The 288,358-nt window shown below is 26.0% G+C and overlaps 19 protein-coding genes across 34 annotated transcripts in view; 13 read left to right on the top strand and 6 right to left on the bottom strand.

Moving 5' to 3' along the window:
• The window catches only part of LOC112683104 (trehalase-like), an 18,090-nt gene extending 9,805 nt beyond the window's left edge, over positions 1-8,285 (top strand). The window contains exons 3-11 of the mRNA XM_025553973.1: positions 4,365-4,646; positions 4,753-4,925; positions 4,997-5,196; positions 5,896-6,020; positions 6,093-6,226; positions 6,310-6,476; positions 6,564-6,768; positions 7,733-7,929; positions 8,084-8,285. Of these exons, the coding sequence (XP_025409758.1) occupies positions 4,365-4,646; positions 4,753-4,925; positions 4,997-5,196; positions 5,896-6,020; positions 6,093-6,226; positions 6,310-6,476; positions 6,564-6,768; positions 7,733-7,929; positions 8,084-8,212 (1,612 nt within the window). The 3' untranslated portion in view covers positions 8,213-8,285. The remainder of the gene's footprint in view (positions 1-4,364; positions 4,647-4,752; positions 4,926-4,996; positions 5,197-5,895; positions 6,021-6,092; positions 6,227-6,309; positions 6,477-6,563; positions 6,769-7,732; positions 7,930-8,083) is intronic.
• Positions 8,286-13,940: 5,655 nt separating this feature from the next.
• Positions 13,941-21,487, top strand: LOC112683093 (trehalase-like). The gene is made up of 10 exons (XM_025553955.1): positions 13,941-14,091; positions 16,537-16,815; positions 17,050-17,222; positions 17,296-17,495; positions 18,266-18,390; positions 18,459-18,592; positions 19,181-19,347; positions 19,449-19,653; positions 20,845-21,041; positions 21,246-21,487. The coding sequence occupies exons 1-10, from the start codon at positions 14,006-14,008 to the stop codon at positions 21,375-21,377; spliced, it is 1,698 nt and encodes a 565-aa protein (XP_025409740.1). The 5' UTR covers positions 13,941-14,005; the 3' UTR covers positions 21,378-21,487.
• A 6,276-nt stretch (positions 21,488-27,763) lies between these two features.
• Positions 27,764-39,041, top strand: LOC112683094 (trehalase-like). 2 transcript variants are annotated; one of them, XM_025553956.1, is made up of 10 exons: positions 27,764-28,053; positions 30,337-30,621; positions 30,890-31,062; positions 35,786-35,985; positions 37,000-37,124; positions 37,199-37,341; positions 37,866-38,032; positions 38,113-38,317; positions 38,530-38,726; positions 38,806-39,041. In XM_025553956.1, the coding sequence occupies exons 1-10, from the start codon at positions 27,875-27,877 to the stop codon at positions 38,959-38,961; spliced, it is 1,830 nt and encodes a 609-aa protein (XP_025409741.1). In that variant the 5' UTR covers positions 27,764-27,874; the 3' UTR covers positions 38,962-39,041. The 2 variants fall into 2 exon arrangements, with proteins under 2 accessions (XP_025409741.1, XP_025409742.1); XM_025553957.1 differs by lacking the exon at positions 30,337-30,621.
• Positions 39,042-42,592: 3,551 nt separating this feature from the next.
• On the top strand, positions 42,593-45,583 carry LOC112683096 (protein eiger). Its single transcript, XM_025553958.1, has 4 exons — positions 42,593-43,181; positions 43,952-44,190; positions 44,359-44,507; positions 45,251-45,583. Exons 1-4 carry the CDS (start codon positions 42,643-42,645, stop codon positions 45,500-45,502), a joined length of 1,179 nt encoding a protein of 392 aa, XP_025409743.1. The 5' UTR covers positions 42,593-42,642; the 3' UTR covers positions 45,503-45,583.
• Positions 45,584-46,209: 626 nt separating this feature from the next.
• LOC112683103 lies at positions 46,210-47,017 on the bottom strand. Its single transcript, XM_025553972.1, has 3 exons — positions 46,784-47,017; positions 46,542-46,694; positions 46,210-46,471 (listed from the first exon to the last, which is right to left on the bottom strand). The coding sequence occupies exons 1-3, from the start codon at positions 46,845-46,847 to the stop codon at positions 46,266-46,268; spliced, it is 423 nt and encodes a 140-aa protein (XP_025409757.1). The 5' UTR covers positions 46,848-47,017; the 3' UTR covers positions 46,210-46,265.
• Positions 47,018-47,151: 134 nt separating this feature from the next.
• Positions 47,152-52,044, top strand: LOC112683101 (cytosolic carboxypeptidase-like protein 5). Of its 6 annotated transcripts, none has more exons than XR_003148573.1 (12): positions 47,152-47,615; positions 47,677-47,772; positions 47,837-48,012; positions 48,107-48,269; positions 48,345-48,526; positions 49,142-49,398; positions 49,473-49,813; positions 49,894-50,032; positions 50,597-50,801; positions 50,862-51,065; positions 51,149-51,250; positions 51,555-51,579. XR_003148573.1 is itself a non-coding variant. In XM_025553968.1 (12 exons), the coding sequence occupies exons 2-12, from the start codon at positions 47,480-47,482 to the stop codon at positions 51,855-51,857; spliced, it is 2,202 nt and encodes a 733-aa protein (XP_025409753.1). In that variant the 5' UTR covers positions 47,152-47,400; positions 47,469-47,479; the 3' UTR covers positions 51,858-52,044. The 6 variants fall into 6 exon arrangements, 5 of the variants coding, with proteins under 5 accessions (XP_025409753.1, XP_025409752.1, XP_025409755.1 ...); XM_025553968.1 differs by lacking the exon at positions 51,149-51,250 and having other exon boundaries at positions 47,152-47,400; positions 47,469-47,615; positions 51,555-52,044; XM_025553967.1 differs by lacking the exon at positions 51,149-51,250 and having other exon boundaries at positions 47,152-47,400; positions 47,458-47,615; positions 51,555-52,044.
• A 3,240-nt stretch (positions 52,045-55,284) lies between these two features.
• LOC112683097 (interference hedgehog-like) lies at positions 55,285-71,963 on the top strand. The gene is made up of 13 exons (XM_025553959.1): positions 55,285-55,322; positions 66,821-66,945; positions 67,112-67,747; positions 67,910-68,131; positions 68,200-68,355; positions 68,426-68,581; positions 69,026-69,118; positions 69,196-69,412; positions 69,786-69,945; positions 70,020-70,239; positions 70,345-70,557; positions 71,208-71,407; positions 71,471-71,963. The coding sequence occupies exons 2-13, from the start codon at positions 66,882-66,884 to the stop codon at positions 71,618-71,620; spliced, it is 2,487 nt and encodes an 828-aa protein (XP_025409744.1). The 5' UTR covers positions 55,285-55,322; positions 66,821-66,881; the 3' UTR covers positions 71,621-71,963.
• Positions 71,964-72,631: 668 nt separating this feature from the next.
• Positions 72,632-74,376, bottom strand: LOC112683098 (probable 39S ribosomal protein L49, mitochondrial). Its single transcript, XM_025553962.1, has 3 exons — positions 74,230-74,376; positions 73,573-73,762; positions 72,632-72,963 (listed from the first exon to the last, which is right to left on the bottom strand). The coding sequence occupies exons 1-3, from the start codon at positions 74,290-74,292 to the stop codon at positions 72,683-72,685; spliced, it is 534 nt and encodes a 177-aa protein (XP_025409747.1). The 5' UTR covers positions 74,293-74,376; the 3' UTR covers positions 72,632-72,682.
• Positions 74,377-74,629: 253 nt separating this feature from the next.
• On the top strand, positions 74,630-78,754 carry LOC112683100 (ubiquinone biosynthesis O-methyltransferase, mitochondrial). Its single transcript, XM_025553966.1, has 7 exons — positions 74,630-74,854; positions 76,316-76,444; positions 77,253-77,379; positions 77,441-77,544; positions 77,611-77,743; positions 78,286-78,445; positions 78,615-78,754. The coding sequence occupies exons 1-7, from the start codon at positions 74,802-74,804 to the stop codon at positions 78,728-78,730; spliced, it is 822 nt and encodes a 273-aa protein (XP_025409751.1). The 5' UTR covers positions 74,630-74,801; the 3' UTR covers positions 78,731-78,754.
• A 630-nt stretch (positions 78,755-79,384) lies between these two features.
• On the bottom strand, positions 79,385-81,481 carry LOC112683099 (methyltransferase-like protein 5). 3 transcript variants are annotated; one of them, XM_025553964.1, is made up of 4 exons: positions 81,304-81,481; positions 81,123-81,248; positions 80,050-80,413; positions 79,385-79,976 (listed from the first exon to the last, which is right to left on the bottom strand). In XM_025553964.1, exons 3-4 carry the CDS (start codon positions 80,282-80,284, stop codon positions 79,564-79,566), a joined length of 648 nt encoding a protein of 215 aa, XP_025409749.1. In that variant the 5' UTR covers positions 80,285-80,413; positions 81,123-81,248; positions 81,304-81,481; the 3' UTR covers positions 79,385-79,563. The 3 variants fall into 3 exon arrangements, with proteins under 3 accessions (XP_025409749.1, XP_025409750.1, XP_025409748.1); XM_025553965.1 differs by having other exon boundaries at positions 80,050-80,428; positions 81,123-81,229; XM_025553963.1 differs by having other exon boundaries at positions 81,123-81,229.
• Positions 81,482-92,341: 10,860 nt separating this feature from the next.
• LOC112683106 (sodium channel protein 60E-like) lies at positions 92,342-208,979 on the top strand. Of its 5 annotated transcripts, XM_025553979.1 has the most exons (36): positions 92,342-92,500; positions 92,752-92,909; positions 99,531-99,853; positions 124,943-125,151; positions 137,654-137,874; positions 156,906-157,077; positions 160,414-160,491; positions 161,551-161,692; positions 164,049-164,183; positions 166,386-167,016; positions 172,118-172,305; positions 173,402-173,528; positions 174,351-174,565; positions 175,512-175,682; positions 177,365-177,558; positions 178,364-178,469; positions 178,713-178,838; positions 178,910-179,086; positions 183,304-183,536; positions 183,868-184,016; positions 196,206-196,454; positions 198,933-199,179; positions 200,341-200,656; positions 200,731-200,847; positions 200,932-201,090; positions 201,152-201,256; positions 201,354-201,545; positions 201,617-201,771; positions 201,858-201,991; positions 202,101-202,294; positions 202,407-202,609; positions 202,680-202,952; positions 203,013-203,232; positions 203,350-203,489; positions 204,005-204,301; positions 208,512-208,979. In XM_025553979.1, exons 3-36 carry the CDS (start codon positions 99,578-99,580, stop codon positions 208,888-208,890), a joined length of 6,930 nt encoding a protein of 2,309 aa, XP_025409764.1. In that variant the 5' UTR covers positions 92,342-92,500; positions 92,752-92,909; positions 99,531-99,577; the 3' UTR covers positions 208,891-208,979. The 5 variants fall into 5 exon arrangements, with proteins under 5 accessions (XP_025409764.1, XP_025409765.1, XP_025409763.1 ...); XM_025553980.1 differs by lacking the exon at positions 92,752-92,909; XM_025553978.1 differs by having other exon boundaries at positions 92,342-92,909.
• An 8,469-nt stretch (positions 208,980-217,448) lies between these two features.
• Positions 217,449-219,588, bottom strand: LOC112683113 (NADH dehydrogenase [ubiquinone] iron-sulfur protein 4, mitochondrial). The gene is made up of 4 exons (XM_025553998.1): positions 219,433-219,588; positions 219,189-219,348; positions 217,776-217,951; positions 217,449-217,708 (listed from the first exon to the last, which is right to left on the bottom strand). The coding sequence occupies exons 1-4, from the start codon at positions 219,492-219,494 to the stop codon at positions 217,531-217,533; spliced, it is 576 nt and encodes a 191-aa protein (XP_025409783.1). The 5' UTR covers positions 219,495-219,588; the 3' UTR covers positions 217,449-217,530.
• A 112-nt stretch (positions 219,589-219,700) lies between these two features.
• LOC112683112 (probable protein arginine N-methyltransferase 6) lies at positions 219,701-221,021 on the top strand. The gene is made up of 3 exons (XM_025553997.1): positions 219,701-219,790; positions 219,861-220,097; positions 220,163-221,021. The coding sequence occupies exons 1-3, from the start codon at positions 219,746-219,748 to the stop codon at positions 220,955-220,957; spliced, it is 1,077 nt and encodes a 358-aa protein (XP_025409782.1). The 5' UTR covers positions 219,701-219,745; the 3' UTR covers positions 220,958-221,021.
• Positions 221,022-226,021: 5,000 nt separating this feature from the next.
• On the top strand, positions 226,022-228,639 carry LOC112683111 (armadillo repeat-containing protein 8-like). Its single transcript, XM_025553995.1, has 3 exons — positions 226,022-226,483; positions 226,630-227,508; positions 227,573-228,639. The coding sequence occupies exons 1-3, from the start codon at positions 226,301-226,303 to the stop codon at positions 228,506-228,508; spliced, it is 1,998 nt and encodes a 665-aa protein (XP_025409780.1). The 5' UTR covers positions 226,022-226,300; the 3' UTR covers positions 228,509-228,639.
• Positions 228,640-230,484: 1,845 nt separating this feature from the next.
• LOC112683110 (actin-related protein 3) lies at positions 230,485-234,326 on the bottom strand. Its single transcript, XM_025553994.1, has 8 exons — positions 234,139-234,326; positions 233,867-234,047; positions 233,646-233,802; positions 232,736-232,893; positions 231,157-231,474; positions 230,876-231,094; positions 230,728-230,811; positions 230,485-230,660 (listed from the first exon to the last, which is right to left on the bottom strand). The coding sequence occupies exons 1-8, from the start codon at positions 234,180-234,182 to the stop codon at positions 230,565-230,567; spliced, it is 1,257 nt and encodes a 418-aa protein (XP_025409779.1). The 5' UTR covers positions 234,183-234,326; the 3' UTR covers positions 230,485-230,564.
• Positions 234,327-234,459: 133 nt separating this feature from the next.
• LOC112683092 (muskelin) lies at positions 234,460-239,368 on the top strand. The gene is made up of 15 exons (XM_025553954.1): positions 234,460-234,756; positions 235,542-235,611; positions 235,686-235,828; positions 235,894-236,095; positions 236,164-236,356; positions 236,426-236,673; positions 236,750-236,863; positions 237,089-237,255; positions 237,332-237,521; positions 237,591-237,785; positions 237,864-237,943; positions 238,057-238,168; positions 238,250-238,389; positions 238,463-238,565; positions 239,134-239,368. The coding sequence occupies exons 1-15, from the start codon at positions 234,632-234,634 to the stop codon at positions 239,296-239,298; spliced, it is 2,247 nt and encodes a 748-aa protein (XP_025409739.1). The 5' UTR covers positions 234,460-234,631; the 3' UTR covers positions 239,299-239,368.
• An 18,216-nt stretch (positions 239,369-257,584) lies between these two features.
• Positions 257,585-268,237, top strand: LOC112683090 (proton-coupled amino acid transporter-like protein CG1139). The gene is made up of 9 exons (XM_025553952.1): positions 257,585-258,179; positions 264,117-264,258; positions 264,391-264,541; positions 266,183-266,307; positions 266,365-266,449; positions 267,033-267,305; positions 267,380-267,558; positions 267,627-267,799; positions 267,877-268,237. Exons 2-9 carry the CDS (start codon positions 264,128-264,130, stop codon positions 268,134-268,136), a joined length of 1,377 nt encoding a protein of 458 aa, XP_025409737.1. The 5' UTR covers positions 257,585-258,179; positions 264,117-264,127; the 3' UTR covers positions 268,137-268,237.
• Positions 268,238-268,361: 124 nt separating this feature from the next.
• Positions 268,362-274,098, bottom strand: LOC112683091 (UDP-xylose and UDP-N-acetylglucosamine transporter). Its single transcript, XM_025553953.1, has 8 exons — positions 273,619-274,098; positions 273,427-273,540; positions 272,493-272,595; positions 271,895-272,026; positions 271,754-271,823; positions 271,082-271,191; positions 269,297-269,442; positions 268,362-268,736 (listed from the first exon to the last, which is right to left on the bottom strand). The coding sequence occupies exons 1-8, from the start codon at positions 273,693-273,695 to the stop codon at positions 268,481-268,483; spliced, it is 1,008 nt and encodes a 335-aa protein (XP_025409738.1). The 5' UTR covers positions 273,696-274,098; the 3' UTR covers positions 268,362-268,480.
• Positions 274,099-285,429: 11,331 nt separating this feature from the next.
• Positions 285,430-287,757, top strand: LOC112683105 (zinc finger MYM-type protein 1-like). Of its 4 annotated transcripts, none has more exons than XM_025553977.1 (3): positions 286,506-287,135; positions 287,302-287,489; positions 287,567-287,757. In XM_025553977.1, the coding sequence occupies exons 1-3, from the start codon at positions 287,099-287,101 to the stop codon at positions 287,576-287,578; spliced, it is 237 nt and encodes a 78-aa protein (XP_025409762.1). In that variant the 5' UTR covers positions 286,506-287,098; the 3' UTR covers positions 287,579-287,757. The 4 variants fall into 4 exon arrangements, 3 of the variants coding, with proteins under 3 accessions (XP_025409761.1, XP_025409762.1, XP_025409760.1); XM_025553975.1 differs by having other exon boundaries at positions 286,523-287,135; positions 287,302-287,493; XR_003148574.1 differs by lacking the exons at positions 286,506-287,135; positions 287,302-287,489 and adding an exon at positions 285,430-285,693.
• The last annotated feature ends 601 nt before the right edge of the window (positions 287,758-288,358 follow it).

The raw sequence follows: 288,358 nt of genomic DNA, 5'->3' as shown, positions 1-288,358 counted from the left end.
TAAATCTATTAGAATCTAGAGAAATATAACAATTAATTAGTTTTCCTTCATTTATTACTAATGGTATTAAATTACAGTCTAATATTAAAATTAACTTTCTGTATCGTACAAGTATTATAATTCGATAGTTAAATGTTAATGCGTGTACATTAAATAATACATATAATAAGTATAAATGTTTATAATTTATTATCTTCAAATTAATCATATACGAGTACTACATACTACTATTATTTTATTACTTTCAATTTGTTTATCCTAAGTAATAACAAATAATATTTTACTAAAGTATAGATTTTTCAATTTTACGAAATAACTGTGTTATATGCAAGATCAAATATTACGATTTACTTATTATCGTTAATAATAAAATAAATGATACGTAATTTCTTTTAAAATAAATTTATTTCTTTATTTTTAATATATTATTATATATTCAATCATTTTGACAAATTCTTTTTTTTGTTAGTTTTGTTTGTTAATATTTTGTAATTCTTGGTTAAAATTGAATAAGCAATTGCTTTAACATAGTAATTATTAACTGATCACTATCATAAAGATTATATATTTTTACTTATATAAAATAATTATTATTAATAAATTTAATTATATAAATAATTTATAATTAAGGAAAAAAATAAAATATTTAGTAAGTAGTAAATTTTGTTTTAAACTTAAGGTATAGAATTATTTTTTGATTAATCTAATCCTCGACAAATTTCAATATAACAGTATAGCTAATTTATACCGAATCATTCGATAATATACTAAAACTCTATATTTTAATTTAATATACAATAATAATATTCAATCATTTATTAACTAATTTATAATTATTAATTATTAATTAAAATATTAATTGTTCTAAATAAATTTTGTATTTGAATTGGGCTAATTCCGTATTAAAATAAATAAAAAAAATAATTTTTTTATTTTAATTTTTAATTAAGAGGTGTGTCTATCTTATCTATACATTTTTAAATATTAATAAATTATATTAACTTATAAAATAGATAAATCTAACACTTATTATCATCTTAGTTGTTATTTGACTATAAACAGGCTGGATTTCAAAATTAGAAATATAATGATATAATAATATATCTTTATTTTATAAACTACAATATTTTCATATTTTTTCTATATTTTTTATCTACACGGGAAAAAATTTTAATTTAGAAATTCCAACCAATTTATTCTTATTTTAAATATTATATTTATTTATAAAAACGTTAAAGTACAAATTAAAATAATAAATTATACTAATATTATTATGCTATGTAAATATATATGTATAATATTTTTAAGAATTCATAAAATTGCCGATTTTATGAAATTAACATTATTGTATTTAATTTTATTCATATACATTTAAAACACATAAATTAAGTTTTCGCAAAAGATAATTAATCAAAATATTACTTCAATTAATAGGTTTCTTAAAATTAAATACATTAAATAACTGAGGCCTTGAGATTAATTAATTAAATTTAATTTATGATTGTCTAAAAAATGGAAATGATTGCGAGAATATTGATAAATTATAATTTTGTAACTTATAAGATCATATTTATTCTAATAGATTGAAAATTTTAATTATTATGAAGTTAATATAAATAAAAGAAATAATATGCTTAACGAAATAAGGCTCACCCTCGTTTCAGCAAATAGAGCAGCGATTCTCAAATTTATTCAGTCACAGAGCCTCTTTTTAAGCAGTATTTTATCGTGGACCCCAAAGAAATATTTAATATTAAGTTTTATTTGTCTGTTTTCTATGAAGCATAATACACATGTTATGTAAATAGGTAGGCTCGGATTATCACTATCCTAGGCCCAAGTCCCAAGGCACAGTGATTTTAATGCTAAAACGACCATGCAATCACCAGTATTTAAATGGTGAAAAACTTCTCTGGGAGAGTAAATGTTGAATTTCAATTTTACGCTACCTATTAAAAACAAAAATATTTATAATATAAGGATCAAAACTTTTTCAAATACCATAAAAAAAACATTAATTTCACCATTTTGCATATTTCTGTAATCCTCGTAATAAAGTATAAAATAAAAAAAAAACTGTAACCAACAAAAATAAATAAATAATAATCGTGTAGTATATTATGTAAATATAACTTCGTATTTATAAAACTCTTTTTATTTGCAAAAAATTCAATTACTTTTTCAATATCAATTTCTTGGATCAATTCATGTTCAATTGCAACTACCGGTAATGAAAATAAATAATGATAATAAAATAATAATTTATTTTGTCCAATAGTGATATATGAATCACGATAACGAAAACATTGAGAAAACAGTATACGGGTAATATAATTATTTCTGGCTGTAAATTATTATACATAATATTTTACTTGATTAAACGTGTACAGTAGTGCCGGTTGTATATATAAAATTATAATAATAATAAAAAAATAAATAAAAAATATTATAAAAAAAACCATAGCTACATATTTTCATAATCCCAAAATATTCATAGGCCCTAAGTGCCTATAGTGGCTATGCGCTAATATGGCCATGTGTATATGAGGAAACTCAAAATGATATAATGCATATTTAATATTACATTTAAATAAAATATACCTGGCTGAATAATACCAGGAATGGGAATGTGTATTATCTAAAATTAAACAACTATATTTTTTTTATCGGGATTTTAATATTGTATGTACACTTCCATAGGTAAATTATATATGCTTTGACAGAGTCATCTTAAAATATATATATTTGTCGTTGTAAATAACGATTAATAATTGTTATATTTTTTAATTTTTTTATTATAAAACGAACGGAGCCCTTGAGAAAAAATTGTGGAGCACAGTTTGAGAGACGCTAAAATAGAGGATATACATCAATACATATATCATACAATAAAAAATATACTTTCATCGAAGCTACTTTCAAAAGAAACCAGACCGAAGCTGTGTATAGCCTATCTACACTCTATTTTTATGTATACATGCGATACCTGAACAATAACGAAAGACAATGACAACAATTTTTAATATTCGAAAGAAAAATCTTAAAGAAAATATACCTATGGTCCTACAATAAACTAGGAATCAGTAAATTACGAAAAGAGAAAAAATAAGAGATCGAAAAAATTTTCAATTTACCACATATAAAATAATATCTGGAAGCTAAAAGGCTAGGTTCGGCAGGCTCTGCATGATGGATAAAGAAAAAACTAATGTAATGTAATAATATAATTAAAATATAATAACATAATTTTTAATGGTTCTAAATGGAAAGAGACAGACTCTATCAACGTTGGTTTAATAGAGAATTTAGAAAAACCTAAGAACTACAAGAATTAACAAGAAAGATGCCGATGACCAAGGAGGTTGTAAAAAACTTGTGGAAGTGGCAAAAAGTCTTAAAAAGTCTTAATGGCTTGTAAGCGTAAAAAAATAAAAACCGTAAAAATAAATAATTTGATTGAACATTTTTTATTTTTCTAAATTGAAGACCAGATATGTTACGTATAAAATAATATTGATGTCATAAAAAAATTTGGAAATTCTCGATCAATCTTGATTGTTTATTTTGTTGTGTAAGCCATAGATATTTTAACAGACTTGGGTAGTATTCCGAATACAATATTCGGATTACTGTATTCAGAATACTTTTTTAATACATTTTTTGAAAATATTCAATTAAATATTTTGAATAATTATAACGAGTATTCTGAATATTGTATTTCGAATACCGTCAAATCATCTCTTTTTAAATAATTTTATTAATTCTCCATCGTATCTTGTATAAGCTAATATCAGGTATTTATTATTGTTGTAAATCATAAACTATAACAGTTATGTAACATAAAAATACAATAAAATAACATATATTTAGTCTACAATGTCAAATATTTCTGTTGAGCGGACATCTATTATTTTTATAGTATGAAAAATAGAAGTATTTTAAAAGTATTCGGAATACTATTTTTTGGAAGTATTCGAGTATTTACCCTAAATACTTTTAAAAAGTATTTTACCCAAGTCTGTATTTGAATAATTTGATACATCTACATAATACCTAAATAAAATATATTAATAAATTATGTTAACTTGATACCGAATTTCACAATTAATATATTTATAATTTACTTTATGAAATTTAACACACCATAATTATTTTAGTTGTTCACATACTAAAAAATATATTTTGTATAGACAGATTTAAATTAAGAAATTATGGAAAATTAATATTAATTATTAATTATTTTATAGACTATGTAAAATTCAATTTTATTAGAAAGCTTTAAATATGGTTGATTATATGTATAAATTATAAAATATTTAAATTTATTTAATAAATTATAATTACAATAATAGTATGTTTTACAGTGATATTTATTGTCATGGTGAACTTTTGGACGATGTACAAATGCAACAATTGTATCCAGATTCAAAAACATTCGTGGATAAAAAATTACGCCGAAGCGAAGCAGAAATTGTAAAAGCGTACAGGGAATTAAAACTCCGAAATAACGGTCGTGTCCCAACACGAGCTGTACTTTCCAAGTTTGTTAATGACAATTTTAATGACGACCCATTGGTCGAGTGGGTACCACCAGATTTTGTTAATAATCCCTCGATTGCTTCTTTTGTCCAGGATCAAAATTATAAGTAATGCTAAGTCATACTTCTTTTATTTATAATTACATATTATTTTTAATTTACAATCATTGTGTAGAAAATTACATATTTTTATTTGTATAATGTGATTTTAAAGGAATTGGATTTTACAATTAAATCAAATTTGGAAAAAATTGTCCCGAAAGGTGGACGAAGATGTCAAAATAAACCCCGATCGGCATTCATCCATTTACTTACCGAACGGATTTTTCATAGCTGGTGGAAGGTTTACCGAACTTTATTATTGGGATTCGTATTGGATCATAAGAGGTGAAAAATTCAACCAAACAAAAGACATCATAATGAATCAGCAATGAATCATTTAAAATATTTGTTCGTAGGAGCAATACTGTGTGACATGAAAGATTCTGCCAGAGGAATCATTCAAAATTTCCTGTATTTAGTGCACCGTTTTGGATATGTACCAAACGGAAGTAGAATTTACTATTTAATGAGATCTCAGCCTCCACTTCTAATCCAAATGGCCGCATCTTATTATACATATACAGATGATTTGGATTTTATTAAAAAAAATATTCAAGTAAATAACGTTTCAGTTTACATTTTTGTTTCGTATGATTTATATTTTATAATATGAATCCAATCCTAATTAAATTGAACTCAATCATCATTTCACTTGATTCACTAACTGATAAATGATAATGATATTTAATTTTACTCAATTGCAATTCAATAAATATGCATTAAAGGAAATTGACGTTGACACTAATCCGTACATTAAAATGATTTTTTGGTAATACTTTAATATACTTCTATAAAACATAATTTTTTTATTTATTTGTATGAAAAATTATATTTTATTGTATTCAAAATAGTATTTTAATTATCAACGAATAATTAACTCTTACCGTCATTTTTTTTAAAATTAATTTATTTTTAAATTTTTAAAACTTCTTATTAATTTATTTTGTAAAGTCTTATTTGGCTGTGACCTAATAAAATTTAAAAAATTTAGTAATTTAAAATGTAAATGTGTTTTTTTTAACCAGTAAATTATACTTAATAATTCTTACTAAATTTTTTCATGGTTTCAAAATTAAAATTATCATAATCAATGCAATTAATACAAATCTAAACATACTCTCATATGATACCTATCAATTATTTTAAATAAAATTCCTATTTTTTATTACTATCCTGTAACTTAAAGAATAGTTGTGTTTGAATTTTACAATAATTAAGAAATATTAACTTAAAAGTTAATTTTATAACTTATTAGTATTTGGAAGCGGAATTCAATTTTTGGATGACAAACCGAACAATAAAGGTTGAAAAAGCAGGTAATACTTATGTAATGGGGCAGTATAATACGCATACCAGAGAACCACGCCCTGAATCGTATTAGTGAGTTTATACGTTTTTTTTTTGACTGAATTATTTTTTATTTTCACTATATTTTATGAATGTTTTTTGTAGCCAAGATAAGACATTGGCAATGCCTTTTCCAAGTGAAGATGATAAAAATGAATTGTATTCCAGATTAAAAGCTGCTGCAGAAACTGGTTGGGATTTTTCTACCAAACATTATAACAATTTTGGAAAAAATACTGGTAATATTTGTATTTATTATAATAAGTACCTAATTATTATTTGATTCTAAAGATTTTTAACTATTTAACATTTATTTTTACAGGTGATTTGTCTAATACTGATCCTCAGAATTTTATTTACGTAGAATTAAATGCTATATTACAGGCCAATGCAGTAGTTCTTGCTCAAATGTTTAAACTGTTGGGTAACCCAGATAAATTCAAACACTACAATGACATTGGTCACCGTTTCCAAGTAGGAATAAATGCTGTGAGTGAAATATTTAATAATAAATGAGATATATAAGATACTTCAATACTATATTTAAGTAAATTTTTATTTTATGTGTTCATTTAGCTGTTGTGGAACGAAGAAGAAGGGATTTGGTTAGATTATGATCTAACTACTAAATCAAGTCGTAAATATTTCTATACATCTAATTTTGCACCATTGTGGACAGGTAGTTACGAGAGAAAACTTAGAACATATTACGGTAAACGAGCATTGGATTACTTGATTGTTAATGGTGTTATCAATCAAGATGGAACACCGAAACTAATTTGTAAGTCTAACATTCGTATATGTTTTCTTCAAAATTATATTGTTGTATAGAAATTTTAAAATTTGTTTAAAAAAGTAGGTATATTAAATAATATTTAAAAAATATGATCTATACAATGTTTAATCATGTACATTTAATGAGATAAATTGATAGTCCCGACGTACACATAAATTACTATTTTTTTCATAACCGTTAATAAAAATAATATAATAGCTTTATCAGTAGTTTGTATAATATCAATATCGACTGCCGTTACAAATAATTTGGGATACATGAATGTACCAATTTTGCCAGTACAATACGCCTCACCAAAAGTATCATGATATTGTTATTATAAGGGTTAGGATTTGTATGCAATACCATGTTTTTTTTGCGACTTATAATTATTGATTTTGTCAGTAATGTCCACTAATCATCTCATGATGATATAAATAGTGGTGTTTTCATTATGCATGTTTTTGCATATTTTTGATAAAATGTATATTACCTATTGCATATATTGAATAAAATTAATATTATTGCATATTTCGATTATAAAAATGCGAAAAATTAATGTTTTATAGTATATTTCGTAATTAATATTTATAATTTAATATTAATATTTCGTATTTAATTCTATCCTTGCTGATTAAAGTACAAAACTTAGTTTTTTGTAAAACATACATTTTATTTTAGTTTTTAATTATATTAAGACAAACAGCTAACTACTGATGTATTTCAATAAATAAATATTTTTTTAATAACTTATTATTATCATAATTATTTTAAATGAACATGAACTCATTTGTATGTATATAATATTATATATTATATATATTATATTTTACATTATTATTGTTATTATTATTATATTTAGTTGATAATTTATTAAGTATGATTTCATATACATCCTTTTTTTATATTAGATTTAATTAATATAAATCCAATATAATTCCTTATGTTTCAACTGTCAATTTACTCATAGGTGTACCTACATCGAATGTTAATTCTTCTCAACAATGGGACTATCCGAATTGTTGGCCTCCGCTTCAAGCCATGGTCATACAAGGATTAGATCGTACGAATTACAAACCTGCCCAAACCGTAGCTATAAATTTAGCCAAATCATGGATTAATACTAATTACGTTGGATTCATTACCAGTGGTACAATGTTTGAAAAGGTAATTTTTAATGAATTAATTTTATTCTATCAATACCAATAATATACAATCATAATTAAAAATTTGAAACATTATGTATATCTAATATATCTATAAAAAATCGACGATTATTTTATTAATTTTATAAAATTTTAACTTTTGTCTAAACTTACAGTATAGTGCTCTTGAAGTTGGTACAACAGGAGGAGGTGGTGAATACACACCACAAACTGGATTCGGGTGGACAAACGGAATTGTATTCGAACTATTCCGAAGATGGGGACACATATTTCGATCAACATGAATATAATGAAAACCTATTGATTTTGTAAACAAAATTTGTTTACATAAACTTACTATTTTTGTATTTTTTTCTTTTTAATATTCTAACGTTTACAAAAAAAAAACGACACATTATGTGAGCATGTATTTAATATTTAAATGCTCATTTATAATAATGTAAAAAGTTTCTTAAGTGTATGTATATACTTATTAATACTTATATGATTGTTAAATATACATAGAAGTTTTTTTTCATAAAATCTTAACTAATTGATACTTAAACTAAAGTTTTTTTTAAGAATATCTAATCCATCAACAATAAGGTATAATAATATATATTTTTATTATTACATTACATCATAATTAGCCAGGCAATATTTTATGATCTTCTTTGTAACTTTTTTTTACAAATATAAATATTCGTATGTATGTGTTATTAAATAATATATTATTTGTTTTTCCTATAGTTTTTCGTGGAAAATCATAAATCTATAGTATGACTATTTATATAATTATATGACTGAATTTTCATTTAAATATTAAAAAAAAGTTATACATTTTTTAATAGCATATTAATTTTAGATGGTTAAAATTTATAACCTAGTAAATCATTATTTATTATAGCCGGAATTTAAGAAAAATTAATTAGATTTTATAATTAATTAATGATATTTGAATACATTGTAAATACTATAAGTTTATCAAGATAAATTTAAATTAAATAATATTTTGTATATTTATATTTTACACATAATCTGTATTCTGCACATTTTACATTTACAAAAAGCAATGATGGCGAACTAAAATTTAATTGGGGAGAAGGGGCAAAAATTATTTCTTCCTACCCCCACCTAACACCATAGAATATATATAGTAGTTAATATATAAATAGTTTTTTTGGGTAACCTCCAAAAAAAGGAGAGGGTGGTTACCCCTTATGGGTTATAAGTTCGGCGCCACTGACAATAAGTCTATATGATAATTTGTGTATATAATTTATAAAAAATATACTTATTGAAATATTGAATATATTTAGAATCAATTTTTCCAAAAATGTTTGTATTTCCTTCAGACTTAAAAATATTTATAGTATGGTTATATCAGTTGTTTTATTTTATACTTATCTAAGGTATTAATAAAATTGAAGTACCTTTATATTATTTAAAAACTTCTTAAAAAAAAAAAAATATATTTTAATTTATAGTTTCAATTTTTTGTTATATATAAAATTTAAAAAATGTATCTAATTTTTATCTAGATATAAATTATTTTTATTTATCTATATCCATATAGATTAAATTTTTGCCCAATCTGTCATTATCAAGATAATTTAAATTCCATTTATCTTATTGTATATATTCTTTTTTTTATCTGAGTACAACATTGGTAAGGAACATTTTTAACTATTTTAAGTATCATATTTTTATTACTAATTTAATACAATAATAAGTTTTGTATAATATAATATAACTAGTCCCCATTTGGCATTTGTGACATTATCTGGTTCGCTTACTCCGTTTTGAAATATTCGCCAATCGTGAACTATAGTGTATTGTACACACTCAAATTATTTGTGTTTCTAAGGTTCACTTGTGTAAGGCATAATAAATATTACACTTGTTTAATGATAATAATTAATTATTCTTAACCTAACCTTTTGCATACGATTGCGGGAAACAATTTATAGGTAATCTGCGCGTGTTAACTACAGTTTTCAGTCGCGGCTTGTTTGTGATTGGTTTATAATCGTCCGGGTATACCAATCATTTTTAATTTCCGTAAATTTTTGAAGTATTATTCTATAGGTATGAGTTTACGTTACATTGAAACTACAAGCACGTATTTTAGAGCATAAATCATAAATTAATCCTAGTAAGTATAGGGTATCTGTTTACTAGAGACTAGTTCCATAATATATGTACGAGTACGCACAATTTCAGTTGCAATTAAACCCTGTTAATTTTTATTATTATTTATTCTTAACAAAGTTGAGTCGACAACCTTTGTGCACATATTAACTCGGTGCTCACGAATGGCGTTCCAAAATTCCTTTTCCACATGAAATGCGGGGAGTTTGTCATTTGCATCACTGCTGGTAGTAAAAATTATTGTTTGTGATTTGCACCATAATAACAGTATGTAATTCGCATCATAATGAGTATCTTTTTGTTCGATTATTGAATATTTGATATTATAATACTCGATTATTCCTCGGTATCCTCGTCGACGTCAAGACCTAGATATACTCGAATGACAATAATAATTTTTCGGGATCTTTCGCCTTATCTGGTAATATTTTAATAATATTAGGACATTTGACGTCTAATTATCGGTCGTATTCACGTCATATGTATATATATTTATATAATGTATATCAGTTAATTATTTCGATCGAACACTAAGCTAACCGTTTAGCCTTTCCTTTCATGGTAATATGTACCTAAGTTTACTTTATTTCAATTAAAAATTATTATTTCCAGATTATTCAATTCTGTTTTATCCACTTTTTATATCTCAATATATAGAAACTTGTACGTTGGTACTATCGAGAAACTATCGAAAAAATAATAGATTTTACATTTGGTGCAAATTACAATTCCTATTTCTTACTACCTGAGGGTGGTGCGAATTACATATCCTTATTTTGGAGCAAATTACAATCGCATTTCAAAGCATTTCAAACATTTTGTTGCAAATTGACTAATGCCTATTGCGTCCCGGGGTTTCTAAATGACTACATAAATCGCGCTCCAGCGATATTTAACGACTTCACGAATTGTGTTATAACGATATTTAACCACAACACGAATTGCATCCTAAATCATTTAATGGTATATATATATATTGTAATAACATAGTGTAGTAACAATAGTAACATAATTATAAATATATTTCAGTACTGTAAAAATTATGATTATGTGGCCATCAATATATAGAGTTATACGTTAAGTCACATTTTTAATTGTTTTCAATCGCAGTAAACCAAAACTTCATTGCTTGGAAAAAGTGATTTTTTTTTTTAATCTGTTATTTGCTTGTTTTAAATGTTTAAAGAAGAATCCGTTTTTCTGAACTAACATGAAATTTATCAGTGAATTAACGCTCTTAAAATAGAACTTTTGTGCCATGACTGCCGACCAGAAACAATATTCATAATATACAACCAATTAAATTATTCTATTAATAGTGAAATAAATGTAATATTGTATTAAATGTTCATAAGATTCCTCATAAGTCAGATTTCAACGTAAAAATATCGAAAATGCACAGGCTCGACTTTTGTTTTAGAAGCATTTCAATATTCACACGTGAACCAAACTCAATCGGAATCACGAAAATCTGAATTTTTTTTTGCAATTCCGTGTTCGATTTAGGTATGAAAAATGAGCACAATATTCGTTTTTATTCAGTGCTCGACTTGACAAAATTAAAGAAGGGAGACTCTGTTTACTTCAAAAAAAGCATCCCCTAAACTTGTTAAGCATTATAATTATAACGTAATAATAGTAGGGGGACGTTAACATTTTTGAAAATTAGTTGGGGTAATCCGTCCCTCTGCTTCCCCCTTCAAGTTGAGCACTGCTTTTATATAAAAGAGGCTGGTTTTATTATTTTGATAATATGCTGTTCATTTATCATACTTTTTACTTAATTATTTTGTCATTATTGAGTTATCAAAATTATATTCTAGTGGTTTCTATAATATAAATAAAAATATATCAGCTTTATTAGTCATCCTACATCCGTTCTTATATCTCACCCGACCTTTAAATCTCTATCCTTTTTGTTATTTTGCTTCGTGAAATAAATCTGATAATTACTTACGGCTTATGGCTATTGTAAATATAATAGTTTTGGTCAGTATGATTCGATTATTGTAATTAGAATTTCCAGGATCCTTAATAACATGCGAGATAAAAACGATTATCGATATAGCCATCCAATTGAAACATAATTTATTTCTGCGTATACATTATAATGATGGTTATAATATACATTGCTATCTTCATTTACAAGAACTACATGTTTAATGATGACGCACGCCCATAATTATTAAATATCATTAAGGTACACAAAGAGAATTTTGATAATAAATGGTTATATACTTAAAAAGCGAATCTTTAAACAATTTTAATATAAATATAATATGCGCCTGGTTATTAATTCAAATACAAAAGTACTGATTTCTAATCATAAATAATTTAGCACGATGTGAGTATTATATCTACTCGAAGACATTGAATAAGCTCATTAATATAGAAATTATGAAATAATTAGTTTTAAGAAATAAAAATTAAATATTGATCGTTTTTAAAATCATATTTACTTATTAAACGCTTGGAAACGTCGATTACTCGACGAAATAAATATCTTCTATCACGTGTTCGTGTTAAGACCACCAATCTATGGATCATTTAAGGAAACGTGTTTATTACTCATTTCTATATTATAATTTGATATTAAATACTTCCTTAACGAAGTCGTTTGGTAAAATTGTATATATTAATATCGGTAGTGTTATAAAAAAAAAAGCATGAGTCACAGAGGATCGGGTGACTAATATAAGCGAATTGTATTACAGTTGTCAATCAACGGGGCTTTCGATTATACACGCTATATGATTGCATAATTTATAGATTTTTCGCATTTAATTTTATTGAACTTTAAATTTTTTGTACATGCTAATAAAATTTTGACAGACGCGTTTATCCCGAGATAATATATATAAGTATGGTGTGTGTAGATTTTTATTATAAATAATATATTTAAACTAATATTTTTTTTTTCGTTTTAATAGGGTAAAATATTCAAAATGTTCACATCTAGTGACAATTCTGTGAACAATTATCTAAAATGTTAAAGACTTGTACAAATATTTGTCAGTCCGAAACCAATATAAAAATTGTTTGTATATTATTCCACGGAACACTCGAACAAGTTATAATGGCTTGAAATAGTTAGTACATACAATTATAATATTTTCCGGTTTTCGTTCCTAATCATTGTCATTTTCAAACGTTTACAAATAACATGACTAATATATTCGTTCCGCTGTGACATACGCAGGGTTCAAAGTATATTCTACCATGAATGTATGAATTCCCAAGAACACTATAGGTACTGGCCCAGCAGCGAATCAACGAAAGACCACATTAGAATTGAGTTTTTTTTTCCGTTCATGCTTTATATAATATAATATTGTTATACGATTGCTAGAAACATACTTTTATTTTATTCCTAAACATATATGTAAATACTTACCGATTTACTAATATAATATATATATAATAGTTAATACTTTTATTTAGAATGATTCATTTTTAGTTTGAACTTTGAACATAAAAATTAATTCTTTTGAACGATTTTCTCTATTATTTTGTGTTTTTGTATATTTAAGTGTATTAATTATTTAAATTTCAGATAAAAAGATTAAATTTATCAAAATATAAATATATTCGACATTTCAATCATTCCATAACACCTTCTAATTATAATTTAGAATGTTTACACTAAATAAACCAGACGTTCTGTATTTGGTTTATGTTTGTACTACCTATTTAGTATAGTTAATAACAAATATCGATTTTATTTAAAGACAACTGAGTAAATATATGATATGTCAATATGAATTCAATAAATGTATATAAGGTTCAAAATTGTATTTAAATAATTTACATTCATAATTAATAATAAATAAACTATTTTAAATATACATGGTTTATATAAGTAACATTCACAGCAATTTACTTTAATATTGTTACTGATACAAAGTTTTTATTCAAATCGTATACTTAGCGCCAATTAAAAATTAAAAATGTACTGTATAATAACCAGTCTGTTTTTAAGCACTCAGCTTTTACGAAGCTCTTCTCAAACTTCTAATAGTGAAATTTGTTCAAGGTATGAAAATGTGCTAAATTTTAATTTAAACTTGTATATCTTTTTACTATTAAATAATATTAATTTAAATGACATTGTAGCTTGAAAATTGTTATACTGTAGCTAAATACTAATTTAAAATGTTCATGAATATATACAATTTCTAAAAATAATACATCTACCTTTATCGTGTAGCTATTTGCTATTTAGCTATATTCATATTTGTAGGAGTAGATTAAACATTATAAAACAATCCAAAATTCGACAAATATATAATGTAGTGTTACTATCTATTTAACCTCGTATGAGATTATAGTTATACATGGAGTTTTTAAATCGATGCTAAAAATATTAATATACTGTTAGCAAAATTGAAGATTCTTATTTATTACGGGAAAATATGTTAGTAGAGAATATAATTATTATTTTCTTATAATAATCACTTTAAGTAATTAAGTAATTATCAATAGTTATTATCAATATTTATTTAAATTACTTAGATATCGTGATTTGGTGATTTACCATATAATTTTGATAATTAACTCAAATATTCTTACGATATCGTACATTTTGGAACAGTATATATGTTTATTTTAAATTTAAATTTATTAGGTATTCTTTGAAGTATATTGTAAAATTGATAGGTAAAATAAATTAAACAATAAAACGAACAATTTAGTAACCGAAAAACCTTGCGAATAAATGCTACTTAAATAATTATCTTCATTCGTAATACATTCAGTGCTATATTCCTTAAGAACGCTGGAATTTTTTTTAACGTATATCTAGAGTAAGATTTAAAGAAATTAAATTTTTAAAAAAAATTATCCTTCTTTTTTTTTCTTGAAACTTGTTCTGGTAAGATAACATCTAACAGATTTTTTAAACCTTAAATGTATTTCTTATTTTTTGCAACAGTATTAGTAAAAAATAATGAGGGTCAAGTTCATATCGAAATGTTTACTTAGTCTTAAAATAATTGATGGCAGTGGCGTGTCGAACTCAAAAAATTTTAGAGGCAAGTATATTTTGTTGACACCCACCCACTCCTCAAAAAATTGTGAGGCGGCCGTCTCTCGATTACCTACATCGTCACGCCACTGATTGATGGCATATTAACATCAAGTTGCATACAGTTCTTAGAGCATTCTCGTTTTCATCTATAAAATATATAAAATAATTTAACAAATATTATTATCATTGATTAATGATAACACTTTTTAGGCTTTTTGGTAAAAAAAAGACGATGAAAGCCGTGTTTTTTTACAGTGAATGCTTCCTCTAAAATATTTAATCGAAAAACTCAATCCATAAAAGGTAATACGATCATCGTAAAACTTTCTTTCCTCTCTGAAATGGTAAGATCTCTAATGGCGAACTCACGCCTTAAATGACAAAATACGATAGCGGCATTCTGATACGTGTGGTGCTAATTTAGTGTAACGAACAATGTCGGATCTAAATCTAAGAAAGCCACCCCGGCAAATATTAATTGGAGGCTTCTTAAAAAAAAATTTACTCAATATGTATATATATATGCTTATAATTAATTTGATTTAAAAGCAACAGAATAAAATAAAAAAATATTCGAAGCCCGAAAAGGCAAAAAAAATAACAAAACATACGGTTTTAAATTTTAAATTTTGGTTTTAGAGACCCCTTAAAACTTGAGGCTTTGCATCCCCTGAACCCCCGCTAAATTTGATACTGGTAGCCAACTTTAATAATCAATCAGTCCACCCGCATCGGAAGCCATAGTGAGAGTAAACAACCGTATTGTTATTAAAATTGTCCTGTTCATTTCCGAAAATAAGTATCACACATTTCTTTTTTATTTTATTTACTATATTTTTTGAATTTCGATTAATTATTCTAGAACTAAATCAGAACCAATTAAGTGTACCGTGGAAACATATATACTCAGTGCTCGACTTGAAAGGAGACGCAGGGGGACGGAGTATCACCAGAAATTTTAGCATCCCCTACTATTATTACGTTATAATTATAACGTTTAACAAGTTTTAGGAACACTTTTTTTAAAGTATACGGAGTCCCCCTTCTTTAATTTTACCATGTTGAGCACTTACTTATTATACATGTTCAGTATAGATAGATATGATACATTTTTTTCTAATCTCATAAAAATAAAATAACGATGTGTAAACATGAAATTTTAGATTTGAAATTAATATGAAACATTATATAACACGTATAGTAGACTTAAACTGATACTAAAGTGTACACTAAACTTTTAGGTATACAATTTGTATTCTATTTTTAAATTGAATGAATCCCTATTCAATTTCATAAAATTGTTCATAATTAACAAAAATACAATTAGGTAATAGTATGTATATTTCAAAAAAAAATTACATTAATTATCAGTTATAGTTTGAAATATAAATAACACGAATCAGTATAATAAATATATAACATATGTAAGAATTGTTTTGTTTATATTAATAGTAATATATATTGTCGAGGGGAACTTCTGAATGATGTGCAAATGCAAAAAATCTATCCAGATTCTAAGACGTTCGTCGACAAAAAGTTACTTCGTAGCGAGGAAGAAATCCTGGAAGCATATAGAAAGTTGAAAATTCAAAATAACGAAACTCTGAATAATGATGTACTTGCCCAGTTTATCGAAGAGAACTTTGTCGACGATCCTTTGGCCGAATGGTTACCACCAGACTTTGTCGATAAACCTTCGATCGTCAATTTTGTACACGACAATAAATATAGGTATTGATGATTAACCTACCATCACTATATTAAATATACGTTAAACCGTATTAACTAACTAAACTAAATACGGTATGTATATAAGTAATACATGTATGTGCGTAGTAAATATAATACGAGATTCAGTAGGCAATATTAATATTATTATACTTGTAGAAAATTTTAACCTAGCCTAGAAACGTATATTTTTATACATATGTGTGTGAATGTAATGTGTTTGCTTTCGTTTTGAAGACAGTGGATCTTGGAACTCAATAAAATTTGGAAAGTTTTGGCCCGGAGAATGGACGAAGACGTCAAAACAAACCCCGATCGACATTCGTCCATTTACTTGCCCAACGGATTCTTCATAGCCGGTGGAAGATTTGCCGAACTTTATTATTGGGATACATATTGGATCATAAAAGGTGATCAATTTTATGGCTCCAAAAAAATTACCGTACTAACATATGATACTTAAATATAATCTTATAATGATAGGGGCATTACTGTGTGACATGGTAGATACTGCAAAAGGTATCATAGAAAATTTCATCTGTTTAGTATGCCGTTATGGTTATGTACCTAATGGTAACAGAATTTACTATTTGTTGAGATCTCAGCCCCCGCTCCTGAGCTTTATGGCAAAGACGTATTATACGTACACGGACGATTTCGATTTTATTAAAGAAAATATTAAGGTAAATTGCATTTATAATTGCACGTACTCGTATTATGTGAACTAAATTCTGTGATTTTAGTTTTTATTTAGTATAGTTTATGGTTTAGTATGGTTTATTACACGATTTACTCGTAAATTAATGCTACTGATTTTTAGTTTTATTTAATTAATTGTAATTTTAAGACAATTACCTACGTCCAAAAAAATACTTTTGTAGTTTCGTCAATACCTATACAATTAATTTTTAAAGATCTGTTTTCATTATATCATAGTCAATGAATAATATTATTGTAAATAAAAATTGTTTGGCATTTTTAAATATTAAATAAGCGAATATTTTACTACATGTCAATAAAAAAAACTATAGATACATTGAATATGATTCTAAATATTATTTTCCAATAATTAATCATTAATATACAAATATTTCAATATGATTTAATAGAAACATTTTTATTTTCTTATATCTGACTTAAATTATAATTTTATACAAAATTATGTAATTTAAATGTATACAAATAAGTGATTTCTTTTCATTCATTTTTAAATTTCATGTTACCTCTATTTCATTTAAATTAGTTATTTAATAATACTTGTATATATAGGATTCACCTTTTATAATTCAAATAAAAGAAAAGATTATTAGTAATGTTTTAATGTAACTATGTCACAATGCAACATAATAAAATTATTTCATATAAGTACTATATTTAGTTTAATAATACATTTTACAAATAATTACATTTTTGAAAAATATACATCAGAGATTATATATTTACAAATTATTAGCATCTAGAAACAGAATTAAATTTCTGGTTGACAAACCGAACAATAAATGTAAAAAAACACGGTAATGTCTATACTATGGCACAATATAATCCACGTACAGAAGAACCACGTCCTGAATCGTACTAGTGAGTGCATTATTTCTTAAATTATATAATTGATATTGAATATGACACATAAGATGATTATTTTACAGCGAAGATAAGATCTTAGCTATGACCCTTCCTAATGAAGACGATAAAAATAAATTATATAGACACCTAAGAGGAGCTGCTGAATCTGGTTGGGATTTTTCTTCTAAACATTTTGATAATGGCGGCAAAAACACAGGTACATTTATTTTAAGTAAACGCAATACATACAAATAATACATAATTATATTCATGTCAAAATTAAATAAAGTGGCTAAATAATTTTTGTCAATAGATTTCTACAGCAAATTTTACAGTTTTTGAGTAGAGTTTATTTTAAATAATTGGGAGATTTATAAAATTACAAGCTTAAGTTAACCAAGTACAATTTTTTGTATCAATATCAAAATATGATGCACATATAGTATTTTTTTTATTGCAATCGCTATTAATAAGAATAAAAAAATGCCTTTAAATACATTACAAGTATACATTTAGACATATTCAAGTCGAAATATTATAAGCTAAAAATAAAATTCAAAATGAGATCCATAAATCGGATACCTATGTAAAAAAAGTTTGGACTACGTATGCCTACGTTCTTTTAAAATAAGAAATTGCTCTGTTTATTTTTTTATTGTTTATTTGTTTAAATATATCAAGTATGATTAATTATACTCATATACATTAGACTAAATTATTTTATTAAATACAATTACTTTATTTTACATAACTATTTACATATCTTTTGTACAAACTGATAGTCTTTAAAAATCGCTTTGTACAGGTGGCTTGATAAAAACAAATCCTGAAAATTTTATCTACGTGGAACTAAATTCCATTATACAAGCAACCGCTGATTTTATCGGAGAAATGTATGAGCGACTGGGCGACGGGGTTAAATCCAAATACTACTACGACATCGGTAAACGTTTCCTGGTCGGAATAAACGCTGTCAGTGATATATTTTACGAAACATCTATCAAGTGTACATAGAGTGTATACTATATAAATAAATATATTTACGTGTAATTATATTTTATGTGGACATTTAGCTGTTGTGGAACCCAGAAGAAAAAATTTGGTTAGACTATGACCTGACCACTGAATCGAGTCGTAATTACTTCTATCCATCTAATCTCGCACCACTGTGGACCGGTAGTTACGACAGAAGGTTTAAAAAGTACTACGGTAGAATGGCGTTCAAATATTTGGTCAAACACGATATTTTCAACTCGGACGGAACTACAAAACTGATTTGTATGTACTTATTCAATTTTATATTGATACAACGTATTGTCATTTTGAAGTATTTTTTACGTAAACATATTTTCACCAATCAAGCCGGTTACATACTTATTATTGTTTATTTTTTAAGTCACATCTTCTCAGTTAAATTAATTTTTAGTATATTAATGATTTATAATAATAGTATGATAGCTTTTATTTCTTTACAGTCGTTAAAATCGTTCTAAGCTATAATATTACACTTTATTTTGAAGAATATACCGTTCATGTTCCTATACAATGCACCCAAATAAGAATTTAATGAAGTTACTATATTTATCACAGTTTTTTTTTTTATTATTATTATTAATTTATTAATACAATCGGTAATAATATATTTTTACACTGAGCATATTTGAGGTGAAAATTGTGATCGGAATGTAGTCTTGATTGAAGAATCCATCCAGCAATATAACTTCATGACGGAGGACAATTATTAATCGTTTAAAAGGTCGCAGCACCATTTACGTTTATAATGTTTGATATCACCTGCGATGTTGAGAACATGTATAAGTTATAATCATTAAGATTGTGGTGTTTGGATATATTTGAGTGGAAGAGTTTATAGAGAATTTTAACTACTTTTTTTACTGTTGGAATGGATACGTCAATATGGAGTATATTATTTGAGACAAAGAATAGAACTTTTGTAATTTAATGAAGGCATTTAGATTATTACGTTTGAATTGTATTAATATTCGGAGTCTTGGCTAAGCCTCCGAGCTCTATACCATATCATTATATTTGTTTCAAGACGAGTTTATAAATGAAAATTGTATTGTCTACTCTGATGTGTTTGGAATTTAAGAGGAGTCGCTGTCGACATCCCGATCAGGATCGGTTGCTGAGAGTGATTCACTTGACATGGACATGGTGAGCACATTTCAGTCGTCGGTCCAAATGGAAACCTAGATAGCAATTTATTGTTTGACTAGGGTGGATAAATTGAGAATGGTTTGAATGGTTGAGGAGATTTTTTGTCATAGTGTCAAAATACAATAAATTGATTTTGATTTGTCTATTTCCCCATTCCTTGTACCAGGTTTATAATATGTTTATGTGTGATTAAATAAAATTGGTTACTGTTTCGGGTTTTGAACGAAGGGCCAAGACAACTGATATGTTATATCGTTCGTATATTAACGCTCATAATTTTTATTGCAGGTATACCAACATCGACAGTTAACACTACCCAACAGTGGGATTACCCTAATTGTTGGCCTCCACTTCAAGCCATGGTAATTCATGGTTTAGGATCCTCTAACTATGTACTTGCCCAGAAAGGAGCCATAAACTTGGCCAGGTCGTGGATTAATACCAATTACAAAGGATTCGTGGAAAGTGGTACAATGTTTGAAAAAGTAAAGTATTTATTGCAATAATTATACTGTATTTTATTCCATTGAGTTGATATGTTCTTATAAAAAAAATTAACAGCGGTGGTGTGAAACCAACTTCAATTTTAAATATTTCACATTTCACAGATAAATTCATCGCTGTTAGCGATCAAAATTTAATACTTAAATCAACCGTCTGATATACTACTGTTTGACTTATATTTACAGTATAGTGCTCTTGACGTAGGAACGACAGGCAATGGTGGTGAATACGAACCACAAACCGGATTCGGATGGACAAACGGATTTGTGTTCGAATTATTCTGGAAGTGGGGAAGCATATTTAAATCTGAAGATTGAATTCAGTACTTATACCAATTTCAGTGTTCATATTATATGAGCATATACTTAACTACTTTTTTTTTTCATTTTAACATTTAAAAATAAAATTGCACGCCATAAGATGATAATTTTAGTAAATATTTTACAAAATCTTCTAATTTTTGGTAAATAATATTGCATTTTATAATTCTACGATTATTACTTTTAAAAACATTTACTGTACAAGAGAAATACTAGATTCAATATTAAAAAATTAATAATATTGATTAACTATGGGTTTATCATTGTTTTAAACTTTTTTCGATAAAAAATGTACGTTATTTTTATAATTTCAAATTAATTGCAAGTTAATCAATTTAAAATTTAAAATTTAACTAAATGCACTAAATTAACGTTTCTCAACCTTTTTAATGTCATGACCCTCAAAATAAAAAAAAAAATAAATTCAGTCATTTCATGAGCTCCTCTCCCATTAATAATAATAACTAATTTAAACTATTTTTTTCTTTTACCAGATACAAAATATATTATGCCATTTATCATAATCTAAACAATAACACGAGTTTTTTAATTACAATTTTTTTAAAGATCAAAACACCTCATTTTTTTCATGTTTTTTTCAAGAAACGATTAAAAACATTGAAAATTTGGTACCATTCGTTGCTTTTTATCCATGTGAAAAATATGCTTTTTATTAAAAACATTAAAAACTATACAGAAATAATTTGTTACCATTAGAAAATAATTTACTAATATGTATTTCCAATGTCAATTCACGATTAAAAAAACTTATGAGTATAAAAAAAAACAAATATTACATTTATTTATACTTTTTACTTCATTATTCGTAGTTCATAGTGTATTTATAAATACTATAAACTAACTTTTTAATTTTTACCATTACGATTATGTATTAATTTTTTATTTTTAATGTAAATTAAAGGTTGTTTTTATACATCAGTGATCAATTATTTTTGACCAAAGTGACCTCCAGGTTGAGAAACGCAACTTTAAATTATCAACAAAATCGTTTAGACCCATAACACAAAATTCTACTCTGAATTAGCTAATTACACTCCAACCCACTGATTGCTATTCAAGGCAGTGTAAACATACCAGATAATTCTCTCGTTGGTTAAAAAGACACTGGTACAAGGACCAACTAAATTTTTAAGAAAAACACTAAACAACCATAAGGGTTCAGTCACTGTATAGACTCTCTCATCATATGTATTCCAGTTATGTAAGAAAAAAAATACTCTTACAAGTGTGGTGTTCAAATGTTGACTTATTATAATTTAAGTAGGTACAAAGTATACAGTTTTTTTTTTAATAAAAAAAACGAAATAAAATTGGATCACATTTGGTGCGAATGTTTATTTTTAATTTTAATAAAAATTTTCAATAAAACCTATTAAACAATTATTTGTGTACAGATTTAAAAAAATAGATTCCATGTGTATTAACTGTTAATTTTTCGTTAATTGTTATCAACATCGTTTTACTTATGAATCATATTAATTAGTCGTCTAAATAGTACCTGAAAACTGAATTACTGAATACTGTATTTTTGAACTATTTTTTTTTCTTTAACAGTTTCATGCAGTATTAACGAATTAGAGAGATGTAATATATTATTTGATTCAATATGCATTTTGTTATTTGTTCTTTTCTTCAAGAGAAAATGTATTCTGCATATAAAAATTAAATGATCTTATGATTCAGTATTGATTTTTACAATTTGATAATCAAAACAATTATTTCCAGGATCTTTAACAGGTGAGATAAAAAACAAATGATTTATGCTCGTTTATGTATACTGCTAAAACTCTCTGGAAGTGTTAACAAATACATCCGCAACCTTCACATTTTATAAAAACAGTTTCCACTTACAAAATAATAATAAACATCTTTACTTACGACGCATACTCATCTAATAATTGATATCAGTAAGGTAGATTCTGAGAATTTTAAATATTGATTTATATTAAATTGTTCTTGATATAATAATTATAGTAGATACCTCTGTAATTATATTCAATATAAAACGCTTATTATTATTATTAATTTAGAACAGAAATGTTTTTAATCAAAATAATTAAATTTATTTGAATAATATTCCAAGCCGTTCATTAATTAACTTGACAGTAATGATTATAAAATAATCGATTTTGAGAAACAAAACATAAATATTGAACGTTTTCTTACATTTTTTATATGTATATACATATGTCAATCGATAAAAATATGAGATATTAATCATTCATTTATTAATGTCCTTTATCAAGTGTTCCACAATGATTCGAGGAAATGAATGATTAGTATATTACAGAAAGCATTTAGTTTAATTTTTAAATAGTAAACAATCATATATTATGCATATCGGATGTGACAAAGTACATGTTCCGAACGAGTTCAATAACAAAATAATTAAACGGCTTAAGAAATCTTAATTTTAAAGAAAATTCAATGATTAAAAATACATTTACAGTGATTTATTGAATCATAAAAATAAAATTCAACAAATTTTACGTTTTCAAACATAGAATATTATATGGGACCAAGTACCGACATGGTGCTTTTTCAGAAAAAAATATTTTACGATTTATTTATACATTTACACGTTTACACAACAAAAGAGAACCGAATATCGAAATGGCATTCACTACTAAAACAAGATTGTACTTTTCGTTGAACATAACGGAAGTGAAGCCAATATAAATAATGGTTTATCGTTTATGACGCATAAAGAAATACCGATTCGTGTGTTTAATTATAATCGATAACCGGGTACTCGTAAAATATCACAATTATATAAATTAACACACAAGAACAAAAATATAAATACATTGGTTGTTTCGATCAAGTTATTAGAACGAGTCGATTAGATGTTCAATGATACAAAATCGTTTTAATAACTTAACTTTGCTGAAAATCAAAAATCATTAGTACGTTAATGCTGGTTATGAATGTGATGTATTGATAGTGTTTGAGGGCAGCTAAATGTTCCGGAGTGAAACTTTTTTTTTATTTTTTATTTTACATTTGGAAATACATAATCTGTACAAGTATCACATTTAGAATATATAATAAATTAATTATTAACATGACATTTTTGAATAAGAAATCACCCATCAATAACAATTAACTGGGAATTTAATAATGTTATCTAAATAATTTTTTTTTTTAGTTTTGTAACAAATCATGGCATCAAAACTTTTTTAGACAAAGCCCACCCTGGGTTAGGTTAGGTTAATCTAACCCACCCTGGCCTAGTATGATAAATCTGAAATGAAACTTGAATAATTTTGCATAAGTTAGCATTTTGTCTTTTATGTACAAATAATTGATCGAATAGTTGAGGCTTCATTAATAATTTTATTATTATTAATATATAGACTTTAACAATCTGTAAGTATCATGTACAATAAGTATAAGTGATTATGATATATAAGCGAACAAAAGTATTAGTAATAAATTAAAAAAATCGATAGTTAAAACAAGTTTTGACAACATGACTTCTAGTAACCAATATTAGACAATATTTGCCAATAAAACATTACTCAGACTTTTCGGCTGGGAGAGAACCATATTTTTGTATTTTATGATAATTATACTTTAATATATTATAATAAATGTATTAAAAATAATTGTAATTTTATAATCTTACACTATGTGACTAAGGGTGTACTCGTAAGTCATATTAAAAATATAAGGGGAGAAGTGGTACAATTATTTTCCATAAATATAAATAAATAATTAAAATAAACGCTGCAATTGTTTTATATCTAATCAAATTGATAAAGTCACCACTTTTATTATAAATTAATTATCTTGCATTTTTATAGTTTGTTCACTATATATTTTTTTTCAATTCGGCCCTAGAATAATACCTTAAAAGTGTACGCAATTTAGAAATTTAGTTAGTTACAAACGCTTAACTAAAACTAAAAATATAGGTCTATTATTATTTTTAATTACTTATAAAAATATGGTTTTCAAATAATATTATATAGTTACTTAAACTATGCGAAGAATAAATTTAACACTTTTCATGTGATCTTTAGATTATGATTTATGTATATAATATGGTAAATTTGTTATTTGTTTACATTATTTTAGTTGTATGTGCACTTAAAATAAATATAATAACAGTTAAACGACCACCATTGTAGACTATTTCAATGTATTAATGAGGGTGATAAAATATTATAATCTATTAAATTATAAATTCTTAATAAAGTCAGTATAAAAAATTAATAATCAAAACTAAAAAACAAAACCTGAATACTGATGTGTTATTTAATAATGTAACTATTGATTATAATGATTATAATTGATAAATAATGAATAATGTTCATATTTAATTATCATCAATGAGTGTTTTACGCAATAAAAATGACAAAATATACCAATTGCGATTAGTCAGTTATCGCGAAACAGTTTTTTTTTTTTTGGCACACAAAAATGAATGTAATAATATAGATTTAACCAGGCGGCTAAGTAAAATAATCGTTAAATACTATAAGTATATGTCGATAAAAATCGTCGATTAAAATTATAACAATACATGCGTATTTATATTGAATATTTAAATTAACAACTTTGAAGAGTAAAATTATTAAAATCATGCAATCATGTATAGTGTAGATTGTAAACAGGAAAACGTGATCACATCCAAAACACACACACACACACACTACATACATTATAACAATGATTGTTAAAACAGTTGTTCAAAAGTGATTTGACTAATTAATATTTAAAAATCCTTCTCAATCCGAACCGTGATAACTTCATAAACTATATTCATTATTCATTATTGAAATCCCATTTAAAAAAGCTAATGCGCATGTGTTTATTTACAAACATTATTTACTGTGTATTTGTCTGCCTAATCCTTAGAACCATTATACTATTTCTGTAATAATTCCAGTCAAATTCATAATAATTGTAAAGGCTTTAATATTAATTAATAATAACTATGTTAACCATTCTTGCAGTCAGGTTTGCCAATTGGTCGACTCTACATACACTCTACATATGGCAACCGTCTCTGCTCTGGTATTACATAGTATACGACTACGTAGATAAATACTGTCATAATATCATAAAACGGTTTTTACGCGTAACATGATTGTTAATTCTCAAACTAATGTTATTGTATGGTACTTTAATTAACAACGAATAGACATTTATAAAATGTACAAAAAATTACTTGAAAGTCGCAAAAATCTTTAATAAATGTTACAAAATTAAATTTTGACGAAAACGTATCTTTAAACGAATTTCTATTTAACGATATTAGTTAATATCTTATAAATATTAATCATATAGATTCGAAACATTTACTGAATACTTATATTTAAAATATTTTTATGGCATTTTTGGTTTCCATGGGAATTTGAAATTTTCGATTTTATCTTATTTTAGATGCCTTTTTTTTTACGGAAATTAGAATACTGAAAAATCAGCCCAATTTATTAAAACAATTTGATTCTACTACAATATCAATGATCGTTAAAAATATAAAATCATCAACTAAACCTTTTTCACTCATAATAGTTTTTTTGAGAGCAGTAGTTCATTGATTTTAAGTTGAAATGACCACTACAATAATATCATTCACCCATTTCTGTACTCACCTGACCTTGGAGTCTCACCTATTTTTGTTTTACAAATGTTTTAAAGATAATGCTTTATAATTTCATTGAAACAAATTCCATTTGACAATTGCTCATAGTTTCCATAAAATGTACTATATAGTACTTCGTATAAGTATAAGTTTATTTCAAATTTAATTACACCTATTTAGGGACTTAACATAAAAATATATTTAAAAAAGAAAAAAGGTATAACATAATATATTGTTTGTATTATGAGTACGTAATTCTGTATGTCATAAACGAGTTACAATTGTTTTAAAATTAAATATTCAGTGTAGGATGTATATTATAATCCGGCCTTTACAAATAGAATCATTAAAATATAATAAAATAATAATTTAAAAAATTATAACTATATTATCAACAATTTTGAATCCAATTAAATAATGTTACTAATGTTTGACCATTATCGTCACCAACACAAGGTGCAATGTAATACACAATCATCACTATTTTATAGTAGGAGCGTAGAACAAACATTCGGTCTAAGCTAATAATGAATTTGTAATTATAATATATATTAATTATATTTTAAATATATTACTGGCTTCACTAATTTATATTATTCATCCCAAAACATTTGTGTAAATATTTAAATAACTGTTTAATATATGTATATAATATTTTTATACAGAGTTATCGTGACTGTTTTCTATTGGCAAGGTCGCACATAGTTATATGATGAATTTATACTCAAATTTATATATAAAAAAAAAAAAAGGTCGATGGTTTTTAAATTTATAAATTACTCTGTAGAACATCATGGTTTATCAATTTTTTACCAATGGTAATTAATTTCACTGACGGCAGAATTACTGCTGCGGTACTTTTGTAAAGAATGTATACTACATGAAAAACTCGAAAATGTATCGATATCTAAAGTGCGTAATTACTTATATGTTTTTAAATATTCAGCTATCTTTGGTTCAAACGCTTTCACGAATACCTTATCAAACGCTTTCAAAAATACCTTATCAAACGCTTTCAAAAATACCTAATCAAACGCCCGTTTACGAAATATGTGAAAGGTAATATTTTAATCACACATATATTTACACATTATATACTCTTGTAAAAAAGCAATGCTAGTTGATTTCATAAAAACAAGATTTAAATCTAAAAATAATGAAATGCACAATAATGATTGTTAAAAGTAGTTATTTCAGTTTTTGTAAGGTTATTTATTTTTGAAATGAAATAGGGTTAATTTTATAAAAATATTTATCTTAGAATACCTCTAGTACAATCAATTAGTTGAATAAGTTCGATATTGTTTGTTAGTAATAATGTTTTTTGTTTTGCTATTGATATAGTACAAATTTGACAGCATTGGTCATTAGTTTTTTTTTTTATATTATATTCACATAAATAATACTTAGAGAAATACGTATTTTACAATATATTTTTAATTATAGTTATTAATTAATATTTTATTCATTATATCATTTTAAATTTGGTTGTATATATATTGATTTTTTTGAGGAACTTATTTAAATCTATATTTTGCTGATACTTGGATCCGAGAGTAGCATCAAGGTTATGTGTTATCTTGTGTTCGATCCTATCTTGATTATATTTTAAATGGTCTGTGATGATGTGTACTCCTATGACAGAGTTTGATTTCGCACGTTGAGCATATTTATGAGTAATCTTTAACCATAAGACAACCATACGTGATTCTAGTGTGTCCATAGGCGGACCCAGAGTTTTACATTTGAGTGTGCCCTGTCATTTTTTGGTTATTTTTTCAAAATATAAAGGGGAGATTATAAAAACGTATGTGTAGACAATCTTATGATTTAAATTCTAAAAATAAAGGATTCGTTAATGATGTAAAATAACGATTGGTAAAAAATTCACGTAATTATTATTTCAGACTTATTCTGAACATTTGCAGTTTACTTACAAAAAAACTAAAATTTAATTAATTTGTATGCACATATATTCTCAATTGTAATTATTCAATTTTTTTATTCACATTAGGGTGTGCCAAGGCACATCCCGTAGAACCACCTATGAGTGTGTTCTATCCATTACTTGTTTATTAAGTCTTCTTTCTGTTTGCGGTTAGGGTTTAGCCATCTGATTGTTTCTCTTTTGATTTGACTGAGTTTAGTAGATACTTTATTTATACATTAAGACTTGTGTTTATTAATATTTTTGATGTATAATTCTTTGGTAGATTTTTTTTTTTGAGTTATCATAGGATATTTGTTCGATTAAAGAAGTATTAAGAATATTTATGATGAATGAAGCTTTTTCGTCAGATATCTATTTATATTTTATTTACGTATGGCCTGGAATCCACATGATACTTATTTGTTTTTGAAAATTTCATTGGATTTGTTTAATGCATTCTGAATTTTTGAATTATTTGTTTTGAACCATTTTTGTAGCGCTAAGCGAACAGCTAAAAATGATGAACCTTAAGCAGTGGCATATATAGGTTTTCATTTAGGAAGGGGCCAATTATGTATTTGATTTTTTGGGGAAAGGAAGGAAAAAGACACTATTATAACAAAAATTACTTAAACACTATAAGACTTCTCGACTGTCTTTACACAATCTGAGAAATAAGAAAATCTATTTTTTTGATGATTAATAATTTTTTTAAAGTATAAAACCTATATTGTAATAAACAATTTTTTTATTAGAATCACTCAAAATTCACTACGTATTTTCTTAAAAGAATAAAAAAATATTATAAAATATTTTATAAGTTTAAAATTTTGAATTATCACATTAGCAACATTCTCGGTGTCGCGACAAATTTTCGGAAACCCCCAACATAAAAAAATATCCATGTTAAAAATAACAATCTTTAATAATGGTGTTTTTCATTTCTGAGGGGGGCCGCCTCCCCCCGCCCCCCATTAATACGCCTTGCCCTTAAGTGTTCTTGACTAATGAGCTAGGTAGCAACAATATTGTTTTCCTCTTTATTATTATTTTTGATGTACACTACATAGGGCTGGATTAAGCGAGAGATGATAAAGGAGCTCAACCCTGAGCCACAAATTGAAAGAGGCCACAATATGTTTTATAACTGTAACAAATAAATAATACTATTTTATTAATTAATTTTTACTATACTACAAATTACAATTATACTATATTTATTATAAATTACTAAATCTAAATAAAAAAATGAAATTTTTTTGGATGAAAAGGTCTCACCAGAAGTAATAACCCCCTTTTATTAAGACCATAATCTAGCCCTGATACTACAGTACTTTTATCTGTTAGAACGATTATGCTTACTAAATTAACTTTTATACTTGAATCATTAAATTTATGGATGTATTGTTTAGTTCTGTATACTGTCAAGGTGAACTATTAGATTCGGTCCTGTTGTCAAACATCTATTCAAAATCTACAGAATTTGTGGATATGCAAATGAAACGAAACGATTCGTTTCTACTTAGTGATTTTTATAGACTAAAAACAATGTACGAATTTGAAAATTCCATTCCACTATTTTTACTACAGAAGTTTCTTAGAACAAATTTTAAACACGTACAACTTGAAAATTGGGAACCACCTGATTTCAAGTACTACCAGCCTATTTTCGAATATTTGAAAGATAATTCATACAAGTTAGTATTTAATTTTAATAAAATTAATTTTAAATACTATGTATAATTGATACTATATCAAAGTAAAATGTTATTTTTGTAGGCAATATTACGAGTATAAAATTTAAAATATTAATTTAATGCACATGGTGCAAAATTATTTTAAATACGAAGTAGTAATAAATATATAAATTGTATTTTAAAACACTTTAATAGTGTTTCCTAGTATTTTAAGATGAATTTGACTAATATATAGTTTACAATAATGTAACTTTTACTTTATAAAAAGGGAATTCTTGTCGGGAGTAAACCTGATATGGAAAAATTTGGCGAAAAAAGTATCAAGAGACGTTCTAGATTCTCCACATCATCACTCTTTGATGTATGTGCCGAACGGATTTTTTGTAAACATGGAAACCCAAAACGACTTCGGTTATTGGGATACATATTGGATGATAAAAGGTTTTTTTTTTTTTTTAATTTTTATTAGAAATAAACAATCTATACAAGTAATGCATAATAAGCTTATGTGCTAAGAGAAGACATGACATGAAAAATTGAGTAAGAAGCCACCCACTGGCAACACTTAGCATGAATTATTTATATATGTTTTTTTTTTTATTTATTTTTTTTTTTTTCCCCATATGTTGAGATTAAATGAATATATACATGTAACGAGCATAGTATATTTTAAATTTATAATTGTAGTAGGTCACGACACCATTTCCTTTTTAGCCTGCGCCTTGGATTCCCCGGGAGAGTTTGAGAGGAGAGGGTTTTAATAAGAGGATTTTGGTGGGATAGAAGTCGTGTGCGGTACCGCAAGTAAAATGATTGAGCTTCTTCATTGATGGTTTTTATGTGAAAGTCATTATGTAATGTTAGGTTAGAAACGTATGGTGGTGCATTGGACAGACGACGGAGAGCTAGGTTTTGGAATACTTGGATTTTATTGGTATTGGATTTTTTGCTGAGCCCCAGAGCTGTATGCCATAAGTCCAAATAGGTTTTAAGAGGGTTTTGTAAATTAGAAGTTTGACTTTCAGACTTGTTTTATTATTTCTCGATATTAGAGGATTGAGGATGCGCATACGGGCGTTGAGAGTCAGTCTTTTGGTTCGAATATGATTTTTCCATGTTAGTCGTTTATCAAGATTGAGTCCCAGGTATTTTATTGTGTCAGATGTGGGAATTGGGATGTTATTTAATGTAACAGTTGGACAAATTCCCTTCTTGAGAGTAAATGTAGTGTGACTTGATTTGTTTTGGTTTATTTTGATACGCCATTTGTCGTACCAGTTAGACATTAGGCAGAGATGGAGTTGCAGGTTTGATGAGGCGGCTACCGGATTTTCACTAATTGACAAAATTACTTTATCGTCAGCATAATCAGCCACCATGGTTTGAGGCGTGGTGGGTTGATCAGCGACATATATGTTGAATAGAGTTAGAGATAGGATGCCCCCTTGTGGGACGCCAGCATTGATTTTAGTTATTTCTGAGTATGCAGAGCGATAATGTACTTGAAAGTGGCGATCGGTTAAGTAAGATTTGATAAGAAGAAAGAGCGGGTGGGGAAGAAAACTTTTGAGTTTGTAAAGTAATCCGTCATGCCAAACCCTGTCAAACGCTTGGGATACATCAAGAAAGACACAGGTACAGTAAAGTTTTTTTTCCAACGAGAAAGATATTGCATCGACAATCCTATGAGCTTGATGAATGGTACTATGTGAGGGTCTGAATCCAAACTGGGTGTTCGGAAGAATATTGTTCCTGACAATATATGGAGTCATTCGTTTGAGGATAAGCCTTTCAAAAATTTTCGATAAGAAGGGCAAGAGACTTATCGGCCTGTATGAGGATGGGTCGTCTAAGGGTTTATCAGGTTTAGGAAATAATATAATTTTTGAGAATTTCCAAAGGATCGGAAAGTAGGAGAGTCTTAGGCATGCATTAAATATATATGTTACCAGTACTATTGCTTTTTTGGGGAGGCATCTAGCTACTTCTGCCGTTAATAGGTCGTAACCTGGCGATTTTTTTAAGGAGTATTTTTGGATAGCTTGTTTGATTTCATTGGGCGTGAAATATTTTTCAAGATGATTGGAGGTTGAGGGAAGGTCTAAACCAGCCTTTACCTCATCAACAAATTGAGGTATGAGTATGTTATGATGTGGTTGGAAGGTTTCATGTAGGTGTGCTTTAAGAACTTCGGCTTTATCGGTATCAGAAGAAGCAAGTGTATGGTCAGGTTTCTTTAGAGGGGTAGAAGGAGTTTTAATACTAAGTAATTTCTTGGTTTCTTTCCATAAGCTACCGTCGGAAAATGAAAGATTGGTTAGTTTTTGTTCTAGTGTATCCGCTTTGTTTTTAGCTAGGGTTTTTTTTAGGGAGTTGGCTAACTTATTATAAGCGTTTTTGTGTGACGGTAGACGCGTGCGTTGATAAACTGCTCTGGCTCTACGTTTTTCCACAATTAGTGAGCGTATCTGTTCAGGAAGGGGAGTCTGCTTCTGGACTGAGTGCTTAGAGGTGGTTAAAGTATTGGATAATGAGGTTGCTGAGTGGATAAGTTCGGATAAGTTATTGATTGCTTCGTCAATATCGTGCTCGGTCTTTAACTTTATTGAAAGATCAACTTTTTGGGCAATTATGTTATGAAATGTATAACGATTGGTTGATGGTGAGAAAAGAGAGTGGCTAACTGAATTTATTTGAGGAGTCGCATCAACATTTAGTATTACAGACGAGTGATCCGAGTTTAAGTCTAAGATGTTGTTTACAGCACAGTATAAATTACTCGGAGTTTTTGAGATAAATATGTCCAGAATATCAGGTTTTTTCCTGCGCGATGTTGGCCAGTATGTTGGATCAGGTGGTGCAAGTATTTTAAATTTTTTAACATTGGTAAAATTGTGAAATAGGTTGCCGCGTGGGTTAGTAACTCGGCATCCCCAGCTTTGGTGCTTAGCATTAAAGTCACCACCCGCAATAAAGTTGTTAGGAAATGTGTCAAAATATTCGGTGAGATTAGTGTCTGTTATAAGGTGCTTGGGAGGGCTGTAAACTGCTGCAATACAAATAGGAATATTATTAAGTGTGATTGAGATGGCGCAAGATTGGATATGATTTTGAGAGAAGTTGGAAAGAGGATAGAATTTTAAGTTAGTTTTAATAAGTATAGCTGCCCCACCATGTGCTGTACCATCAGGGTGGTTAGATTTTAGTAGGTAATAACCTGGAATGGAAATGTGAGAATATTTGGTAAAATGAGTTTCTGATATTAAGGCGATATCTATGCGCTTGTCAAAGAGTACTGTCTGGAGCTCATTAACATGATTTCTTAGGCCGTTAGCATTAAACAGTAAAATAGATAATGAGTTATTAGTGTAGGAATTAGTCATTGTTTTTGTTTAGAAGTGAAGTGATGACTTGTGTCAGGAGAGCAATTAAAGGGTTAATAAGAGATTTTAGTTCACCTACAAAGGAGGACATGAGTTGAGTTAGGTCGGAGGGTGGAGAAGGTTGAGGTGGTTGACTAGCTGTGGCCTGTGCATAAGTTTTTGTGGGATTAGATTCATTCTTATCCGAAAGGGTAGCGAGTGGGTGGCTTTCTTTTACATTATAAGGTTTAACATTTGGTTTGATAGTATCATGTAAGAAATTACTTTTATTGGTCGGCGTTTTTCGGCGTTGAAGTTCCTTGTAGACGATGCAACCACGGTAGTTGGCTGGATGATCTCCAGAGCATAGTACACATTTGGCAGGGGAGTCGGGCGACTTAGTGCATTCGGAAGATGGATGATGCGCGCTGCATCTAACGCAGCGTGCTGAATAACCACAATACGCCCGGGTATGGCCGTAGTCTTGGCAATTTTGGCATAAAAGGTTTTGATAAAAGGTTAACTTCATTTTTATAATTTAATCTATCGCTATGTTTAAAACTATTAAAATTTAAGTATACAATTTATCAGATATTTCTGGGTATCATTATAATGAATCGATTGCTCACTCTAGTTTTTTAGAAAAGTAGATACTCTTTTGTTCATTGAATTAATTATTGAACTCTCTTAATTTTAATGTTTAGTGTTTTGTGGTATTCATTATGTGGTCATGTCCTTTTATTTATGTACTATTTACTGTTATACTATATCATAAAATATGCCGATTAATGACTTAAATTTTTTTAAACTTATATGGGTGTATGGCTTAGTTCATAATTTAAATTTATTTTTATAAATTTGGCCTTATAATAAATGGAAATCACTTCATGTTTAATTTCTAACTATTCGAGTACAATAAATTACCAGAGAAATTATAATATTGATATATAAATAATTTATGTTAGTACTGTAATATGACTATTCGGTTTCAGTAGCCGTAACCATACAAAATACTTATTATTTTTATTTAATATTATCAAACTAGTTCTTTCTAAATTGCTTATCTATCTAGGACTATGACTAAGAAATGATTGATATGTAGTGTTATACATTATCTAGATAATTTTATCTATATAATTCATCTAGATACAAACATTAATTGTTTTATCCTATTTAAATAAAAATAACTGTAAGTATCCTTTTATCTATATTTTTAAATAAATTGGTTGTTTAAGATAAATTACCTAGATAATTTTGAATAAGATAAAATTTTTTTGTAGCCAGTAAAACGAGGAATAAAAATTACTTTATAGTACATTTTTAAGTTTTAGATATATTTTATAGACGAAGTAAAAGGTATTGTATAATCATTTATAAAAAAAACATATTATCAAAATCAGAGTTTAAAGTGGTGAAAAATAAAAATGCATATGAAATATAAATGGTTTGATAGTAGTTATTATTAATTATAAATATTGTCATTGATTTGATACAATTGACATATTTGTAAATTAAATTTAGTGAAAAATAAAAATGCAACTAAAATATGCAATAAAAAAAAAAAAAAAAAAAAAAACATCACTTACAATATTTTAATAACGCTCAACATTTTATCGTTACATATTATAATATGTAATGAAATTATATCTAATTGATTTTCCTTCGACTGCACATAATAATATGCTAATACTAATATAATATAATATTATTATTTCCATAATAAAAACTAAATGTACAATAATATTTTAAGTTCATAATATTTAAAATGCCTTATTATTTAAACATTCTAAAATTATATGTAGGAGCGTTAATTTGTGGAATGGAACAAACCGTTAAAGGAATTTTAGAAAACTTATTATTTATGGTAAAGGAACACGGATATGTATTATCCAGAAACAGAGTATATTATAAAAGAAGATCAGAACCTCCACTTCTTATTCAAATGATGGCCATTTATCAAACGTACACCAATGACACACAGTTTTTAATTGATAACGTCCAGGTAAAATTTCAATAATTTATAATTTTATTTTTAACCCAATAGCCGTATTAAGAGCACTGAATTTTTTTGAGTGAAATCATATTTGAAATGTTAAATTAATTTTACTCGCGCAATAAAAAACTGTATCTACAACTCATTTAATTTTTATACACCTAAAAAACTACTGAAAAAATTCCATTTTAAATGCACTAGGTACCCGGATACAATTTTCAATCTAAAAAATCGTTGCATGAAACTTTTGACGAGCATATTCATATACAGTAGAACTCCGATTATACGGACTAATTAATATCAAGGGTGGTCCGGATAAGCAAATATCCGGATGATTGATATACGACATATCAAAAGTTATATAATTTAAGTTATATTATTTAACTGAAAAAAATAAGCTTTAATTATAATATGTAACATATTTTAAAATTAAAATAAAAGCCGACATGGCACATTATTTATTTTATTTTAAAAAAATTATTATATTTTAGTTTGCTTCAGAGTTGCCTTTTTCATTAGAGCAGCTATGTCTCTCAATTTTCTTAATTGTAACAATTAAGTGGTGTTTGATTCTTCTTGCCTCGCAGACTATTTAAACGCCAAATCCAATGCATCAAAAGCTTCAGAATGAGACGGCCTATTTTCACCTTCAGTCAAATCATCAATTTCATATTCCTCTCCTTCAGTACCATCTTCTTTAAATAAGCTACGAACTATTTCATCATCTGAAAGTATTTGATATCCAGGATTATTTGTATCCTAAAGCAACCACTCATTTATATTCTCTTCATCACAATTCTCAAATACGTGAACTCGGAGTGTGGCGTTATCTTTTTTTTTCTCGTCCGGTTAATTGGACGTTCGGTTGATTGGCGTTCAGATAATCGGAGTTCTACTGTAATTTTAGATACTAACTCCTAGATCCTTTTCGTAAATTATGTATTTAAAGATCAAAATCAAAAATAACAAAAATCATTGATTTCATAATATAATTATCATTAGATACGGTATTATCTTTGTTAGGTATTGGACCAAGAAATGACGTTCTGGTTAACGCAAAGATCAATTAATGTGACAAGTATTGGTAATATGTATTCCATGACACATTATTCATACGATACTTTTAATCCTCGACCTGAATCTTATGCGTATGAATTAAATATGAAATTAATTTATAAGGATTTACTTAATTATGTTCATAACATGTATTATTCATTTTAAGTGATGATGTAAACATATCAAAACAGCTGAAAAAAAAAGAAGATCAAGATAAATATATTTCTAGAGTAAAAGCGGCTTTCGAATCCGGCTGGGGGTTTTCGAGCAAGCATTTCCACGATCGCACTCCTTATGATGATTTAAATAGTAAAATATAATATTCTAATTTATTGACAGTAATTTAATTTTATGATCAAGCAATTTAATCAAACTTTGTTAAGAATATTATTATAAATACAATATATTATACTTAGTGTTTATTTCAGACCTTCTATCACGGGGTGTATCTTTAATTTTCAAGGGGAGGGAGTAATATCCCCCGGGAACCCCTCTTTAATAAACACTAATTATACTACCTAATACGATGATAAATGAAATTTCAGTAAATAGCGAAAATATTAAATCATACAATTATTTTCAATTTATGAAAAATTTGAGTAACTTAAAACCCAAATGTTTAAAATTTTGGAATGTTTTAATTAAATTATGATTTTCTAATGAATTTCCAATTCTGAGACATACAATTTCAGTATAGAATAAAATCATGTTAATAAATATAATATATATGAATACCTAATATATATGAATACCTAATGTAATGAAAAATACATTTATTTAATATACAAAAATTACATTCATACGTTCGTATGTTACAATTTCCACGTATATAGAGACAATGCTGAAAACAAATCCTTTGGATTTTACATACGTTGAATTGAATTCTATAATGCAATCAAATGCAAATGTGCTCTCAAAAATGTATCTCTTTATCAATGATACTATAAAATCGGAATTTTATAAACAGATTGCACATCGGTTTCAAATTGGGATAAATGCAGTAAGTATTTTAGAATAATTATTTATTACAATATACTCATGAACATTACCTACACAACATGGCTTTTTATGTGTAAACAGTTGTTATGGAATGAAGAAGAAAAAATGTGGTTGGATTTCGATAATTTGTCAGGAAAAAGTCGAAACTATTTTTATGCGTCTAATTTAGCACCTTTGTGGACAGGAAGTTACGACGAAAAATTAAGTAAATTCTACGGTGATGCTGCCGTGGACTATTTAATAAGAAATCAAATTATAAACGACGACTTGGTACCACGTTATATATGTGAGTTCAACTTTAATGTCTTATGTTTTTCATGATTTAAATATTTTACAAAATGCCCATAACAATAATATTTACACCAATAATAATAATAAAATGTAATTATTTTAATAAATATAAGACGTATACATTTTTTTACATTAAACGTATATATTATATATTAATTTTAGACTTTTTCAAATTGGAAATATTATGTGTATTATGAACTGTAATAGGCATACCGACATCTTTGTATGACTCAAATTTAGAATGGGACTATTACAATTGTTGGCCACAATTACAATCGATGGTAATTTTCGGTCTACAATCAACGAAAAGTGAAAGAGCTAAAAAAGTAGCATTTAATTTTGCTAATATGTGGGTGTATACAAACTACGTTGGATATATGCAGACCAGAACTCTGTTCCAAAAGGTCAACCAAGTATTAATTGATATAAATAAAAGTATAAAAATATTTTAGTTCAATTATTTATTTCATTTTAAACGAACAGTACAGTGCGATTAAATTGGGCGATGATGGCAATACAACATCGTCTGAAAATCGTCCTAAAGGATATGGAGTGACAGTTGGATTATTATTCGAAATATTTCACAAATGGGGCCATTTACTGATGACTAAAAATGATGAAAAAAAATCGAAATTGTGAAAAACCTATTAATTCGTTTACATATTATTTGTACTTATTATGTATACACTTCAATAAATCAAAAATTTATAGGATCCTAATAATTTTTCATGCTATATGATACATATATACATATACATGTATTTATATCCTATACATTAATATGTATTAATTATAAAATACATAATATGTAAAACAGAGAGGTGCTCGGGAATTTTGAATGTAGGGGAGTATCGACATATTTTTTACTATTTCTGTAGGAATCAATATAAAAATAAGTTATATTTTACAAAATATAAATAAATAATGTACAATTTTTGTATTATAAAATATTTATTAAATTTACCTAATAAATTATAATACTATAAATACTATATAATCAGAGAATAAAATCAAGTTTACGAGACTTTTTCTAAGCAATTTTTTAAAGTAAAATTATTTTATAAATACAATTATAAGGACTCCTAGCTAATCAGGATAAATTCGTTATCTTTAGCTCAGATTCTTTAAACGATTTTTGAATCTAATTTGTTGTGTTTTCTTGTAATTTTTAAAAAATAGAAATAGTAAACAATATGAAAATAATAACTTAAGAAAAAGAAATAATTATAATTGTAATAGTTGAAAGTAATAACTAAATTGTAATAAAAATTTATGGCAATCATTTTTAATATTTACAGAAACTGATTTAATTATTTCAAAATATTATATTTACTAATTTGTAACTGTAGAATTTTAAATTTAAAGCACTTATCACTTCATATGAGATCAGAGATATTTCTTATAAACTATATTGCGATGACCAAAGTCAGTACCGGACTTGGAAATGGTGCAGGGAGTGCAATTCACCGGGACCTTACGTTCTAAGAGGCTTCTAAGATCAAAATTGAAAATTTAAATTTATCTGTTTCATTTTTTTCCCTTTTTCTAATTTTACCTATTAGTTAAGGCAATTTTATTTTTTGAATTATTTAATACATCAATGTGTATTAAATTAATATATAAGCGCAATGTGGAACAACATTTTTTTTAAGGGGTCTCCAACTGGTTCAGTCTTCTGAGACTTAGATTCGACACTGGACGCGTTAACCAGTGTATGATCTGCGCGCATTGCAACGCGATGGCGGTTGCGATAAAAAATATCACAGCACAGTTAACACAAATATTACGCTAGATCTATTTGTACCGCCACCGCGATGCGGTATTTTCTTTAAAAATCTAAGAATCAATACTGTATATAGTAATATATTGTATCTTGTATGTAGTTGTCTATGAATATAGTCTTAAGTACATAAATATATATAATGTATTGTAGCTGTATTACTAGTACTACTACTAATACTGTGCTAAGATATCAAATATTACTCGTTGTAATTACAGGTATACGCAATTCGTGTTTTATTTTATTGCATAACATATTACAATGTAATACGAACCTACATAAAAAAATTCTATAGTAAAACCATTTATTAATTTTATTGTAAATGATATAATACTGAAAAATCGTTACCGCCACAAAGTGAACGAGTGGGGGTATCGCTGGTGAAGTCGTTACCGCTATCGTCGCAGTGTACGCAGACCTCAAAGTAGTAGGTAGGCATGTTTGTACAATTAAAATCAAATAATACCATTCTACATACCTGAATATATTTTTAACCTCGATAGTAATATAATTAACAAATAAAAGTGTTTAGAAAACTATTTGATACCTGTAATATCGTAATTTGAAATAAAAATTATTCAAAAATATAAAATCAATAATCACTTATAATAGTCAATGGAAGGAGATGAACTTCCTAAACCATCTACCCCCTTGAGCATGCCTATAGTTAAGTATATAATATACTTATAATATCCATGATGTAACTAATTGATTATGTATCAAATAATGTAGCCTAACCTTAAGTTAAAACGTCTAATATTTAATGACTGGAGAAATATATTTTTGACCATTTTAATAAAAAAATTTATACTTTGTTGCTGCATAAATTAAAACGTTTTAACGTTCTTCGGTATAAGTTCATAATAATTAATATGCAAACGTGTTATTTGCAAGGCAAATTACGATCAACGAAAAAATTGAAATAATTTTTTATTTTTATAAAATACTTAACGCAAATTGAATGATACATATATGTTACAATCAAAAATCAAGCCAAACGCAGAATCAGTTAGTATAATCAAATTGATAAAAATTATTTTGCGAAATATTCCAATTAAAATTGTATGTGTACAAGAAAACATAAAAACGAATATAAGGAATTAGTGCCGGTGTGCATGATTCGAGTAGAGGACCACGAGCGACTGTGCAAAAAGAAAAGCGAAATCACTGCATAGTTACATTTTTCTTCCTTAGTACACTAAAGTCCGATAAAAATAAAAGCTGTTGTAAGCGAACCTATGGTTGTAAAAAAAGAGTATTTAGGTGTTTTTACAATATAATGAGTCATACAGCAAGTGTAGTATTCCATATTTATTAAATTAAAAGTCATATTGACAGTAACGTGCTACAGATAATTGTTTTTTAGTGCATACTAAAATTACTTTTAAATAAAAAAAGAAACTGGTTGTACATTTTAATAGTTTATATATAAAAATGCGGATTAACTGTCAATATTTGTCATTTAATCAATTAAATAACATAAATGTTTTGAAAAAACTATTATGATTACATTTTTTAATCAAAAATAGATAATATTTAAATTTTTATTAAATAGAAAATAATTAAAAGATAATTATATTTTATATTTTTTCATCTCATTGTGGGATTGACTTCGAGTAGAATTTATGTAAACAAATTAATGCTGATTACTATAAACATTTGAACAAATTAATCATTACAAAATTTTAATTTATAGTTTTATAGTTGTACTTAATATTATACTTACGAGAATTTTCAAAATCTTGCCTTTAAGGTGTGTAATATATATTTTTTCTCTCTTAAAAATTGTAATTGGAGGATTAGTATTTATTAGACATTGTTATATTAGGAACATCTTATAGGTTGATTTTATTTATTGGTAGCTATATATTTACATAACTGACAGAAAAGTTTATAATTTTTATGTTGTGTATTATTTTTATCACCACAATATTTATTGTTCATAAATATGTTTTATAGTAACAACTTATTTGCATAAATGTATCAATGTATCAATATACCATAAAAGTAAAAATATTTTTATTGTAATTATTTATATTTGTGTACTGGCCTAATCAATAATTATTAAAATAATAATCATAAAAATGTCTCATAAAAGCTAAATATTTATTTGAGTTATATAAAAAGAATTAATATGCCATTTGAATTCCATATATATATAGTGATGTATAAATTTCAATAATTATGTATTTGTAAAAAAAAAAAATGGTAGTAATTAGTGTACATCATTGAAAATTGAATGTGTTACTTTTTAGTCTACTTATATTAAATTGACCAACACTATTGGCTATTTGTATCTCTTTTTACTATTTAATTTGATAATGATTGTAATTTATGAATAATACAACCTAAATCAATTATAGGTTACTGTGGGAGAGAAGTAGTATATACACAAAGGAAGCTATTCACATTTTCTGGTGATAAAAGATCAGAGTTCATTAAAAGATTAGATAAAAAATTTAATTTACATTATATTATCCAGGTTTAAAAGACATTTAATGTTATTAAAGAAATAGTAATACAACACACCACAGCGAAAGATGTGCTCTGAAGCGTCCCAGAAATATATTCAGCAAGTACCACAAAACATGTATGTTGGAAGTAATGGATTAAAATACAACTACATTACATCATCACAGTCAACCAAACAATCTTTTACATCAATTCAGGGGATTGTATTAACATTTTCTGTTCTGCTATGCATATTCAGTTGTCTGTTAACCGTTTCACTATCTTACAAATGGCACATGGATACTAATAATCAAATTGATCAACTTGTAGGAACAGTTAAAGAGGTATTGCGAGATTTAAATACATTTGCTGATATAGTAAGAAATGAACTAGTGGCCAAACATGTAAACAACAATATTAATAAAGAACACAAAAATAAAAATGTCCTAATCGATTATGATGATATTGATGAAGATTATGAACCAGATCGATTTATGGGCAAGGAATTATTGGATAATAATTGGCCAGTAAAAAATCACCAAGCTAACGGATCACATAAATCCAAAAACCGTCAACAACGTAGTGCTGAGATTGATGCAACAAATATTGTTAAGAACCAATTAAATAGGTAATTTTTTGGTTTATATTAAAATTATTTTATTTATTATATATATTTTTTATACATAATTGCTTTTAAGTTATAAAATAAATAACATTTTTTTTTTTAATACATGTGTGACAGAGCATAAACAATAGCCTATTAAACTATCTTCTGTAAAAATATTTTAAATAATTACCTAACCAGTGACCAGTAACACGTTAAATGATACATTTTTTAGCTATTCTGAGTATTTTCAGGATTCTTATTAAAAAAATAATACTTATACATTTTAAAATATTATATTTAATAACAAATATATTTTATTATTAATTTATATACTTAATGAAAAAAATGATAAATAACTTTATAAATTCACAGTCTAGTAACAAATTATATTAGTTATAAATATGTTTATAAACAATGAATTTAATATTGAATTTTAAATAGTATGTAAAAAGAACCATACGTAATACCTACAATAATGTATAATTGTAAAATAAAATAACTGGTAACTGAATAAATTTAAATAATTGTAAATTTATTATGACAATTTTTAAATACAAGACTATTACAACTTTTACTTCATAAATATTTAATAAAAATAATTTAAAATGTATGAATTAGGTTAATGAATATAAAATATATATATATATTGTATAATGGTATAGTATACTATAGGGTCCAAAATGTCTTTAGAATTAAAAATGATTATCTCATGTTGTACTGGTTATTAAAAATTTTTAAGGAAAGTTAAAGTAATAAATTTTACTTATTTATATAGAATTGTTTTGTTTTAGTTCTAACAATGCAAAGACAAATATTGAGTTAATTCAAGAAGGAAATCAAGATGAAAATACTTTAAAACCATATAATCAACGGAAAGCTAAAAAATTAGGATCATTGAGAAAAAAAACTACAATAGAACCAGAAAATGAAGAATCAATAGAAGACTTCATAGAATCATCAGAGATAGCAGCAGCTCATTTTACAAGTGATTCATCAAATTATACTACAAGAACACATGCACATTACCATGGTAATAATAACTATAAATATACTTAAATATTTTAAAATACATGGGAATTCTGAATTAAGTAATTATGATTAGAATAATTTTAATATGAGTAATAAATTTATGCTATCCAAAAAGAATTCATAAAAATGTTAAATAATTAAAACAAGCTATTTAATTGAAATTTTATAGGAAATGGACGATTAAAACACCCAGATGGTGATTACAAAGATTGGACTCAATATATTTGGGACACAAATTTCAACAATCAAAAATCTTTAATATTAAAAAACGGCAAAGTTGAAGTATTAAAACCCGGTCTTTATTTTGTTTATGCACAAGTAAGATATTATATATTGTTAAATTATTTAATATTTGCAGTTTGTCATACAATTTGAACTGTAGTTATATGTAATATTATGAACAGTTTAATAAAAATCTATTTAATCACATATATGGAGCTAAATTATACCAAAAAAAGTATTTTTAATCTACTAAATTTAAATATCAATATTAAACTCCTTTTTAAGTTTAACTGTTTTTTATGATAGCTTGGTGAAGATAAAAATGTTTTTTATTTTTTATAATTAATTATTCATTAAGTTTATAATAATCAGAATTATAACTGAATTCTATGAAGTAAAAATGCATTATATTATGGAGAAGAAAACCAAGGTAAATTAAAAAACAATAATTTCTAATTTATAGATATTTTAATTTTTCACACTTTTTTAAGAATATTAAAATAATAATTTACATTTTTTAAAAAGCAAAATCTAGAATTATTAATTATAAATTATTCTTTGGATTATCAATCTTAAATTTATTGAAATTATTTTAGTGTAATTTTTTGAGATACTACAGAATGTTATTTTAATTTTATGATATTAGTCTATATGTATAGACTAAAGAAAAATATATATGTATAATGAAAAATACTACAAATAAAAATATCTTTTAAATTTTAAAAATAATATTTTGAACGAAATTCTGCAAAATGAATTACAACTATTTATGTTGTTCAATTAATTATATTTATACATAATAATTAAATAAAATTAATTTTTATTTTTTATTCTAACAGATATATTATTCTGATCAACATGACATCAATGGTTACTATATTATGAAAAATGATGAAAAGGTACTTGGTTGTACTACGACACGACATCGTGACACTCAATCAGATTCATGTTACACAGGAGGTTTAATATATTTAGCTTCTAAAGATTATTTATCTATAAAAGGTTTGGATAGTGAAAGATTTATAATTTTAAATTCTACCAAGACTTTTTTTGGTCTTTTTAAAGTATCATCAAGAGACAATAAGAAATAATTCAAGCTTGTTTTGATAATCAAAAAATAATATAATTTAATTTAATTAACACATACATAAAAAAAAATTATATATATAAATATATTGTATATTAAATATGTAATATAAACATGATTTAGTTCAGTCATACAATTGGACGGATTTAATGTATTACAATAATCACAATTATTATTACTTCTAATTAACTGATATACAATTTAATATATTTATATTCCTAGACTTATGTTAATTTGAACACATTTAATAAAATAAATGAACAATAAAATGTTTCATTCTTATATATTGTACATTATTATACCAAAATATGTTTTATAAATAATAAAATATTTTATTAATATTTTTAAACAATTATGATTTTTAGAAAGAATAAACAACTTTTAAATATATTTGTGTATTTATGACTAACTACTAACTATAATTTAACTTATGAAAAAAAGAATTAAACTTCATAAGATCAATATGAGATTCAAGTAAACATCACATTCAATAATGTGTAAATGGAAATATGAAACAATTTTAAGTATCAAATATAAAAATATAATACTGAAAAGTTATTTGAATTATAAATTATATATATCAAATTTTATAATTGCATGCTTACTTTTACAATGACCTAATACAAGAATTTAATACTTAAAATTTTTGATTATTGTATGTTTAATTTATAAAATTGAAATATTAAATTAATGATATCAAAGTACTGTATAAAATACCTACAAATAATTATTATCTATAAAATGTTGACAGTTGATAATGTCAGTATTTAAATTAAAATCAATTTCAACATTGGGAATAAAGATATCACTATTAGATATCCATATAACTTTACTTGACTTGAACCATTACAACCATCAGAATCACATGTATAAACACAAGTCCTATATTCTAACTTATCACCTGGTTGACGAACATAGTTGCAATAATTTCCCAGATCATGAGAAGAACAATAACGCTTTACCCCAAGTCCACCTAAGAACAAAAAGAAAAATATGCTATTAAAATAATAAAACTATGATTGTTTCTAAATACAATGACATACGTTCAAAGCGGCCAATCAGTTTAACACAAAAGGCTGCATTGTAAACATTTGTACAAGGTTGCGGCTCTAGACCATAAGTATCCATAGTTTCTGTACATTGAAATTGGTTGTGGATGTCAGTACTGTTGCATTGGTAACAAGATAAACTAGTGGCTGAAACGAAATAAATAGAAAACTGACAGTTACTTCTATAACCACACCTTAAATTAATCATGCATTAAGTTCACTAATATAGCACAAACCAGACTTTAATGTTGAAATAATAACAATAAGTACTGTAAAACCAAATACGTTGCTATAAATCATTGTTGGAAAAAAAATCAGAAGAAAATGTTATATAAAATTGTAAGTTTAGTCAAGAGCGTTCGTTATAGTATATTATATTATACAACTGCACAACGGATTATTTTCTGTGTATAGGCGAAAAATATGTTTTTGTTTTTGTCTATTACAAAATACACCTACCTACAATCATATAAGAGAAATGAATGATAAGATCATGGAAAGAACGATAAAATGTTTAAGCTTTCTACAAACTGATACAGGACATAAAATTATGCGATAAAACTCATTAGAGAAATCAGCTGTTTAAATAAACAATTTAATATATTTATTTTTCCTCGTATAGTAACACAGTGTTAATTTTATATATGCAATGTTATTGTTACATGATATCAAATTTCGCGAAGAAGAATTTTTCAATTTCTTATGATTCGGCTATAACATGAATTACACCGAAAAAGGATTCTAATCATTATTGTACTCAATATTACGCGAAAAAGCGTTTGGAATCGTTGCTCTTTTTAGGACTACATTGTCAGGTCCATTTTATATTTCACAATTTTCAGTCGTAGCTGTTGTAAGTTTTACAAAATAGGTCGATTTCAGTGTTTTAACCTTTTTCAACTTATGTAAGATAATTAACAGAAGAAACTATAATGAATATTACCTCTGATATTGTACCCGAAGTACAACCTGGTGTGTTCACCTATGAGTTATATACAATATTGAGCAATTTCGAATCTGCCAATCTTGCTCAAGTGAAGTATGTGCGAAAACAGACTCCTGGTATTGGTGCGATATTTCTAAATATTTCTGTTGTAAGTGTATGCTAAGACTATGTATAATATTATAGATGAAGACTTGGAATTTAATTTATGGACAAAGCCAGATTGTGGTGGCACAGAGTTTGAATGCAATTACAAATCATGGTTCTATTTTGCCATAAAAGGTAAAAGTACATTAAAATTAATTAATATGAGTTCATAATTTTTAATTGAACCATTATGTTAAAGGAGGTATTCCGGGTACCGCTGTAAGGCTAAATTTAGTGAATTTAAATAAACAAAGTAAAATGTACAGTCAAGGCATGACTCCTGTTTTTAAAGTTGATTTAGGAAAATCTGAAAAACCAAATGCAAAATTTAGTAAAGCATCCTGGTTCAGAATAAAAGAAATACCCACATATCAGGTATAAATAAATCATGCGTACATAATACATATAACTACAGCTATTGAGTTAATTGACTTTAATAAAAAAATTAGCTAATACATTTTTTTTAAAGGTAAATGAAAACCAAGAATTTGTATTGAGTTTTAGTCATCGTTCTTTGGAAAACATTGAAGCCACAACATATTACGCTTTTACTTATCCTTACACTTATACTGATTTATGTAATAGTTTAAGTTTTTATGAAAAACAATTTCCATTACCATCAGATTTAAAAGGTATATTAATTCTTATTAAAAATTCTAATTATTTTATTTTGATATTAATACTGTTTTATATCACATATAATTTAGAGAAAAATGAAAAGGATATATATTTTCATCGGGAAACAATAGTCAAATCTTTAGACAATCGCTCTGTTGATTTGTTAACTATAAGTTCATTTAAAGATATTTCAGAAGAAAGAGAATGTCGTTTGTTTGGATTATTTCCTGATGAAAATAAACCTAGACCATATGCATTTAAAAAAAAAAAGGTATACAAATAATATTTTAATACATTATTTGAACAGTATTATAAGTAAAGGCTCTTAATTTGTTTGTTGACCTATACCTATAGAGAAAGACTTTTTTTACAGGCATTAAGTCCTTGGTAGAACTAAAAAGTACAAATGTTCAATTACTATTACTAATATTGCTACAGCTTGGGTATGGATTTAAAAGAAATCAAAATTTTTCTCAAAGAATTTATTTTTGTTCTATAAAATACAAAACATTTTTCTAAATTATCTTACACATTTTACTCCAAACCAAACTATTATCTTTGTGTATTGAATTTATTATTTCGGTGGGTATAAATACTAATTAAAATTCATATTTTGAATGACCTTTTTTCCTATACTCTGGCCTGCTGGATTTTAATTTTCTAATAATTGGCCCTCTAGTAATTTGGAGTTGCCCATCCCTGCTATAGAAGAAAAAAATCATAATGCATTTTCTATTCAAATTCATGCTCTAAAAATTAATAGATCATTTAGAATAAAGTAGCTAATAATAGATTTCCCTAAGATAATTATAATAAAATCATGATTATTATACTTTTTAAAGTTAAGTTGATATAGATATGTTATGTTTTTATTTTGCATTTACAGGTTGTAGTTATGAGTGCTAGAGTACATCCAGGTGAAACTCCTTCTAGTTTTGTTATGAATGGTTTGATAAAATACTTGCTTAGTAAAGATGAACAAGCTAATATTCTCCGACAGAATTACGTTTTTAAACTAATTCCTATGTTGAATCCAGATGGAGTAGCTAGAGGATTTTATAGAACCGATACTAGAGGTACTAATCTTAATAGATTTTATCTTAAGCCATCTTTAAAATTTCATCCAACCATTTATGCTGCCAGGTACCTTTATTTGTATTTATTTTTATTATAAAATTAGCATTTATAAATTAAATTTTTTTTAAATTATTTTATAGATCATTAATTTTGTATCATCATCTGGGGTATGAATTACGAGACGAATTAATTAAAGAACATTCAAATATATTGGATTTAACTACTTCTTCATCAACTTTTTGTAGATCATCTGATAATGATGATGATTTAAATATTAGAATAAAAGATATGCTTGCAACAGATTGTATTGTATATGATGGACAAAATAAAATAAAACCAAAAATTATAAATAATGATCCAGATTCATTGAATATTTTATTAAAGAAAAGTCAATCATGTACAGCTGATTTTTTTACCAACAAAGGTCTTGATTCAGGATTATATTTGTATGTTGATTTCCATGGTCACGCATCCAAAAAAGGTAAGATACTATAAAGCTGTTAGTATAAATTAAAAATTATACTTTTCGTTTGTATATTTATACATTGTGTTTTACACTAGGAATATTTATGTATGGAAATCATTTTGACAACATTGTTGATAATATTGAATGTATGGTTTACCCCAAGCTTATGTCTATAAACAATCAAAATTTTCATTACACTTCTTGTAATTTCAGCGAACATAATATGTATTCTAAGTAAGATATTTAGTAAATATACCCGAGTTTTTATTTTAAAGAAAATGGATATATCTGTATAAGTATAAATTATAAATATTTAGTTGTGTATGTTTAAGTAAATAATTCCTGAAATTTATGTACGACTATAGTTTTGATTATAAAAATGGAATATTTTGTTTTTACCTAGTTTATTCAAACAGTTAAACTTGACATAAATCTGCCTTAAATATTATTTTTTTATTTCAATTATCACTATTGAGTTTTAAATAATACAGTAGAAGTAGACTTAGTCAACTGATAAATTATTTATAATATTAACAATACCTTTTAATAGTGAGTAATAGATATTATATGGTTATAGATTGTATATTACATTATTTTTATTATTATTTAATTATTTATTTATTTATTTATTTTGAATTTCAAAAAAATGTAGTAATTATAAATTTAGAAGTCTTCAGATTAATTTTTAATTGAATACAAAAGGGTACAAAAAAAATGTATGCATTTAAAATAACATTAACTATCAAATTTAAAATTAAGATTAATTTGTGGATTTAATGTTTTTTTTTAAATTTTCAGAGACAAAAAGTTTGGTCTCAGCAAAGAAGGAAGTGGAAGAGTAGCTGTCCTTAAATATACTGGTCTTATACGTAGTTACACATTAGAATGTAACTACAATACTGGCAGATTTGTCAATTTTATTCCACCTACAGTACATTTTGTTGCAGAAAGAAGAACTCAAAGTCTGGTCCCTCCAAAATTTACACCAACCATATTTGAACAGGTAAAAATGTTCGTATAAAAATCATAAGCTAAAATATTTATTTAAGCTTTATTTGTTAAGGTTGGAAAGTCATTGGCAATTTCTATTTTGGATCTGTCAAATTTAAATCCAAATAGTCGGTTGGAGAATAGTGATTTTAAATCATTGACAGGATTAAGAGAAATGTTACGTTCAAATATTATTTCTGATTGTAACCGTAATCGGCGTTTAGGATCAAAATCAACTAGTAACATTAATGTTGATATACCAATCACATCAAAACAAGTAAAGACTTTTATTATTTTATGTGAAAAATTATTTTTTATATGCTCTTAGAAAAGCATCCATTCCAAGCTTTTTTTTTTTAGTTTTTAAACTTGAAAAAGAGAATTTAATGACTCCTTTAGGTTGAAAAGATGTTCTCAGCTATTTCAAACATTTGTGTATAAGTAATGGCAATTATCCTCTAAGTAAGAATCTACAATTCTATTTTTTTCATTGTGGCTCTTTTTGGTAATTTAATTAATTTAAGAATTAAACTTGCTTTTGATTATATATCTTTGCTTTAAAGTAGTGTTATGTTTTTACATTCAAAATGTCATTATGTATTAAAAAAAAAAATCAAATAATTAAATCAAAAGATTTCATTTTATTAGTTTATAATAATGCTTTTGATGATGAGTAGACTAATTTTAACTTTGAATTAAATTATAGATAGTGAATGTTTATTTATTTATTTACATTTAACTGTAAAATTCTTAATTTTTTTTCCAGGTAAAAAAATCTTCAATTTCGTATGATTTGATGAAACCTACCACATCAAAATTATTACAACCAATTATGGCTATTTCAGTAACACCTAAAACCAAACCAACTCCACTTCATAAAACTATTAAAAAACCAACAAGTGGTGGAATAATAAAAAAAAATTTAAAAAAACGAAAAATGACTGCAAGCAAACAAAAAGCAGTTGTAAATACTGCAGATAACAGCTTAAAACTATGGTGTTTGGAAAAAAAAACTGATTTGAAACCATTATGTGTATTAGGTGCTGAACAATGGAAAAAGAAAAAATAATAGTTCATCAATTTTCTAAGACATAAATATTTGAATAAACTACTAACATTTTAGTACATAGAATTTCTATATTATAAATATTTTGTGTTCGTATAAGACATAATTATCAAAGTTTCATTTTTATTAAGGTGCTATTATGATCAATATTTATATTTACTGATATATATTTTTTAATACTTTTCCTATAAATCCCATTTTTGTTTAATTTTTTTAAATTTTTTTAAAGACTGTTTATTATTTAACCTTGTTATTTTATTTATAGTTTTATTTAATTTAAAATGAATTAAGTTATGTGGTATAAATTACTGTACATTATTGTTTATATTTATCATATAGATTTTTTTTAATAAATTTAAAGAATAATATACTGGCCAATCAAGTTTTGCGTGTTTCCTTTTTTATTTAAATAAGTAATGAAAATTTAATATTCATTTTCATCTTAACAGTGTTATCAATTCATTTTTAAACATTTTAAAACATGTTTTCCCATTGGGGGGAATGTATTGGGACAACCCATTCACTCATTGGTGTTGGTTCAAACAGAAATATTTTATTTTTATTTTTACATCATGATATAATTTAATTGATAAAAATAATGTATGTTTTATATTTCACTTCAAACAAATATCACTATAATACCTATATAACTATACAAGACAAATACAATCATTAATATCCAATCAGTTCATACTTTTGGATTTTTAGGTTAGTTATAAGTACATAATTTTGAATAACTAATTAACAATTTTAAACTGTTGTTGTTTATTAGAAATAAGTGTAATGAAATTATCTTAATTATACATATTGAATGAAAAATTTCTTGATAGATTTTAAACGTGCATAGACACCAGCAAGCAGTCCATATATGCATAAGTAACTAATAAAAGGGTTAAAATATATAACAATTAAGTTTTGTAAGAACCTTTATAAGAAAGATTGAAATATTTTTTGTAATTATGAGTACAACCATACTATAAACAAATAATGTCTATAAAATGCCTAAATTTGCTACAGTACTATGTATGGTAGTAATTTTTTATAACACCAGTTCACTTAAGTGTTAATCTTATAATTGTGTTACATATATTAGCTGATAATGTGAAAAGTGAACAGTGAGCTTAATTGCTCCTCGAGTACATATAATTGTTCATTGTTTATTATTGGTCATATTGATACTTTAGTTTAATTTAATAAATATTGAATCTATTCTATGACTATGGCGGTAAAACATTAAATTACACATAGACAAATCATTACAATCGAGATCATAAATATTTTAGAAAATAATTTACTTAAAAAATAGAATTATGAGAAGAGAACTGTTTATGAGTTACCTTACTGTTCTGTAATAACTATTACACCCACTACTTTCACCATATCATACTGTTAATAATAGCGTTGAGACCGTTGACATTGATTAATCTTTGTATGTCTACAAATGAGATTATTTACTGACAATTGTTGCTATTTTGCCTTTATCAACAGGATAGTGATGGGCGATTTAAATCGATTGTTTGGTTGATTTATCGATTTTAAAATCGATTCTGCCTGAGCGATTTTATTATTGAATATATTTTTTTCTTTCGTCGATTCGTCCGATTTAAAATTTATTTTACTTGGAATATATAATGATAATTTTATTAAATAGGTAGCAAAATAATTAATTAAATAAAGAATATAAAGAGTAATTTAAAAAAAAAAGAAGTATGCATATTATGGAACTTTACTTAGGGTTGCCATACGTCCCGATAAACCAGAATTGTCTCCGGTTTTGGACTTCGTGTCCCGATGTCCCGAAAAACGTTTTCGGGATGTCTATATGCCCTGACTTAGACAACTAGAGCAAAATGTAGGATTGTTTAATTTTTAATTTCGACGATTTTATCTCATAGTACATTTTTAATGGTAATCAATTAACAATGTATAATAAAAGCATAATTTTGTAATTTACACATATAAATATATAATATATTTTATTTTACATAAATATTTTTAAATATTATATTGCCAGCCATTAATGGTACTCTCAATATATTAAAAGTTATATAAAAAATATGTTATTAAATAATGTGTTTGTTTTGTCGTTGTTTCGCTTTATAAATGTATTGTAATCCTAACTATACTACGCATAGGATTTGATTAAAACTTAAGTAGAAATATTTAATGAAAAAAGATATTCAATTAAGACATTGAAAATATGTTGATGAAAAATGTATGTATATTAATTTATATATATATATATATATATATTGGTGCAATTTTTACAGTAAAAGTTGTACTACAAAATATTTAATTAAATTAATTTTGTTCGATAATTATATACTGCACAAAAAAAGACTTGTTATGATCCACTTAACTATTTTTTTACGATTTGGCGCTTATCCTATTTAATATACAATATTTTTTTTTAAGTGAGTATTATTCATTTTCAAATGATTAAACCAAATCTTGCCTATCGAACCAAGACAAACTTTTTATAATTTATAAAGAATTAGAGATGAAATTTATATTCAATTTTATCGAAAAATAACTTGTGATGAATTTAAAAATATGGTTCTGTGTAGACTAAATAAATTAAATAAATTAATGGTTTTATAATATTTTCTCTATTTAAAAATATATATTGAGTGACCGAAACTCCGAACCAAACCCAACTAACACAAAACTAGGTAAACTGCAATATATATATAAGTACCTACTAAATATACCTATATTAAAAATAAAACCAAAAGACCAACCACTATGGCGAACTCACAGCACTTCAGCAAATGTTTAAATTGTATTAAGAAGTGGAACATTTAATTACCACAATAACTTTCAATTACACAAATGCATCAATTGAGTGATTTACGTGAGTTCGCACTTACATTTCTATGTACCCTATGCTAAACATTTGTAAAAAATGTTCACTCACTAGAGATATTAATTTATTGTTCTAAAACGATATCTAGTTGATTATGCCATTTAATATCGGCGTAACTGGATTATTATAATATGTATATATGCAATTATAAAATAATTGATTTTTCAATAAATTCACTTATTGTATTCGATTTTTGAATCAATTCACTTTTGAGAATCCTCCATCTGCAGATCGGAATACACCGCGCGTACAATATTTACGTGTACAACGAATGACGGCACTGCGGTCAGTTGATGTTTTTAACCTTAATGCGCATGCGTCAGATACGTGAACCTGTTTTGTTTGTCGGCATTTCAATTTTAAGCAGGTGAGTCAGTTCACTTGCTTTCGTTCGTTGTGTGGTTAGTGGAGTGCGCTGGGGTTCGCGACGTTATCCGGAAAGAATTTAACATTGTTTATGTCGAAATTAAATACGAATGGTCTTTTCAGTACACAATTGAATGTTTTAAATTAGATTTTTTCGTTATTATGTTACAAGTATAATCATTAAATTAATTAAATCACTGAATATTATCAGCATGTCAGAATTTTTTTTTATTTATGTGAGTAGATACTTTGAGTTATTATTTTTTTTCCTGAGACACCGCAGTGTATTGTAATTAAAATACAGTTATTATAATAATATAATATTAGCTATTTTAGTACTAAAATTATGATTTTTACGGCGTATATGAAAATTATGTATTTTTAGTGATATGTGTATAAATATATTTACACTAAATAGTTCATAGATTATTTTACACTAAAGTTGCAGGTATTTTTAGTAAATCATTGTCTGTGTTTTTGTTGAAATTGATTTTCATAATTTTTATCTCCATTCTATAAGTGTGTACTGCCTATAGATAGATCCTAGGTAATAAAATATATAGTTATTTTTAGGCTATTTGAAGTAGAAACATTTAAGTTATTCATATTCATTTAACAGAGGTAGGTACATCAAAAGTTTATGAAATCAAAATATTTTTAATAGGTATTATATAACTTCATATAAATATATATATATAATTATGATCGAAAATGTTAAAATTGATCCTTGGGTAAATGATATGAAAAGTTACAAAATGTTATACTTTTTAGTTTCAGTTTCAATATTTTTCCACCAAAATAAACTTACAAATATATGTCTATTTATACATCACACAGAGTTTAAAGTTTCATTTCAAGTTAATTTTAGGAGTTTTGATTTATTTTATTTTTTTTGTCAATTTCATAATTTATTCTTTCAATATTGTAAATTAAAACTAAATAACTGATTTATTTAAAATACTGATAAATTAATTGTAACTTAGCAGATATTACACAATTATGTATAAAGATTTGAACTACTGAAATGTATATTTTAATTTTATTTTATTATATTATAATAATTATTATATTAGCTTAAAATTTAGAATTAATCTGGTTTAATGTAATATATTAATTGTTATAGTTCTATAACTATATAGATCTAGAACTAGAACGGATCTAGAACTAAAACTTGGGGAGGGGTCATTTTTTCAAAAGGACAAAAAGATAATATGCAATTAAAAAATAAATAAAGTAAATTTTTAAGTAAAATTGCATCTTTATTATTTATGGTAAATTTTTAAAATTAAATGACAAAGTTTAACTTTCTTTATTTTGTTTTTCCAAATTTTGATATAATTTCATCAACATTTATTGATATATTTTTGAGAATATTGAGCAAAGCAAGACCGGTGAGGCATTTTTTTCCAATGTTTGAATAAAGCCATGTCTTAAAGCGCCTGAGAGTAGAGAAAGATCGCTCTGCTGTAGCTGCACTTACAGGAAGTGTAGTATTTGCAATAGAACATGAATATTTGGGTATAAATCTGTGTCACATTGTTCTATTACCTGAGGTAGGGACTCAGGTAATTTATTACCATTTTCTACTTCACGTTTCCATTTTGTAACACAAAGCTGAAATTCCGACAATACCATGGATATATGAGGACCATGTATAAGTTCATTGTATATTTTAACTGCTTCCCATATGGCTACCAAATCAACTTCTAAGTACTCAGTTTTTGGTAAAAACACACTCAATTGAAATAATGACGCAGTACCTCTGGAGAAAGTCTTTCTTTTAAATCTGTTATTATTGAATTTATGAGAGGAATATACATAGTTTTGCGGAAATGTGCTTTTGTCTAGGAACAATTCTTGGTACTCTTATCTCCACGTCTAACAGCTCGAAAATCTCTTTTGATTCCAAAAATAATTGCTGGAAAACAGAATCACTCTCTGTTCTCTTTTGCTTCAGAACAAAAATAGTGTCTTTCATTTCATCGGTTGCCCTTTTTAAATCAATAAACGAAGTCTAAAGAAAACGACTAAGTGATACAGTTGTACCTAAAATGTAAAATATTTAAATATTTGTAAATTTAATAAAAAAGTCATCACATTATTTATATAAATCTATAAATCATCACTTACCTAAAACATCATTCAAGCATACAGAAGAAATAATGGATTTAGAACTACACAGATCATGTAAGTAACATTGAGCATCACTCGCGGTTTTGTTATCCTCCCAAGTTGTAATTCTGTGTAGGGCATCACACATTTTGACCTAGTTATTGCCCTGAAATTGTAAGTGTCCATCGTGCCTTTCGACCTAACAAGTTTCGCATATTCTTAATACATTTATTCCTTGAAGCTCCTCTTCAAAGACTTTGTGTCGTTTTGCTGAAGCATTAGCAAAAGCTACTACTGTGGTGTAGTTGATGTAGTTATAATGGATATACATAATATTATATAATACCACATTTTTAGTGTGAAATAAATCAAAAAGGCAATTTATGCATATTAATTTTTCAATAAACACAAAATTACGTAGTTTTGATGTTTTGGGGGGTCATGAACCCCATGATTCCCCCCTTGGATCCACGCCTGGTTATAGTACAAAATGTCTAGTCATCAATAAATTACAGTATAAACTATTTATGATATTCCCTTGAAACATGCAGCAAGTGTGTTTTGTTTCAATAATAAAATATCAGATCATAGGCTTATAAATAATTACTGTTTATATTGAAAATGTGTATAGTAATATATAAATTAAATAAATTATAATTCATATATTGAAAATAGTTCAATCTTCTCTAGATTTGATAACTTATTCAGTATAATTAGTATTAATATAAGTAGATTGAATGTTTTTGTTTTAAGTCTCAGTGTTTATTTATTTTTAACATTTGTTGTAAAAAGTTAGTAAATATAATTTAAACAAATATATATATATATCTAATAAACATATAGGTACAAGTTTAATTTCTTAATTTCAACCATATTTCAAACTATTTTCATCTAGACTGAGATCTGCTCCAAATATTTTTTTCTAGAATAATTTTTGTGCTTCTATTTAAAAAACAATTATTTTTTAAATGTTTAATACATTTTAAATTTGAAATATGCTAATAAAAATATTTGAGATTAAGCGTTAAATAATAAGTATCAATAAGTTCTTATTATATATATATCTTCTACTTTTTATTATTATTAACCTTTTTTTAGTAAAATGTATATTTCAAAATTGAAAGTAACACTAATTGAGATATAATTTTTTATTTTATTTATTTCATACTTTTATAGATTGAATAATTCCACTTAATCATATTTTTTAAATATCAAATTAGTTTAATTTTTACAGAAAAATGTAATGCTTTTTAAAATGTTTTTTTGATTTTTGTGGTATATGATTTTATTTTACATGTTAAAAATTATTTAAATGTAGTTTATGGCAATTTTATGAACAAGTTGTTATAACAGGTATGTCTTTTGTAAAAAAAAAATTACAGACGAGCTGACATCGTCAGTATTTTTACATGCCATATTAGAGTAATATGTGGTTAACCTATAATATTTAACTGACAAATCTTAAAAATTATCTGAAACTGCAAACAATGCTATATTGTGTGCATTTTTCTAAAATAAGCTGATTATTATTTTTAAATTAAGATTAAATTATTGCATACATTTGATTTCATCAATTATACATAGATCCGTTATTATGAAATGGGATAACATTGTTTAATTTAAATGTATTTTTCCCAAAATTTTACAATGGATTTTCCTTATTACCATTCCGTTAGACAATAAATAAAACATGAATATCATTATTATCTCTATTGCTATATAAAATTGTAAGGGATTTTCCACAACATCGCTAACCAAGAAAAATACTGAACCAATTTGACTGAAATTTTTACTGTTATACCTGACAGTCTGCTGAAGGTTTTAGTACCACTTTTGTTAATAAAATTATTAAATTTATTTGAAAAATTCAAGAACAGACCTTTTTTATGTTCCCATTTAGTGACAATACTATTTATATTTTTCACATTTTTTTTCACATAGTTGTACCAAATACTTTTTTGTATGTCACCACACCACCCGATTTTTAATATTTTTGTCGGATGGGTTGGAGAGTGGAGATTGTATTTTTATGTTCCCATTTTGTGATACTTACAACTATTGACTGTTGATTTTACCGTCGTCAAGGTTGCTAAGTTTGATAAAAGATACTACTTCTGAAGGTTTATTGGGCATACTAACGGAGTTAAATTTGGGGAAGTTGCCAATTCATCATCATGCCGAGAGCGCCAAGAGCTACTTGAATATATAACAGAAGGCAGCAAGAGAACACACCTAAACATTCTCAAAGACTTGCACAGCAGGAACGTAACGCTTTGAGTCTGAAATCAGCGTTTAATTACCGATCAAAGATTGATTCTTCAAATATTCCAACGATTCAAATAGGACCAATGACTACAATACCTATGCCTAAAGTGTTGTGCAAAAAAATGGAAAGATGAAATCTATGAACTTTGATGCGCTGACGGTAGAGTTTTTTTTACACCGATTTGATGATCCTCCAGACCAAATTAAAAGTTTAGTTGATAATTTTCACCCTCTATCAAAACATTTTTTTGATAATTCTAGGCTATATAATACTCAGTTTCAAACGAAATCGTTTGGAACAAACGAAATAGCTTAAGGAAACTTCATGTTCACTTTTAAAATTCAGGGTAAAGTACATCATTTGATAGGTAGTTAATTACCCGAAATTGGAAATAATGCTACATTTTTACAAATATGTTTTATGCCAGAGTCGGATCAAATATCTACTCGAACAAGTATAATTCTAAATTAAAAAAGAGGTCCCATTGAATCTTTGAATGAAATGCCGCTAGAAATATTTCAATACGTTTTCATTATCCGTTTTTTATATTTACTTGCCGATCACATTAAACGATAAAATTTGAATAAAAATTCTACATCTAAATACATATTAACTTATAGTGAACAAACTGAATTATTTTTTATTTGTACTGTTAATGGTTATTATTTTGACATGTTATTATTTGTATATTATAGAGAATTTTTTAACATACACGTTTAATAGTGTTGTTATAGTTACACAACTGATTTTATGACTATGTTAATGATGTGCCTAAAGGTATTAAGTATTTCTATGCTATATAATCAGTGATTTTTTTTTAATTACAAAGTGATTCATACTATCAAAAAATGTTTTTCCATCCTTATATGTTGTGTGGGAACGGCTATTGTGTTATATTATTAAAATATTGGGTCCATTGTTGTGTGCCTAGCAGCCACAATAAGCATTAAAACATCAGACAGCTGTGGTTAATCATGATTCACAGGCCTGTCTCGTATATCTCCCATCATATCTTTGCTTGTTCATCCTGTGTACGTGTATGTATGTATAAAATGTGAAAAGAAAAAAAAATTGACACTTTTCACAGTACTTATTTGATAATTTCTACATTATTAGTGTTAGACGAAGTTAATTTATTTGATAGATTTATAGATATTTACCTATATGCTTTTTAATTTAATTTGACATAAATGTGGTTTACAATATCGATAATACGTAATTATTGTCTGTAATTACTACATATTAACATTAAATTATCAGATGAGATACTAGTAGCGATATTACACGGTATTTAATATACTATTTTTGTTTAATTTATCTAATATAAAATAAAAATTAATATGTATTTTCTAAATTTCGTATTATGTATAACGTATAGTTAAAACTGAGCTATATGAACGATATTGTAAGTAACACCAAAATATTGAATGTTTTATGTGGGCGAACACATGTATATGTATACAGTTCCTCAGATATAATGCATAGTGAACCCATTTATTTATTGTTCTTTGTATAATCATGCATTTTTGGTATTAAACGTAAAGAGTATAATACGAAAATAAATCTTTATTGAAATAATATTTGTGTAGTTAAAAAGAACATGTTGGATGACAGGTAAGCGGCACAAAAGGCCTAAACATTCCAGTAGCGTTCATTGTTGATCCAAAATTATTTACACGACACAAAGAATGAAGTGAAGGAAGTAAAGAAGACGAAATGTATCTAAACTTCGACATTGTGTCCTTACGCGTTTTAAGCTACATAAATACCGACGTTTCTAGAATATTTTTCTTTTGACCCACAAAAATGTAATAATGCTTTTGAAAAATAAAAATAAAAATGGCGTATAATAATGTTATACTCAATGAACCAGCTGTGTTGTACCCTTATGTGTGTAAATTACATGATGATTGTGTCTGGTTTGTCAGTTATTATACTTGTTTCTCACAACCCACTAGCCCAGAACCCTTGGGTAATACGCCCACTACCTTTAATAACACCGTATAATCTGCTTTCGGTGCAAAATGTTACACTTGTTTTATCAGCTAATCATTTTTTTCTCCCTTGTTCGTACAACGATGAAACGCAACCGAATTTTCTTCGTAAGGACACAATTCTTTGTTTGAGGTTCAAAGAAACCAAATCTATTCAATTCGAGATTATCAAACGGTTTGTTAGAAGATAAATAAACCAACCTAAACGATAAGTTATTATTTTTTTTTTAAATATCACTACTCTGTGTGTTAGATTCATCCTATTAAACGACTGTCTTGTTCAAGTCCATACAATTGTTGTTTATAAAATTATTACTATATGTACACATAGAAGCATTCAGTCTTTGTTAAAAAGTGCTGGTCATTTATTTTGGAATCCCATTTAAGATATTGTGGATAAATAAAAACTCAACATAGTTAAAAATATTCTTGGGTCTGACCTGTTCTCATTCCGATTAAATATTTACTAACCAAAAACTCGTTTTAAGTTCCATCAATGAACGGCAAAAAAAAACATTCTCATGCCAAGAAAAATTAAACGGAGAAATAGTGATGGGTGATATCAATCGTAGCGAGTTGGATATCTAGAACGAGATGTACAAAATATATCCTAGTCAGTAGGTACTTAGTAATTTAACCGAAACATTAAGAAACACCTTAACGCGTGTAATAATCTATAAAACATCTAAAATAAATCACCTTCCACCTGTAATTGTAACCCTTCAGACTTGATTGATCGTTGTTTTTTACTTTAGGATTTGATTTCCATTGCTCCTCTTCACTGCATTTAAAGTGTATGAATTACTGGTTGGACCTAAGTATAAAAAAAAAAAAAAAAAACTAGGCATACTCTACGATTATATAACCGGTTCAAAAAAATTTTACACAAGTTTTGAATTTGTACAACAAATGACAGATAATTCCCATTGACATCATACGAAGAAAGTAGTAAAACATTTTTCGTAAACTGTTGTAAGAAGGACTGATTTTCTGTAATATACCAATTGGGGATTTTTTTTTTTTAATAATTGAATTGGAATCCTTTTTTGCTTTACTCATTATTATTTCTTCATTGCAAGTTGTAACTGAAATATTATTACCTTGTGACTAAAATTATGTAATATTAGTAATTATGATCGGCTTGATTTATCAATGGCTACCAATTACTTAGTGTTGTATGGTTGTATTTTTTGTGCTTTATGTATATTATAAAAAAAATGGTTTTAAATTATTAAATTTTGCTGTAATGTGCGAACAAAGGCAAATTAAAAAAAAAATGTATTAAATCTTTTGTATTTTTTTTTCACATAAATCGTGTTATATAAAACTTTAATGTAACTTAATGATAAAAATAAAAAATATAATTTTCAATTAATTTAAAAATAAAATACTAGTTATTTTTATATAGTATTACCCATTAATAATTTCAAAGGTTTCTATTTATATTATTAATTTATTTTAGGATTATTGTATTTTATTTTTTTATTTATTTTGTGTTGCACTCTAAAAGAATTTATATTTGCATTTATTTATTTTTATTATTATATCGTATTGCTATTTTTGTTCTGACTATGAAAAATACTTCTTTAAACAATGCAGGCTTTAAAGAAATAATAAATATAATAAACAAACCTACTAGCAGTATCTACAACAGTAGTAGTAGCAGCAGGTCCGGGTTGGGGAAGATTCAGCATTCCAGGTCGGTTGTTGTATCTTGTGGATGGTTTTGTTACACACCAGTTCAGGTGCGTTCATCCAAAGACAAAAAATACACGCTGCATTCTCTTATTGGATCTTTAGAACTAATATATTAATCTTGTATAGGTTTTATTTTTATTTTATTCGTTTGGTCGGATATTTAAAATATAAAAAATGGTTTTAGAATTATATTTTAGCTATTATAACCTGATGTCTTATCGTTTTGTATAACATTAAGAATTGACTATATTATTGATGTTTGCGGTATTGTTTCCTAGTAGTAACGCACCTTAAAACTGCATTGAATTGTATATTGTGAGTGTGTCAGTCTTTAGTGTATTAAGTGTGCATATATCTATCTTCTTATGTGTTCAACATACACAATCATAAAATTATTTTCTATTAATATGTTAAAAATATGCATTACTATTATTTATGATTAGATAGTACCTATATATAGTATAGTTTGATTAAAAACAGACGTAGGTGAAATAAAGAATTTGTTATCCAAAATGCAATTTATTTTTTAATGATTTTCTTATATATATAAGTATAATCATATCATACAGACACTATAATATACAAACCAACACGTCATTTTACCTCCGCTTCATCTCGTATGTCCTTGTTGCCACTCTGTGTACATTTTACTTACCAGACACATAAATTTCGCCTTAGAATATTATTTCGACTTAACTTATTTATTTACATGTTTTTATCAGTTACATAAACTGTGTTTATACTAAATGTACACAAAGTTTTGGATATTTTTATATTGAAATATTTTGTGTATACAGATTGGAAGATGTTGATATTGCATTAAATTATTGTTCGTGGATTCAGTTAATAATCACAAAAAAACAAAATCCTTACGTTGTCATTTTTATAAAGTGCCGATATTAAATTTTATAAGATGCATATAGCTGTTAATTATTGAAAATTTCAACTCCGCTTTGGTTTATTATTATGAGTAATTACCATAGTAAATTCACAATTTATAAAATATGCATTTGCTATATATTTTAAAACAAAAATAGCATAATATATATATATTAATAACTAACAATAAACTATTTATATTTTGAGGTTACAAATTATTTTTAAAAATTATTAAAATATGAAAATATTATTATATTTTTTAGTTTTTATTATAATTATTTAAGTTTATAATAGCGGTTCTCAAACTATGCTAGGGCTCCGCGAGAGAAATTTAGGGACTCCTAAATAATCTGGGCACATTTAAATTAATTCAATTTAAATATTATATTTCTTAAGTATCGAGAAAAAATACAGGTATAATTACTTGAAATGCACAATGAATTGTACGTTTTAGTAACTTAAGTTACAACTCAGACTTCTGATAAAATTTGGTTATTTTGACGTTATTACTTGGCTGGTATTTTCACGAAATTTAATTAAGTAAATTTATCAATACAACATAAAATGATAACAGTTTTCACATCAAATGACAAAATCCGAGCTTCTAAAAAAAAAAAAAAAAAAAATTGGAATGTACGTTTTTCTCAATATGAAATGTTGATAATAATTTTTTTTTTAAATATAAATAATTAATTTTCGGGGCTCTTTAACTTTTTTTAGGAACATAAAGGCTCCGCGAACAAAAAAGTTTGAAAACCACTGGTTTATAGTACATTTTTTTACGGTATGTAAATTGGTGAAATTGGCGTAATTTATTAAATATATGGCTATATATATATATATATAAATAATCATGGGCCAATCTGAATGTTTATTGTAAAAAAACTAATTTTTCAACTTGAACATTGGTATAATATAAAAGTATAATTTTTTATAAACATTAAAATATTTGAATATATTTCACTTCCACAATTCATTATTTTCTAACTTTGTACAATATAATAATGTCACACCCTATTCGCTTATCTTGTTATCTAAATGTTTTTTTTCAAATTAATAAAATAATTAAAATATTTTTAGATAATTTTTATTTTCTATAATACCACTGTTTGAATTGGCCACGGCATCATAATGTTTATCGTGTTCGGAAATAATATTCAATTGCCTTATAGTTTTAAATCTATTGAAAAAATTATTATTTATCTACTTTATTATTGCAGAAAAAATGTCATTAGAATCGAAACAAAATCTGAACATTATTTTACTGTTTCCATATGACTACAAGCTATTATAGTTCCTTCAAATATATTTCTATTTCACTAAACCTTACCTTTTACTTTTCTCATTAGTTAACTTAATTTTTGCAATTTTTATTTTATTCATCATTGATATAGGTATTAATATTTGTTTAGTGTACGTTTTTAAAAATACGATTTAATAATTATTAAATGTATGTTACGTTATCTTGTTACGTAAAAAATAATATTTATATTTAAGTATATATTACATTTATTAAATATATAGCTAAACGTTTAAAATTACTGATATAGGCAAGCCAATATACTATATTTGTTTTGGTGTATTTAAAACGATGCATCCCTAGATTTATTCATATCAAATTGAAAATAAAGGATACGTATAATCTTGATTGTATATTATATATGCATACACCACCCCTACATAAAACCCCTACTTCTTTTATGTTGCCGTGATAAAAATCCATTGTTAGAATTGTTAGAAATCTGACACCTATTGAAGCCCTTATTTCCCTCAGGTTTCAATAACAAGAGCATATAGGGGCCTATTTTACACACTTGGTCAAAATAATAATAATATATTCTATTGACAAATGTTGGTAGTTGTTACTGAAAAATATATTTTATTTTAATTTAAGCGTTTTATACAAAATAATAGTTTCTTTTTTGTAATGACATTAAGATCCAATTAATTACATATAACGTATATTGAGTTTTAATATTATCTAATTGATCTAATTAATATGCTACTATAAGAAATCTTTTCATAACTAAAAATTATTTATGTTTCGTGATGTACACTTTTAATACACATATTCCCTATCGTAAAAAATGGAGTTTTGTCTCATTAGTCGTATGCAGTGGTATGCAAAACACGTTTTGGTATACTAGACATAATAAATTGCTGCTTAATGTGATTTAAATAAACCGCCAAATAAAACCACCAAAATGAAGAACGCGACATTCCTATTTCTGACCTTGATAAATGCAGGTGCTTGTTATAATAATAAATATATGATCAAATATTAATATACTGAATTTGATACGAAAATATACACATTAATTTAGCACTGCTGTAATTCATTTAAAAAATTACTAATTCTTGAGTATTTATGTTAATGTCTAAATTAATAACACACATTATGTGTTAAACGAATTAACATGAAAATGCAATTATCAACTATTACAAAAATGAAATTATCTACTATTACAATATACATGTACAAAATTTACTATTTTACCGTTTATATCTTCTTCACCTTCCCCGGATAAATAAAAGTGTAATAAAACTGGTTTTAATGTTATTCAAGAAACCTTTATATTTTTGGACACTAAAAACCTGAAATTTATTACCTGAAATATTTAGATTTTTTTTACTTGTGTTATTATTTAAAAAAATGTAGTTTTTAATGATGAGTTAATTTAAGAAGTAGCTGTTTTATGAATAACTTACTGTTGATACAATAATAATAAAACGTTTATAAAAAATCAAACCCATCTCCATCAATGGTTATTTTATTTTGTTTCAGGAACAACAATGAAGTAGAATAAGTCTACCTAATCAATTAAATCGATCAATACCTAATCAAAATGAACTATCAACATATTTTAATCCCAATTTTAATGATTTTAGTATTTTTAAGAAATACATCAGGTAAGATTTTGATCTAATTCTAATTTTAGTATTTTTAGAAAATATTTATTTTTGCTTATTAAATGTATTTGTTATAACTTATATTATAATTACGATTTACGTATTGAAAATATAAAACTAATAAATAATTAACATAGTATTACTATATAAATTATTATTGTTCTAGCAATTGGAATATTTTTTACTCGATCACCTGAATCATTGGTCGCACCACTTCATGACGAAGTTGTGTTTGATTGTACTCTTAATATTGACGTAGACTACATCAAATGGCGTCATAATTCTTCGGATTTTTCATATCCTGCTCAATCTCATACTAATACTAATAGTAGATTGGTTGTTAAAGTGGAGAGTATTGCAGAAACTGGTGATTATCAATGTGTGGCTATTATTGGAGCTTCTTCCTTAGCGTCAACTGCGGCAACACTGAGTTTGGCTACATTAAAAGAATTTGATAATCGTTCATTATCGTCTAATGAAAATACGTTTCAAATAACTACTGGGAATACAGTTACTTTGAACTGTGGAAAGCCCATACAGAGTGATCCACCTGCATTAATTCAGTATTATAAAAATGGTCAACCATTACCCAGGACTACTCCAGTATCTTCAGCTGGATCAGTATTATTGAAAAATATCCAACCTGAACATAGTGGCCATTATACTTGTTCAGCGACCAATAATATTGTATCTCGAGTAGTAGATTCGCCCATGTCCATAAATTTAAATGTGCATTCAAATCACGTTGCATTATCACCAAGGTTTTTAAACAAACCTCAAACATTATACATTGCTCAAAAAAGTAAATATATATACATATATTTATATTATGTTTAAATTTCGTTTTCAATAATTGTTCAATTATTTAAAAATATTAGCTATTTGTCTTCATTGTCATAAGTAATTTATATTAATATACTATGATCTACTTCATGTAATGATCCTAACATTATATGTACTTTAGATTCAAATGTAAGCATCGAATGTGCACCATATGGTGAACCGGTGCCTACTGTTCAGTGGTTTGGAATTCACAAAAATAAACTTATGAATAGTAACAAAACTAACATAGAACCGGGGTTATTAACTATTCGTAATTTAAGTATTGAAGATTCTGGTGTATACGAGTGTAACATTGAAAACATTTATGGAAAAATAAATTATCTTATTACTCTCCAAGTTCAAGGTAGATATTATTTAATAACGACATTCATTGATATTTTAATGTGAATATAAACTTATTTCTATTTAAAGAATTACCTTATGTGAAAAATGGTCCTAGTGAATTTGTAATCATAAATGAAGGGAGTTCAGAAACATTAAAATGTGAAGCTATGGGAACACCAAATCCAAAAATTATCTGGTATCTTAATGGTAAACCAGTTAATGATTCAAATATATTTGTTAAAGGTTAGTCAAAAATATAAAAATATATTATTATATTTTAGAAATGTAAACTTATTTTATTTTATTTTTTTAGGAGGTATTTTGACTTTAAATAATACTCAAAAATATCATGCTGGATTTATTCAATGTTTTGCGTGTAATGTTTTGGGATGCTCATATTGGGCTGCTATGATTCAAGTCAATCCAAAACAAATAACACAACTGTCTTCTCAACAATACAATTACGAAGGTGTGTGTTCGATACTATGATAGTTTTATTTTTAAATATAACTATTGCATTTTGTTAATTTTTTTTTTATCAATACACTAGACATGTAATTAAAAGAAAAGCTTGCTTTATAATACATTAATATTAATATAAATAAGTAGTAAAATACTTATAGTTCTATAAAATTGTTTATTGAGCATTTTCAATTCCATAAATATGTTCTTAAGTTTTAAACTAATATTATTATTATTATTATTTTTTACTATATATATGAAATCAAATTTTTTGTAATATTAATAAATTATTTTGTTTTCTATACAAAATCAACACTTTGATGTTAGTTATGATAGAAATAAAAAATATTTTTGTATTCAAGTAAATATCATTGCTAAAAGAATTAAACTAAAAATGGGATGTGGGTGTATTGTTCTAATGAATGCAGAAACTAATACCACATTTTTTCAGATTCTACAACAAGATCATCTCCTCAGCGAGAGAGAAAAGATAGAAATCATAAAGGAAAAGGTCATAAGAAAGACAAAAAAAAGAAAGGAAATGGTTAGTAAATTAAAAAAAAATAGTATTATAAATAAGATTTGTAAAGTGGTATATTGTAAATTAAAAATTTCTTATAGAGATGATTCCACCTTCGCAACCAAATGTTACTCGTTTAACAGAAAACTCAGTAATGGTAGTATGGAGTGTTCCACCAAATGATGGACTGCAAATTCGATTTTTTAAATTGCAATACAAAGAAGTTAAAGATAATTGGTGGAATACAAGTAGTGATGATATACAAATGCATATTCGATGTTATCAAGTGGATAAGTTATTGCCTGATCGTGAATATGTGTAAGTGTTTAAAATGTTATAGTTTTATTAGTTAAGTATTTAGAAATATAAATAAATAGCTATTAAATTATATGGATGCGACTTCAACACGTTTTATCTTTATTTTCTTGGTAATAATCGTCACCAGATGTACGTATCATTTTTTATCCTTTCGCGAAAAATCAAGTTTTAGTTTGTTCTATGTTACTGGTTTTTTTTTTTTTTTTTAATATTTTGAAATATATAAATATTCATACACTTGTAAAGTATCATAATCTAAATCCAAAAGATAGGTTTTACATTTGTTACAATATAGATTAGATATTCAGAACTGGTAAACATTATCTTTCTTGACACTGCCCCTGGTTTTAGTAATTAGTCATATTTTATTTAGATTTAAAGTAGCAGCAGTGTATTCAAATAATGATAATAAATCTGGTCCAACTTCAAAACACTTCTTTTTGAACAAGGGACCACCCAATAGAACTTTAATTCCTCCAACATTAATGTCAGCCAAAGCCGTCAATTCTACTTCTATATTATTAGAATGGGAAGTATGTACTATAATTTTAATATAGTATAAATATCAGTTTAAAAATGTTTACTTATTATATGGTGTATTTTTTAGTACTTGAATTCTGTACTAGCACCAGTTCATGGATTTTATGTCTATTATCGGGCTACTAGTACTGCTGGTGATTACACCAAAGCAATAGTTGAAGGTCAAAATGCTCGTACATTTGTTGTTACACATTTACTTCCAGATACTTCTTATGATTTAAAACTTCAAAGCTTCACCATCAATGAAGCTTCTAATTTTAGCGCCATACTTATACATAAGACCTTTGGTATGTATCTTAATTACTTGTATGTAGAGAATTTAAATACAAGAAACTAATTTAGTAGATTATTTTTTATCAATTTAATGTTTATTGTTTAAATCACATTTTCAGGAGAACCTAAAACTAGCACAGACACTCCAAAATGGACGGATAATTCAGTAGATAGTACAAGTAATAACAATGCATATTCAACTATTGGTGGTGTAAGATCACTTTATGTTTTGCTTGGCGCAATTGTTGCTATAATAGGAGCTATTATTTTACTTATATTTGTAACAGTTTGTATGTACAGTAAACGATCATCAGCACACTCAAATTCTGCTGGTAATTATTGTTGTTTTTTTATGTTACTTCTTAGTAAGAGTTAAAGCAGGGCTTAAAACAATTAAAAACCATACATTTTAAGAACCCTAAACCAGTTTTCTTTATTATCCGAAGTTTGAAAAGTGGGTATCAGTAACCGATTAACAAAAGTTTATAAAGATGTATACTAAAACCCAATTATCAAAATTTTTTAAAAACATTAATTTAGCGATACCCAGTAACCATAATAATCCGGAAAAAGTTTTTTTTGTTCCAATTACCAATAATTTATTTTTATTTTAATTTATACTTAATTAGAAAAATATTCATTGGTAATATTGAAGTTATGAATTTATGGTATAATTATATATATATAAACAGTATTAAGTACGTATACGCCGTAAGGTATATACAGTGGTCGCCGCTTATTGAACTTGCTTTGGGACCTGACCATTTGAGTCCATTAACTGAATAAGTGAATAAGACGAATTACCTATATTATTCTAGTATAAGGTAATCAGTAATTAGTAAATGACACTTCTTGGAACAAGAAAACTGGTAACCGGTTTTTAATAAAATGTCGGCTACTACTGGAGCTAATTACTTTTTATTTTAAAAACGGTTTTAAGCCCTGAGTTAAAGGTTATAATTAAATTATGTTGAATTAATAGAGCTCAATAAGAATTCTGAAGCTGTATCAGGACTAGAACCATTGTCAATGAATGGGTTTGCTCTAAAAAATGGTAAAATGGTAAATGGATGCACATTGCCAATAGGTTCTGATAGTACGCATGGACATACTCATGCACCAAACGGTTATGTAATACATCCAATTAATATTACTAATAATCCACTTGCTCCTGATGCCAAAGTAAGTTTTCAATTATAAGTTGATATAACTGATTAAAAATTATTAAATATGTATATTTTATAGAATACTATTGAGATATCTTACTTAACCAATCATAATAACAATTGTTCAGAAAATGAAATGAATTCATTACCTAGACGAACTCTGCCAATACCCACTGATACTCCAAGGACATGGCATTCAAAAGATGCTAAAGATGAAAACTATGTGTGACGTAAATTGATGAAAACAATTTGGAATTTATTGATATTTAATGTACCACAGATTTGATCTGTCAGACTGAAGGCACTAATTTTATAAACAATTATTAATTTGTTTTATAAATTATTTTGGCTTAAAGAAAAAAATGGAATTATACAAGACTGAACTCAAAGTCCTGCCAATAAATTGCTCACCATTAAGATATTTTTCTAATTTTAACAACTCGATATTATTTATGAATCAAATTATTTAATGTATACTTTCATGTATAGACAACCCATTAATTTTTTTATGTTATACTTGTGTACTATTATCAGTATTTTTTGTCTATTGCTCTAATTTGTTTGTTAACTATTTTATTTTTATAGTTGGTTTTTAATATTCAGGGTGCTAATGTGATTTAGTGTAAGAGTTTGTGTTTAAATTATTCAAAGTTTAAGTTTAAGTACTCTCTATCAATGTTTGTGTGTTTAACTGATTATAAATTTATTTTTCATTTACATTAACAGTATTAAAAAAAAACATAAAATTGTAAATTTTTCTTTGAAGATCAGCAAACGTGTTGAACATGCATCATGCATTGTTAAATTTATTATAAGACTTATTGAACTAATTATTTTGTGTCATCTAGTCTAGATCATTACCACTTCTAATTATTTGATTGTATTATTAAATAATTTATCATTTTAATTTTAATTTATTATTTAAACATTCAATGATTATTTGACTCGGCACAAAATATATAATATCTTAATCAATTACACCATACAAGACACTAAATCCCTTAATTGCTCCTTAGAAATGTTCTAAATATGTCACTGTTCTATGTTATACTATTTATTTAGTTCATATGTATATATGTTGTATTGTAATATTAACAGTAACTACTATTTTCTACTTTTTTATATTTTTATTTCTTGTATGTTAACTGCATTATAAATGTATAAATAATGTATAGATAATTTAACAATAGTGTTAAAGTCAAAGTGCAATACTTTATTTTTACATAGATTTTATTGTATATTAATTTTTATATTACATTTTTTTTTTTTTTTTTTACTAGATGTGTATTCTTTACAATCCTTTCTTAAGTAACCATTCATTAACTCTTGAAACATGATCACCATGTATACAAAGATGACCACATACTTCATGCACCTTAGTAGCAATTATTCTTTTATCACCATATACTTTTTGCAAATATTTCTTTAAAGCTTCTTCTAATTTCCAAATATCACCATCTACGTTGTTTATTTGGGTGATGCGTCTTGTTCCTCTCATAGACACTTTGAGGTATACAGGTAACATATGATTGCGCGTACGGTGAACAAAGTATGGATATTGCCCAAACTTGGCTAAAAAAAAAAAAATAATAACATAAATAACTAAAATGTATACTGTGAAATATAGTTAATTATATAAAATTTAATTTTATTCAATCAAAATAATATTTAAATATATTGATTACTATAGTATTCTTTTAGAGGAAGTAAAGCGAAACACTAATAGAATTTGTTTTCCTATTGATTCCTAATTAAAAATATTTAAGAAATTAAAGACAATAATATATTCACTTATCCTTAAACTTTTCATCCCCACAATACATTTTATGCCAACTTCCAAGGTTACACTTTCTCTAATGTCATTCTACATTATCTTTCTCTGCTAACTCGCTAATTAAATTCTTTTCACTGTTTTCTACATTTCATTAATAGTCCATTATTTTGTTTTTTTATAAATTAATCTGCTGTAATATATATTATGTAAAGATAAATAATAAAAATAAACAGGAAGAAAAACAATTTTAATAATGATCGATCAAGATATTGACAAAAAATATACAATAATATGGGAATCATTGAAAACTTAGTTAACTTATTGAATTCAAGAATAGGTTAACATAAAATTGATAAATAAATAGTAATTGTAGTAAGTATACTATACATTTTTTCTATTTTATTTACCTGTTTGAGGTTGCCAACCAGATGGAAAATTTTTACCATCAGGTGGAGGTGGTATAATTGTCAACGGTAATAGTCTTTCTACAAATTTCCATTCTTCTGGTGAAGATGACACTTCATATTTGGTATAATGAGATGGATCTTGAGCGATTGGACTTGATCGATATGATGAATCACGTTTGCATATTGAATTCTGTACAAAATAACGTGAAATATTAATGATGTCTGAATTTTTATCACCAACAGTTATAATAACAAAAAATTGATTGACGGGCCAAAATTTTAAATTTAGATAAATTACTATTTATACAAATTAATTAAGATAATTAAGATTCTAATATTTTATACTTCAGTGAACCAAGGTTAATGATAACAAGCCATAATTAGTTACCATTGTGGCACATAATCTTGAATTTAGTAAAATATATTTTATAATTAAGTGAAGCACTGAAGAATAAATTTATAAAATTAACATCAATTGTTTAAATTAGGATAAAAAAGTATAGATAATATGTATAATCAACATATTAATTGATATTAATATGTATACGTATTAATAAAAACCCTGATAAAAAGTATTAGTATTAAATTAAAACTAGAGTCTAATAAATTGCATACGAAGTTTGAAGACAATTATTTGGTTTTAAATAATATACTTACATTAATTCGTAATGAAACTCCACTAGTAATTATGGCGTTTTTAATAAGTAATCTTAGAGCCATTGCATCTAATTTTACCAATAAATAGGTATTACAACAATTCTTATTTTATGATATTTATAAAATAATAGCTATTTGAATTAAAGATAAAGTAAAAATACAATTTAAGATACTTCCGTTTTATTCAATTAATTGATGGTAATTTAATTGAAAATAGTATTCCCTTCTACACATTGCATGATGATATAACATTATGGTTTCCTTAGAACATTATCTATTCTGTGATAAAACTAATCTATTCTATAGAACCACTACCATAGTAGTGTGAACTTGGTATAAGATTTATGATTACAATTGCAGGTTATCTTAATTCATGATTATAATAATATTGTTGTGATATAATAATATGATTTCATCATGAACTACAATTGTAGTAGTGATTTCTACAGTCCATGATTGAAGATATATCTTTAATCGTGCTACAGCCCAACCCCTATTTCGTTAATAGTTTTTTCAATGTTTAATTTGTGTATTGAATTATTTATTTGAATCTGTTTATTATTAATTCTATTATGAATTTTATCACCAAGAAAAGGAACATTTCAAATTCTATCAACGTTTTTAGGTAAGACATCGTAAGAGCGCAATTTTGACAAAGTAACTACAAAAAACTGTAATGTTTTATGGCTATTTAGTAAAAAAATTCAATTTATATATTAGAGTGTAGTGTGGAGTTGAATACAAACCAAGCAACAGAGGTAATTATAAGGAGAGTAATTGACTGGAATGCTTGTTTGGGTTGCAAGTTTGGGAAAACTTAGCACAGTCCAAATTTGGAATTGTTTATGTCCATATTGGTTTCAAAAAAGATTAATACATTGGTGTGGATTGGAAGTTTTGATTTTAAAACTGGACGAGTAAATGTAGTCAGCTGTAGAGGGTGTTTTTTTTTAGTTCAAGGTGGAGGCCCCATGTTAATCTTTTATCAAATGTAATGCTGAGATATTTGACATCAGATGATGGATTTTGAGTACCCTGGAAGTAAATAGTTGAAAGGTCTGTTATTTTTAAAGTAAATGGTACATAAATAGATTTGTTGGATTTATTTTTATTTGCCATTCAGTTGTGCAGTTGTTGATGGAATCTAAATGGATTTGTAGAAAGTTGGATGTTTTATCAGGATTATTACTAGTTTAAAGTATTGTGCTGTCATCTGTGTAAGTGGCCACGATGGTGTTTTTATAACAGGTATGTCAGCCATATAAATATTAAATAGATCAAGGGAAAGGTCGCTACCTTGGGGTGCACCAGCTTTAATGCAAAAGTATGATGAATATGAGCATCCATGTCGGAGTATATAGAAGTGATTTTTGAGATATGAGTGAATTATTAAATAATATTGTGTAGGTAAAAAACCATAAGTAGGCTTCCTTACTACGCTCGGTCTAAGGTTTGTGTTACGTCCAAAAAAATATCTGAAAAAATTGCATAATTTCGATAAAAGATGATATTTTGTCTGTCAATCAATGAATTTGGTGGACTGTGAAATATTTTGCATTAAAACTAAATTGATGAATTTGTGAATTTGCATTATAGATTTTATTAGTCTGTAGAAGGTAGCTAGGGTTTGCGGTTCATTTGGTTTTGGTATAAGTATTACAGTTAGAAAATTTGGAAGATGAAAGTAATCAGAAGATTAGGTTAGTGAGGAAGATTATTGAGGACTTTATTATTAATTAAGTCATAACCTAGAGATTTCCCATCCTTTAGTTTTTTATTAAAAATTTTATTTCAAGGTTTAGTTTGATTATAACATATTTGAATTGTTAATACAATTTAGCTTATTATATAAGTACTAGGTAATGAAATGCATATTGTTAAGTAAATATATTAAATTAAGTAAAAAAATTTTCTTTTATATTTTTCAAATACCAATGTGTATTCTGACTATTAAACTGACTAATTTTTAATGATTTGATTGATTTGTTTGACATTTATTGTATTAATGTTCTTATGGTATTTAAGATGAAATAAATAAATATTTATTATACCTATATATTAATAAAGAACTTATATTTATTTTCAGATTTATAACACAAGACTTTGCTAAAGACACAATAAATCCTAATGAAGTTGAACATCATTCTAATTTAAAAGATATTTGGTGGAAGAGTAATGGACCATTAAATGCATTACATTCTTTTAATCCATTGAGGTAATTTACAAAATATTTTTATACAACGATTACCATATTTTATTTGGCAAAAACTGGAAACATTTTTTTTTTCATTCTTTCTTATTTTTAATTACACAGATACATTTATTACAAAAACGTATTTCTTTATTAATTATTTACTACTATGGCATACCATATTTCTTCCTTGAAAATGTACAATACCCCTTTCTGGGATAAAAGGTCTGAAATAAATGCTGACTACATTATAATTATTCTATGCTACAATGATTAGTTTACTATAACTAACAAAATATTAAATAATGGTTGATTCGTTAAACGATAACTGCAACTGTTGTAAGGGAATGGAAATACAAAAAAAGTATTTAACAAAAATATTCGTCAAAATCAGAAAAATAGTTGAAAATAGATTTTGACAGTAAATTATTCAATTTTTTTATTTTATTATGACAATAATATTATGGTTTTTCAACCTAAAGTTTAATAAAATATAAACATACAATATTGAAGTCTTATTCCGGGTTAATTGGCTATTCTGAAACGTATCATAGGGGCACCATACTAAAAATTGATACTATCTTGGCCAAATGGGACATATAGCAACTTAAGTTGATATTATATATTCATAAATTCTTCTAAAATCATAATAAAAATAGAATTTTTTGGTTATTTATCAGTAAAATGTCAATTATCTTTGTAATTTCACATCTACCACACTATTATGTTTATTGATTATTCATCATAAACTTTATTTGGTTAATACTAATTCTGTATTTTGATTATATAAATTATTATTGCTATTAATGTTTTTTGTTTTATTTAAAATTAGAATTTCATTTATAATAAATGGATTACTGAACATGAAAAAGATAGAAACCAAAAACATTGGTACACGTCAAAGTTTAAAAAATATAAAAATACTGGACGTTGGTTGTGGTGGTGGTGTTCTAACTGAAGTACAGTGAAAATATAATTATTTGTTAGATTGAAGTTTATTCAGTATATTTTAATTTTTAGGCTCTGTCACGTCTGGATAGTAATGTCACTGGAATAGATCCCAGCAAAGAACTTATATCGATCGCCATTGATCATTCTGTAATACTTAGAAATAAAAATATCAAGTAATTATATGTTTAAAATCATTAAAGAATTTAATTTTTATATTTTTTTCAATTATTTATTTTCAGATATCTTAATGAGTCTATTGAAGAACATATGAAATTGAATGTAGAGGCATATGATGCCATTGTAACTTCTGAAGTTTTGGAGCATATTTCCAACAAATATAGTTTTTTAACGAGTTGTGTTGAATGTTTAAAGGTAATTATATTATTTTCATTAAAATAAAACAGTATATTAGATTTTCAACTTGTTAAGTTACAATTTCATGTTCAATATAGTTCTTTAGTAAGTGTATACCAAGTGCCCAGATAATTATTTTTTTATAGCAAGACATATTTAAGAACATAAGGGAAGATTACATTTTTATTTATTCATCAAATTTCTGTTATGCCATGTAAACTATTTTGGGATTGTGATACAATACTGTAGTTTAACTATAAACAATTAAAAAGGTTTAATTAAATTTTTTTACATAAAATTTGTTAAAATTATGAAGTTTGTATTAAAAGTTAAATTATAAAAAAACTGGGTAAATAAGTTTAATGAAATTAAATATATAATAATTTATAAATATAAGTATATATAATTATTAATTTTTTTAGTATATTCATCAATTTTTTTTTAAGAATATTTTAAAATGAATTCACTTATATATTTTTGCATTTATATTTCCATAAATCATTGTTCTAGAAATTAAGAAATGAAAAAATGTACAAAAATGTTTTTTCTGTTTCATACAGCCTGGCGGATCTTTGTTTATTACAACACCAAATAGAACATTTTGTTCTTGGTTAAGTGTAGTAAAAATAGGTGAACAATTAAATTTTATACCTAAAGGCACTCATCAATGGGAAAAGTTTATATGTCCACATGAACTACAGTCAATTTTGGAAATGAATTGTAAGTGTAAAATTATTAATTTGTTAATCTAATAACTTCACTCCATACAAAACTTAAATTTAATTCAGCAAATAATAATGTATTCATTGATAAAACATATAAATCTAATTAATATATGACTAATATATGAAAAATAAAATTTCCTTTTTATGTATTTTTGTTTTTCTAGGCCAGTGTGATACAATTGCAATTAATGGATTGACATATAATCCTTTTACAAACCGTTGGTGTTGGACTGATTCGACTGATATTTCTTATGCGTTACATGCAGTTAAAGGAAAATAAATTTTATTATTTCTATGTATATTATGTTATTGTATATTATTTATTTTCTAAACAAATACTTCTAAAGTATAAAAAATAATAATTATTTAGTTAATGAATTGAATAATTTAGTTGTAGTTTAGTTCTAAGAAAAAAAAAAATGAATCTAATGTAACACAACTAAATTTTAAAAATAATTGTATTTGTAAAAAAATTTAAGTATAGCATTTTTTGAGAGATACAATAATCAAACAAAAATGGATAAAATTGACTTATTTGTTGTGTCTGTGCACTACTTTTATACTTTTAATTAAAATGTAAATATTTATTTATTGATGCTTGATTAATATAAATGCATAAAGTATGTACATAAATGGACAGTATATGAACTAGTTATTGAAATATATAGATGCACAGAATGAAGTATTAGTACCATTAAAGTACAATCTAGAAGACTCCCACAAAATAAAACAAAAGTTAAACTATCATTTTTCCTATTAAAAAAAAAAAAAACAAATATACAAAAAAGGTTATAAAATGCAATGCGTTATTGATAATTTAAAATGAAAATAAAATATTACTTGATTAAAAGTAGATAGACATTCAATTGGTGAAAATTCACAGTTTAACAGAGTTCTAGGAAAACTAACTTCTAGGAAAATTCAACCACATCAATTTAAGGCAAAAAAACTTCAATTTATTACACCAGAAATTTTTTCCACAATGTTCAATGTTAAATTTAAATCTTTAAGTTAATATTATTTAAAAAATAAAATAAATTTTCTCGATACAATTAATTTTATAATAATTAATATAATTTAAATTATATCATATTTAATTGGAACAGAATCAATTTACTGTTCCTCACCTGGCAATACAAATCGTATTAAATCAACTTGTACATCAAGAGAATCTTTTTTATGAAATTTATAAGATGCAGGCAAATCAAATCTTAACTCAGCGATAACCTTAGAATATACACCCATTCTTTTTGCAGTATCCATCACATATTTTCTTGTGCTTGTTTTATGGAGCGAATATACAGCCTTAGTAGCCAAGTTTAAAGCCATTTTTAAAAATATTAAATCGGCTCCTTTAAGTCTTGTTCCAAATGGTGGGTTCATTATTACAGTATCAAATGATTTAGATTTTATGCTTGTATAAATGGTTTTTACGTCACATAAAACAAATTCACAACGCTCTGATACATTTCGGTCAGCAGCATTTTCTACACTCAGTTTAATAGCAGACGGGTCAATATCAAAACCTATAAAACAAATAAAGCAAAAGCTTGTAATTTTAAATGTTGAAACCTATTATTATAGATAATACTGCATAACCTGTACATAATTTAGCATTTAATAGAGCAGCACCAATACATAACACTCCTGAACCACATCCTAAATCAGCCACCATCTTATCCTTTATATCGTCATAAACAAATTGCGCTGTATGAAGAATACACGCAGCAATATGTGATGATGTAGTATATTGTTCTAGTTCGATCTTTGGATTTTCAAATGTCTCAATATCTTCAAGCTCATATTGTAACTTTTTTAACTTCATTGTTGCCATAATTGAATTTTATTTCTCAAGTCGTGGTAATACAGGTAGTATAGAGTTTCCAAAAGCGGAATCTGTAGTAATAAAAAATCCAGCAGATTGCAACGCTTGAGCACGTTGAAAATGACTATCGGATGTTCCCTATAAACAATAAAACTGCATAAATTATTATTAGTCTTACAAAGAATTCTCCAATGTATAATCCTATATTAATTCACTATTACAAATAATTATGAAAGTTAAAATATATAAGACACGCTTAAAATTTATGATTATATACAATCATTTGTTTTTTATTCTTCCACTAATCACACGTACATATGAATTACCACATAACAGTTCTACATCAATTAAATGTTATAACAATTGTATTTTGAGTAGACTAAAATTAAGTAAACAGGAAGGAACGTAAGAAATTAATATAGAATTTTTTTTAATATAAAATCATATAACAAACATTTATAAAACTAAATATAAGTTGACAAAAACTATTTATGGTAATTGAAAATATTATGTTTGTCTGTTTAATACATTAAAACTACATTATTTTTATTAAATATTTAAAATGTAATGTTTTGAATATATCCACATATACCATAGTATGCTCAAATTTTAAATATACTGTAGTTTATGAGCGATGGATACATCCAAACTAGGAATATATTTTAATCAAATTATGGTGGAAGATTTAAACAATTCACATTTAAATGAGTTTTAAATTAAACTATTACTATAAAATAATATATCATGACTCTGAATAAAATTATGTAAACTTTTATAATAATATTAATAGACAATAACAGTTAATAATAATATAAATTTGGTTATTAAAACTGATTTTGATCCTTACCGGAGTAATAGGATGAGAAATTGTTGGAGGAGTTGGAACAGCTCCCGTTTTTAATAATAACTGTTTTTTTAACTCTAAGTCTTCGAGTATCTTTCGATTTTGAATACCTAATAGAAAATTTAAGAACTATTCAAATGAATGTTAATCAAGTTTAATATATATACAACAGTAACGAAAATACCTCTAGCGTTTTGTGGTGGAAAAGACATAACCATTAAATTAATAGGTAATTTAATTAATTAAATTGAAACCATTAAAACCATAATATAACAAAAAAAAAGCCAACGAAAATATCAGGGACAACTGGTTTCTATGGATCTGCAAAACGCTACAAACATTTTTATTTTGATAAAACATGAAGTGAACGCTCAAAGTAAAATGGCCGAACCTTATAGATAACACGTAGATAACAAATACCTTGTTAGAATTCGTTACGCGCCAAGATTTTTTGAACGCGAATTAATTTCTTACGCAAGTTCATTATTATTGTCTTTTAATGTTGCTCAACTTATACAAACTGCAGTAGATCTACAAAAATGTGTTGATCTATACCAGGGACGAGAAACTAAGTCTTACTAGAGGGCCATTATTCAGAGCTTAAAAAATTAAGAAGTTCAGAAAATTAAATCCAAAACCGAACAACACAACGCGTGTAAAACATAATGTATGCAATGATTTATATTCGATAGTGTTGGGTACTTATGTTTAAAATGAATTTTTTCCATTTTTTTTTTTTTTTATCAAAAATAAATCCTAATATCTTCATAATTCCAATGTTATTGATCTCCTTGCTATACTTAATGTGATATTTGCTTTTGTTATGGTTTTACCGACTGAAAATTTTATACGTATTTTGATTTTTTATTTAAAAATCTAAAACCTGTTTTATTATTATGCTTTTTCTTATTCTATTAACTTCAAGATTTTAAAGAAAGTTTCATAGGTTTTAGCGTTCATTGTTAAACTTACTTTTTGTGTGTATCTTTTTTGCGATTTCCTGTAAACGCTATTATTTAATGTTCTTTTCTTTAATTATGAATAGTAAAACCTAAATTTATATTCATTGATTTTGTTACAATTCTTTTCCGAAAATATTAAACTTCTTTTAAAACTATTGATAATTATTATTCATAATTTTAAAAGTATAATATTTCGAATCAGGCATTTAGCTGTATACTACCTGCTATATCTATACAGATCGATAGCATTCATTCGTGTTTATTTAACTCTCTTGAATAAATTGGCCACAGTTTTTGATGTTTTCTATAACTATAACGACGCCAACAATATTTTTAATTTTGTATCCCAATTAAAAGAGGTAAACCATAAATCAACTAGGGATACAGCCGTTATTGTTTAATTACAACAATATTGGTAACATTCGATTTAAAAATATATATATAAAACAATAAACTTCACAATAATTTAATGAATAATGTAGGGCACATTTACTTTATTTCTCTGTGGCCATCGGCCACTTATTTATAAATGAACACAATAACTAATAATAAATTAGTATTCATATTTAATTATTTTCTCGATAGTCATTATTGTGTAATATTTTAGACGAATAAAATATATTTGTACATTATTGCTTATCATCGATGTTTCTGAATGAAAACATATAGGGGATATGTTTGTGTTAGTAACATCGCATAGCACAAATATTGGTATAAATCAACACAAAAATACAAATTATATATAAGCCTAAGAGTTAAGCATATAAAACTATAAAATATTTTATTTCTTTTAGTTTGTGGCTTATATTTATTTAACACGAATTGACGAACAACTTTTGAGTTAAAAACCACACCGTATATTTTTATTGGTAGACATTATTATGTATATATGAGTTCTTGAGTATTATAATACTTTTATATATAAACCGATTTTTATACACAATTTTTTTATTTATGTTTAATTTATATATTTATATATTATTTTGTTTATTAATAATAATATTATTTTAAATTTATTAAGGGTCTTTGAAAATGATTACTAGTATGTATCTATACTTTAATTATACATAACAAATGCATATAAATTATTAAGTTATTACCTGTTATAATGATATTCAATATTTCCCAATACATAACTAAATTCATTTTATTATTTTTCATAATAGTTTTTTTGTTTTTATCATAAATTGTAATTGCAACTTAAGGAGTATTAACTTTTGAAATTTTCGCTTACACATTATCAGTACATGCTACTTAAAAACTATATAATGTCCGAAGTAATAAGACTTCAATATATTTAAAACTATAAAATAGTATAAATCTCTCATTTTTCGAATAACTTAAAACATTATGTTATAATGCTTCTAAAAAACTCACAGTTGTTGCCAAAATCAATAACCATTTATAAGATAGAGAAATAATTTTGTATATTTATAAGTTATAGCTCATCAAATATAAATGGCACTTGGCAGTGATCATTTTATGCATTCTGTTTTAAAATAACATGAAATAGATACCAGAAAAAAATAAGAGAACAAACAATTGTATAAAATAATATTTATTACAATTTTTGCAGTAAATAAAGCTTAATCTTTTTTTATACTAAGTCTGGAATATTTCAAATTATTTAACCGATATTAATGTGAAATATAAATCGTTGATAATCTTATAAAGAATTATAAATGTATAAAATATTATTACAAGTACAGTAAATAATTATTTATGTTATTTTTAAATTATATTCATATATTTTAGATTCTGACTGAAACGAGGAATGCGTAGGTTTTACTGTGGTTTATGTTTTTTGTTTTTGATCTGTATACATTATTTCGATCTGAATGAGTGCTTCATTCATCACCAAATAAAAATTAATAGATAGAAAATAAGTTTTAGTTGGTACTTTGGGGGAGGGGAGAAATACATTTTTGAATTTATTAACAAATTTTCAAATAATGAAGAAAAACATAGAAATAATTATAAAAAACTTAAAATAATATCTGAGATTTGAAATCTTTACCACTCGAAATCGCATAATATTTTGTCAAGTATCATTTTGTTTTTTTTTTATCTTTAGTCTGTGTTGTTTGATATTGACCAGAAGAATTTTTATGATAATCAAGCTCCATCACAACAGATTCTCGTAAGAAATATTGTCTAGTTAGTGCTTTGAAAGGGTGTCATTTTAAGTATTTCCCAACAATTTTCTTCTTAATAGTTGCGAAAAGATGTCAAAAAGTTATACAAATATATGGAAATTCACGGCATATCAGTTTTCGATAAAATTGAATTTTTTTTTCATTGTAACTCAAAAATAATAATCGTTGATACACATAGACGTGCGCAGGAATTTTTTATGGGGTGCGTCATATGCCACATGAAGAACATTTTACCGCTTTTCTTTATATGAGCCTTACTGAATCTCATCTTACCCTCCCTCCTAAAAAAAAGATAAATTTGGATTAAACCATAAGTTAGAATTTTTCCATTTTTAATGGAGGTCCTAATTTATTTTATCTAATTTTTACTATTTGTAACTTAAAATTTAAACAAAGTCCCCAAATTAATAAAAGTTGTAATAAAACCACGGGCTACAGGGTATACCACAGCACACCGTCTTTGCACGCCTATATTGATACATGTCATTTTCACTTAATGGTATATCCCATTTCGCTATAGATGGTAGAATTTTTAGATTTTTTTTAATTTTTGAACTATTTATAGAAAATAGAAATTTTCATGTTCTCTTAGTTTTTTCGAAATATTATTATTAAAATAATTATGTTTTTAAAGATTAATTTAATTTCTAAGTTAATCGTGTAATGGGGAATTAAATTATACGCCCAAAAAATAATTTCAAGAAATTATTTATACCACAAAAATACCTTACTTCACCCTAGAATAATACTATTTATCCATCCTTGTATTTCATCCAACCTAGGAGACTCATAGTTTTTTTACTTTTATTCTTATTCTTAATATATTTTGTTTTAATTAAAAGTGGTTCTTTTAAAATCATCAAGAAAATATATAGATTTTATAATATAAACATAATACTTATTATATTAGTTTAATTTTAAATTAATAACTTTCAATGAATATATTATTTGAGAGTAACATGTGGTATGAAGTTGAATGAAAAATGTATAATAATATAAGTAGTCTACTTTCCTAGATATTGTCATACTTCTAATTGGAAATCACTATGTTCGTATTATGATTTGATATTGAAAAAAGTTGAAGACAACTCTAATTTCGAATGTTGATGATCGAATATTTTAGGTTATTGTATTAACATTGTAACGTTTTTAATTGAAATAAATATCAGTATTACTTAATAAATATTAGTAAATAAATTAGAAAATAAAGACTTTTAGTCAATTAATTAAAAATTTCCCAATTTCAAGTTTTATAAATATTTTTGAATTGCATATTTTTATGAAAACTGAATGACTTTTTTTAAACTAATAGATGGAGTAACATTTTTATTTTGAAATATTATATATTATTCTTAAAAATACTAAATAATTATAATATTTGGCAAATTATATAGTTTATCTAAACTTTTAATTACTCTGAAATAAATATTATTTTATTTGAAAATATTGTAAGTTATATTGCTCTTTAATACTATAGAACTCTATAAAATAGGTATATTTATAAAATATTGACGTTGTATTCGTATAATATTATTTATATTATTATATAATTTTTCGAGTAAAATGTGTATCCATAGTTTTTTTTATGAAATTAATACTATTTTAAAAAGTGAATACTTTTTCAACCTTACTATTCTAAAATATCTTGAGATTACAAATCATAATTTTTTTCTTATGATATTATATAGATATTTATATAAATAATATATTATATCTCATATATTTACTTACTCACATGTGTTAAATAAACCGATCTATGCTTTTCAGCTTGGAATCAACTTTTGATTTTATAATACTCACATTTTATCGAATAAATAATATTTTAAATTGCTAATATTAAACATCAGTCCTCATAAATTCTGTATCTTTGGACGTTTATCAGACGTACTTTTTTTTGTAGAAATAATACGTGATGCTGTGATACACTATGATACATTTTTAATTTAATCAGTACGTGATAATTTACCATTATCATTTTTTGCCTTAAAATATCTTCTTTTCACATATACTCTGTCTATTTTTAATTACATATATAAATACTACGTTGTTAAATTTATCATATTTTTGTACAATTTTTAATACATTGATGAACTGGAAGATACTTGGGCGTTCTGAGAATACTACTCAATTGAAGCAAAATTATATTTGATTACGAACTATCCAATATATACTCTTATAACTTCAAGATTGTTACAGTCTTCTACTTGTATTAGTACTTGATAACTTTGTACGTGTCAGGCGCGGATCCAGCCTACCTTAATGGGGGGGGGGAGACGGATTATAAATTAGTATACATATTTAGATACCTACTGCTAAATACGAGTATATTATATTATATTATTATTATATATACATCTATAAATATTTATAAATGTAATAGTACATAATGCAATTCCTGATTATTTATAAATTTATAATGAATACTTTTTTTTGGATGGTAAAGGCGACTCACTTGAATCCACTGCAATTCGATTTTTATTTTCCTCAGTTGTTCGATCATCATTTTCCACAGTACTTGCACTAGTTGCACTTTTCTTTTTAAAAAAATGTGTAATATCGACATTTTTCCTCTTAGACATTATGTTTTTGTTCAATAAACGAATAAAATGAAATAATTACAGTATAACAACTTACAACTTTAATACAAACGTCACCAATTAAATTAAAAGAATAAATCGCGGTCACTTTTAACGGCGTATTACGAGAAATATAATTTCGATTACTAAGGAAATTATACGTAATACAAGTACGGGTGTATATCTACAGTTGTCAAACTAAAGACTAAAGAGTGTCTAATCTAATATCAACAGTCAACACAACAATTATTACAATTATAGGTACTGCTAGAAATAAACTGATATCTGTATTATAAATATGTATATTTCAGGTAGTCAGGAATAAGGAAGATTTTAATATCTGTAAACAAAATAAACATGGAATCTCATACTATTTTTAGAACAAAACTCTATGAGTCGGTTGGGCTGGTCGGCTGGTGGTTGTCGTCGCTCATACGGTCGCAATAATATTGATGTTATCGACACTTCATATATTTATGTTATAAAAATAAAAGACGAAAATTTGTGACAATAACAATTAATAATACATTAGAATGGTATAACACAAAATAATGTAATTTAATAGTACAACAAATTAGATACAACATATTTTGATATGGCTGACGGGGGGGGGGGGCGCCCCTACTGCCCCCTGGACCCGCGCCTGGTACGTGTTGCATAAATAATATATTTTAGATAGTAGGTACGGACGCAAATCGTGTAGGTACATGTTATTAGGGTTTTTTATTTCGAGACGTAATTCGTCCGTAACGATTAATGTACTGACAATTATACTGAGTATTTTATTGTATTTTTTAAGTTATATTATATCTCAAATACTAAAAAAATAATTTATTACAAATTGTGATTCAGTAAATGTAATTAACAATTTTATGGTTATTTTATATTTCAAAATATTTTTCCATATTTATTTTCCATGCAACCTTTAGTTAGTTCTTTAAATATTTACAAGTTTATCAGTTGAAGGACAAATAATTCAAGTTGCGTGTTTGGATAGCATGATTGCAGCCTGTTAGAATATAATTTAACACGCATGTGTTCAGAAAAAAATATAATAACAATACCACCAAAATAAATGTTGATACACCATCATCAAAGTACCTTGTCTCACCTATTTAACTATACCTAACTAAATGGGAATATTTTATTACTTGTATTAGTTTAGATATCTTACTATTTAAATCAAGATACATTATAAGTTATGTTTATTGGCATATTTTAAGTTTAAACATTTAAAATAAATATTATATAAAACAGATTTTAGTAAATTATTTTCAGTATTAAATATGGACAGTTTTGATCATTAAGAATTGTTAGTGTTTTGTTAAATTTTTAAATTTTTTATCAATTGTCCCAATAATCTTTATGTCTCAATCTCCAATTATAATAATGTCCATAAATTAACAGATAGAAAAAATATAATTTATTTATATTATTCTTTTACATTGTTTTTTGAACTTTTTAGTTATTTCTGGAAAAATGGTAAAGATTGTAACACATAACTATTATTAGTCAAATCATATGATTTATTTTTTTCAATGAAAATAATGTAATTGATTATGTAACATGTTGAAAATTGAAAGTCAAGCAAAAACTTTATTTTAGTAAATATTATCTGCTATTTTATACTCATTCCAATAAACAATTATTTAATCCATCTGCATATTGTATATTTACACTCGTATAACAAATTGAAAACAAAATAAATTACACGTGGCATTAAAAACTAAAGCTTGCATTTAGAATTTTAAAATTTTAGAGTTTTTTCAAAAACTCTTATTAAATTTAGAGTTGGCTAAACTTCAATAATTAAACACTCTATTAAAAAACTTATACCATATGGTAAAAATCGAAAAATATTCTGACAATTTATTTTCATATAATTCAGATATTCAGTGTTATTTTATTGGAATTGTTTCAATTTTCATTATATTACTTGTACATCAAGACACATATATACTTTTTAATTGATTAGATAATAGTAATATATATAGTAATATAAATCATGTGTTACTCATGTGTAATGTGTACAGTGTTTATATTTAAACTACACTATTATGTTTTTTAACTCTACATAATACATACATTATATAATCTGAAATTATTAACATACATTTATTTATGTGCATGTTAACAAATTTTGTATTATTTTTAATCTGATTTTTTTTATGATTTATTTATCGTAATATTTTGACTTCTTATGCTTAGGATATAATCTTAAATTCTGAGCAATTCTTGCAATTGTATTTTAATTTATATTGGTATACAATATATAATATACTGCACATATAATTATTTTTTAAATAAAATATAGAATAATATTTATATTTTTGTCATGGGGTAAATTATAGGCAACTGATATGTATATCTTTAAGAATACAAGATTATACTTAACAAATTATCATGCTTATTTAATTCATAGTCAAGGCCAGATTATGATCATTAGATTGTGACGTGGTCGGGGGAGACCAGTTAAATATAGGATATTCAGGGAAGGTTTTCTAGTTCTTTTGAATATATTCTACCATAGCTTGGTAGCACAAAAAGAACGAATCTTAATATTACAAATATAGATTTATTCAGATAATTATTAAGGTTTAATAAAGGGGTCGGCAATCCGCGGCCCGCGGGCCGTATGTGACCCGCCAAGCAATTTTTTATGGCCCGCACAAAGGTGTTTAATTTTTGTGTTTTATTTTTGTTCAATAAATTTTTCATACAATTTTCAATACTGTTCAATTCTTTTTTCTTTATAAATAAAATTGTTATTATTATCTAATCGGAGTCGAAGATAATGATGGCTGCACTACTCAGTCATAGGATACATTAAATATACTTTTATATATATATATTTAAAAATTAAAATTTTAAATATATTTAATCTATGTATTTAATACATATGTATCTAATATATTTAACCTATGGTCATAGTTACGTTTGTAGCAATTAGTATTACACCGTGATTACGCCCGTACGTGTGACTGCGTTTGTAATAGTTTCATTTTACAAGTAAATCCAAACATTATGGTGACTAAAAAAAGAAAAATTTGTGATAAACATCGTTTTTTTAATAATTCTTGGGTTGATTTATAATTTTTCGTTGAAAACAAAGGTAAGCCATTATGTTTAACTTGTCGAAAAATTAAATTTTTTCCAGTAACATTCGTATTTTTACACTCATATTTCTATGTAAAATAATCAAATATAATAGCAATACAATTATTAGTATATATCATATGTAAAATTATTAGTATATATCATATGTAAAAAATTTCTTTTAATGTGACCCTTGGTAAACATTTGGAAAAAAAATATGGCCCGCGTGGTTCAAAAGGTTACCGACCCCTGGTTTAATACATAAAATAACTTATGAGTATAGATCTCAACATCAAAACAATACGGAGTTCAGCTTCACCAGATGGACGTCATGGCCGAACTACCGCCTCTACATATTTGGCATTAACCGTGGGATTTACAATATTGATATATGATATATGCCCAAATTGAAGCATAGTGTCTACTCAGTAATATACATATTATATGTACATACTAATGGCCAAGTAACTGTTGTTACAATATAAGAAGGCCTATTATTTTTATGAGGCCTTTTCGTCCAACAAAATTTAATTTTTTTGTTAAGATTTAGTAATTTGTAATAAATATTAATTAAATTAAATTTAGTATAGTTGTATTTATATATTGTATAGTCACAATGAATTGATAAAATAGTATTTTATATTTGTTAGCCAGCGGTTATAAAACACATTGTGGCTTCTTTAAACTTGCGGCCAGGGGCTTTAGCCACTCTTAGCCTCCTCTTGATCAAGTTCTGTTCATAATTTATATAATATAACCACATACTCGTAATAATACTGACTCCTAGTATTTTTAATAATATTAAACGTGTCAGTGATGCTTATTCCCTTCACAAAACGCGAAATTAGTTTTAGTTTTACATATTTTAGTATATTTAAATCACATTCAAACACGTCACGTCTTTGATTCAATTCGTAAACATTACAACTTTAATAAACTGTAATTTTATTTCGTACAAGTATAAATATATACTTCCAAAGGTTTCTATTATAGTATATATAATAATTTATGTCTTATCCGATATTTACGTAACTGTTACCTATTCAAAATCAGAACTTACAAGTAAAGTGATCTATTATTATATTCTAATAAACTCATAATAACTTTAATTGGATGAAAAATAAATAATTGTATAAGCTCATCGTTACAGGCGAACTAATTTTTTGCAAATACTATCAAGAAAACTTAACTATTAGATAATATTATTTGTCATGATTTGTGACGTTGGCGAATGAAATTAAAATGAGTTCAGATACTAAGCCATAGCGGTGTACTAAGGATGGTTTTAAGTGTAAATGATAAACACCAAGGTGGCGGTAGTGGTAGTAGTGGGGTATTCAAGAGGAAAAAACAACCACTGCTACGATTTAGACGTTGTGTATCCTAAGTACGATGCGCGAGTCCCATGCAATATTCATGTAGGTACCTTCCAATGTAAACTATACAGTATGTTCATCATATAATTTACAAAGCTAAGACAATCATTTTATCTGTCTAAAATTTTTATGTAGACCTTTTTTAAACCACGATCCACTTATTTTTGCACAATATTGTTTTCATTAAAATTTAAAGCATTATTATTAACCTATCAACTTTTAAACAGACATTTATAATTTTGACTTAACATTTTTTTTTAAATATATATCAAAAAACGTTGATGTACAAATTTCAAACTAATAATCTATACTTATAATATTATCATTATTTGGAATTCAGACAAAATAAGTAAAGAGAGAAGAGGGACATTTAAAATTAAACGCTTCCCTATTCTTTTTACGTTTACTTAAAACGTATTTATGTGACGCGTGATTAATATACCTACCATTATCAGTTGGATCTTCAATACCGATAAATACAATTGAACGAAAGAATGTTAGAATACCTACAAATAAAAAAATAAAATAAAAGAAAAGACACAATTTGATAGCTGAAAGCCATTGCTTATGTTAAGGGCATATAAGTGCTCGGGGGTAGAGTTTGAAATCATATCGATTTCATTGCAATAAATAGAGTCTGTTGTAAATGTTTACCGGAAATCGCACGAAAACGCGATGGAATTCGATCCGATCATTTGCGCAGGCCAATTCCACGAAGGGCTATAGTAAAACGATCACTCTGTATATGTTATTATGTGCGTGCGTGTGTACGCGCTGGAGGACTCCAGCGCGCAGTCTGGTGGCGCTAAAAGTTTTCTTTTTACCCTCAACCAACCCTTCCCTGACCGTTCCTTCCGGGATACATAGGCCATGGGGGTGCAGTGGTGGCGATCCGGTCAAATAAAACACTATACACATATTATGTCGTCGTCGTTGTAGTAGTAGCAGCAGCGCAGTAGTAGTATTTGTAGTATTAGTAGTAGTAGTAGTAGTAGTATCTAGTAGTAGTAGTAGTAGTAGCAATAGTAGTTGTAGTGGTAGTAGGCAGTAGTCGTCATGGTGCGGTGGTCGTGCGCGTACCCTTGACGCTCGTCGACTTTCGTTCGCCCCGTCGTCGCCCACGGTCGGTTCCTCCACCCCCTTCGCCCACTCGCCGTTCATCGGTCGCAGTAACTTGTTGATGACCGCGGTATAAGCAGTGGTCCCGTCACCGTCGTAAGTCAACGTCGACGCGGTAACCGCGGGTTTTCGTCCGTTTTTTCCACCCCGTCACCGTCGCCGCCATTGAAAATAATATTATTTATATTTTACTATTTTATAATTATTGCAATACAAATATTATTTAGTATCGTTTTTAGTGAAATAAAATAATAATAATAATAATAATAATAGAGAAAATTGTAATATGTTAATCCTTGTGCGTTTCGTTTCTTTTCATTGCGCTGTGCAACCACTATTACTACTAGTGCAGTCTCTCGTATCACGCCGTCCTTTGACTAACGGTTATTGTTCACCGACAATGATTACGGGATGCGGAATAATATGTCATTGGTCATCGTTGATGATGATGACGACGACGGCGACGACGGCGACGGGAGAATAACGTTCGCCAGAGGGATAAAAGGTTTTAGATTTTTTTTTCATACGATATTATAGTTTTCCTTTTTTTTTTCATTATAAATATTATATCTAGGATTCAAATATGATTCAGTTTTTTAAGACCCTTTCTGCGGTAAATTTAAGTATGGGATATAATATTGATACAGATACTTGTGTATTTGTTTGTAAACTTGTTCAATACGCACCTATATTACCTCCAATATGCATAAAAAATTTACGACATAAGACTTTATAAACAAATTGTTCATTTTAAAAGAAATAATATTGCGTTCATGATGTGTCATTTTCAAAATTTTTAAATTAAGTAAAATTCTTCCAATCGTGCAGTATAGCTTAAATTTCTGGGTTTACTTTTTTGATAATCTTGCGCTATGGGTCCTACATGAATTGCAGAAATTATCATCTTGATTGATTTGTTTAAATAAAAAAAGATCTTCAAACTTTTAAAATAATTACATGTATGAATAAATAATATGCCATATTAAATTTATCGAAACTGTTATTAATTGTAATTGTTATAGTATACATAACATTCAATAATCGTTAATATTATTTTAATTTTTAAAATGTCATTTGTGAACATATAAATTACACTTTGTCCCACTACACTCAATTAATATTGGACTTAAAAAATTCATATTATGTGATTTTGCACTTTATACCAATAATCGAATAAGAAAATAAACGGAATAACTAGATTCAATAACAATAAATTTTAGTTAATTTTAGATGTTGCGCTCCTTCAGCACAATATTGTGTCGTAAAACACAGTTTATATTTTGTTTGGCATATAACTGGCTAAGAAAAAAATATTAGTTTGTTTTTATAAAAAAGTAATTATTAATTAGGTATTAACTATCTTAACGCAGACATATAACTATAGATATTTTAAATTATTATGTTTAGTTAGATTTAAAGATATATTTACATGTTTATTTGTTTTTAGATTTGTTCATGCTTATATTGTATGTTACAGTACAAAATAGTTGAAAGTATTTTGATTATACAATAAAAATAACTGTTAATAAATAATTTTTTTAAAGGTATATTTATAATACCTTTTTTTATTTTATTCATTTAATTTTTCTAACATAACTAAATGTTATATTTATACGATAAAAATTAATAGCTAAGTATGTTGATGTATTAGACAAAAAGCGGTTCTTCGATTGTAAATAAGTTTAAATATATTTTTGATCCTCCTCTTTCACATTAAACATATCCTGGTTACGTAAATAGTACTACGAAAACCACGAATTTTAAAATCGATAAGAATTTTTTGCAGATGTTGAATAATTTTCAAGATAATAATTATATTGACCAATTTTAGGTTCTATTAAATAATGAAAAATTTCGATATTTTGTATTCTTAGTTTACATTTAACTAGTCACCGCCGCCACGTAAAATTATTAGTTCAGAGATCAAAACTTCATATGTTTAAAATCGATAAAATGTGTGTGTACATATGCATTACTTAAACATACATAAATTTATGTGCGTGCATAATAAAACTTGTTTTTATTAAAGTTCAGTTAAACATTTTAAATTAAATTTATTATATACGAGTATAATGTTTAGATGAATTATTACAAAACTACAAAAAATTATGACATTTGTGACTGTATGTAAATTTGATTAGTATTTTAAATAAGTAAATTTAATTTTATTATTTTAATAAAAAATATGTATTTTAAAGGACTTTAAATATTTACTCATTATTAAAAAACTGTGATTAAGTTGATTAAAAGATAAACTTAGATATATTAGGTATTTTTAATCGGAATATCAACAATTATATCGAATTTATTATTATAAAAATATTCAATAACGGTAAATTTTACAACCCAATTATTCAAAACTACGAGTATATTAGGAAGAAAGTACCTAGGTATTTATTGAGTTAATTATGTGTAATCATACTTATCTAAATATTAAATTATACTATAAAATATGCACAGTTGAATATACGTAATTTAGAACATATTAATTGATACATAACTATTTTGTTAACCAGTTTAAATAAACCAACCTTTATAGAGAATTTTTTTTTATACTTTATTACTCATTTGAATTGTTTATTAATAATGTATAATAATCAAGCCTGGGTATTAATGAGTTAATAAGTTAAAAGTTAAGTTCATTTAACTTATTAACTTAACTTATTTTATTACTCATAAATTAACTTAACTCATTTCCATACAAATTAATTTGAAAGTAACGTATTAATTCTTCATTTATCCCAATTAAGTTAATTTTGATTTTCAAGACCAGAAAAATATTTTTTTTTTTAATACCGCATTCGATATCAAGTTTATGGAATTTAGAAAAATATTAAAATAAAAAATTCAAAGAATTTTTAGTTGAGACCACAATATTTATCCTGGTATTGACTATTAATTGGGGTCTTACTGATCTTGGGAAAATTACTCAACCGTCTTTAGAGAAAAATTAGAGTAAAATTAGACATGCTATCCATGAATTAAATTATCATTGTCATGGACAGTGACCGTAAATCTATATTACAAAAATAGGTATATATTATCATTGACTAAATAATTCTTAATAATAATTGCACTATATTATTATTAGAATTATTCTATAATCTTTGATATTATTAAATATTATTGAATAAGAGAAGAAATTTAATAGCTGATCAACATTTTGAGATAATTATTTTATTAAGATTCAATAGATATTTTGATTAATTGTCCATTATATTGTTTTCTTTATTTATATTTTAATAAAATTAAATAATCTTATATATTTATTTTAATGTTTTGTATCAACTGTATACATTGATTGTCTGTATAACTTTATAGTTATACTTTCAGCTGCAGTAATTATTTTTAGTTTTCATACTGTTATTGAACATTAAAAAGAATACTTTTTTTGAAATTATATTTATCAAATGTGATTTGTATGAAAAATGAAATAAAACAAATGATACTTAAAATACCATAAATTTGAAAAGTCCCTAAAATCAATCTCAATAAAGAAATGTATATTTGTCTACTCTAATTCGAGTCTAATAAGATTTTTCTGCGTTTTCATTATCGTTAATGTTAAATAAGATCTGTTGTAAATTATATATATATATCACTTATATCAGCCCTTAATTTAAATATTTACTTATTAATTGAAGTTAAGTTGAGTTAATGATATTTTTAACTTATTTGATGTAATTCTCATGTGTATTAACTTAATTGTTAACTTAATTAAATATGAACTCAAATAACTTAACTTAACTGAATTGAAAAATATCATTAACTTGCCCAGTCTTGAAAATAATAAATAAAAAAAATTTAACGAGATAAAAGAAGGTATAATGATTAAATTTGATGAAAATTAATTGATAAAATTTTATTACATCAATGGATGAATCTAAATCTCAATAGAAAAGAAGAATTATTAATGAACTGGTTACGTATAAGACACGGAATTACCACACTTCTTGGGGTCCCTATTTATCAAACTTGTGGAATCGTCCTCTCTACCAAGCACATTATTTCAGACCGTTTAGCTTATGCTCAAGATCATAATTTATACAAGATTCATCATAACTTGACGCTGGTCTTGGACCCGATCATCAAAAAAGTCAACACCTAATATTAATTCTTAAAATAATTATTAACCACATTCTACCGGATGATGAATTTTTAATTCGAAACCGATCGAACTTCGCAAATATAGTAATGATCCAGCCTAAGCTTTTATTAATTTTTTTATGTCTATATATATATATATATATATAGTATTTATTTTAATTTTTTATACATTAATTTACCATTTAATATAACTATTTAATAATTTTTAATTTTAATTGTATTTTATATCTTATATATAAAATTCTCCGGTCACAGTATTTGTTATTGAACTCCAACCAAATGGCTTGACTTTAGGGATATGATCGAGAGAATTCCATGGCTAGTTACGATTTATGTAACAAGGAAAGCTATAATATGGTACTTTTTGTACTTGTTAAATTTTAGTTCTTTGTCACTAGAAAGCGTTTTATTTTAGGTCATAAAAGTTTGCTGGTTATGTAAGTTCTGATGTAGTAATTATTGTTATAATAATTTATTGTATTATTTTATAATACGGTTTTAAAATGCTCGAAGGCTTAACTAAAAACACACTATTAAAAAAAAAACTATTATTGAGATATAATCTAAATACTTTACAGCAAAAATATTATATGTAAAACTATTTCATCCTTATGTATTTAAAACTGTAAATTATAAAAAAATAAAAATAGCCTAAGTCAAATTTTTAAGTACAAAAATAAATATAAACAAATTTAAAAATTTGTTTTCAATTTCCCTATGAGCTAAAATAAAAACTCAGAAAATTAGATAATCACTATATTAAACTATTATGTACTTCTAAATACAATTCGAATCTAGAAAATCGTTTTTGGTACTAACTATTCAAAAAATCGAAACATAAATAAAAATATTGTTAAATCAATAAATTCTTAGCTTTTGTTTTGAAATTAAACTAAAATTTATATGTATACACGTCTTCCTGATAATATTTTAATCGAGTAATTTATTAATTTAATATTATGATTTATGAAATTATGACCTCAATAATAGATTAAAATTATAAAAACTTATTAACTATTCATATTTATGTTATTAAATTTGAAATCGATAAAGCAAAACGTACATTTGACTTAAAATATTATATTTAAATGGTTAAAACATAGATTTTATAACCTTGAATAGAAAGTAGCATAACAAAAACACTATGTTAAGTTGTAGAAAAAATTAAACTGGATAAGTATAACGAACAGAAGTGCGTGTTGTTAATGGGCAAGCTTTTAAATTATGTGGTATGAAATGTAATCAACTAAGAAATATATAATGTTTAGCTTACTAAAAATGACTTATATTATAATCAAAAAAAAAAAATTATTCGAGCATACACTTAAAAAAAAAAAAAAAACTTTGGCCAGATACAGAGAATATTAATTTTTTTATTTTTGTTAAATTTTATGATTACATAAGCATCTATGTTACAACTATACTGGTCTAAAAAACTACTATTTATCTACTAATCTTTAATTAAATTTTCAGAATTTTTTTTTTAATTCATCCTAAACATGCATTATATATAAGCTTCCGAACAAAGTTTATCAAAAAACTTGAAAATTATTCATGCATTCTATGAAGAATTAACTACAAAATTAAATAATATAACCAGTCTTAAACTTTTACTTCTTACTTCTTATTGAGCTATGAGGCTCAGAAAATCCTGCTTTTATCTATATGTTGTTCCACTTCTGACGCCGGTTATTTGATCAGTTATTGACTTAGAATACTCGAAAATAAATTTCGAATGTTATTATCAAATAGTGAAAATAAATCTAATGCTATAATCTTCTAGTAAGTTATATATAACAAAAATGTTTGAATGGGGTAATTTATCATTTATGGTAACGTAATGATATATATTTCCTTAAGGGAAAAATAAAGTTTAAATATTTAAGTGAAGTAGCAAAGTATCAAAAAATGTATTATTATTAGGTAGTTTCTAATCTACATTTGTAAAATTTTTTGAAAAAATTAGTTATTTCTCTTTTTTTTTTTTTAATGACTTTGTTGTAGTATTTTGGTTGAATTTAAAGCACATTCCTCCTCTGAAGTCTCATTATTTTGATTGATAGATATAAATACTTCAAATAGATATGTTACGTAGCCACTTTGTTTAACTACTCTAAGTTTTGAATATTATTATAAATTTTATTGGTAAAAATATTACTAAAAACTTTGTCTTATGTATTGATTATCACAAAATTACGAATAGTTCACTGAATTAAATACTTTAATGTCATGATTATGTGTACAACAAGTAAAATGTATCAACAAGTTGATTTGATGGCTTATAGCCAACGGAGTCAGTGAACTATATAAAATGAAAGCAACATAAATTGCCAGCTGATAATTATTTCTACACCTTTGAATGTCATATGCACTAACGTAAATATAGGTTAAAAAATTATTTTACCTTATAAAATATTAAACCTAAAATATTATGACATAAAATATACATTATTTTGAATTTTTGAATGATATAATTAAATTTGACTATATATTATTATATAAAATAGTAAATATTTCTAAAATAAATTACTTAGATTAACTAAATTTAAGTGTATTATTAAAAATCATAAAACTTGGAATAGAATTATAATAATATTGTTTTATGCATAGAATAACCAAAATAATAAAATTATGACAATAAACGATTGAATAATTAATTGCCCTTCATGTGTATAAATATCTCTAAACATTTAACTTAGATAAAGTATATAAAATGCAATATAACCAAAAAATAAAAGCAAAAGTTCCATTAAAATGGTCAAAATTACTTAAATTATTTATTTGTTTTTATATTAATCAATTATATAATTAATTAAGATATATATAAAAAGTGAAATAAGAATTTTAAATAATTAGATTAATGTTTGAATTTATAAACGATTAGAATTGTATGTAACAAATTTATTTTAATAATGTTTGTAGAATGTTAGAAAGTATGTTGTAAGGTAGTAAATGTTATTTTAATTAAATTTAAAATGATAATATTGTGTACATTTTAAAATAATGTTTTCGTTTATAGGAAATTAATTGTAAGCACGTGAGTCCGTGAAATATAATCTTCCGAACATGTTGCCGATCCGTTTACCAAATACGATATTGGCAAGCCGTCGCCAGCAACCACCTACACCTAGTCCAACAGAACCGAAAGTACAAGTACGGCCATTAACCAAAGATTCGCTAGAGACTCGACAACACGTATCAACATCTGTTGGATACGGATACCAAACTCGAAATAAAGTGTGCGTGCTCGATGGGTCTGTGTTGCCTAGCAAATTCGAACCGTTTCCTAATGAATTATATGGTATGCCACTTGAAGAAATTGATAATTTTATATTCGATGAGGTATGTATAATTCATTTTGTTTTATAATTTTTAGTTAGTAAATTTGAATAATGAATGAAGCAAGAGAATATTTTGGTTATTTATATTTATGTTAATTATGAAATTAGAGTTTTAAAAGTACTAAATTTACCGACCAAAAATAAATTCTGATTACGTATTCAGGTAATTTAATTTGAAAATATATTTAGAGATAGAGATTTAAATATATATTCTTATTCATTGAAGCAAAAATTATTAATTTCATTCATTTTCTCAAATCGTATAATATTTAAAAGATATAGATATCTTGTGTTGATTGTTGATCATAAGTGAAAAATATACATTTATATTTGAAATTATTAAAATTCTTTATGCTTTATAGAATATTAATAACTCAATTATAATTTTATTATATTTTTATATTAAAATAATAAATCAATTGTTTGGTTGAATAATTATTACAACAAAACCATATTTTATTACTAATATATTATAGCAATTTTTGTACTTTTGGTTACTCACATAAGTGAATTTCCTCCATTAGTGCTATTACTCGAGCAAGAAAAATGCTATTCGATTACTGTGAAATTAAATTATAGAAAATTCAGTCTTACCGTAAAATAACTATTTTCAAAGAAAAAAAATTCCAAAAAAATAAAACACAAGTTATAAAATAAGTTACATGTTTTGTGTTGTATTTGGTAAATAATACATAATTTGTAGCTTAATTTTATATACATTAAACAGAAAATAAAAAAATATAAATTAAAAATACAAAATAATCTAAGCCAATAGCTTTAAAATTAATTAAATCTGTATGTTATATAAGTAAATACTTATATGTATAAATATTAAATTTAAAATAATTAAAATTTTTAAAAGCTAAATAATTTTTGGTAAATTAATAATATTATAATATAAGAATATATTAATTACCATGTTCTTAATTTTAAAGCTGTTAGAAGATGTAAGCAACTTAGTAAAATCAGTTCTAATTTTTGAACTTTTATAAAAATAATTATTATACACATCTAATTGTAATAGTCTAAAAACATTTTTAATCCGTACAGCTTGATAATTGTGATTAATTACCAACCAAAAATCGTTACTATTAAAACTAAAATAATTTTAAAATTATCATAATTTTATTTGATAATCACATGCGGAACTTAATAATATTGCTAATTAGTATGATTTCTACTCCAGTATTTTAAGTAGTTATAACAATAAGATATTTTAAAAATGTATAATATACATTATTGTATATTATTATTACATTATATTATAATTATTATTATTGTATATTATAATAATGACTGTGATTACTAAATAAATATATAGTTTCAAATTTTTAAAAAATAATAGAAAGTATAGAAATTTTATATTTATTATATTGTACATAGTTTTCAATATTTTTTAAGTTATCTAAATATATAAAAATAATTTAAATAAATTATTAGATTACATATTTAATTACTAAGGAACGGATTTATATGTGATAAAAATACAGATATATGTACAAATATATATATATATATATAAATATAATTTATAAAATATGTGATAAAAACATCCAAATATGTGGGAAAAATAATTTAAAAAAAAAGTTATTATTATTATTATTAAATTATCAAAATGATTTGTTGCATTGAATTATTAAAATATCTTTTAAATTATCAAATGTTAAATGTCGCCTATTAGGTATCAAAATATTTTTAAAACAGCTAAATTATTGTTTCACATCAACCGATATATTAAAAGCATATTTCAAGCGCATACTATCAGAAAGCGATAATTCCAAATTTTTAGAAGAGCGTCTGCCACTCATTATGTCATTGATTATTTTAAAATCAATATAGCCTGAAATTTTTTCTGCAACAGCATGAATTTTCATTTTTACAACATCTATTGGTCCGCTTACGAATTTTAATCGCTGATTCAACAATTTCCATACTATCATTTGGGCACATATTTTTTATTAGTAATTTTTTTAAATTATTTTTAATTAAAACTAAACTATTTTCAATGTTTCATTTTGCATAATATTTTGAGCTTTTCCAATAATGATAGAAGTTTCTGGATCTAATTTTGAAATAATTTCTTGTATTTTCGTACGAAGAAGACGTATGAATGATGAAATAATAAAAATATGTTTAAAAATATTTACAAATTAGTGAAATATGTAAAAAATATGTAAAATAAAAGTATCATCATTTTAATAGAAATGATTTAAATTATAAACATTTCTTATCGAATCTTAAATATCTCGTTTTAATATAAATATGTATTTACATATAAATCCGTTCCCTATTAATTACTATTATGAGTTGGTTATATTAATTGTAAAATTAATAATTATGAATTGGGTATTCAGAGTTGGGTAAAACCCTTGGGTCCCCTTGAAAAACCGTTAATTAATATCTACACGGATATTGATAAAATCAATCATGTCAGTTTTTTCTTCTTTAATTTTTTGTAAGTTTTTATTATAACGTATTATTTTATGCAAGCCTATGCATTTATTTAATTAATTTTTAAATGAGGCTCCAACAATGTTGTTAAAAATTGAACAAAATTGTGTATTGAAAAATTAAAAATTGTTATCTTATATAAATATATTATCTGTTAATTTATACATAAAAAATGTCGATTGCAAATTAAATCGTAAGATTTTTTTATTTACAACATTTTAATTCATTGAAAATAATGAAATAAAACTTTAATTCCATAAACTCAAAATTAGAGTTTAATATTGGTTATATAGTTATATAGTAACATATATTTTCTAAGATCATTTATTAAATCTATTATATACAAGATCTTCTTTTTCATGGCCTCTAAGACCATGCTGATTAAAACTGTTAAATATATTATTAATTTAGAATGCAATACTGATCGATATTTTTTTTATATCAAACAAAGTAATGAGTTATTACAATACTCTTTCAATTTAACTTTCAAATAGTAAATTTTCATTTGAAGTTTCATGTAGCATGTGTTTTTGGATAAGAAATTGAACCCAAATAGTTATTTCACATAGGATAGGAGGATTATTTTTCGATTTTTACAAAAGTTTTTCTAAGTGTTATTATTATACTGATAACTTGAAAATATTATTTAATATCACCTCTTGACGATTTGTCTAATAAATAGGTGTTTATATTTCTTTTAGTAAAATTGTTTTTATTTAAAAAAAAAAATTTTAATTTTAATTTTTAAATCATTTTTGATATCTAATTTTAAACCATTTTACATGTAGTGTAATTTTTACGTTCAAGGTATGGGAATACTGATTTTTTCATGAATATTGAAAATTACTTTTTTGAAGTTTTTAAATACATACATTATGTATTATTAATAATTGGGTATCTAATAGCTATTATTTACTGCACCTATTTTAATTTGGAATTGTTTTTATAATGATTTATCATATATTTCAAATTACGATGATTACTTTTGTCAAAGATAAAATATCTAATACACTTGGGACCTCTATCTTTCCAGTTTTTATTATTTTAATTTAATGTATATATCTCACTTATATTAAAACTTAAGATTTTCTACCATTACCCAATTCTTGAATATTTTTAACAATTATTTTATACATCATTGTATATTATTATTACATAACAAATAATAGTGTATACGTTATATCTTATATTTTCCTTCTTAATTAAAATGTATTCGTGAAGTTACAATAAATATCTAGGCTAAATTTAGATCTAATTGGTTAAGTGTATTTTATCAACAATATTTTTAAAAGTAATAATTATCTTGTATTCAAGTTTATTGTTAAATTTAAATAATTTATAATTATACAAACTTTTCTGAAGTATTTTGCATGTTTCCTTATGGGATTAAATATAAGGAATTTATTTTTAGATTTTTAATCGTATTATTCATTTCTATTATATGTATAGTGTACATTGTCATCATTTTAAAATTAAACAATTCTGTATTATTTAATTACATATTATTTTTGTCAAAATATTATAGATAATAGATAGATATTCAACCCTCCATTTAGAAAAAATGTTACAAAAATATGACCTGACCTGCAAATATAATAGTTATATCAATGTTTCTCATGTGATTCACTAGTAAAATATATAAATATTATATAATGAATATTATGAATATTAAAATCTTTCTATTTATAAACATTTTACATTTTTCTAATCCACCCTTCCCTAAAAACTTGTTTCTGTATTTGCCACTGTATATAAGTATCAATTCGTACTCTAAATTACTTGACAGATGGTATGAAATATAATATTTATATTTTATATGTTTAATATTGTTTTTTATTTACCACTAAAGTAAAAGTAAAATTGAAAATGTATTGGTTTTCGTTATGCTATAAACACTAGTACGATATATTCATTAAATTTTTTTGAAAAATGTAAGTTCATTCGCATAGATATTATAGATTTGGATTCTTCCCATTTGTAATTAGTTATTTAAAGTAGCATAGTATTAAAATATCAATAATAGAAAATTAGCCGCAAGTCAAGTAAAATTTTTAGGTGAGCATAGAATACGTGAATAATTTCATGAATTGTCATGAATTGGGTCACAGCATTTTTTATATATTATAAATATTTAGAATATAATATTTAATCTAAAATGTTGAGAGTTAAACTATGATAATTATCATTACAATTTGAATAAATACATTGTGATTTTAGATTCTCGAAATATTTTTTAGTATGAATTTTTATTATAATACAATATTATTAATTAGAAAAAATATAAATAAAATTATTTTTATTATGAGTAAACAAACTTTGATTGTTTATCAAATAAAAATTAATATTGAAATGCTTTTAAAATATTTATAATATTTATTGTTTAATAAGTGTGGTAAATGCTATAATAAAATTTTAAATTTAAATTGCTGAATTTTGATTTCACTTTTAATCGTTTTTAAAGTTTTTGAATATAAAACAGATATCTTGTTAATATAAACATATAGGTGATTAATGGTTAGTTCTACGTGAATATTTTTGTGTATCATTTTAGTCCAATATTTTTTATTTTGTATTACTTAAAAGAACATTTCTTATAATTTTTTAATAGAGGTATAAATAATTTATTCTATACTTAACAATGTAGTGATATTTTTTTTATTTTTTTTTTTTAATATTAGTTTTTTATATTTATCCTTTATTGACATAAATGTTTTGATATGTTATGTACATTTATTCTTAAAATTAATGAAATAGAAAATTACATTTTATATTTATTTATATATAATTAAAAGTTAAATTTTGAAGGAGGTATGGAGATCAAGAACTTTTCAGTACGAATTTCTTTGAAAATGATATATTGTCTATGATAAATTGTAATCACTATTTATCCATGACTACTTAAAATAGAATAATTATATTTCCGATTAAGAACTAAAAATATATATTTGATATTATTTTTAAGATAAAATGAAACAATTCATTCTAAAAATCTTTTGTATTTTTCATTAAAAAATATAAATAAATAATAAGTAACCATATAAATATATACTTTTGGGCACCTGACGCGTACTAACAATATCAACCGACCGGCGCCCGTAAAGAGCTCAGCAGGCGAATGTTCATAATGCTATATTTTCATGAATATTTAATAATGTACAAGGGGCTCAACCTCCTCAGTCAGAATTTCGTTTATTTAACGACGAGAATGGCAGTGGTAAAATAAAAATAATAAAATACCGCCTGTCGTCATTTATACTATTAGTTTATTTTAAAATAATAATATTTTTGTCATTTCGTAATAATAGAAGTAATTTATATATATATATATAATTCTAAGTAAAAATAAAATAACTTACAATTTCAATTACTGATAAAAATGTATAGATATATTTATAAAATAATAGAATATTTATGTTTTTTCTTAAGTATTATTATTGATTATAAGACGTGATAAATCAATATAGTTTTAAGAATGTAAAATATATTTACCATGTTTGAACAAATATTGTACTAGTATTTTCTTATTGTCATAATATTCTGTAGCAAAAGTAATTTATCATCAAACGGATCATTTCGTCTAGACAGATTCTTGTCTTGTTTAGTTATTTATCACGTGTAAAAAGAACCGTTTGTAAACTAGTCACGTATAGATAATTGGTGGTGGCAGTTAATAATTACACAGTACAATTTCATGTTTCCATATATCTGGATAACTGTATTCTCTCATGATATATGAGTTATTTAATTTGACTGTATATAATTCGATTATAAATAAAATGAAATAAAAATAAAAATTAATATATATATAGCAAAAAAAAAATGTATTTATTATTTAAAAAAAAAAATAATTTTAAAAATCAAACTCTTTTTTTCATGTTTATACCACGTAAAGATATTTTTTGAATGGACCTAGTGGTTATGATATTTACCAACTTTAATTATATCTATATTTCGTAATTTTATATGTTCAATTCACAATGAGTCAAGGGCGTAGCTAGAAATTTCATCAGTGGGGAGCATCCAATTATCAAAATATATTCATTGTTATTTACAAGCGTACCTATTTTTCAATTTTTACACTTGTCAAATTTTTAATTTATGAACTTTAATTATAACTAACGAGGTAAATACAAAAAAAAAAAAACAATCATAATTTATTTAAATTATTAATGTAAAATATAACTGTTAAAAAAAAATTAAAAATCTGAGTAATTAGATAGGAAATGATAATTTGAATTCTTAGAAAATAATTAAAAAAAAAAATATTATAAAAAAAAATTTGAAAAGTTATAAGCACCTTAAATATTGGTTCATATATGGGTCAATTAAAAATTTTGTTAAAATTAATATATTTGATATCTATGGTCAAGAGAAGTTCAATCCCCTCGCCTCCTTTGGGTATACCCTTGCAATGAGTTGTGTCTTTTATATTATTATCATATAATTAATAAGTAATTTTAAATTATGAATACTTTTTACGTGACAAAATAGTTAATTATAGTTTAATTCTGAAATAAAAAGGTTAATTTTTAAATTTAAATGTGAGAGATGGGTAGATATGTTTTTAGTTGTTTAACATTACTTTTAATTTGCAACTGTTAAGACTTATAGATCTATGTGCCCATATTTGTTTTAATATTTTTATAAATTTAAAATTGTAAAAATTATATTTTATATCTGTGTTCATGTTTTAACTAAAATCAATGGTAAAAATTAGAAATCCATAACATAGGAATTAAATCTAAAAATATTAGAAAAAATGTATTACAAAATATAATTAATGATTATTATTAAACAATGATGATTTGCCTTTCTATTTTTGTATGTATATTTTATTATTATAAATAATAAAAATCAATGAATACCAATAAAGTATTTATAATGTGGTTGGTTATAATAAATATTACGTCCATGAATTTTTAATAATTAACAATATAATGACTAATGATGTCAGGAGACATAATGTAGTGGAGTAGTAATCAATTATTAGTCAACCGTTTCATGTTAAAGCATTTCTCTGATCACTAGTTCTTGGATGGGTAACCAATCGCTAATTTAGCTATAAAACACGACGATTTATGCTCCTATTAGAAATATAACTGTCCCTTCTTAAAATAAGCCTTAAAGTGTTACACTAATGAACTGAAATCTCTTAATAGCAAAAAATTTGGTGACATAATTAATGATGTAAACATTTTTCAAAGAAATAAATATAAATTAGGATTAATGGTTATTAAAAGATTTAAATAAAATCTGTGAATGCTTTTTTTTTTCAGTTAATATATTAGTATTATGTTTTTGTAATTAATGTGATAATTTTATTTCTTATCTGTAATTGGAGGGAAATTATTGGCTAGGTATAGAACAGGGATGGCAAACCTTTTGAATACTGTGTATCCAAAATTACCTTTTTTTTTTTTTTTTTTATAGAGCGTGCCATAAAATAAATATTAAAAATATTATATTTTGTTATATTATAATTTGATTATATAATTAATATACATATTAGTATAAAAAGGTTAGTTTAGGTACATAATAATAATAATAATATATAATAAATTATAATTATAATTATAATAATATTGTTTTGTTAATTATTTATATTATATTATAGGCCCTATAATATTATATATTATATAAAATTTAATAGTAAAAATTTTCACGGGCCATCTCGGGCACGCGTGCCATGGATTTGCCATCCTTGGTATAGAACATAATTTTAATAGTGTATTTATATATTTGTTTTGATAACACTTACTTTTTAGGATTTTATATTAATCTAAATAATGTAATAATCAAAGGTTTATATATATATATATAATTTTGTGTGTGTACGCGTGTTTTTTTTTTTTTTTTTTTTTTGTATAATGTTAGATATTTAAAAAAAAAAAATTTAATTTTAATTATTGATTATTTACCTTATTTTTTAATGGTTCTTAAATTTAATTTCTTAATTTTAAAATTAAAATATGACTACTTGTTTGGTCTATGTAAATATTAAATTTCGAAATCTTACGGCCATATCATATCGTATCATGTGGACGAGAAGCAATGTATTTGGCATCAAAAGTGCATTGAAGTACGAAGGGGTCATGGCGTATTGACAAAATCAATATCCCCCTTCTCTTTGAGACTATGTGCCTACTTGTTGAAGGGTGCACGTGGTAACCATATATACCTCCCCAGACCCGTTTTATACTTTGTGAACTCTATACAAGCGACACGGTATACATAGCATACATACATTAAGTTATTTCAATACACGCCTCTCGTTCGATATGTAGGTCACTTTGCGTGTGATATATGTGCTATATATAATTCTTGTGATTTCTGTAAAAAATGTTTATTATGGATAGTGATATTATTATTTATTATTACATACAACAGATTCGAATTTTTAATGTAGAATTACTGTATAATACCCCTGTAAACAGCGTCTGCTCAAACAAATTGTGATTATTGAAACTTTTTCAATTTCTAAAAAGTGAGCATGCTAAATATTATAATAAATGTTGTTATTGTTCACAAGTGGAAGTTTTTATGTATGAAAAAAAGTAATAAAAAAAAAACATTGGAGGTGGTTCCTAAAAGGTCAGTTTTGTTTTATAGGGGAACCCATTTTATACAAGAGGGGGAAGAGTATCATTTAAACAATTTATGGTCATGAATTGACCACGCAGAAGGTTTTCTCTGAAAAAGAATGGGATATGCATACATAAATATCACAAACACGTACGTATGTCTATTTGTCAATTTGTATAGTAGAGGGGAAATGAAACGATGAAAATTGTCAATTATAATGTACTATTACATTTATAGTCAGAGGATTATTTTTTTGTCTTATTTTTATAACAAAAATAATCATTACAATATTCAGTACTAAATATAAATATACTATAGTTATTATTTATTGCTATGTTACTAATAAAGTAATGGAATAGTTTATTATTAACATAGTAATAGTAAGTAATGGAATAGTGAGTGTAATACAATAATATTTGATAAATTATTTAACTTAAAAAAAAATAGATATAGAAATATTAAATTTTGGATATTTAGAATACATATATTAAGGTAACTCTTAATAGATGAAAAAAAATTTATTTTTATTTTTTTTGATTTTTCACTTTCTCGTTTTGTTTATAATTATAAGAATAATTATAAGAAAGTAATTTGAGTGAAATTTGATCACGATTACTAACCCTCTTCACGTGTCCCTAGATGGTTGAACCATTGTAAATAGAGTTGGTATATCGTTTTTTAATCATAATCAATAAGATATTAAACTTATCGTAAAAACGTAATTAGTTTAAATTATAGAAGTTTATATTTAAAAAAAAAAAAATTTTTTCATATCACTTTTACTTTCTAAGAAAAATTATAAAATATTGAATACTTAATTTATTTTAAAAAACTGATTATTTTACGATTTTTAAGTATGTTAGAATAACGATGATACGTTAATTATACGATAAAATATCTTATATACGAATGATAAGAAATTACATTTTTAAATAAAGTTTAAAGGTATAAATTGCATAGGATTGATTATTTTATTGCAAAAGTCGGGTAAACATTGTAAAATTAAAAATATTTATACAATAATAACTCAACAGTTTTAATAATAACACACGTTTTTCAAATAATAATACAGTTTATATAATAAAAGATAATTTAATTTAGTATCTTTGATAATTATTGGTGTATAAAAATTAGTAAATATTTTTTTATAGTTAAGATTAGATAATACCATAATTTATCGATAGTGATAGACATGTACATGTGACACAACACTTAATTTGATACAAGCCATTGCTATTTATTATTTTTATTATTTAACTTTTTATGTGTATTTAATTTGCATTTTTTCCGATTGAAATAATTATTTAAAGTTTCTAAATAAAGTTTTTGGTTTTCACATTATTATTTTAATTTAATATTATGGTGTTATCATAAAAAATCAATCTTTGTGACTCTAATCAAATATATTTAATTGGAAGTGTTTCAAAACAAATTATAGATAACAAGTTAACTTCAATAAAACAAGTATTAAGTGTACTTTTTTTACATGCATAATGTAAAAATAAATTTACATGAAAGTGTAAAATTAGTGATATATAAAGTTATTATATTTTGAGATAAATCACGTACTCTCGTTAGAGAAGAATGTTGAATGTATTGAGGAATATTTTTGAAATAAATATTGATATTTCATCCTTTCTAGATGTACTTATTTTTAAAAAATTTAAAAAATCTTGGCTTAATTTTAATATTAAAAATGTTCATGTTTCATTTGAAGATACTTTTAATTCAAACCACGTTAATTTAAGCCAATATTTCCCAAGAAAATATCTTCTGAATATAATAATCATCTGGTGAAAAACGATATCATTGTTTTAATTTGGACAAAAAGTGTAAGGAAATATAATACGAAAGTGACAAGAAATTATACTTTCTAATTAGTTTAATAAGTTTAACTTATTAGTTTTAATAATTCTAAATACAGATAGATATTAGTTATTAGATCAAGTTTGGTCTTTACCTGGTGTTTTGTTATTTTAAAAAACCGAAACTAAAATCACATTCTATTTTTAGTTAATGTTTTTTGTTAACTTTAAATATATTATTTTGATTTTTAATTAAATTAGTAATTGGTTATCATTTATATTCGATTGTTGTGTGGTCGATATTAATCGAACTTGTAAAAACAGTAATAGCAAATCCTGACATGCGTAATTGTCAGGGGATTTGAAATATTACCAAACAAATATATACAAGTGGAATAGAAAGTGTAGAGGTTATGGGGGACTGTTGCGATTTATCGCATGGCCCTCGGTGTTATTACACCTGGCTCCATCCTGACCCAGCTCTATTTTAATTAGACCGGGATATTATAATAAAATGGTTACTATATACAAATAATCCGTAATAAATTCATGAAAATGAATTAATATATTTTTGCTTTTAAACAACAATGAGTTATTGTATAAGTTTATATTATTTTATAAGTAGGTATAAGTGTTTTTGATAATTTTTAATTGCATTCTTTTTTAATATTTAATACTTGGGATTCCATATAGTATATAGTAATAATATAATAATAATACTCAGTATTAATAATATTTGTTTTAAGTTCAGAAATTTTAAAATAATTTAGATGTTGTTCAAGTTTAAATAACCCCAAGGTGAAAAATTCAAACTTTGTTATGTCATTTACTTGAGTATCAGTGACAAAACTTCCTTATAAAATTATTGTTTATTTCTATACTCAGTTATTCACTTAAGTTTTTGAAAGTATTGATTGAGTTAGTTTTAAATTTTCTGAATTCTTATACATTTTTGAATATAATAAACTATACATTTTGTAATGTTAATTTATTTTTTTCACAAAAATGTATAGTATTCTTACATAATTTTAAGCATTAATATATTTATTATACATATATAATAAATAAAAAATAAATATTTGGGTCAGTTATCGTGTATGGGTTTGAGGCTATTTCTATAGAATAGTTCATTAAATCTTAAAGTTTTAATTATGGTTATTTTGCTTTTTTTTTCTTCCTATGTTAATAATCAAAATAATACAATTTTAACTAAAATAATCGTTTATAACCGTTTTTATTTTTTGTATTTGTAAATGTTGTTATTTACATTATAATAATTAACTGTTTATCCATGCCCAATAAGTAAACTTTAGTAACTATATAGGTCATTGGAGTTTTAAATGAATAAGAAATATGATTAGTAAGGTACATACTATATTGTATGATTTAAATTAAAGTAGATTAGCAATCGTATTCAATTTGCTGTGTAGGTATGTTATGTAAATTTTTCCACTTGTTCATAATAAGAATAAAATTATATAATATTCAATTGTTTAAAATGGAAATAATGCATTGACATTTCGGATATCCCAGTACTTATTTAAGACTTTCCAAACAGTCTATGGTTAGTACAAGAATTGTTACTATATAATGTTTGGGTTGGGGGTGAGCTGTTATTAACGTATTCACGGGAAAACCGCCATAAAGCTGATGATAGATCATTGCCCGTGTTGCGTGTGAATACAGTGCTTTTGGCAAAAGGTTTTTTGGTGATTGATGTCTCTCTGATGACGTCGCGTACAAGTTTTGTTCAGGCGGCACGGCTTGCCTAGGCCCGCCGGGTTTTATGATGAATTATCCTCCGGGTTGCTGCCGTGAATTACCCGGGCACCCGACTTCCTGCCTTTTGCTTTTCAATTCTATCTGCTAAATACAACCGTTTTACCCGTATTATTATTTCTTTTTTTTTCATTTGCGTTTTTTTATTTATTTCAGTGTATTTCCTTGATATTTCATAAACAACAGTGTTGATTTAATTAAAAAATGACAAATAATTGATAACATATTTACATATAAGCATATATAATATATTATTTAACAATTTTACTGAGTGTTAAAAGTATTTCTAAATTAAATAATATTTATAAGTTATAATATTTTTCGCTCTATACTATTTAAAATTAAAATTAAAGTTGAAATATTGATGATGAAAATATTTAATTATTTAAATATGTAAAACTGAATAACAATTTTACTATAAATATTTAATTTTTAAGTTATTAAATGTTATCATCGAAATTGACTTATTATAGTTATTTTAATATAGTTAACTATGTATAATTTTATCCTATCAGAAAAATGTATTATTTGATTGTTTTTACATTATATAAAGTATATTACTATTTTTATTCGAGGATTCAGAATAATAATAATAATAAATGATCAGTGTATTTATACATTTAACAACATACAAATATATATTTATGATATTATGTTGCATGCAAATAACTTGTTTTAGTTGGATGTATTTATATAATTGGAATTCATTGTAAATATTAAATTCTTTGAATGTTCCGTTCTTTTTAAAATACATCTGGTTCTTGATGTTTGGTTATGGTGCAATTATTTTACAGATATTTTTAGTTATCTAATATGAATGTGTGACTGTGGGTGTATTACATTTGGATTTTATTGTATGATACATATTTTAAGTTTTTGTGGTTTAAGTTTATTAAATGTGTAAGTTTTTATTAGTGAGATTATATTGAAAAATGTCCCATTAATTGTATTTAATAGTTATTATACAAAAAAGTTTTGGTAATTTAAATAATATATTATCAGGTTTCTTTTAATATTATAATATTATTTAATATGTAAATACCATTAAACTGCCCATTGTTATTTATTGCTAAGAGTACACAAATAATTAAATAAAATATGATTGGAGTATAATATTGACTGGTTATACATATTTTATGTTCATTATAAAAATATGAAGATATCAATAATGAATTCATATATTTACAAGTTGATTATTAATTAATTTTTATCAATATGTATGTGTATTTCAATATATATTACAAATATAAAACCTTTATTCAATGACTTTCATATATATCAGATTAACATTTTTTAAATTTTTGAATTTATACATGATAAAGACATGAAATTATTTTACTGTTTATTATACATTTAGAATGTTTATATAATCTATGTTGGATTACTCTTTAACTTTTTATCTGTTATGAATTTTACCATTTAAAAATCGCTTTTATTCATAAACAAATATATCTAATATTAATTGATTGATTACACTCAGTATGTTGTAACTAAGCAACTATTTACTATACTTTGTTCGCTGAGAGAATGCGACTGAACAATGACCAAAAGCCCTCGTCCATTCTTGCGCATTCCCACCACTTATCAGCGCGATCGCTTATGCGCGTTCATATAACGGTTGCCGCGTGGTTTGGGAAATTAGAGTTCGAGACGGCAGAGCGAAAGGATTGAAAAGTGCTGGGAATTCGCGAACGAGTTGCGTTCTCTCGACAGAGTACTTTAGTACTTTCAATGTTCATAGCAAAATAAGCCGATAATCGTAATATAGACTAAACAATCTAGCCGATGCAAAATATTTCAAATTTATTCAACTATTAATAATCATAACCTTAAGAAAAACCAACATTTTTCTGTAAATTATGTTTACTTTTTTAATGTGTTTAATAATTGTACTAAATATTGAATATAAAATATTATTATATTTATACTAAAATAAAATAAAACTGATGTATTGCATTTAATTACCATCGTATGTACTTAAAGTTATTATAATACAATTTATATTAAATCTGTTAAGGTGAAGTAAAATGATTTTGTATCACATGACTTTAGTTGTATTCTAAGGATGTCAATGAATATATATTAAAATATTCATTCATATAATAATTTATTGCCCAGAATAAATTAATGTAAGCACTTATAATTTTTGTATTTCCATTTATATCACTATATTTGAAAATATTTGTTATCATTTGTCGAAGTACTGGCCCACGAGAATATTATAAATTACTATAAAAACTATGTACGTTTAAAATAATTTATATAACAAATTGTAGTGCAATTATACTATCAAAGTATCAGTTGGGAGTTCTTTGAGTAAATCCCTCAACTACTATTACAGTTTCTAAACGACCTATAGTTACACTTCCTTTCATTGTACTGAAAAGTAGTCCACTAACTAAATATTAATGTGACAATTAAAGTATGATCATTCATTTTCAGCAGAAACCGAGGATGATCAGTAAAACTACCTTTTATCCATCAAAAAAAAATGTATAGACATTAAAAAAGTCAACCTATATGATGTAAATTGATAATATTATATTACATTTTTTTTTTTTATTGATGAATGGCAATAAATATAATATAAATGTAATTTATTACAAAATGAGTTACATGAAACATTTATTCTTATATTACTACAGTCATTATTGTACCAAATTATAAAATACAAAGAATAGTAAAATTACTTATTAGTCTATTTTATTTTGATTAAATTAATTGATCTTCAATTAAATGAAATGGAACGTTGTATTTATGAAAAAATCTTTGTTTTATCGTAATTCTATGGTTTATTTATTAAAAGTAATTTTATAATACTTTATTAACAACAGTTAAAGCTATACTTAAATTTAAGACTGATATGCACGACCAGGAACCGTGTCGATATGGGATGTTTGATATTATGACGATACGATAAACTAATAATTATGCAACAACAAAAATAATAATGCTCAATGTTGGTCAAATATACAAATTTACGTTTCAATATACACAATATAATAATACAATAATACGTTCATCCCTCGCACTTGAAAGTTATTACCTATTACAACACTGCCTCGTCAAGATTGAGACTTATGGGCCGTTGTCTCGACATTTACTTTTAGAATAATCGTAAACAATTTATGCTGCAAGTATAGTTGAATATATAAAAAATATTTAAAATAAAATTAGGATTTTTCTTTAACTTCTCACAAAAACACATAGGTTTTAAATTAAAATGTTCAACTTACAATTTTTTTCATTTCACTATTTTAGCATATTTTTTTTTCATGTCAAAAAGTATTTATCGTGAATTGATTAAGGTTAAAAATTATAAATATTTCCAATCACTCTGTAATCTAAAGGAACTCCATTTATATATCAAAAAATATATTTTATGATAAATAAGTTTTTATTTAAATTTAATTTACGAAATGCATACATTGTTATTTTTGTTTTTAATCAATTCCAACATTAAAAACTAATATTTTAATATAATCCAATGTGTTTTGGATTCTATTAATTTTCGCATTTTATTTTAATTTCGTATACATTTTTATGTGAGGGTAAAAATTCAACCCTGATATCCTTCGTGATAACTGAACACAAAAATGTTTTGGTACCACCATTAAGGGTATGAAGGAAAACTTTTTTTTTTGTGTAGGTCAATTATTATATGCAATATTCTCCCACCTTCGTTTATTAACATAATGAATAGCAGTTCGCATGTTAATGTTTTAAGGGTTATTCAAGTTACGTATGTTGTCAAATTTGGATGGTTGTTACTTCTGATTAAGATGGATCGTATATAGTGTATGAAGTTTTAAATATAATATCTTATACTCGTTATCTATTTATTTTCTAAATTTTTGCTTATAATATTTATTTAATGCATTTCCATTAAAGTTACGTTAAAATATCAGCTAAATGAATTTCTTGTTTCGTAGTTTATTCTACGTATAACATCTTGTGAGCATATTTGCAGAAATTTATATGCAGTTAAAAAGAGAATTTGACTACTTATACTATTTATCTTTTAATAGTAAACATTTTATTAAAACGTTTTAAAGTACCTAATATAGTAAGGATTTTTAGATTAGATATGATTATTATTTATAAGGATAAGAATAATAAATTAATATTTTCATTGTTTTTCATTATAAATGCAGGATTATTTAATGCATTTATACGTAATTATATTAAGTGAAATTATATTACATAACGCTGATAGTTCTTTAGTACATGATATATAATTAAATTTGTACAAGCGAAAATATTAAAATGATTTTAAAGTTATAAAGCAAGATTAAATATATCAAGTGAGGAAATATCAACAAATACTTTTTTAAATAAAATAAGAAATAAAAACGACATGCATTTAAATCAGTACCAGTAAGCTTATATAATGCATATTTTTTCTTAAGCTTTATAACTTTTATCGGTGATTTTATTTATTTTTAAATATATCAGTCATTTTAATATCTGAAGTAAAAAATTATATATATATATATATACACGAATAAAATAAAAATAGAACACTGGTATCACAGCATTGGTATTTTAGAAAATCAAATTAAAAAAAAGGAAGTCTTAATTGACAAAAGTCATATTAAATAGATAAAAAGTGAATTGTTAGAAAAGTAATTAGACAAGGTAAATTTGGAAATCCTCGAAATTATAACACGTCAGTATAAAGAAAACCAGTTAACTGAGTTTGAAATTATCTTAAAGAGGAATATAGAATTAGCATGACGATATACCGACAGCTAAGATTAAAAAAAAAAAAAAAAAACAATAATATTGGTTTAAATATTGACTATCATGATTAGAATATTACGGGTAAAACTTTGTGTTCAGCTTTTAGATAGAAAAGTATAAATTTTGTTGACACATTTGATAGAATATGAGGCTATCGATCGATGTATAGAACTTTTTTTAAACACTGTTCCGTATTCAAGAATTGGCAAAACTAAAATAAAGTGCTTTCAAAGAATCATATAAAGTTGCTATTCTAAAAACCTAAACAAATGTATACAGAATTAATCAAGTGATTTGAATTCAATGCAAATTTACTTTAAAAATATTTTTTTTACCTATTCAGTTTATTAATTTAATCAATAGGATATAGATTCCATAAAATAAATTAATATTTTATTATACAGTATTTAGCGAAATAGAATAAATTAATTTTAAAAAACAAAATATTTTTGTAAAATCTTTAGTGCCAGAATAAATCAAGAATATGCAAAAACATTAAAAAAAAAAAATCCCCAATATTCTTTATACAGAGGACATAAGATAAAAGCTTATCGTTGAAGTATATATTACAAAGATATATATAAGAAGTAGTATTAAACATTTTGATTAAAAATCATATTATATTTTTAATTTTTTTTTTAAGCTATTAAATTGTACTACTTAGTATATACTTAATTAAAAAAAAAAATATAACAAAATTATTTTAATTTATTGTATTCGTAACTTGTAAAAATATATGTTTATATTTTGATTCAACAGTAATCCATTAATAAACACGTTCAAATTTATACAGATTTTAAAATCTCACTTTCTTTAACGTCCTTGTCACCGGCCCCCCCACAAAAAATTTAAAAAAATTTTATTCAAATATTTTGTATGCAATTTGTATGCATTTATATGACAGTTTTCAGAATTTGTACGACGTTATTATTTGACTTATATCAAAAATACTGAAGAGGGGCCAGAGACATATGTCTCCGGCCCCCCCAAACATAAATAAATTAGTACTCTTTTTTTGAATTTAGTAAAACTCAAGAACCCAATTTGTATGAATTTGTACAACCATTTCCATCTCCTCTCCTGTAATATGTGAAAAACTCATTTTTTCGTGTCCCCCGCCCCCCCAAATTTGAAATCTAAACTTTTTCTTCCACAAACATTTACACATAATTTGTACGAATTTGTAAAATTCTTTTAAATTAATGATAACAACAGTAATGAAACCGATAACGAAAAAATATTTGAAATTAATTTTATTTAAGTTCCCTCTATTATGAAATTCAACAAATTATGTGTAAAAGGTTTGTGGAAGAAAAAGTTTAGATTTCAAATTTGGGGGGCGGGGGACATGGGAAAAAGGGTTTTTCGCATATTACAGAAGAGGGGGTGGCGTAAAAATTCCGGAAATGGTCGTACAAATTCATACAAATTAGGTTCTTGAGTTTTACTAAATTCAAAAAAAGAATACTAATTTATTTATGTTAGGGGGGCCGGAGACATATGTCTCTGGCCCCTCTTCAGTATTTTTGATATAAGTCAAATAATAACGTCGTACAAATTCTGAAAACTGTCGTATAAATGCATACAAAATATTTGAATAAAATTTTTTTAAATTTTTCGTGGGGGGGGCCGGTGACACGGACATCTTTCTTTGATAATATTTAAACAAATAATAGAAATTGTTCGAGTATCTTAAAGTACAGTGAAGTATATTAAAGATATTTAATTAGAATATTAACAACTATGTTCATTTTTCTTATTCGTTTCTGATTAGAAAATATATAAACAAGATTCTCAACATCCATTAAGTACAATTTATGAATCAAAACATAATTTTCTTATATGAAATGCATGACCGATACCAAAATATATCGATATCATTAATTATTCTTTAGTATTGATTAAATAATAAAAATTAAAATAAAAAGAAATTGAAAAATTTTAAAGGATATATATGTTGTTCATGAAACATGAAAATAGCATGATAATAATTTTGGATTAACTGAAAGTGTTATGTAATTATTATAATATTAATTAATACTAATTGCTAATATGATAATATCTGGATAATATCTTAGAAATTGAATAAAGGAAGATTCCTCAAAAACTAAACTCTGAAAGATAAAAATAAAAATTCTGAGGTAATGTTATATATAGAGCGCGGATTTGTATGCACTTAAAAGTATCGAAATATGCCATATAATATGCAGTAAAAATCATGAAAATATGCAAAACTATGCAGTCAAAATTATGAAAATATGCAAAAAATATGCAAGAATTTTTTATTTATTTAAAATTTATAATTCAACTTATAAAAATGAATTACTTAAATACTTAATATAAAAAAATTTAGGGAATTTTCTGAACTTAATTTATTTTTAAAATTTTATTTATTTTTAAAATAAATAATCATATGCATTTCAAGCTTATCTTCTGTGAAGCTGTGTCGTTTATCGGTTAACATATTTTTAAAGACTGAAAACGAATCCTCGATGTCAACCGAAGTTATTGGGGCATATTTGAAGTAAGTAGTATGTCGATAATCGACTGACACAGCAAGAGCGATTAAGTTTACGTTGTAATCGATTATTTATTTTATAACTAAAAATATATATAAATTATTATTTAGTGACTATGAAATTTATTTTTAATTTTTCTATTAGACAAAATATTATTTTATACATTTTTTTTTAAATTTTCACTCCAATGTGCAATAAATTTTGAATTTTGCCAAAATATGCAATAACCTCTAAATATGCAGAAATATGCAAAAAAAATTTCACCATTAGCTTCAAATTATGATGATTCGTGGAGATAACTGACAAAAATCCAAAAGGAAAAAAATATGCGATTGCATAGAAATCCGCGCTCTAGTTATATAGTACAACGATATTGATTTAAAAGTTTTCCTGGTAAACTGTATAGTTCTAATAAAGAATAAAATAATCTTCAGTCGTACAAGTAACGTGGAAGCAATGACTTCTAGAACATTCATCAACACATCAAAAATCTTGACACAGTCTGAGGTCAATATTTAAAAATTCTTAGAAGAAATAATAGAAGAAAATATAATATAAATATAAGTATGTGTAAGGAGATATAGAAGAAATAATAATTGGAATATAAAATTAAAAGATATGACAAGTATATAGTAAAAATATTTAATGTATAATTTCATTACAATTTTGGGAAATGTTTCAATGCTTTATATAATTATCTATTCATTTGCGATTGTTAGTTGTTGATAATTAATATAATGATATTAAAATTTAAAGGTATGAGTGAGAAAGTTATTGTTACGGAAAGCTCTGTTTTCAATAAAATAAAAAAATACCAAAGTCTAAATTTGACATAAGAACATTTTATCTTTAATTTCTTAGGAAGTCAATTAATAAACACAAAAAAATCTGTTATTAAAAAAAAGTTTTAAGATCATGTTTTACAAAATAATTTTGAAAAATAACTTTTAAATTATTAAAGCTGAATAAATATATATTTTAAAAGGGTTTAGTCTAAATAATGTAATTTAAATCAAAAGTGTTTTCCAAAAGAAAATTTTTCTTAAAACCCAAAAGTTATAATTATACTTTTTTTCAATAATATCAGTTTATTTTCCTCTTAATTAAATATTTTAATAGTACAATTGTTATTATGTTTATGTTTTTTTCTAAAAAAATAAATACGTAATAGTAGCAAAACTAGTAAACATATTTTAAGTTTTAAACTATGAGATATTTATTTATTCATTCATAATTTTGGCATTATATCATAAAAATTCAAAATAAAATTTCTTATATTCTTTAAAATTAATGTGCTCGTGTTCATTTTTTATAAAATTAAACATGTTGTAGAAATTTATATTTAATTTTTTTTTTTTTTAGAAAATATATCCAAAATAATTTTATATTTAATTTAAATAATTAAATTAAATTAATTAGATAAGTAATAAAAATGTATGTTCTATAATTAATATTTAATTTGCTATATTAATCTTTATCTATGAACTTAAATATTCTGATGATGCAATTAAATATTTTTATTAATTTAATATACCCTTTGGGATGTTTTGAAAATTAATGCTTCGTAGAACTAAACCATGAATAATCATTTTATCACTCTTATAAACCGATGAAACTATTCAACAAACTTATTTTCTCATTGAGTACAATATACTTGAAATTGACTAATTTTATAATAATTTTACATTTTAAATTAAATAACTACTTTTTTGTAGATAGTAAGTAATTACACCCACACTAGTGTATAGCCTATACAGTAGAAACCATAATCAAGATAAATATTTTTATAATTTCATCAATATATAGGCATAAATTTAACAATAATAACTGTTGTTTTTTATTAATATTATTAAATATACCTATGTATCATATATCAATATTTTAATTATAACTATGTATAGTTATAACCTTACATATTTACATCAATGATGGAATTCTAAATATCTATATATTCAATTGAGAACATCATGTAGTATATGATTTGTGGAAGTTCACAAGTCGTTAACTCAAAAGGTGCAGAATATTATTCAGCTATTGTATTTGTGCACTGCACGGCCGTCTAGAGTCCAGTAACTGCACAATAGAACGGTATACCGTTAAAGTTGTTTACGTGAATTTACGATTCGAGGGGGCAAGTCAAAAGTTTTGGCAATTAACATTCAAAACCTTCCTTTGAAACGATTTCAATGAAATATTAATAACAATACTCACTAGACTTATAAGGGCCATCTTCGTCCATGGATCATTAGGAAATTATTAAATTAACCCATGTTTAGATTATGAAATAATTAAAATAAAAATTATAATTGTAGACTCTTTGCATTTAGTTCGCTATTAAGACTCTATAAAAGAGTAAAGAAGTTATAATATAACTATTGTCACTATTGTAAAGTTATCTTGTAGCCTTTATGAATTATTATCTAAGAATTCAAGATTAAAAATTTGTATTTTAATTCATGAGTTTTTTCCTAATTGTTAAAAGAACTAGCAGATGTTTTACCTCATTTATTAATCTATAATAATGTATTAGTTAAACATAAGTGTACGTGTAAGTTAAACAAAAAAATTACAGGGTTGAACAATTTGTTTGAACAAATATTTGTATTGAAAATAAATCGACTTAATTTAATACCTTTTTATGAACGAATCTGTAAAATAAATTATCAAGTACCTACAAAATAGGTTAGATTAACAGGCTAAATTTTATTAAATTTGCCATATCGATGACTAAAATTCTTATATTTGGATAGTTTACTGAGATCTAGCTATTATAGTTCGCGGTCAAATTTCCATATCTGAGTGCCAGTGAATCAACACATACATTTAAATTATTAATAAATATTATAAAACGTCTATAAGTGATTTTAAGAGTATAATATTATATTTATATTTCAAATATCCAGAAAGTTTTTATTTTAATTTCAATTATATTGAGACATCAATAATAATATGTACCTGATTTAATAATCAGAATTTATATATTACAGAATAATTTTTAAATTTCAATGTTTTATGAATTTAAAATATAAAATAAATACAAATCTCTAAATTGTCATTCAGCCGATACTAAGTAAATATACTTTTCGTTTAATGTGTTTTAGTAATTATTTTTAAAACATTATATTTTTGCAAAATGATTAAATAATTAAAAATTATAATTTTTACTTATAAACATCATGTCCAGAATCTATAATTTAATTATTATAATTGTATCCATAATTTGTACTTAATTAGTCCTTTGTATTGTATCAAAAACACGAACACTTGTTATTAAATATTTGATTAATCACATTCCAAATGAGTTTTCATTAATACTGTTTAGACGAGACAGTAAAATTATTTTACTTAATTAGGTAGGAACTCATTAATACATTAGTACCTTTTTTAATAATTAAAGTTTAACCACCTTAAATCTAAAAGATAGTTTTAAGTTAGATCTATAAACAATAACAATAATAATAATTATTAAAAAAAATATGTTGATAAATAAAAATATACATGTATAAAATAAAATATTCTTTTGTTATTATACGTTAGGTTAATCTAACAAAACTATAAGAGTACAATTATTATGAGTCACATAATTACAACGAACACACATTCATTATATTCTTAATTTGAAAAATCAAATAGTTATATATTTATTTAAGGTTAAATAAAATTTTATTTACTACTGTTTAAAAACTAAAAACAATAGGTTACGTATTAGTTATCGAAATGTATAATTTTGAAATTTTCTATTTGTTATTATAATATGGAGTATTGTTTGTCGTTTAATATTGTCTGTTATTATTTATTAAATTTAAATTTTTTTAATTATACAATTTTAAAAACAGTCAATTTACATTTGATAGTAATCATTTTGTTCTTCAGAAAATTCAAGGTACGGACAATATTTTTCTTTTAATAGTGGCCTATATATATGTGTGTGTGTGTGTGTGTCCGTGTATGTGTAAATACATATTATATATTATTAATATATTTTTAGCTATAAATATATTTATTTATATCTAAAAAAATTTTTAATAATATATGTTTACTGTCTAAAAAAAAGTATTATCTTTTGTATTGTTCTATATTTGTAAAAATGTTGCATTAGTCAACCTCTTTTTTTATCTAGCAGAATTAACGATAAAACACTACATATTTTATAGTAGTGACTTACAAGTTGCAACCACTGGTTATATTTTGTACTCTTTGCATGGTAATAATATGTATGAATTATTGTTTTATGCAACTATATGTCTATACTGTTAAATTTTGAACGTATGATAATAATTATAAAATGTCACTTCAATCATAGTAAACTCGACCATCGAGAATGACGAATTAAGGAAAATTAGAATAATTCAATCTGAAAGTTTAAAGAATGTTTTTTTAATACTTGACGCCTCTTTGTGATTGTGGCATTTGGATGATTAATTTTAGCGTTAAACTTTAATTACTTAAAGATATAAACATAGTGCAGCATTTATCACAGAAATATAAAATAGAAATATAATCTGTAATAGTTTGAAAAACATATTAGCAACATTATGATGTTAATTTTTTCTAGTACCAACTAGAATGCATCGTAAGTTTCAAGGAAACACTTTTTAAATAGGGAATTTGATACAAATGTTGTACAAAACATGTATTTATTATCGAATTTCTACTATTGAATTTTTATTTATTTATTAACTATTTTTACAATAGTTTTGAAAGCTACTTAGTTAAATGATTTTTAATTAATTTATAACTAGAATAAGTATTTTGTTTGTAGAACAATATTATAACTAAAATGTGTCAATTTTCATATTGTTATTTTATCAACTAAAACGATTATATTGGTGGCATAATTTCAGAGAAACCACCATTAGACATACTCGTAAACGCATAGTGAAACTTAAATTTATAATGTACCAGTAAACTCCTTATAAAGTTTAACATAGATTACTGAATAAAATTGTATAAAATAATGAATTTTCAATTCGTACATTTCAACTATTATAATTTGGTAAAAAGAATAGCTGAGGTTATTATAATATGATTTACCGTATTCATTTATTAGGTTAGGTCAATTTTTATGCTAATATTAGATGATATCTCTGTTAAAATATCACACAGTCTAGAGAAATTTTCTGTAATAAATATGATATAAAATGTAGTTCTTATTAATATTTTTAATATGTATAGTAATGTGATCTTAGTTAAAATTATTTAATTTTCTAGACGTTTTGTGTGGTATCTAAAAGGTTTCGGAAGAATTATATACACCGTTTCACTGCCACCAAGTCTTTCTTTATGTTTTCTCCTTGGAACTCATTTCGACAGCTGTGCATATACATTTCTACCAACCAAATATTTGACTATGTGGTTATGACCACAATATTGCTCAATTGTGTCTTCCTAGCAAAAACCGATTCAGTCGAAGAAGCTGAGTAAGTATTTTAATTTTATTACTTAATTATATTTACATAGATACTATGTCGATATTTTTTTTATCAATATGCTTAAATAACTGAATACATTTGTATCTAATGCTTATTTAACAAAAAAATATAAAAGTACATGTTTATTTGATACCTAGTTATTTTACCTTAAATATATTTTACAGTGTTAAAAACAATTGGGTTGGTTGTCTTAGTATTAATTAATCTTAGAATGAATAACTCTTTTATTACAATACAATAAGAATAGTAATAATAGTATACCATATAATTATTGTATTTTCAATACTTAAGTTTAAGAAAATCTTTCAAAAATAGTTCTGAATTGTTTATTTATTTAATAATTTATAGTTAGTATTTGATTGTTAAAAATGATAAACTATACTTTCTAATAAAAGTAATTAAATTATAGAATAAATATATGGATTCTAAGTATTTTATACAATTTGTAATTTTTATTAAAAAATTAAATACTTATAGAATATTGACTTTGATAAATATTTAAATAATATATATTCACATTGCCAATAAGTTTAAGATTAATTTTTTATAATTGTATATAAATTCAGCTTAGTTTTAGAAGTATTTTAAAGTTTAGTTGAATATTCAAATTATAATCAAAACCAAACATATTCTGTTTACCAACCATACTTACATGTGAAGTATTTATGATAATTCATAAATTTCATATTATTAAAATTATTCAATTTAAAATGAAAATGTATATAAGAAAGTAAACTAAAAATTTAAATTCATGGCTGAAAGTTGAGAGGTTTTTATTAAAAAAAAAAAAAAAAAAAACAAACATAATATATAATAATATACACTGTGACTGTTGATTCAAAGAATTCTTACCTTAGAACGTAATTTAGAACACCAGATGTCTGTGTAGATCCCAAAATGATACTTGATAAATCCAGACTTATACAAAATGGTCAATTTGAAAAATACAATATTGGTACTATTTTAAACAAAATTTATTTAACACAAACAATTATGATTATTGTATTTTCTAAATAATTTAGAAGTTTAAGTTAAATTATTAAACTAAAAACTTATTGATTATACAGTTGTTATTTGAATCTACAAACAATTTTATTATTCTGGTTGGAATAATACTTTGGGTTTCAAAATACCTGTATATGAAAATAATTGAACTATTCAAGTATAATTATAAGAATTTTCACGTAAAAAATTGATTTTATAAAAGTATATGCCTTAGTGCTGTAATGAATACTTTATAAACTATATAGCAGACCGAAGAAAATGGAGACCATAATTTTTTTAACTAATATAATTTACTTTATTTCTTTCAATTATTTTATTAAAGTTGTATGTCATGGGAAAACTTATTTTTAGATTAATAAAAATAAAGTGTGTTATTGAGTTCGTATTTCATATTTGTATAAAATATAATAAGGTAATATATACTTAAATCGATTAAGTAAGATAATATGTAATGTACAAAGCTAAATATAATATAGGTAATACAGAATCAGATCGGTATATATTCATATTTTAAAAACTAATTAATTGTATTTACTTGAAACTGAACATGAATTGTTATTTAATTGATATCCTAGCATAAAAACGGTTTTGGTTCATACAATTGAGTTTCGTGCCATTTCAATAGTTATTCTGTAGAATATTATATATTCTGTAAATATATTTTATTTCATTATAAATCCAATATTTCTTAAATAATTGTTAACAAGATATTTATATTAAAATAGAGTAATTATATCAATCGTGTATTGGTTATTTTTTTGGAATACGAATGATAAATATGAAAAATAATTCAATGTATATATTTAAATATAATATAATATAATATTTATATAAAAATAAAATAAAATAGTAAATTATATATATATAAATATATTCGTCATTTATATGAGCTTATAGTTTTAAATAGCGTTAACTGTTTATCAATTTATTGTTAATTTTAATTTAAATTACTAGCCTTTAATTTTTAAAAAGTATATTTTTTTATTTTTGATATTGATGTATTTCTAACTATAAACATTTCGTTCAAAAGGTTTTATAAATAAATATTTTTTATAAGTTAGTTAGTATTTTTCTGAAATAAAATAACTTAAACAGAAGAAATTAAATCTTTAAAATTAATTCTTACAATATTTTTGAACATATTAATTTATTATTTTAAATATGACTTAGAGTTCATAAATGATATGCCCATAGTAGTAATTTATTTTAAATTTCACTATGGATAACTGGAAAAGGAAAGTTTTAATTTTAAGTATATTATAGAAACTAAAATACAATGTATACATTTTTTGGTCGAATACATCTTGTAAATGAAACGAGAACAAATTCAAACTTCTCGATTTAAAATGTTCAATAAACTTTCACGAACTTTTTCATAACTTTATGATATGTAATTTTGAGACACATGGGAACTTCGTAAAATTCACTTAAGAATATGATATATTTTATATTTTTGACACATTTTAAGTCACACATGTTATATCTTAATTGTATGACAATTTTATTTTTTTACAAATTAAATTAAATTTTTACCTTAAAAAGTAATAATTTATGCCAAAGTTACAAATATTTTTATTTCAATTGTAATTTAAATTATTATTCTTGTTATTATTTTATTTTTTTATCATAATTTAATATACTAATTTTTCAAGATAATCTAAATTTAATATCTACATATATTACATATTGGTTTTATTTTCTTTTTCTGTTATCTAATATTTGAAAAGTCAATAATTCCGAACCTTTTTTATATTGTGTACTTTTATGTTAAGATAATTGGAAATATAATTAACTTGAATTTTTTTTTTTTCATAACATACATTTTTGTCGTTAACTATTGAAATAAATACTTAAAAGAAGTTAAATTTAATTATTTATTTATTTACAAAATACAAAACTATTACATATAAATAAACATATTACATAATATATTATACATTGTGTCACTGAGCAAGCTCGTGTGGAGGGCCATGAGTCTTTACTATTTATTTTTAGTTTTAACACATTTGTTAATTTACAATATTACAAATTAGTTAGTGATAGTTCAGATGTATAAAAATAAATTATTATGTAGATTAAAATTTTATTTATTTAATAATACTGAATATTATACTAATCTTATTTCAATTTTTACTAGTAAAAAAGATCTTACCATGATATCCTTTATACCGTGCAATTAAACTATTTATTAAGCAATAACCTAGCCGAAGATCTTTCTGACTTACTATTAAAGAAATTGAGTTAATTGAATAGTAAGATTGGCCATATTGAATATACTGTAAAGTATACATTTCTAAAACTAATAATTTCTTGAAGTAAATGATAAAATATTTTTTTATATTTGTGAATATATTTATAAAAATTAGTAAATTCTACAAAAACTAAAAAAAACAAACTATTAATAAGGAAAATAAAATCATGGGAAGGAAATTCGTGCTGTACAATACATTATTTAACTTGTTGCATTAAAAGAATAGAATCATTAGAAGTATTAGCCTTAATATATTCTTAGCGTTATTTTTGTTTTACATGCATCATATATTTTAAAACGGGACTTGTTAAGGGAAAAATATGAGTATATTTTATTTTCTTTAGATAATCTACTTTAGAAAACGACCGTAATTGCACAGATTGAGATAAAAATTATAGAAAATTACTAGTCAGTTTCAAAAATTAATTAACATAAATATTAATTCTTAGTAACTATTGGTAGTTGACTTTTATGTCGTACGCAATTTACTAAGGATTGTGATCTATAGTTTGGCTATCCTTGATTTATAAAAATATACATCAATATATTAAACATATAGGACAGAGAAATGTGTTCTTAGTTTTTATTTCAGATTATTTAATTATTTATTGACTCACTCACACGACGATAGTCTTATAATGAAATAATTGTAAGACAGTGATCGATTATTTATGGTGCTTCATGTATTTTATTTTTATTTTTATAATTAAACATTTGTTAGATTTTGATGTTTTGAAGATTTTTGATTCCAGTGGAACATCTATTCTTAATTTAAAAATTTAACATAAAATTTTCATAAAAATAATAAAATATTAGTAAATAAAAATTAAATATAGAAGAATAACGTATTAATATAGTTAGTAAAAATTCAAAAAATTTTAATATTTAATGATAAATTGTTTATTTTTATAGTTAATACACTAATGAAATACTTTTTTTTTTATGTTTTCCATGCAATATGATAATAAATCACATTTTTAGTAAAACAATATTATACTCTTTATTAAATATTTCTTAGTTGTATTGTGTATTATAAAAATAAAGAAACATTTCTCTGGTATAAGTAGTAAATACAATGTTAATGAACCCTTGACATTTTTTTATAATAGAAATAGTCAACAACAAATAAAATTTAAATTTAAAATAAATCATTTAGCTTTCACTCAGTCTATTAGTACTTTTGATGACTAATAAAATTTGAATATTTATCACAAAAATTTTTAATTTTATACATTTAATAGACACAGCTTGTTTAAATAATTTCTTTTTGGCAGTTTTTTGCTTAATATTTTTGTTTTGTACTGTTGTTTAACTTATAGTCTTATTTTTTGTTTTTTTTGCACTCAACTTATCCCTTTGAGTTTTTTGAAGAGGTTTTAAAGTTGAAGCATTATCTGTCAATAATTACTTATAGAAATAGTAATACTGTTCAGGAATATTCTTTTTTTAAATGTGCAATTTTTGGAGCAATTTTATAAGCAGGTTTTAGGGAAATATCTTCTTTATCTGGATAAGATTGTTTTCTTTTGGGGTTACTTCTGATATTTATAGTTTTGTATTCATTTTCTGAGAAGTTTGTTTTGTATCATAGCATAAAATGAAAGGTGATTCTTTTTTAAAATAAATAACAACAATGTTTCTCATCAATATTGTTTCACCATTAATTTCATTAATTGAATAGTTTGTGCTCATCACATTACATAAACTTGTAAGATCAATAAAACTCTTTGTGTCCATTTCAGTAGTAGAATATGGTGTTCCGTTTTTCTTAGCAACTTTTATTATTGACATCCATTGTGCAGGGATCTAACTGGACCACTTTATAATACATGCTTTTTTTGATTTTCTATTCTACTATGCATAGAGTCAACTGGCATATATGTATGTCCAGTTGTCAAAAACTAATGTATTATCTTTGAAATATTATTAGTATACATAACAATATAAATGTAAAGAGTATAAATGTATTTATTTTTATTCTGACCATTACAGTTATCAGAATAAAATAATAGCTCAGTTCTTTCATTTGGAACAAAATTTTCAACAAATTTTAGTAATCAACTTCCGATTTCTATAGCTCTCCTATTATTATTGCCTACACTCTCGTTGCAGATAAAATGGTGACCCTTATTGTTATTTGAATCACAAACTGTAAGTGTATGTAAACTGTACTGTAAGTAAAACTTGTAAGTGGCCAGCCTTCTTTTATAATAAAAACTGGACACTTCACCTGAAGGTATTAGTAAATCTGCCTGTAAATCATAAAAGTAAAGTCCTTTGTTAGTATTTCATTTTATTAAATGCATGTCTTTATCTATTTCATTTCTAGCAACTGTTTTACTTTTTTTTATGTTTTTCATAAATTTCTTCTTATTCTGAAGTTTTTGATGAAGTATTTTTACATTCTTCACATACAGAGAATTGGTATTTTTTTGGTGAAAAAAACAGTATATTAAATTCATAATTGAAAACATTTTCATAACAATGTTTCTTAACTGGTGTAATAATATTATAATTTTTACAATATTCTGTAAACATTCTATACATTTCTGTCAAGTTTAAACTTCCATCTATAAATTTTCTGGTAGTATGACTTCTTAAATAATGGGACTCAATCCTTGGAAACAAATTTATATGATTCCTAACAACATTTTTGTCTTCTTCACTGATTGCATTTCTATTAGTATGTTTTCTTTTTTTATCTTTTTCCGTACTACCGGATTCATTTAACTTTTTCCTTGCTGTTGAAATATTTGTGTCATTTATGTTTAGTGTGGATTCGAAAAAAAGTTTGCAAACTCTTATTCTTGAAATTTCCCTTACCACGTAAAAAAAATAATGCAAATTATTTGATCTTGAAGAATTGACTACTTTTTCTACTATTTCTATATAACAATTAATGAAGTCACATTGTCTATCATTATATGCAAGCTCCCAATATTGCGAAAAAATAGTTTCTCTTTCTTTTTGATTAATTTTTTCTGAACATTTAATCTTACATTTCTCTCTACATGGTTCAAGCAATTTTTTAGCAGGTTTTTCTATGCATATCACAGTTATATAAGCTTCTCCTAAATTTCTCTTTGCCTTTTTAACCTCTCTTTTCCATTTATTTGGTTTTTTAGATCTTTTCTTAAATTTTTTTTGTGGAGTATCATTATTTACAACCTATGCTTCAGGATTTTTTTCATTATTAACAAAAGTCTTTTCAATATTTAAACTATCTTGAGTTACAGATAAACTAAATGTAGGTAGATAAGGTCTTATGGTTACTATTTAAATCTTGAACATCATCTGAAGTATAAGCTTCATCATTTAAAATGTTTTTATTAAATTCAACTGGAATTTGTGTAGATATTATTGTATTTAAATTAAATAATTCTTCCGTAGAATTTTGAAACTTCATTTATATTAGTACATTTTTCTTCATCGTTAACATATTCAAAAGTTATTGGGCCATTTAATAGGGTTAAAGTGTCAAGATTACCTAGCTTCAAATTGTAATATTCTTTTTCATGTTGATTTGGTGGACTGGTAGATAATGGTGAGTTATTGATGAATGTATTCTCTGAAAAATTGGCTTCCAGCCATTTATCTACTAGTTCAGTACTGACATCTTCTTCATTAGTACTAACATTTATAGCATAAGGAATTGTTGAGAAGTCCTAAAAGTAATTATAAAAATACACAATAATTTTAATAACTTTATTGTTTCAGTTATTATACTATTATATTTTAATACTCTTAAAAAACTATTACATAATATTGTTGCATAATTACGCTGCACATTGAAATATGCACTTTTATGCAAAACAAAATTGTTTAGTTATAGTATTTTTTATTTAGTTTTATTATTTTTATAAAATAATACTCAAGATACCTCACTCATATTAAAATGCATAGCCGTAGTAAAAATATATAAAAACACACATAATAATATCTATTCACAACTCATATTATACATATAAGCATAATAATACTATATTTGACTTAGGTACCTCTAATTTGTTTTAAATATTGCTTGTTGCTATATGATTGCTAATAAAAGCATACGTTTTGTTCTGCTTTGAGCAGTCATTATTGAAAGTAATTGTATTAAAATTAAATATAATTATATTTAAAACAATTAAAATATATCGGTAGTTATTAAATAATAATAAAAGATTAAAAGATATAATAATAATATAAGTGATAACAAAATCGTATCAATGATAAGTAACAAAACCTAGTACAATAGTGAATTATATCAAAAAACTACACTAATGCACTACTGTATGACCCATTAGAATAAATGTTTTAATGTATATTTTTTAAATATTACACTGTTGCATTAAAGTAATCTTTGCTTTTACTTTAATACACTATCGTTTTTTGTCATTTTACAGTTTTAATATTGTATTTACATTAAAATACACTAGTGCATCGAAAAAAACGTAATTTTTACAATAAGAAAATATACATTTTATCAATTGAAAATTTACATTTTTCGAGTTATTACACTAATGTTCTGATGGTATGATATATCCAATACAATTAAAACGGGAAATGTTAAGTGACTTTAATTCTTTATGCGATTTGGAATTTTTTTTTGCCACGTGACCTGTATGCCATACACACGCTTAATTATGCTTTACTTTTGACTTTGTTATATGGTTGAAAAATGATGAATAATACGAATTAAAATAACAAGATTAATTGAATCAAGAATAAAATATATAACGACAACTAATAGCTTCAAAAGGATAAACGAACTCAATGAACACCGAAAGCTCAAAATTCTACAGATTATCAGTGTATTACGTGGAAATATGTGCTTTATGTATAAAAAAACAACTCCATAACCATAAAAGAATATGAATAATGTGAATAATGTTGGCCGTTTATATTTCGGTAACTCTAGCCGAAATTATAAGAGAAGTTCAAAGTACACAATTATAGAAATCTATCGTTATACCCATCTGGGTTATTGGCATTTTTGGTTATGAAGTGTATGTTTAAAGGATAAGGGTTGTGTTATGGTATTTTGGACGTGTTAAATATATTTTATGAGTATGCCCTAGATTGAGATGGTTGAGTTAACTTTTGTTTTGTTAAATTCTCAAATATTATATTAAACGATTATACATTACGGGAAAATTGAAAAATAACTTGGAAATATTATTAATTGTTTTCCCACTGGAGAATTTATATTTACTACGATAAAATAATTAATATTGTTTTTAATTGCTTAAAAATTAAATGATCAAGGTAGAGAAAATCTACAGCATTTTTGATTTATTTGTGTTCTTATTTACATTGTAATTAAATTCTACAAACAATATAAATTTTATGATGAACATGAATAACATTTAGGGATAACAATGAGAACAAATATAAGAAACAGTTTTCTAATAGTACCGATAAAGTATGTTTGTCACATAGATTATTTTATAGCAGTTTGTGAACCATACTCTAACATTGACATGTATTATTTTTAAATTTTCCTAATATCATTAAGATGTTTAAATATTATTTATAAATAACTTATAATTAGAAATATATCACAATACATTTTAAGCTCTCACCTTGTTTATTTGCATCACACGAAAGCTGCAGTCCATGGTATAAATTGTTTAGAAAGAAATACATAATATCTTTATCATGCCTATTCCATATTAAACATATTAAACATAAGCTTTAATCAATAATTTGAAGAATCAACCAAATTGGACTATAATTTGAATCAAACATTATTATTAGTATTATTATTATCATTATTATAGATAGAGACATGTCAAATCATATCTGGGGTGGTTTGCAAGAAGTGTGAAGATATGGGAAAATCATGGGCACCGCGAAAGGGGTGCAAGGTGGTACATTTGCACCACCTGGATTTTTTTAAAAAAAGAGTACAATTTAAAAATGTAAGATAGAGAATATCACTATCTAATTTTCTTATAGCCTGAATTACTTTGAAGTCGTTGAAAAAACGACAGGAATTTTTTATTGTCATACAATTTAAAAAAAATATTTATATGAATTTAAATTAAATAATTTAAGCATTGTTTAAATATCAACATATATTCTATGCATGATGCACCCCCTCTGACTGAGTTCCTGGCAGTGCCTATGGTACCAATCATCGATTGCTACAATTGTAAGATTTTAGGTTAACCTTAGGTTAAGAAAAGTATTATATATTATATATGTATTATATATAAAGTATTATATATGCATGCATATTTTTAAAACTTAAATTACAATTTATATTTTTTATCATACTATATGAGGATACAGGTAAAAATAAATTTCTTAGTAAATCAAAAATTTCAAACGTTGTAATCATAAACTTTTAAAGACGTCTTTTAAGAATTAATAGGTATAGTACACTATACCAGATATGAGGTTGTTAAAGATTAGCTAAACGTCATCCATCTATTATATCAGCTACCCACTCCGTGAATAAACACCATAATACAAAATGTAAGAAAAATAATTACCTTGGAGAGCTTTTGAAAATTCATTGAATAATAATATAGCACTGATTCATTCTTTTTTTTCTCACTTTCAAGCAATGCTATGTGTTCAAGGGAGAATTTTCCACCAAATAACTGTACTGGGTACAAAAGAAAGTAGATATTATAAACGGCAACCCAGATATTCATTTGAGGCTGTTCCACAAACCTCTTTCATGCCAACGTGGAACTAATTATGCTCGTTCAAATGTATTATGCATACATACATTCACTATGTTTCGTGTGTTTTGTACTATAATAGCTATTGAAGGGATTTTTCGAACGATTTGAAGTTATTGTTTTTTCTACAATTGTGTTAATGGGTTGCCTAAAAAAAATAAATGTAATATAAGCTATCAAATATTTTAATAATATTCCATAGATAGAGGTGAGTATTATACATTTTTTAACTGTGTTATTTTGAGATCCTTACTTATTAAATTTATATATTTTGTATTTTTTCTATAAGTATTTAATAATAATACACAATAAAAAAATTCAAGAAAAAAAAATTTATCATAAAGACTGAGTCGATTATTTTTAGCACCTAATGGAATTAAATAATATGTACTCGTATATTATATAGATAATTTGGTTATAATATATCAAATACCAAAATAAATTTCAAATTTTATCTTATAAATTAATATTATATCTACAAACTTTAATAAACACTTATTTTTATTAAAACATAATATAATATTTTACTCAGTTTTGGTTGTAATTAATATGTAATATTAATTGCTGTTTTTAGAATTTTAAGTAAAGTACTTCAAGATTTACATTTCAAGACAAAAAAAAAAAAAATTAATAAAAGAAAAATATAAATTTTCTTTAGTTTTATTTTGCATTTACAAAATCTACTAAGAAAATCTAAAAATGGCCTCTAAAGTACAATTTGTATTTTGTTTTCTATGTAAAATGCTTTATAAAACTTTAGAGTGCAGATTTACAACTGATATAAACTTAGTTAAAAATCATTAATGTAAGACTAATACATTCTACTCTGATTAAATATTTTAAAAAAAAGTTAAAAAAAAAATTGTTCACAAATGAGTATATTTGTAATTTTATCACGAAAGTGTAACAACTTTATTTTATGGAACTTATATGTAAATTTTTTATTTATTAAAAAATCTATGCGGGGACAAATTATATTATAGAATTAAAGTTGAATAACGGCGTACTGTGCGTTAGTAGGTGGACATATTTCTATTGGCTATTAAAATATTTATTTCAACTGTGAAATTTTCGTTGTTAGAATTAATATTGGTAAGACTATAATTAATTTGATTATTTTGTAAACAACAGTAGTTATATATACAGTAATATGTATATACTATGCATTAATACTATTATTATAAACATAATATTTCTTAAACATATCGTCCCTATAATTCATCGATTTTTTCCAAATTTATTATTATAATTTAATTATCGTAGCTCTTTTAAGATATGAAAATTATGCATATATATAATAATTATTAATATGAAATCTGAGAGATTCAGTAGTAACAGCCTTCTTATTTTTGAACTTTTAATTATATTTATTTTTAAATTAATTTTTATATTTCACGGGTGAAAGCCGAGGAAAATGACGAAATTACTATTATTTGAAACCAGAACATAATTTATTGAGATTCACCCGGTTATGTCAAAATACAGCCAGTGGTAATTGAACAAATGTACAAATGTTAATAATTCATAGACCGAGCAAATTATAAGATAATATGTCTTTAAAAATGTAATTATAGGATTATTTAGTTATTAATTGTAGTATAACATTTTCACACTTTCCTCGATAGTACGGAGCAGTCTAGTCATGATAATTGGACTAAAAAAAGTAAAATAAAAATAAAATAATAAATATAAAGTTGTTTAAACTGGGTACAACATTTAAAAATAATATATTAACAATATAAGTTAAAGTTAAAAAATTTTACTAAGTAGCCTATTTCTAAGTTCTTACATAAATTAATTGAACATTTATTTAGTGTTATTCAGTTTTTGAAATATAAAATAAAATAATATTAAATTATACATCACTCGATAGAAAAAAAAAAGATAAAATGCAACGTTATAATTTTCAATTATAAAACGTAATTGCAGTAATTTTACATTAAAAATTTAGTGTATTTTAAATGATATTTCTACTAAAATATAATATACTATATTGTACAGTTTTAAATTTTAAAACAATTAATCATGAAATAAATTTTTTAAATAAATTATACTGCAACATTTTATTTTAGATTATTACGAATCATATTATTTTTTAAAGTTTAAATAAATAGTTTATAAAGTATTTATAAACTACTTTTTGAAATGTCAGTGGAACATCAAAACGATGAGGATTTTCTCTTGTATTTCATTTGGTTTTTAGAATGAAAGTTAAGGGATGGGGAAAATGTATACGGCTTTAAGTTACATATAACAGTACAAAGCTGTTTTTTTAGATACCTAAAAGCAAGAGGTAGGATAAAGTTGAGTTATCGACAAAAAATTACGTCAGGATTTTTCATAAATAAAAAAGTACATCGGTTACCCATAAAACAAAACTAGAAATGCAAACCGCATTTAAAACGAACACTTATGGAAATATTTGACTTTTATATTTGACTATTTTATTTGTGTGAAAAGCAATCTGAAATATTGTTATTGGGTCGCATTTTTGCTTAAAGCCATTAAAACAAACGTGATTTATCGGAGATATAAAATTCGTTTTTTTATTTTTTTCCAGATATATCTTCTTGGCCATTTACACGGCCGAAATGGTTATTAAAACCATATCTAAAGGATTTATACTAAATAAGTATACTTACTTACGAAATCCATGGAACTGGCTTGATTTCATCGTCATCACTTCAGGCTACGCCACAATTGGTATGGATGTCGGGAATTTAGCCGGGTTGCGTACCTTTCGTGTACTCAGAGCTTTAAAAACCGTATCTATAATGCCAGGTAAATTTTTTTTGTTTTTAAGAAATTATCGTAGTGGATTAAATAAGATATTTTAAGCATGTACGTAATACGAAAAACTATGAATGTTTGTAGGCAAAATGTGTTTAAAAAATATATATATAAATGTTTTTATTCTTTGTGGAATTCAATTCCAACGCATTGAATATATTAAAATATATCCCATTCCTTAAATCACTACTAAAAGCTCTAGTATGATGGTAAACAAATTATGAAGTTTATTTTAGTCCAAAACATTATTTTATTGCAAAATATTTAATTGTATTAATATGTCTACTCAAATACAGAAAAAAATACTATTGTTTCATATATGTATAGTTATTTAAAAACGTCAAACAAACGAGTACTTAAAAAAATGTCCATTTAGATGAAGTATATACGTAAATTCCAAAATAAGTAAACTTTTATAATATTTGTTTTAAAATTAGTTTTTTTCTTTAAAGATTCTATCGACGGAAGAACTTCAAAACGCTCCATATTGAAGTTTTTTTTCCAATAAGCACATTGGTATAGTAAAATATTTTAAAAAGTTTCATATAGCCTCTCTATAGATTGGAAATTGGAAACGAATGGTACTATAGAGAGATTATATTTTCAAATATATTATAATTTAAAGAAAATTGTAAAATAGTTATCCTAAAGTGAAATTGCAAATCTACAAAACAATTTTAACAGATATAAAAAAGTTATAAATATGTTTCTAAAAATGTGTTTCACTTATTTTTCCGGCAATTCTATGAATCTATTTTGAAAATTATTATAAATTATTTTATATAATAAAATATAAGAGCTTTGTGGTAGCATTTTTTTTTATAATTATTATTGATTGAACGATCAATAATAAAGAGTGTAATTTATATTTTTATGATACAGAAAGTTAAATTTTTAAAATAATTATAGAGGACTCGCATTATTTTTAAAACGCTCGTAATAACTATTATTTTTAATATTATCTTCCTCTCATCAACAAAGAACAACAATTATATTTTATGTCATTAAATTAAATTAATATTCACCTATAACTATCCCTAGTATAATTAGCTTATCTTTGTTCCAATTATTTTATAGCATTTCGGCCTTTGAGCTTAATAGGTTTATCTATATTTTTGTGTATTTTGTTTTAATACATTTAATATAAAATATTTTAAGACTATTTTTATACCAAGACAATAGAGTAATAGTAAGTATATATTATGACTTATTCGTAAAATATACTATTATTTTTTGATCAAAGGATTGAAAAATAATACACGTCTAGAATGTTTATAATTATAAAAATTATATACATAAAAAAAATATTAAACACAATTAACTACTTGACAACAAATTGTTAGTAATTGTTATTATATTATCGTTAAAATCGTTGATATATCTCTATATATACGTATGGTATATTTGTTTATCTTCATTGGGTTTATTTTTTTAATCCCTTAGTTTGGTTAAATGATTGATGTATGTCCCTTTTGCTTATAATTCAATTAATATCTATATAAATCTTTATTAAAATGTCTTATATTGTCTTACATTGTGTCATGAACGGTAGGGTTTCCTCCCGTTTTTAATTTTTCGGAACTGTTCTTTTTTTATTCAATTCATCCTACGTCCTGGCTTAATAAGCACCTGGACGCAATATTTCCCGTATTTGATTATTTTTTAAAAAAATTTATAATTTATAGGACCATGCATTTTTGTACCGCATATATACAAGTGACAATCAAACATTTTTGCCAAATCAATTGTTATACTTTATTTATAAATTATTTATCACTGATGCGAAGCACATTATATTGAATTGTATGTATTAACTGATTAAGCATACTTACAATGGTTGGGGGCTATACACAATAGTTTTCATCGCGTTTCATACGTCGTGTTTTCCGTATTCACTAAAATACATTGCTTGGCTATAATCATGGCGATTGTTATCCGTCGCGTTTTTATCCGCGATTTTTGTGGACTAACGCCGAAAAAATTAAAAAATTGAACTTCTAATTTTACATTGTTTTAAATTATTGGATAAGTTAATTATTGGAGTTAGAAAACGCTGCGTTTTTACTATAATTTTACGTTTATATTAAATATTGCACTTATTTAATTTAATTACCTATACAATATAAATTAATATTTCAATTCTATATATTAGGTATATTTATATAATATTCAGTTATCAATATTATTACAATACCTACTAGTTAGACCTTAGTACTTACTACCTTTCTTTCAATTAACTCCGGTGTAGCTGTTATGATAAATTTGGTATCTAATACTTCAATAAATGATACTTAAGAAATTATTTTGTATAATTTTCAATTTTCAAATTCAATAAATCACAAATCATATTACAATTCACATACAATTAATGTTATCATTAATAGATAAGTTAAATGTAATGGAATAATTTTAAAATAGTTCTTTAACAAATTAATGTATATTTATTAATAATTTGTGATATTCGAATGCGATGAATATAAATAAATTGTCTTCGGCATATTAATTAATCAAATTTAATATTGTCAAAAAAAATATGGCTTCAGTATTTTTGATACTGCTAGGTAGTAACCCTGATAAACGGTGTTCTTTGTCTTTTTCTAAATGTCTATCCATTTATTTTTTCTTAATTTATATTTCTCGATCTTCAACCATAGTCGATATTCAGATATAATTTCTTATAACACTTTTATTCCAGTTTTCTCTCTTATCTCCGAAATAGGTTCTTCAGTACACATGTCATCTGTATTGAGCTACTTTAAACATCTTTATTCTTTATTCTTTCTGTCAGTGGAATTCTCAATACTAGTATTTATCACTATATCCTTATATATTTTAGTAACATAATATTCTTGTTGTAATCTTGTTTAGTCTCACAAAAAACTTTCATCACCTCTATATTTTTAATAATTTATAAATACTGATATTAAAAATTATAAATACAAAATATAAATTAACATAATCCATACTATTATTTTCTTGTAAAAATATTATCCATAAACCTATATTTACTTGGGTTCATATTCTAAAATTGAACAACTTGTTAAATATAATTAAACATAATTAAATTGCTAGATATGTGTACTCAATCTATAGTAATTTAAAATTAATTTAATCATGATTTAACCCTGTAACGTCAAAAACATCATGATCCAAAATTCATAATAAAATTACAAATTTAATATTAATCTAAATTCTATACACAAGAATTTGTCCCCAAATCCAAATTTTAAAAGTCACATATACCCACGACATATACATTATAAAGAAAAAGATTAATTCAACAAATAATTACTCATTTTGACGAGTATCACATCGTAGGTTACACCGATTTTGGGGTTTCAGGCAATTTGGTCAAGAAATACGTTATGAATAATGTAATCGGTATAACCGGATCTAAAGTTAAATTATTCCAAGAGTATAGTTTAATTATATTAATCCTGTAGAATTAAAAGAAACTGGAAGATTTAAAAAAAAACTATATTTTTAATAATCATACTAACTTTTAGGTGTATAATAAAAAATAATGACAAAAAAATGTTGTAACATTTATGTTTATGTTTCACTTAAATGTTTTATTACTTTATAAATAATACTAAGTTAAAACAATGATAAAAGTAAAATATGGTTCCATATAAATAATGGTTGAATAGTATGGACCCGTCGGTCTCATTCGATTTATTTCTATTTTTTTTTTTTTTTTAATATAATAATAAACGACACTGATTTCAAGAATGAGTATTTTTCATTCCTTTATTTTGACACTTTTGTAATGGATTACCAATAGTATTCTAACTGCTAAAACAAAAAATAAAAACGATAAATAATAATATGTCATACAGTTGAAAGTGCATTAGTTTTACAACACATAAATTATTAGTAAGAAATAAGAGTTTAAATATTAAATTCATTAAAAGACAAAAAAAATTATCAGAAAAAATAATTTTTTTATCTTTAACGTATATAATAACTTTAAGATTCTTAAATCTTAATTAAAAAAAGAAAAAAATGAATAAAATAAACATTATTTCTTTAATCTTTGTAACTATTTTGGATAAACCTTAATACTATTAAATTCGAATGGTCATCTTCAGAAAATTCAAAAATCTATTTGTATTGAAATATATATATATTAACCATTACGATGGGATAGTAAGATTTATTATTTTGTAATATTATTTTCAATTCACCAATAGACTCCTTAGTTCAAGAAAAAAAATATTTAAGTATTTGCTTTACTTAAAATTTAGTAAATAATAAAATAGTTTACTTAGAATTTTCGAAGGTAGTTTTGGTGTAAACCTAAAAATTTTAATCTACCATATTCTAATTCTATAGGTTACTTGTCTTTCTTTATTACATGTATGTCACCAACAAAATTAAAAAAATTTTGAATCTTTAAACAAAATTTTTATGAACTGCATATTAAATTTAAATGTTGATTTTTATCATTTTATCATAACTTATTGTAATATTTTTAATCCATTTTAAATAAATTAAAAATTTGGTTTTTGTATACATACGAGTATATGTTTATAAGAAATACCTAAATTTATAGATTTCTGTTAAATATAATTTATTTTGCAGTTTTAATTCCTTTTAGGTATCGAATGTATAATATTAAATGAAATTATTCAATAATTTTAGAATTCAAATAAGTATGATAGTTAATACTTTTTAATAAAATTATTTTAAAAACTTAAATGCGTTGTAAATATAAATATAATTTAATTTATGTATTTAATTTTAGTCTTCACTGATTTATTTAAAATGTATGAAATTACTTAAACATTTTCATACATTTTTATTGATTTATTTTTCCTTCCGTTCAAATATCATTACAATGAAAACAAATAAATTAAAAAAATTGTTAATACTCCAAAACACTAAATTCTACGATAGCTACTAGTTCCGCTGACCGTCTCCATCCCTTAAAAACTTTTTGGCTTTATCATTACCGGTGTATAACTTTAAACAAGGAAAACTTTCGTGTGATGCTATACAATCGTACACGGAGAATCCTTGTTTTTCAAATTTCGCTATCTTCATGAATTCAGCGAAGTTTATGTTTTCCTGTACACTATAGTGTAAATTTACTTCAAAATATTGTAAAAATAATGCTAAGTATTATGTATTTTTTTTTTAAATGATTATTCATAAAATAGACAAAAACTATGACACAGTACTTTTTAACTCTCGAAAGTGAAACACGTATGTACCACTAATGATCGCTTTGCGTCTTTGTCAGTTCTCGATGCTAGTGCAATTACAACGAGCATCGACTCACAGGCAATATGACTCGCATTTATATATCTTATTAATATAGTATCACAAAGTAAGTAATAACAGACTATCGGGCCTTATGATTTTATAGTCTTTACATATCAAATCTCCAAAAAATAATTCAACCCAAAACAATAAACTAAACACCCCGTTAAAACCAAAAACCACATCAAAAATAAGCTGCGTTGGAGATGGATCATGTATTCCATAATAAAATATAAATAAAAATCCATGGTTAGGTAATTATGGTAGTTTAACACTAATGTTTTTTCTTTGAACAATTTTAGGTTAGTAAATATTCAAGACCATTTTTTCTTCTTTCTGTACTTGGTTTCTTTTAGTACAAATAATTACTGCCAAAATTTGGCGAATAATCTTATAAAATATAGTTTTTTCGAGCAAATATAATTCTAACAAAATTGGTTATTAAATACAACGTATAATTTTTTTTAAAACTTTCTTTATAATAGATTTTAAGAATGTACTAAATTGCCATTGTTTTAAATTGTATGTCGTAACCATGTAGAATCATAAACTTTATTATTCACAATCGAGTCATACATATTTTATTTTATTTATAGGATATTCTTTGACAGAGCTGTCCTATACAGGACAGTTAACAAACAAAATTAACTTAATAGTTGTAATTAAATATGTGTTTAATTATATTAAATTTTAATAATTTTAATCTTAATAATAATTATGCTTTTAATGCTATATGTACACATTTCTTGTAAATATGCATATGCTGTTTAGTTATCTATCTAGATGTATTTGAGTTGTAAAGTAAAGCACTTGTTGTTGGCAGTATAATCTGGTGCCAGATAGAAGGACTCAGGGATTTAGTTTTTTCGAGTGGCCTTTTTTTGTTGCATTTATCTGGGTTATATGTGGTGTAAGACAGACATTTGAACTCCGTTGCGTAACACATTTAAATATCCATCTCGGTGATTCATCTAATTTAATTTATTTTATTTGATTGTATAAAAATCCATCAAATTTATTTTATTTCATCTGTCACCTTTAATATTAATCTTTAGTTCTGTTTTAGAATAGTTTTCCAAAAACTGTTGTAGCTCTCTTGTCGAAGTTTAAACAATTAGCTTACGGACTGTAAATATTTGAAGTTTCTATAAAGGCAGTGGAATGGTAGGAAAATAATTTTGTAAAAACATTTTTACTGCACTACCTACATTACATTTTAAATGCTTATAAATAATAAACTATTTTTTCAATTTTTAATATGGCTTCAAGAACACTTTGAGAAAAATATTTTATACATAAGAATTTGAATTTAAAAAAAAAAAAGATAAAGTTTTATAAAAATTATTGATATTGTAATTGCATTATTTTACACAACTATAATAGAGTATTTGGATACTGAGACAGATGATGTAAAATAATATGCAAATTTGAGGTATTTTTAAATATTCGTTACATGAAGGTTTTACTGTGCAAAATTATGTTCAAACAAAACCATTAAAAATTGTAGCTTTACGTTTGATAAATCTCAATTTATCCAAGGATAATTGTTTCACAATTATAATAAATTTTACAATTTAATAACTACTGACAGGAAATACTAATCTGGAAATTCGATGTACATTTTATTATAGTTAAGTCACCGGTTATAATAGATTTTTTCTGTAATATTTTCGATGGCATTTCACTATCATGAAGTAATTGTTATTCATATTTTATATTTACTGCTCAAATACATTTTTATCAAATAGGGCTAAAAATCGATTACCAATTTTAATTTTTTTAAAAAACGATTAATGACATATTTGTTGATAACCTACTATCAATTCTTGTTCTTTCACTAATTTTTAATTTGTAACTGTACCGATGATGTTGAACATAGTAAAATATTTGGGAGTCGAAGCCCCCTAGCCCCTCCCACCTTATTGTGCCTATATTTTTACGATTTCATTTAAGAAAGTTGTTATTTAATTTACTCATTTAAAATCTCCGTGAAGCAAAACCTTTGACAGGGCTTAATGAAGTATTCCAATAATTGTATAAATACAGTTAAATAGTACATATGTTAAAGAATGCAAAGCACACATAGTGGAGTAATTATTTACACTCCATTATTTTCAACTCATTTTAGTATCCCCGATAAATCCTTGGCCTGCTATATATTTCGAATGTATCCTAAAATAGTTACTATTATCTAAAATGACATTGGCGGCTGAATTTGTATCAGGTATATAGTTTCTACTGTATAAAGCTTGTAAAAAATATCCGCGTACAATTAAAAAATAATCAGGGTCTTCATCGACGTATCGAATACATAATTATTATTTAATTTTCACAGTTTATTTAAATTTGTAAAAAATCTCTAGAAATACCATCATTGTACGTAGTTCTTTATTCAGTGAAGTATTCTGTATTAATTATGTGTAAAGAAAAAAGTAAACCAACATAAGAATTTTTCTCTTTTATTTAATAATTTTTATACGGAAGTGGTTTATATGAATGTTATCTTATTATTATTATTTTTTTTTTTTTTGTGAATGGAATAAGATTAATTTTAATTTTAATTTTACGTAATTATATATTTGTGTACTCTACTATCCAGCTTATTCACCAACTAAAATGTCTCTGGGTCACATTTGCTTAAGTTTCCTTGTAGGATTACCCAGAAGAGAGTTTAAAGATAACTCTTATATTAGAGAGTTGGAGTGTTTATGGAGTCGTATGTAAAACAGTCTGTAGTGTTGTTTTGCAACTTCTCTAACAATATGTATATCTAACTCGGTATGAAGAATGTCATTAAAGTTATATGTAAGGGCATTAGTGTTGAGTCGGAATATTTTTGATTGAATCACTTGTGTTATATGAATGATTGTCTTTTTGGCTGCACTCCATAGCTAAAATCCGTAGATTCATATTGGTTTGAATAAAGCATTGAATAATTTAATTTTATGTTTTATATTGAGATTTAAGATTTTGGTGTTGTACTTCGGAAATCGAAAAATCTTTGATTTAAGAATAATTTGGCTGTATAAATGTGTATGGATCAGTTGAGTTATTTATCAAAATTTAATATTAAATATTTAACATTATCATAGTTACATTATTATATATAGTTACATAATTACTATCATATATACAAAGCAAAGAGTAATCTCGTTATTCGGTGAATCTTTACATTTTTTTTATTCCTTTTATCTTTAAGACATTATGGGATGAAAATGATTAGAAATAAATGTTTAGGTATAGATGGATTTTATTTCGATTATTTTTAATTGCCATTGGGAGTAGTAAAGAGGTGGTTGGTGGATCAAAGTGATCTTGTAATAATGTTAACATTGTTAAGAAGCTTATATGTCAAGAATAAATTACTTTATCGTTAGCGAATTATACAACTAATATAACAGGTTATGTGGGTTGTTTGGTGAAGTATAAGTTTTATGTATTTAAGTGTATTGGATGGTTAAAAGCCCACTTTTATATATAACTGATAACTATTTAATAAACAATATGAGACCTCGAGTTAGTATTATGATAAACTGTTTCCACCCATATTTATATTTCGGAAAGGTGGTGAAGGAAGAGGTTGTATAGTATATAAAACAAAACTGTACTTTGGTTATGCCAGCTAAAATCGAAGAGATATCTATTAGAAAAATCTGAGTCTAACCAAACAGAAAAATAACTTTTGGTCAAATTATAATATAGAAGTATGATAAAGGTAGAAATTTTATAATTTATATGAGATGAAGCCTTTATGAAATGCTTATAAAACATCAAAAAATACAGCAGAGTTTTATTTTTATTATTTTATTTTTTATTAGCATTTTTTCTTAGTAAACAGTAGCATCTAGAAGTCTAAGTATTTAATAAAATGTCGAATATTTCTCCCAAAAGCGATATTGGAAATGAGTATTTATGTTATTTTCTTTGGTAATCGAATATATACGTCTTAATTTTAATTCTTTTAAAATGTTGAAGAAATTGGAAATAGATTTATTGGACGATGGAGGCAAAACTGTCACTATCGTATTTTTAATGAGAAATTATTGATTCATGTTTAATTATTTTACATATTTATCTTTAATATATCTTACGTATAATTTAAATATCAGGCACTTTGCGAAGAAGTATTACATTTAATATGTTTTACGGATTCTAAATTAGTCATATTTTTGTCAGATGATTAGTGTATTACTATTATTATTATGTTGATTAATTATTGACTGGGTACTATAATGGTATAAATTTATTTAAATAATTTTAATATATAATTAATAAATATGTATACATTTCAGTTTTTTTTAGTATTTACAACCCTTTCCCACCACCACCATCTAAATCATAAAAATGTCTTTATTCAGGAACTCGTAGGTATAGTATACACTCAACAAAATGTATGGGATTATCACTGTAATTAGACGAATTAAAAACTCATTTTAGTAAGGTTAGGTTAAGATTTGGTAAGGACTATTTGGTTTGATTGGAAATTCAGTATTCATTATTTGAAGAATTGGCGAGTAATTTGATATGCAGTTTTGAAGACTTTTTGTATTAATTTTAAATCTTTGATATTTTTGTAACAAGAATCTCTAGATTGTCTAACTAATTTTTAAATGAGATTGGTCTTTTTTTAGTAAATTATTCACCAGCCACCTAGCAATTCCATCAAAAAATTACTAAATAGTCCTAACCTTAATGTTACTGTACATTTTTATTCTACAAAAATTGAATTTCGAAATTGTTTGCTGTACTCAATACATTTTTGATTAATCGTTCAAAAAATGTAAACAAAATTTATAAAAATGGAAAAATTGTCCTAATATTTTTTTAAACTATAAAACATAATTTCATGTGGTTCTCACCTTTTTGATTATAATTTATTAGATTGTTTGGGTACTGTAAGGGAATCCAATTTCTTCATAGTTTATATGAAAAATAATAGTTAACTTAATTTATCTAAATTATGGTTATTTATTTAATAATGAAATATAATGTAAAATATAAGTGAACAAATAAGTAATAACAATTCAAACATATATTTTAATACTTTTTTAAGCATAAATAATAGACTACTTTCATATTATATTAAAATTAAAAAGATCCAGATTGGTTATTAATCTCATTTCAACGAATAAATGTAAATATTAGGCAACCAACAAAACACATAATGTGAATGTGATCTATATGTACTTATAGTTTTATACGTACTTTTGGGGAAAATAACAATATGAATGTCGTTATCATCAGAAATGGTTTCACAAAGGCTTGTGATGTAAGTTATGTATTATACAAATCGAAAATGGAACTATTTGCTTTTACGGTTAGTGTACGTATGATGATGATATGAATTATTATCTGAATGATACAAAATAATACGAGTATAGTAATAAAAACAGTTATCTTTAGCTATATTAGGAGTTATTATTGTAATAGAATCTTTTAAATAATAATTTATTAATTTTAAGACGTTTCGCCAAGAGGGATAAAATTTAAAATTCTCCATTTTATTTAAGGCTTTGACCATGATGACTTCATCATCACAATTGCTTCACAAAAAATCCCTCTTATTTTTTAAATTCTGATAAGTTTTCATATACTTATCAGAATTTTAAAAAGAAGGAGAATTTTTTGTGAAGCAATTCTGATGATGAAGTCATCATGGTCAAAGCCTTACATAAAACGGAGAATTTTAAATTTCATCCCTCTTGGCGAAATGCCTTAAAATTAATAATTTATTATTCAGAAGATTCCATTACAATTATAACTATAAAATATATTTTATATAGCTATAAAAAATACACATTTTAAAATAAAATATAAAGAATTCATTTCTGAAATAAAATTAAAAAAAGATTTCACCTAATTCAAATTTCGTTAAACTTTTTTTAGCTAAGCTAAATTTTAGAAAAGCAATAATATAAATATTGATATCTATACAGATTTAGAAATGTTAAGTACTTAAAATAACATCTACATTAATTCAGTTTTAGAAGAGTTACACATGCATAATGAAATAAAGTAAAATAATTTTATTATTTTAAATTTACAAAAAGATTATTAAAATAATATCTTATATCAATATATTTCAAATAATAATAAATAATAATAATCAAAGTATTTATACTTCTTAACATTTCTATGTCTAATTATAACTAATTTTAAAAAATCTCTCCTGTTAAAATAAATTATCTCTATGTTTAGCGACCAATTTTTCTTAATGTATGGTATTCCTTGTTTCATTTTTTCATTTTCAGTCACGATTTTATTGAACTTATTCATACATGATGATCAATTCTTAATTTATTTGAAACCGGCCGTACATTAAAAATCTAATACTTCAAGTAAAGCATTTATTTATTTTTATATATATACTATTCTTTTTATAAATTAAAAATATATTTTGAATTTTTTAATTTGAGACAGAAATTTGGTTAGAAATATTTAAAAACTTTAATCCAGCTATTTATCAATTACTAATAATATTGTTTGTTTGATAATAATTATATCGCTTAAAAAATATATATTTTTTATCTTAAATTTTGCTAAATAGCAAACATATTTTATATTTCTAAAAATATGTAAAACTATTTTGATAAATTATGGTATATAAATTTTATTTTAAATTAAATCGTATTACAATCATATAAAATAACGTTCATATCACAGAGTATATTTTTTCATAAAATATTAATTTTAATATGTAATTATTAATTTAATTTATATAATAAATTATGTAATTTTAATTAAATTTTTATATACGTTTACATTTTCATATGAATATTTTTAATGACTTGATAAAAATAAAAACTATTTAATTGAATAACTTAATTATATGTAAAGTTTGAAAAATTTTAAAAATTATTTAAAGATGATTTAATAATGTTCAAATATTTAAATATGCTAATAGTATTTATATTATAAATATGAAAAATTAACTTATTATATAGCTACATTTTATCTTAAAAAATGGATTATGAGATATCAATCACATTATATATTTAAAAATATAAAAATGCATTAACCATGATTATTTAAATAAACAAATCTCACTGTTTAACAATAAATTGTAGAGTGGCAGAGTATCACATTTCCACTCAAGTGATTCGATTATACCGGGTTGCCGAGTAAAATAATGCAACATTATTTATCACAAAAATCGAATTACACTCTTTTATCATTGCGATTAATAATTCAAACAACTTTCCACTGAACTCAACTCACAATGACGATAACATATATGTATAACATATATATAATGCATACACAAACAAGAATAATTTATAAAAATATACCTTGATAATAATATACTAACTGTAAACCTCCTTAGATCTAAAATGATTTAACCTATTATATCCAAAAAGATAGAAGTTTAAAATATCTAAATAAAAATATTGATAATATTACGAATTTTGTCAATATTATCTATTTTATACTACTAGTAGCTTATAAACTATATAATTTTAACTTTTATCAAAAAATAATTTCAGAAATGTAAAATGTTGTTTATTAATTTAATACTTTGATGGCCTATTCAATTCACAATGATAATAAATTCTAATTTATCATTTTTTGTGCTTGTTTGAATTAAGAAATCCTTAAAAATTAATAATCTGCATTTTGATCGATAGTTTAAATTATTTTCATGCACGTTTATTTTACAATTATCAAATTACTTAATTATAATATAGTTAAAATATTTAAAACGCATTATTATTAGAACTACGCATTAGTGATGTTAAATAGTAGCAGTGACTGCTACTCATACATAATATAATAGTGATTTTATCACACTGTGATGATATCACAAATCTGTTAAGTTGTCTAACTGTGAAAAATATTCAAAACTGTTATTTATGATACAGTGACTATTGCTAGTTGCTACTTGCTACTATAGTACTATACATTTGAGTACATTATAATAATCACAGTGTAGATAAATTGATGTTAAGACTGTAAATACTAAAAATAGTGGGAGATGGAAGTAGTTTACTACATACAGCATGGTACTAATAATAAATAATTATAACATAGATTGAAATATAATATAATATTTTTATTAATAAATAGTATATTTTAGATAAAATACCATTCATAGGTAATGAATAATAGTTAATTAAATTAAATTAAGTCACATTTTCATTAGGTAAATATTATCTAATATCACCACTAAATAGTGAATAGAGTAGTATTCTAAATCTATGAATTACTGTGATATTCTGATATTGTAAACATGTGATTCGCCATAGGTACGTGCAAAATAGAAAGTAGCATTTAGAGTAGAAATCACTGTTATTTTCACTGTGATTTTGTTTACCACAGTAGCAATATCAAAGTGTGATAAATATTTTTCACAGTTTAACATTACTACTACGCATAGTAATATAACTCTTACAAATTAAAAAGTTTTAAATTTTACGAAAAAATGATGATTACAAACAATGCTCAAATTCATTACAATAAAAAAAATAATGTATAACGAATACTGTACAGATTATTGGATGACATTTTTTTAGTTATTTACTTGTTGTTATCACAACTTGCAGGCCATTGATTGAATTGATGGAAATGCTTTAAAGGATAGGATATGTCCTATACATAATCTAAAAAAGAAACAATTGTGATACGTGTGAGAGATTAAGCAATTTTGTTAGACATATATAGTTTGAAATGGTATTGTTTTTAAAAAAAAAAAATATGTGAACATAACGTTGACAGTCTGTTCGTGTCATATGAAAAGATGCTTCAGTTATGAAGATAAGTACTACAATGTGGATTTTCGCCCAAGAAATGACCGAGTTTTCAAAATTTAACAATGACTGATTTTGCGACACCGTGCATTACATGAGTGTCACAAAATTAATACTACTGTTAATTTTTTTTTTTTTTTATCACGTCTTGCCGATCATTATTATGTTAAGATATTTCATTGATCGAATATATTTTCTACCGCACATGCGTAAACATTACAACAAATCGCAGACATCGGCAACCCTCGGAGCGGTTTAAAGATTTGCTGAGGTACGGAAAAGCAATGATTTTATGTATTCAATCGTGGTAGAATGATCAGGTATAACCGGTACCCATTTTCTTAATGTTTAGAATGACAATTCTCTATGAAAATTATCAACACACATAAAAAGTTCGGTTGTTTTAACGACCAAAAGTGATTAAAGACATTTTACACATGCTACGGTCTAAATACTGCAACAATAATCCCACAAAATAAAATACAGGTATTTAATAATGACAGTACCATTATTTCCAAACAAAATAAATATTTTTATTTAAATGTGGCTTTGATTTTTACCATTCTAATACTTATATTACGTATAATTAATGCTTTTACGTATGTTTTTGGCTTACCTGTCCACGTTGTTTAGTGTTGGGATTCAGTAATATTAAAACTCTACAACACAATTAATGACTGTATTATAATAATATATACCATGCATATATTATTTACTACAGAAATTATAAAAATATATGCATGGTATATATTATTTTTTTTCTACTTATGTACTTTTGTTTGTTAAAAATGAAAGTGAAATCAGAATTTGGCGGTTGGACTTGGTTTCGAAGTTACAGTAGCTTGAAGTTAGCCATAATGTAGTGCTAAATTCGTAATATTATCATAGATAGTAATTCTTATCTGTTTTCCATATTCAATTTATGGTTTAACCCAGATTACCATACTTACTTATCTACCCTATCTACGTTATTACGTGTTATAAAATTATAACTTTGTGAATAATCGTTTAGTTATGGTATAATATCTTATATTTTGTGGTCTAGATATGTGATTTACTATCGAAGCGAGGTTTTAGGTTCACATACAAAGTATAATCTCATCCGCAACACTATCAAAGTTTGTAAAAAACTAAATTAGGCATAGCCCTATCCTCACGAAAAGTGCCTCACGGTGGTACTCGAGTTTATGAGTGGTGACGGCAGGCGTAATGAGCAAAGTCCTAACATTTTTAAAATTGAAGTTCCATTTTCCGGAAAATATATGGAAAAAAATTTTACTTACCATTAAAGATTAGAAACAAGTACCTTCTACTTCGGATTAATTGTTATTAACCAGTGGCGTATATAAGAATTATTTTCACTATGGGTAACTTTACCCCCCTCCCCATAACTACAACTAGAAATTTTTTAAGGAATATGTCCTAGCAACCCGTGATAAATTGATAACATTTTACAACAAAGTAAATACAATAGGAAACAGAAATCCATTTCTAAAAATAGAATGCGCTATCAAGGTACTATGTAAATCATGGACTAGGGTTTCTAAGATATCTAGTCCGTGATGTAAATACACAGTTTTTCTGTCGTGTCCTTTCATAATTTATTCGTATTTTAATTGGTCATTGCAATCATGGACCATGATATCAGTCAGTAACGTGAATTTTATACCTCAAAAACAACATACTAGCATAGAACAACAACAATAAAAGTCGGTACAAGTCATGGTATATATATATACATGTATAATTATATAATTTAGCAATATGCATAAAAATGTTTTAATTGAATCTGAAATTTCACTATGGGCCCAAGCCTAGGGGGCACCTCGCTTTATACGCCACTGTTATTAACCATTACACTATGAGATAAATTTAATTGAATAGGAATATTATTTTTTAAGCGTTTCTATAGAATATCGTTGAAAATTTCTAATTTTCAAAATTGAATAACTCAAAAACAAGTACTTACCATTTTTTTTTTTTTTTTTTTTACCATAATTTTTAAAACGTCGAAATATCTAGGTTATTGAAGAAAAAGTGTCCAATAAAGTAACAAAGTTTCCATTAAAATGAGTATATCTATACGTCTTATTAAATTATTTTATTATATACTCTATATTAGCGGTAAATAACATTAATCGCTCAATATTTCACGATTTGTATCTGTATAATTATATCACGGATTATGATTATGGCGATATGTATATATATATCAGAATATTTTAAATGTTATCTTCGTTCACCACTCTGCAATTAGCCGGTGCATAATATTGTAATGGAACACGTACGTTTCGCATATGAATTTCATTTGAGCTTGCGTTATATTTTTTTTAAGTGAAATTAAATTTATAATGATTAAACACTACATATCCTTTATATGGCTCTCTTTTTAAACACATAGACATTATTTCTTGAGATAAATAATGACAGGTGGACTCAACTAAAACATGATCATGAAAAGGACGTTACCTCGTTCGTCATTATTATCTATCGTGTCAAGCATTTTATAGTAGTGAGATGGATGTTTGTTATCGGTGGGTTTTACGGACCACCACAATGACGAGTCTTAATCATAAATATTGCCGGTTAAGTTTGGTAGTAGGACTTACGTCAGCACTAAATAAAAATCAAATATAATACTTTATTTCCAACTATTAACCAACTGCACATTAGTATATTTTCTTAGAATAATTATAAAAATCTAAGTTTAAGAGTATATTATTAATACAAAAATAAATTTTATTCAGAGTCTACAATTATTTTACATTTTGACGTGGATCACTTCATGTATAATTGGTTAAACGGCATTAGGTCTACTACCGTATATAAGCATTAAATAAATCAATATAAATATATTTAAAATTATATTTTATTGTTATTACCTATATGTCTTAAAAGGTACACTTTTTTATTATTTTAGAAATAGTATTTTATTTTTCTTACATCCAACCTAGGTCACTCAACCGGGAACTGGTAATCTGGAAGCAATTTAACCTCAAGGCTAAAAGACAATTGTGGCTAACCATTACATATCATTCCATACCACAACAGTATTTTTGTTGTACATTAAATCGATTTTAAACCAGTCTTTTAAAAATGCTAAATTCCAACAAATTCGACATTATATAATCAATATATTAATTATTTAATATATTAAAATCCACTATTACATGCAGTAATTGAACAAAATCTTGTAGGTAAAAGACCTCTGGGAAGTCCAAGAATGCGATGGGAAGACAATATAAAGAAAGACGTTAAACATTTAGGTGGTGCTTCCAATTGGAGAGATCTGGCATTGAATAGAGTAAGATGGAAGCTTGGTTGTGAGACGGGATGGTCTTAAAAGCCCAATAAACCAAAAAAAAAAAAAATAAAAATAAAAAAATAAATAAATAAATATTAATTATTTTATTACATATTCTTAAGTTACAAATTTTTTTTGTGACCATGAATATAATTAAAGTACTTAAAATTAAATATATCTAATATAATATAGTATATAGCTTATAGCTAGGCTATTATTGTCAAACCATGAAGCTTAGTTGAATTTAACTCCATTCGAATACTATACTTAACACAGTAATTGAAATAACAACTATAGATAATCCATTTCATACATTTTTAGTTCCCTTAAGTCCACACCATTTTTCGAGATACTATTATAGTATCCAAATATATATTTATTAATAAAAGTATATAATATTAATATAACTATGTAATCAATTTTACTAATATACGAAAATTGTAAAATTCAGTTACAGTTGAAATTTTAAATTCAACATGAAATTAATTGTGATACCTTTCTAATGTATTTTCTGTTATTTTAATTTTGTATACTATTACATTTTCCATTATTATATTGTTATAAATTATAACTTATAATAAATGACAGTGAAAAAATAATATAAAAATTTTCATATGTTTAAATAACTCAAAATTCAATTAATTTAAATAATTAAAAATAATTATTTTTTGAATTATATTACATAATAAATAATTTAAATTATTTTCATTCTCTGAAAAATCTATCGCTTAATAGATAAGATAAAATTAATATTATATATTTTGCACTCTTCAAGTGCGGATGGATAATTTATTATTGGTATTATTAAACTAATGTTTATTTATACTAATATTAAGAAATAATTTTTAGTCAAAACAACAATAATATTGTTAGGTTTTATTCGAGAACTAATGGCAATATGAGATTTTCTGAGACCTATGAAATATATTAGATTATGAATCGTACTGCTATTGACTTTTGGAGGGGATACTTCATTGCAATTGAATGCACTGATTTTTCATAAAACTGTCTGAATGATTTTCATGATTTTTCTACTCTCTATTAAATGTTTAATTCAATTACCATTTAGAAGGATTTGATATGTCGTCTACAAATGGTATATTGTTGTTAATTACTATTAAATAAAACTATATAAAGATAACGTGATTGGTTTACTTGTAAAATATGAACTCAATTTAGTATTCAATAATCAAAACAAAAAGGTAATATTTGTCAGAAATGATAGTATTTTAATGGCTTTATAAATTTCTCCGATGACGTAACAAATAATCAACTGAACAGCTAATTTTTTTGGATTTTAAAATTTTTGGTTTCTGTCAATGTTTCGTTAGATTTGGTTTTGGTTCTGATTGGTGTAGGATTGTATTGACATTAAAGTTATCGATTTAATTAAGAGATTAATGTAGATCAAAATTGACCAATATAAAATTATAAATTCCATAACTAGGGATTTTTTTGATTTTTATTCTATTACCATCTGAGTAAAGATATAAAAACTATAGACAATATTGTTAACGCACGTGCATTTTAAATGGCTGTTTTGTTCATATCTACTAAAAATAAATTGATATTATGTAGAGTATAGTAAAATGTAATATTAAATGTTGTTTTTGTTAAATCGATACACATATCTTTGTACACGCGAATTAGATTTTACTACTAAATTATTGTTTTATGATTAGTCATTTATACTTTTTATTATTCTACAGGTCTCAAGACGATCATCAATGCTTTGTTGCACTCATTCCGACAATTAGCTGAAGTCATGACATTAACTATATTCTGTCTTATGGTATTCGCTCTGTTTGCACTTCAAGTATATATGGGTGAATTACGGAACAAATGCGTCATGATCAATGAAGGCAACATAAATTGGCTAATGTAAGCTCCACTGATTAATAATTATTATATTATTTATATCTTTATAACTCTATATATATGTATGTATAAATAACTTAAAGCTATTTACATTTTATTATTTTAAAATCAAGTATATAGAATTTTAAAACCAAATATTATACTTTTTTTATTGCCGTTGTTTGTTTTATAATTATTATTGAAATTTTACGAGTCAAACAATATTTACAATTTTTATTACCTTTAAAAATTATATTTATTAGATTAATGTTAAATAAAGCCACCTTTTTATATGAGTTTTTCGATTACATCAATTGCACATTTTTTTACACTAAATCGTTGTTACTGTATTAATAAATATAAAATAACAAATTCTTCTTAATTGCTACTATTGTTAAAATGATAAAAATTAAATTTCTATTTTTAAATAAGTTTTATTTATAAAATGTTTAGCCATTAAAGATACCCTCAATTTAATGTTTTCTAATATAACTTTGATTTTTGTACTTAATATATGTATATTTTCATTGTTGGAGGCGAAAAATTATTATTTTTATATTTATAGCTTAGTATAATAGATTTTTAGTTATTGAGGTTTATATTATATTTTTAATACATTATGTTTTTATTTGATATTTTTGAATCTAACATTGTGAATATCACAACTAAACATGGTACTTGCCAAAAGGCTATAAATCCAAAGCAATTGAACATTTCAAAGAAACAGGATTCAATGAAATATAGTGTTTTTGTAAATATGTCTGTAACAATAGAATAGAAATAAATAACATCCGAATGAGTATAAGGCATAATACTCAGGAAACAGACAATGGCAATTTTTTTTTTCTGTGAGGTCCATTACGTTTTTTTTTCGTTTTGTTTTTGTTCTTTAATTTTGCGTTGTCATCACAGTACTTTTCAGCATACAAAACAAAATAAAAGTACTAGGTCTTTTTATATTTATAATTGTATACAAAAAAAAAAAAAAATTAAAAAAGTTTGAAAAAGTATTACCCATTATTTATTTTAGCATAAATTCTAGATTTTGAATTTATTTTTATCAATCTCTTACGTAAAACAATTATTGTGATTGAATTGTTTTATTGTTTCTATTTACTTTTAAACAAATCATTAAATTAATTGCTAAAATATTTAACTATGTAAAATTAACAAATGTTGATAGTTCTAATACAAATTCTGAGCGTTTAATATAAATCTCTAAAAACATTATTTTTCAAAACATTATTTCATACAAATTTAAAAGAAAATTAATACAAAATTTTAGTCTAGTTAATTTCTTATGTAATTCATTGTAACCATTAATATAGTATACATTAGTTTATAAAAAATAAATCTTTTATAACCATTTATTAAATGAATCTCTTTATAAAATTATAGGTTATATTTATTAGTTAAGAACGAATAATACTCATATTAATGTTCATTTGTACCTCATAGATTGTTATTTTTATGAGTTACATTACAATTTATAAAAAACTTTTTAATATTAAAAATAAACTTACTACAAAAGTATAATGAAATGTGAAATTTGAAAAATTGTAAAAAAAAGTTAATAAAAATATTATTGTAAATATAATATTGTCGATATATATATCAATTTAAAAATAAGGTGGTTAGATATAAATAGATAATAATTTTATCAATGTTTTTAACAAATCAAATTGTAATTATATCATACAATAGAAAACATATTTTATATTTATACATGTTGCTTATTAATTGAAAATAGGTTTATGCATTTCAAAATCGTTTGACAATTGAATGAAATTTAAACATTTCAATAAACTGAGTGAAAAATGATGGGATTAACTGATTCTTTTTGCAATTAAAAGACTAAAATCACAATTTTTCTTGAAATATATCTTTTGAGGTAGGTACATAGGAAATCTGAAAACCACAAAAATATAATAGCCTTTGTTTGATGTAACTTTTATTTTTTCAAGTTGTTAAGTTAATTTTATTAATAGTTATTTGAAAAAAAAAAGTTTAAATAACTATGAAAGACTAAATAGTAATACATGTTTCATTTAAAGCAAGAATATATTTTAACATTTCTACTAATTTCCGAAAAATTATTTATACGATTGTTATATGATTTACTTTTAGTTCATTAAATTATAAGTTAGGAACTGTAAAATTTCAATTGTAAAAATCATTATTATTTGGAATCAGTTTACTCAGTTCTTCGATTAATTCCAAATTAACAAGTAATTGAGTTGTATTTTTAATTATGATGTCTGCATATAGTAGAATTGAAAGGATGTATCTAATTTTTATAAGGGCGTGCAGTGTTTTACTGAACATTTTCAATAGTTCATGATCAGGTAATTGTGAGACTAACATGCAGTCACTAAACTGAAATAAACTTAAATAAACTGCTAGTATACTATGTTGCATATTTATAAACCATTATAAGTACATTGCATAAAAAAAATGCAACCATTGAAGATAAGTTGTTTCCAGATGGTATATTACACGAAAGATTCCCAAAAAGAATTTGAAACTTAAGGAAAAAAAACACTTTATTACTTTTGTAACCATATAACTCACATAAAGTGAAAACGGCCTTTAGGTATAAAAGCTCAAATTGATTATAAAACATTATTGTGTACGTGTTAAATAAAAAGTTCAAGAACGAATTGTATGGAAATATTTTGTCTACCTATTTTATTATTTTATTAAATAAATGTCTTTCCGAGCAAGAAAGTAAATACACTTTATTTTTTTATTCTTCAGTTGTAGGCGTAACTGAAATAGAATAATAAAGTAAAATTTACATAGTAAATTTTAAATCTAAATTATAAACTTTACACAAATGCATAATTTAACTGCTATACTAAGTGATGGTATTATAATCAATTTTATTTTAAATACGAACCGTTATATTACTAATAGTGCAATCTTTAACGGTTTTAGTTTTATTAAACATAAATGTAAGAATTGCGTAGATTTCATAATGTATCATGATGTATAATATATTATTTCAGACAACTCTGTATTTTCGAGTAAGCCTAATAGTGAATATAGGATACAATAGCCAAACTATATCTATATTTGTTCTTGTACTATTTACGCATTATTTTTCCCTTCAGGCTAACCCTTTTAATAAACTCGATCTGTTTTGTTTGTGTATCGTTTTCGTAGATAGTATATCTAATATAATACTACTATATATACAAAAATATGTACATACAACCACATATATCTTGCACCCTCCTACTTATGAACAGCGAAATGTACTGTTGGCGATTTATAGCTTTTAATCTCTGGGGTCTCAATTTTCTGTTATACCTGTGCATATTTTTTATTCTACATTTCTTCACACTATTTGTATTTCAGATGGATAAATAAAGAGCAAAACTGGCTGTCGGACGACGAAGGTAACCCAATACTGTGCGGCAACGTTACCGGAGCGAGGTAAGAAAAGCAAATTAAATATTTCTAAGATTCGTATACGCAATTTTACTTCTGGGGTTTTTAATGTGCCATTATAAAACTAATCGTTCAAGTCGAACGGTTAGAGCGTGGAAATAGGTTTCTTTGGGAACATGATTTTTTTACGTATACCAGGCGAAATTCCGCTTTCAAAGTAGTATAAATTCTCAACATGAATAATGAACTATTATTAGAAAGAATAATAACAGTCAAAATACAAATCTCAAAATTACAGTAATATAAAAACAAAAAATAATAATCTTAGAAAATATATCATATTTAAAATCATAAATAAAAAAAAAAAAAATAATACAATTACAATATTTGAAATATAAAAATATATCATTACCAAAGAATCAATTTATTTAACAAATCATTTATTGCAAAATGTATCAACATTTAATATTCTTAAAATTCCGAATAATAATCAAGGCTATTTTAAATTGAATATACTAAATACCACTACTTAATACTTAAATTGGTAAGTCAAAGCACAGTCGTAAAAAATGTAATAATCCCATTTTATTAAAACATGTGATATCCCATTTTTGAACTAATTGATTTATACTTCAAATCAGCCGGTATAACGTGATTAATACATACTTTTTTTGCTCTATAATTATTATTGCTATCTCATGAAATTAATTAATCGTTTGGTATTTACATATTAATTTATAAACAGATAGATCTATTTTTAACAATATTACATACATTACTTTCACCTCAGAATAGTTATTCATTCCTAAATAAATTTAAATAATTGAAATAGTTAAGAATAATAGTTTGCGTAAGTATAATATAGTTGCTAAATTAATTATTTAAATTGTATTGAACATTAAATTAATAAATAGCTTTTACAATTGAAACGTATATATTCATAAATTAATTTAATATCTGATGATTATAAAATATTATTATTAAACGACTCTTTGTTTTTATAAAATTTAATTTCATGGATAGTGTATTTTATGGGGAATTAGATTACTGAGTTGGTTTATTTGATATAAAGTTTATTGGCAATTCCTTTACCTTTATTTGCAGACATTGCCCAGTTGGTTACGTGTGCATCGGCGTTGGCCCTAACCCCAATCATGGATTTACGAATTTCGATAATTTCCTGTGGTCGATGTTGACTACGTTCCAGCTAATTACACTAGACTATTGGGAAAACGTGTACAATATTGTAAGTAAATATATTAAATTTAACTACTCTATTATTGCAATCAAATGGAATAGAAACAATACCAAGTTTTTATTCTTAAATTTTAATATTAAATATAAAATATTTAATATAAATAATAAAATAATTATAAATTTGGCTGATTTAAAATATAATTTTATATACTATCGATGAATACTCAATATCATTTAAATAATATTCATGATACTATCAAAATTGAAAATAATACTAATCCAGTTCATTGGAAAAATGATTTTTAGCTAAATTGTATTGGGTAATGTATACAAACATAATTGCTTTTTGAACATAAAATATTAAATTTATTGAAATTTTTGATATTTAATAGAGTTAATTATGGTATGTGAAATTAAGGATTCATGTATGGTTTTATTAAAATTAAATTTAAAAATTCGCTTTCTTTTAAGGAGATTTCATCAGTTTTCAATTTTGTTTTATTCTTTTCATATGTTATGGATATACAAAAAAACATAAAAAAAAAAAATTTAAAAATTACTTTTTTTAAATATCAACTTTGTTCAATTTCAAATATAAAAAATTGCTTCAGGATACTTTTGATACATTTTTATTGAGAGAGAGTAAATGAGAGAGAGAGAAAGTAATAAAAGTGTTCCCAGAAAATAAAAATGAAATAAAGTCTTATAAACTCAATAAATTCTACATCACTCTGAATCAAAAATTAGTAGTACAATTTTATTCAACTATGAATTTAAAAAAAAACATAAAAAACATTTTAACAATAAATTACTACCAATATTTTTTAAACTAAAAAAATTATATGATACAAACTTATATAAAATTCATATATTTATAATTAATTCATAATCATTAAGTTTATGTAATAGGAAATGGTTCAAAACTTTTTTTGTACAACTAAAGTGAAAATAATATTTTATTACTTATGTGATAAATAAATTGCACTTGTATTAAAATATATATTTTTTTTTAATTATATTATTATATAATATTATCACAAACAAAAATTATTACGCATGTGTGAGAGTAAGTAAATGAAATAATATTTTTAATTTTAACAAATTTTGAAAAGATCCTTTATTTACTTTATTTTAAACTATAAGTTATAATAAATAATGAACTTTTAGTTCGATGATATTTTTAATATTTTTGAATTGATATTCTCAGAAAATTATATTAAAAATCAATTTAGATATAAAAAAATAAATGACTATAGAAATATTAGAATATACATTTTTGCATATAACATTTATAAACTAATGAATTAAAATTATTGAAAAATATTTAAATTAATAAATTATTCAAAAATCCAAAGAAAAGGTTTTAAAATTTATAAAACTACATAGTAGTGATTCAAATACAGTTCAAAGGCTTAAACTGTGTGACTGCTTACTTAAAAAATATATTTATGTATGTTTGTATGTATAATAGGTTTATTTATAATAAAATAATAAAAAATAAAATAAAAATAAAAATTAGTAAATGTTTAAAACACGTAAATCAATACATAAATAAATAAAGAAATAGTTTATATATAGACATAATTAAGTAAATAAATAAATACTCCAGGTTAATCATTTATTTATTTACTCATGTATTTCTATATATAATATATTTGTTTATTTATTTATGTATAATCCATACTTTTTTCACAAACTTTTATTTACAATAGAAATATCACGAGTAGATCTTGGAGAATACATGATGGTGATTCTATCTATTATATGTTGTATTACTTAATAAAAACTGCTGAGATACATTTTAGAACCATTTACATATAGATTTCAACAAATTAACTTGTATTAGAGTACCCTTTTATAGAATTTGAAAATTAAACTTGTTACCTATATAAGGTATGACGTTTTATTGTTCATAAATAATATTTCTCAAATAAATATTTTAACCATAATAGGTTAATATCTTAACACTTATGTATCAAACTAAAAATAATTTACAATACTTATAATTTTAAATTATAACTGAAATAAATCATAAATTACATTTTATTGCAATTTTAATTTCATGTCAATAAATGATTATTTTTAATTTTTTCTGGTATAGTTAAAAATTAATTTTATGAACATTTTCTTAATTTCGAAATAGTAGAAATTTTGTTAAACAAGAATCTTTACTTCATTAGTATTATTACAATTATTATTTTATCTTATTAAATATAAACATATATTCATATTTATATAGTTTGATAACTATAAATAATATTTTTTTTAAAAAATTACTAAAACTATATTTTGTTTTGAAATATGGTCGTAAGATGTTAAATTATTGAAAATATTAATATTTATATTTTCTTTGTCGCTATATTGACAAGTACATTGATTCAAGCTTATACCGGTTTTTGTTGCAGGTATTGGCGACATGTGGCCCAATGAGCGTAATATTCTTTACAGTGGTGGTATTTTTCGGTTCGTTTTACCTGATCAATTTAATGTTGGCCGTGGTTGCTCTGAGCTACGAGGAAGAAGCGGAAATCACACAAGAGGTAATTGTGCAAACACAATTTTTATTTATTTTTCGGTTATTGAAATAAACGTTTTGGATAACAAAATGTAATCTATTTCTCTGATTACCTTGATAAATATGTATATTGTTGAGATTTTGCGAACAGTAAGTTGGAAATGTATCAAAAATAAGCAAGCAGCCCCTGCACACATGTCGGTTCGAATTGAAGAACGTAGCGTACAAAAATACATATGCTTTTCCGTTCTTTATTTATTATACGCGTGCGTGCGACCGTTTATAATACTCATTGTCATGCAGCAGAGTATAGGCAAAAAATATTAGACGGTGCGTCAACGTAGCAGTAATGCCTACATGCAGCGCCGTGTTACAAACTTATCGAACCAATAATATTATTTTTATATTCTTCTCTACTTAATGCTTTATATCTTCTCCTTTTACACATCTCATGTGCAATGATATTTTACCTTATTCCAAGATTTAGTTTTCATTTAAATATTGAATCTTATTCCGAACAACATAATCATTTCACATCATTGGTATGAAAATTCACAAATTGGTAGTAACACTACAAGAAAAATAAAAAAATTATATTTAATGAAAAAATTTAAAACGTTACACTTATTTTAAATCTTAAGTTGTGGTTCTTGAAAAATAATTATGGAATATCTACCAAATATATTATTAGAAATGTAATATAAGTACATTTTAATTCAATTTAAACTGAAGTATAAATAAATCTTTTAAGATTCGAATGATGATAATTTTTCTATTTATTTTACTGTTATTTTTTCTTTAGTAAAATATAAATAACATTTATATATGTATGTATTCCCTTTTAAATATTAATATACCTTTTTTTATAGATTAGAAATTTAATATAGATGTATTATAAATCATTTCAAGGTTACTATGTATGATTTTTCCATTTTTATTTATTTATTTTTTTAATTTATATAAATGATGGCTAATTTAATATAGATTACTTAAATATTTATTCAATGTAATTGATTTTTAGTCTATAATTTATAAGCTTGTCTGTTTGGTATAGTAACCATTTCATTATATTAATTTTTAACAAACCTTTTTTCGATGTATTTCGTCCAGTTAAAATCTGTTAACGTCAACGACGTTAACCTGTCACGTCACAGAATTTTGTTTAGTACATAAATCACTCTAGAATAAACTTGATAGGTAGCATATCATAGAAATATACACACAATTTATGACCTAAACGAATAATTAATTTTACAGTACATGAAAATAATCCTCTTAATGGGGAAATATATCTTTTAAAACTATAATACATATATAACTGTTCAATTTATAAATAAATTTAAACTATTAAACTGTAAATTCTATTTTTTTAACGAGTTAAAATCGTTATCAATATAAAAATTATAGTTTAAACTCTTTATAATTTAATTAAAATCATAAGGCTTCTAAAAGCAAATTTATAATATATTATTAAACAATCACTAAGCTTGTATATAGTTAGTAACTAATTTAAAATTTCATTTTATCATTCAATTTTTCTTATTCTAAAATATAAAGTAGTTCATAATACAGAATATTTGAACATCCGCTTTTAATTTTCATGTAACTTAAAAAAAAGTTCTGACTGTAATTTTTAAAAATTTCAAAATTAAATTAATATATGTCATCGATTTACTATATTTTTGTATACATGCTATACATTTTTTTTATATGAAATTAATTTAAAAAATAGTAAGTAGTGATTTTATATTATTTTGAAATTCACAAACCATCAGTGTAAAATCAAATACAATTACACCCATACCTCAACATTCTATTTAAAACAATGACTTATTTAATCTTAAGGAATATTTGATTTTTAATATTAAGTTTCAGAATTAAAATTATGTAGAATAAATGAAAACAAACAAGCAAACAGTCGACGTTTTGAATTTTCAATATAACAACTTATCGGTATTCTAAAGGCACACAGCATGATTTTGTACACAATTTAATAAGCAACCCTACCCATTCCTCCCTGACCTGCATTTTATTCGGAATAAACAATAGTTTGTATAACGAGTAAATAAAATCAATAATATTATGTTGTATGTGTACCTCGAATGAATCACGATGTCGCCAACACCGATATTAAAAATGCGAGACGTGTTCGCATCGGAGGATACAACTATTTTTTAATTTTTTTTTTATTTTTAATTTTTGTATAATTTCCTTTCAATCTTCTTAGGAGAGGCGAAAAGACTTGACGGATTACCGAGACGAATCTACATTCAGTTTTGACCCAAGCCGTATCCCTGTCAAGCAATTGGGCAAAGACAAAAGCAAAAAAAAAGTAGATAGCCGTAAGGGCGTACTGCTGTCGTCGGTAACGCGCAAACGGAAAAAATCCCGTAGGCGGCGAACGATGTCACAACAACGACTCCAACCGGATCATCTGCAGAAACAGCAGCAATACACACCAAACGATGACATGACGGACGAAGGAGCCGCGGTCGTGGAGACCAATGCGGAAACTGAAGAGACGACGGTGGACGCGTCGATGGTATTGGTCGGTGATGGTGATGTTAGTGGTGGTGGTGATGATTGTGGCGGTGGTGATGGTAGTATTGGTGGAGGTGGTGGTGTCAATAATTCTGCAAACGATTGCGAGGACTCGGGAGGAAGTCGTTTTTCAACACCACGCCGGAAACCACCACTATCGTCACCTGACCTCCCCAAGGCGCCTTCTCCGCATCCGACCACCCCACCACCTCAACCGGAACCACCTCCCGAGACCATTGATACGACTTCAGTAGTCACCAAATCCGCAATTGCTGCCACTGACACTCTACGGCCATGTGCTCTTGTCGCTCCTCAAGGTTAGTGCTTTGTATTTTATGTTAATTTAAGTTCTAGAAAAAAAAATAAAAACAACGAGAGAAATCTGAAAAGTGTCATGTAAAACTGGTGCTTACATACGAGTGAGTTACTATAAAATACATAATTTATGGTTTGATAGATTATCGAAATGACGATGTTTTTGAAATTGAACGCAATGACTCATCATGGCATTTGATAAGCAATTTTTTGCACAACAGTTTATTCACTGTCTTACGTCTAATAAACACATAGTGTATCCATATTTAAACAAATTATCTAGAATTTTTTACACGTAGCATAGAATAGTCTTATACATATATGTATAAAAACGTATTTAATTATTTACACTCAGTGATAATTAATATTAGTATAAGTTATGGATAATTAATTATTACAATCGATTAAAAAGTCTATACTTATTGTTTAACCAAATATTTACAAAAAAAAAAAAAAATGGATGTTTACTCATACATAATTATGATACAAAAAACTTTAATGTAAAACAAATAGAATTTTAGTTTCACTCGGAGTTTAATATAGTATTTTTAAAAATATAAAAAAACAATTTGTTTATTCTGTTTCAAACAGTTTTTTATAAATGTAATTATTTTTTTAGCTTTAGACATATAAAAAACTTTTATTTAAAACAATTTGCAACCACGGTTATTACGAAAAGTCCGAAAATATGAACTACTACATTTTTTCATTTTTATTCCCATCTAGTAATTTACTATACATTTGTATAATACCTATAAGCATACATTGAAACGTATATCCTTCATTTCCTATACTTAGAAGATTAATTGGTAGTATATATTAACATATAAAAGTGAAAATATTTTTCAGTTAAATTTTGGTTAAAAGTGTAGAAATCGATAGCTTAATTAAGTGCAACAGTGTCAGAAAAATAACTTTGACTTATAACAAGTTTCTTGGTTCTTATAATTTGTAACGAAGTTACAGTTTAGGTTGTATTTTTAAGTACATAAATAATGTTTTATATTTTTAATTAAGAATTTAAACTTACTTTGATATTTGTTCATTAAATGGTTTTTCAACAATAATTAATATACATTTTTATAAAATATAGTGTGTGAAACTTGACCCACCACTTTTTAGACTACACTTTTTTCATAAGAGTAAATAATAGTTTCCAGTAATACAATGATACATTTTACTTAAAACTTATTAAAGGTTATATTTTTCTTTTAAAGATTTATTAAAGTCTTAGTTAGAAATTAAGTAATTAAAATCAAGTATAAAAAAAAAATATTACATAGTAGTTTTTATACAGTTGTATTTTAAATAGAAGATTATACTTAAAAACGTATGTATTTTCAAGTATACATAATAAAAAAAATACTATTTTATAAGACATCATAAAATTGTTAATAATATATTTAGTTTTTTTTTTTTTTTAAAAAAAGTTTTTGAATGGTGAGTTCACCGTTTACGTAAATACACCACTTCATGGTATTTTTGTTTACAGAATATATTAAAAAGTATATAATGAGAAACTGTTAATTATATTTGATTATTTTATTTTAGCTTGAAGTATATGAATCAATAAGGATATTTCTTAATTAAAAACGTATTTCGTTTAAAAATAAATTAAGAAAAATGTTCAAAACATTTTTATAGTTTGTTCCATTGTAAAGTGATCAGAATATGATTGACTAAATCATGTAAATAAATGGTACTTAAAGTGCTATATAGCTCAAAGCTCCTTTAGTGGTAATTAATAGCTCTTCCTAATTATAAAATAATCAAATTGAAATGCAGAATTCAATAAATGTAATGCAATATTCCAAATGTCTGCAATGTGTTTTATTTATAATTAAACTGTTATTCTAACTAAATAAACGATTTTAAAAGTATTTTAAAAACATTTTACTAACGGTTTTTTAATTACGCGAGTAGTAATAGTGTTATATAAGTTACTTTATGCTAAATTGTATTAAAATTTAAGTAGAAAATATGAATAAACTCTATAAAAAAAATATGAAAATTTTTAAATAATATAATTAACTCAAAATTTTAACATAATCTGTTAATGCCATTTAAATAGTTAACTATTAAAAATTGCAGGTATCAAGTTTTTTTTATTTTCTGTATATGAACCGTAATAATACATTTTCTTACCCAAAATTAATAACCTTTACCATATAGATCGTTTTTAATTGAAATCATCATTAGTTTATAAAAATTAGTTATTTTACTAAATAAAAGAGATATTGATGAAACAACTCCTTTATTCTTCTGATATCAAAGTTTCATTGAATTTCTTTGAAAATATTTTTATATCTCTTTTAAAGTAATACAACAATTACAACTAACAAAATATTTTGAGTTCATTTTCTACATTTAATCAGATTAAATAATATATTTATATAGTAAATAAATTTGTATGTGAAACAAATATTAAATCTCCATATTATATTATTATCTGTCTACTTCTTCACATATTCAACCTTATGGATAGTTTTGCATTCGAATATGTGCTCTTCACTTTTGCTAGTTTCCAGCTAACCTCTTCAGTTCTTTGTAACTTGATAGTTTAGCATCGGAGGCAATTTCTGAATTACCTCCGATAACTGAATCAGTTGAATGTCCTCGATCTCTCAATTTTAACCTCTTTAATTTTCTTTTCTATTTTTGTATAACCTAATTCCATTTTTTTTAATAGTTTTGAGTAACTTTCTATGTTCATTTATTTCACTCCATATTATTTCGTTGATATGGTCTTCTATCCAACTCACGTATAGCATTCTTTTCTAACATAATATTTAAAATTGTTCAAGGACTCATTTATCTGCCTTATTTAATATGCAGGCTTCACAACTGTATGGTATATCGCCAATATATCACCACGTATACTTTTATGAAGCGTTTCCCTACTCATGCTATTGAAGCATAAATTAAGTAATTCTAGATCTTATTTCTATGATGCATCTGCCGTCTTGATTAAATGAGCTGTCTACGTATTTAACATTTTCTACATGTTCAAACAGCCAGTTCTCTGTTTGGATATTAAATCTACGAATTTATTCTAATTTTTTGCACTTCATCACCTTAGTTTTTTTGTCAATTGATAATCAAATGATAGTGTCTTGGAAGCATCTCAATATATCTTCCAATTTTTTTTTCCAAATATGCTCATTATTCACAAAGAGCAATATCGTATTTTAAGAAGAATATTATTTCTCTATCCACTTTTATGCCTATTTCATTTTTGAGAAGTATATTTATAATTTCTTGAATATGCTGTTTAATTTAAATAAAATTTGTGAGGGTGAACATCTTTGTTTTACACTCTTCCTAATTATCACTGTCTCTGTTTTGTCAGTTTGTTTCATCTGTTTTTTTATTGTAGCTGATTAGTCTTTGTATACATTTATATTATCCTTCTATATGTAATTATTTTCTATTCCCTCTAAAATATAGAAAATGTCCCTTATAACATTATCATTTATTCATAGTTTTCTAGGCTCTGATGAGTTTCTTTCCAATATAGCATATTTTATTTTATTTCATTTGTCTTCAGTGGTATCAACTGGTAATATCACATTACTGATATTTAGTTTCTGTAATATTTACAAATTAATTATATATAAAATAACAAAAATAATATACTAAATTATAACAGTGTATTTAACTTAATAAATATTTTTTTGAATATCTTAAAAGCTTTCTTAATTATAATAAAATTTTAATTATGATCTTTGTAAAATTTTTATTGTATACAACTTCCAAATGATAAGCAATTTTTTTAATATAATATTTTTCTAATGGCTTATTACCCAGAATAATAATAGTATATGTTCGAAATTGTAAGTTTTTAAAACTAATTTTTTTTTTTTTTTTATTTATCTACAATACACTTTCTAATATTTATTTATTTCAAATATGTACAAAAACGTATAATTTCTAACCTCTTTTTTTTTATTCCTGGTATTTGAAATTTTTCTAATATACTTAAAGTTTGATTATTTTAAAAATTATATATGAATGAGAAGCATTATTTGTGAGTTTAAACTTAGAACTTTCAAATTTTTAAGATTTATCGTAATTTTAAAATTTATATTACTTATACAAGACTAACTTTTACTAAGTTTATTGAAATAAGTAGAGTTTACACTTAGGTGTAGTAGATATTTATAATCTGTCTCTTTTTTTTTTTTTATATACGTCAATAGTACGTCTAAATAATATCTTACATTTTCAAAGGATTATTTATTTTTATTTTTTATTTTTTATTTTTTTTTTGTTTTTTGTTATTTATCAACTAAAATAAGATTCATATAATATGTTTTATTATTGTGTATTTCAATGATTAGGTATAAATTATAAATTGTCTAATAAATTATATAGACGTATTAGAAATATAATTTTAATGAAAAAAATTATTATATCTTTGTTACAAATAAACGAATAAACAAAATAATGAATTTTTTTTATTTAAATGGAAAAACAATAAAATTTTCTGTTTTAGTTAGAATTTTAAACTCATGAAAGTACTTTAAGGTTAATAAATTAAAAATTAAATTCCGAGTAACTTCAGTTTTCTCTACTTCATTTTAGAGATAATGCAAATTAAACGTTGTAAGCATTTCAAATACTATTCTCAAAGGAAATAATTTTCACTTATCTGATATAAAGTTTAATTTAATTAACCTTTAAGATAAAAAATGTAAACAAAATATACGTATTTTTGAATATTTATAATGATACTTGAATAATATTATATTCTTACTATAATGATTTTGACAATGGTATATAAAAAAAACTGTCCTTTAAAAACGAGAATAAAATGTAGTAAAATTATGATAACATGGTAATTTATACGTGTATTTCTATAAAAATAAAACATTTAATAATTATTAAACATAATTTTTTTATTATGGTTGAAATAAAATTTTAGAGTGCTACCAATATAATGTATAATATAATAATACAACTTTATTGATTAATTGTTTAAAATTAAGGTCTATCATTTTTGGTTCTTAATTTATGTTTTGAATATTGAAATCTACAAAATATAGGAATTATTTTTTAAATTATTTTATTTGAGTTGTTCACCGTCAAAATTATTTCATTCAGGTAGAGAACGGTGGTTACTGGGTAGTAGACAAGGTAGTGCAAATACTAGTGAAGGGAACAACAGGGATTCATCACTGGACGACTCTGGTGTAGTGGATGATCATGATGATGGAGAAGCTACATCGCAATCACAATCCCATCACACTTCACCGCAACCACAGCAATGCGGATACCATCAGTTACCACAAGTAATCAGTATCAGAAATAATTTTAAAAAAATAAACATTTGTGTAAAATTGTTATAATTATATTTACTGGATATAAATTAAAGTAAAACAAAAAATATTAAACATAAAAGTTTCACAGAAGAACTATATTCATGTTTATTTAAATTAAATTCAAAATATTAGAATAATACAACTGTGACATATTGTAAAATATAAAACAAAATATTTTCTAATTTTATACTTTAAATACCTTTGATATGAACATTTGATTATTTTTTACATTATATTATTTTCCTAAAATTATTTTAAATACATAAAATTAAAAATAGAATAATATACAAAAATAAAAAAATGTACGATATACAATAGTATACTATTGATATTAATCATGCATGTAAATATAAATAAATATTACACCACTATTTTAAATACTTAAGTAAATTATATTTCTGCTACCTTGTTCAAATTAAAATGAATTTATAAAAATCAGAACATTCATATTTTGTCATTTTTCAAACGAATCAAATTGTTTTTAGTTGTTAAATGTATGTATTTTCTTGCATTCCAATATGTTCAGACTCCTACCACTATACAATTAGTTTATCATAGATTAAACTTAAAATGTAAAACCATACTAAATCTCAAATCATCTTTTATTTGTTAATTTATATAACCATAATTAATAGTTAATCATCTAGATAATAATTTAAAATAAAATATTTCATCATTTGCATACATTTTTATAATTTATGTACAAGAAAATTGTATATTTATTTTTAACTTCTATTAAAAAAGTTATTAATCAGTTCAAAAGTTACAACTAATAATAAAATTGATATATGATAACGCTGAAATAAGATAATTATAATAATAGCTATCATTCATATTCTTTATATAATATTAGTTGAAGGATATAGTAAGATAATTTAGGTAGATAATATAATACGTAATACCCTTTTAAATTTTAATAATTCTAGTTTAAATATAAATAATGTTTAAAATTGTTTAAATATATCAAAAAAGTTATCAACTAATTGCTCTACACTTGAATTAATCTATACTGTAATTATTAAATTTTCTTTATATGTTTTTAACATAAAGTAAAATATTGTTTTAGAATTCCACTGACGATAACAGTTTAGCTGTATCCAAAAACATAAAAGTGATCAAATGCAATGGGCTGAAAACAAAACCATTTGGTCGCAACGGCGAGGCCGAATACGTGTCTCAGGTGGTGGTTATTGGTATGTGTACATTAATAACGTTATTAACTCCTTACCGTCTCTAAAACTGTAATAGCTTGGAGAATAATAGTCTGCGAGACCTCTTTGTTGAACTATAAAAGATACACTCACGACAATAATAGTACATAGGTAGCTGCGTTGTGTATTTTGTGGCCATTGATGATAAATTTACCTTAAACGGTTTAAATTCACTTATTCTCTATAATATATATATTTGCTTAAACAAATATTTTTTAATTCTAGAATAGATTTCATTTAATGATGTAATAATGACTTTATAAAATAAATTCTAGGCATATCCTATTAAATTATAAAACATTTACACATTTTAAGCGATCATAATTAAAATGTTTAGTCAAGATTTGCATGATATTTAAGTATAGTTAGTTAAAAATATAAGCCAAAAATAAATAAAATGTTAAAACCAATATATTATTTACTTCAAAATTAATTTAGACTCCTAAAGATATTTCATTAAATCTATTCATACTTAATTAAACACATAGTATAAATAGTTAAGTATAAATAAACATGACTTTTTGATATTATATATTATTTTCATTTTAAATCTCTCGGTTATTTAATATAAATATTTATTTAACCGATAATGTTAATTCATACAGTGAATTCATGCATACTGTTCATAGAAACTAATACAAAAAAAATATTATTTCGAGAAGTATCAAAAGCATCAGAATTAATACAACCTTTTGCATGGTTATGAATATTGCACTATATCAAGCATTTTTTTTAATCATTTCTATTGTTAATTATTCAGTTGATTAATTCATAACAATATATATATGCTATTTTCAATTCTAGATGATTTAGTCGATCGGAACTGTTCAAATTGTAATAGGAATTGTATTGACTACCAGACGTGGTTGAAAGTTCAAAACTGTTTACATAAAGTGGTTAGAGATCCATTGTTTGAGTTGTTTATCATGGCATGTATTATATGTAATACAATAGTATTAGCTATTGAACATCACGGGATGTCACAATATGTACGAAATATATTGGACGTTGGAAACAAAGTAAGTAAATTCTACTTTACCAAATTATAAAAATTAAACAATTATAAAAAATATATATATATATATATATATATTCCTAAAATACATCATGCATTATAATCATGTATCATTTTGAATGGAATTAAAATTAAAAATCTATTATAACTTGTTGAATTTCTTGTCTACTGTGTTTACAATGTATGAATTTAAGCATTATTCTTATAATAGACGTTTAAGAAAAATACTACACATTTTATTAGTACTGACAATGACTTAATGAATGAATAATGATATTCACAATACTATTCAGAAATTGTTTTTTAATAAGAAATGAGAAAGAGAAATAAACCAATAACTGTTATGTTCACGGTGGACATTAAACGATTTTATTTTGATTTTATTTCATTTCTACAAACAAACAATGGATGCTTAAAAAATAAAATAATGTATGTCGAATTCATGAATATAAATAGTATAGATTATAAGAGAAATAATTATTTTAATCATTTTAATCAGAAATATGGCAAATATTTGATACGTAAATATTATATATTTATGTTCTCATTTGCCTTTAATTTAAAATTTGGTACTAGATTCATTTTTATGGATATTTATGAATACCTTTGATTCTTTGGTTTTATAAGCTATTGCGTTTGGCAGTCGTAAATTTTTATTTAGTAGAATATAAAGAGGTAACATTTGAATATAATTTTATTACCTCAAGTATTTTTGTGCTAGAATTTATTCATAAAACAAAATTAAATTATTTTTGTAAATTCTATTTACTTTTCTTGTTTTACATCTAATTTCCTGTATAAATTTGAGTTTTTATTTAAATAACAATAAAAGTTTACTGAAATTATTGTTATATTATTAAATTATTTATTATTAATTATTAAATTATTATTATAATTTAAGAATATATTTTTGCTTTACTACCCTAACATCCAGTTATCTAATTTTCCAGGTTTTCACAACTATTTTTACAGTTGAATGTCTATTCAAATTGATTGCTTTAAGTAACGAGTTCTTCAATTGTGGCTGGAATATATTTGACATGATTATTGTAACAGCAAGCTTACTAGATTTATCATTTGAAATGATCGATGGTTTATCAGTTCTTCGTTGTTTGAGATTGGTAAGATATTTAATGTTATCTATAGTATATAGTTAATGCAGAGTATTTGTAAAAAACATTTAAAAATCAATATGTATTTGTTCATAATCAATTAATATCAAATAAATAGAAGGATTTCAATGTTTTCTTAAAACGAGTATTTCCAAACTTGAAATATTCATTTTTAACAATTTTTTGTTGAAACAGACCGTAAATAAAAATTTAACAGGCGAGTTTTTATCCTAAGCAATTAAAAAAAAAAATGTGTATTATTTGGTTTTTATTAATCTACAGATTCGTAAATCGGTATAAACATAGAATGGCTTTACAAACATACGAATATATCATAATAATACAGTAATAAATGTTTCAGAATAGCTTAACCGTTTATTTTTAAATTTTTAAATTATGTATAAAATTTCTGACAAAGAGTAAATTATTGTTTTTAAAATACATTAGGCTAACGTATTTAATTCAATATTTACATTTCAATGCTTTAATTTTAATGTTAACGAGCTTTTGTAATAATAAATTTTCATTAAAATTATTGTAATACGTCCTCATAAATAGAAAAAAGTTTTAGTTTGTGATTTTTTTTTTTTTTTTTGTATGTAATTTATGTATTTTTTGTAATAAAATAATTAATCTTATTTCATAAAAAACTATGTTGTATTAAAATATTTTCCTTCGGGTCATTAAATGAATGGTAAACTATTTGTATTATAAGATTATACTAAAAACAATAATACGAATGGAATATTCGTATAATAAAACTACTTTAAATATATTATATTTATTTTTAAATATTCCTCCAAACTTTTTTTTTTATGTAACATTAAAATGATAAACTAAAGAATATATCATTAAACTTATAGTACTCCTTATAAGTGATGATCTTATGAGTTATGTTTTGAGAATGTATCTGGCAGACTGTAAATTGTGTTCGTAGTGGTGTTGGGTTTTTAGGACTAACGGGTAGTGGTGAAGAAACGAGGTAAGGGTGTAATAAACTGCATCCATGTTTTCAGAATAGCTATAAGACATAAGCCACCCACCGTTATATTATGCAAAGTGCTGGGCTAAAATATGTCAGACCTAAAACAGGGACCAGCCGGTTAAAAACCATTAAACATTTGCCAATTTTCGTATCACTTCATGATCATAAAAGCTTCATTTGTTATATTCCCAAAATTATTTTGATTATGATAATTATAAATTATTATTTTATTTTACTTAATATAAATTAATTTCGTAAGACTTCTATATGATTTATATTCTTATAACTAGATCCACAGCTATGATTTTACTCTTGTAATTGAATATAATTATGTCATTTTATATTGTTAAGATTATTATATTTATACAAACATGTGTATTTGTTAAGTATAAACATACTCGACTAATGTTTTGAAAGTAGCACGTTTCCTCTTGTTTTTCATTATCGTTACACCATAATAGTATAAGGATCTTGTTTTTATAAACTTAAACATTATAACCAGCGGGAAATAATATTGTAACATATTTGTGAATTCTCCAATGGTATGGGACATTAACTTTTATAAATATAATAATGGGATGAAATGAGGCATAGCTTCACTAAAACATAAGTGACAACCGATTTATTTTATATTTATATTAAATATCATTAAATTGTTAATTAACAATTGTTGATTAATTAATATGTCGTTTTTATTTTCAATCAGCTTCGAGTTTTAAAATTAGCTCAATCGTGGACGACCATGAAGGTACTCCTAAGCATAATTATATCAACAATTGGAGCTCTCGGTAATCTAACATTTGTGTTGATTATCATCATATACATATTTGCGGTTATTGGTATGCAGTTGTTTTCAAAAGAATATATGCCAGAAAAATTTGATCCTGATCCTGTACCGAGGTAATAAGACATATTCATTTTATATTATTCAAATGTTACTGCGGAAATAGAACTTGCTATAAAAAAATAAATAAATAAATTAGATAATTTATACTCGTGTTTAATAAATATACTCACATATTAATTTTTAATTTTTATACACAAATAATGTAGGGTTTTTAAAATATTTTTAACTTGATAGAATTTATAAATTAAATTCCTAAAATGGTTTTTAAAAATCATCAAATAAATACTTCACTTAATATATTTTAAAGGCTAATATTTTGAGTCATTTTTATACTCGACTCAGATTAGCCAGAGTTTCGATAACATTTTTAAGGTTTTAGTGATTGATTACTTACCACAAATATCAGCTACATATTTTATAAAAGTATTGAAGAACTAGAAATTTGTTTAAGTTATGTCTCTGTATTAAGAGCTCCCAAGTAGTGGTTGAATACGAATCATTAGTTGATCACATAGGACTTGAGAATTGATTGTCAGTAAATTGTTAGAATTAAGTAGAAAATAATTTATTCAAAAATAAGAAAAAGAAGCACAACAATTTTAGTTTTTTAAGTTCAGTAACTCCACCTGAAATATTGCTTAATGATATTTCCAAATGGCAGGTGTATTTCCGATTAATACAAAAAAAAAAATGATTCAGTAACTTAGAGGATTATATGAATAATTATTTTAAATATCGGTACCTAATTAATTTTTTGTCAGTTTTTAAATTTTTATTTTTAATAACATGATTAATAATAATTATTTAAAAGGAAAATTTTAAAAACTAATGAATAGATTTATTTGGCACTTTTTGTAGATGGAATTTCTCAGATTTTTTTCATTCATTTATGATGATTTTTCGAATTCTGTGTGGTGAATGGATTGAACCCTTATGGGATTGCATGAAAGCCGAAGAGAAAGAGGTATGCTATTCAGCTTAATTAAAACTACCCGAGAAAATAATTTCACAAATTGTTATCGTGTTTTTCAATTGTTGTTAACAAGATGTATATTATTTTACTCATATTTATAGGTTTGAGAATAAATTGTATCATAGATAGTTGAATAATTAATAAGTATTATTTATAAGCTTTTCAAGAAATTATTTATACAAAAGCATAAAATAAAAGTGTAAAATTTAAATTACGTTTAATAACTTTTCATAGGGTTTTGGTATATGTTTCGCTATATTTTTACCTGCATTGGTGATGGGAAACTTCATGGTGCTCAACTTATTTTTGGCTTTGTTACTAAACAGTTTCAATTCTGAAGAATTAAAATCGAAAAAAGAGGTAAGATATCGTTTTATTCAACAATCATTTTAAAAAAAAAAAAAAAACTATGTCGTTGCCATGTAATTTAGCAAGGTCAACAAGAAGTAGACGAAGAAATGGCTCATTACAGAGAAAGATGGGCCCATCATGTTAGAGTAATCAGTAACATTTGCCATAAGTGTAGAAATCAAAATTCGTCAAGAAGGTCCTCAATCTCTTTATCGAATATCCCAAGAGATACAATAGTATCCCTTGTAGATTATGAGGTATAGACAATAAAAACATGCTTTTCGTCGGCTTTTCAACTCGTTTTGCTGTGTACACTATCATCGCCTTTTAACCTCACCAAAATGAAAAAAAAATTATTTATATCAACAATGTTTCAACAGTTAAATATGTTTTAAACAAAATTATTTAAATTTTTCAAACTATAAAAATATCAAATTCACGTTTATTTTATCACACGCTTTGATACACAGCACAATTCATCACCTATTACATGGTGTTGGTGTGACAATGTTTCTATTTTATTTGCACATAATTTGATTTAACAACTGAACTACGATTGCATTTTGGAGTACGCACATACTATTAATTTTAGGCTGTAAGATATTATTTATATAGAGGATTCTATTGGAACTTTTTTTTTTAATTAACGAAGTTTAATGCAATCCAGAATTCATAGTCAATTTCAAAAAACATTATAAATGTTAAATGTAACCTCAATATTGATACATTGAAAATATTTTAATATTTATTTTCAAAAAAATAAATAATTTATATCATACTCCAAATGTCTAAAATTGTTTAGATTAACTATAAAAAAATACTTAAAAATATATGCTCAAATTAAAAAAAAACTTATCGTTACAAAGTTAAAAAATATCGTATTAATATCGATACACTTAAATATGAATAAAATAAAAAAAAATTAGGTGTACATCATTTATTAGTTTAATACCATAATATAGATAATGTAAAATAGTACCATAATACAGAAAAACCTCTTCATTGTAAACATCAAAAAATAATGAATAAAGGTTTTCTGTTGGAATTCCTGTTTATTTTTTTATATATAAACTAAGACTACAGTTTTTAAATAAATAGTTTACGTCGTACTGTTATGTTAATTTATAACTAATTAGTAATAATTATTATTACTAACATAAAATTGTGGGTATGTGTATTTATACATATAGTATAACAGAATCTTCCCTACTAAGACAATAGGTTTTAAGATTACTAACAACATCCTAACAATAAAATTAATATGAAGATCAATTTTTGAGTGTATTCAATCTAAGTTGAGCAAATAATTATAATAAATATAATTGCATTTCATTCAATATACATTATATCGTAATTTTACTTTTATTTTCCGTACAATTTTCGTTAATAATAAATTATAAATGTTTAATATGTTATCTATGTCTTTGCTTTGCAATAATTAAAATGTGTCTTATGCCGAGCGATTTTAAAAGTATCCATTATTGAGAATTTGTCCATTATTCTACTTTCAAATAAATGAACCATTAACAAACAGAAATGTTACTAAACTATATTAAGAAAGTTTCAAAGTAGATGGATACAATTTTTGAGTTACCATTTATTTTACAAGTTTGGCTAAATAGTATCGAAACTTAGTGACTTACTTAAAAAAATCATTTATATCTAACCATACGAATAGCACGTACTAGCTTAATTATCCGGCTTCGCACTAAACATTTTTGGTCGGGACATAGGTTTAAATGGATTATTACCTTACACTATTTAAAGCCAAGTTTGATGTAACTGTTGGTTATAAAACAAATAAAATGAAATTAATCGGTTTGCTAGTTTTGGTTGTACGCTCAATACCATTATTGCCGATTCCAATGTTTTTTAAAACTCCTACTTATTATACGTATTGAGTATTGAAGAGACTACCATGTCAAATTTCAAGTTTATATAGTTTTAAGATGTTGCAATGATCAATAAATAACCGACGTTGCCCCTTAGAAAAATTGTAAGTGTTCAACTTCCTTTGTGTGTTACACACCATAAAAGCTATGCCTTTCTAAGTATAAATCACCCGAAATAACAGTGGAAAAAATAACTTGTTATATAATGTAATAGATAAATATTAAATATAGCCATTCTCAAGTATCATTAATACAGTATTAATAAACTATTATAAAAATGTAATTATTATTATTATTATTATTATTATTATTATTAATTATTATTTGTAATTAATATTACCTTTAAAGTTTATTACTTAATAGACTAAGTTAGAAAAATATTATTTTCCTGTCATCGAAGCAGTCTATTAATTAATAATGTATAAAATATCTAACTACTCCACAAAGTCCACAAATAAAGAAAAATATTCATATAAACATAAAAAAAAAATGTATATACTTTACTATATACAATATTAAATTCAAAATAAATTAACAACTTTTGGATTTTAATTCTGTTGACTAAAATTTGTGTAAAGTTACTGAAGCAAACGAAATATTTGTTCTTTTATTGGATTTAATACGATATTATTGTTGCTCGGTTGTTACTCGTTATTGGACATGATATGTTATTTATGTTATTTTGTTATTTATTTATTTATTTGATATTAACCATATTCAATTTAATCTGTAATAAAAAATAATTGACAACACTAAAACCGGACTAAAGAAAAAACAATTACATTTGTATTTCTTGAATGGAAACTGCTCATAGACTATTTATCTATTACTCGATGTGTTCATCGCTCATTTATTATGAGTCCGTGAGGGGATATTTATCAGTAATAAGCCATGACTTCCTACAGATACACGTAATGTAAACACCAATTTTTTTATTCCATAAGAAACCATTAGTGTCCAAATAGAAAAAGTAACTGTAATATTATTTTAAAACTAATGAGGAAGAACTGGCTGTTGAGCATAGTCCACTGTAGTGTTATAGTTAAATCCGGATCTAGGGGGAGGATGTGAATATGCTTGCTCCAGGCGCTGTTAGTATAAGGGCGCTCTTAAATTTATGAAAAATAAAACAGTTATAAACATACCCCGTGTTTCCAATTAAATATATTTTTATTTTATTAAATATTTTTATTAGCCACAGACATTAAATCTCCTAAATCTGATATAACGTAGGTACCTAACCTAACCTAACCTACCTAATCTATATTGGACAACTCTAATTCGTAACCTAACCCAACATAATCTGTATCAATAAAGCAAGTATTCCATTAGATTAAAACTCTATTATTTTACTTTGTACTTAGGCCCAATACTTGAAAACATGTTTAATCACTCTTTTTCTTTAATTTTTGGTATTCTTGAATTTACATCAAACGAATTTATTTAAAAAATGTTAATTTAGAAATGCCCTTGTTACTTTTGATTTGTATTGATAACTTCCAATATTTTAGCTAAAATTTAAAGACCCGATACTACCAACAAAGTGATTAAAATATAAAAATGTATATAAATAAAAGATCATTAGTAAAAGGTAAATTATACTAATACTTCAGATAAATATTTAATATGATAGTTATTTTCTGTAAAGTTTATATTTGGACTCCGACTGCGAAGCATTTTTTGTCATTTCTAACAAGTATTAGTTATCTTACTATTAATATAATACTCAATATACATCCAAACATACGGATGCTTTTGTATAATCTATAAACGCTTTAAATAGAAACAATACGATGTGTAAAATCAAGCCACAGCATTAACAATAAAACTAAAAAAATATATGTATATAATTCACTTATTATTAAATATATTAATTAATGGTGAGTTGAATTAACTAAACGTGTATGGTTATATTAATAATAGATAGTTTAAACATTATAAAATATGTATTATTGTAAAACTATTTATCTCTTGTGGTATAAACTACCCAATTATGGTCGGTATACTTATATAACAAAAATCAAAAGGGTAATCAATAACGTATTGAACTTCTAATTAGATGGACCAGTCGAATTCAGCTTAAGTCTTAGACTGCACGCATGAGAATTTCTCTACATCTCATTTGGTAGTTATAACGACTATATAGTCTAGTTATGACGATAAGTAGCTACTATATTCCAGAGAATATGCGAACATTATTTTCATAAAGTGCATTAACATTATATTTTATCTAAAAATGTTAATTTTTTTTTAATTTTAATAATATTCGCACCCAAAAATGCACGCAAACGTGTTTGTATGTCTTCACTTAAATATGGTGGGTGTATATGTCTTCCTAATTAATTTAAAATTCACCATATTTATTATTTTTTCTTTTCGTTTCGTGATGAATAAATATATTTAATAAATAATAAAAGAAACATTAATATTAGCATTAAGATTTCCTAAATAAAATTTTTATTATAAATGCACAATTTCTCAATAAATACGTTACCACATAAAATTATAATAATAATCGCGATACATAATAATGATAATTGTAATTTAAATATAAAAAAATAATTAATGTTTATTCTTTATAGGAAGTCGGAGATGGTTCCAAACTAGAAAGAAGTTTCGAACGAATTCGTTCAATTATTAGAAAACGAAAGCGTCGACAATCGCGAACTGAAACTTCTAGCTGTGATACTTCCGTAAATTTCAAATTGGAGAACACAGTTAGGCAATTAATGCGAATAAAAAATGAAAAGAAAAAATTGAAAATAGAAACCGTCAATGAAACGAATGATGAAACATATGAGTGCCAACCAAGCTGGTAAGATTTTAAATAGATAAAATAATGAGACATGAATTACCACAAGAATTCGATTGTTTATAAATTAATAATAATTGAATACTTTATGATGAATATGCTTGATAATTATATTTGACAATATAAAGTTCATAATTTGATTTTACAAAATATTAATAATTAATCTAAACTAACCTTGTATCAATAATTTTTTATATATATTTTTTATATTTTGTATCAATATTTTTATATAATTTTTTAATGTTTATCACTAAAAATTATTAATCAAATAATACAGCTAAAAATTAAATTCAGTACTCGTATTCAAAATTATAAATGCGTTTATGATTTCTAGTGACTACGACATAGAAATGACTAATAAATGCACGGAATCTGATCAAAATGATGGAACAACATTAGTTCTTAATGCTGGATACTTGGATCAACAAGAAAAGACTGAACGACAAATTCAACGAGTAATAACGGAAGATTCTTCGGATACAGGTAAATTATTATCATTAAATATTGATTATTATTTTTTACTAAATTGCTACTTTTGTACCTAAGATTACTATATAGTTAAATATTATTTTATAGTTATCATTAATTTATTATATATTATAATCATAACTATCTTTATATCATAAGATTACTCTTTGATAAATGTAGAAGACTTAACCACTAAATATAGTAATTCGTACTCTCTACAAATCTGAAATTTGAATATTTAATTGTATGTTACTTACATCCTGTAAGATAGTTAATAAGAATTTGCAATATTTCGAAAGGTAAGTTGCGTCCCACATGTTCAAAAGCAACTTGCCTTTCATATTTATAGACAAATTCTTTACGTCCCAAACGATAATTTCGATATAAACAAAGTGTCCCAAGATTTTCGACAAATGGAGTAACTTTCATTCTGTTTATTATTTTTACATTTTTTTTTTTTTTTTTAAATAAATACTTAAATACTTAGGTCCTGTACTATAACAAAATCGTACTAAAATAAATAATTTATTCTACGATTGTAAATCCAATAACTGTTGGTTATAACCTATAAAATCATTTAAACCACATGTTGTTTTAGTACACGAAATAGAAAATAAAATTTAATTACGTAAAATCGTCAAATTTGACCTTTACCTTAAAGCTAGGAATAATACCACCTATTGCTTTAGAAACTAAAGTTTAGATAACATCCCAAAAGCCACTAGCTCTCGCTACTTAGGCTTAATTTTAGATCAACGTTTAATATAGGCAGATCATATAAAAAACAAATAAATTCTCTTAAACACTAGACGGAAATCTCTTACTTAATCAATAAACATTCAAAGCTTAACATAAAAACTAAAATAATCATATACAAAACTATATTGATCCCTATCTGGACGTACAACATCCCACTATAGTGCTAAAAAATGTAATTCAAATAAAATTCAAACCTTTCAATCTAATCCCTTCGCATAATTACAATGCTCTATTCTATGTTTCAAATTACACTTTTTATATTGACTTAAGAATCAACACAGTAGCAGTAGACGTAACTGCAAAGATACTAATTATATATAAACGATTCCGTTCACAACTAACTAACCACCCAAATCTCCTAATATCAGTGCTAAATTCTGACTCCATTCCAGATAGTCCTCCTCGCAAACGATAGAAAATATGGTGTCGTTATCTAATCCACAATTAAAAAAAAATTAAATTAAAATAATTTCATAAATGAATCAAATTTCTATTATAAAGTGTCGCTATTAGGTGGCTTTTTTAAAGTTAACTGTAATCTATTATTTATTTATTATCTGTTATTTATAATGCCTAAAATATTTAATAATAAATTATCACTCTGTAGGCTTTCTATCTATTGAATTAGAATTCTGAATATTCATTGGCTATAGTTACTATAAAGCCATAATTTCAGTAACACATTATATAACTTCTCTACATAAGGCTACATTAAAGAAATATTTAGTGTTTATAATTGAAACCATAAGCTATTTTTTATAATTCTTTAATCTAAGAGTTATTGAAAAATTCGTTCTCGTTACATGCTTCTGAGAGTTTTTTTGATCCACTATAATACCAAAACTCATCACTACCCGTTGATCAGAGGATTTCGCTATTACACAATTCTGTGGTTTCAATGGGGTTCATCCGACATCTAATCATTCGTCTGGTAGATGTTAAGAAATGTATTCTACTAAAATCTGAAAGGTATCCATTAAGGGAAGATTCAGTGAATTATTATTTCAATATAGTTGGTCAAAGCTCAAAAAAATAAAAAATTCTCTTTAGATTTTATGTACTAAAATACTGTACTATAAAATTTCATATAAATCAATAAAACATTTTACTTTTTACTTTAATCGCTTGAATTATCGTTATTTACAACACAATGTAAATAATACTTTTCGCCTATACTCGAAATCTAAAACTCATACTAAAAAAAGCAATTAAAATTTTTACTACTTTAAAAAGTATTTCTAGAAATAAAACAGTATATTCAAACTTTTTCGTTCCATTATGAATTCCAAGACCAGAATCATAAAAACTATTCAAGCTAAAATAACTTTTGCATACTGACTAACTCACATATTATATAAATTGAATCTTAAATTTATTACTATTGGACTTTCTGAATTGATAGTGTCTTGAAAACTTAAATTTAAGGTGAGAAAACTCACCTCATTTATATTTTAAAACTTTGATGCCATTATTTTACTAGTAAAAATATATTTTTAAAACTATACAAAGTTCTAATATTGTAAGCTATATAACATTCAAATATTTTTATAAATATAATATAACTTTCTGGAGCTTACTATATAATATTGTATAATCTTAATTTATTGATACTCAATGTGTTCTATATATATAAATATGTTATTATGTATATTCATTAATATGTACTATATTCTAAAAGTCGTATGGCGTTTAAAATAAAAAATAAAAATAAAAATAAATCAAATAACCGTATAGCCTAAATATCATATCGTGTCAATTATATACCCAAGTAAAATCATTTGTTTCACGAAAATCGATTGCAAACTCTTTCTATAAATTTAAAATTTAGCTATAAATTCTTTAAATTGTAAAATTCAACTATTTTATAGTATTCATTTAAATTATACTTACTAGTGAATTTAAGAAAAATAAAAATTATTTTTAAATAATTCTTAAAACTATAATTGTACAATTTTAATATAATATTATACTATTTCGTTTAAATCAAATATAAGAGCACATCATACCATCGCATAGAAGCATAGAGTTGATAGTTGTAGATAAATAAAATTCAAAAAACGTCATTTAATACAAATCTTGTCGTGACGTAGTGTACTTTATAAAAAGAAAACGACATTATGTAAATTGGGTTTCGTGGCCGTTTACGACTCTATCCAAGTTCAAATAATTCAAAATGTTATGAAAAAAATGAATAAATTCATAACACGACAGAAGGTAAAATGGTGAAATGAGCCTGAAGATCAATTATTCCTTAGAGATTCTGTGGGCTGATTCCAATTTAGTCTTAGTATACATAGTTGTACAAATACTCAATGACATATGATGGTTAAACTATTTTGTAATTCAGAATATTTAAAAAATATATCCGTGTAAACAGCATAATGAAAATCTATTTATCTACTTAACTATCGCAAAATTTTCTTAATATCCAAATTGAAGTAAATTTATATAAAATTACTAGTTTTAACATACATTAATAATTCTTGTTATATAATGTGTACTTACATTTAATCATTGCAATAACTATGTAAATTTAAAAATGTTGTTATTTCAATTATTAAACAACAAAAATACTATATTAAATTAAAAAAAAATGTTGGTTTGTATGTAATTTTTATATCTTATATGAATTCTAATAACCACTACGCTTATAAAATGTTTAGATTCTGAACTAAATATGAATAAATTAGATATAAAACTTTATACTTCATAAATTAAAATGATTACTGTAATCGAAGTATTGAGGGTTACATAGACCTATGACACTAAACTCTAACCTTTAATTAGTGTTCAGAACTTTCACTTAAAAGTAAAACTTGTTCACGTTCATGTTCTATGAAAAAATGAACGCATTAGTTTGGCCGTTAATTTTTTTTATTTTATAGCATTCTATATAAACGGAACCTTTGCAAAATATCTTAGGTATATTTTACTTTATGTTTAAAACATATACTCGCACTTAAATATTTATTATTTACACGTATATTTTTAAAATACCAAATACAGTTGAAAGCCAAAAAAAATTGTTCAAATTCATTAAAAATATAAACATCGTTCATGTTATATTTGAAAAAATACGAGTGTCATTTGTATGTCGTTAACAAAATATCAACGAGAATGACGTTCCTTCCAAACACTATCTTTAATGATTACTTTAGGTTTTTGATTTCTATAAAACCATAAAAATAAAATAAATATTAAATAGGCATAATGCTTCTATTTTATTATAAACAATGATAAAAATAGACAATTTTTGTACAAAAATAATTTTAGTTACATATAAATAACTTTTACCTTTTTCAATTAAGGTTAGGTCATTACAATTACAAATAATTTTTAAATTATTAAAATCAATCGGCTTTCAATACCTGCAGATTTTAAAATTATCTTCAAATATAAGTTTTTTTTTTAATATTGGATTATCATATGCATTTTGTAGTTTGACACTTTAATTCTATAAAAAGATGTCTAAATATAAATATATATATTAAAATCGATTTATATATTCTAAAAACGTTTTCTTATATAACTTTTTCTTTCTTATATAAGAGATAACTCTTGTAAAGTGTTCTAATGATTCTGCTTAACTCAAGTCCATAATTTTATTTTCAGAAATAATATGAGTAGTAAAGAAAAACAATTTGTGTATTTTTTATTTATTTTTATATCATAACTGGTTTCAACGAGAATGATTATGTATCACATATTTGGTACTTGTATACAAAACTCAGATATTATTAGAAATAGTATGATATAGGACTTTGTGACAAATTTAAATTAATCTCAGTAATCTTTACTTATTCTAATAATATAATTGCGGAAGGGAAGTGGTTTCTCAAAAGTATTCCACCATTAAAGTTATATTCATTGTAAATTAAATATAAGAAAAAACACACATTTCAAAAAATGTTTAATTCTAACATTAAAACATCAAATTGTAAATAAATAATAATTTTTCTAATTGAATCGGTAATTAAATAGTCTAATAAAATGTCAATATAAGCAATTTACAACAACATTGAAAAGACCAGTAAAAAAAAAAAAAAAAGAAAAAAGAATAATTGGTTGTCTCATCTGATACGCCGTACTAATCAATTATAACTTTAACGTACTACCAGGACCATAATATGTTATTCGTATAATACTAACATATTACAATATATCATGTAAAACGGTGTCGTTATAAACGGGTTCTACGCTGTAGTATGATCTTAAAAGCTTTCAGCATTACTTCCTTTTGTTGGTTTTAAAAATTAAATAATTATTCTTTAGGATTTAATAAAAGTATTATATATATATAGATTACAACGTACTACCAACAATTAATCAACAACAGCAATTTTTAATATGGTACAAAACGGTGTATGGTACAAACAACTTATTGAAGATCATTAGTCATTCTTTTTTTACGGAGCCCTCCAACATCTTTTGTTTAAATTTATGTTATCGTTTTTTATTTTACCTTTAATTGCTATTTTACATTGTCTTATTTTGTATTCTAGCAGATAATATATAAATTTCGGTTTACAATTTCAACCGTTTCTCAATCAATTTATCATCGTAATAATAATAATAATAAAAATAATAATATAAATAATCATAATAAGACACCTTATGAAAAATGTATTATATTAAACATATAGCACAGAATCTGAATACATATCTATAAACTAACAATCCAAGAGTACAATGTTAGGTGTTAATGTATGTTATTCTTCCGTGCTGGTGCTATTAATAATCTTATTACATAAAATCTATTTGTTAAAATCGAAAAATATGTATAATATATATATATATATATTATACATATTTTTTGATTTTTTTCAAATTTTATTTATTTGTGCTCAGAAGATACACTACACGTATTTCAGGTGCTTTAATGAAATTTTTTAACTATAGTTATTTATAATCATACTTTGACATATTCATTTCATACAAATTCTCTACGACTATTATTATTTATAAATACACAGATAAGGTCGTAGCAATCGCATGGTCCACGGTATTATATTCAAACTCGATGTTATAGCATTTTGTTGGGTTAGAGAACCCTCATTGAATTCAGGTGTTGAGATTACACAAAGAAAATTTCATAATGATTTAAATTTAAAACAAAAAGATGAAAAGAAATATTGATTTTAGAATTATGTGTGGTTTTAATGGGAATATTTTCTAGAGTAGCTCAAAAACCTTCTTACAACATTTATATGAAATGGAAAATGTACAAAAATCATACTTCATCTAGGTCATATTATTAATTTCAAACTTTGAGAAAATCTTAAAAGCTAAGAAAAAAAAATGAAAATATACGACATAGTCATATTTTCCAATAAATTTGATTTTCGTTTATAATTTTAAATACCACAATATTAATCAAAGTGAATAAAAGTTCACTAACTTTTTATTATTTATCAGTTAAAAGGCGAAATCAATTTTTTAAGATTTCTTAAAAACGTATTGATTTTATTTTAAAAAATTTAAGAATTATAAAATGATAATTTTCAAAGAAATATCGTTATCTTACAATGAAACTTTTTTATTTTATCTAACTTAATTTTCCAGGGTAATTTGTCATTCGGGGTATACTAATATTAACTAGGAGTTATCTTTATGATAATATAGCTGATTACTATCATATAATTTCTATACTTAATACAATATTTCAAGCATATTTATTTTTGCAAATACAAAAAAATCATTAAAAAAACGTCTGATGGATTGAAGAGTTCACAAATCTTCTCTCATAACCACGTTACCAAAACGATACATTGTCAGTTGTATTTGATTTTGAATTTAATATAGCAATGATACTTAATAATGTTTACTTTTATCGATATCGTTTAAGATAAATGTATGTTGAATATAACAACATACTGTCCGACTATTTATACAAATTATCAATATTACTTATAACCGATTATCCATTATTCGAACCATTACATTTTTTATTTTTCGTACGGTATAGAAACAATGTTGCTAAACGCAATATAGTACTAAAAATTATATGAGTTATAATTATTGTACATTTGATTGGTTTTTGAACGTCAATCGATCCTAATTGCAATAATAATTTACATTACGAAATATGAACAGTAACTATTCAAAGTTACAATGGCGTCTAAACACTATGTATCTTCATAAAACGTTATAAAGTAAATATATATATTGCGCTCGATTTGGATCATTGGAAGAACCGCAGTGGTTTCCTTGGATATTATAATAGTACACCGCACTCTGAAAACGAGGACGTGGTTCGCATTCTTTCGAAAGTAGGTTAATCTACCCTGCGCGGTGGTGTACGCATTACGCGGTGAAATTTTTATTTTTTTATTTATTTTTTTTTTTTTTTATCCCTCGATATCATAAATCAGGACGAGCGTGGATTCAATTCGCGACGAAACCGCACAGGAGTCGATAACGCGCGAACGGTCGGTAAGGATGAGCAGGAAAAGAAGGGAACAACTTCCGCCCCGACGGCGAAAAGGATGCGATTCGCCTGTCCCTCGTGTGGCAGACGTATTATTTCTCGCGCCTACTCGTACCGCTACGCGAGACCGAGTCGACCGACCAGTATCTGAGCAGCGTGTCACTTGTCACTTAACGTTTTCGCACGCCTCATGCACGCCGAGTTAGATATGTCGGACGAGCGGCCGCACGTTAAGACCACATACCTGCCACGCCGGTCGGTAGGTGTGTAGAAGTAGTTTCCTCCGGCGGCGGTACGTGTTGCCGCACCGGTCACGAGGGACGACCTGAGCATTTACTTCCGCATACGTTCTCGAAACCACCCGCGGCCCGCTCGCCCAACCCTCCGCACCGTTCGTAACGCTCGTCCTGATACGGACATGGTTTTCGTGGTGAAAAATACGCCCCGGATCTCCGAGGGGTTACGGTGCCAAAAATAAATAAGTCGTACGCATTCGTTTGCACATTTTCAATAATTCTACCATGCACTCGTAGCACTCCAATCGTTTTCATTTATTTGTACAATATATCATATTGTTACACTTAAAACGTCATCAAACCATTATGTTTCTTTTCAGCGACATTTTCCGATGTGGTAATAAACAACGGTTTTTTTTTCTTTTTTTTAATAATAATAAAAAGTACCGTTTGACGGAACAACACGATCGATTCTGACGGTGTGTTTTATATTTTTTTTATATTTCATGATACTGAAGAAAAATGTACGCTTACGCGCGTAAATAGTAATTAGTTGAAGCACAAACTGTCTTATAGCTATTATGTCTATCAACTACGGCATTCACGTAAAACATAAGTTCGGTTTTAACGCGCGTCAATCGCTTGTTTTAGGAGTCGACGAAGCTGTGCGCATCACTTAACAACAGTTGGACTGTTAACATGCGAAATAAAAGCGCTCGCGAATGCACGTAATATGTCAGCGCACGTACACGAGCTTTTGTATATAGTGTTATTATGGTCGTAGGAATATACGGTGAACTGCTCGGCCGGAACGTCGACGACATTTAAGTGCACCTCGGTGGATTTTCTTATATTCAATACGGTGCATACTCGCCCATTTCAATAGGAAACCGCGATGCAATCCCAACGCTTTGCAATACATCTAATTAGGGTTTAACGGGTATTGCTGTAATTAACGCAAAGACTGCAGTGGTGGTGGTGTCGACTGCGTTGGCACAAACACGCGTGCATACATTGCGTTTTACACGAATGCGTCGTACGTGATATCGTTATTCGGACTTAGACAGACTTGAACACCACTGACGCTAAACCACGCCAAAGTATGAAGGATTCCCAAAATCATCCGAAGTCAAATCTGAAAATTTCCTACTTTTCCTAATACATTTTAGCGTTTCTATTGTGAAAACATTGTGGCTTATCATTTGATTGTCAGCAAATATTAGTTTTTTTTTTTTTTACCTCGGCAATAATGCTATTAATATCCGCTTAACTTTTTCCATTGTATTGCAGACATTTTTTTACTTTAAAGTATACAGAATGTGTCCACGAGAACTCACGCCATTTGCAATATATTCTATAATAATAAAAATATGTAAATTTAATTTTTTTCTATTTATAACACATACAATCAGGGACTATTTAATTAATTTAAATGTTAATAAAAGTAAAATCTAAAGAAAAAAAAAAAATACTGTAAAAGTATAAGATAATATTACTGAATTTATTTTCTAAAATGATTGATCATTCATCTTTTTAATTTAATTTATTAAGTAGATAAAATGGATTAATCGTGTTGTTACTTACTACTTTTGAGTAATCAACTTAAATGACATAATGAATTACATCACAATACATCTAGTATTTTCATTACTGCGTCAACCTTTATTATACTTTTATTCTCAGTATATTTCTTTCACTCTTTCGTACCTTATTTTTACAAAATGGGATTTCATCATTGGCGAGTATGCTGAGGGTGTGGTGGGGCCGAGTTTCCCGACGACCCCCATAATGTTGTAAATGGAGCCCTATAATTTTAATCTAAGATTAAGAGGTCCGTATTTTAAATAGTGTTGCTCAAATTAAATGCAATCCATTTTAAAATATTTGGTAAAAAATAAATAATAATTCGTAATAGAAAAAACTAAATTTTCTAAATTGTCGTGAAAAAATGTATTATGATAATATAACAGCTACAATTTACTACAAAAGTTCACATCATAAATAATTGAAGTTATCTGAAAAAAATATATGAGATTCAAGGAAAACATATTAATTAGAAGTAATATACTATAATATTAAATAAAAAATAGAATTTATGTTTATTTAAATATTTATTCATTATAATTAATAAAATATACCTACACGTTTTGTTAAGATAAGGCCCATAGATATTATAGATATCCCCTGAAATACAGGTTCGCACATCCCTATAGATTGTTTGGTCAACTTATTAAAGTTGCATTAAAAACATCATATTATACAAACTGCATACTTATCAGTTTGGCCTTGTATGATATTTCTCAAATCTAAGTAGTCAAAGAAGTTTTGTAATTGGGGTTTTTTCATTCCATTCTCTAAAAATATTATACCATAGGTATCATATATTATTGAATTATAAAATGCCATGTTTCGCAATTGGTTATAGATTACAATGCAATAAAATAGTTATTATGTATTTTAAATACATTAACTCATATTAATATGCGATAATTAATTATATTATAAGAATAATTCGCACTAAAACCGTTCGACAAGCATTATTTTTTACTTATTAAGTATATTTCTTCTTAACCCCAAGACGTGTAATAAAAAAACTCAGTAATGGTTATTTTTTGTTTCCATCCACTGAGATGATTCTATTCATTCCTATCATTATTGTAATTCATGTACACCCCCTTTAACTCGATAAAATATTGATGATTTCGTGTAACCAACAAATAGTGCTGAGTTATGATTTTCTTTAATGTATATTTTTTTCACATCTGTGAATATATAGGATTTTGAAAAACACTCACAATAATGTGTAAAATATTTATATGAATTATAGTGTGTGTGTGTGTGTGTGTGTGTGTGTGTGTGTGTGTACCAAAATAGCAAATTAATTCTCCAGATTTATATATGTTATAAATGTCAACCGTACTTCATCCTATGCACTGAATTTTTCGTAAGCTTGGTGTTTGTTTTGACCTTTGTTTTTATTGATTTTCCAAAATTTATGACTGAAAATATGTATTTTTTTCACGTATTTTTCATACAATTATTAAAATGTGTTCTCATTTAATACCTATATATGGAATTATATTACTTTCGCCTGATACATCCATATCTACTGCTACGTCTACACGCATTTAGTGTACTATAAACCCAAAAAGAATTAATATTTTGATTTTAGTTATTTTAATAATCGTTTTTAAAGAAATAAACAACATAATTTCAACCTTTTTTTGTTAAAAAAAGATATTTGTTATAATCGTATTATTTTATTTGACAGTTTATTCTTCCTGTTTATTTTAAACTAACTTTTATAATATAAATGTATTCTGATAATATTGTAAATCCCAATTGTATTCAAATGGTATGAATGTATTAGAATAATTTGAATAATTCGAACTACTCCGAGTAATAATATATATAAATAACAGTAATATTGTTTATTACGAAATAATTTCCAATTACATTTAAGTATACAAGACAGTTAGAAATATGTGTGTGTGTATCTGCAATTTTAAAGAAAAGAGAAAAAAATATTTTAAAAAGCAATATGTCGCAATGCACAGTAAGTACACAGGTGTAAGTAATATTGTTATTTTATTACACTACGACTCTACTTGATGTTTGCCTAAATATAAGTAGCTTATGATGCATAATTTTACATTTTTTCTTGTTTATAATTGAAAATATAAATCCAAATTTAAAACATTAGCACAACATAGGCCTCTTATTTTAATGTTCATGTGAAACGAAGAATTTCTAAATACTTTAGGTAATTATACAAAGTTATAACTCTACCGTTTTGATTATAACTGTAAATATTTTTAATGCGTTTTTAGCGTTTTGTAGACTTACTTAAAATTGCCTTTCAGAAATATATTCATAGTTTATTTATATATTATACGTTTATGTTTCAAAATTTGGGATTTATTTATTTTTTCTATATAAAGGTTGTTTATAATTTAATATCAGTAATTAAATATAATTCAGTTGGTCGGTAAGTAGTATAATTGGGGTTATCAATGTGAGTAATATGCATGTTCTGTTGTAATTGAGTTTAAAACTTCTTATTATTTTGCAATAAAATATTAAGTACGATATAATAAAAATTATTTAAATTTACTTGCCATTATATAAATAAAACTATAATTTACTGAATTTAAATTTGAATTGCTGAGGATAATTTAATAAAAACTTTGTTATTTATTGAATTTTTAATAATATTAAGTTAACTATCGGCATTTCAATTATTTTAAAAATAATATATCTATAGTATTATTTTTTTAATGTTAAAATTAAAAAATAGAAATAATATAAAAATTAATAAAATACATAGATTTGGAGAAAAATTATACTTTATATCGGTTTGTTCTTCACTGGGTGTTACTTTTTCAGTATTTAATCTATTGAGGTTTATACCCACAGTTTATTTCGTATTTTAGACATTAATCTATAATGAATTATTCTAAAGTATTAATAGTTCTAAATTAAGTTTATTTGATATATAATGTTAAGCCAGGTTAAAATAAATTACTAATCACTGATAAATAATAATAAAAAAAATAAATGTAAACATCTAACACGTCCAACCAATTTAATCATAGTATTAGACATATCTTATTATCGGTTAAAATTATGAAATTTAGTCTTTTTTTGAATATATTTTTTTTATATTTTTTCATAATTTATTTATAATTACATAAAATTAAATATTAATAATTAATAATTATTACATTAATAATATGTTAACATATCAATAATTTTAATTATTTTATTCATTGGTAATAACAGATTACCAAATACCATTCACGACACAACAGGCTCCAGTACTTAATGGTCAGGAATCAACATCTGATGACCTATTATATCATCAAATTATGCAAGATGCTATGTGCTATGCACCAACTTTAACAAGAGATTTGGAATTACCAATATTAGATGAAACATTCGAGCTACCTGAACATCATCACAGTAGCCCACCGCCCGCTGGTATACATCGTAGATCATACATATTGGCCACAAGACAAGACAGCAGTAAAGGTAAAAATCGTTATATTTTTTTTTATTACTCATCAGTTACGTCAAATTTATTAAATATATTATAAAACTAATTACAAAAGTAACATATTAATCTCATCTTTGCATTTTATTTGGAGAATAAAAAAGAAAGTTTGTCTTCTAACGAAAATAAAAATTGTAAAATAAAACCTTTGACTGAATATTTTTTTTTATTTAATTATGAACTGAATTACTTTATTCTGTATTATTAATTGACTAAGAAATATATAGCTGAATTTCTAATTGTACATGGATTTTGAATTTTTATTAATTCAAAAAGCAGAATGAAGAAGATAAAAAAAAATTGGCTTATTTAAGAAAATAGTTCTAAAAATATTTACGAACTAAATCATACTTCTGTCGATAAGATTAAAAATTATTAACTTATAAAATTATTATTTTGTACATTTTTCTTGGCCTTTATTTATATTGGATCGATATTTTTTAAGACTACTCCCAACCTCATCAAACCGTTAATTTGCCAGCGAATATTATTATATTGCATTAATTATTATTATATATTTAAGTTACCATTACAGAATATAGATCTAGTATTTTTTAAAAACTGTAAGAACTGCTTATTTTGTTTTGAAATATTTATAACACATAATAATACTGAAACCATCATAACAGTAAGTGAAACGTATATTTCTGATAAACAACATAGCCAAAACAATAAGCTCTTCACTATAGGATGGCCTACTGTGATATCCCGATATCTTCATAGATATTAATTTTTTTAATTTTTTACAGTTCAATGGAAGAAGTTTGCATTTAACGCCTCCCATAATCTTATTTTTGTTTTAATTATGAAACTAATAGTTTCTATCTTTGATTACAGTACATTGCAATGTTCATATCAAGTTACTTGTTTATACAAGTTATGGTACATGTTCATACCAACTTGTACCATAACTTGTGTATATTTTAATTTTCTTAAAAAAAGTTAATTAAAAGTTATATTTTCTAGTCAATTAATAAATTAAAATACAATTTCGGCTATACATTTTTAATATGGTCCTTTTCTAAAATAAAAAAAATATATATAAAATACAAATAATATATATATATAATATAAAAAATAACAAAAAAATAAAATAACAAATATAACAATATATATATTGTTATATTTGCATCGGGATATCACAGTGCACCACTCTTTATAATGTACGGTTGGCGACTTTAGTCCGGAAAGATTGCGTCTGTAGACTATGTACTTTTTTTGTCGTTAGATCGATATATTGAATAATCTGTCACAGAAATATGACGACACTTATCCAAATTATCTATAAACCGGCCAAATGAAGAAATAAGGTTTTCAAGGTTGTAGCATATTTCCAACAGCTAAAACTAATTTCAGCTACCAGTGGCCATAGGGATATTTTTATAAATATAAATAAAACAGTATCGAGGAGTAGAATATTAGAATCATGAGCCCGGTGCATATCTAACGGAAAAGGAACACGTGTGGTAAAATCAAGCGTATAGTTGTAATATGTACGAATACAACATACGTCTTTTTGAATATATATATATTCGAAAAAGGTCATTGGCGATTATAGAGGGAATGGATATGGTAATTTTATCATTTTGTAAATGATAAAACGTTCCACGACGATTATAAGCTTTGAATAGAATTATTGGTATAAGGTTTTAGTAATGTTATTTTAACGTCACGTGACACTCTAATTATCTTTTAAAATTCCCGCGAACGAAGCTTCAATGTACATATGACACTTTACAATTGTAATAAAAATAAAATCGATTCATTCCAATTTATGACATTAATAATATTATTATTAATTACTAAATACTGTAGCAACAGTATAATTTAACTGCTTAGTGTTTGCAACAGTAAAATAAAATAATTTAACAAATTTAATTGAAAAAATCCAAGATTCAAACATTGTGGACTTTTACTAAGGTTTTGTTATTTTATTTTAATTATAATGTTTCTATAGAGTTGATCTTTGACTTAAAATTAATATTTTAAAAACATAAATTTGATATTAATTAATTAATAGTTAAGATAAAATGTTGGTGCTTATATTGTGTGGATTAGTCTTAGAAGTCTAATACTGGCATTGGTAGACGAAGTTCTAGCCTACGTTTCGTTGGTTTATTTGTCAATTTTAAAATATAAATAATTGATTGGCATAAAAATCAAAATTTCTATTTTATCTTAACGCTTACCGATATATAATTATAATACTTATCACGTTTAAAATCATTAAAATATATGCATAATTATGCACATAAAATATCAAAGCAAATACATTTTTATTCTGTGATCTTATTATTTTTACTGTAATGAAATTATAATTTGAAAAACACTTATTTAATATTTTTTTTTGGAAAGACAGCAGACCTTTTGCTACCCTGTTCCATTTATATGCCAATGGTTATTCATTAAAAAAATAAAAATATTATTTACATTATGGTTTGATTATAATTTTCTAGATGAAATAGACGAACAAAATAAAAATGTTTTAAAAAAACAACAACAAAGTGACACTATAACAATAGATGAAAAGTCTAAAAAAAAACCTTGGATAACACTTGTATCTTATGTGGATGAATTGACTGTGGGTGGAAGGAGAGATTCAAAAGGAAATTTTGTAGATGCAGCTCCCAGTTTTCCAGGGTTCGGAAGAAATAAACAATCAAAAGCACCACAAGAATGTTTTCCTTACAGTTGCTATCAAAGGTAATAGCAATCATTTTTTTTATTTTTAGATGTAGTTATTTGAATAAATATTTATGACCGCCTTGTCATTAACTAAATTCTTTTATAATCACATAAACTACAAGTCTATTTTAGATTTAACGCCAAGCAGTAACTTTTTAAGTATTACATGCACGTATTTTTTTTCTTTTTATAAGCATATTTTATAAATAATTTGAAATTTGATATTTAAAAATTTGAATTTTTATTGCAATATTTGTCGTGTTAAAGCACAATATCTCAAAATTTATGACTTTTGAAATCTAAGAGAGTATAGTCATATCCTAACTACCTAATTTTCTTTGTCGTTTTTCGAGTGCTTTTATTTATCGAAGTACGAGTATGTCCCATCACTGATTTCATACGTTAGTCACGTTATTTTTCTAGTAGCACAAAATATATATTTAATACAAAGACTTCATTTATTCCTATTCTAGCAATAAATAGTCGTTGAAATATGAGACGGACGGAGGAACCACTAGAATGATTTAATTAATTTTTATTATTTTGTCTTCACACCATCATTATGCAATCAAAATCATGTTATGAGTATACTGTAATCTGTCAGTGCCCCTTTCAGATTAAAATGCGAATACTAAATTACATAAAGTTATTGACCTCACGATATTACTTATTAATTTTTCCTGACATTATTTTAATTCTATAATTTTTCCGGTTGTATATAAGCTTACTAGGTATCTGAATTTTTTGGTTTAATCTTGTAACTTCATTGGTAAATACCTCGATTGATTTTATTTCATTTGATCTAATAAATTGTATCATAATATCTTAACATTTATTTATAAATACTACTATCAACAAATGCTCATAAATTTATCATTATTTTTATGAAATTTTATAGAAAATACTGATTATCCAGTGGTAAAACTATTTATAATATTTGCTATAATTCGTTCTATTATTTTTTAAATTTTTAACGAAAAAATTGAATTTTTTTTCGTTGAATTATATCCAATGAATCATTTTTCCTTGGATAATTTGAATTAAATAAACTAATTCGTGCTTTTTTATATTTTTTCTTCGTGTTTGTACATTTTAATTTATATATATATATATATATATATATAATGATAAATAATGATAAGTATACATTTAATAACTGTTCATTTCTTTGACTTTTAGAGTCGGAATAAAAAAAGAATGGTTGGATTATTGTTTTGGCGACCGATGGCTAAGATTTCGTCAAAAAACCCTAATCGTTGTAGATACTCCGATATTTGAATGGTTTATACTTGTATTAATTTTTGCATCAAGTGTAACTTTATGCTTCGAAGATATTTACCTGGACGAAAATAAAACGCTCAAAACTGCATTATATTGGACTAATTTTACGTTTTGTGTCATTTTCACGATCGAGCTTATGCTAAAATGGATAGCATTAGGAGTTTACAAATACTTTAAAAGTTTTTGGACAGCTTTAGACTTTATTATTGCAATGGTAATATGAATTATAGTTATAAGCTAACATTAAGCTATAACTTAATAAAATTGTCATGGATTTTTGTCCAACAGATGTCAATTTTTAGTTTATTAATTGATGAAAACGAAAATTTAAAAGTATTACGGTCGTTGAGAACTCTTCGAGCATTGCGACCACTCAGGGCTATATCTAGATGGCAAGGCATGCGGGTAAGTACTTTAAAAACTAAAATTCTTCAACATCACATGCAATTTAATATAATTATTATATATTCTCTTTTCGCATGTTACAAGATTGTAGTAAATGCTCTGATGTATGCAATCCCATCAATTTTCAATGTTCTACTAGTGTGTCTTGTGTTTTGGTTAATATTCTCAATCATGGGGGTGCAGTTTTTCGGTGGAAAATTTTTTAAATGTGTGGATGACAACGGAGAACGATTATCAGTAAATGTATGATTTTTAAATATTTTCCTTATCTATTTATATATAATAAGTTTTATCATTTTTGTAGATTATCAACAATCGCAGTGACTGTATGCTCCACAACTACACTTGGTTAAATTCAAAAATATCATTTGATAATGTCGGTATAGCTTATTTAGCTTTATTTCAAGTTGTAAGTATATTGCATATGAAACTAATAATAATAATTTAAATTTTTATTATATTTTATCACCATAATATCATTACTATTATAAACCTTGCGTTATTAGGCAACATTCGAAGGTTGGATGGAAGTAATGGCAGACGCTGTAGACGCTCGTGGCGTAGACTTACAACCTGAATACGAGGCAAATTTATATGCTTACATATATTTTGTGATATTTATTGTATGTGGGGCATTTTTCACTCTAAATCTATTCATTGGTGTAATAATTGATAATTTTAACATGTTAAAAAAAAAGGTATAACCATTTATTTATAATTTTTCCTTTGTAAATTCACAATATTTACATTGATTTTCTATCTGTCGCAGTACGAAGGTGGCGTATTAGAAATGTTCCTCACCGAAAGTCAAAAACACTACTATACAGCCATGAAAAAATTAGGCCGGAAGAAACCTCAAAAAGTAATTAAGCGCCCAGTGAATCAGTTTATGGCTATATTTTATGACTTATCGAATTCAAGAAGGTTGATTATTTACTAAAAATTTATAAATTATTGTTCTTCTATTTTTATTTTATGTTTTCTGAGTCAATGCGTACATTTTGTTTTAGGTTTGAGATAGCAATTTTTGTACTGATTTTTTTAAATATGTTAACTATGGGTATCGAACATTATAACCAGCCAGATTCAGTTTTTTTCATATTAGAAGTTTGCAACGCATTTTTTACAACGGTTTTCGGATTAGGTAAAAATAAAATATATAAATATTAATAAAATAATATTAATATTTTTCTAATATACTTAATTTGTTTTTAAATAAAATTCTTCAAAATATGATCCTTCTTCTTTTACAGAAGCCTTAGTGAAAATTATTGGTCTTCGGTTTCATTATTTTACTGTTCCTTGGAATGTTTTTGATTTTTTGCTCGTCTTAGCATCTGTTCTTGGTATACTTATGGAAGACATTATGATTGATTTTCCAGTATCACCAACACTTTTAAGAGTGGTTCGCGTATTCAGAATTGGTAGAATATTACGATTAATCAAGGTGAGAAAATAATTATTAAATAAAAATCAATATTGACGATGACTTTGAAATAATATGCATATTATTAATGAATGTTGTATAATCGGTTAAAACAATATTCTATGTTACTTAGGCCGCCAAAGGTATACGAAAATTGTTATTTGCTTTAATTGTATCTTTACCAGCACTATTTAATATCGGTGCATTACTCGGTCTGATTACTTTCATATATGCTATAATTGGTATGTCGGTTTTTGGTCATGTTAAAAAACAAAAAGCCATTAACGATATGGTAAACTTTGAAACGTTTGGTAGGAGCATGCAACTGTTATTCCGGTTAGTATAGAAGTTTTAACAGTTTTAAATGTCAAGACTGTACACTACAGTACAAAATCGTTGATTATAGATTGATGACATCGGCAGGGTGGAATGATGTACTTGAATCATTAATGGTACAACCACCAGATTGTGAACCTGAAGCTCGAGGACTTCCGAACGGCAATTGCGGACATCCTATTCTCGCGATCACTTATTTTACTAGTTTTATTATAATAAGTTATATGATCGTAATAAATATGTACATAGCTATTATACTGGAAAACTTTAACCAAGCTCATCAAGAAGAAGAAATAGGCATTGTTGAAGACGACCTCGAAATGTTTTACATACGATGGTCTAAGTAAGGGAGGAGGAAATCTCTAGTATTCTTTAAGTACAAATGTTTATACTTTTATTACAGATACGATCCACATGCTACACAGTTTATAGCATTTAATCAAATTTCAGACTTCATTGCAAGCTTGGATCCGCCATTAGGTATATCTAAGCCAAACATCGTGGCTTTAGTCAGCTTCAATTTACCAATAGCAAGAGGCAATAAGATACATTGTTTAGACATACTACATGCACTGGTCAAACATGTACTTGGTCACGTTGATGAAACGGATGAATTCAAAAAAGTAATTAAAAAAAAATTTATCTCTGTTAAGTATTTTATATTAATTTTATTTCTTTGGAATAGGTAGAAAATAATATATTTTTTTTTGTTTTATGATGAATTTAATATTTATGTTTAGCTCCGAGATCAAATGGATGTAAAGTTTAAAAAGCAATTCCCTACACGTAAGGAACTGGAAATTGTGTCATCCACGCGTTTGTGGAAACGTCAAGATAAAGCCGCAAGACTAATACAAAGAACTTACCGAAACTTTCGAAGGTATTGTATTTGCTTTTCATAACTCAGATAAATAATAATCCATCATCATTATCTACTCGAAAACACTTTTCAAATCATAGTTATAATATCAACTTAACATTCATCTTTCCTTGTTTTTCTTTACTCCTTATATCTTTGTCCCTTCCATCATAACGTTACATTTTGAAATGCTATCACGTAGGAATAACTTAATTTTTCATTATTTTTAACTCGTAGACATTCGATCAATATAAATACATGTATGTATATATAATTTTAGTAACTGCATGCAGTAGTCAAGTTATAATTATTCATTATATAATGTTAAAATATAATTAGACTTATAAGTAATAAATATATTATATATATATATACTTATTTTACTCTATCCATGCCATTCATAGATTTTTATATATATATATATTTTTTTTTAACTGTATATTTATAATGTCCTCAGTCTCTTACTGCCCGAAAAGTACTATAATTTAATTGCACAATTCCCAAAATAATTTGTTTAAAAACCAACAATTGTTTAGGCGGAAAAAAGACATAACGGATTTGTATTCGGATACTCAGTCGTCAAGCCCTGGAGGTTGGCAGTCACGTCTTTCGTCATTTTTACATGTTAAAGGCATGTCAATTAGTGGTATTGGAGGTGGTGTCGGTAGTAGTTCTAGAGCTTCTTCCAGGAAATCTTCCAGAGCGTCCGACGCATCTGACATATCTGAACTCGGAGCATCCCTCTGGCTTAACCTTCCATTATTTTTATTATCTGGAGCACAATTAGATACGGCAAATAAAAATGATGAACAATCGCCCAAGAAAAAATCACTGTAAGTCATTATTGATTTAATAATAATAAATAAGTTAGTATACGATATTTTTCAATATAATACTGCTTGATACAAACACAAAAACGTATCATACTACTATAGGTATAAATTATTTTAATACAAATTATTTAAATAGAGTTACACCTTACACACAAAATCCACACGCACACATATAAATATGTAAATATTACTATATTTTTATATTTATACGCACAGTTAAAACTTATTTTAATCGATTTGTTTTTAAATGTAATTAATATCTCGTATTAGTTTAAGATTTCAGTACAAACGTATTTTCGGATTACTATTTACTTTTCCCGCGCAAAATATTCACAAAGTAATATAATTTTAAATAATATTAATATTAAAGAAATCAATAATATTAATAAATATCTCCCAACGCCATAGCAAAAGCATATTTTTCTGTTTAATATACAGTGGATCCGATTGGATTAATTCTAAATTTATTTTCCAGCTTATAATTTTAATAGGTCAATAATTAAAATATCTTTCTTTTATTCGAGTAAATTTAATCGATGTACAACTTAAATAGAAATTTCAAACGCAAATACAAACTTCATATAGCACACTTAAATTGCACAGTTACAATACTAGAATTAATATTTCACAATATTATTTATTTTAATAACTCATACATAATATATAACAAAACCCTTGATATTAATTTGTTGTTTTGTACATTTATCATATTTTAATAGAGGTATAATAAATAATAATAAACGGGTGAACTATATAAATCCATATTGTGAGGGATTATATAGTTATATGATTTAAACTCTAGGTACCTATTTAAACTTTGAATGTTAATTATTATTATCGTATCGCAACAAAGATTTTCAAATCTCACTTAACCTTAGTATCCAGTAAACGGTAAATTTCATATAAACGAAAATAAAGAACAAACTTTTAAAATCATCTCATAAAAAAATTAGAAAAAATTATCTCAAATTGATTTTAAAATATAATCAGTTTACTTATTTTTAGTTATGGTGAGTCTTGCAGATATTTTCTAATCAAAATTATTTAAATATACACTTACATTATTCAGCTAGGTACTAATATGATAAAATTGTTTTCATACCAACTTTTTAGCAATAATAATTTATTCTTAATAACTAACACAATACAGTACTCACGAAGCTTATAAGTTTTCACTACACATTTTAACATGAAAACCTCTGCGAAAATAAACTCCATGATATAAAAAAATACAACTCTTGCAATTATTAATTAAAATCTCAAACTTCAATACACTATACATAGAATACGTTTCATTAAGCACAGAAAAAGCATACGTTATTTTTTCTTTTGTTATTTTGCAACACATTAAAATGTGAATACTTTAATGAAAACAGAAAGTATAATTCGTAGCAATACGTATTATGAAAACTATGAAAACCTTTTATTGTTTACAATTATTTTAAAAATATATACAGTCCAAAAACAAAAAAAAATTTACATATTAATTTTAAATGTGATCTTTAAAATTTAAAATAATAAATTTGATTTTCTCAATGTCAACATCATTCAAGTCTTTTAAGCAAAATATTTACTTCAACACGTAGATACATTTTAGCATATAAGCATAACTTTCAAACATATGTATATTAATCTGAAATATTGTGTATGTCTTTAAATAATAATTTTAAATTTCAAATCTCTAAATATACCTAGGATAGGACTTTTGTGAGCAAATCGACTACAATTTGTCTTTATTTTTTATAGCAATACTATGAGACAATAAATCTGCATCAAAAGTCTCATACAACAACTCATGAGATCATAAAATAAAATATGTTAGTGCATGTAGATTATGTTTCTATACTCTTTGATAACTTTAACAAAATTAAAAAAATATATATATAAAATAAGAGTTTAGAAGTGTTTCAATACAATAAATAATTTCGTTACATAACAATCGAATAGAAATCTATAAGCTATTTTACTACCTACTACTGAAATGTGGAAAACAACTTTCTAATAATTTTTTTTTTTTTTTTGAGACTTTGGATTTAAAATGTGGCAATTATTTTCGTGAAAAATAAATATTATTTTTTCCCTGAGTCTTTTAATTATAGTTTTTATGAACAATATTTTAAATTAAATAAATATTATTTCGTTTTTTAATAGAAATATATAAATTATTTTAAACGCGTGATACGTTTGAGTAACAACTAATAGTTGTATAACATAAATATATAATATATATAACACCAATATACAGAATCATTATTTGAATGTAATGTTTTCAAATGTATGCAGTTAATATAAATAATATTAAATAATATAAATCAATGTAATAAAAAACTAAGATATACATTCTGTCCCAATAATTTACTAGTTTTATTGATTTTATTACATCGAAAGAGTAAAATTTCCTTCAACTTAATTTACTGTCTTATTTAATTTAACATAATTTTCCTAAAAAAATCATTAACACATTCAGAATGATTGAAAAAACCAAAATAGCTATACTAACTACAAGTGTGACAAATACAAAAATATGGATATTTTCAAAATATAATTAATCGCATTGATACATTACAAAATATCTAACTATAAAACGCACAAGTAAAAAATTCTCAACTACATTTCTATCGTTGTATTAAAATAAATGGCAAACTAAATTTTGGTGGAACACTATCGGTTCAATGCAATTACAAATGTATCGATAAATAAAGTACATTGTTAAAAAATGAACAACCACAGTGAATCGAAAATTATATAAAAAATATAATATCTTGATTAAAATCTACAACGAATAAATAATTGATGAAGAAGGTGGGTTGAAAGTAAACACCAAAAATTCGAATTCCACGCTCGTACTCCTAGCTCAATAGATGTGCACAACCAATGATTGCTTTAAACGGAGTCCCGTGGGTCCCTACTTCCTAGACCCAGAGATGACCACGAAATAATTTAATAACTGAGCCATGACAAAAGTATAAAAATTTTTATTTTTTTCAAATTAATAAATTAAAAAGGGACAATTTTTAATATGTTCAATTGTAATTTTCGATTTTGTTTTATATTATATGCGCTATGTACAGAAATCTTCGCGAGGATTCGATGACTACAACATCTCATGTGTTAATAAAAATCATCAAATTTTAGTTCTGTTTAATAACTCTTGTGACTATTAACTAGATTTGTTAATTGTTTTTTGTAACTATTAATGATTCTTCGGATCTTACGAAATGTACGAAATAAAAACATTTTTCTTTTCATAAAACACTTATATTTATTTAAAAGAATCGTACATTCAGTTTTTAGCCATATACATAAAAAAAATCAAATTTGTCCGTTTTAGCACAAGAGTAAATAAATACATCCTCGCGGGATATTCTTTACATCGTTTTTAGTATACTATTGTTTTGATTGGAAATGAGACACATTAGTTTTCGTTGAATGAAAACGATACGGATTACGTTTTAGAAGAGCGATTTTCTTTCGCGATTACATTTGCTACAGTTGTGTTAGGCGTTTACACATCATAACAATAATATAGTTATCATAGTCCTAGAGCTTCTCGCGTAGCTTTAGAAACGTAGCCGAGTAAGCATGGTATTGGTATTCTACCAAGCATGATGATAGTTTTTTGGCCGACAGAACGGCCGAGATAATGTAATACAATACGCGTTAGTACTTGTGCGGCAGAACAAACGTTATAATACGATTCTTTCAGGTCGGTATACGCGCGCACACGGTATAAGACGCGGCGTTGCGTTCGACGGGTGCGACGCCAATCGAATTCGGTTCGTACACCCAGGGGCGGAACTAGTGGGTGGAATACGGGGATTCCGGACGTAAGATTTTGGAGGGTGTAATTTTTGTAATTATTAACAACTAATCTGATATTTTTAATTTTGTTAAATACCGATGTTGGGTTAAAACTCAATAAGTATGATTAACTGTTAGAAAAAAAATTCTCGGGGAAGATTATTTGATTATTGGCTTACGATGGGGCGTAATTTTAACGTTTTCCCCGGGCGTAAAAATTCCTAGTTCCACCTCTGCGCACACCGACCCGCGTACGATGTGTTGTTGATTCGTACCGATCATTGTCGTATCAACTTATAATTTACCTAACCCGTTGGGCGCCGATCTCCGTGTTTGTGTTTTTATTGTTTTTTTTGATTTTTTGATTTTTTTTTCTTTTTTTCTCGTTCTTTCCCTCTTGTCCGGGCAGTGTCGAGGGAGGCGGCCCGCCCGTGCACATCACGATCAGCGAACCGTCACCGGAGGCGAAACCGTCCAACGCGCTGCTGCCACTGTCGCTGGACGACGTGAGCGGCGGCCCCGCGGTCGCCTCGGACCGGAACCGGAAGCAACAGCAGCACTTGCAGCAACACGCGACCAACGTGAGCATCACCATTACGGACGCGTCGCCGGACAGCGCGTGCGGCCCGAAACCGTTGCCGACCGGCACAGCCTGCACCGCGGCGGCTGCTACGGCGGCGGCGACGGCGCACACTAAACGGTTGGCGTTTCGGCGCGCGAGCGAAGTGAAAATCGTACAGCACAAAGCGCTGGTGCACAGGACGTCGGAAGATCCACCGCGCAGCTGATGGAAATGGTACCGCGTACGAACAAAAAAAAAAAAAAACCTACCGCTGCGCTCCTGTTGTTGATGTTGTTGTTGTTGTTGTTTTCGTCTTTGTTGTTGTTGTTGTTGATATTGTTTTGTATTGCCCATAATCATTATTATTATTATTAATTTATTACTATTATTATTATTATTATAATTATTATTACTACCAAAGGAGTCGACACGCAATGCGCTATATTGTCTCGTGATCGTAGTTTTGCGATCGCGCGTACGAACTACTTACACCGTACGCCACTGCACCGCGACCGCGTGCTCAGTCCCCCTTAAAAACTGTTTTCCAAACACGTTCTCGTTCGGGACTCGAATCGCTTTTTCGAATCGAGGTTGTTTCGAAGACGGTGTGCAATCTCCTGATTTTGGCGAAAAAGGAAAGTGGTGATCGAGGGAGGGAGAGGGCGATTGTCTGCCACCGGCTACCCTCAGATCAAATCCGAAACAATAATCGGACGACGGTCGTACGCGATACGTGCGCGTTCCATGCGAACGAGATGATAGCAATCCCTATGTTAAAACAAATTCACGACGACACGTGATTTAGCGAGCAATAATCGAATCGATTTTTATTTTTTCTTGCTAATGTTTCTAGTTGTAGCCGATCAAATGTCAGTCAATTATACAATTGTGCGTACCCCACGTCATATTATTACAATGTGTTGCACAGCGACAGAGCTTATAACAATGCGGTTCAAAAACTTCGAAAGTTTTCCCCTTCCTCCTCCACCCCCTCTTCAGTGAGCCTGTTGCAGCTCTTTTCTTACAGTTTTCGCAATGTTGGTTCACGAACTCTACAAAGTTACTGTTATTTTTATCATTATACTCATCAAAAACCGCATTGTTCATTATAGACAATAATTAAAAAAAAAAAAAAAATTAAAAAAAATAAAATATGTACTAATAAATCTTTATACAAAATAAAAATTAATTATTATTATTGCGTTCATAGGGTTTTAAATTTTTTAATGAAACGTACTAGTAGCCTTGAATCATACAATATCACTTAACGGACATGTATTACAAACTCATTGTCTCACGTATATTCTTTCCATAAAATAATATTTATTTTAAGCCAATGTTTCTACTATAACTATTAATTTTACCCAATTTGAAGACGGTTATCTTATCATTCAACTGTGTTTATTTTTGCTGTCATTTTTTTTGTTTTTTTTTTCTACTCAATTATTACAATTATCGAAACATTATGTACGTCAATTTTCATACTAACTATGTATAAAAACATATAGGTTCTTGTGTCAATTATCGCAGACATTTTCAAGAATACATTTAGACTATTTAAGATAAATCGTATAATTTTATATCGTATTACTAGTTTTACTAAATTCTTCGATCATTTCTGAAACTCAACGAGTTCACCGAGTGAATCAACCGAATAATTTTCGTTTAATATTTAGATTTTTATTTGAACGTAACATTATAGCGCGTAACGTGTTGGTATAGTTACGATATTTAGATGTTATACTATCCATCAATCGTTCACGTCATTATTTCACTCCACGTTAAATATATTACACTTAGATAACATAAAATAATGTCGATAACGTGAGCGCAATAACAATGATTTGTTACGACATCGCACGTTTTGTAATTTTAATTATTTATATGTTTTACACGGTATTACCGTGATCCGCGTATAGGTATATTATTATTATTTATTGATCATCGTCATATATCGTATGTTATGTCTAGTGGCGTAGGTACAGGTGATTAGGGGGAGAGGTGTTGATGAGGGTTTAAACCTTGCCAGAACCAAACAAATTTGTAATTTTTATTTTTTTGATGATAAATATTGTGGCTTCGCTGAACATTTAGTTGGTGTTGTAAATCAATAGGTACCCGCATTCACTCTCTTTTATCGATGAAATATCTTCTCTGTCGTTAAATTATTAATCATTGTGCTGCACAATACACACACATTAAACTTAGCGGTATCTAAATTTTGCCCCATTCAGCTAATAATAAACTGTCTGGCAAAGATAAGAAACACTCATGACCTTCTTGTTTATCCCAAGAGAAAAATATGCCTAGTTTAACTGACGATTGAATTTTTAATTTTTTAACTCCCACCCTCCCCCTTCCCTCTCACCAGAGAAAATTTATGCTGCTTATTGTAATATTATATTATTGTTATTTTATAAAATCATTTGCCTTTTCTACTAGTATAGCTTTGACTTTATTTTTCTTCTCTTTTTGTCGCGTCTGCCGTTGAAATGCATTTGTATTAAATTATACGGCGCGTTGTAATAATCTGTTAGAAACTCGTACACTTTTGAATACTTTTATGTAATTAAGTTTATAACAATTTCTTACTTTAGTTAAAAGCTCAATGTCTTACATTTTCATTACTCTAAAATAAATTCTAAACGCTGTGTTAATAATTCTACATAGAATAAAATAAAAAAAATATTTTTATAGAAATATAACGTTTAAGTCTTTAGTAATAGGTACACTGCATTTTTAGAAACGCAGTGTAATAATAAATAATATATGTATGGCTCGTTAATTGTATATGATTCAATAATAATACTTGTTGAAAACAATCAGCCATATGTTGACTGAATTCTCGGTTGAAAAATTGATGTTTAATACATAAATGTATTTGATGGTGAAATTGAAATTTTTCGAAATATTAAAAAATGTTGCACTCTTAACCCGTAGGTAGGCGTTTAATATCTAATACAGCGGTTCCCAAACTTTTTTCATTCAAAGCTCCCTAATGATACTTTTTTCACTTCTCCCTCAAAGAATAATAATTCTTCTATAATATCTACTCCAACCATAAACCGAACATAACACATTAAATATGCATCTTTATTACTATCGGTTGCTTCATCAAGCTGAATTGCGAAATTTTTATTTCTTAATTTATCAATAAGCTGATCATTTATATTATCTGAGATATTTTGAATTCGCCGACTATTAGTATTATTAGACAAAGATATATTTTTAAGTTGATTTACTACAAATTTTTCTATCAGAGTAGAAACCATATTGCTGATAGTAAAATAAGTTCTTCGGCAATCGTATGAGAATTTTTGCATTGTGCAATACGAAATGTTACTTTCTATGAAGCCAAAAGAGCTTTAGACGGAACGCTTGTCTGTTTAACAAAACTAGAAGATGGTTCTTCTAATTTTGCAAGTTGTCTTACAAAATAATCACATGATTTATTATTCAATGTAGTTATGATTAGTCTCCAAATGACGTTTTAATTTACCGGGCACCATACTATCAGCAGCTAATACTTTCAAACAAATAATACACTTAGGACGTTCTTCGTTATCTATTATAATGTAAATAAAATCAAAACATAAACGTGTGTCGTGTATGGATAAGATAAGATAATCGTTTTTACAAAAATTTTATCGGACATATAGTTGATCTAAAAATAATAATAAATATAAATTTCCAACTCGCGCCACGACGCCCTTGTTAAGTGCTCGCGCCTCCTTTGGGTGGCGCGCCATACAGTTTGGGAACCGCTAACCTAATAGATAATATTACTGACATACGTATTATTGTATACAATTATTTTAAATGTATACACATAGATTATCTATTACGCATGGTAATTATTCTAACGTGGATCATTCCAAATGTTTAAATAATTTGAAATTCACCGAAAGTCTTAAATATATATATATACCTATTCGTATGTAAAAATCGTGCATAGATACTTTTGATACTGGAAAATAAGAGAAAATAAAAAAAATATGCAAATGTTTTCTTTACCTCCATATCAAAGTTATTTCAAAATCGAAAAGTAAAATAAAAATTATTTAAACGTTCAGGACCAATATAGACTGATTCACTATGTTTATGATAATGTGAGTGCCTACTACATAGAATGTACTGATGTAATAGTCATTAAAATTAAACAATTATACAGACAGACGTGTTATGATATATACAGTGCTTGATTTGGCAAAATTAAAGAAGGAGGACTCTATTTGCTTAAAAAAAATGCGTCCCCAAAACTTTTGAAGCGTTATAATTATAACGTATTAATAGTAGGGGGACGCTAGAATTTCTAAAAATTAGAAGGGGTACTCCGTCTCCCTGCGTCCCCCCTCAAGTCGAGCACTGAATATATATAAAAAAAATGTAGAAATGGTTTTTTCGTTCGCGGTAGATCGTTGATACTATTTTACCAATGAATTATTAAATATAAACATTGCACATTTATAATTGGCAATACTAATATTTGAAGCAAGTCATAATAATTAACTCTAAGTAATCAATACTCTTTTAACACTATTATTATTATTATTATTATTGTTATTATGATTATTATGTTATTTATAATTTTTCTCGACGTATTTAATCAATGTGATAAATTGATGTACCTATGTTATACTTATAAGTTACATTATATTATGTTTGTACTAAAAAAATATTAAAGCCTGTCATCCGTCGTTAAAAAATGTATCGTACTAATATGATTAATTTTAAGAAAATAATGCAAGTTCATTGAATTTCAATATCATTTTATTTCAACGCGAACGGTTAAGAGAATCCTTCTCCAGTTGTCACAGGAATTCATTTAAAAAAAAAAAAAAAAAAAGTGTCGTTTTAAAAACCATCGATATTCCGGTTAATTGGTCGTATTGAACGCCACACATTTGTTGATAGTGCTCCCGTTTACCCCGCTCACGCTACAACAAATTGCTACAAACTAGGTGTATTAAAAATAACTATATCTCGTATCGACCCATTATCATCGGTGGAGTATAACTTTTCCGTGAGAAGTTTTTATTTCGCTGTTCCTAGGGGACCATTGCGAAACGGATTTCTTCCTGACGTACTGGAATCCCTTTAGAAAATGCACCATTGTTGCTTAATATCCGTTTCCATTTGGAGGGAATTGACTACTCGGTTATTCCAAACTCGATTACTCGGGTACGTGGGTTCGGCCGTGTGTTTGGCTTCTCGGTGGTCCCGCGCGAAAATAATTAATCGGATCTACGCCTGCGGAACATTTTACGTCCGTCTCAGGCGCTCGCTTTGAACGTTTGCAGCCGGGCACTACGTGCATTCGATCGGATCATTTGCGGTCGCTAAAAACGTACAGAACTGTTGTTGTCCGCAAACGTCGTGCATTCGTACCGGTCTGTACGCGCGCCGCGCAGTGATCAATTCGCGTTCGCTCTGACGGCGACGACCCGAACGACGCGTCACTACGATCCCTCCGTGTGCAGCAGTAGTACGCTTATTTCCCGATAAAACTGCACGTACGGACGTGCGCGCACACCACAGGCGCGACTAGGGGGGCGCAATAAGGTTTTTTAGGGTCCCCGAGTTCATATGCGGCGCATCTGTTTTTTTTCTTTTTCCCCCAGCTCTACACAACCCATAGATCACTACGTCTATGATTGCAGTTGAATACCCCATTTGCGCCCACGACGCACGGCGGTATTATGTTTTATTTATAAGATCGTGGAAACCCCGTAATCGGTGTTCAACGTGTAATCGTCGGTTATCTCGCGACGTCGCGCCGCCAGACGGGTCGGGTGCGACTGGTGGGACGGGGCGAGCACGGCACCGAAATAATAACAACACGAAATAATCTCGCTTGTCTGGCCGCCCATTCGAAAACCAATGGCACACCATTCGTTACGGATACTAAAGCGTCGCCGCGGATTAACTTTTATTTTTATTCAATCCGCGCTGTCATCAACAATCAATAACCCGTATTTGTAATGTACGTCCGTGCGTTATAGCTGTCGGTCACGACGGCGTTTGCCGCGCGCTATATTAGATCATTATTTCAGTCGGCCCGTGTCGGCGGGGCAAACGTTTCGTCGACGATTTCGAACCGACGAGGTTATCGTGTGCCTCTACCGAGTCACGATTAGTAATCGGCGTGCCGACCGTCAATCGGTGTTGTCGTTCGAACGTTTGTTGTACAGATATATTTCTTTCGCGGTCCCAACACTTGTGTACAACATTATTTATCTTCTTCCCGCCCGCATCGGACGAACTAAAGACGTCCATCATATTGCGTGATCCTTTCCCGTACCCTCTTTCTCACCGACGTGCTTAATTCCCCTTAAGACTATCATCCCTATAGGTTAGTCTAGGTTAGTCTAACCCCTCCTCGATTCACGTTCTACGTCAGTTATTTCACAATAATTAACTTCGTCCGCGGTGCTTTTTAATCTGATCTTCAACTATTCATAACGTAAACCGTAATACTAATCTTAGCAGTGCAATCGATTTGATTTAATATCAGATATTAAAGAAAAAATACAATAGAATACGACTAGAATACGTCTGTGTCGTAATTTTAAGACTCAAATGTTTTTTATTTTTATTACTTACCTATGAATAAAATAAAAAAAAAAATTACGAATTCTATCGAAAATCAGCAATAATAATAATAATAATAGTAGGTAATAGTTTACGATCGTTTAATGCACTACTATAATAACAACAAAAATTTATCGACCAAACAACGGTGGATTTTTAATACAAATGAAATTTCGTTTATTATACAATTTTAAGCTTCATTGCTAAAACATTTGAAATTTACATATCGGTTAACCTTAGGTAAATAATGAATTTCAGAATTGCTGAAATTAATTTTTTTAATACTATTTCAAATACTACGAGTATAGTAAGTTAATAATAAAATATCATTTTTGTTGTATTTATATTATACGGGTAAGTTTTTCCCCTTACTCAATCTAATTGACGTCAACGACTACTATCAGAACAAAATTTTCGCGGCACACCAATCCGTATATTATGTGAACAATATTTTATATATATGTATACTATTTACAGTCTACTCTATTAGAGGGTTATTTATTGTGAAATATATTAATACAATCGATCGACCGAGACGGCTGCGACGGGCATACTTACAATAAATAATATTATATGTATCTACGATTAGTTCGATCAGTTTTCATCTCGAATATCAATAATAAACTGGTAAATACATACTTATAAAACAATTTATAGATTTATTGTAGCACATTTAAAGGGCGCTCGCGGCACACCGGTTGGGAATCACTGTTGTAGATACATCGAGCAGAGAACGAATTTCATTTTCTGCGTACCTACATTTAAAAACTGACATATAAATTTTTTCACTTTTTTTACAACGATAAATAGTTATTTATATTTTGTTTTACTTAATAAACACTAACGCAATAATACATTTTAAATAATACTGTAGTGTATGTAACATAAACGTATGGATAAACATTTATATTTGGTCATTCATTGTCCTCCCTTTGTACCACAATAACGATGATGTTTTTTTTATGTATTTGTATTGAATAATAATAATTATAATAATAATAATAACAATAATAGTAGATATACTACTCAAGTTGATATTTTTGTAGACGTTAATATTTTATACAAAACAATACAAAATAAAATAATATTACATGGTTGTCATCTCATACTTACTTTTATTGGGGTTGTATACTTGTACATATTATTACTGTATGTATTTTTTATTTATTTTCCAAAGGAGCCATGTACTATTTATTGTTCAGTCATGTCTACCTTTGAATAGAAGAGCTTCATAGTAATTATTAGAATTATTAATATTTAGATTTAAATATATATAAATATATTATATGTAGACTATACTAATGACTATTGTATTTATACATACATATATATATAGTGCCTAGACCTTACCACTGTGCCTCAATTTTAGCTATAGGATCTATTTTTTCATTCACCAAACGTGATATTTACCTTTTAAATAGCATAATATTAATAAATATTAAAAACGATGTACCTAATTTTTAATTTATTTATTTTTTTACTTGTTTTCGTCGCGTCATATGTAAGTGTATTTATTATTACGTGTGTTTGTAAAAGAAAAACTTTATAATTCTTCTTATATTAGTCAAAATAAATTATTTATCATTGCACTCTTGATTTATAAGGTATATAATATCATACTACTATAGACATAGGTAGTCGTTCAAAATATACTTATATTAATGGACGTAACTACAAATACAATAATTATTTAATTTATATTTATACATTGTGTACAAGATGTATTAACGATAATAATATTTTATCAACATATTTGTATTATATTACTTTTGGAGTAACTTTATATTAATATATTTGTTTTGAGTATATATAATTATGAAACGCAACATTTAGGTTGACTGTGCTTTTCTATCAAATAACTATTATTATTATTATTTTTTTATTTTTAATATTATTATTATTATAAACATTCTTTCATCATTTTTTTCGTTCTTTTATTTTCAATATATATTTATTCAACTGTTAGACAGTTAAGTTTGATAATACATTTTGAACTTTTGTATGATATTACATTTTTTGTTAAAATAAATTAAAAATAAATAAATGAAAAAACAAATTTTATTAAATAATTATTATATTTCATTATATTATGAAAACCATGTATATTAGACAGTACTAACAATACTAATAATTATTACCATTTATTAAATACACTATTACTTATTGTGTATTTAATCAATGTTATTACGGTATAATAATAAAATTTTATGTATAAGTATTTTTTCTTTTTACAGATATATATTTTATTACACTACAATTATATAAATGAAAGTATTTACTTAGTAGAAGTTCTTGTACGTTTATTCCACGAAAAGTTGATAGCATAAGATTTTACTCTAGGCTTAGTCTTATGCTCTGCTTCTACAAACCATTTCCAACCATTTTTTTCACAAAAGTTAATAGCTTCAGCTTTCTCACCAAATTCAATTTTCATGTTAGACAATGGATCACCACTATAAAAAAATTATCTCATTTTTGTCAAAATACAAAACTAATAGATTAATAATAAATATGCCATACGTTGAAGTCCAACCCATCAATGGATTTTCCCAACGTTGCCTGTTATCAAATTCCATAATCCAATTATGAATGTTGTCGGTGCCTGATTGCATAACATTTTTGGTGATTTTACTAATTTTCACCACACGATCTTTAATGTGTTCTTCGGGTACACCAGTTACGGAACTTAAATCAACCTACATAATAAAATAATTAAAAATGTTGAACTAAGGCATTGTTTTACTCTCTTTTAATTTATTGCAAAGCGATGTCAGACAAATTATAAACATTTTATAGACTATAGTGTTTATAAGAGTTAGAATGTTAAATGTACAATTAAAGAAATAAAAACTATTATTCTTAAGATTTTCATCTAAAGATTTACTCTAAATTGCAAAAATGCAAATTCATTTTTTCAGTTTTATTAACTGATATGAGATATAAGAGGCTGATTAACTGTTAATATTATTTGTGAGAAACTCAGCACTTACAATAATTGTGATTGAATTTTGAATTAAATTCAAAATTTCAATAATTATTTCTTATATTATGACAAAAAATATAGAACTTTTTAAAAATGGAACCTTACCCTAGCAAAAATATTATTTGAAATATCAGTCACCGAATACAAAATAAATTACTCATTAGATAAATTAATTTTTATGAATCAAACAATAACAAAAACAGAATGCTATAAAATAAGTTAATAAATAATAAGTATTTAGATGTTCTCAGTAGAAAATAAGTTCAAGATAATAAAGATAATGAAACCAGTTCTTGGCCTTTCCAAAACCAATAATGATACTGTAAGACTGAGTTGAATACATTTAGTAGTAAAGCAGCCACGGTGAATTAAGTAAGTAATAAGTTAAAAATTACCAATTTTACATAAAAATTGTTTTTAATTAGATTCATGTAGTAATTATACTCTTCAATTTTTTAATCAATATTTAATTAATAGCATTTGTATAAAATATATTTTTTTTTTCTGTAGTAAACTTTTCTTAAAGATTTTTTTAACTAGCTAATTTTCTTAAAATACATATTAGTACATTTAATTATAATGTTAACTAATAATTTCAAAACTCAATAAAAGTAAAAATGATTAATTAATACACAACCGTTCTAAATACATTCAATATAATATAAAATAGTTTTTAGTACAATACACAATAATATACTAATTCCTAATAGTTAATTGTATTATTTAAATAATACAACAACATTTTTATTAGTTCATTCTCAATGATGTGAAAATTAAAAAATAGCTACAATAAGTTGTGTAAAAAAAGTTATATAATTAGTAAACTAATTTGAAGAATCAATATCCATATTGTATGTTTTATTTCTATTGTAATTGTTATTTTATAGGTTAAATAGCTTAGTTTTAAATTCTATAACTTTAATAAAAATTTGTGTTTATACATAACATACTTTACTATCGACCTCTATGTAGTTCTGGACGCTTGTGTCAGACGTTTTTCCAATGACAATATTAGTTTCTAAAGGAAGAGACTCTTTTTTATCATAAATTTTCTCTAAACCTCGGTCACTTTTAGCTAAGTGCAATGTTCCAGTCATCAGTCCTTTTCTCCTGTTTTAAAACCATAGTCGATGAAAAAATATGTCATATGAAAAACAGACGATGAATTAATGCAGATTTCCAATGAGTACTTACGACGATACCATTGCATTTTGAATCGCTTTACTTCCAGTTTGTTTAATTAAATTTAACGCCATTTGAAACCGAAAGAAGTAGGTATGTAACAAAATTATTTAGAAGTCTTTGACTAAATGAATGTTGAAAATCCAACACCTAAGTTTTTGATGTAGTTCATACACGGTACACCTGATAGCTGATAACGTTACTGATATCGCAATAACAACCTCACAGTTGATATGATAAGCTTAACTATCTTACCAACTATTGCAGGTTATAATTGACACGCGCGAATATTTTCAAACACAACGATCTACAACAATAAATCAACATGTCTGGTATGGACTCATATTTTTCCAGTTATGAAGATCTGGAGGTAAATTTTACTTCTTGGACTAGCACTAAATCATCTGAAAACTGTTCTCAGCGTATTCTATGTATTTCAGGTTCATAAATTAATGATACAAGATTCGGCCAGGACTGAGACGTATAAAAATGCAATTTTATCCAATCAAGCTGTATTCGAGGGTAAAACCGTGTTGGACGTGGGAGCTGGCTCTGGAGTATTGTCCATATTCTGTGCACAGGCTGGAGCTTCTAGGGTGTTTGCTGTTGAAGCCAGCAGAACAGCTGATTTAGCTAGGCAACTTGTAGCTGAAAACCATTTTTCTGATATTATTGAAGTGTGTAATACATAAAATGTAAACGGGTTCATTACTCTTATTATTTTTCTAATATTAATTTACAGGTGATCTACAGCAAAGTGGAGGATGTCACACTACCCCATAAAGTGGACATTATTGTCTCCGAGTGGATGGGATTCTACATGTTGCACGAGAGCATGTTAGACAGTGTTTTGATAGCACGAGATAAATTTTTGAAACCTGAAGGATTAATGTTCCCTTCTCATTGCACTTTGTATGCTTCTCCATGCATGTTACCTGACTTTTACTCCGAATGGGATAATGTTTGTGGGATCAAAATGAGATCGTTCGCACAAGCCTTACGCAATTTATATTTAAATAAACCAAAAATCATGAGTATTCAACTAGAGAATATACTTTCTCAAAACGTTAGTCCTATTATTGAATTGGATCTTCAACATTGTCAAATACAACACCTAGATGAAATAATTGCACAGCGTTATTTAACCATAGTTGACAAGAGCGGGATTTATCAAGGAGTATGTTTTTGGTTTGATGTCCAGTTTCCAAATCCTGATAATACTCTTAGCACAGCACCTGGTGCACCACAAACACACTGGAAACAAACTATAATTGTATTGCCTACACAAATAGAGGTAGAAGAAGGTGAAGCTATAATGTTTAATGTACAATTTAAACGCAACAGTCCAAATTCAAGACATTATAGTATTAACTTAGAAATGCTGGATGCCACACAGGAGCCACATCCAAATCCATGCGATTGTAATCAAACTAAATGTAAAATTATTAAAACATTTTTATCAGTTACACAAAATATATCAGATGATGATGATGAACAATCTATAGCATATAGCACAAATAGCATTGATGACAATTAAAATTAAATCAAGATATAATGTTTATTCATGTATAGCAATGGTTTTTGTTAATAAATTTGTTATTAAAATAAAAAATTTTGTTTACTATAAAAGACAATGTGAGTAGACTATCAATTTTTGTTAAAGTAATTTTGTTTAAGTAATTATACTTTATATTATTGATATAATTAAGAAATTTAAAGACTAAATATTAATAAACACACCAACAACTTGAAAATAAATCTTTTTTTAAATGTTGAATAACAATGACATATTTTATCAACATTACCAATATTATTGAAAAGATATTTGTTGAAATACAATTTTGGAAAGATCCAGAATGGCTATATAAAGAATATTTTTTAAATGCTAGGGTAATGAAAAAAAATTCATATAAGTAAAAATTAATTAATTTATAGATAAATAAATATGAGTAAATATTTTATTTCTAATTCAAGTTTTAAATTAAAAATATAAATTATATTAAACAGAATTATTATTTGTATTAAATTTAAAATATAATTATTAACACAAAAGACTATTATTATTAATTTAATTACTATAGCAATAATAATTTACATTAAAATATTTGTTAAGGGTTTAAGATATTTTAAATATTTAGAATTGTAGTTTCAGGTCTCATATTTTTGTAATATGAAATAAAAATTTCCAAAATAATTAGTAATACAATAAACTATTGACTTTTAATAAAATTATATAAAATTAGAAATACATTTTTTTTTTATATTTTATAGTACTTTTAAGTTATTTTAATTATTTACTTAAAATTTTCCAAATATTATTTCTTTATTGTTAAACTGTTTTTTATTTTTCATATCAGTTAAATTTGTAATTTTATTATAATATAATTCCAAATTTTAAATATTAAAATAAGCATTGTTTTAATTTGTATTTCAAAATGTTCTTACTTTTAAATATATTTCAAATTTTTTCAAGCAATCTTAAAGTTGTACTTAACCTTCAATATAAAATTGTTATAATTTTAAAAGTTAATTTTTTTAGTCTACAAATTTAATTTAAATGATTTCATTTACATATTATCTTACTTCTTGTATGGCGTATGTTTCTGTTCTCTAGTTTGCGACTAGATAGGACTAAAATTGTTATAAGTTAATACTTAAGATATTTATCAAAAATAAAAATATTTATTAAATATTATAAATTTTGTAAGAATTTTTTCAACAAAATAGATTTTAATTTTTAAATATGTAATCAATAATATCTTAATGATATAAACAATTTTATTGAATCAAGATAAAATTATTATATTTATAAAGAGAATGAAAACTGTAAGTAGGTAATTAAAGTGAATCTTTTGAGAAAAAATGTAAACATAAATTAATAATTATTAATTTTTTTTTTTCTTTATGTTGAGATGATTCTTTCTTTATCAATAGATTTCACGTATTTGAAGATAAGTAGTCCATAAGTCATCTATCATCCTCATGAAGAGAACATAAGTAGTTGTGGTTTAATCCAAAGACAGCACAGATTTGATGCAATAAGTAAACATATTGAAGTGCCTTTTGATTGTCTGTATGAAATAAAAAAATTAGGATTATTTATACAGGTTAGTATATTAATGAAAAATTAATAACTAAATTAAGATATTAAAATTAAATTAACTATATACAAAACACCTTAAAGTTTTTTTTGATGTATCAAAATGGAAATTGCAAGTTAAATAATGGAAAATTTAGAAAACAGCAAGATTTTAACTTATGGTTCATAAATTAATTGTAATTGACATGAGCTTTATTACTTATCAAAAATCAATTAATTTTATAAGTAAATTAACTCATTATTAGTCCAGATAACAATTAAAAATAGTGTAAGTATATCATAGATTTACTATTCTGATATAATTGAACAAAAAATAAAACAAATATTCTAAGGAACAATATTCGTTAAAATGTAGTAAAAACTTTTAAAATAATTGAATAAAAAGTTGTGGTTAGTTGTATTTGAAGAAATACCAAATCATAGTTTATCAACTAAATTAGTTCAATACTAACTTGTCAAAACAAAATTTGGTATATTTGATATCATAAAAACTGAAATAATAATTATATAGTAGAAAATGTTACGATAAAATATTTATCAGCTAGGTATCCATGATTTTTTACTTTTATTTATATACTTTGTTCCATTTACTCTTATAAATCATTTTTGCTATTACTCTGGTCAGACCAATCTTAAAGTAGTACATTGGAATATGTATGTTTTCCAAAACACCAAAAATAAAAATGTAAAACTCATATTAATATTTTGACAAGCTACTTACTATGGCTTGAACACCTTATATTGCCATTATTTTTTTTTCTATTTTTTGACGAACTTGAAGAATATTGTTTTTCTGTAGTTCTTGACTAGCACCTCAATAGAATTCACTACATAAGACAACAATACAATTAATTTTAATTGAGAACAAAATCTAATTAAATACTTTTATGGTAGCATTAATTGCCATTTTCAATGTGATACTGAATATTTCTGTGTGAATACTGCACAGACAAGAATGTTTAGCGCTGGAAACTCTCAGATGGTTTAAACGAGCAGATGGTGTTTCCTAACAAAAAAAAAAAAAAAAGAACGACAGGAGGTATTAAATCCTATTTTACGGATCAATAATTTTAAAACATTTTACCAACTGAAACGGTTAACTACGTTTGCACGGACAAAATACTGTTGATAAAGTTTACGTACACGTACATTAGACTCGGGACCTCCGTTCTAGGTGCGGAGTGGTACGAAATTATTTCCGGGTGATTTCGTACGATTTTAAAAATAATTTTGTTGACGTCCCCCAAGTTTACATGTGAGTATTGGGAGGGATAACGACTAAACGTACCGCGCGCAGTACACAGAAAACATGATGAAGGTAGATATATAATATATTTTTATAAAATCTGTGGTAGAACTGCAGCAAATTTTTACCTGCGTTACGCTGTCACACCGGTAGACAGATCGATCCATAGATAAGTGTACACATAAGTATACATGAATCGACCCGAAATTAATACGAAATTAGACACGGGTATTTGAATATGTATTGTTATATAACGGTGGAACGACAATGGTGGACAGTGTCGCCGCAGGTAGGACGGTAAAAATATCCTAGACACATAGGACGCAGCCGCTGTCATCGAGTTCTTCATAATCGAGGGGGTACTTCAGTGGCGTAATTAGGCGGTCGCAAGAGATCGCACTTGCGACTCCAAATATAATGTAGGAGTTGCAAAAGTATTATTTTGCAACCCCTGAAAATTCCATATTTATGATTTATTGCTAGATAGTAAAAAAATTTAAATAAGTAATTAATTATTTAGTTAAATAATTATGAAATAAAAAAAATTTGGAGAATGATAAAATTGAGACAATAACAATACGCGACATAGAAGTTTTAATTTAAAAATAAATTATATAATATCAGATATATCGGTTGTAATTATATTATAATTATAAAATATTATGGGATTTAAAATTTAAATAAATATGATGCTTGTGGTTATGTATTAATTATAAAAAAGTTAAAATTTATAGTTCTTAATAAAATGTATTTATATTTAAGAAGAATTATACAGATTTATAATAACCACACGGGTTTGTGCATCTTTAGTAACCCCTGATATTTTTTCCGAATTACACCACAGGGTACCTACCATATATTCAAGGCTGAATTAAGGGGCTCTAGCCGGGATGGTAGCCCCGGGGCCCTCTCGAGTACCCAAGTGAAAGAGGCCCAAACAATTTTAAGCTGATACACATTTTTTATCATACTAAAATTAGTAGTTTTATAGACATAAATTGTATATACCTATTAATTTTATAATTTTATAATGCAATTCACAATTTGTGAAATAGTTAAAAAAAATGTATAACTCTGCGAGCATAGCAATCGGCTTTGTAAAGCATGTTTTGTCAAAAGGGCCAATATAAAATTTCAACCCCGAGGTCCAATAGGTGCTTAATCCGGCTTCGCGCATATTATAACACGATCGGAGTGCAATTTAACCTAGACACCGGAGAACATTTCGGGGGCGTTTACAACCCCTTAATCCCCCTCTGCGTGCGCCACAGCTATGTATAGTAATGGGTATGAACCTACAAGTCTTTTTTAAAGAGAAATTTTAAGTTTTTCAATATCTTGGAAATATTTAAAGAAATCTGTAGATGACGAATATACCGAAGAACTGTACTTGTACTTAAACAGTAACACAGAAAATGAAAATGAGAAAAAAACATATCAAAACCATATAAAACATGTGAAAACGGTAGCATTTGTTATTACACTGCATTGGTAAAGTACAATCTTTATTCTAATGCTTATCCTACTTTATCCATTGCTTATCAGTACTTACTAACTTTACCGGTAACCCAACTGATCTATGAAAGGTCATTTTCTACTTAAAATATGTAAAAAACCGTGTTAGAAATTCAATGGCAAACGAACACTTGGAGTAATTCATGTTGATGACCATCGAAAAAAAAAATTCTCTGTAGTTTAGATAATAATATGATAATAAATAAATTTTGTAAAAAATCTAAAAATATTTCTACTCGTATATTACTCTTATAAGTTATATTTATTAAATTATACTATTTTATGACATTAGTATGTATATGTTTTTATATATAAAAATGTATTTGTGAATTTTATGAACTATTTGATAGATCAAAGTTTAATTTTTTTCAAATTTGTCTAAATGTTAATCCCTAAAGTAATCAGCTGATTCGGTAAAATTTATTTTCCAGACCCGAAATAAAGTCCCACTCCGCCCCTGTGGCTAACCGATTAGGGTAATGTGACATTATTATTTCAACAAAAGCGCATTACATATACGTTTCGTCATTAGTAAATGATATTGCCTGTTTAATACCTAAATTAAATTGTATATATTAATGAGATTTATATTTAATTTGTCATATAAGTAATATATAAATGTAACCTTCGTGACTCCATTGTACAATAATATTATTATTAGCTATAAATTATATACTTTAAGTGATAAGCGTGCAACCAATGAGAATGGAATAAGTATTTATATCAATATTTCTGTAAGCATCATTATCTTTATGCGAATAATGTGATTTAACTATCAATTCATTGTGCGCTTCATGTTTGTTTTTAATGTTATGTTTAAATTTTTTATTCTGCTTTTACCCTTTTGAACTCATCAGTTGCTTTGCCAATGATTAGTTCTGTGATGATACTGTTCTTGGCCTACTCCTCCTCTGACCAAAAGGACGAGTGAGCGAGGACATCGAACTGTGTGGGTCTGAGTAACACAGCTTTAGTAGTACTATAATAATTACGACTATTGTTGTTATTAAATTACAATTATGGTGTCGCATCCGATATTCGTCATGAACGCTGAAACATCGCGTTACTACATTGACAATTTATATACGCAGGATCACGCAAAGTGCTACCAGGCGCTTAACTTCATTAAAAACTCCATTATGGGTAGTAACCGTCAGAAAGGCATTGTCATCGCAAACGGCATAGTACCAAGGCTTTTACAGGTAATTCGTAGGTTTTTTTTCGTATACGTGAGATAGACCTCTGCTAATGTGGAACTGAATTGGAGGTTTGTCTGGCTGCACGTAATGCTTTTCGATTAAATTATAACTTGAACACTATTACCTTTTTATATTTTATTATCTTGCAGGTGTTATCTGATGAATCGAAAACTCCAGACATTCGTTTGGAAACTGTTGTGATATTAGGTTCATTGGCCAAAGGCACTGAAGAACAAGTAAAGGCCCTGGTAGATGCCAATGTTGTTTCGCACATACTCAAAGTTTTTTATGTATATAATGATGCAAAATTTTGTGAATCATGTCTCCGTTGTTTATGTACTATTCTGAAATATCCGTTTGCTGATTATTCTGTAGTGTTTAGTGATTTAGACATTGTAAAGAAACTGGTTCAAACCATTGAAGATTCTTGCAGTAATAGTATTTCTACCATGTCTATACTGTCTTATTCTTGTCGTACAACAGTCCATCAAGATATGTTATGGGGAGCAGGAATTGGTTTCATTTTATATAATTTACTTAAAAATAATGTGGATGATTTGTCTATTGCTACATTGAAATGTTTAGCTCGTGTATGCCAAGATAATCCAACTATTTCTACTGCTCTTGCAAATAATGTATATAATGGTGAAAAAATTCCAGAAATGTTAGATTCTATGCGAAGTGGAGATCGACCCACTAGTATGCGATTAGCTGCTTCTAAATGCATTACATGTCTTTATCGTGCTGGAGCATTAGAAGTCAATGATTCTAAAGTAATGTTTGGAGCATTACCTACTCTTGTACGCTTATGCCAGAATGATCAAAAATGGGAACATCGTGTTGAAGCAGCAGAAATTTTAGCCGTACTCATTGAGGATGATGCTGAACTTCAATCATTAGCGAGTATATCAAATCATTTGTTACAAACATTGGCAGAATTTGTCAACTATCCAGTACATCAATCAGGGGAATATGGAGGTGCCTTTGGAGAACATAGGGCTAAAGAAATGAAGCAAGCTGCTTTCAAAGTAATGATAAATCTTAACTCTTTTTTTAAAATTATACTATTGAAGATATTTAATTTTTTTCTAGGTTTTTGCATCTCTGGGAGCAAATGATGAAGAAATCCGTAAACGAATAATTGAAACTGATAACTTAATTGATCATATTGTATTAGGTCTTAAAGATCCTAGTCCTAAAGTCCAATTGGCTGCAGTTCGATGTTTACATTCATTGTCACGTTCTGTACAGCAATTGCGTACCACTTTTCAAGATCATTCAGTTTGGAAACCTTTAATGAGTCTATTAGAAGGTGCTTCAGATGAAATTCTTAGTGTCACTTCTTCTACGCTATGTAATCTTTTACTAGAATTCTCACCATCCAAAGAGCCAATTCTAGAATCAGGAGCTATTGAACTATTTTGCAGTTTAACAAAACGAGACGATCATTCATTAAGACTTAATGGAATTTGGGCCTTGATGAACATGGCATTTCAAGCAGAACAAAAAATAAAATCACAAATCTTGAGTACTTTGGGAACTAATCAAATCTTTACTTTGTTATCTGATTCACATAACAATATATTAATGAAGACATTAGGTCTATTAAGGAATTTGCTGTCAACGAAACCACACATTGATTACATAATGAGTCTGTGTGGCAGTGATATAATTCAGGCTGTCATGATGATACTTGAAGGCGATCACTCGCCTGAGGTCAAAGAACAGGCATTGTGTATTTTGGCCAACATTGCTGATGGAGATATTGCTAAAGACTATATTATGAGAAATAATGAAATACTAAAAAAAATACAAGAATACATGACAAATGTCAATGCTAAATTACAAGCAGCTGCTATATTTTGTGTTTCAAATCTTGTGTGGAAAGAAGATAGTGGCGCAGCTGATAGACAAGCCAAATTAAAGGAAATGGGTATTTTTAAACTTTTACAGCTATTAATATCAACATCAGATTCTCTGTTGTTTGATAAAGTAAAGACTGCCCTTACACAGTTTTCAGACTCTTGACAAACTAGTTGTTACAACTCACCACCTTCTGTTGGTGTTTAAGTAGGTACTTCTTTATATAAAAAGAAAAAAGTTTATAACTATAATTTTTGATCATTTTGTTTTAATTTCATAATTGATTATAATTAATGAAAGGCAATATTTTATTAAATATATTTAATAATTTACTTTTAAATTCTTTCAAAATGTACTGTATGACTTTTATTATTTTTATTGTTAATTATTATAATTTAGTTATACATATTTATTTTAATTTATCTAAAATTTGTACTTTTGCGCTTTTCATTTTATGACTCATGTACAACTTCAAAAGTTATTACTGAATAAATTAATACTTTGTTTACATCTGACATATTGTATTTAAAATAAAGTAAAAAAAAATTGGTTTTTATTGCTAATTATGTGCAATAATTAACGAGGGAAATAAGTAATTTATAATCATTTTTGTCTCCAATAGTGTAGTAAGAAAAATTATCTTAAACTATTGCCTAAGTAGATATTCTTAACTAAATTATTTTATCTTTATAAATAATTATGCATGACTTAGAGAATTCAATGACCAGGCCATGAGTAAGGCAATAAATAAATAATTTTCACTTATTAAAAAGTTTGGAATCACAATAAAACTGTAAAATCACAATAGCAAATGTTAAAATAACGACTGCATAATAACTAAAAGATATCTTAGCTATCCAAAATAGCTAAATACATTATTTTAAAATTATTATTGTTATTATTTATCTATAGTAATAATATTACTTATAAGTTATTAAAATACAGTTAATCACAATCAGTTTTATAGCTGGACTATTCAATGTTCTGGATGGACAAGATATAATAATTAAATAAAAATAAAAATATCTAGATTAGAAATGAACACAATATTCAACAACGATAGGATATGCAAACCCGTGGATTGTTTAGTGTCACAATGTATTAGTAAATAGTACCACAGTTGTACTCCTTTGTTTTATTGTTTCACAGTTGTCGTTTAAAAATATTGAATATTTAATTCTACAAAAAAATTAACCACTCATAAAATACAATGAGTTTTTGAATTGGAGGTATGGTGAAAACCGCTAAGTTTCATACTGGAGATGTGGGGAAGTTGAAAAATTTTTTAGTCATTACAAGCATAAATTATAAATATAATATAGTATGTTTTATCTTTGAATTTTTTTGAAAGAATTATTGTAAATTATTTAAAAGGCCTATATTTTATTACTACAAGTATAAATTATAAATCTAATATGATCTTTTAATTTTTAAGCTATTTTAACATTCGTGGTTATGATAAAGACTCAAAAGTTTTTAATTATTAATATTTTTCAGTAACGTATTAGAAACAGTGCTCGACTTGGCAAAATTAAAAAAGGGGACTCTATTTACTTTAAAAAAAAGAATGTCCCCAAAACTGGCTAAGCGTTATGATTATAGCGTAATAATAGTAGGGGGACGCTAAAATTTCTGAAAATTGGTTGAAGTACTCCGTCCCCCCTCAAGTTGAGCACTGATTAGAAATAAATATATTAATATATGTAATATTTTTTTGTAAGAAGTCAACTTTTAGAATCTTTAAGTTAATCAAAATGTATCATTAAGATTTTATTGCACTACAATATCATAAAATGTATGTAGCATTAATTACAAAAATTGAGCAATAAAATAACATAATAATAATATCCATAATTTATTTCAACAAACAATATAATTATTTGGAAGAGTTACTTTACTTGCACATCATTGTCTAATTCAATTCCTTATGAAGCATGTATGGTAATGATTAATAAATTCCATACAATGGCAATATTATATCATGATCGTCGTCAATAACAATATGAAAATTACAAAATGAGAATTGTGTTCTACCAATATTGGATTGGAGTCCACATAATATAATGAAAATAATTAATAATTAACATAAATTATATTAATTTTATATTTTTAATAAGTAAAAAAAATTATATATATGTATAAATAAATAATAATAATATTGAATGTTTTTTTTTTTTTTTAATTTAATTTGAATTGTTGTAACCCAGTCATAGATGAAAGGCTACATCATAGTTCCAAAAACAGGATTATGTCTACATATACTTGGGCCATATTCTTCATAATCTTTTTTTGAATGGCACACGGTATAAAACTCAGGCTATAAAATAAATAATGTTGATAATATATTTGTGAAAATTTAATGAAATATCAAAAAATCTACGTACCGATGAAGCTAACATACTACCACCAAACCAAACAGCATATCTCTGCATATTATGAGTGTAAACTTGAACATCAATAGGTTTAGGCTAAAAAAAATATACACAAAAGTTATAGTAATAGATTATTATATGAATCATAAGTGAATTTTACTTTCAAATTATCGCCAGCTATTTTTTCACTACGTTTTAATCTAGCATCAACAACACGTTTGATATCCCTTTGAAGACGTCTACCAAAATCTTTAAACATAGTTGAACCACCAGAAAGTACAATGTTATCATACAGTGGTCGGCGCACATCAATTGGACAGTTTTGTATCACTGTATCAACCATTTCAGAAATAGGTGTAGTGAAATCAGGATTTGAAAACTACAAAATAACATAATTAAGTAATTAATTTTATATTTAACATATAATAAGAGCACACATACTTCAGGATGGAAGAAAATTTCAGGTCCTAAAAATCGTTCGTATCCAACATCCACAGAAAATGGCTGTTTTGTAACACTATTTATACCATCATACTTCCTTAACCATTTAGATGGCTCTGAATCATATTTGGCAAATTCTTTAGCAATGTCTGGACAAATGTAGGAATAACGCTCTTTAATAGCTTTAGCAGTCTCCAAGCTTTGTTCAGGAGGAATACCAATTTCTCTTTCCCTCAACAACGACTGAATAAAATATGTGATATTGCGACCAGCTATTGGTATGTGTTTAATGCAACTTCCAATCACATAACCTTCAGCCTAAAACATTGGTTTTCATATTCAAATTAACTATTTACATGACATAATAAATAAAAAATTCTAAATATATGTATTCATAATTTAAGTATAATAATGTATGCATACACAAAAAAATTGCACAAATCTATAGAACCAATACCTAATATTAAAAATAAAAATAAAAATACAGTAAAACCTCATAAATCCGGACCTCATTAGTTTGAACTTCGCTTAATCTGGACAACCGTTTGTAATACGTAATGATGTATGTGATCGCTAATTTATGACGTAGATTAAAATAAATATGAAAACGAGTTTTACAAATTTGTATGTAATGATTATAATACAATTATATATTATTTTTTAGATTTAATATTGTTAGATATATGTATATGATATAGACTAAAGTATTTTAAGTATAGTAAAATAAACAATAAATTTTTTTTAAAAATATAATTTACGATTCTTGATTATTTTGTTTAATCTAGACAACCTAGAGCCCCAATTATTCTAGATTAATAAGGTTGTACTGCATTTTCAAATATGAAAATTTGGTTTTTAATGGAATTTGGAACTCTATTTTTCACATTTCTTTGTACATACATATAAATTTAAATATTAATTTAGTTTCTTTATATTTTTTGGATAAAATATTTCATTAAGGTATATTTTATATACTCATAAATAATCCAATATATAAATAATAACACACAGGATATTAAAAATTTGCTATTAAAATTAACTTGTAAAATAAAGAAATAATAATTAATAAGATAACTAGTAATTAACTAATTATTTTTATTTGTTTAAATTTTTTAAGTAGTTTACATTTCAAAACAAAATAAAACATGAATTATAATTTTTACCAATGTATTCTATACATTTAATTTCAATTTTATTACATTTCTGTTTATAGTATAAAATAACATTTGAATGTATTTGAATTAATCAATTATAATTTAAAATATATATCAAAGGTATATATTTTTCATTATGTTATAATGTTAAAAATGTAATATTAAGTATGATTAAATATTTTAAATAAATGTTTAATCTATTGCAATTACAACTTATTTTATACAAAGAAAATGTAATTCACATAAAAACTGATCAAATGTACCACTCATCAATAATTGTAAATAATAAAGATATATTTACTTTCTATCATTATTTATTAACAATTTCATAACTTCTACTAAAATAACTAATGGAAATAAAATATTAATAATTTAATTATAAACTCTGCAATTTCAAAATATAACTGAAAAAATAGTGTACTTACTACAGGAATAATATGGGTAACTCCATCTCCACTATCAACTACTAGGCCTGTTAATATTCGTTCATGAACAGGTCGTGATTTCCAAGAGGCAGATAATGCTAATACAGCTTGTACCGCAATGTAAAGACCAGGAACATTAAATGTCTCAAACATTATTTCTAATACAAAAATTAAACTAAATTAATCGTTTACCTCATTACTAGGGCAGAGGACTAGTAGTTCTAAAAAAACATTAAATATGCACTAAAAATACACTCTTATATTTTTTTTAAAGCAATTAATTTATAAAATATATAAATTATTTAAATATTGTGTGAAATTAAATCGTTTTTCACATCCTACTTTAACATCACAATACATCTGAGAACAGTCAACAACCATATTATATGATCAAAATTTTAAATTATACTTGATTCGACAGTATTTTGGTTGTATATTAGATCAAATTAGAACATTGTCAGAAAAGTAATGATGAAATTATACATTATTTGAAATATACATCTAAAAGTATAAAATGGAATATGCTCTTAAAAACAAAAAAGCTCAAAATATACATTTATATGCATAATAAAATTTCAAGACTAGCTTTGTGAAAGCATGAAACATATTTGTATCCATATTCTGCTATTTTTGTGATTGTGCAAAACAAATATACAAATGCTATAAATCCTTTGCTCTAATCATTACTAATCATATTATATAAAAAAAAAAAACATTGAAAACCCATTGTTAGAATATACTATTTTTAAATAAATTAAAAAATGCTTAACATCTTAAATTCTTGAAATACCATTTTTAATAACATTTTAGAACCTAAGACAGTATTGAAAAAAAAAATAAAAATAGAATACCTATTTAAAAACAATATTTATAATATAATAATTCTTATTAATAACAATGATTGACTTACCAGCAGTATATTCACGATTCTCTGGAGTATTTAAAGGTGGTTCAGTAAGTAAAAAATGATGGTCTTCAGGCTCAGCTCTTAAATATTTAAATATGCAATGTTCTAAAAACCTTTCCATCAAATCCCAATCTTCAACTAATCCATGCCTTACTGGATACTACATAATTTTATTTAACCAATTTAATTTAAATGTTTTCAATCGAAAAATAACATGACAGTACTTTAACAGAATATCCTTTGGCATCGAACGCTTCATCTCCTATGTAGAAATCTAAATCCTCCACGCCCTTTGTCAGTCGACGAACCGTCTGATCGCCCACCTTGGCAGTTTCCTTGATGGCAATCGCTGACGGGATTATCATCTGTGGTTCTTTGTTGGGAGCGAAGCCCAACTTCGTGTACCTGCATCATAACAAAAATGTTCGTTCGTTAAGCTATGAATAACTTATACCACATTGTAGATGGTCGCATCAAAAGGACTGATCACGCTCACCCAGTGCCCACGTCGATAACACATGGTGGTAGTCTACCAAGCATACTGTTCGCAGTCGAATTAAATTTACTCAGTCTAATAAGAGTACACTAAAATATCAAATTAATCATTAAACTAAAACGTAATGAAAAAAAAACCTACAGATATCGGAAAATTCTGTTTAATTTTATTCATTATTTGTCATAGATTATCAAGCCGAACGTGAGTCATATTTTGCTGATAACCGTACAGAATCGAATACTTTTCCCGTGGAAGAGAAATCGGCTATTATCGGACCGAATGTACTATCAACGAATTGATATCTCAGTTTTATCATGAAACCACAGTTATTTAATAACTTTTGTGGAAATTTTGATCCGTTTACCCTTTTAGACTTGATAGTCCTTGAAGCTGTAAACTGTAAATGTATTTCGGCAAAAATCGAATACCCATTAACGATTGTTTCTCAGTGTAATCAATTACTAAGTACGATTGTCGAACGATCGAAAATCATATGCCCAACACTTTGTCATCATCGTGTTTAAAAATGGACGAACCTTCGACCAGTTCCGATCCTTGCAAGAAATTATCGTATTCAATACATTCCTATTCGAGTTATCTGCCGACTTATATACCAGAGTAAGGATTGCGACATACCTGTTACCTATTAATAATAAAAAACAATCAATCTTATGTCAATGCTGTTTAATGGTACTATTTTTACAGTATTTAAATTTCATTTCATTAAAATGTATTTAAGTGCATGTATTAGATTATTGTAATTTTAAATTTTTATACAATTAAGAAAACGTATTATGTGAAATATATCGTGTACTATTTGAGGAAACCAAATCTACAAAATAAGCAAATATTTTTTTAAGGTATTAAATTTAATTTTTTAATTTTAAAAGTGTGTCTTAATCGTTCACATTAATCTTATATTTCATCACTAGTACAAATTGCCGTGTGTATAAATGTTAATGGTAATTGTTTATCTAATGAATGTGTAAGTGTCAAATAATACCTAAATAGGTTGGTTTATTATAAACTTAATAAAGTGTATTTAGTTTTGAATTTTATAGGTGTTTGTTAATCATTAATTTCTAATGTATAAAAATAATGTACATATCTATATTTTATTCTTAATCACTTTAAGCAGTGTACCATTTGTTAATCAAACAATCATTAATATGATTCATATTTAAATCAATTTTTATTAATTAAATTACCAAAGTATTTTGGTTATGTTTTGTTTATTAAAATGGTATACATTAATTTACATAGGTACATTAAAAATGATTTTTTAGTATTTAGATTGATAACTAAACATACTATTATTTGTTTACATATTATGTTTGATTAAACTTGCTGAAGAAGCATTAATACAAATCAAAATTTAAAATTTAACTGTTAAATATTTACAGAAATATTTTACAAAATAATCAGGAAGATCAAAGTTCCAGATGGTCTTCGATATCCAATAGTCCACCACAAGTATTTTTCTTTAATATAAATGTATATAGATCTATTCAAATATATTTTTACATTATATATTTATTATATTTTAGTATTTAATCTTAAAGCTACAAAATGCTTCAATTGTTAAGACTATAAAATTTGGTAAGTATGAACGACCACATGTATGCAATTTAAAAAGGTTCAAAATTTATGGTGGATTAGAAGATGACACAAAAATTGAATTACTCTATAGGTAAATTAATAATAAAGTGTTCTTTAATATCATAATACTTAAATATTCATTTTCTTTTCTTTTAGTGGTCTCAGTAATAATAGTGACTTAGAAACATTTAATCTACGTCATACTATTGAGAATAATTCCATGATACCTGTTAGGTACATCAAGTTAGAACCTCTTGAATCTTGGGGTTCAAACTTCAATTATAGCCTTTGGTATGTTGAACTACATGGCATTGATGACCCTCACCTTATATCCTGTGAAATAACTAAATTCTATCGAGTATGAATTATAATTTATTAATAATATTATTATTTTATTGTATAATTTGATATTGTGTATTGTATTAGCATCGTGAAGAAACATTAATTCGATTATGTCTTAAACATTTTCGTCGAAATCATTATGATGTAGCTGCTAATGCTCTATTACAAAACTCTAATATAGTTTTAGAACATCCATTTTTATCACAAATATATGATACAATAGTTGTGAATGGAAATTATGAAATGGCTGAGATGTTAATGGATCAAGCAATTAACGGTATAAAGTTTTTGAAAGTGGAAAACAAAATTTTTTTCAACTATAATAAACAATTTTTTTTTTTTTTAGATGGCTATTTAGAAGGTTATATGAAGAGTCAAAGTTTTAAGCCAATTTGGAATTTGGTCAAAGAATATCATAATGCTGGAAATAAAAGACCATGTATGCGTGGAGGTCATCAAATGTGTATAGATTCAGCAGCTGGAAATGTGTACTTGCTTGGCGGATGGGATGGGCATAAGGATTTATCTGATTTATGGAGTTTTAATATTGCAACTGGTATATGGCATTGTATTGCAACCAATGTAGAAAAAGATGTAATTTGCATTAAAGAATATTTATTATTTTTTACAAAATGTTAAGTTATTGTTCTGATACATTTATAATTTATAGGGTGGACCAAGTCCTCGATCATGTCACAAGGTATGTATAGACACGGAAAGAAAACAAATTTTCGTTTTAGGAAGATTTTGTGAAGTTCAATCATTTATTGGTGAATACCCTCAGGTATAATTCTCACATTATTGTAAATTTATTTATCTTATTTTATATTTTATTTTAAATTACCTTTAAACATCGAAACATTTATTTATTATATTTATATATATATATATATATATATATAAATATTATATGTTATTAAATGTTATAGTAAAACCTTTTGAACATTTATTTATTATTTTTCTTCTTTTTTATTAATTTTATTTTAAATTATCTTTTTATTTTTTACAGAGTGATTTTTATGTTTATGACATTGAACAAAATCACTGGACTCTTATATGTGCTGATACAAATTTAATGGGTGGACCCAAATTATTGTTTGATCACCAAATGGTAATGGATTCAATTTCATCCACTATTTATGTGTTTGGGGGTAGAGTTGTAGTATCTTCCTCCAGGTTTGAATTTATTTTAATAATTATTTACTTATAAGATACCTAAAGTAAAAAAAAAAAAACAATTACATTTTTTTAGATGTGGATCTGATGAAACTCAAAAGAACAATCCAGACTTTTCTGGTTTTTATAAATATCATGTACCAACTAATACATGGACATGTATTTTACCTGACACCTTCCATGAAATCAAAGTCCAAGATGGTCTATTAACACATAACCCACAAACTGTAGCTTCACGTGGTGGACATTCTATATTATTACATACAGTATGTTCTATTTTTATAAATTATAAGCCTAAGAAAAATATGTATTTACTAACATTTTTTGTTCATCAGAAAATGAGACGTATATATATATTTGGTGGTCATCGTCAGAGATGGGCCCAAAAATGTCCAGAATTTTTATGGTATGACATTGAAACTGGTTTAACTCAAGCAATGCCAATGCCATCAACTGTTGATAAGCCACCAATGGGATACACACAGCGAGCCACTATTGATATTGATCATGATGAAATATATGTATTATCTGTAAGTACCTAAATTAATTAAAAATTGCTTTTAAAAATGTTTATTAAAAAGTATGATTTTTGTTATATTAAAATAAAGAGTCTTAGTAAAGAAAAAGATCGTAGAGAGGATAAAGTTCAAAATGCATTTTGGGTGTATTTTATCAAACAAAATAAATGGTAAGAATTTTATGTATTTATATATTGTTCTGAATGCTTAACTATCCATATTAAATTGATTATATGTGTTGCTGTTAATATAATAATATAAATTAAATAATATTTTTTTTCAGGATTTGTATCTATAAAAATTACAATTCTGATGAACAATATTGGAATAAAATGCAACATTTGGAGCCATGTCCCCGATTTGCCTATCAATTAGTATATGATCAAAAAAATAAGGTAAATAATGTCTTAATATGTATATTCACAAGTTTTTTTTTTTAATTCATTATGTTAATTATGTTTTAATGTACTTCTTAGATTCACTATTTATTTGGTGGTAATCCTGGAAAAACTGATGCTCAAAATTTAAGATTGGATGATTTTTGGGAACTTAAAGTTTATAGATGTACTAATGTAAAACTTAGGAATCAGTGCAAGCTGTTAATTCGAAAATTTAAGTATGTGTTAAATTCATCTTTATGTGTGATTATAATTCACCAATGTGTCACTGAAATTATTGTTGTACAATAGGTTTCAAGAAATAAAAAAAAAAGATAAAATAGCTGCTATGCAGTTCTTACAAACATCTGTATCAGAACTTATTGATCATTCTGATGAGGAGCAAACTCGAGAGGTAAGTTCTAAAAAAAAATATGTCTGGTGATGTGTAGGCATTCTTAAAATATGAAAGCGTTGATATTACATTCTAAAAACAACTTAGTATTTTGATGATTTTTACCTTACAAAAATCAAAATATTTAGAATATAAATAATATATTAGAAATTAAAATGTATTATTCTTGTATTAAAATTAAGTGTTTTACCACAAATGTGTACCAACTCGTTTGTTTATATTTATTCAGTATTTTTGTAAATGTTTTTTATTGACTAACCATATATCATGGTACATATACCAAAACTTATATATAATCATTTTTAATTAGAGTTACTTTATAAAACTTATTTCATAAAAATAAACAAAACATTAAAAAATATTATTCTAATGATTCAGCATCACCCATGATTCAAAAGTAATCTAAATAATTTAAAAAATATTTGTAATTTGTCTTAAACACTTTACATTTATTTTATTTGCTTGATTTATAATTTAAATAAGTAATTTAAAGTAATATTCTCTCACCTTATTCCTAGTAATACTAAAATATGTATTATTTGAAACTCGTTAAATACTCAGAGTTTAGTTTCAGGGAACTGCAGCTTTGCTGTTTAAAGATGACAACCAAACTGGTGATGTAGCAGAACAAATACATGAGTGGCGTTGTACTTTATTTGATAAATTATGTGATTTTTTTCCTAATTCAATGGTTCAACCCAAAGAAAATTTAGTTGACTTGATACCCCTGTAACTAAGTGTTCAAAATGTTTTCTTAAACTTGTTTTAGTTTATTATTTAGTTCCTTTACTCTCACATTATTTTTAAAAATATTCTATCAAATGATAATTTGACTTATTTCCATTATTTTTATTATTTTGATAATAAATTTAAAAATTAACATTTTACCTACACAGTTATCAAATTTGAAGTAAAAAAATTCTTATTGCCAAAATAGTTATTAATTTTTTGACCATTAAAATATTATTCATGTATAATAATATGAACTATTAATTACAAATTCTTGATAATTAATTTTTAATTCATCTAACTTTTTTGGGTATTTGTGTTGCCTATTTATACAATATCCCACAATGATTATCAAGTAGCATTTAGAATTATTATTAAAATATCCAATTGATAATGTACCTTTAATTACATTAAATCTTAATTTCGTAACTATTCCATTAGGTACGCCTATAGTTTAAATAATCAATCTTGTTTTACTTTTTAGTGGACAGTTAATTATTTTGAAATTCAGACTTTTTTTTTTAATTTTTATTGGAATTATTTTTAAAACAGTATAAATTAATACTTATTTAATATTTTATGATACTATATAAAATTAAATGTTTTAATTTTTTTTCTTGTTTTACCATTTTATGCGCTTATTTTTTTTTTTCAATACATTTTATACAAATGTATACTCAAATTTGTACTTAGTTAATTGTCAACACCTATTTTGTTTGTTTATATGATCTCTTTAACATTAATCCTTAACATTTTAAAATTCAAATATATTTATTATTTTATTATACTTTATTGTGTTAATTAATTAGAAATTTTATAAAATAAATAAATTTGATTTTTACTTTTAAACTGAATTATCTATTTTATTTTAACTTTATGAAAAATAGTAGAACTTTAATTTATATCCTTCAGAATCATAAAATGCATCATTATGCATGAAACTTTACAAGGAATATATTTAACACTAACATTTAATCAAAATTTTCTGATCATAAATTGTCATGAATACTGCGAAGAAATCCAACTTTCAAAAATAACACAGGTACACTGGTTAATTTTAAATGTTTTAATTATCACATGTTATTAACAGTAAGGTTATTGTGTTGAACATATTACAGTTTATTGAATTGATCCAAACTTATTTCAATCCGTGTACATCTTACATATTATTCATATGATAAATCAGCGTTAAAGTATGATGAAATTATTATGTCATTATAATGTGTAGGATACTAGTATACCTACATATTATGTAAGACTCAGTACCATTTAGTTATTATCATTTCTATGTTATAAAAAAAGTGAAAATATTTTTCCAAACATAATTGCTCCGCCAGATTTTTCTTACCAGTAGATACATCATCACCGGGTACCATAGGCACGTGCACGGGTGCACCACATGCAACCTGAAATGCATCTGCTCTTTCTGAGACGCCATATTATTTTAAGCACGTATATATACAGTTTTGAGTTCATTGACAGACAATTGCTTAGTTTTTCTGGATGTCCGCGATACGATTACAAGGTTTAATGCGATTAATGCGATTATACATTTAACATTTTTGGTGCCGACGAATACACAATATATCTATTGACGGAATATTTGCTGAAGGTGTTCCTCAATGTTGCACCTGATTGGAAATTCTGTGCACGCCTATGCCGGGTGCATTGAAATCGAAAATCACAGATCGTGAACCTGGCACAGTATGTTAGACGGGATCCGAACGAAATCGGTTGCGCGCAATCACGCCGCGGCACCAACCCGCCGTACGGTGGCATGACGGCGCTCGCAGAATAACGACCGTTATAGATACAATACGTGTACGATATTATTAGTATTCACATTGAGTCGTGTTAATACGAATAATTACTCGAACGTGTTTTCAATACCCTATTTTATTAGTGACTACGAAAATCGTAATGCTCGTGTAATGTAATAATTGTGTGTTTGCACCAACCGGTAGACTGCCCCCCCCCCCCCCGATTATAATACGATGCTTACGATTATTATTTAGCCATATAGAGTACACAAATGCTTAATATGTAACAAATCACATTTAACATTCCGTTTGAGACGTGAACGAAGGGTCTAGGACATTTTGCCGCCAAACGGATCCCGTATATTATTAGCAATTACACACAATGACGGACTGGCCAGGGAGACAGAGGGGTAATCGCCTCCTTGATTATGTTACATAAATAAAAATTATATGTACTCGTCTCGTATACAAAACGTAATGTACCTATATCTTCTGTTTTTATTTCTATACTAGCTGAACCCGTGCACTTCGTAGCCCATTAAAAAACTGTGTTAAATTCGTTACCTGAGATTATAATAGCAGTATATTATTATACATATAGATAGGTAACGGTTAAAATATACTATATAACTAATTGTTTTTATTATTGAAACCAACAGTAACAATCTATAAACAAAAATTTCCATCGTAAATCTCAAAATGTCTGAGTACCTCCAGGGGTTGGGCCTGTCACTTTTTAACTTAGCCCATCTTCTGCCCATAGGTCTACTATATCTCTGTACCAAATTTCGTCGCAATCGGTCCAGCTGATTAGGAATACATAAAGGACAAACAAATAGACAGAAATCCATTTATATATATATAGGGTGTTTAAGAAAGAACGCAGGATTTAAACCTGCTATAAATTAAACTTATTTCTTTTAAAAAACCATAATAAATATATCATTCACTTCGGAAGAAGTTAAGGTTTAACATTGAAAAACAATATCGGACATATAACCCTCCCTACTAGCCCTACAGGCGATTATTCTTTCAATGAAATTTCCATCACTGGATAACACAATGCTTCATAAAGTTCATTAAGGACATGACGAATTTCTTGCATAAGTTCCAAAACATTTCGAACTTTATACTGATAAACTCATGATTTAGCGTATTCCTATAAGAAAAAATCACACGGCGTTAAGTCACAAGATCGAGGTGGGTAGCTTTGGTCTCCATGCAACAAGATTAGTCTGTCCAGGAACTTCTCACGCAGCAGATTGTTTCTCTTGAAGTGTAACAAGTTGAAACCAAATATTTTTGATGTTCATTTGGTTCAAATAAGGCCAAAGAAAATTACTGAGGTTAGTAGGTATTCTTGTATGATTACAAAAAGACGGCGTAACTTGTTACACTTAAAGAGAAACAATCTCTTTGCTGCATGAGAAGTTCCTGGACAGACTAATCTTGTTGCATGGAGACCAAAGCTACCCACCTCGATCTTGTGACTTAACGCCGTGTGATTTTTTTCTGCTGCCTCCCCCGTGCGCATGCTTATGATAATAATTTTTTTTCGATGGTATAAAACGAAATATTTTCATGGCATAAACAAGCAGAGAAAAAAGTTACCCAATGACGAAAGACAATCGTTCATTTTTATAAGCCTGGGGGATCGAGTTTTCAACCATAGAATCTTCTAGAATTCTAAATTATCTCATACAGGTTATGACGGCGATAATGGCCCAGATTCCGTGAGTCAGGATAAGGATTTAATCAATTTAAAAAAACATTTACACAAATAATTTAAAAAAATAATAAAATAAACATTTTAAAACGTCGAAATAAATATCGATGGTTTTTGACCACATCTAGTGGTACCGGGGATTATTTACCATATTTGTGTAAGCACGGTGAGTTCTTATACAGAGAATACTATAGTTAAAATATTTTTGCTTAGAATATGCATGACAAAATACTTTTTGCTTAGTATCCTTCGTTTATTTTCCGTACTAAATTCAAAATACGTATTGTAGTCACTAATGATTGCCGGTCCGGTTCGCGGGTTCTGTTCGGTTGCACAGATCCTTCTACGAGTGCTTCTCTGCAGCAGCGCCGGAACTCGACGATGCAACGAACAATGCAGTGGTGAAATAAAGTACACCTAAAATTATACAACCATTCGCCACGTGCCTCTCGTACCAAGGTCCGAATTCAGCTTTGGATTTGAGCTTGTTACTACGGTGCACTGGTTTCTTAGGCGTCGGATACGCGATCGTGTTTTGGACTATACGACGAGACATGTTGGCATTGATGTACCTCGTCATTGTCGGATTGCACACCGTACTTAGCATAAATATACACACACGCTGTAGTGGTGACGAAGTTGGAAATGTTGAATTTAGAGTTTGACATTAGTATAGAGACTATACGTCTCATTTAAAGTTGATGTCAGTGGTTTTCTCGTTTTTATTTTAAACGGTTTAAATTAATGATGGGAATTATTCGAATATTTGAATATTCAAATAATTCCTATCACTAGTTTAAATGAATCAGGTCGAAAATAACATAACAGACAATTGAGAGACAACGTCCGTTGATATGAAAATGTATTATTAAATGCATATATATTTAAATAAACTCGAATTTATAAAATAATCACGAGTTCTACCGACTGGTGTTTCACTAACTTCACTTACCCATCTACTATCAATACACTTTAAATTAAAATTATAGAAGCTTATAGTTAATCGTGTTTCGTATTTTAAATACGCATGGACTTTTTTTCCAATGAAAATATGTGAATTATGATTGTATAATGCTCAACCTGGGGTCACCAATAATAATTATTAATTATTAATTAATTAAATAATGACGCTATTCATTAACACATAAGTATTAATTTGAAAAGATTTTAAAACATTTATAAATTGATGTATATTTGGATGGCTTGAGTAAAAAGATGAATTGAATGTGGAAGAAATGCTTCACATGCGTTTGTTGTTCGTTATACACTAAATGAACATTATACCCACATAGTTGGAGGAAATTGAGAATTTTCAGATATATAATTGTCTATTTGTAGTCAGTAAATTCTAAATATTTTTCTGGAACGATTGGAAGTATTTCATAGACAAATAGGTCACTTAACATTTCTGGAGGTAAAAATGGTAAACCAAAACAAATAATAAGAAATAAACCTATTTCTGAATTATTTTTATATTCATATTCCAATGTTTTGTATTTTTTTTTTTTTTTTTTTGTACTTCATTTTCAAGCATTTTATAGTCGTCTATTATATATAATTCTTTTTTTTGCGCACAATTTGAAGCTAAACATTTTCACCACTTTAAATCGTTAAAATTAAAATATAATAATAATTTTAATTCGACACCACAAACACTGTAGAACGGAAAGCGTGAACATGTACTGAGAAATGTATAGTGCGAAATACTTTGTGTTATTCTGATTGATTATAATATAAGATATACCTATCTATCAAATGAGCTCTCTGGTCTCTTGGTTTCTCAAAGCATTCAGTTTTATAAATACTGACACTGTCATGGTACACAATTAATTTTATCTTACTGAAACTCTATAGTAGTTGATAATATTAATTTATCAATAGTCGTAGATATTATATACCATATACACAATTTACATACGTACATGATTATTATAACACAATATTTATGGACACATCTCGGTCAGGACTATTATAGTAGGTAAAAAATAATATGGTCGAGTTGCGTCCACAAGACGGGACGCAAATTACCTGTTGAATTTACTACCCGAAAAATATACGATAACTTTTTGGGGGACGCAAGTAGAATGCAGCCGTTGGCTCATCGAAATAAATTAATTTAAGGGTCGTGGATCGAAACAGGTTGCGCACCGTTAGTATAGACTATGTTACATTTAAAAACCAGAAGTTGATACTGTTTATAAACAAAATGGGTACATATACAATTATTGAAACTAATAGGATAACTTACCTTTTGAAACAAATACTCGAATGCCAATTGCCTGGAAGCACATTGTACCTAAAAGTCAACGTCAAAATACGATAAGAAAAATAGAAAATACCGCCTATTTCAACGATACAATGTACTTAATGTAATTAATTATTGTTATTGTTAAACAGATAAGAGTGCATAACAATTACTATCATTATTAAGTATTAAATGTATAAATATAGTAATTAAACTCGTTACGCTGTTGACTTGGCTGCTTGTCGATTAGTGACCATAAATATTCTGTTCAGTATCTTAGAACAAATTGCTGGCATTTTAGTCGTTTATGTTTAAAAATGTCAATTATAATACTAAATTAAGGTATCGACAAACTTAATTATATTAATGGTTATGTACTTATAATAGAACTGAGATTATAGTTTATAATTTGATTACCCAATTATTAATATTGAATTTATTTATCAATTTTTCTTGGCAACACGAATATTTTTCTTTTAAAAACTTAAATAGATCCATTCATATATATTTAAGCCAGTAGAAAGTAATATAGGTGGTTTTTTTCCATTTTTGTTGTAAATTTATAATTATAAGTTATGAATCGGTACTTTCATAATTATAGTATATTTTATATGTTCAATAAATCCAACGCCATATGAGCTAAACGGGTGACGTGTTATTATACTGTATTAAATTTGATTACCATTTATTACTGGTAACTCTAATAATCACATTTCAGACGTGGCAACTGTTGCTAACGACTCGTATGCTTAATAATTTAGAAACACTACGTGTGACATCCTGCAGGGCGATTCAGTCTGTAGAGGATTTAGACTATTTACACGTTTAATTTTCATACACACTCTTCTATTGTTCACGTGATATTAATAAATTTACAATAAATCACAAAGCCATTAGCAAAGGGTGAACAGAATCCAATGACTCAATGATAGTTAATTCATTTGACGCGTATACAAAATACTGATTCATAATTTTAAATAAAATTACCATTTACATTTTTTTTAAATAAATTCATAAAAAATAAAAGTAACAGTTAAATACTAAATTATTATAATTTATAATACGTTCATACTGAACTATATTGCAATAAATTTACTAATAATAATAATAATAACATTGGAAAATTAAATCTCTCAATAATAACGGTTCAATCCAATTGATTGAACCAATACGGTGAAGATTGTACGTGTTACGAACTTGATCTCAAGTTTCAAGTAGTAAATTATGATGTCGTAAATAAACGAAATACCTTACTTAACTTTTACAATAATTTTCATTCAAATAATTTCTAAGTTTTTGGAGAAAACTGCTACAAATAATGATGTGAAGGAGCTTCTGTTCCATGCCTAGAATTTGCCTGATTTTGCTTTTAAACACGACATCCTTATAAATACATGGCTCTGTTGATGTGAACTTGGAAATTAATGTCTTCAATGAGGTAGAGCCTTATTATTTGTGAGCATTGAGTATGCCCTAATTTCGTGGTCCTAATATTATTGACATACCTGACTTGGCGGATATGATTGCAACTCTAACAATCAACGTACACGAGTTCAAAATTGAAGATGATTCAATCGATTACCTACACACTAGTGTAAACAAATTTTGGCGCCATTTTGTCATACCTATAAAAAAAACATAATAAAATTAAAAGATATGTACCTTATTTCAGGACCAAAAAAAACGTTAAAAATACTTCCTTAAGGGGCTTGGAGCACATCATATTTTTCATGCATTTAGACCAAAAAGCGGAAACAAATTTAACACTCTTTTCATAGCCAGATTTTAATTTAAAATATATGAAAGAATTTCTAATCTTCTCCCCTAGGACAACTAGGTAGCAGACTTTTTATTTTTTTCCCCAAGTAGTGTTAAAAAACATTTGATTATTACATTTTTTTTTTATAATAATTTCGATATTGTTTCTTTTTTTAGTAAAATAGAACCATAAATAGAAAAAGTGGTTCCTAGTTGTCCTAGTTAAGATGTTAAGAAATCAAAATCTTTTTTCAGAATTAATATCAAACATCAGGAAGTCGGGTAGATTTAATTTTGGCAATTTTTGCGTCTTGTAAAGAACAAAATTAAATTTTATGTTGTACGGTGACATGTGCATGCGCGTATGAGAAATAATGTGTTTTCGGAACTAACGTTGCGATAGCGCCTACGAGTATCCGTGATAACACATAGGTCACATTCAATAAAATTTGCATATAAAAATTAACAACACTATAGATTGACGTTACGGTAAAAAAAAGTTCGTCGAAGGTTGTTTTCAACAATTAAAAAAAAAACATACTTGGCAAATTTTAAATCGGAAAAGCCATCATCTTCATACAACGACAATAACAGGTAGTATTATAATATTACGAATATTTAATTTTTAATACGTAATAATTTCTTAATAAAGCGTGACAGCCGTCGATCATTAAAAAAAAATGTTGTACGCTAGTACTCTGCAGATACCGGCGGTTGCATGTCAGTCAACGTCTTCAGAAAAAGATAATAGAAATACTATAGTTTAACTAGAAGGTAATCAAATAAAAATGAGAAAGACTTATATTGAATGTTATAAGGTATTCGATGTAAATTTTGTTTTTATTTTAAAATTCTGTGGTTTCTGCAATTTATTTTGATTGTCATCGTTGATTGTGGTTCTAGGAATTCGTAATGCGGTTGATGGGCGTTCAGTTGTGGTGGAGCAAAAACTAATTACACTTTTAACGTTCATTTACTTCTCACACATTGGACAAGCTCGAATATAAATACTATACGAAATTCCTTAATATTACTCTTTAAAACATGCTATGCTCCCACCCCCTTAATTAAGTTTAAAAATATATTATCTCATAAATCCCAATAACAACAAAATAACTAAAACCATACGACACTTCATATCGATTTTGTTTTCCGTGTAGATTTATAATAGCTGTATATATTAGCATAGATATTTAATCTTTGATAATTTGTAGTATATTGTGCATGTAGACATGAATAATACTCGACGTTATTTGGTAGTCCCTGGACTATTGACATTTTTCCGAAAACTACTAAAGTGTTATATTAAGTGTTAGATTTATTATTATAGTGTTAATATCAAACATTTATATTTTTATAATTTACTACCGTCTTTCCATTTATGGTATATAATATATTTCATTTTATGAAATCTTAAATATTATTTTAACACACTATAAATATTTTATATTACATCAATCATATAAACAAATAAATAATATATTATTCCCCTGAAGAATATCATCAATAATAAATAATATTCTCATTCCTAACTTATTTTAAAAGAAAAAAGAAAATCGGTAATCAATAGACTTCATCTCCTCCGCCCTCTAATAAATTCAAAAATATCACTCCAAAATAAATCAATAATTTACAAAGTTTATAGCAGTTTGGTCCTATTGAATCGCAATATGGGGTCCTGCCAAACCGTCAAATATAAGACCAATTCAGACATTTCAGTTCAGTGGCGTATTTTCAATTTTTTCTGGGGGGGGGAGTCCACAGATAATACATAATTAATATAAATTATATATTATATTGTAATAGTTACGTCCTTATGCAGTTTTTGGAGGAAGTTGAACTAAATATATAATGTAATAATCGTAAAGTCTTATGTAATATTATATATATGTACCTATATATTGTATTTAGCATTGTATATTATAAAGTATTGTTATAAAATAAATTCCAGTTGTCTCGATTTTTTGGCCAACTCCTCTATCACTTCATCAACAGTAATTTCAACTTCCCTGTGAATGTTTAACATAGCCAATTCTGCAAATATATAAGAATTGTTGTTAATTTTTTATTTTTTGGAGAGGTTCTGGGGGGGTCCAGTACCCCTGGACCCCCCCGTAAATACGCCACTGTTTCAGTCATTTTCGTTGAGGTTACTTACGCACTCTCCTTTGTTCGTTTCAAACCTTTCGCTACACAATGAAATAAGTACTACTACTGAACTAACCAATATAGCCTACTACTAGCCTACTGAACTTTTTTATATTAGAGTAGAAATGCAATTTATGTAACAGAATGCAAAATGTTTCAAAAAAGGTGTTTGAATATTAAAAAGGTATTCAATATATTGTATTAGGATACTACCCAAATTTATCGAAAACGATAAAAATTTATAGATTCTACTGTACGATAATTTCGTAGAATACACACATATGCAGATAATATAACTCCAGAAATAAATCGAAAAAAAATTTCTTGGGTTAAGTGCGCAACTAAGCATAATTTTAAGCAAACGACTATTATATACGTACTAAAATTATATTAAATCGATGTATGAATACTGTACATACTCGACTTATTTAAATTCCAAAAGGTAATTTTATGAAGATACAACAATCATATTATTAAGTATAAATTTAGTATAAAGGTAACAACTTCATGAATTTAGATAAAGACATAATAGATACACGTTATAATTTATAAATCGTATTCATATATCGTTCACTATATCATTTTTATCTACAGTGATTAGAATAATTAGTAACTATTAACACAATAAAATTTAAAAACTCCGTAATTTGCTCATGTTCCTCCGTAAACATGATAGAATTATTGTATACTTTCAATATAATATAATAATGTATTATTGTCTTCGAATGATTTGTTAAAATGCTCGTTATGTGCATTAAATTTATCAAATGCACAGCCGTTAAAAATAATAATAAAAAATGATTCTGATATAATTATACTGTTGCTTTATTGTGCACGTATTATTATAATTGAAAAAATGTTTCTAATGATGTTTCAAATTAATTCGTTATCTGTAATTTTACTTACTAATTACATTTATTCATTACAGATATGTAATATACACAATGTACACGCTAAATATTAGTCTGAAAAATTAATTCATTACTTTAAAAAGAGCGAGTTTCCTAGATCAGGTAAAATCCCACGATTAGGTGAGATAAAAAAATGCGTCAATGGTATCGCTGAATCGATTTTTTAAATTTTTTAAACTTGAAATCAATGTACTAAATGAATGAAAGAGATTGGGTGGATCAGTTTATATTTATTAAGATGTTTTATGTAATAAAAGAACTTAATTTATTAATAAGGTAGATTGAACTTTTAATATTTTAACTTTCTCAAGAAAAAATAAATGGTATCTAAAATTTGGGAAAATTTGAAATTTCAAGTGCCTAATAAGCAGTACAGGCTTCATTTAAATAATTAAAAACTATACTTCTATATATTTCTTATAAAAAAAAAAAATTATAATATGTACAAATCAGATTCTTTAATTAGAAAAAAAATCATTTATTATTAGGTGTAACTGTTATTACTATTGTAGAGGCCACTGAGAAGACCTTATAAAAGATGGAAAGATATAATAAAAATATGTTAATGCCTTAGATAGAGGATCAGATTAAAAGGTTCAAACATCCGATAGATATGGCTGGAGAGATGGATGTTTGACGAGATAGTCCTAGTGGCCATATATCCGAAGAAGAAGGTTTTTATTAATAAAAGTATAATGATATGCTATTAAAATAGTAGAAAAATATATTTAAATAAAATTTAAATAAAAAATCACAATATATGAGTGACTTTCAGTCATTATAATATGTCGATAACTAAATGACCAATAGTTCTAATACTTATAATAATAATACAGTGAAAACTGCCTAAAACGGAATCGCATGGAACTAACAAAAAATTCCTCTCTAAGCAGTTTTCCGCTTTATTCGATAAAACGGAAAAATTCCGGATTATTCAATTATCCTTTAATACTCATATCGATCAGTTGATATTTTTCATAGACACTTATATTTTGGCATTTTAATATTTAATATGATTAACGGAAGATAAAATTAAAAGTGTACGTACGACTGTTGGTGTATGACTATTTCACAGTCACAAAGAAGAAAGTTCGTATCGTTTATGCTATAATATGCATTGTATGTACATATATTGTGCGAATATGTATAGAACATTTTTATCTTCTTTATCTATCACTATTTAACGATGTACATACAACAATGTACATATCTATATTTTATACCTTATTTTTGATTTATAGTACACACGCGCGTGTCATTTTTCCGGTTTATGCAATATTTTTACTTGCATGGGACTTACAAAATCGCTCCGTTTCCGCGTTAAGAAGGTTCCGTTTTATTGAGGTTTAGCGTCTATATAAAACTATAGGAATGTGCCGGAACCATAGGAAAATTCCGTATTGAATAATTTTCCGTTTTATTCAGGGTCCACTTTAGAAGATAGTTTTCACTATATAATATAACTTATAGTACAGCAACAAATGTAAGGGTTATCTGAATATAGTTTTTAACATTTATAATCAGTGGCGGATTAAAGGCAGACTAAAAGGCTTATAACCTAGGGCGACTTTTTTGGGAGGGTTTTTTTTTTTTAGAATTAAGTGTTATTATTGACTTATTAGGTATATTTATTTTAATATATTTTTTTTTTATATTTGTCATATAAACATGAATAAAAATAATTTTAAAAAGTTATAATAATATATTAATATGTAAATTGTATGATGCGTACCTATAGGCTATAGTAAGAATATTACAATTATTATTACAATTTGAAAATATTTCATTTGTAATAAAACAACTACAGTTAGTTACTAGTTATTATTAATAACTTATTAGTACCTATGTACTTATTGGGAACATCCGACTATCCGAGTGTGTAGGTATTTTCATATCTGGCTATTTATATTTCCGTTATGTGACTGTATAAGCATGCTTTTCTTTGTACTGGTAATAATGGTATCTGAAGTAAAATAATAGACATGAAATATTTTATTTTTAGAAGTTTTCTATTTTAAAGATTTAATATTTAATATTTTTTTTTTTTTTTTTGATAAAAAAACTGAATACAATTTGAAGAGAAGGATTTATACCAAATATTGTTGATTCCTTAGTAGAGTGATAGGGGGTGGGGGCAGAGTGATTAAGCCTAGAGGCGCCAAAACGCTAAATTCGCCACTGTATATAATATATTTAAATATAACTATATATATTCAGTATAACTCGTATAAAAATGTATTTTTATTCATAGATTTTAATGTTATAAAACATAATTTAAATTAATAAGTATTGTAATATATTAAATAATACATACATAACTAGTAGCTGAACTACAAGGCCTCGCCCGGAAGTTATTATACCTTCATAATTAGAGGAATTAATTTTTCGATATAAAAATAAAATTTTAAGTTGAAAAAAACGCACAAACGACGCATAATGGTATTTATTCTTATTTATTTATACAATATCAATTTTTCAAATATTTGAATCGGTAATTATTAAAACCAGATAAAATACATCTTAGGTGCCTTATGTGAAAAATGTACATCTTGCCAAGAGCTCAAAACTATTTTGAATCTTAAAAATTTAATTTTCGAAAAATATTTTTTTAGTGTGGATATATTAATAAGTGCAATATCTCAAAATGTTAAATGGATCAGTGCTATTGTTTTGGCTGTATGTTAAGTAGCAAGTAAGTGGTATTTTAATTATATATATTATAGATTTGAAACGTTTGAATTATTTTTATTATCTTTATTGATACTCTGTCACTGTTATTGACGTAATTGTTACTGGTATTTTGATAATTTTCGTGTGCATAATTGTTCCTAGATTTATTCACCTTCTTGAAACTATTTGTCGAACGATCTAAGTTTGATTTTCTCCTCTTGGATATTTTGTAATAAATTGTTATTTCAAACAAATTATGGAACACCACCAAGAAGAATAAAATGCCAATAACTGATATATAACAACCTAAAAAAATACTAGACATAATATATTATATGGAGATATAATTCTATTTATATTATATCAATGTATTATTGAAAATGAGAACCATTTTTACGAGTTGGCACTGGAACTAATGTATAAGACCTGCTTCTCAATGTTCTCTATAATTAAAAAAAAAGCCACATCATAATTTTGATAAGTAAGTACCATTATAGTACTATAGAATTATGGTATGATATTATTAAAATTATTATTATAATTCTATAGAATTTCCTTTAGTATATTTGGTTGAATGATAAGACAACGCAATTTATATAATTGTTTACTCGTTAAAAGATTTTGATTAAAGATAGGGCTAAAACTTATAAAACGGTTGCAATAATTTTTTCATGAATAGTAATAGTAATAATAATTACATTTACAATTGTGTTTTAGAAACTTTTATATTGTATCCGTCTTAGACCTCTAAACGGTCCAAGCCAAAAATATTTTAACCAGTTTTGATCATCAGCTACAATACCTATATCATACTATGGTGATATAATCATTATACAGATTTGTAAATTACCCGTGTATTTTAATTTATAATATTTTTTATTGGGGACGAGCTTTCGAGAACTACATAACTCGATTTGGAAACTTTTCGTCAAAACACGAACCGACATGACGAGTTATCGCGCGGGTATGGAATTATTATAGCCATTTAAGATGGGTGGGATTTAAATTTTTCGCATGCGGGATCCACAGATTGGCCATTTCCTCATCCTGCTGGCTCACGTAGGATATTATACATAAATATATGATAATAATAATAGTATAATATACGTTCACAGCAACAGTAGCAGTAGCAACAGCAACAGCAGTAGTAGTAAAAGTAGTAGGTAGTAGTCAGTCCATAAACCTCAAACGGGACCCTCTCCAAAGGCTTGTGTAGGGAGACATTAAAATGAGTACTCAAAGGATGTATATACCCACGGCGAATATACATACACATATACACACAAACATGTAATACATGTTTAGTCTCGTTTAGAACGGGATTCCGACTATTTAAATAACGGTACATCACATCACATTCCGAATGTGTAACACTGGGATTCTCACGTGCTGTCAAAACGACCACACGGATAGACAAAAATTGTAAACACGTAAATAAAACTGGATAATACGATAATCGTATGATTTTCTTAATTTTTTATTTCCTTTACTTTTTTGAAAATAAGAATATTGAGATTAAACAAATATATCAGAATATAATACCGTCGATCAACTAGTTTTAAATAAGTATAATACATCGGACGAAAACTAAATTGAACCAGGATTGACGGGACACTGTGGTGGAGACGATAGTTGTGGTAAGAATGTATTGATGGATTTTGAAAATATGGGATAATATGTTATCTAAAGGTGTCTATTATGTACAGGCGCATGTACAGGAATTAGAGGAGTTTCCGATAGGCAGCTGACTGTCCATAAATTATGTATTTTTAATACATTTTAAATCTCACAGAATGGAAAGTGTGTCCTGCTTTTTACATTTGATAAATGCTGAAAAATCACCATTTATTTTTTTATTTTATCAACAAAGATTGTGTGTATTAATATTGTAAAGACCCCAGAAACATTTTCAACTCTATCTTTCTGCAGTCACAGAATTCTAAATATGTTAATTTTACTATATAATGGGAAATTATGAATTTATTATTCACAAGCGACTGGTAAAGATACAAAAGGTAGACTATATATCGAATTTTTACTGTATGTATAAAATGGAATAATTATGCTGGGATAAATGTTGATATGGTCAGCCATTGAAATGCATTGTTAAATCAATCATATGCTTAAAACAAATAATAATTAATTTATTAATATTATGATGTATTGGTTTTAAAGTGAACTCTTATTACTATACTGAGTGTAATAGAGTAGGTACATAATAAAACAATGTTTCATATAAAAAGTGATGATGAAATTGTGGAAAAAAAAATGTTATATTAAGATTTAAAATGTGCAATTTTACAATCTTTAATTAAAAAAAAAAACAATTTAAGTATAATTTTGTAATTTATTCCATATCACTATTTTTTATAAAAATAACTTATGAACTTTTTTTAAGTTTATGGGGAGGTATTAGACTTTTGAAAAATCTACAAAGGAACAGGAATAATAATATTGGAAAATACTATAATAATAATAATAATAATAATAATAATAATAATAATAATTATAACAATAATTTATATATATTTAGAACTAACCATTCTAAATAACCACATATTATCACAGCCAACTGAGCTATAATAATTTATGGATATTTCATAATAAATTTTCGTAAAACCAACATGCTAATATTATATATCATAACTTTAAAGACAAACGTAAATTTCATAATAAAATAACATTTTATTTTATATAGATACTTATAATGATATAATTAATTTTTATTAATACTTGAAATATTACGCTTGAACACAGTTTTAATCATTTTTTAATATTCAAAATAATTTATTATATGAGTATCATATCAACCAAAATTTGAAAAAATTATTCAACCAATTTAGTGCTATTAATTATTAATTATAATTATGTTGACTTATGATAAAAATAGACCGAACAAAGTATTGTTATTTGTTTAATATTATTTCATTATAAAAATATAGTTTAAATGCTCCATAAAATATTAAAATAATGTAAATATCACTAGTTATTAATTATTTATAATATTGATATTTAATAGCCACTTGGTTAATAATAGATATAAGTAATAGATAAAAAAAAATAAGCGAAATCGTTAATAGGTATGTAATAAACGATTTGACAAGTGGTTGAAATTTTAAACTCGAAAATGTGTACTTATAACAGTAATAACAGTGTCAAACTCAATAGTCGTGTATTTGCGTATTGGATATTGGAATATAGAAAATATAAATAACCTAGTCAAGTGTAAATCACTTTATACGTATAGTATCGTGGCGTTTTGATAATATACTTTACATTTTCAGATATACTCTTACTCATACAATTAGTTGAGTTTCTTATTTATTTGATATTCTTTTTATTTTATTATAACTGATTATTAATAACCAAAACTGGAACAGAAAACTAGAAGCCTTTGATTAATTCAAATTAAGTACTAGGAATTGGATCGTATCGGTAATGATTATTATTTTTCATAAATCAACATTGGAATACAATATTTTTTGGTTCTTTATATCAACTATGAGATCATTTAAACACAATATTATAGTGTTTAGAAGATATTTCTAAAAAATTCTCAGAACTTTGGGAACTACAAGCTCATGCCTGTGGCAATCAACAATCGTCATCGTCATAGACATAGGTATGCATAGCTAATCACCAAAGTCATCATTAGAAACATTTTTAGGTTATTTAACAGTGAAAGTGAAAACTTTATTTACAATTTTCACGTGGTAATATTTCAAAATATATACATCAAACAAATGGTGAAATCTAACAGTTATTAGTAACATTAGTAACAACAATAAAGGCTAACAAAATATACAGTTTAGTAGAATTAATAATTTAAAATCAAAACTTAAACCGTGGAAAGATTATGAGAGAAAATTTTCCCAAAAACGCATAATAATTTTACTGTCGAACACCAATAAAACGGCCATGGACATATGAGATGGTACAATTAGTTTTTCTTGTTGTAAGACAGTAGCATTCAAAGTGCATGCATACCAAATCCATTCCTTCTCCGTGTACAATAAATGGATGAAAATCAAAACGGAAGATCTCGGAAGAGTGTTCAGTACGTGTATAGGTCTGAGAAAAAAAATTGAGATAATGCGCATATTTAAAAAAAAGTGACACGCGTCCAAATGCAACGAATAACGGGAGTAATACAATGCACCATGACCGAAAATTAAAGAAAAAAAGGGAACCTTAAGGGCTGTTTGGTTGGAGAAAAAAATCAAATAAATGTTTAACAATATTGTCAGAAAATTGGTTTTTACAGAACCTATTATCAACCACACACGCACACGTTTTTCTACACTTGTATAGAGATAAGGATTAAGGATTTCGGCTCCACGTTTCGGCGATACGCGGGAATCCCGTCCGAATCCTGCAGTAATAAGCCACGACGATGTGGTTTTCGCAATACACGTGATGAGCTGCATCCGAATTGGGTCCCGAATATAAAATTACTACACTAGTTGGGTCCCGAATTATTTTAGGTTTACACTAGTTCCTGAATATTTTTTGGTAAGTACTACATTATACTAATATTTTCCTTCCCATTTTAACAGACTGAGGACTGCCTATGATCTATTTGGACCACATTTATTTTAATGGAAAAGAAACTATGAAAAAAAAAAAAAACGATAAAAAACATTTTTAATCATACCTGTGGACTAAATAGATCATAGACAGTCCTAAGTCTGTTAAAATGGAAAGGAAAATGTTAGTATAATGTAGTACTTACCAAAAAATATTCAGGAACTAGTGTAATAACTAAAATAATTCAGGACCCAACTAGTGTAGTACCTATAAAAATCCGGGACCCAACTAGTACACTACCTGCGGTTAGTCCCTAGTACTCGGGACCCGACTCGGATGCTCCGGCGTGGTGACGTGCTGGAAATCCAACGACCGGAGGAGGTCTTCCGGTGTCGGGGGAATATTAATAATAGTAATAAGCCGGTGTGGGCACACACGACGTGCAGTATGAATAATCACGACTAATTAAATAAATCACAGCGAGCCACCGACACGCACGCACGCACGCACGCGCACAAAGACACGCCGGCGTCGAGCCGGAAAGCTATCCGAACTGGTTTCGCGGCCGTACGCGCGCGGCCCTTTCATTCTAGTTCGAAACCCAACGGCGGACGGTACACACCGCGCGTACAACAGGCACAAAAACATCGTCGTCCGTAGGCATCACGGGCCGGCCCAAAGTGACAAGAAATCCGCGGTGAAATACGAGTAAATAGTTTTCTTTCTCGGTTTTTCGGTTCCGTTTTTATTCGTCGTTAAGGATTCATTCGTTTTTTTCTTCTTCTTCCAATAATGTAACACATCTTTACCGCCTGATTTCATCGTTACGCCCGTCTGTTTTTATTTAGTTTTTAATTTTCGCGTATACGAGTGCTTTTTTTTTTTTTTTTTTAAATTTTTTTCCGAACTTCAAATCGCTGCTCGCCCGTTAAAAGAACAAACGGTGTGCGTTCGAAAAACAATGCGCGCATCTCTGGGACCTGGACACTGCATTTGATATTAATACCTCCCGTGTCCCCTGTTTTCGCTGTCAGCGAAAATCTACGAATTTCCCGATAGATACTTCGAACAAGCCGCCAGAGCTGCAAACCGCACCTGCATCAGTTTGCTTACATCACACACACACAATCGTCAATTATTGTAAGTAAAAACTCATCGTTTTTACGTAGAACATATTATATTTTCAAATCACCGCACGCATACCCGATTAAAAGGGTCATTTTTCTGCTTATGTATCTGTCTTTGAGCTTAAACGAAGCACGAGTATGGCGAATACCTACAAATATATACAGGTACTCGTAGATCGCGCAAAAATACCTATTGTTGATATTTGTATTATTTCATTTTTTTGTATATATTTTATATTTTTATATTTGTTAACATTTACGTGAACAATTATGGATATTAACGTAGTTATTGGGGCACTTTTGGTTTGGTTTCTGAAATGATCATCAATATGTTTGTATTAAATATAATCGCAACGATCTGGTTGTCAATGTTTATAAACTAAAAACGTATACATCCGTATCCAACTATTATAACATAGGTATTCGAAACACTTTATTATTTTCAATCATATTCATAAATTCAGCAAGTTCGTTGTCTCTATATTGGTGATGACCGGTACGTATACGCGACCAATTAAATTATATATATGCACTCGGTGAGGTTAACTGCTGAACTTGTATTAAAACAATTTATAAACGCAAGGTACACGGGATTCAGAGAGATTAGGCTAGGTTGTGTACAGTGTTTTATAATTGTATCATATTTTTTCGTCGATCGTACACGACGGCTAAGATTTTGAAAAAAAAATTGTGTAATATTTCTAACACGTACTTAAGTGTACTAAAAGATGAACCGAAGAAAAAACATTGTGTTGTGTTTAAGAATATAATAGATAATAAGTCGTTTTCAATAAATATTTATATTGTTTTATTTAATTTTTTCAACTGTATGATAGGCATAAAACATTTTTATAATAATACAAATTATATAATAATGTTTTAATTACCTAATTTTTTCTAACACGTATAAGTATGATTCAATAGCTACTTAATTTATATACGTTCGGAATGGAATAAAGAGTTGGTCATGTGTGTGAATGAAATTGAATTTTAATCAGTCAAATCGACACGAGTATAGAATAATAAGTTTTAAGAAAAACATCAATGTCAAAATGAAACGTTGCTATAAAATTATAAATGCAAATATTTAAAGCAATTACAGTTCAATGAATAAAAAACAAAAAACTGAAAATTATAATAAACTATAAATGCCAAAATAATTTAAGTACATTTTTTAATTATTATATTCAATACACTATTATAGTTTGTAAAATAAAAGATACAAATCATTTGTAATTAATTTTCCATGGTATTAAAAATATGTATAGTTAAATAATGTACATTAAACGAGTGAATAAAATAAAATTAAATGAATACATTTTCAGAAAATAATACTATTTTATTCAAATTTTGATGTGCAGACATATCAATCATAAAGTCGATATTATGCTGTCGATGGACTCAAAATACCTTTCCTTTAATGATTAAAATAAAATATAATTTTCAAAAATAAAAGCATCATTTCAAATAAAGTATACCTAATACAGTCATATTAATAATAATTAGTAGTTTGTCAAATGGAAGATGTTATCAATAATTTAACGTGGAATTAAAACGTGTAATAGTCACTATAGTCCAAGTGTTTAACATCATAAGTCCAGTAAAATGCGTTTTATTATATTAATAAACATATAAAAAGAAATCACAACAGTGAAATCGAAATTATATTTATAATGAACCCAGAATACCACTCCTTAAGCTATATGTAATATAAACATATACTTTGTACAATAAAAATAAAAAGAATCTTTCATTGATTGCATGGGTATAGTAATTATAATTACATGCCATTACATCGTTTTTCTTCATCTATCATCGTACATTACATTTGTAGTGAAAAAGTGATGTTTCATGTAGATTAATATATTTAAATACTAAATTAATTTAATTAATTAATTAAATATAGTTAAATACTTAAATAAATAAAAATAAAAATAAATAAATACATAATTTTAGCGGTCCAACCAATCAATTATTCTGTTTATTCCAAAATTTGTTCATACAAATAATAAAAAAAATATCCCCATTAACATTCATCAGTAGTTTTGTACATTATCGATAACATAAACTATTAAATATAATATAGTTAATATATTTATAATTAATATTTAATTTTTAATGGCTTAATTAATTTTCAATGTGTATGAATGTGTTATGATTGTGTTATCAAAAAATTACATTACTCGTATATACATTACACAACACAAGTAACATTCTTATTTGTTCACATAACTCAATTAATTTCATTATATTTCATTTTTACTACTTTGCCGCTTGAACAATTCTATCACATTTATATTATCCAAATCGGTTTACAATAATTATGATCAAAGATTAAGGTCTAGTTTCTTAAACAATCAATAAGTATTAAAATTAAAATTCTGTACCATATTGATTCATAAATTTCAGTTCATTCGTAATAACTGATCAAATGTATTCAACTTCAACACATTTGTTAACTAATTAAACATAACTTTACGTTTTTAACTAATATAAATATAAATATTTGACTAATTTGATTAAATATGTATATTTTGGTTAACATGTATTCGAATATATTAATGAAAAGGTTCTTATCATTATTCTACATAGGAACGTATTATTTTGTGTATCTCGACTAATAATTTAAAAACATTTTATTGGTCTAATTGTTATTGATTACACTATTACTTATTTAGAATATAAGACATTGTTATCTTAAGTAAAACAATAACTATAATTGTATTTATATATATATAAAAACAACTAATTGATGCGTTATTATTGAATAATTAGTTAATGAACTCGTAAGTTCTATTTTTATATGCATATAATCTCTACATTTTTATAAACTACATGACCCTATATAAAAATATTGTAGCCCACGTACGTACACATAAATGCATACACACACACACACACATACACACAAATAAATATATATATAATTTATTTTTTGAAAATTATTTAGCGGGTTTTATTAAGCTATCACTTAATAAATTCACTTACCAAAGGACCTCGTGAACCAGTTAATTTAAACATACACCATTATTAACAATCTGATTCATTGATGTTATACGGTTATTATTATTTAACCAACACAATCTATTAGTAATTCAACCTAACGGTGTCTAGGTAAATATATATTGTCATATAATCTACAATCGTACCTATAGAAAACTGATATATTATAACTTTGCTGCTTGAAAAATCTGAATTTTGTATATATTGTATGTAGATTAAAATTAAAACAAACCCCATCTATAAAAAAAATATCAATTATTTTTATAAATTATTTGGTATTCTTACTTGAAATAAATTATTTTGCTGAAAAAATCCGACATATCGCATGAAGGCAATAATTATATTTCATTCTGAAAAATTAAATTTAAAAAATTTGTGCGACTGCTCCTTATATGCTTCTTTCTCCCTTCTATTCAACCCTATGGTTGGTTTCGCGCTCCGCTTTTCCCTGTTACCCTGTTAATGAAGTTTTCGAACGTCCTCAGTCTCTCTTACTTTCAATTTCCTTTCCATTATTCTATAAACTAGTTCATTTTCGTGCCTCAATATGTAGCCAATCATGTTCCATTATTTTGCATTGATGGATTTAAGTATATCCCTGCGTTCTTTTATTTCACAAATATGCTTTGGTTGGTACGGTGTTCTATCCAAATTACTCGTGACATCCTTTTCAAATACCACATTTCAAAGCTTTCGAGGATTCGTAGAATTCGTATGCCTTATTTATTATCTAAGTTTCTCATCCGAATAGCTCCCCACTCCATAATTTTATGAAACGTTCCCTTGCCCTAATACTCATACTATTGGAGCATGAAATGGTTTCTTGTCTATGAAAGCTGACTTTTCCTGTGTTATTCTAAATCGTATTCCCATGATGCATCTGCCGTCTTGGTTGATTGAGCTGTCTAGGTATTTAAAATATTTCACTTGTTCAAGTAACCGATTTCTTGCTCGGATATTAATTCTATGGATTTGATCTAATTTTTGGCACATCATAATTTTTGCCAGTTGATAATTAAATTATACTTTTATAATTCTAGCCACCTTTTCTAGCGCTTCCTTATTAAATTATGCGTATAGACATTGTAGATAATTGCTATAGTTACTCAATACATTTGATTTATTTCAAAAACACTTAACTTATTTATCATGATCGTTTGGGAGTATCCCAAAATGATTTTATTCTTTAAAACCTCAATTATCATGAATTATACTAACAACCAAGCCAATAGTCAACGAATGCCCATATGCCAAAATTGTCGTTAACGGTTTTTAATTCAACTTAGTTTAATAGCAAATCTTATATTATATACTATATAATATAATATAATATTTATATATTATAAATATAATATGTACCCTATATCATTTATCGTTTTCAAGGTCACATAAGCCATATATTTCTTTCGAGTTTCATTTTTATAAGTCATCTGTTTCCAAGTTATTTTTTGGTCAAAGTAAAAAGTTTCTTTCAGACGACAAATTTTTTCTCATATTTGTAGATCAAATCACCACGTGCAATATAGTGAGTTAAATTTTTAATAACTAAGTACAAGTTTAAATAATAAGTACTTTAAATAACTATTTATATTTGATTTTTCTGCCAGTATTTTAATCGTAAAATACATTGACATACAAAAACATCAGTTCACTTATTCTTTAGTCGTATTTAAGCTAACATTTATACTTTTAATGTCATAATCTATTCGAAATCCGTGTATGTTCTACAAACATGATTATCTTAAAGTATGTTTACTGTTAACTTATTCTTTTTTTAGTTGATTTTAAAACTTTTGTTTCTTTCCATTGGACGACAAGGAAATATTTTTAATAATTTTCTATTATAACATTTACACAACTTTTATGTATAAGCCTAACTCGAATTCTATACAAAATTATTATGACACTTTGTTGATTATATTCAACTTAATCTTTTGCAATATCGTTTTTCTTGTAAATTATTCGTAGTCGGTTTTTTTTTTATAATGATGAAAACCTCCGTTTTCCTAAATATCTTTAAATAGAGATATAGGCATTGAAAAAACAAAAAACAGTGTTATTATATTTAGGTGGGTCGAGTTGGTTACATCTAAATTGCTGTTTGAAAACTGCAGAATCATACATGTCAGGGACAAACTGGCCAGGAAGGCAAAGGGCCGATCGCCTCCTAGGCCCACGATAGTAACATATTAATTATCTGTATACAAAATGTAATATTAAAATATAATGGTAAAACACCAATCATTTACTATTAGACTATCCGAATTCGGATGAATTGAGCACAATTAACTAAAAATATTTATTGATTAAAATGTAATAATAATAGGTCCAGTTGTCCCTCCTCCTAAAGCACCTCTATACCCAGTCCACCCCTGATACGTGTAATAAGCATTAACACAATAGTTTTCTCACAATGTAGTATGTACCTAAATGGTTTTTGTGATTAACATTTAATTATAAATCATTTAATTGTTGGTAAATAATGTCACAATATAATTTTAACATGAAATTTTGTATAGTATTATTAATTACATTAATTATACTTTCGTCCACCAAATGTACCCTTTCGATTACGTACCTATTGATATTTTTCCTCTGATTTTTCTGACCAATTGCAAAGAGCATGATTCTATATTTAAAACTAATATTATGCATAATATAAATACGGTATATGTGCAATATACCTTTTGAGCCGTGTTACGATATCATGAGATGCGCACCGACCAACTGTATAATTTAAATTATTGGTTAAATCATCGAACGTTAATTGAAAACCACATGTTAACGAAAGAAGATGAATTAGTAAAAACAAAAATTTAATAAACCTATACTTATGTGCAATTATTATTGTTTGAACAATGAAAACAATAAGCGGCTATCCCGTCGATGGCGTAAGTTACGCATGTATAATGGTTTGCAATAAAACGATACGCACATATTTTTTCAGCAACATAAACGATGGGAGACAAATCTCGTAAAAACAGCACTTCTCAAGATGTGGAGGCTAACGGCACGTCGGAACATCAACAAAAAGTGGACGCAGTGGCAAAAGCTGTGCACGGTCATCCGGTTTCCGAACATCCGACCACGTGAGAAATATGATTTTTTTTACATAACATACTACGCATTGCACGTATGCGAAAAATATATTATGGAAGGAGGGAGATATATTAACATCATTAACATCGATGATAAATTGTGATAATTTGTATTTGTTTCAGGTACTGCGAGACGTTAATGCATCTTTTAAAGGGCAACATCGGTTGCGGCATGTTAGCCATGGGAGACGCTTTTCGTAATGGTGGTCTTTTGATGGCGCCCATTCTCACGGTTTTCATCGGCACTGTGTGCATATATAACAATCACATATTGGTACGTGGATTGGTGAAACAGCAGTTTTATAATGCTTTTTAAAACGTTAATGAATGTAACAACTATTAATCTATACCAATGTGGGTTTCCAACACTTTTTAAAGACTTATTATTTTTTTTATTTTATTAGTGTTTTTATTAATATTTTTATGATTCTCTCTCTTATTTGGGAGCTTATAACTATTATTTGTAATAGGTGGTTCGTTTTTTTTTTTTTTTTTAATTTCTTTATGCTTTAATCTCCAGGTTAACATGATAATTACAAAAAATGCACAAAATAAAAAGATTGATCATTATAACGATTATATACAATTCATATAAGAGAAATATTCAGAAGGAGTAACTAGCGTCCAGGATTAAATTTATAACGAGTAAGATGACAGGGGGAACGAGAATTAAGGAGGAGGATTACGTCAGGGAAAGTGTAAACTGAGGCTTTTCTAAACTCTTTTAGTTTGGAGAATAATTCAAAATAGAAATGAGCAAGAAGAGAGCACATGAAGATGTGATGAACACCACAGACGGCTTTATGGGTATGGAATAGGCAAAGGGAAGAATAATTAAGTGAATAGAGAAAAAAAATGAGGAGAGATTATGACCAATACGGAGGAGTGAGAAGAAAACTATTGTGAATCTGGGTAGTTCCAAATTGTGGAACCAAAGGCAGTTGGGAATTAATTTAGAGATATTTTTATGCCAGGAGACGAAATTCATGGGGAAAAAATACCAAGAGTTAATCCAAGCCTTTTTAGAATCTTATAGAGTATAGGGAAAAAATTAGTCACAGGTAATTTTATTGATGATGGAATGATAATGTTTTTAGTGCAGATTGCCAACGGTTGTTTTATTTCCAAGCAGTTCCGTAAAAACCGGGTGTACAAAGGGTGCATTGCACACAGGCTCTAGGCCTCGACCTATATATTATGGGGTCTCAAAAGGTCAAATATTTAAAAACTTTGATGATTAGGGACCTAAAGGTTTTGATTTACATTCGGGCCTTGAGTGGTCTAGTAACGATACTGTTTCCAAGGATGCCAATGTGACTTGGGACCATAATAATTTATTATGGAAATTCCAGAGGTATTCGACGATTTTATGAGCAGTTAATCTGTCAATGATCTTATCATGAGGACGAGAGAGAAAATAAATGAATTGAAGGAGTTATATTGAAGAAAAATAGATATGATTAGGAGTCTGAAACAATTAGAAACATATGAGAATTGATAAAAAAATAAAAATTGAAGGGCGTAAATGATAATGTAAGCGTCGGTATTAAGATAAAATGCCTTGGAGGAGTCCTCGATAATTAATTACTTGACTAAAATTTTTATCGACATTTGTAAAAGGTATATTTTAATGGAAATAAAAGGATCCACATCTAAGATTAATATTATTATCAACTAGGTATTATTTTTTTAAATAAAATATTAAAATTATATTCCAAGATATTTTAAATTAAGAAAATACATTTTTGAAAATTATTTTCTTAAATTAAACGGCCGTATGTTTAAAATTGTATGACAAAAAACTGACAAAATGAAAATTGTTAAATCTCAATACACTGTACCCTCTTTCTTTAATTATGATTTAAATAACTATTATAAGAAAATCCCAATAATATGAATAAATTATTATTTACAGTTAAATGTTGCTCATAAGTTGAAGAGTCGACTAAAACTCGAACACTGTCCAACATTTTCAGAAACTGTCGAATTGTCTTTCGCCACTGGACCTAAGAGCTTACAGAAGCATGCAGATCTGTTTAGGTACGAGTAAAATTTAACAATATAAATGTATTTACTAAATCTATGCACATTTTAAAGGACTACGGTTAACGTGTTCGTTATAATCACTCAATTGGGATTCTGCTGCGTATACATACTATTTGTGTCAAGCTCGATCAAACAGGTACCTACTTTATCCATATATGAATAAAAGTACCATGGTACTCTTAGACAACACGTCGCGGTATAGAACGGTATAGAAAACTCTATTATAAGTAGTGTTCGGATTCATATACAGTATGCATATTAAATCATTGGGGTATGTTTTTAAATTAGTTTTGATTTTTTTGATATGTTTATTAACAAATATTACATCTTATCTATCATGAAATGTTTGTATTGTACTTACAATAACTTACGTTAATTTTTTTTAAATATTTAACAAATATCAATAATTATTCAATATAAGGTTGAAAATATTGAAGAGCTATATAAATATCTAAAAAGAAATTGTAATTCTAATAAAATGAGGCCGTTGGGAGTGGTGACCAATCTAATGGTGATCGATATAGATAATTTTTTAAATTTCATATAAAACCTAAATTCTTTCATAAGTTGAATAATTTCAACTTATGAATCATAATATTTATTACTTATCTAAGATAATTTTATTTTGGAAAGTATACAACGTATATCTAACCAGAATAGTATAAAGAATGTAAATAGGTTCAAATATACCTATGTTTGTCTTTTTTTTTTTATAACAGTTTTGTGATGAATACGGTACCGTGTTTGACATACACATTCACATGATATTTGCGTTGCTGCCCATTATGTCATGCGCCATGATCAGGAATTTGAAATTTATCGCTCCTTTGTCGACGTTAGCCAACATCTCAATGGCAATTGGTCTGGGTATCATTCTATCGTACTGCATAGTCGACTTGCCGAGCCTTAACACTAGAACGGCCGTTGCTCATTGGTCGCAAATACCTCTATTCTTCGGCACGGCTATTTACGCTTTTGAAGGGATCAGTCTGGTGAGTATTCTCTACCAATTCGTCAATTCTGATATCATAAAGAACACGATTTTTAATATTTGTTACACTCGCAGGTATTGCCTCTGCAATTGGAAATGGAAAAGCCCAATAGGTTCGCGTCAACCATGGGAGTTTTGAACGTCGGCATGACCATTGTGACTTTTATTATATTGACAATGGGTTTCGTGGGATTCTGGAGGTTTGGCGACGACGTCAAAGGCAGTCTCACGCTCAACCTTCCACCCACCCTCATGTAAAATAAATTATATTCTCTTATAACTGTTGGTTTATGATAAAAAAAATTTTTTTTTTTCTGATTAGTCTTTCCAAAATTGTGGTTGGACTTATGGTGTTTGCGATTATCTGTACTTACACCCTACAGTTTTATGTGCCCGTCGCCATTCTGTGGCCGTCTGTACAAGAAAAATACGGACCATTCCAATCGCCCGCCCTCGCCGAGTACCTCTTACGCGCCGTTCTAGTATTCGCCACATGTAATAACCTACTTTGTTCATTAATTTATATAATTGCCACCACGTGGCGCGATAATATAATATTTGTGTCGTAACAGTTTTGGCAGCTGAAGTGATACCACATCTGGCACTGTTTATATCATTGGTCGGAGCCATCGCCAGCACGTTTTTGGCCTTGATATTCCCGCCAATTTGTCACATGGTTGTCTGGAAGGACGAAGGATTCGGCGCATTCAATTGGAAACTCCATATGGATATTCTTACTATAATCTTAGGTCTATTAGGGTTTGTTACTGGTACATATTTCAGTTTACATGACATCATTGTCGCATTTAGTAAGGATTTTGGTTTCCATTGATCAAAATAGCTGCCAATCTCACTCACCTAATAGACTTAGTAAAAGCACTGTTGTTTTAAAATATCATTTGATTATTAAAATTATTATTATTATTATTATTATTTATTTTATTATTGAGTTAAGAGTATATTTTAAAGTTAGGAATCACATTAACAAGCTCCACCAAATCTAGATTAAAGACTTCTTATTTGTTTGTAAATTATTTCTATTTATTGTCAAATAAAATAAATTAATAAGTTTTTAATTATTCTAAACAAGTAGTATTCAACAATAATTAACAAAACTTAAAAAAATATCCTGTAATCACCGAGAACAAAACGCGACATCAAAATAACGGAGTAATCTTAATTTATTTTCTTTGCAATTTTTGTTTTCTTTGTTGGCTTGGTCATTTGTTGAACCTTTTGTGGTATTTCAGTAAAAATAATTGTACCAACAAACACTAGAAGAGTTCCAATCCAATGGTACAAAGTAAATGGATTTCTGAAGTATATAATACTAAACAACAAACTGGCAAACTTTCGCAATGTTATAACTAGTGTTACAGTTAATGACGAACATTCAGTTGTCAAAAAATACACTGAGCTTATACAAATATATCTATAACAATTTAGTTAAAGAATTTTTATTTTAACTATTCATGCAACTACAAAAATATCTAAATAACATTAGAGAAATAGAAGTTCAAAAAAACTTCAGACTTACTTTAATCTAAAGCAATTATAAATAGTTGTTTTTCTTAAGTGAAATATGTATGTATAATAAAACATATTATAATAAAACAGTACCTCATGCAAATAGTCAGCAAAACTCAAGTATCTAAACAAATCTTTGTATTAAATAACAATTACAAAATTAAACTAACATTTATTTTAAAGTAATTTAAACTCCTTTTGATAACTTTCAAATAAATATTTTTTAAATATAATACTGTGGTACAGTGAAATCTATCTTAGACAACTGGAATGGATTAAATAATTTTCTGGCTATAATTTGTATTACTTTGTTTAAACAGAACTCAATATTTTATATCTTTTATAATTTCACTTTTTTTTTTCTTTAAGTATTTGAAATATCAAAAATGTATGGCTCAAAAAAATAACAAATCATACAGCTATACAAACACAAAATTAAAATACTAAAATGTTATAAAAGGATACTGAGTGAAAACATTACCAATCAAGTAAACAATAGTACCAGGTATACCAAATCCAATATATGGCAATGGTTTACTTTCCAAAGCCATTAATGTATGTTCCTTGAGGTTGGGATACAAAAATAGGAACCATGGAAGTGGTATCAAATGCTAAAAATAAAAAATAAACCATATTTAGTCGATTATCAACAAAGTTATAATTGAAACTTTTTTTTTTTATATAATGTTTTTAATTATATAATAATGGACTTTGAACATACTCTTATGATTTAACCATGAATAAACACAAAATATATGACGTAACTGTATCAGTTATAATAAAACTGTTATAAAAACTAAAAATATAATAATTATGGTTTAATTACTTAAACTTTGTACCATTCAAATAAAATATTAAAATACAATAGAACTTTAACTATCCGTGTTCATTCTTTGAAAAATTTTTATGTACTAAAAATAAAGGCATAGGTGGTATATTATACAAAGGTGAAGGATAATAAATAAAATGAATTTAAAAAACTATGTGTAGACTATATTATAAATAGGTTTATGGAAGTAGTTAATATCCTCTTGAACTTCTGAGAGCATGAAAATGTTTACTTCCATGTCATGAATTCAAGAAAAATAAAAAGTAAAAAAAATAGTTTCAAATCGCAAAAATCAAAGACTGATTACTTCAAATATCAAGCCCTGATAATATTAAAAAATGACAGTTTGTGTTTATATAACATAGGTTAGATAAAATGTAATTATTAATAAAATATTTAATTAAAATTTGTTAAATAAAAAATTTTGATTCACAGTGGTTTTCATTATTCATGTGACTCCTCCCCACTATTATCCTAGATAAACAAATAATCAATGTTCTACCATTAACCTATTCTGTGGTTCTACTATACTGAAAAATTATTATCAATGTTTATGTAAAGATATTAAAGATAATAAAAAATGTATAATGATCATAAGATAGTTTTACAAAATTTAATAACAATTACAATATATATTTGAAATTAATCAACTTTTAAAATATTTATAACTCATTACAGTAATTGATTTTGATAGGTAGAAAAAAAATGTGGGTTAAATTTTTTGCTACAAGAATTCATTTTTATTTTTATGGATTTCTAACAATAATTAAACTCAGCAAGAAAATGTAATTCTTATTATTCATTAAAAATGTATAAAAAAACATAATTGCATTCCTTGAGCATCAAAACAAGGCCTAAAAATGTATTCAACTTCCAAAACCATTTTCATGTATAACATACATGAATTTTAAATAACGACTTGTATATATTTTTGGTTCCTCTATATTAGCGGTTTCTAAACTTTTACAACCTCTATATTAGCGGTTTCCAAACTTTTACAACCACGGAAGCTTAGGAAATTGTTTGTGTTTTGTGGAACCCCAATGTATGTAACCCCAATTAACCTTCATTTTTCAATTATTTATTGAAAAAACCAATAAGTACTTCAAGTAAGGATTTAAAGATAATTCATGATTATTTTTTTATTACAATTATTAGACTCAATATTCACCTTGCAGAACCTTTAAGATTATTCCAAGGAACTTTTAAATTCCACAGAACACACTTTAGGAAACACTGCTCTATATTTTTATTGTTGGTAATAATTATCATAATTTGTAACTTAAAAAATATATGTAAACTTATCTTAAACCAATCTAGAGCCTATTAAAAACTGCATATATTAGTATTGTAAGTGAGCATAATTATTAAATTATATTGGGTTCAATTAGTACTTGTATTTACCATATTTAAATACTTACAGTATAAAATAATGCTTCTTGCGGATGTTTACCATGTTTTTTGTATAATGTTTCTTGATATATACCCATACGAGCAGAAATAAATAATGCAATAGTCAAACATGCAATTCCTAAAATTAAATTTTTTAAAAATTATTCATTATTACTTTAAATGTATTTGATATGATTTAAGCCATAAGTTGTCTTAGTCTTTCAAACATGCAATATAGCAACTACTCAGATTCTATACGTCATTACAGTTGATGAATTGGAATATTATGTATTCTGTAAACAGAATTAACATTGGTATAAAAATTATTTGAGATGGATCAGGCCAAATTTTTAAATTATACTTATAATTTTATTTTAAACAAAGAATATAATATTTAATAATTTGTATAGTATTAAAATTAAATTGATGAGAATTGAGCACATAAATCTAAAAATCTTAAGTAAACTTCAGGCTGAATTTTAATATTTTTACAGAGTTCTCATCATTTCTATACATCAATGATAATGATGATAATAAATGAGTAGTTTTTACTATATTGAATGCGGGACAAAGACAACACAAATGCACTTAATTATTAAAATCATGCGGACATATTATACAGTCTTACAAGATGCATTAAATCATTTATTATAGTCAATATAACACTACTATATGGTAAGTTTATACATTAAAACACATACCTAAACACCACCAAAAGAAGTCTTCCAGTTCCGATGTGTTTTGAACCACACCACGTACAACAGTTTTTTTCTGTTAAGAATAAATTTAAGAATTGATATTTAAAATATTTTCAAAATATACAAATATCAATAAATACTTACAACATCTTGACTAGATACAATTGTACATATTGAAATGCCAGTGGTAATCATACCTACAGAAATATATTTATCTAGAGTGTACTTTTTTTTCAATATAATCACTCCCATAACCATATTTGCTATTAATGACCCCTAAAATGTAAAAATGTATCCTATGTATAAATAATAAATATTTTAAGTACAAATAAAAATATTTTAATCTTATATATTAGCAACAATGCAAATTATATGTTATAATTGAAATTATTATACACATAATAAGCATAATGATAAATATACAATTATTTTTTTTTCTTTTATAAAAGTAATATAACATAACCAAATTTTCAAGTAGTTATCTCATTACGATTATTTAAAAATTATAATTATTAATTAATGCAGAATAATTTCTTTCAAATAATTTTTGTTTCAATACATGATATTAAGTACTAAATAAACATTTTTTCCCATTAAACTTTATTTTAATATATACTTGGAAAGCGTATAATTAATAATACATTACTATACTATAAACTATACTGATATTAGTAGTTTGTACATTGTTAATATGTATTCAATAAAATAATATGTTATGAATAATTATTTTGAACAAACATACTGCTCTGAAAATCATGTGTAGTGGCATGGCAATATTTAAATCAAACGCATAGTTGTTTAAAACATTAGTAATAAAAAACATTGCAACCAAAATCAGATATCCTCTGAAAAACAATAAAAAAATATATTTTATGATAAATTATAAAATATTTGAAATAAGTTTTAATAAAATGTTAATCATATGCTTACAATTAGTTTAACAAACTCAACTAATTTTTATGACAACTCTGAAACTGCAATTCAGTAATTGATTCTATAAATAATATTTATAATATTTTGGTTATATTTATTTGGATAAAGTTTTAATTTATAGTTTTAGAAATTATTATTATATAAATAAAACAATTCAGGCTCAGAAAAAACAAAGGTACCAAAGAGGCAATCTTAAGCTTAAGAATATTGATAGAAAAACAATTAGAATTTAATAAAGACACATTTATAGCATTTATAGATCTGGAAAAAGCTTTTGATAAGATACCGTAAAAAGAACTATCCTATACATTAGAATGGATTGGAGCTGACTATAGAGATAGAGTGATAGTATATAATTTATACAAAGACAAATCAGCTACCAAAAAAGTAATGGACAAAAAAAGACAGCAATAATTAGGAAGGGTATGAGAAAAGGTTGGCCATTCTTGCCCATTCTATTTAATATTTATATCGAATAGCCTGTTAAAGAAATAATTTAGGCATGAAAAGACCATTTTAAAACATTTTAAACTCTCAGAACTCTGTCAGATTACTCAATAATACAATTTAATTGTTTAAATTTAATAAATAATTGTTAAATAATTTATAACAATAAAATAAGAATAAGAATGAGATATTTCTCAAACATTTTTGCTCGACTATAATTTTGTTACCTTATTTACCATTCAGTATGAGTTCTCATATGTTTTTCAAATCAAACTAGATAGTTAATTTTTACATACTTGACACTGATGCTTGGTTTTTTTGTTCCAAATTTTGCAGTAAACATGAATCCGTGTAACGCAATCAAAAAAAACTGGGAAAATGTTATCAAATTTCCTATACCAGGATCTTCTCTAAAATTGAAAATAGGGTATAATAATTATACTGTTGGAATACAAGAAATTCCACAAATAACTGATTCCATTGTATACTTGACTAAGAGTTCTAAAAAGACCACATTGCTCATACATCCGAAAAACGTAGACCCAATTGCTACTGGTACATTCATTTTAAAAACAAATCAGGTATACCTTATTTTTTGTGATTTTAAGTCTTAACAAACTAGGTAGTTATTTTAAATTAATAATTCGTTTTGATAATAAATTTAATTATTTGAACTTGGCTCAAGTTAACATGATGTCGGTGAAAAAAAAAACGCACAGAACACTAGTTTCTTACAAGAATATTATAGTTATTATAGTAAAACTAAAGCTGACGAACTGAGGACTGCGACTTTATAGTAATTACGTAAATTATTATACCCCAGTAGTTTCATGGTCGTTTATATATATATTAATAGAGTAATCATTTATAGCCGTGTAGGTACGTAACTATATATGATAAGCGTATTATAAAACATAGAACTCGAAAAAAAACGTATACTTTTTTTTTTTTTTTAATAAAAAGAAATATAATAAAATTTAATAAAAGAAATCGACAAACCGCAAACTGTTAGAGCTCAAGAGATAAGATAAACCTAGTCAACTTCTGTGATAACACTCGTTATTATAATCTCGTCATAGATCGCGTGTTCGCGTTTTGGAAGTTAAATTTATTTTCCCTCGTTCGAACCCACGTCCACACGTGCCGCTTTGACAATCGTTTAATGTTATGAAAGTCATATATTGTATTTGTGACAAAAACGTTTTAATGATTCGATTTCGTTAATCATGGATTCCTTTTTTTAGAACAGATTCGTAGGTCTGTTTTTTTATTACAAATATATTTATTTCTTCTATCAACACAGCGACGACGGATGCAGTAAGTTTTCAAGAACTCCTGTATGTGAGTAAACTATTGCAAGTGAAGCGATCAGTCACGATTAATTAGTATGGACAATTTTTAGTTCATCTCCTTTACATTTTACAAAATATCTGTTTATGAGACAACGTGAGGCCGATTAAAATCTTAAAATTCATTAGAGTATATTACTACTCGGAGTTACCGTCGAGAGAAGTTTAGAATAAATTCGTTAAACTATGCAAGAACATTTTTTTATTTATTTGTACCATAAAATAAGTATATATTTACTATTTAATTAAGTGATAATTATACAGAGTCAAAGAAATAATATATACATTTATACAGCCTGTGTTTACATGCTGTTGTACCTGTGTGTTCAGTATAAATGTAATATAAATAAATACTGAGTATGCACCTTGTGTTATTTTACAAGTTGAGGGAGGGATAATTATAATAAATTATTAACATGCAAATATTATGATTTCCAAGGCCCTTCGCCCATAGTAACATGTACCTATTATACACCAGTAATGCATACATCCCGGTAATGATATTTCACATAACAGGTAACTAATGGCATTGTGCTGTTCACAGTCGTCCGCAGAGGGTATGCAGGGTATGCAACTGCATACACTAAACATAGAGCCTTTTTTCTAAAATTACAAAAAATAAATAAAAATGATCACATATTTAATCTTATGAATATTATGTGATTTTGTATTACATTATGATTTTTATTATATTTTTATATTCAGTCTCAGACAGTTTAATTTATTTTTGAAACACAAATTATATGCTATAATAACGATTTAATGTGTTAATGAAATTTAGAAATACCATAATTCAATCCCAAAAACATTATTGGTGATATTAAGAACTCAACTGTTAACTGTTAACAACTAATTAGGTTTTTATTTATTTACTTTATTTTAACGTATTATTCGAACCATTTCAAGCGTTATGTATTTAATTTTATTTTTCCTAATTTATTTTAAATTTTAATTATGAAGACAGTTATAACGATTAAGAAATGGCTATTCAGTCATTTTTTCCGAGAAAAAAAATTAAAATTTTAAATTATATAGTTATTAAGAACCAGAATTTCGAACGTTTAAATTAACTTACAGTTTTAGGGGGGATGGGGGGAGTAGGCAGTGGCAGCCTCTTGCATACCTTGAAAAAGAGGTCTGCGTACGCCTATGGTGCTGTTAGATATCCATTAATAATATATATAATATATATTTTACGAGTATGTACCTGTATCATATTGTATTATACTTACTAAAAACCAATGGAAAAATTATGTTAAATGTACTGATTACGGGTCTGGAAAATATATTAATTATAATTATACGACCTTATAACCAGGGCCGTGTTAAAGGGGGGTCAAAGGGGGTAATTGCCTCCAGACGCCGTAGTGTTTTAAAAATAAGGGGGCCTCCTTATCTGCACTTAATATGCTACCTGTGCCCAGTGGTCCCGTAGAAAAAATTTTGCCCCGGAGCACTGGAATATTTGACACGGCTCTGCTTATAACTAAATATATAAAAAGGAGATGTACAGGAAATAAAACTACCTACTCCTATGTATAATACAATAAATTTTAAATATTGTATAACACAGTGGAAGATCCAATGGGAAAGTGTAAGAATGACAACCAAACAAATTTGGGAAAACGTTTGAGTACTATTCAGGGGCGTATTTTAGGGGGCAATCGCTACCCCCACCTGAATCCGTGTTTAAAGAATCGATTTTATATGAGGTACACGTTTCATATTTTTTAATGCGGATCATTTTATAACGAAATAAAATTACGCGTGGCTGCGAATACTGAATTGGGCTTTTGTCGATTCCATACTAGGTGAAAAATCGAATAAAACCGAGGCGTAACTTTCAAAAAACATATAGGTGTCAAAAAAGAACTATACAAAAGTCGATTCCTAGTGGATCCGGCATTAGATTAAAAAAAAAAAAACTACAAATATTGAGGATTCACCTGATTTAAATATTACCAAAAATTGTATTTGTAAATGTTAAGCTTGAATTAAAGAAAACATTTGAGTCACCACCCTCTAGAAGTAAGTCTAAATACGCCCCTGATACTATTTCAATCATATTAATTTTAATTACAAATTTTCATAATTGAATATTTTTGTCTCGGCAAAATCTCCGAGTCCCCAAACACTCAAAATATTAACTAAATATTATACATGAAAATAGTAAATCTAGATAAATAAACAGTAGATAAACTAAATATTTATCTAAGATAGATAAATAGATACGTTGAGGTATTTGGAAGCAATAAAGAATAATATGGGTACGAACATCGTGTGTATAACGGTTTGGCACTGCGGAAAAGTGTGTGTGATCAACACCTTGGAATTGACCAGAAAGACTTATATAACTTAGTTCATCCCGTCCTTACACAAAAATTCCGTAATTCCAAGAGAATTTCTAAATAACAATTGACCTGTCGAAACAATGAAAACGTGTATGTGTACTCTGATTGCCTATTGAATCTATTTCGAAGATTTTTAAATTAACTGCATACGCGTGTTCACGGTTGAAAACTGTCGTTCAGAATTCGTTGCTCTTTTCGTTTAACATTGGCGTAAGCAGGAACCAGAACCGTAACCGAAAAAACCCGGTACTGGAACTGGTTAACCTTTAAAATTTAGGAACCGTAACTGAAACCGGAGCCTTTATTTCCAAAAATGAAAAACCGTAACCGTAACCTTAATTATAAAAGAGTTAATTTAGGTCAGTTATTTAAACTAGTAAAATTATGGTAATGCTATTTTGTTTGTCCATTTGTCGGTTCCGAAAAATTAAAGTCAAACCATTTTTATGTTTTTATTTTGTGTTGTAAATTGTTATAGTGTCATGTATATAATGAGTAAATTTGTAAAATTATTATTATTATTATTTTTGTATGTTTATTAATATATTACAATTTACAATGAGTATATCATTCTATCATCTATTAAGTATTAAATACAATTAATATTTATACAAATTTGTGGCTATAACAGTAGCCAGTATTAAATATGATTCCTAATTAAAAATAAATTTTAAATTAAAGATATTTATTTCATCAAATCATAATATTTCACAATATTATAAAATATTTTACAAATTCTTACTATGAGTTGGAATGAAATAACTTAACCTAACTCAAAGAAATATAATAGGCTGATATAATATATTTATAGTTATTTTTTTAACTATTCATAATACCTTCTATTTTCATGAAATGAAACAATTGCAATTTAAACAAGAATAAATAAATAATTTCATATTATTTTTTAATAAATCTCTAATAATCAGAATTATTCGAAATCAACCGGTTCTAGAACCCTTACTCTTTTAAAAAAACCGAAACGGAAAGCGGAACCCTTAAAAAATTCATTGAACAACCAAAACCGAAACCGAAAAAACCTACAGGTTCCAGTCCCTGGACGCAAGTATACTATATTGACAGATATGAACAGGAAAATGGTCAAAGCACGTTGTCGATGTGGTGAGCATAGACACCACGCGGTTCAAGACGGAGGCCAACATGTAGAACCAACTGGACGCCATTTGAGCAGAGAGTACGTATCGAACGTTTGTTAGATAACTACGTTTATTTTCGGTCGAACAATATTTGCGATACGGTATTAATGATATTTATATGCTAGCAACATTTACAAAAACCACGAGGTACGGTCCAGAAGAATACAGCGGAACACCAGGAAGCCCGAGTATGGCAGCGGAGATTTTTCTGTGCCACCGGTCATTATCGTCGTGGAGGCGGCGACCAAGAAGAACACTGCTCGCAGGCGCATGCTGGGTCCATTTTTCCTGCCGGAAAACTGAATATAGTTAGGGCCCATCAACTATGCATACTAATATAAATGGGTTTCGTATATACCTACGATCTAACGACGTGCCTATAACAATAGCCAGGCTGTATACCCATTTCTTACACTAAGTAAAACTATAAAATAACCATGAACCTGAACAATAAATCAAATCTACAATTTGATTTAAGTTCTATAAAAATATATAAATACACAATTTTAAAATAATTTTTTTATTTACGTTTATTTAAGTTTCCTGAGCTTTTTTTATGTTCTATAGAACATAAAAATTCATTGATTATAATCAATATTTAAAATTCCATAAAATATGACAGGAGTAAATATTTTACCTTTTATTATAAGTATATATTATAATTACAAATATAACAAAAATGTGTTAAGTACGTAAATAGATTGGTAAATCGATATTTTCTCACCCCTACCTCAGGACATTTTATATTTACATCACTGCATTGATGTTATGATGTAACATGCTAATATAATAAAAATCGACTAAGACTTCTTAATAGATTTTGCATTTCTTCAACGCACCGATGGACATTAGCGGCTCGAAGATTCGTAAGGCAGCGATAACAGTCCTGGTTGCAGGACGCGGTCCAGTCAAAAACAATACGTTAGTCATTTTTCGGAGCACTGATTTCACGCGTGAAAAATATGCGCAATGATTTTAATGTTTTCTTTTCTTTCAGTGCCCCAAAATCAGCCCGTTGCTAAATGTTCAACGGGCCTTTTGGAATTCAAAAGCGTCGACCTGGTAGTTAAGACTATTTTATTGTTGAACCATATGAAGTTCGAATCGTCGAATACATGTTGTTGCAATCATGCTATATTATTGATGCAACCTGTTATGTAACAGTGTTTATCTGCTTTGTTGTATAACGCGTTTCGCTCAATGGAATGTATGCGTGTCACAGAATCCAAATTTCCATTTCTGTTGAAATTGTGCTTTTCGAAATAGTCAGAGATGCGGCAGAAACCCAGGGACCCGACCACCTTGATTTTCAACACCACGCACACCGTAGCTGTTTCGCAGATCTGAACACGCCGTGTTCACGGTGGAATTTACAGTATCACCGATAACCCGAGTGACGAATGACGACTGCCCCTGGACGCTATGAGATATTGGTGATGAGGGAACATGTATTGGAGGCCATTAACCCTGAAGCCGAAACCCCAGTAGATACGGACCTGGTGGTCAGTTGGGTACGTTACAGAATCCGCAGTCTGTGCAGCCAGTTGAAGCGCCAGCTAATGCGTTAACGAAGAATCTTTTTATTCATTCTGTTCGCGATGTATTTCGATAAATTATTTGAACATATAATAAAATTTATCCATAAAATGTGTTGAATATCTTTAAACATTGAAGTTTCATTCCGTTCGTATTAAATTTCACGTCATGCATATTTCACGACACTTATGGGCAGTGGCGTGGTGGCAAAATATCAGACTCTAGAGCAATTATATATAACTACCCCATTCACCCCCACAAGAATAAAGCATTCTCCTTAAACTGTATTTCTGTGTACTATATAATTTTGACCGACAGTGTTATCGTATAATTTTATAAATACTATTCGGTAGTTTTATTTGTAGATGTACTATAAGCAAAATAAGTAGTTGTTGCTTTTTAGTTTTGAGACCCATGCCTGCCTAAGCCCCCCTCCAAGACATCTATACATAAGTCTATAATGACTATATTATATAATTTCAACTATTAAGTGTTCCAACCAGGGCCAGATTAAGCACGGAGCCTAGAAGCCTGGGCTCCATGTCCTAAGATATTTAAGACCTCAAAGGGGCCTTCTATCATAAACCCTCTTTAAAATCTTTTAGGTTTAAATTTTATTTTGATTATATATTTTTTTAATTTTTGTAATTGTATTATTTGTATCTGTAATTGAGATCTCTACTAAAAGAAATAAATACAGATGAAATTATTGTGGAGTTCCAAAAAGAGAAGAGAAAATAAGAGAATAAAGTTAGTTTTAAAATATTATAATTATATTTTTACATTTAAAGAATAATATTGTATATTTGCATGTAACGAAAATTGATAAATATTAAAAAAGGTTAAAGATATTTCTGTATAATCAATTACTTTCTATAATTTTTTTAAAGAAATAAAATTCAGTTATCTGTAATATTATAAGGATTAAGAGCCCTTTGGACTACTAGGCTCCAGGCCCGATAAACTCTTAATCCGGTCCTGGTCCCAACTATAAATATATTCTGAATCCACCCTTGCCCATTCCTACTGTATATTTTTAGGGATGGCGCAATTTCATCAAGCAAACACCTGACACCACACCACTGTTTATGGGAACGTTACATTGATCAAGTAATTGTTTTATATTTTTTCTGCGAATTAAATGCCTATTTTTTTTCAATTCCCATCAATAATTTTTTTGAAATCGGACTAGTATCCACCCGTTTTCATGTTGATTATTATTTTTCAGTTTTTTTCCGCTTTGTACTCTGCTTGATTTAAATCCAACAAATGAAATCACACAGAACGATAAATTTAACATCTGAAACATAAAGCAGTATAATTGTTTACAAATTCAATAACCTTTTTAAAAACACATGTATAAAATTTAATAGTATTAATATTACAGTAAATTATGTTACATTACTGATATTACGAAAATGAAAGTGAAGCTCTTCGGACATTTGATAAGACACAAACAATTTTGTCATAAACATCTTAGATAAATATAATATGTATATATATATTAGTCTTTCACGCATCGTTGCATCGTTGTATCTTATATTCTGTAGTATCATGTGAAGTATTCGTAAAATTGTGTTAATTTTCTTTAGAATGTATACATTTTAATTTTAATTTTCTTTAAATTGTGTAAATTTTTATCTAACATTTATGAACTTGAAATGGAAAGTAAATTTAACAATATTATATCTGATATAATTAATAAAAAACTTAGTGGAAATAACTCATTTATAACTATTGATGAATACAATATTCGTATTGAACAATTAAAAAATTCAAAATTTGTATTGAAAACTCCAGGGGAATAGTCTATGAAAGATTATAGAATGTCTTATGGGTTCACAAGTATATCATAAATTTCACTGTCAGACGAAGTATAGTAAAACAAATAAATGTACCTGTCGAGTAGTTGAGAAATTATGCAATTCGAAATGCCGCACTTTTTTGTTGTGTGAAAATAAATAATTATCATTAGAGAACGGATTTATATATAATAAAAATACAGAAATATTTACATATATATGCAAGTATAATTTATAAAATATGTGCTAAAAACATCCAAATATGTGGGGAAAAAAGTGATTATTATTATTAAATTATCAAAATGATTTGTTGCATTGAATTATTACAATATCTTTTAAATTATCAAATGTTAAATGTCGCCTATTAGGTATCAAAATATTTTTAAAACAGCTAAATTATTGTTTCACATCAACCGATATATTAAAAGCATATTTCAAGCGCATACTATCAGAATTCTGATAGTTATATATATAGTTATATATCGCTTTAAAGCGATAATTCCAAATTTTTAGAAGAGCGTCTGCACTCATTATGTCATTGATTATTTTAAAATCAATATAGCCTGAAATTTTTTCTGCAACAGCATGAATTTTCATTTTTACAACATCTATTGGTCCGCTTACGAATTTTAATCGCTGATTCAACAATTTCCATACTATCATTTGGGCACATATTTTTTTATTAGTAATTTTTTTAAATTATTTTTAATTAAAATTAAACTATTTTCAATGTTTCATTTTGCATAATATTTTGAGCTTTTCCAATAATGATAGAAGTTTCTGGATCTAATTTTGAAATAATTTCTTGTATTTTCGTACGAAGAAGACGTATGAATGATGAAATAATAAAAATATGTTTAAAAATATTTACAAATTAGTGAAATATGTAAAAAATATGTAAAATAAAAGTATCATCATTTTAATAGGAATGATTTAAATTATAAACATTTCTTATCGAATCTTAAATATCTCGTTTTAATAAAAATATGCATTTACATATAAATCCGTTCCCTAATTATCATTTATAAAATTTAATATTTTTCTTTTTTTTTCATTAATTATCAAATATACAATAATTAACGTACAATTCTACTTGAATTATAATTAACATCATTAACTTATCTATACTGTTTGAAATTAACGTGCATTCTAAGTAAATAACGTTAAAAACCTATTAACCTATTATTGCTAATTACCGGATAATAACGTTAATATGAATTTAATGTTTTTTACTGCAACATATGCTCAAAATCTGAAAATACAGTAATATTCTTTATTTTATTAAATGTATATTTATAAATATATAATTAATATAATAATGATTTCATCAAATCATATCATAAACATCATAGTTTAAAAACTGTCTACTTATTTACTAAAATAAGCATAAATATAATCGAAATTAAAACGTTGAATATTGAAAAAAAAAGAGAATTTAATGAAAGTCTGAATGACTTAAATTATTTTAAAATAAAATTTACATAACCAAGGCTACTTTAATATTGCTAGCTATAAAAATGTATTAGTTAAAATATATTGAAACAATCTAAGTTATAAATTTAATTGATTTCATTATACTTATAGTTTTTATTTTTAATAAAAAGGATGTACCTGTGGTACATTTAATTTTGGATCGACTTCTTGATTACAACTGTTTACTGCCAAAAAAAAAAAACCAATACACTGTTCCGATATTCAAGTACAAAATTAGAATAAAATATAATTTTAGTTTTATTTTTAAAATGATAAAAAGTGTAGTTGAAATAAATAATGAAAAAAATTAATAAACGTTAATTAAAAAAGACGAGTAACATTGGACATAGATTACTTAAATTCAGCAGTGATGTCGGTGAAACGTACCGCCAAAAAGTAACATGTAAATACAATTCAAACGTAAATATTATTTTTTTTAATAATTCAAAACATCCACCTATAAAATACAATGATCTGTTGTACCTATATATGATCATTTTTATTCCTCCTCGCTTAAATTTCCATTTCAAAACGATCTTTAGTTAAACTATTATTATACATTTCACCTGTTTGGTTTATTCATAACATTCTTGATAGAAATATGAACTTGTACAACGTATCATTCAAACCAAACACTAATTTTGGAATACTCGATTTACTGTACTCGTAGATTCAGTTATAAAGACAAAACACTATATGATTTATTTTTCATTTCTATTTGGTCATTAACTCTTGACTGATTCAAATGAAATTTTAATTTAAGATTTATCTATTATCACATCGAATTTTTAATCCGTAACAATCAATGGTATGCCAGATTACTCAAACGAGTAAATAGACTATTCCATAATCAATGGTCAAATTAATCAGCCATCTATTTCTGTTTACAGAGCATTTTTTAAGGAATTTTCACTGAACGAAAAACAATTTTTTTCTCAAAATGTATAATAATATGATGGTAGTATTTCACTTTCGTTCCGCATAGTTTCTTCCATTCTTTCAATATACTATCAACTAAGCGATAAAATCACTGGGTGACATTTGTGTTATCTAGTTCAGCGGTACCCAATTGGTGGTCCGTGGACCCCCAGGGGTCCGCGTGTTGATTTTAGGGGGTCCACGGTTGTGTTGTTCTGTAGTGCTATTTTTATTTTATTTTAGTGAAATTATTATCTTTGTAGTAATATGATATTCCAAGTATTTTTGGACTATTGAAACCCGATTATTGCGAAAAAAAATAGATAATCAATTTCATAGAAATAAATATCATTATTATCTTCAATATTACACTATTATTACTATAATTTAAAACGTGAAACCATACTGATTATTTTCTTTCCATTAACCAATAAAATATATTTTGGACATATAATTTAAAGTAAATGATCAACATTAGTATTAGTTAGTAATCTCAGTCATTACTGGTCAGCAATTAGTGCCGTGTGTCCTTTTTTATACATAGCTTACTTGGCTGATGTGTTCAAATACTTGAATACACTAAATTTGAGTTTACAAGGAATTTATGTTGATGTTTTTCACGTTGAGGATAAAATCGAAGCAACTATTAAAAAGTTTGAAATTTGGGCAATACGTGTTGAAAATAACTCTTTCAGTAACTTTCCGACATTACAAGCTTTTTTGGAATCTTCGTGTGAATGTCTATCACAGGAGGTAAAGAGTGAAATATCTGAACACTTGTTGAGCATGGCCAAAATATTAAGAAAATATTTTCATCAACCTGACCCAAATAATACATGGATAAGAAATCCATTTTCCTGTGATATTGAAAAAATAGAAAATCTCTCTGAACAGGAACAAGATGAATTAATTGATTTGGTAACAAATGGAACGATGAAAAATATTTTCAACGATAAAAAAACTAATTCATTTTTGGTTAATTGTTCAAAATGATCAAAAGCAACTGGCTGAGAAAGCTTTAAGACATTTGATCCCCTTTTGCACAACATAGATGTGAACAAGCTTTTTCTACCTACTGTTACATGAAAAACAAATTTCGTAATAGACTTAATATTGACGCTGATTTAAGAGTTAAAATTTCAAGCATGCAGCCGGACTTAGACGAAATTATGAACAAAAAAGAAAGATTTCACTTGTCTCATAAAGTTTGAAGGTGGTTAATCAAATAATTTTTTTTATAAATATATTATTATTATTTTTTTTTTTTTTTTTGAGAAAATTTGTACTATATTACGAAAATGTTTACAAAATTAAAAATTAAATCATATTGAAAATAAATCGTACCTATTTATTTCTCATTTTCATAATTAAATAAAATAGAAGAGTAAGTATTTACAAAAAAGGGATCCGTGGACCAATTTAAGTTATAGCTAGGGGTCCGTGGCTTCATACTAATTGGGAACCGCTGATCTAGTTAACTGGTTTAAAAAATGCACTATGTTTTCATTCGCTGAATAGATTATCTAAGTACCTATCACTAACTAATCGTCCCTATCGTAGTTGACGATTTTGAATTAATGGAATATCATAGCAAACACCGTGATACTATTTCTAGTTGCTCGTTGTATCATTGTTTCTACCATAGATAATAGAAGAATGGATAGGCCAATCATATATTAACAATACAAGGGGTCGCGGTCCGGAATGTTGATGAGAGATAGACTGCTTTTATATAGTGCACTCACTTTAGCAAGGGGTTTTATCATTAGTTTTATTTCATAATGATAATAGAAGATATCTATGATGATAACAAATATTTTTATTGTTAACGCATTTTATTTTAAAATTATTTAACATTTTTACAAATTGAAGTATTCCCGATTCTGTACGAATTATCATTTGTCTTCAAGCTATGGTTCGAACTTGCATTGTTTTTCATGTATCCTCTAAAGATAATACAGGCAACGTATCATTTCATTTGTGAGTATTCAGTGGCGGATTTAAGGGGGGCCCGAAGGGCCTCGGCCCCCTCCCATTGGCATAAGTTAAGTTTTATTATTTTTTATTATTAATTTTTATAATTTTATCTTTTATATTGTTTCGCTCAAATACATTATATTATAACTTAAGAAATATTATCATTACATATATTTTATACTATTATTATATTATCATTATATTAGAAATTCTCCCAAACATATTACTATTACTTTTATTATGCGGGTATAAAGGCATTTTGCCTTAACGCAGACGGCAGATCGGCTATTTTTGCCATGTATCGTTCCTACTGGCCATCGCTATCTTATCTTATATTATTTGTAAGACGATTCTCACTAATCCATTTCTATATTGCTATTATCGTTTTAAAATGTTAGTAATTTTACAGTCGTCGTGTCACTCGTGTGTAATTCGTATTACGTGATGTACTCGCCTGTACTGCTGTTGTCCGTAGTGTTTTCGTTTGTAGTTTCGTGTTCAATTATTCTGTTTTAAAATGTCACAAAAACGACAAAGTGAAATAAACTTTTTTTTTAAAAAGTTGAAAACAAGTGACGAAAATAATCCATCTCCAAGTGAAGGTATAGAAAATGTAAGCGTGTTACCAACAGAGTCAGAGCCAGCTACATTTTCTGATTCGTCTGAAGTCGATTCTAACAGTCAATATGATATCGCATTTGCTATTGAAGAAAATGCAAATCTAAAAATTCGAAACGATCCAAATATGCTTTACAAATATTTTTTAAAGAAACGTGGTCACCTAAACAAAATTATATTTACTCTGTAAGTATGAATAAAAAAGGTCATAAAAGAAGCTTCTAAATTGAATGGCTAAATAAGCATAACTGGTTAGCTTATAGTCGTAATAGAGAAGGAGCGTTTTGTAAAGTATGTGTACTTTTTGGACCTAAGTTTGGTGGGATTGGAGGACAAAGGCTTGGGGTCTTAAAATAAATTCCTATGATAAAATACAAAGATGTTTTACATGATTTTAAGATACATATGGAAAGAGAATATCATAAAACAGCAATTGTGTGATCTTTAGAATTTATAAAATGTTTTGAAGGCAAACAAAAAACAATAGAAATTCAACTTGATGACCAACTAAATGAAACTGTCAAATAAAAAGAAGTTAATTCCTATAATTAAAACAATTATTTTCTGTGGTCGTCATAATATATCTATAAAGAGGCATAGAGACGATGTTAATTTATCAAATCTGATTTCTAATGACCAAGCAAAAAATAATTTTAATATTGGAATATTCAAAGAATTGTTGATGTTTAGAATAGACGCGGGCGATGTAGATTTTCGCAATTACTTAGAATCGGCTCCAAAAAAATGCAACATTTGTTAGTAAAACTATTCAAAATAATTTGATCGATATATGTGGCTTGATTATCACAGACAAATTAATAAAAGAGGTGAATGAATGTAAATTTTTTTCAATTTTATGTGATGAAACTTCTTATTTATCACACATTGAGCAAATGAGTTTATCGATTAGATATGTTGATTTAAAATCATGCTTAATAAAAGTAAATTTTATTTGCTTTGTTCCGGTTTATGAATGTACTGGTAAAAATTTAGCAAATACAATCGTCCAAAAATTAAAAGAAATAGGTTTAAGTTTGGAATTTTTACGAGGGCAGGGATGTGATGGTGGAACAAATATGTCTGGTAAATACCACGGAGTTCAAGCTAGAATCTTAAATTTGCAACCAAAGGCAATATACACTCATTGTGCATCGCACCGCCTAAATCTAACTTTAATAAAAGCATGTAATGTATTATCTATAAAAAAATTATTTTCTACAGTCAAAGAAGTATCTAATTATTATCTATGGTTTTACAGGTAGAGACATGATATCGAAAGAAAAGTATCGATACTTTCACTTGGTAACGAATGGAATGAAAATAACGAAACGTAACGACCGGTATGAGTATCGAAAAAAAATATTGATCCTTTTACTTAGTCCTATCATCGTAACAAATATAATTAAAATATTGATAACAATAAAATATGAAAACGACCTATATGAATAAGTATCAAATGAAAAATTATTTTTATATTTTAAAGTTTTCTTTCTCCAAGTTAAGAATGAATTCAAAATGTTAGTATATTTTAAAATATGCCATTTTACTAATATTTAACTAAAACTAGTTATGGTTCATAAACCACAGATAAAAATGCTGTATATAAACAAATTTTTAATTGTTTCCACCAGGTACCTATATCATTATTTGTAATTTATATTTCATCTAATCGGTATATAAATCAGTAAATCTAAACATATTGTATATTTTGTGCAATACTTTTTACTATTTCCATGGCTAAAAATGAACTCAGTATACATAATTTATGATAAAAAGGTTTATTATAAACCTATTGACACTATTGTATTGTGGACTGTAGTTTCTGGTTCATGGAAATAACAAATACAGTCGTAGAAAGTATAGACTTTAATATGATGACCGAATTTTATAAACAAATTCTCTACCATGCGCGCAACTAATTTTTCTAGAAAAAAATTATTCTTTGATACCATTCGACCATTCGAGTACTTTTGATTTTTGAACCATTATTGCGGTTAATAAATGACTTAATGCTATACATTCGATACCAGTATTTTTTTATCGATACAAG

The sequence above is a fragment of the Sipha flava genome, unplaced genomic scaffold, assembly GCF_003268045.1.
Source record: "Sipha flava isolate LNK unplaced genomic scaffold, YSA_version1 219_pilon_pilon, whole genome shotgun sequence".
Classification (NCBI taxonomy): domain Eukaryota; kingdom Metazoa; phylum Arthropoda; class Insecta; order Hemiptera; family Aphididae; genus Sipha; species Sipha flava.
This window is presented reverse-complemented; position numbering and strand designations above follow the sequence as displayed.

Coding starts and splice junctions, on each gene's coding strand:
- LOC112683093 (XM_025553955.1), top strand. CDS start 14,006: ATGTACTGTATAATAACCAGTCTGTTTTTAAGCACTCAGCTTTTACGA. Junction 17,496..18,265: donor TTATTAAAGAAAATATTAAG/GTAAATTGCATT, acceptor ACAAATTATTAG/CATCTAGAAACAGAATTAAA. Junction 18,593..19,180: donor TAATGGCGGCAAAAACACAG/GTACATTTATTT, acceptor CGCTTTGTACAG/GTGGCTTGATAAAAACAAAT.
- LOC112683091 (XM_025553953.1), bottom strand. CDS start 273,695: ATGAATGTACCAGTAGCAATTGGGTCTACGTTTTTCGGATGTATGAGC. Junction 272,596..273,426: donor AAACCAAGCATCAGTGTCAA/GTATGTAAAAAT, acceptor ATTGTTTTTCAG/AGGATATCTGATTTTGGTTG. Junction 268,737..269,296: donor ATTGGTAATGTTTTCACTCA/GTATCCTTTTAT, acceptor AAATTGTTATAG/ATATATTTGTATAAGCTCAG.
- LOC112683111 (XM_025553995.1), top strand. CDS start 226,301: ATGGTGTCGCATCCGATATTCGTCATGAACGCTGAAACATCGCGTTAC. Junction 226,484..226,629: donor TAGTACCAAGGCTTTTACAG/GTAATTCGTAGG, acceptor ATTATCTTGCAG/GTGTTATCTGATGAATCGAA. Junction 227,509..227,572: donor TGAAGCAAGCTGCTTTCAAA/GTAATGATAAAT, acceptor ATTTTTTTCTAG/GTTTTTGCATCTCTGGGAGC.
- LOC112683092 (XM_025553954.1), top strand. CDS start 234,632: ATGCCCAACACTTTGTCATCATCGTGTTTAAAAATGGACGAACCTTCG. Junction 235,612..235,685: donor TATCCAATAGTCCACCACAA/GTATTTTTCTTT, acceptor ATTATATTTTAG/TATTTAATCTTAAAGCTACA. Junction 238,390..238,462: donor CTGTTAATTCGAAAATTTAA/GTATGTGTTAAA, acceptor GTTGTACAATAG/GTTTCAAGAAATAAAAAAAA.
- LOC112683099 (XM_025553964.1), bottom strand. CDS start 80,284: ATGGCAACAATGAAGTTAAAAAAGTTACAATATGAGCTTGAAGATATT. Junction 79,977..80,049: donor AAATGCTAAATTATGTACAG/GTTATGCAGTAT, acceptor TTTGTTTTATAG/GTTTTGATATTGACCCGTCT.
- LOC112683101 (XM_025553968.1), top strand. CDS start 47,480: ATGAATATTACCTCTGATATTGTACCCGAAGTACAACCTGGTGTGTTC. Junction 49,399..49,472: donor CCAACCATTTATGCTGCCAG/GTACCTTTATTT, acceptor ATTATTTTATAG/ATCATTAATTTTGTATCATC. Junction 49,814..49,893: donor TGGTCACGCATCCAAAAAAG/GTAAGATACTAT, acceptor GTTTTACACTAG/GAATATTTATGTATGGAAAT.
- LOC112683105 (XM_025553975.1), top strand. CDS start 287,099: ATGTGGCTTGATTATCACAGACAAATTAATAAAAGAG. Junction 287,136..287,301: donor CAGACAAATTAATAAAAGAG/GTGAATGAATGT, acceptor GTAAAAATTTAG/CAAATACAATCGTCCAAAAA. Junction 287,494..287,566: donor TCTAACTTTAATAAAAGCAT/GTAATGTATTAT, acceptor ATGGTTTTACAG/GTAGAGACATGATATCGAAA.
- LOC112683090 (XM_025553952.1), top strand. CDS start 264,128: ATGGGAGACAAATCTCGTAAAAACAGCACTTCTCAAGATGTGGAGGCT. Junction 267,306..267,379: donor CTTTTGAAGGGATCAGTCTG/GTGAGTATTCTC, acceptor TTACACTCGCAG/GTATTGCCTCTGCAATTGGA. Junction 267,800..267,876: donor CGTTCTAGTATTCGCCACAT/GTAATAACCTAC, acceptor GTGTCGTAACAG/TTTTGGCAGCTGAAGTGATA.
- LOC112683113 (XM_025553998.1), bottom strand. CDS start 219,494: ATGGCGTTAAATTTAATTAAACAAACTGGAAGTAAAGCGATTCAAAAT. Junction 219,349..219,432: donor CAAAATGCAATGGTATCGTC/GTAAGTACTCAT, acceptor GTTTTAAAACAG/GAGAAAAGGACTGATGACTG. Junction 217,709..217,775: donor TTGATGGGTTGGACTTCAAC/GTATGGCATATT, acceptor ATTTTTTTATAG/TGGTGATCCATTGTCTAACA.
- LOC112683100 (XM_025553966.1), top strand. CDS start 74,802: ATGAATTTTATCACCAAGAAAAGGAACATTTCAAATTCTATCAACGTT. Junction 76,445..77,252: donor CATTCTTTTAATCCATTGAG/GTAATTTACAAA, acceptor ATTTAAAATTAG/AATTTCATTTATAATAAATG. Junction 77,380..77,440: donor GTGGTGGTGTTCTAACTGAA/GTACAGTGAAAA, acceptor TTTAATTTTTAG/GCTCTGTCACGTCTGGATAG.
- LOC112683097 (XM_025553959.1), top strand. CDS start 66,882: ATGAACTATCAACATATTTTAATCCCAATTTTAATGATTTTAGTATTT. Junction 68,356..68,425: donor TTCAAATATATTTGTTAAAG/GTTAGTCAAAAA, acceptor TTATTTTTTTAG/GAGGTATTTTGACTTTAAAT. Junction 69,119..69,195: donor CAAAAAAAAGAAAGGAAATG/GTTAGTAAATTA, acceptor AATTTCTTATAG/AGATGATTCCACCTTCGCAA.
- LOC112683106 (XM_025553980.1), top strand. CDS start 99,578: ATGTTGCCGATCCGTTTACCAAATACGATATTGGCAAGCCGTCGCCAG. Junction 200,657..200,730: donor TAGACTTTATTATTGCAATG/GTAATATGAATT, acceptor TTTGTCCAACAG/ATGTCAATTTTTAGTTTATT. Junction 201,772..201,857: donor GACTTATCGAATTCAAGAAG/GTTGATTATTTA, acceptor ATTTTGTTTTAG/GTTTGAGATAGCAATTTTTG.
- LOC112683112 (XM_025553997.1), top strand. CDS start 219,746: ATGTCTGGTATGGACTCATATTTTTCCAGTTATGAAGATCTGGAG. Junction 219,791..219,860: donor CCAGTTATGAAGATCTGGAG/GTAAATTTTACT, acceptor TATGTATTTCAG/GTTCATAAATTAATGATACA. Junction 220,098..220,162: donor ATTTTTCTGATATTATTGAA/GTGTGTAATACA, acceptor ATTAATTTACAG/GTGATCTACAGCAAAGTGGA.
- LOC112683096 (XM_025553958.1), top strand. CDS start 42,643: ATGTGCTCTGAAGCGTCCCAGAAATATATTCAGCAAGTACCACAAAAC. Junction 43,182..43,951: donor GTTAAGAACCAATTAAATAG/GTAATTTTTTGG, acceptor GTTTTGTTTTAG/TTCTAACAATGCAAAGACAA. Junction 44,508..45,250: donor TTTATTTTGTTTATGCACAA/GTAAGATATTAT, acceptor TTATTCTAACAG/ATATATTATTCTGATCAACA.
- LOC112683110 (XM_025553994.1), bottom strand. CDS start 234,182: ATGCTTGGTAGACTACCACCATGTGTTATCGACGTGGGCACTGG. Junction 231,095..231,156: donor AAATTTTCTTCCATCCTGAA/GTATGTGTGCTC, acceptor GTTATTTTGTAG/TTTTCAAATCCTGATTTCAC. Junction 230,661..230,727: donor GTAGTATGTTAGCTTCATCG/GTACGTAGATTT, acceptor TTTATTTTATAG/CCTGAGTTTTATACCGTGTG.
- LOC112683098 (XM_025553962.1), bottom strand. CDS start 74,292: ATGGCTCTAAGATTACTTATTAAAAACGCCATAATTACTAGTGGAGTT. Junction 73,763..74,229: donor GAGTTTCATTACGAATTAAT/GTAAGTATATTA, acceptor TATTTTGTACAG/AATTCAATATGCAAACGTGA. Junction 72,964..73,572: donor TGGTTGGCAACCTCAAACAG/GTAAATAAAATA, acceptor TTTTTTTTTTAG/CCAAGTTTGGGCAATATCCA.
- LOC112683094 (XM_025553956.1), top strand. CDS start 27,875: ATGAAAAACTCGAAAATGTATCGATATCTAAAGTGCGTAATTACTTAT. Junction 35,986..36,999: donor TTTTAATTGATAACGTCCAG/GTAAAATTTCAA, acceptor TATCTTTGTTAG/GTATTGGACCAAGAAATGAC. Junction 38,318..38,529: donor CTTGGTACCACGTTATATAT/GTGAGTTCAACT, acceptor GAACTGTAATAG/GCATACCGACATCTTTGTAT.
- LOC112683103 (XM_025553972.1), bottom strand. CDS start 46,847: ATGATTTATAGCAACGTATTTGGTTTTACAGTACTTATTGTTATTATT. Junction 46,695..46,783: donor TATTTCAACATTAAAGTCTG/GTTTGTGCTATA, acceptor ATTTCGTTTCAG/CCACTAGTTTATCTTGTTAC. Junction 46,472..46,541: donor ACTGATTGGCCGCTTTGAAC/GTATGTCATTGT, acceptor TTTTGTTCTTAG/GTGGACTTGGGGTAAAGCGT.